Consider the following 288,358-nt stretch of genomic DNA (forward strand, 5'->3'; position numbering starts at 1 on the left):
AAGAAATTATGCACGGCACCGGGGCCTTGTCCAGCGGGCAGAGTTGCTCTTCCCCACTTAACAGGCATTATGTCCCTAAAGTGCCGTGGGATATAGAAAGTGCCCCTTGAGATTGTTCTACTCCTTTTATCCTGACATTGCACTTACAAAGAAACCTTTGCATCATAATTTGGTTTCCCACATAGGCTGTCCTCTGGGGAAGAGAAGAAGCTAACCAGCCTACAGTAATATTCCAATCCTCTTGGCAGTTATATTTCTTAGCATAAATTTAAAAATTGAAAATCTAGTTTGTAAAACAAACTCTTGGGAGTCTGGTGTGTAGTCAGGACTCTAATTTACAGAAACCCAACATAAGGTAAACAAAAGGGGTTTCCAGGAAAATTATCCATTTGAATCACAGAGTAGGAACTTCAGGCACCAGGGCTGCTTCAGGGCCTTCAGGATATGGAACTTGGAATTCCATGTTCTTCTCTCATCTTTGTTTTGGGATTTTCTACATCTGGGAAGGTACCAGCAGCTCTGAAGTCATATCTTTATACAGTTCACAAGCAAGAAAGAAGAAAGAATTTATTTTTCTAGTTTCAGCAGGGAAAATCCTAAAATACGCCTCCTATTGTTCAGATGTGGATTAGCTGCTCATTTGTGAGGGATGCCCCAGGGATGGAATAAGATGATTGATCCAGTTTGGGATCATGTGCTTGAAGATGGGTGAGAACACTCTCCCAGAGTCTGGGGAAGGTGTTTCCTTGGGCAGACAAAATCAGTGTCATCAACTTTGTTTATCATGAGTCATGCTTGATATCCAATGGTCCTCAGACTAATAGATCAAACTAAGTCTAAATCTATAAACTGAAGGACTAGACCTGGACCCACCCCCGCTTTCAAGGATAGAGCAACCAAACAACGTTTACTCTGGCCCTGCATCTTTTTAAGTCATGATTTGAGGTGATGCAGATTGAATAAGGTTTTGGACAGGTCGTGGGTTAAGTCTGCATAGGTCAACCCTGTGGGTAGGATATTAAACTTACACTGAGATGGAAAAATGTGACTGAGCACCAAATGATAACAGAAAATGGGTGTCTTCCTCTCCTTTGTTCCCTTGGGGATACACTCATGTACCCTGGAATACAGACACAGGAGATTTGGAACCAGCAATGTTCCCGATGCTCAGGGAAAAGGTGGGAAGAGAGGAATGCCCAGAGTACCTGTAGCCATTCTCCAGATCTCAGCCCAGGCAACTGTTCTTCCCTTACCCCTACCCCTACCCAAGAAGCTTGCCATTGCATTCAAAACGGCACAGGGCACTTCTGTCCTCACAATTGCAAAGGTCAACAATTTTTCATGATTTCTTTCAGCCTTATTTAAACCAAGGACTGCTTAGGCAGATCAAACACAGCCCATTAATATACTTACTAAATGGAGAGTAGTAAAAAGCGTGGCCAATCGTACAGTTTTGAAAGCAAGGCATAAAATGTAAAAAGAAAATCAATGGCCCTCAGAAGACCAAATCTCTGTCACTCATTCTTGTGTGGACTCGAACAAGGTACATCCTCTTTGATGCTGTTTCTTCATCTGTGAAAGGAGTTTGTTGGGCAAGTTAATCTCTAAGGATCTTTCCACATTGAAAAATCTACGGTTTCAGTAGAATGCCCAGTTCCTAAATTTTTCCAGGATTGATGCCTTAGTGTGTTCTCAGAGTGCTTTGTGGTTAACGAGGATGATGAGAACACTAGCGTGGGAACAGCGTCTGTATACCAAACCATCCTGAGTAACTAACTTATACGGCACAGAAAGGCGTTCGGAGCTCAGCATTTGAAATTGCACACATCTCTTCAAATCACAACTCCTGTACGTTGCCTAGTGTGAGGGACATTGTGAACAAAGAAGCACAAGGACTTGGCTCCTGCCTTTCAGATGTAGGACACTCAACGATGGCTCCTTGACCTTGAGTCTGGGAGGAACAGGAAGGTGAGCCTGCTGCGTCTGGTTTTAGACATCCGAGAGAAAGTGCAGGAGGCAGAGAGAGAGGTGAGAAGGGAGGCCAAGAGCTACAGATTTTTGAATTGGAAAAAAATATTGATATCCTTTTTGTCCTTTCAGCAATGAGAGGTAGAAGCTAAAAGCTTGGCTTTGACTTGTAGATTAATGACGGCCCCCAAAACGGTGTTTCGTAAGGAATAGGAGAAGGAGGCCCTTGAAGTACAAATATAGCTCTACTTCTCCGTCGGCACACATAACATGTGGCAGACACTGAATGAGGCCACCGTGCCTTTCTCCTGCCACCTGCTGTGCTGAGGGCAGTTCCATCCTAAATTTATTCTGGTCATCTGACTCTCCCTGTGTGCATTGTGTTGTTGTCTTAGAGAATAAAAGAAAAAATTCTTCCAGAAAACAGTCCTCCTAAAGAAGGTGTGGCAGGGCCTGTGGTCTGCAGTCAACTAGGACTGGGCCTTAATCCTAAACTGACACTGATTTATTCGAATTATATTATCTACCCTCAGGAAAATGGGTTGACAAGTGTCCATCAATAGATGACTGATTAATCTATAGTAGCTGATCCAATGGAATACTATGCAGCCATAAAAAGAGTGAGGAGACTGTTATGCAGTTCATTGCAGAGGTCATCAGGATATTTTGTTCTGTGAAGGAAGCAAGATGTAAGGCAGTTTAAATAGTATGCTACCTTTGGGCTAGGGAGGGAAGAAAAGAATATATTCACATATATTGTTTGTAAGCACTTTTTAAAAAAAAATAATTTTATTGGAGTATAGTTGATTTTACAGTGTTGTATAGTTGCAGGTGTACAGCAAACTGATTCAGTTATACATGTACATGTATTCATTGTTTTTCAGATTATTTTCTCATATAGGTTATCACAGAATATTGAGTAGAGTTCCCTGTGCTATACAGTGGGTCCTTGTTGGTTATCTATCTTATATATAGTAGTGTATGTTAATCCTAAACTCCTAAATTATCCCTCCCCCACACGTTTCCCCTTTGGTAACCATAAGTTTGTTTTCAATATCTGTAAGTCTGTTTCTGTTTTGTAAATAAGTTCATTGGTATCATTTTTTGAAATTAGAGTCCACATATAAGTGATATCATATGACATTTGTCTTTCTCTGTCTTGCTTACTTCACTTAGTATGATAATATCTAGGTCCATCCACGTTGCTGCAAATGGCATTATTTCGTTCTTTTTTATGGCTGAGTAATATTTCATTGTATATATGTACCACATCTTCTTTATCCATTCCTGTGTTGATGGTCATTTAGGTTGCTTCCATGTCTTGGCTATTGCAAATAGTGCTGCAAAGAACATTGGGGTGCATGTATTTTTTTGAATTATGGTTTTCTCCAGATATATGCCCAGTAGTGGGATTGTTGGGTCATATGGTAGTTCTAGTTTTAGTTTTTTAAGGAACCTCCATACTGTTCTGCATAGTGGCTGTATCAATTTACATTCCCACCAACAGTGTAGGAGGGTTCCCTTTTCTCCACATTCTCTCCAGCATTTATTGTTTGTAGACTTTTTGATGATGACCATTCTGACTGGTGTGAGGTGATACCTCACTGTAGTTTTGATTTGCATTCCTCTGATAATTAGTGATGTTGAGCATGTTTTCATGTGCTTTTTGGCCATCTGTATGTCTTCTTTGAGAAATGTCTGTATTTTTTTTATATATGTATAAAGGAACACTGAAAATATATACAAGAAACTATTAAGGTAGTTTACTAGAAGGCAGAGGTGAGGGGGACATGGAACAGCATGTACAGAAATGAGGTGGGAGTGAGATTGACAATGTGCACTTTTTATATTGTTTTGATTGTCAAACAATGTGAATATATAGCCTATTTTTGAAAATTTAAATTCAAAAAAAATTTGGGATGTGTATTTGTTAAAGTAATACTAGCTTACTAACTGCTATTGCAAATAAATCATAAAACTCAAAGGCTTACTACAGTACATGTTTACTTCTCACTCACAGTAAGTCCAAAAACTCATGGTCATTCAGGGACCCTGGCTTCTTTCAAAATAGGTCTCCTTGGGCTTCCCTGGTGGCGCAGTGGTTGAGAGGCCGCCTGCCGATGCAGGGGACACGGGTTCGTGCCCCGGTCTGGGAAGATCCGACATGCCGCAGAGCGGCTGGACCCGTGAGCCATGGCCGCTGAGCCTGTGCGTCCGGAGCCTGTGCTCCGCAACGGGAGAGGCCACAACAGTGAGAGGCCCGTGTACCGCAAAAAAAAAAAAAAAAAAAAAGGTCTCCTTCCCTCCCGTGTATCTCAGAGTCCTCTGCGTCCAGCTGGTGGGGTTGGGGTGCGGAGAGGAGCCACGGGCCTGGAAGTGAGGCAGTCATCATTACCCTCATTGCTTTGGCAGAATTCAGCCAGATGACCACCCCCAATTGCAAAGGAAGCTGGGAACACAGCCTAGCTGTGGGCCTTAGAGGAGAAGGAGAAGGGTTTGGTGAACAAAAAATGTATTATACCAGTGGAAAAACCTAGCAAAAGAAAAATTCTGATGAATTCTATTTATTTGTTGAGTGTTTAAAATTAGTTTTTACTAGAGCATTATTTTGAAATGGTGGCATTACATAACTGTTCCTGCAAGACAGATTTGTTGATGTTGATGAGATCTGCGTGTTCACTAATCTCATCCATTTATCGAGCCTTAGGTTAAAAGGAGCTATTGAAAGATCTGTTATTAGGGCAAATATTGAGGGTCCACAGAACAGTAGGACTCTGTTCAGGACCCTCTATTTTGTTTACTTCAAGTAAGATTGAAGGCCACTGTTCTGTTTATGAATCCCAGGAAGTAAGATAAACAGCATCATATGCCTCAAAATGCTCCAAAGTTCAGTACTGCTAGTACCAGTGGGGTGTCCAGGATGGAGGTCATATTCACTTACCAGTGTAAGGAAATTCAGAATAAACAACTAAGAATACTAGGTGTCTCCAATGGAAAACTGTGCATTATTTAGAGATGTCTTTCCAGGGTTTATCAGATTCTAGCTTGTCATTGCCTTTGAGTTATTTCACAATTGATGGCAAAGCAAATCATATGTGTCTACAGACATGCAAGTGAGTTCTGTCTGGTGGAGGGACAGCCTTCCTCTTCATGGAAAAGCCTTGTATGGGTTCATTTGAAAATTCATCTCAATATTCCTGATCTGTGAATGTGTCTGTTCTTTGGATTCTCCTTCAAATCGACTGTAACATTATAATGTTATTCTCTTTCGAATTGTATCCTTTAACACTAGAAACTGTTGAGAACCAAGGGTTTGTGCTTCTGGCTCTTGTCAAGCTTTCTTTTCTTTTTTCTTTTTGGTTTATTTATTTGTTATGCTTTCTCTTTATGTTACGCCTATCATCGTTGCCGGAGACGCTGTTATGTAGTATAGCATTAAAACCCGGCAGTGAAACAATTTTACTATCTTTCTCTTGCACACCCACCCCAACTGTTAGGATGTTATGCCAGCATAACATCATCAGAAAGCCTGTTCTGCTGACATTTCAAGCTCCCACGGAAAATGCTGTGAATCTTCTGAGAAGGCCTTATTTGCAAGATTTGTTCAACCAAGAGGTTGGATAAGCATCTTGGATTAAACCTTCAAAGCAGCAGGCCCTTGGTTACTTTTCCTGATTAAGCTGGGAACTCTTTGAAAGTCTCTTTCTTATAATATGTGTTTTGAAACCATCACTTTTCATAATCAGAAACACTTGGGTAAACACACTTCTTTATGCCTTTTCTTTTAATTAGTAAAACCCTTATTTTCCACAAACTTTCCATATTTAAACTTTATCTGCAAAGAATATTTAGTGTGAAGTATTCAAAAATTAGATGGTAATGGAAAATACTTTTCTCCTACTGATAACATAACAAAATCTGTGAGTCTAGTCATTAATTCCTAGCTGCTTTGCCTCTAGGAAGCTCAGAGCCAAATTTGTGACTTGACTTTAATAACTCAGTAGACCCTACCTGCCTGCATCCTACCGTCCTCCAGTCTTGACCTTGGTTCCTAATTTATATTTTTCCTATTCTTGATTTTACTATTTTATGTTTACTTTCTTCTGTTTTACTGCATGCATTGTAGAAGCCATCTCTTCTTTTTTAGGGAATAGGCCAGACATAGGGCAAGAAATTTATACACATAGATTATACATGTCTCTGTGTTTAACCTTGTAACAGAAATTCTCCGGAAAATTACCGCTTGCTTTGTCATTGTTCTTTCCTGGTGTGTTTCATTCACAGACACAATGAAGCACTAAGATATCTTACTTAACCTGTTCATATGCTCTGTAACTATTAAACACACTCTAGGAATGGATAAACAAGTCAAACAAGGTCAAATTGGTATGTTTCAGTTCCGACAATGATTTACATCATGTGAGTGATAACTGTATTTTCAGTTTCTATAAATATTTCTCAGCCGCATCATTATTTATTAGAAAAGTACTGTCCAAACACCAGCACCTCATCATTCTCTCTACAGACATTTCATGAGATAAAAAGTGGCCTGCCATCACGCTTACGAGTTCAGAATGCAACTTGAATAGCTTATATCTCTGGGATTTGAGTTGTGTCTAAATCATCCCAAGAGCCCAATGTTCCCAGGATCCCATTACAGAGGTGAAATTTTCATAAAGGAACTAAAGTCTTACCTTAAAGGTGGAAACAAAAGTGTCAGTAGGCTGCCTTCCCTCTGTAGTGAGGAAGACCCACTTAATGGTGTGGTATTAAAGGCACACTGAACTTTAGGCCCCAAATCTGGATTCAAGTCCTAGTTTTACAACTCACTGAAGTGTGGTTTCCTGCACCTGTAAAATATGGGTAATAATTCCCCTTACCTTCAAGTGGTTGTGAGGACTTAATGTGAAAATGTTTGGCATTGAACAGGGTTCCATCATTACCCACTCCCTCCTTGCCTTGCACTAAGAATTGACTCTGTTTATGTGAACCCCAGGGCATTTTTTTGTTTTTTTAACATCTTTATTGGAGTATAATTGCTTTACAATGTTGTGTTAGTTTCTGCTGTATAACAAAGTGAATCAGCTATATGCATACGTATATCCCCATATCCCCTCCCTCTTGCGTCTCCCTCCCACCCTCCTTCTCCCACACTTCTAGGTGGTCACAAAGCACTGAGCTGATCTCCCTGGGCTATGCGGCTGCTTCCCACTAACTATTTCACATTTGGTAGTGTATATATGTCCATGCCACTCTCTCACTTCATCCCAGCTTACCCTTCCCCATCCCCACGTCCTCAAGTCTATTCTCTACATCTGTGTCTTTATTCCTGTCCTGCCCCTAGGTTCTTAAGAACCACTTTTTTTTTTAAATTCCATATATATGTGTTAGCAAACGGTATTTGTTTTTCACTTTCTGACTTATTTCACTCTGTATGACAAACTCTAGTCCATCCACCTCACTACAAATAACTCAATTTCGTTTCTTTTTATGGCTGAGTAATATTTCATTGTATATATGTGCCACATCTTCTTTATCCATTCATCTGTCAGTGGACACTTAGGTTGCTTCCATGTCCTGGCTATTGTAAATAGTGCTGCAATGAATATTGTGTACATGATACTTTTTGAACTATGGTTTTCTCAGGTTATATGCCCAGTAGTGGGATTGCTGGGTCATACGGTAGTTCTACTTTTAGTTTTTTAAGGAACCTCCATACTGTTCTCCATAGTGGCTGTATCAATTTATATTCCCACCAACAGTGCAAGAGGGTTTCCTTTTCTCCACGCCCTTTCTAGCATTTATTGTTTGTAGATTTATTTATGATGGCCATTCTGACTGGTGTGAGGTGATACCTCATTATAGTTTTGATTTGCATTTCTCTAATGATTAGTGATGTTGAGCATCCTTTCATATGTCTGTTGGCAATCTGTATATCTTCTTTTGAGGAATGTCTATTTAGGTCTTCTGCCCATTTTTTGATTGGGTTCTTTGTTTCTTTGATATTGAGCTGCATGAGCTGCTTATATATTTTGGAGATTAATCCATTGTCCGTTGCTTCATTTGCAAATATTTTCCCCATTCTGAGGGTTGTCTTTTTGTCTTTTTTATGGTTTCCTTTGCTGTGCAAAAGCTTTTAAGTTTCATTAGGTCCCATTTCTTTATTTTTGTTTTTATTTCCATTTCTCTAGGAGGTGGGTCAAAAAGGATCTTGCTGTGATTTATGTCATAGAGTGTTCTGCGTATGTTTTCCTCTAAGAGTTTTATAGTGTCTGGCCTTACATTTAGGTCTTTAATCCATTTTGAGTTTATTTTTGTGTATGGTGTTAGGAAGTGTTCTAATTTCATTTTTTACATGTAGCTGTCCAGTTTTCCCAGCACCACTTATAGAAGACTGTCTTTTCTCCATTGTATATCCTTGCCTCCTTTGTCATAGATTAGTTGACCATAGGTGCGTGGGTTTATCGCTAGGCTTTCTATCCTGTTCCATTGATCTATATTTCTGTTTTGTGCCAGTACCATATTGTCTTGATTACTGTAGCTTTGTAGTATAGTCTGAAGTCAGGGAGCCTGATTTTTCCAGCTCCGTTTTACTTTCTCAAGATTGCTTTGGCTATTCGGGGTCTTTTGTGTTTCCATACAAATTGTATGATTTTTTGTTCTAGTTCTGTGAAAAATGCCATTGGTAGTTTGATAGGGATTGCATTGAATCTGTAGATTGCCTTGGGTAGTATAGTCATTTTCCCCATGTTGATTCTTCCAATCCAAGAACATGGTATATCTCTCCATCTCCATCTGTTTGTATCATCTTTAATTTCTTCCATCAGTGTCTTATAGTTTTCTGCATACAGGTCTTTTGTCTCCTTAGGTAGGTTTATTCCTAGGTATTTTATTCTTTTTGTTGCAGTGGTAAATGGGAGTGTTTTCTTAATTTCTCTTTCAGATTTTTCATCATTAGTGTATAGGAATGCCAGAGATATCTGTGCATTAATTTTGTATCCTGCTCCTCTACCAAATGCATTGAATGGCTCTAGTAGTTTTCTGGTAGCATCTTTAGGATTCTCTATGTGTAGTATTATGTCATCTGTGAACAGTCACAGTTTTACTTCTTCTTTTCCAATTCGTATTCCTTTTATTTCTTTTTCTTCTCTGATTGCTGTGGCTAGGACTTCCAAAACTATGTTGAATAATAGTGGTGAGAGTGGACAACCTTGTCTTGTTCCTGATCTTAGAGGAAATGGTTTCAGTTTTTTACCATTGAGAATGATGTTGGCTGTGGGTTTGTCATATATGGCTTTTATTAGGTTGAGGTAGGTTCCCTGTCCATTTTCTGGCGAGTTTTTATCATAAATCAGTGTTGAATTTTGTCAAAAGCTTTTTCTACATCTATTGAGATGGTCAAGATTGTTTTTATCCTTCAATTGGTTAATATGGTATATCACATTGATTGATTTGCGTATATTGAAGAATCCTTGCATTCCTGGGGTAAACCCCACTTGATCATGGTCTATGATCCTTTTAATGTGCTGTTGCATTCTGTTTGCTGGTATTTTGTTGAGGATTTTTGCATCTGTGTTCATCAGTGATATTGGTCTGTAGTTTTCTCTTTTTGTGACATCTTTGTCCAGTTGTGGTATCAGGGTGATGGTGGCCTTGTAGAATGAGTTTGGGAGTGTTCCTCCCTGTGCTATTTTTTGGAAGAGTTTGAGAAGGATAGATGTTAGCTCTTCTCTAAATGTTTTATAGAATTCACCTTGAATGCATCTGGTCCTGAGTTTTGTTTGTTGGAAGATTTTTACACAATTTCAATTTCAGTGCTTGTGATTGGTCTGTTTATATTTTCTATTCCTTCCTGGTTCAGTCTTGCAAGGTTGTGCTTTTCTAAGAATTTGTCCGTTTCTTCCCAGTTGTCCATTTTATTGGCACACAATTGCTTGTAGTAATCTCTTATGATCCTTTGTATTTCTGCAGTGTCAGTTGTTACTTCTCCTTTTTCATTTCTAATTCTGTTGATTTGAGTCTTTTCCCTTTTGTTCTTGATGAGTCTGGCTAATGGTTTATCAATTTTGTTTATCTTCTCAAACAACCACAGCTTTTAGTTTTATTGATCTTTGCTATTGCTTCCTTCATTTGTTTTTCATTTATTTCTCATCTGATATTTATGATTTCTTTCCTTCTGCTAACTTTGGGGTTTTTTTGTTCTTCTTTGTCTAATTGCTTTAGGTGTAAGGTTAGGCTGTTTATTTGATATTTTTCTTGTTTCTTGAGGTAGGATTGTATTGCTATAAACTTCCCTCTTAGAACTGCTTTTGCTGAATCCCATAGGTTTTGGGTTATTGTGTTTTCATTGTCATTTGTTTCTAGTTTTTTTTTTTTCTCTTTTTTTTCTTTTTTTCTCTTTTCTAGTTGTTTTTTGATTTCCTCCTTGATTTCTTCAGTGATCTCTTGGTTATTTAGTAACATTATTTAGCCTCCCTGTGTCTGTAATTTCTACAGATTTTTTTTCTTGTAATTGATATCAAGTCTCATAGCATTGTGGTTGGAAAAGATACTTGATATGATTTCAATTTTCTTAAATTTATCAAGGCTTGATTTGTGACCCAAGATATGGTCTATCCTGGAGAATGTTCCATGAGCACTTGAGAGGAAAGTGTATTCTGTTTTTCTTAGATGGAATGTGCTATAAATACCAGTTAAGTCCATTTTAATGTGCCATTTAAAGCTTGTGTTTCCTTATTTCTTTTTGGATGATCCTCCCATTGGTGAAATTGGGGTGTTAAAATTCTCTACTATTATTGTGTTGCTGTTGATTTCCTCTTTTTTGGCTGTTAGCATTTGGCTTATGTACTGAGGTGCTCCTGTGTTGGGTGCATAAATATTTACAATTGTTATATATTCTTTTCGGAAAGATCCCTTGATTATTATGCTGTGTCCTTCTTTGTCTCTTGTGATAGTCTTTATTTTAGTCTCTCTTGTCTGATATGAGAATTGCTACTCCAGCCTTCTTTTGATTTCCATTAGTGTGGAATAATTTTTTCCATCCCCTCACTTTCAGTCTGTATGTGTCCCTGTGTCTGAAGTGGGTCTCTTGTAGACAGCATATATATGAGTCTTGTTTTTGTATCCATTCAGCGAGCCTGTGTCTTTTGGTTGGAGCATTTAATCCATTCACGTTTAAGGTAATTATCGATATGTATGTTCCTATTCCCATTTTCTTAATTGTTTGGGGTTTGTTATTGTAGGTCTTTTCCCTCTCTTGTGTTTACTGCCTAGAGAAGTTCCTTTTAGCATTCGTTGTAAAGTTGGTTTGGTGGTGCTGAATTCTCTTAACTTTTTCTTATCTCTAAAGGGTTTAATTTCTCTGTCGAATCTGAATGAGATCCTTGCTGGGTAGAGTTATCTTGGTTTTAGTTTTTCTCCTTCATCACTTTAAATATGTCCTGCCACTCCCTTCTGGCTTGCAGAGTTTCTGCTGAAAGATCAGGTGTTACCATTATGGGGATTCCCTTGTATGTTATTTGTTGCTTTTCACTTGCTGATTTTAATATTTTTCTTTGTTTTTTATTTTTGATAGTTTGACTAATATGTGTCTTGGCATGTTTCTCCTTGGATTTATCCTGTATAGGACTCTCTGTGCTTCCTGGACTTGATTGACTACTTCCTTTCCCGTTTTAGGGAAGTTTTCGACTATAATCTCTTCAGATATTTTCTCAGACCCTTTCTTTTTCTCTTCCTCTTCTGAGACCTCTAAAATTCAAATGTTGGTATATTTAACGTTGTCCCAGAGGTCTGTGAGGCTGTCCTCAATTCTTTTCATTCTTTTTTCTTCATTCTGCTCCCTGGCAGTTATTTCCACCATTCTGTCTTCCAGCTCACTTATCCATTCTTCTGACTAGTTATTCTGCTACTGATTCCTTCTAGAGTATTTTTAATTTCAGTAATTGTATTGTTCATCACTGTTTGTTTGCTCTTTAGTTCTTCTAGATCCTTGTTAAATGTTTCTTGTATTTTCTACAATTCTGTTTCTGACATTTTGGATCATCTTTACTGTCATTACTCTGAATTCTTTTTCAGGTAGTTGCCTATTTCCTCTTCATTTATTTGGTCTTGTAGGTTTTTACCTGCTCCTTCATCTGTGACATATTTTTTTGCCATCTCAATTTTTTTTTTTTATGAGTGGGATTGTGTTCCTGTCTTACTGGTTGTTTGGCCTGAGGCTTCCAACACTGGAGTTTGTAGGCTGTTGGGTAGAGCTGTGTCTTGGTGCTAAGATGAGGACCTCCGTGAAGACCTCACTCTGATAAATATTCCCTGGGGTCTGAGATTCTCTGTTAGACCAGTGGTTTGGACTCTGAACTCTCACTGCAGGAGCTTCGGCCCAATCCCCTGCTTGTGAACCAAGATCCCCAAGCTTTGTGGCATGGTAAACAAAAAAAAGCAAGGAAGAAAGAAAAAAAGGAGCAGTACAATATCAAAGAATAAAAATAAATAAGTAAAATTAGATAGGAAAACAATATATTAGGAAAAATAAAACTATAATTGAAACAACTGCAGCAAGGTAAAATAAAACCACAACAAAAATAAATTAAAAAAATGGGGGGTCAGTGGGGAACAAGCCAAAAGGAGAGAGCAATAATAAAGTGTAAAGAACAAAATAAAATTAGAAAAATAAAAGATTTATTAGGAAAAATAAAAATATAAAAGAATCAAAAACAGTGAATCAACAAGGTAAAACAGAACCTCAATCTAAAAGAGGGAAAAAAAAAAGCCTTGGCTATGGGGGCAGAGTTTAGATGGGGTTGGAACTTAGGCAGGGGTGGGGTTAGGGTAGGGTGGGACTTAGGCGGGTGGGGTGGTGATGTTTAAGCATGGGGCAGGGCCTCTGCTTATGACCTGTGCGGAAGGCGGGAGGCATCATGTCCAAAGCAGGGCCTCTGCAGTGTGGAGTTGCGGAGTTTGGAGGAAGGGCCCTGGGTGAGGGTCTGTGGGTGGGGTTTAGGCTCAGCGTGTTGGAGGGGGTCTCCAAGTGTAGAGGTAGGGCCCTGGGTGTGGGTGTAGGGGCGGGGCTTGGGCTCTGCACGGCAGGAGGGAGGCTCCGAGGGCAGAGGATTAGGGCCAGGAGCCCAATAGGCTTCCCCAGTGCCTAAGTGGACAGGGAAAGCACAGGCCCCGTTCCCTTACGTTCTTTTGTGTGCCCCCCCCCCACCGTCTCCCCTGTAGATGCTGGACCCCTAACCGTGGGTGGGCCCCTCTGGGTGTAGGAACTCCTTCCCTCCCCCAGCCACCCCTCAGGGGTGCCAGTCCTGGAGGTCCAGCCTTTACTTTTGCTCCCCCTTCCCTCCCTCCCACTCCTTCAGGATCCCCGTGGCTGGAGGGGACCTCAGTGGGCAGAGGATCAGGCCCGGAATCTCAACAGGCTCCCGGGGGTCCAAGTGGGCAGGGGAAACCTGGCCATGCTCCCTTTTAAACACACACTTCAGCAGATTATAGACAGATGGCAAATAGGCACATGAAAAAATGTTCAACATCATCAGTCATTAGGGAATTGCCAATTAAAACCACAGTGAGATGCCCACTTGAATGGCTAATGCCAAATCAAAACAAAGCAAAAAATACCAAGTACTGATGAGAATGTGATGTGGAGCAATTGTAGCCACCACATACCGCTGGTGGGATTGTAAAATGTTACAGTTACTTTGACAGACACTCTGGTAGCACTTATAAAGTTAAATATACACTTACCACATGACCCAGCAATCTCACTCTTAGGCATTTACCCAAGAAAACTGAAAATCATGTCCTTACAAATATCTGTATAAAAATGTTTATAGCAACTTTATTCATAATCGTCAAAACCAAGAAACCACTCAGATATCTCCAACTAAGGAGTAGATAAGCAAACTGTGGTCCATCCATACAAAGAACACTACTCAGCAATAAAAAGGAATGAAATGATGCATGAAGCCACATGGGTGAACTATTTTTTTTTTAACATTTTATTTATTTTATTATTTATTTTTGGCTGTGTCGGGTCTTCATTGCTCTGCGCGGGCTTTCCCTAGTTGTGACAAGCGGGGGCTACTCTTCCTTGTGGTGCGCGGGCTTCTCATTGTGGTGGCTTCTCTTGTTGAGGAGCACGGACTCTAGGCGCACGGGCTTCGTTAGTTGTGGCTTGCGGGCTCTAGAGCGTGGGCTCTAGATCGTAGGTTCAGTAGTTGTGGCGCACGGGCTTAGTTGCTCCGCGGCACGTGGGATCTTCCCGGACCAGGGCTCGAACCCATGTCCCCTGCATTGGCAGGCGGATTCTTAACCACTGAGCCACCAGGGAAGTCCCGGATGAACTATTTGAAGTGAAAGAATCTCCACTCAGAAAGCTACATACTATATTATTTCATGTATATGATATGCTGAAAAAGGCAAAACTAAAGGAACAGAAAGCAGAAGAGTGCCTGCCAGAGTCTGGGTGTGGGGAGGAGACATTGACAGTTGGCTATGAAGGGGCACAAGGGAATTTTGGGCTGTGATGGAACTGTTCTCTGACTTAATTGTAGTGGTGGCTACACAAGTGTATGGTTTGTCAGAACACTCAGGACTGTACATTAAAAGTGTGAATTTTACTATACGTACATCATAACTCTTAAAAATGAAGGCAAAATGAAAGAGGTCTCTGGCTTGAGTGACAGAGAGTGACATTGCTGAGGTTAACAGGAAAGCTTGGCTGGGCAGCAGACAAGCCCAAAAGGAACTAAGCGCAGATTCTGCCTTGGCCAATAGAGTTTGAGGCATCAGAAATACAGTTAATATGGTCAAGATGGTGGGTTTTTTTTTCCTTTTTAATTGCTAACTGGTATTCTGTTATATGAATATACCAGAGTTTATTTATCCATTTGCCAGTTGAGGGACATCTGAGTTGTTTCCAGGTTTGGGCATTTATGAATAAAGTCTCTATACACATGTATGTGGCTACTGAAAGATCTGAGCTAGGGATCTGTGTTCCTCAAATGCAAATCTGATCATGTTATTCCCCTGATTAAAATTCTTCACTGGTTTCTTATTGCCTACAGCAGTGATTCTGTACCATACATTGGAATCACCTGGAGCACTTTTCAAGCTGCTGAATGCTCGGCCCACCCTGAGAGATTCTGATTTAATTGATCATTGGATAGGGCTCAAATGTCAATTTTCTTACAAGCTCCTCATACGATTTTATTATTTTTTAGGCTTAACTCTTTAAAAAAAAAGTATTATTGAGATATAATGCACCTACCACAAAATTCATCCATTTAAACTGTACAATTCAATGGGTTTTGGTATATTCTATTATTAATTTTTTATGTTGAGGCAAAAAATACGTATATAACATAAAACTTGCCATTTTAAAGTGTGTAACTCAGTGGCATTAGTTACATTCACAATATTGTACAGCCATTACCACTAGTTCCTCATTACCATTTGATATTAATGTATGTCCAATTCTATAGAGCTAAATCCAAGTGCCTTAGCAAAGACCCAAAGGCTTTCACAGGAAAATGTCATCCTATCTTCCCCGACTCAGCTCCTCTCACTTCCTGCCCTGCATTCTCCTGGATCCAGACACTCTGAGTTGTCTTTAACGTTTGAAAACTCTGCACCTTTGCATACTGCTCTTTCACCTCTCTGAAACACTCTTCCCACTACTATTTCTGATAAAATCCCAGGTCTTCAAAGTCAGACTCAAGTATTATTTTTATGGAGTGCTCTTTCCACCTCTGGGCTTATTAACTGTGATCTATATCACAGTTTATCAGCCTCTATTGGAGCACTTAATCATGACGATTTTCTGTGTCCCTTTTTGTCTCCCCAACCAGAACCAGAATCTGTCTCTGTCTCTCTTCCCCCCTCACTCACAGTGAAATGGAGACTCTGCAATGTCAACATTAGAGAGAACTGCCAAGAAGAGCCACCTAACCCATATCACATAGTGATGTGAGTGGGAAGTAAACTTTTCTTGATTTAAGGCATTGAGGTTTCAGGGATTGTTTGGTTCCATAGCATAAACTAGCATAGCCTAATAGACTCATGAAGAATTCATTCACCATATTGGTCAGCTGTTCTCTTGTGATATAAGTAAATGGAGTATGTGGAACCCCATGGAAAATAGATCATGAATTGGAGGGGAGGCAGAAGGAGAGCTTGATTTCAGAGGAGTCTAGGAAAAGTGTAGGTGTGAAGGAAAGGTCTTGAGCACAGTTGTTCCTCAGGGAAGATAGACCTAGGCTGCGGTGAAGGAAGAAGGAACTCACAGATTGGGTGTGTCTAAGGGCAATGAAGACAAACAGCCTACTAAAACCTTTTTCATAAGACTATTCCTGACTTAGAGAATTAGATACAATCAAGTGTAAAATTTCAAATCTCAAATCAATACTTGCCAAAAAGTCTTAAAAAAAGAGAGAACCCTGAACCAATGTTCAATTGTTAATTTGACTTTTACTGACAAAATACATTTTTGAAGGCATTGCTGAATGCACCAGTTTTGTCCCTTATTAGTATAATCAGAAAGATGTCTTGGTCCAGCAGTGCTCTGGAGGTTGAAACGTGTTCTCCTTTATGATTTGCAGCTCTGACTAGATCTATTTTTCTGCCTAAGGTGCAGAAACGCAAATGTGAACTGTGATGCTGTGTAATTTCTGCTTCTTAGACCATCACCATTATAAAAAATACAAAAACACAAAACAAAATTTTTTTGAATTTCACTAAAACCGTGGACTGACGTGCATGAGGCAAAATACGCTGTTGTCCAATCTTCCATTACCGTATTAACCTGTTGATTGTCTCACATTATTAAAAAACAAAACAAAATGTACATCTGTCATAGAAAAGCATGTATAAATGAAATATACCTCAATCAGCAATGAATTGTTTAAAGGAGAAAAACATAAGCTAAAAAGTATTGCAGTCTGGGATCTGTTGTAAGACAATTTGGTGAGAGAGAGGAAAAAGTACATAGATAAAGCAGACATGGCAAAATCTTAACAATTGTTGAATCTCAGTTATGAGTACATGGGGATTCACTGTATTCTGTCTCCACTCTCTTGCATATATATGAAATTGTTGATGATAATAAATGATACAGGGATCATAAGCTTACAGATAAAATACTTTCAAACATTTGCACAAATTTAAGAGTACAACTTAAATGATTAGTTTCCTTAATCATAGAATTTTATTGTTTAATGTCAAAAAATAATGATATTTTGCAAATAGTAGGATTGATTCTTCAGAGCTCTTTCATATGTGTTATTTCAGAATGGTTCCTAAAATGACATATTTCTACAGTGTTTATTACCTCTTTCTGATACTGTTTAATAAGTTGCCTTTCTCATTGCCCGGAAATCTAAATATCCTGCAAGAGTTCATCTGTCTTTAAAAGCAACAATAATCTTTTATCACATTTAGAATTAGACTCAATGTTAAAAATGATAATGGTTGGAACTGCATGCATCAGGGCAATCCACATTTCCTGCTCCTTATGTATCAAAAGTAAGGGTATCATATTCAGACTTATACACACAACATCTGATTCAATTATCTATTGTTTCCTGGAAACCATATCTATTGACTGTGGCTTGAAACATGGATATGAAAATACCAATTTTTTTACTCCATTGACAGTATCGATAAAGGTAGAGTATATCTTTTATTCTAGAGTGAGATATTTAGCATGCCATAGGTGTAAATGAAAGACATAAACTAAGAGACAAAAGTGAACCTTTCAAACGTTAATGTGATGTTGGCTGTGTTATGATGAGCCTCATGATATCAAGAGCACAGAACATATAGGTGTCATGCTGAGAAACCAATGATCTAGCTCTCATCTTGACTGCAGGCAAAGAATATCTCATTAAAGCCATAAATTTCATGAGTCTGTTCCTAAATTTAAAACGCTTAAGGAAAATGGCTTTCATGGTTCAACAGTTTTAAATGGTTGTACTTAGTTGGCTTTGTAAAAAGGAAATGAATTGTTTTTTTTAAACAAATCAGAATTATGCCATAGTTGCATGTGTTTTCATGCGGTTGCTGTTAGCACTTAACTTCCTCTCTAGATAACAAAACCCCAGACTCCACATTGAATTCACCATGGGGAGACAATTATTACTTGCTATGATTGTTCAGGATAGTCTGGGACGGGGATGAAATTTGCTCATTCATGGCTGTATAAAAACTGTTTTCTTGAGGTAATGTGAAAAGGAGAGGGTTTCTAATCAACCTTCACTATTCAGAGTAAACATTATTTAGCCTACTCTTAGGAGGAGTAAGTTGCTCCAGTTTCATGCGGTGCTAGCACCCAACCAATAGAAATGTGTGCAGGCCTCAGGGATCCAAGGCATTGGAAAATGTCAAAGCAATTAACTGAACTTATTTCTTCTTTCTCAGTGGATTTTGGAATAAATCTTACATAGCCATGGGGGAGATGCACTTATAGGAAATATTTTCCGTGTTTGGTTTTGTACACGTCCGACTTAAAGAGCAACAATTGGTTGCATCTGGGAAAAACCAGACAAATTACAAGAGAGTACAGATATTTCAAATGCCTCCAAATGTTTAATCTTAGAGGAGAGTCTTAGTGATTGTTTTACAGAAAGAATATATACATACGAAAGAATATATACCTACACACAATAAGAATATAATTATTGCTTTCCAAAAAATATTAGAGAAGCAAAGCTACCTAGACTCACTTCATTTCATCTGGATGATCAGAAAGTTACAAAAGAGAAATATTATACCTTGGAAAGAGCATGTCTTATTTGATGTGTGTGGAAATAAAACTCAAAGAAGTTCATAGACAGTTGAAACTCAAAGCAGTTTATAGTCATTTAAAGTTGGAGGGCTTCCCTGGTGGCACAGTGGTTGAGAGTCCGCCTGCCGATGCAGGGGACACGGGTTCGTGCCCCGGTCCGGGAAGATCCCACATGCCACAGAGCAGCTGAGCCCGTGAGCCATGGCCGCTGAGCCTGCGCGTCCGGAGCCTATGCTCCGCAACAGGAGAGGCCACAACAGTGAAAGGCCCGCGTACCGCAAACAAACAAACAAACAAACAAAAAACTGTGATGTAAAGTTGGAGCAACTGGGCATACATCTTGCTTTCCCTCTCAGTCAAGCTTTCTAATCCCAATGGAAATGGATAGAATTATCCAGAAGATAAAGTTAAGGTTTAAACATTTTAAATTGTGTTTCAGTGTATTTTCAAGTGCAATGTCATTCAAAAAATCATTAAAACAGAACATGAAATCATTAAATATCTTTACATTAAATGTTTTCAAGAAGGCATCACACTATTTTTTGAATGTTGATTTTTTTTTATTTATTTATTTTTTGCGGTACAGGGGCTCTCACTGTTGTGGCCTCTCCCGTCGCGGAGCATAGGCTCCGGACGCGGAGGCTCAGCGGCCATGGCTCACGGGCCGAGCCGCTCCACGGCATGTGGGATCTTCCCAGACCAGGGCATGAACCCGTGTCCCCTGCATCGGCAGGCGGACTCTCAACCGCTGTGCCATCAGGGAAGCCCCTGAATGTTGAATTTTTACAATTTTTTGTATGTTGTTTAATTTCTTTTTAAACTTTCATTAGCATCATTTGTAGATAGTTATTACTTTTAAAGTGTTGTTACTAACACTATTGTAGAACACCCTAACACCATACACAAAACTAAACTCAAAATGGATTAAAGACCTAAATGTAAGGCCAGACACTATCAAACTCTTAGAGGAAAAGATAGGCAGAACACTCTATGACATAAATCACAGCAAGATCCTTTTTGACCCACCTCCTAGAGAAATGGAAATAAAAACAAAAATAAAGAAATGGGACCTAATGAAACTTAAAAGCTTTTGCACAGCAAAGGAAACCATAAACAAGACAAAAAGACAACCCTCAGAATGGGAGAAAATATTTGCAAATGAAGCAACTAACAAAGGATCAATCTCCAAAATTTACAAGCAGCTCATGCAGCTCAATAACAAAAAAACAAACAACCCAATTCAAAAATGGGCAGAAGACCTAAATAGACATTTCTCCAAAGAAGATATACAGATTGCCAACAAACACATGAAAGGATGCTCAACATCATTAATCATTAGAGAAATGCAAATCAAAACTACAATGAGATATCATCTCACACCAGTCAGAATGGCCATCATCAAAAAATCTAGAAAGAATAAATGCTGGAGAGGGTGTGAAGAAAAGGGAACCCTCTTGCACTGTTGATGGGAATGTAAATTGATACAGCCACTATGGAGAACAGTATGGAGGTTCCTTAAAAAACTAAAAATAGAACTCCCATATGACCCAGCAATCCCACTACTGGGCATATACCCTGAGAAAACTATAATTCAAAAAGAGTCATGTACCAAAATGTTCATTGCAGCTCTATTTACAATAGCCAGGACATGGAAGCAACCTAAGTGTCCATCATTAGATGAATGGATAAAGAAGATGTGGCACACATATACAATGAAATATTACTCAGCCATAAAAATAAACGAAATTGAGTTATTTGTAGTGAGATGGATGGGCCTAGAGTCTGTCATACAGAGTGAAGTAAGTCAGAGAAAGACAAATACCGTAGGCTAACACACATATATGGAATTTAAGAAAAAAAAATGTCATGAAGAACCTAGGGGCAAGACGGGAATAAAGACACAGACCTACTAGAGAATGGACTTGAGGATATGGGGAGGGGGAAGGGTAAGCTGTGACAAAGTGAGAGAGTGGCATGGACATATATACACTACCAAACGTAAAATAGATAGCTAGTGGGAAGCAGCCACATAGCACAGGGAGATCAGCTCGGTGCTTTGTGACCACCTACAGCGGTGGGATAGGGAGGGTGGGAGGGAATTGAGCGCAAGAGGGAAGAGATATGGGAACATGTGTATATGTATAACTGATTCACTTTGTTATAAAGTAGAAACTAACCTACCATTGTAAAGCAGTAATACTCCAATAAAGTTGTAAAAAAAAATGACCATTATGAAGCACAACTTCTATTTAAAAGAAAAATAATTGCCTCCAGTTTTTGGCTATTAAGAATATTATGAATAAAGTTGTTTAAAATATTCATATATAAATCTTTTTGTGGGCATATCTTTTCATTGCTCGTGTGTAAAAATCTATAGCAGAGTAACTGGGTCATATATTAAGGGCATGTTTAACTTCATGTGAAACTTCCAAACTTCTTTCCAAAGTGGTGTACCGTTTTACACTTGGACCAGCAATCACGTGGACAAGATGGCAATTCCCTTGGCTGTTAGTCTGCTTCTTTCCATCACTGCTTTCTTAATAGGCTCATGAATAAAATGGACATTCTGGAGGGATGAAGGCTGTGTACAGAAAATAATATAAGTGTTTACTCTTGATTTGGTTACCATTGCTGAATGCCTAACTTGCCAGCAGTAGCAACCTATCCCTAACCTTTTATGTAATACCTCCATTAGAGTTCTATTGGTGCATAAAAATTACCACAAAAATTTACAGCTTATAACAACACAATTATTATTTCTGAGTTTCTATGGGCCGTGAGCCTGATATGGCTTAGCTGAGTTCTTTGTATGAATTCCAGTTGTGTTATAACCTCACCAACATTTCATTATCTGAGTTTAAATGATCACCTATGACTGTCCAGTAGAAATACAATGGAATTTACACATCCAAGTTTCCTAGGAACCACATTAAAAAAGTGAAAATAGTTGAAGTTTCTTTTAGTAATATATTTTATTCAACCAAATCTATCCAAATATTACCATTTAAGCCTGTAATCAAAAGTTAAGATATTTTACATTCTTTTTTCATACTAAGTCACCAAAATTGGTTATGTATTTTATTCTTACAGCACATCTCAATTCAGACTAGTTGTATTTCAAGTGCTGAATAGCCACATGTGGCTAGTGGCTGCTGTATTGGACAACACAGACATTTCCATGGGTATACACTAGTCACTCACTGTGGTTTTAACTTGTATTTTTTCCTGATAACTAGATGATGTCAAGCATGTTTTCATACACTTATTGGCCATTTGTAAATCTTCTTTTGTATAATGTCTGTTCAAATGTCCAGCAACAGGTGGTATATTCACACAATGGTGATTCACAAATTGTGGTATATTCATACAATGAAAAAGTACTCAGTAATAAAAAGGGATAAACTATTGATTCATTAAATAACCTGGATGAATCTCAAAATATTATGTTGAGTGAAGAAAGCCAGGCACAAAAGAATACATATGAAATGATTCCATTTGCATGAAATTTTAAAACAGGCAAACTAATCAAGAAAAATAAAGCAAATCCACTGCTATAGTAGAGGTGTGTGAATGATTGTAAAACTGCAAAAGAGAACTTTCTGGAGTGATGGAAATGCTTTATGTCTTGAAATGCTATAAATGTACCTATGTAGATATGTACATTTATCAAACTTTATTGAACTGCTAATTCAAAATAGGTGCATGTTTTTGTATGTAAATTATACTCCAATAAAACTGATTTAAAGAGTAAAAGCAACATATGTTAGTACCTGCTATGTAATTTCCAGGCCCAGTGCAAAGTAAAACTGTGGGATCCCTTATTCAAAAAGTATTAAGAATTTTAAGACAGTGACAGCAGAGGGAGTTTGTTATGATTCCCTGGTGATAGAGAGTGCATGGCATATAGTAGGTTCCAATACAATTTTGTTGGATGAATTTAAGAACGTGGGCATTTTAGTGCACAGCAACTTCCTTTCAAGGACAGCATTAACACCTCTTCCTACTTCTGCTGTGTGTTCCACAGACCTGAGGAGAGAGTAGAATTCTGTATAGTTTTTTTTTTTTTTAAATGATGTATGTAAGTATGATAGAGACAAATACTGATTAAAAGTTGTTTTACTTTTAAATTCTTTGAAAATGTGAAGAAGTATAGCTCAATAACTAACATGAAGAAAATACAATTCAGTTGAGTGGGTGGAAATTATACAGATATCATGAAGTATAAAGAAGTTTTGTCTTTCAGGTATTCTATATTGTTACAGGCTGACTTAGCTGTAACTAACTAAGCTAGTTACTTAGCTAACTTACCCAGTATGGGTCAGGAAACAAGCTAAGTAATGGGAATGTGGAGATAAAACACGTATATATAACTGTGTAGTGGTTTGTCTTCTTTAGAAATCAATTGTTAGATCATATTCTAATTGTTAATGTTTCTAAGGATCCTAAATATATATAATCCACATTGCCATAAACATTTCATTGGGACTTCACTCTAGTGTTCCTTAACATAACTGGAATTGTTATAACAGGCATTTGGACTTAGTTAAATAAGTTATGGACTGAATGTGCCCCTCCCCCCATCCCCACCTCTGCCAATTCTCACATGTTGAAGCTCTGGTTCCCAGTATGGCTGTATTTGGAGTAAGGAAGTACTTAAGGTTAAATGAGGTCATGAAGTTGGGAGTCCTGATCCGATAGGATTAGTGTCTTTATAAAAAGAGACCAGAGAGCTCACCTGCTCTCTTTCTATGTGTACTCACCTAGGAAAGACCATGTGAGGATGAAGCAAGGCCACCATCTGCAAGCCAGGAAGAGAGTCCTCACCAGAACCCAGAACCTGCTGAATCCTGATCTGGGACTTCCAGCCTCCAGAACTGTGAAAAAATACATTTCTGCTTTTGAAGCCAAGCAGCCTGAGGTATGTTGTTATGGCAACCTGAGCTAATACAATATGTTATATTCTATAAAAAAACTACATAATATGCAAAATTTGATTCAAAAAAAGTACCAGCTTAGTCATATAATGTGGGCAATGTTTTAGCATTATAACAAGATTTATGTGTATATACTTAGACATAAGTGTATAAACCCTAAAAATTTGATAAATTCATACGGCAGATTTTTCCTAAAGGAAATTTACAGTGATTTACTCTATTACTCATTGTCCATAAGCCAAGGGATACATAAATATTTAAAAATATTTCTAAAAAGGAAAACTAGAGTTTTAAATGATTAAAGGTATCACAAATATAAATATTTAAAATGCCTGTTGGGTGGCTGAGTGTCCCTCTTCTCATACTCAGCAACTTATTTTAGAAATGAAAGTATTAAGAGATGAGATGACAGCACACTAGTAACTAAATCAACAGTCTACTGAAAAATATGGCCAAAAAGTTACTGAAAAATTGTAGAGAAGCAGTAAGATGCTTTTACACTTGTTCCATCGTAACTCAACGTAGAAAAGATAAAGCAGGATTTTCATGTTTTAGGGGAGCTGGAATAGTAGTTAATTACTTCACTTAAGCCAAAGTTTTCAAATTAAGCATGGCTAAGAATTTAGGGAAGAAAAATAATTAAAGGGGAGGTAGCAGGTGGTAAATAAGGTGCTAACAAGAAAGACTATGTTTTTGGGGAAGATAGTGAATTGAAAGAGGTATGACATAGGTAGTTCACAATAATTAAATGTGATATTCTGGAGTGAGACTGCTTGGGTTTGAAGTTTTGCTCTGCCAATTCCACGCTCCATAACCTTGGTTAATTTATTTTCCCTAAGTCTCAGATTGATCATTGGTAACGTGAAGAAAAGTAATAACTATCTTATATGTTAATAGGGATGATTAGTGGTATAAAGCATACTGTTTAGCACAGTACCTACAACATAGTATATGTAATAGATTTTAATGATAATATGAATCATGTATTATTGTTTCTTTTCAAATGTGACACCGCTAATGTAACTCCAATCTAAGTGAATATGGGTATTTTGAAATAGAGTAATATCTATTCCAAAAAATAGGAAAAAAATGGGAAAAAGTCAAATTAATCTTTGTATTTGCTTATTGCACAGGCCCTCCTCAGACTCTGACATGCCTACTCAGGCTTTTCTTTGGCTCAAACTCTGCTTCAAAATTCATCCAGGGAGTCTAATCTGTGGGATATAGCTATTTTCCTGATATCCATAGTTACATTATTTGAGGCTATACATCAATGAATTTTCTATCTTGCCTACTTGCAGTTTTCCCCGTTTCAGCCTACTGTATCATAGCTGCCAGCCTGTCCCACTGTCACACCTTTACTGAGCTCCTCAGATGCTTGTGATAAAACTATGGCTCCAGGCTAAGTATACAGATTTCATTCTCACAGGGAAGAAGTGTATGCTGGCGTTCTCTTATAAGCCTTCCAAAGTTCTGCTTCTCATTTTAAGAAACTCTGCTTCTAATTTTAAGAAACTCTGCTTTAAATAACCAAAGACATCTGCCAAAAACATTGGCAGAAATCAGAAAATGGTGGTATTTAATCTTGTGGCAGTAGTTGGTTTTCAGTGTTTTCACATGCAAGCATTTCCTGTTCATTTTTGAACTATGTTGGACTTTCTTTATATTAATTGGAATTCTGTTAAGGTCCTTGAAGAAGACAACAGAGGCTTGTAAGGGGAAAAGACTTTCAGTTTTTTTTTTTAGTCATCCATATGTGTTAACACTTGGGTTACAGATAAAATTCTGTCTCTTATTCTCAAATTTCAGTAAAGAATTAAAAAAAATATTTTAACGGTCTAACTTTTATATAAAAGTTTAAATCGCTCTTAAAAAATACAAATTCCAAACGCACGTTCCTATTTCATTTTCAATGACTTTATTGAGAACATTTTGCAAATTAGATTTTACAATTTAACATTTTACAATTAGAAATTTCATCTGCTACTACGTAAGTTGCAAACTTTTCAAAACACTACAGAAAATCCTTTATTTCTTTGGATTTTTCTGTTCCATGTTGAGCTCCTGAGATGTATTTTTTCTTTCAGCTTCATTTTCATCTTCCTGTGAAATAAATTTTAGAAAACATTAAAATATAAACTTCAGGGCATTTTATCACCTATACTTAATACACTTTAACTTCATATCTCTGAAGAATTAACTATCATGACTCCAGTAATCGTAGGGGAAAGGCTATAAACAAAATGGCACAATTATGCAACATTTAAACATTAACATTCTCAGTGGGTTCTGTTTTATACTACACATTGACTAAAAATTTCTGTATGTTTTTAAAAACAACTTATTTTATCAATGACTTAAGAATTACTTTTGAAAGCACCTGCTACTAAAAAGTGTCCTTTTTAGGGGGTCAACCAGATATTTTTACTTCACTATTTGATAAAAAACAGTAAATTTAACTTCTGAGACATTTTATGTACCCAGCATGGCATTTTGGTCTCATCCAGCATACTTCCTTGACAGGTCTGCCAATTTTCCAATTACTTGTGCCACCATGTTATCTGAGGATCAGTCAGTTCTAAAATAGGAAACTCTAAAATGGGCACGTGAGGCGACAGAATGCTTACATTCTACAGTTTCATTCTAAGTGGTGGCCTCATAATTCATAGCAGGTTCCTGTGAAACATGGTGAATAAATAAAGTGACATCATAATGTCTGCTTCCATAGGAATGAAGTGTATCTTGTGTTCAATATTAAATGGTGACCTCCAAAGTATAAATAATGAGAATCTGGAAAAATATTTCATCTTACATTTTATAGCCCATCTCATCATGAATGTTCCTTCAACAACACGTAAGTACAAAGCAGTCTTGCTTTCCTAATATTTCTGATAGGCCTGCCATTTTTATTAATGGAAGTAAAAAACACTGTCTAACTCTTTACTGAGTTAATTAAAGTATGAGTAGCTTAATTTCTTAAGTATCTCTGGACAGCAGTAATAACATCAATATCACTACACATCACCCTGCATCTCTGTATAAAAACCAAATTCAATTAAATAATTATTAAGCTTTGCTAACAATTAAATAATTATTAAGTAAACTGACTTTATTAAGTAAATGCAAATCAAGGTGTATATATATAACAAATATATATTTGTTATATATATGTTAATATGTATAACATATATTTATATAATGTTTATACATAACATATATATGTTAAGTGTCATATATATATAACAAATATATATATATATATTTGTTTTCCATGAAAGACCACACCCTTGCCCATAAACATTAAGGTGGAGAAAGCTTCCTTTATATACATTGTCTCTAAATTTCAACAGCACCTGTGATTTAGCCTTTGTCAACACCAGGAAAGCAGAGAAATTATCAATATTATCAATCAACCTGAATCATTACAGATATGTTGGCTGCAAGGAATGGGGTTTCTGACTATCAATTTTGGCAATGTAATTTTAATATATTTATCTAAGCACAATAGCCACTGTGTGCTGTTTAATGTTTTTTCCAATTTGTCTCTACTGAATAGAGATATTATGTTCAATTGACTCTTGAAAATCTATTAATGAACAGGTAGTTTCCACTTTAAGAGTCTAAGAGTCTGTAGAGATTACACTTTAATTACAACCCAATAAAAAGCAAATCCTATTCCACACTTTCCACTGTCGTCTTCTGTCAGTGAAACACTGACAGAAAGTGTTAAAACAGCAGGTAAAGGTGGCAAGAAATTTTTGTTAGGTAGCACTGAATTTGTTTATATGTTGTTCAAGGCAGGGCTTTATCTTCTTTATCTTATATTCCTACCACCTAACAGGGCACATTCAGTGTATGGGGGGGGGGGTCCAATAAATGTTTCCTGAACTATGTGAAACAGTGGAATAAAAGATGAGTAAAAGAGAGGTCTGTAATTTGGAAAAGCATAATATCCTTCCTTATCCAGTAGTTACACTTCTGAATTTACTAAAACATTATTGAAAACAGAAATAAGCAAAAATATTTGAAACATCATAAGCCAAACTCACCGTTATCAAATTCATATTCTTTAATTTTTGAAAAAAAGTGGAGGCTTTATCACGTGGACAGTCTGCTAAGTTCCCACAGCAATATGACTTACTGGTTTAACAAGCTTGGTTACCCTGATGATCCTGAGGACTAGGAAGTATCTATAATACTTACTTTCATAATTAACTAACATTCTTCATATAATGTCAGTCTTTTTGTTGTTGAATTTTTCTTAGTAATAAAGTATAGTTAATAAATGCATGCCTAATACTGCCTCCTGTTCAGGACAGGTACAAAAGTTTCTTTATGCAGAGAAAATGTCTTAAAATATCTTGCCTTTCTTTGCCTTTAAACTATTTGTGTAAGTTAACAAGATACAATCTCTTTCTTCCTTTGTATAAGAATAGCTGTGATCTGGATACAGAAAAGGATTATGGAGGGGCAGAGAAGGCATTTAATCCACTGCTAAAGTCCAACACATTGTAATTGCTACGGTATAATATCATCAAAATAATAACAGCCAAAGACTTTAATCATTGTAAATAAAACACTGGAATTAGATATAATAAAGCTCCAGAAAGGATTTTAGAAGTTGCTTTGTTTTTTTCCTTTTTTTGGGAGTGCTAATTTGTGTTTCTAAGTTTACACATCAATTTTTTTTTAACATCTTTATTGGAGTATAATTGCTTTACAATGGTGTGTTAGTTTCTGCTTTATAACAAAGTGAATCAGCTATACATATACATATATCCCCATATCCACTCCCTCTTGCGTCTCCCTCCCACCCTCCCTATCCCACCCCTCTAGGTGGTCACAAAGCACCGAGCTTATCTCCCTGTGCTATGTGGCTGCTTCCCACTAGCTATCTATATAACATCTGGTAGTGTATATATGTCCATGCCACTCTCTCACTTCGTTCCAGCCTACCCTTCCCCATCCCCGTGTCCTCAAGCCCATTCTCTATAGACATCAATTTTTATAAGAACTTTATAACAGTTCAAGATTAATACAATCATTAAAATAGCTCAGGCAGCAAATCAAATATCATTCACAAGTGAATGCATAATGAATGAAACTGCAAAGAAAGGAAGTTTTTTTACCAAAGTATTTCTTCACTACTGGATATTAAAGGCAGGCAAAATTTTCTTCTGATAGATGGTAGGTTCTTGTCACTCTTTGCTAAGATAAGACATCTGTTTTTTTTCCCAGTGAAAGAAGACCCTTGCTACACGGATCATTTTCTTAGTGACAGCCCTGACAAGTTTGACATTTGTTTCATCAAGTGTTCTGAAGCAGCCAACAAGAAAATGTACCCTTTGGGGCTGCTGGAAAGCAGACAGGTTTACCTCTTAATGTTTAATCTTGTTAATTTATACTCCAGAAAACATGTTGATTATAGCAACCTTGCAGATCTGCTAGTTACATGTGGAATTTCAGGAATACGCACATAACAATAACGCTCATAATGCCACAGAGTTAAAAGTGGTTCCTTGGCCTTCCTGCTCTTTGGACACTGACAGCATTGCTGTAGTGAGGAGAATGAAAATTTCTAAGCACACATGGCCCATGTAATTATGGGCTAATGCTCCAGGTGGCAACATGAGACTAAAAGAGTTATTATAACAGAGAAGTAAGTAAAAATACTGCCATTTTAATCTAAACTAGATTCCTTTTACCACCAAGTAAAACCCACAGAGTCTGTTTAAATCCTACTCAGCTTGCAGCATCAATCTGGAAGAGAAGGCCCTCTATTTTTCCTTATTTACAAATTTGACTCATAACAGTTCAAAGAATTGATGTCAATTAATAAAACCTATCCACTCCTGCTTTTCCCTTCTCTTGAGGTAACCGACTCCAAACAAAGAGCAATTACTTTAGCAGCTGGAATTTCCACTGCTCAGGTAATATTTGGACTCAAATTAGTCTATGAATACAGCTGACTCTGTATTTACCCTACAGACTGTCAAGTTTTAAATTATTTCTTTTAAAGGTTGGATTATACAAAGGGACACACTTTCCCCATTATTTCATTATATCTTTAAAGATGACTTTATGAGTACCTTTAGAGTGGAGAGATCTGTCAAACACTACCTTAACCAAATGATGAAGGTTAACATTACCAGTAATACATATTAACATTAACTCTTTGGTAAGATGCAGTAAAAAGGGCACATTAATTCTGGTCTGTGGTATCCTTCCCAATAATGCATGAACCTAAATCTAGTAAGGAGAAAACATCAGATAAACACTCTATAAAATAATTGAACAGTAGAACATAATAACACTACAGGAAGCTGGATGAAGGGCAAATGGGAATTATCTGTGCTGTTTTTGCAACTTTTTGTAAGTTTAAAATTATTTCAAAATAAAAACATTTAAAAAAACAAAATAGAAATGACTACTTAATGAAAATTTTCTAAATTCAAAGTAAGTGTGATTGTATGCACAAAGAGTTTATGAGGAAGAAAATTCAAGGTAACTGTCGCCTCTACATTAAAACTACACAGCTAAAATAAACTGTTTGCTTTCCATTTTTCTATTTAAAATTCCTTAAGTACCGCTAATGTTTATAATGGTGATGATATTAATTTTTATTTTCTTGTCTGTGCTTCCATGCATTTATCTTACATTTCTACTCTGAGCACAGATTACTTTCACAGTTAGAAAACATAAGCTTTATTTCCAGAAATAAGTAAGCATAATGGGAGTCTGTTTTCAAAGAGAATGATGTCAGTTGTTTTTACTTTACAGAATTTGCTATTCACAGCAGATAAAGACACATGGTGGTACAAACAGTAAAATAAAGTGAGAAGGTACAACTAAGTACTAACTTAGAATATTTCTATTTTCTTATGATATTTTCTTTAGATTTTAAATATTCCTTTAATCAGAGAAAAGTTACTGTAATTGGATTCAAATTAATAGTTGAAATTATCTGTATGCTTTGATAATGGTCCTTTAAAAACTGTAGTATATACACAGCTTTTGGTGAAAAATATGAAGACACACTTAACCTGTTCTGTTAGTTGTAGACTAAGTATAGAAAAGCAATATATAATATATTGTTCTGATCTGAGGTCAAAAACTATGCTCTTTTATTCATTTAAAACATATACCAGAGGGACTTCCCTGGTGACACAGCGGTTAGGAATCCGCCTGCCAACGCAGGGGACACGGGTTCGAGCCCTGGTCCAGGAAGATCCCACATGCCGTGAAGCAACTAAGCCCGTGCGCCACAACTACTGAGCCTGCGTGCTGCAACTACTGAAGCCTGCATGCCTAGAGCCTGTGCTCCACAACAAGAGAAGCCACAGCAATGAGAAGCACGCATACTGCAACGAAGAGCAGCTCCCGCTCGCCGCAACTAGAGAAAGCCCATGTACAGCAAAAAAGACCCAACGCAGCCAAAAATAAATAAATTAAATAAACTTAAAAAAAAAAGTATACCAGATATAACTCTCAATGGCATTTAAGACTGTGCTTTTAATAAAGAAAATATGCTAGTGCTGCACAATAAAGAAAAAAATTTTCTTAACTGGAAAAATACGATAATGAAAATGTTTTAGGCAAAAATGAGCATGTTGCATGCTTCAGACTAAATTAATTAGAGTTTTTAACATTTTACAATTCCACTCTAATTCTTTAAGTGGTGCATTTACTTCATAGTAATAAACACTTGGATCATTAAGTGCAAAATGTGTGTGATGTGCTACATTTAACAACCTTTGGCCCTTTTTTCTGTACTTCTGTATTCAGTTTTCCAATGCATTGAATAAGCAATTGAAGACCACAATTAAATTTCCTGATGTTGCATATTTGAGATTCTTATTTCATTTAATACAAAAGGCAATTAATCTACCATTTTACAACTGAATCTCAACTTCAGTGGGCCATGAGAGATGCTGAAATGAACTTACAAGAAATGCTTAATTAAATTCACAGTGAAAAGCATAAGAGGTTCTTATGACAGAAGTTGCATATTTAATTAGAAAGTCTAGGACTTTTCTGGTGGCACAGTGGTTAAGAATCCACCTGCCAATGCCAGGGACAAGGGTTCAAGGGTTGATCCCACAAGAGCAACTAAGCTCGTGCGCCACAACTACTGAAGCCTGTGCTCCACAACAAGAGAAGCCACTGCAATGAGAAGCCTGAGTACCTCAACGAATAGTCGTCCCTGCTCGCCGCAACTAGAGAAAGGACGCGCGCAGCAATGAAGACCCAACACAGCCAAAACTAAATAAAATAGATACATTAAAAAAAAAAAACTCTAGGGCTACTGTAAAATTAAAATAACCTGGGATGTTCTTAGTAAACCTAGCTCAAACACATAAGTCGTTAAACAAAATGGAGCTATTTTGTAAATTTCTACCTTTTTTCTCTACTTAGTGACTCAAAAGATAGTTAATCAAAGAAATATCCCATTACCTAATATTACAGAATCATGGCCTTTTATTTTAATAGCAAGTAGATAGATAAAAGGACAGTAATAAATTTCTAATTTCACGTATGAGTATATATGAATAATTCTATTTCATTTGTTGAGCAATCACTTACCTCTCAATTTGTGATTCTGGAGCAGATCTAGTAAAGTAGGTTTGCTTTTCTAAGTCTTTAGTTCCTCCTGTTACTTTTTACTTCTTTGTGGTGGCTTTTGGTGGCATGGAAATGGGACAGTTAAAAATAAGACTTTGGATTTCCCATGTATGATTTCAGATCAAGAGAGAATCTCTATGACCTGGGAAGGAAGGCCCTAAGGATTGGTACAGTCATCTAGGGAGGGCATATTTATAGGAAAGGAAAGGAAGAACAGTGAGTGGAAGGTAAGAGTCTGGCAAGATAGGATTAGAAAAAATAAAATGAATGATGGATGATAAGTGTGAGTTAGGTTAGACACTTAATGAGCATAAACCTAATTCTATAAGCTTATATCTTCTCATAAACATGAAGAAAAGCATAACTTTCATAATATGAAGTTTTAGGTGTTTAAGATACGTTTAAGATATGGTGCTAACCTGCTGGGGCTAAGAATACCATCACACTCTTTTCTTCTCTGACAGATGAGTTCCTGTATAAGGCTTATGTTTGATAACCCCTACGGAACTTATGGTCTTAAAGATAAAAATATTTTCCTTCTCTGGCAGACTATCTAATATCTAGGAAATAAGCATAGAAGTGTATGCTGGAAATGAACATTAGAGGCCCCTAACTTTCCATCATATGTAACACTTTGGTTTAAAAGATATTACCTGCTTTTGATGAAATGTACAGTGTGGGGAATATAGTCAATAACTATGTAATATCTTTGTATGCTAACATACATAACCAGGCTTATCATGGTGATCACCTTGAAATATATAGAAATACTGAATGTTATGCAACAGGAACTAACAGTATTGGACATCAATTAAATTTCAAAAACAAACTCATAGAAAAAGAGATCAGATTTGGGTTAGGGGGTGGGGTGAGGAGAAGTGAATGGGGAGGAAACTGGATGAAGGTAGTCAAAAGGTACAAACTTCCACTTATAAGATAAATAAGCACTAGGGATGTAATGTACAACATGATAACTATAATTAACACTATGTTATATATGTAAGCTGTTAAGAGAGTAAACCATAAGAGTTCTCATCACAAGAAAAAATTTTTTTCTATTTAATTTTGTGTGTATATGAGATAGATGTTCACTTAAACTTGTGATAATTACTTCACGATGTATATAAATCAAATCATTTTGCTGTATACCTTAAACATATAGAGTGCTGTATGTCAATTATATCTCAATTAAACTGGAAGAAAAAATGCTACCTGCTTTTGAAGTTGGTGGGTAGTCAGTACTGACTCTAGAGAAAAATAAAACAAATAAAACCCCTCAAATTCTATAAGGGGGCAACATAAGTATATTTTCAAATGAGAATAGCATAAGTCCAATGTATATGAATTAAAAGATTATGGTATATTAAGAAATAACATTTAAAGAGGCTCTTTAGAAAATATTTTTGCATAAATCATCTATTCACTAAATGTAACATTTCAAAAATCCTAAATGTACTAATATTTGAAGACAATACATATGAACCTCTCCTTTTCCCACAGGTACTCAAGGAGAAGAGACATTTCTAAATTTATGTTGTTTTATTTTTTGTTCTAAACATACACATACAGGTTTAAATTCCCAGGAGTTAAAAAAATTCCATCAAGCAAAAATGAGGCAGAAATAAAGTCTAAAAATGTTTAAGATATGCAAGCTCACCAAATTATAGTTCCATAGCTAAGAAATTTCTAGGTTGTATAAAAAATCAGTGATTGGCTCATTAAAATTTCCAGTCATACATGCACTGTTTTATGACTAGAAATTATTCAGCAATAACTGAGTTCATTATACAAGCTGGAAAATACTTATAGGTAGCATATTTTATTTATTTATTAATATAAGCAACAGCCATTGATACTGGAACTGGCCATTGTGGAAGAAGTGCCCTCTTCAATAGGATGTGATAGCATTTTGTTTATCCTTCACAATACAATGAGGAGTTTAATGGAACATAGATTTAAAAGGCATTTTATATATATTAAAAGAATTTGGGTGAAGGAGATCAAGATGGCAGAGTAGAGGGATATGGAGCTCACCTCTTCTAACAAATACATCAAAAATACACCTACATGTGGAATAATTCTCACAGAATACATACTGCAAAGCTTGCAGAAGATCTCATACAACCAAAGCTGCTGGAAAGATGCCTACATAACCAGTAAGACAAAGGGAAAAGGGAGAAGAGGAGGAATAGGGACAGGACCTGCACCCCTGGGAACCTCCTTCACCAGCTGGGAAATGTGCTGAAACACACAGGGAGCTTCAGAGGCTGGGGAGGACAGTGTGGGAGCTGGCCTGCAGCCCCCCAGGGTAGAGAGACCAGCACAGCTGGAGACATGCGCCTCCTGGTGTGTGCAGTGGCTAGGTGCTGAAACTTAGGCTTCAGCAGACAGACCTAGGGAGAAGAACCAGTTTGGCTGTGGGGAGACAGCCCGAAGGTCCTGGAGTGGGCCTGGGACACAACGGGGCACGCGCAGGATGGAGGGCAGATCTTTCATAGGAGCCCCACTGTCAACTCAGTAAGGGAGAGGTGTGGATCTACCATAGCATCCTCATTATCAGTGTGCTCACAGCAGGGCATAGCTTCTGCCACCATGGGTTTTGCGAATTTCGTGCACGCTCAAGTGGAGGCAGGGCTGAAATCTGAACTGATTACTAGCGCTCCTGTAGTGGAGGTGGCCCCTGAGTGCAGCAGCAGCAACAGTGATTTCTGTGGGCACAAACACCAGGTGACAGGCAGCATCACAGAGTCACACATCCTGGCAGAAGGCTCCTGGGGAAGAACACACAGTGGCTCCTTTCCCAGAGGGAGCACTCCAGTCCCACCTATCTCACACCACAGCTCAGAATTGGATCTGGGGCCTCTACTCCAACAACTGGGGAGCAGACTCTAACCCCAACAGGGCTGTGAGAACCACAGGGCAAAGAGGAGGCCCTGCCCAACATCCAGCACAGGCTCTGGTCACCAAAACACCAAACACACCCATCTATCAAGGAGACAAGGGCCAGCACACCCCGAGGAAAGACTTGGCAAGCATCCATACCAAAAACAACCCTGGCACCAACAATACTGGACTCACATGGTCTACACAGGGTCACTCACACATAAAAACAGCCCTTTAAAACTACAGTAGATAACTGTTTCTCCTAAATTCATAGAGTCAGAGAAATATAAGTAAAATGAAAAAGTAGAGGAACTACTGCCAATTTAAAAAACAATAGAATCCCCCTAAATGAACAAACAATGATACAGACCTCACCAGACCCTGATTTCAAAAAGGAGGTAATAAAAATGCTGAAGGAATTAAGAAAGACTATCAATAGAAATGTAGATCACTGTAACAAGGAACTAGAAACCATAAAGAGGAGCCAATCAAAATTAGACAACTCAATTTCTGAGGTGAAAACTGAGCTAAAGGCAAAAAATAGCAAACTAAAGAATGTAGAAGAATGAGTAAGTGATCTGGAAGACAGAATAACAGAAATCACCCAATCAGAACAGCAGACAGACAAATTTAAAAAATAAAAGCAATATATGAGATCTATGGGATAATACAAAGCATGCCAATCTACACATAACAGGAATTCCAGAAGGAGAAGAAAGAGAAAAGGGGATCAAAAATATATTTGAAAAAATTATGGCTGCCAACTTCCGAAACCTAAAGAAGGAAACAGATATCCAGGTACAGGAAGCACAGAAGGTCCCAAACAAGATGAACCCAAACAGCCCTACTGTAAGACATATCGTAATTAAAGTGGCAAAAGTTAAAGAGAGGATTATAAAGGCAGCAAGAGAAAAACAGTGAGTTACAGTGGAACTCCCACAAGGCTATCAGCTGTTTTCTCCACAGAACTTTGCAGGCCCGGAGGGAGTGACGAGATATATTCAAAGTCCTGAAAGGGAAAAGCATGCAACCTAGGATACCAGGCAAGATTATCATTTAGAACAGAAGGAGAGAGAAAGAGTTTCTCAGACAAGCAAAAACTAAAAGCATATAGCAATGGTAAACCAATCCTAAAAGAAATATTGAAAGGTCTTCTCTAAATAGAAAATAAGTAAGAATCTACAGGAAAGGGAAAGTCACAACAGGAAAGACAAATTTATAAAAGGATTGAAGATCCCTTAAATAAACCAGTACATAGAATAAAAATGAAAAAAATTCAGTGAAGGCAATTACAACTACAATGAACAGCAAAAGGATAAACATAAAGACGTAAAATAGGACATCGAAATCACAAAATGTCAGGGAGGGAAGTAAGAAAAGGTAGACCTTTTAGAATGTGTTTGTTTATATGACTACCAGTCTAAAGCAAGTAGGTATAGTTATGGGTTAGCATACTTGAAAACCAGGATAACAAATCAAAAACATATAACAGCTTCACAAAAACCAAAAAGAAAGGAACTCTAGCATAATACAAAAGAAAACCATCAAACCATAAAAGGAAAATCAAAAGGAAGACAGGGACAAAGAAAAACTACAAAATCAACTGGAAAACAAGGTTTAAAATGACAAATACATAATCATCAATAAGTACTTTAAATGTCAACTGACTAAATGCTCCAATCAAGAGAGAGAGTGGCAGATTGGATAATAGAATAAGGACCTACAATATGCTGCCTACAAGAGATATACTTTAGGGAAAAAGACACACATAGATTGAAAGTGAGGGGATGGAAAAAGGTATTTCATGCAAATGGAAATGACAAGAAAGCTAAGGTAGCAATAGCATATCAGACAAAATAGACTTTAAAATAAAGACCAGGGACTTCCCTGGTGGTGCAGTGGTTAAGAATCTGCCTGCCAATGCAGGGGACACAGGTTTGAGCCTTGGTCCAGGAAGATCCCACATGCCATGGAGCAACTAAGTCTGTGAGCCACAACCACTGAGCCTGCGCTCTAGAGCCCATGATCCACAACTACCGAACCTGTGCACCACAACTACTGAAGCCTGCACACCCCAGAGCCCATGCGCCACAACTACTGAGCCCACACGCAACAACTACTGAAGCCCGCATGCTCTAGGGCCTGCATGCCGCAACAACTGTGCCCGCGTGCCTAGACCCGATGCTCTCCAACAAGAGAAGCCACCACAGTGAGAAGCCTGTGCACCGCAAGAAAGAGTAGAACCCGCTCAATATGGCTAGAGAAAGCCTGTGCACAGCAACAAAGACCCAACGCAGCCAAAAATAAATAAACTAAAAAATAAATAAAATAAAACAAAGGCCATAAAGAAAGACAAAGAAGGACACTACATAATGATAAAAAGATCAATACAAGAAGAAGATATCATACTTGTTAACATATATGCGCCCAACAGAGAAGTACCTAAATACATAAAATAAATACTAACAGACAGAAAGGGAGAAATTGATGGGAATACAATAATAGTAGGAGACTTTAACACTCCGCTGACATCAATGGACAGATCTTCCAGACAGAAAATCAATAAGGCAACAGAGATACTAAATGACACAATAAAACAGTTAGACTTAGTTGATATCTATAGGACATTACATCCAAAAAACCCAGAATACACATTCTTTTCAAGTGCATATGCAACATTCTCTAGGATACACCACATACTAGGCCACAAAACAAACCTCCACAAATTTAAAAGGACAGAAATTATTTCAAGCATCTTTTCTGACCATAGTGGAATGAAAATAGAAATCAATCACAGAAAGAGAAATGAGAACAAAAAATGATTACATGGAGACCAAACAACATGCTGCTAAAAAACCAGTGGGTCAACGATGAAATTAAAAAAATACCTCAAGATAAAAGACAATAAAAACACAACCATACAAAATCAATGGGACACAGCAAAAGAAGTTCTAAGAGGGAAGTTCATAGAAATACAGGCCTTTCTCAGAAAATAAGAAAAATCCCAAATAAACAACCTAAACTACTACCTAAAAGAATTAGAAAAAGAAAAACAAAATCTACAGTCAGTGGAAGGAAGGAAATAATAAAGATCAGAGAGAAATAAATAAAAGAGAGATTAAAAAAACAATAGAAAAAATCAATAAAACCAAGAGCTGGTTCTTTGACAGGATAAATAAAATCAACAAACCTCTGGCTAGGCTCACCAAGAAGAAAAGAGAGAGGACCCAAATAAATTAAGAACTGAAGGAGGAGAAATAACAATGAATAATGCATAAATATTGATACAAAAATCATAAGAAAATATTATAAACAGTTACATGCCAACAAAATGGAAAACCCAGAAGGAATGGACAAGTTTCTAGAAACATACAGTCTGACAAAACTGAATCAAGAAAAAACAGATAATTTGAACAGACCAATCACTAGAAGTAAAATACAATCTGTAATTTTTTTTAAAGTCCCTGCAAATAAAAGTCCAGGACTGGATGGCTTCACTGGGGAATTCTACCAAACATACAAAGAAGAACTTATACTTCTTAAACTCCTTCTTAAATTCTTCCAAAAGACTGAAGAGGAGGGAACACTCCCAAAGTCATTCTATGAAGCCACCATCACCCTGATACCAAAAAGACAGACACTAAGTAAAGAAAATTACAGGCCAATATCTTTGATGAATATAGATACAAAAATCCTCAACAAAATACTAGCAAACTGAATCCAACAATTCATAAAAAGAATCATACACCATGATCGAGTTGGATTCATTCTAGGGTCACAAAGATGGTTCAACATACACAAATCAATCAATGTGATAGACCACATCAACAAAAGACACAAACCACATGATCATCTCAATAGATAGCAGAAAAAGCATATGATAAAATTCAACATCCATTCATGATAAAAACTCTTGCCAAACTGGGTATAGAGGGAACATATCTCAACACAATAAAAGCCATTTGTGACAAACCCACAGCCAACATAATACTCAATGGTGAAAAGCTGAATGCTTTCCCACTAAATTCTGGGACAAGACAAGGACACCCACTCTCACCACTTCTATTCAACATTGTATTGGAAGTCCTAGCCACAGCAATCAGACAAGAAAGAAATAAAATGTATCTAAATCAAAAGCGAAGAGGTAAAATTGTCATTATATGCAGATGACATGATACTCTATGTAGAAAACCCTAAAGACTCCACACAAAAACTATTAGAAGTGATAGATGAATTCAGCAAGGTAGCAGGATACAAGATTAATATACAGAAATCTGTTGCATTTCTTTGCATTAACAATGAAATATCAGGAAGTAAAAAAAAAAAAAGCCCTGTTCAAAATTGCATTAAAAACAAACAAAGAAAAGAAAACCTAGGGATAAACCTGACCAAGCAGGTGAAAGACTTATACTCTGAGAACTATAAAACATTGATAAAAGAAATCAAAGATGGTTCAAGGAAATGGAAAGATATCCCATGCTCTTGGATTGGAAGAATTAACATAGTTAAAATGGCCATATTACCCAAAGCAATCTACAGGTTTAATGTTATCCCTATCAATTTACCCATGACATTTTTCATAGAACTAAACAAATAATTGTAATATTTATATGCAATCACTAAAGACCCAGAATTGCCAAAGCAATTCTGAGAGAGAAGAACAAACCTGGAGGTATAACCCTTCCAGACTTCAGATAATACTATAAAGCTACAGTAATCAAAACAGCATGGTACTGGCACAAAAATAGACATATAGATCAATGGAGCAGATTAGAGAGCCCAGAAATAAATTAATGGTCAATTAATCTTCAACAAAGTAGGCAAAAATATATAATGGAGAAAAGACAGTTTCTTCAGCAAGTGGTGTTGGGAAAGCTAGACAGCCACATGTTAATCAATGAAGTTAGAACACTCCCTCACACCATGCACAAAATTAAAGTGGCTTAAAGACTTAAATATAAGACGTGATACCATAAAACTCCTAGAAGAGAACACAGACAAAATATTCTCTGACATAAACGGTAGCAATATTTTTTTAAATCAGTCTCCCAAGGCAAAAGAAATAAAAGCAAAGATAAACAAATGGGCCCTAATCAAACTTATAAGCTTTTGCACAGCAAAGCAAACCATAAACAAAATGAAAAGACAACCTATGGACTGGGAGAAAATATTTGCAAACATGTGACCTACAAGGGCTTAATTTCCAAAATATACAAACAGCTCATACAACTCAATAAAAAAAAACCAAACCACAAACAACCCAATCAAAAAATGGGCAGAAGACCTAAATAGACATTTCTCCAAAGAAGACATACAGATGACCAACAGGCACATGATAAAATGCTCAACATCGCTAATTATTAGAGAAATGCAAATCAAAACTACAATGAGGTATCATCTCACACTGCTCAGAATGGCCATCATGAAAAAGTCTACAAATAACAAATGCTGTACAGGGTTTGGAGAAAAGGGAACACTCCTACACTATTGGTGGGGATATAAATTGGTGCAGCCACTAAGGAAAATGGTATGTGTCCCTTAAAAACCTAAAAATAAAGTTACTGTATGATCCAGCAATCCCACTCCTGTGCACATATCCAGAAAAGACAAAAACTCTAATTTGAAAAGATATATGCACCCCAATGTTCACTGCAGCAGTATTTACAATAGCCAAGACATGGAAGCAACCTTAGTGTCCAACAGATTAATGCATAAAGAAGAAGTGTGTGTATATATATATATATATATATATATATATATACATACATATAATGGAATATTACTCATCCACAAAAAATAATGCCCTTTGCAGCAACGTGGGTGGATCTAGAGATTATCATACTAAGTGAAGTAAGGCAGACTGAGAAAAACAAATAACATATGTGGAATCTAAAAAATAATACAAATGAATCTATTTACAAAACAGAAGCAGACTCATAGACAGAGAAAACTTATGGTTACCAAAAGGGAAGGGGGCATGGGGAGGATAAATTAGGAGTATGGGATTAACAGATACATACTATCATACGTAAAATAAACAACAAGGATTTACTGTATACCATAGGGAACTATATTCAGTATCTTTTAATAACCTATAATGGAAAAGCATTAAAAAAGAGAATATATTGTATGTATGTGTGTGTGTCTGTGTGTGTATAAACAAATCACTTTGCTGTACACCTGAAACTAACACAATATTGTAAATCAACTATATTTCAATTAAACAAATTTTTTTTTTGGCTTAGTCAAGCCCTACAGTTAAATTTTACTCAAACTAATTTCTATATTGCCATTAGAAAAAGCATAATCTTTGGCCATTTTAATTAATGCCATAATAAAAAAATATGAGAAAATACGGAAGTTTTACACTTCCTTTGCTGAGTTTTGACGTTCTAAACAAAGGACAGTTATAGCTCATAGTATCAAATCACTGTCAAAGAAATAAACAGAATTTACATAAATGGTAATATCACAATCTTAGTGCTACTTTAGAGAAGAGGTAGAAGACGTTCAAAAAGTGAAAGGTAACACAAACTCCCTTAATGAAAATGATGTTATTTATGTAGCCTGATGTTTAGGTTTGATAACTGTCCTATTACATAAGATGTTACCATAAGGAGAAGCTGGGTGCTTCATACTCTCCATACAATTTTTGCAATGCTTTTAAAATCAAAGTTATCTCAACACAAAAAGTAAAACCAGACAAGCAAGCAATGAGCTTTGTTAGATGATTTAGAAATAAGTATACTTATGTTTTAAATACTATAAAGTTTCCCACCAAAATAGTATGCAGAGGTAATCAGAGTTATGAATAGCAGAGTTTTGGCATTTCTGTGATATGGACAGCTCATTACAGATTCCACAATATAAATCAGTATTTACTGCTCACTAGTAAAATCACAGTCATTCAGTAATACTGAGTGATGTTTCACACATGAAACTCATTGCCGTGTTTTGTGGATTCATGAAGTTTAAGAACCATGAGAACCAGATTCAACTGTTATAGTAAATAATTTCCTCATTCTAGAAGAATCTGGAATACATTTCATCCCCTGACTCATATTAAACATTTTATCTTTTTAAGATAATCTTAACTCTTGAAGTAAATTCTATTCCTAGAATCTTTCCTTTTTTCCTCCTGCAAAAATTTATTGAACAATGATTGTGTGTCGGACACTGGGAAAGGTATTGGAAATAACAAAGATGAATGAAATGTCTTGCTGCCTAGAGGAGCCCGTGTTCCAATGTGGAAGACAGGGAGGCACAGAATTACAGTGCAATGGAGAAAGTATATTATAAAGTCTATCAGGCATAAAATGTTAAGAGAAAAAAACTAAACCATGACAATACATAAGGAGAGTTTTTTTTTTTTTTTTAATGATTGATATTCTAGAGTTCGGGTATGGCATCGAAATAATATACCCTCCTTCATTCTCAGAGAGTGGTATTGTGAATATTTAAAACAAATACCTCTCAATGTAACTTACACTGACTGCTCTTTTATTAATATTAACAACATCAAAGGACTGTATCTTTGAGAAGTAAACTTATGTTTAGAAAGTGAATTTTAAAATCTTTACTCCAAAGTGAACAGATTAAGTTGCCTCAAATATCTCTATTTCAAGTTGAATGCTATTTTCCCTAGAGTGAATCCATTAATCTTCACAGTTTTATTGGAAATTAATAGCTCATTAGACGTCCAAGTAACATTTCTTATGGTATATTAATTTTTCATGGGTGACAAAAAGTAGATTTTGCTTCAAGAAAAATTAAAAATATTTTATAAAATTCCACACAAGAAAATTTCTCTAATAGTTGTATTTCATGATCAGTGTCAAACCTAACAGCCACATTTCCACATCTTGAATTCACAGATAACCATATAAACACTATTTTGCTTTTTAAAGAAAAATATTAAATGTTTTAAACTCCTTGTTTTAAACTGTTACCATAATGAAAACCATGAACTGCTATGTTCTTAAATGATTCCAAAAAGTAGGCCATGTGGCAAGTACCAAATCACTTATAAAGCCTGCCTGAAAATGTACTTAGTTAACTAATGTTTTCTATGACCAGTGAGTTATTCTGTAAGTATAAAGTGTTTCTCAATAGTCCATGATCTAGGCTATACAACATTAGAAAAAATGTTTCATACAATGACATTTTAAAACCCTATTTGAAAAGAGCATTCAGAGAGCTACAAAAGCCATTTACATTCTTCCCTGACTATCAACTATGTGTCAGGTATTGTGGCAGGTGCTAAACAGAAAAAATGATATATAAGAGACAGACTCCCAGCATTATGGAGCTTGTAATCTGTGTCCAAAACAATGGGTTACTCGAGCAACTATGTAACTGCAATTACAATATGTTCAATGAAAGTATAGTGCTATGAGGGTTTTACTAGAAGGACCTAAGAATTTCATAGAAGCTCCTCCCCCTCTGGAAAATGACAGATACATTGAGACCTGAAGAATAAGAAGGAGTGGCAAACCTAAAGTCAACACACAGATAACATCAGAAGACAAAGAAAATGTCTTTTTTCACCTTATAACCATCTAATATTCTCAATTCTGAATCTACAAGGTATGAAATATTTAAAAAGTAGTTGCGTTTCTATTACTTGCAATTAAAGCATTCTTACCAATACAACATTGGCATCTTTCTTAATTTTCTTCTCCTAGTTCTCTGAATTTTCCCCATATCTTTTATTTCTTTTAACTTCTTTTCATCCCTGTCTTTAGAACTCTGTTACTGTTATCTGGAGATGGCTCTAAAGGGCTTCAAATGCCATCTATTTTATGATGACTCTCCAATTTATATCTTCAGCCTGGTGTATATTCCATGCTTCAAACTCGTATGTCCAATGCTACTTGATGTCTTCACTGAACTTTAAATAGGCACCTCAAACATACCATGTACAAAGCCAAACTTGATTCCTCTTCCTAACCACTGACAACCTCCCCAAACAGCCTTATACCTCTCTTGGTCTATAATTTACCCAACTGCTCAAATGCAAACTCTAGGAGTCATTCCTTGATTCTTTTCTCTCACACCCCACAACCAACTCCTGTTGTCTCTATCACCACAGAGTATCTAAAATCTGTCTAGTGCTTTCCATCTCCATTGTTACCATCTTAGGCCATGCTATCATATTTCTTGCCTGGATTACTTTAATAGCTTCCTAATCAGCCTTCTTGCTTCCATTTCATAGTTGTACAACCTATTGTCCATATGGTAGGCAGCAATTTTTGTAAGACACAGAGAATATCACATCCCACCTTTGCGTGAAACCCTCCAATAGCACTGTGTTTAGAGTAGAATCTAAACTCCTGCCATGGCCTACAAAGTCCTATTATCATCTGGCCCCTTCCACGTTTCTGGCTTCATCTTGGACAGTTCTCCAACTTGCTTAAGCAGCTCCAAACATGCTGGTCTTCCTTGTGATTCCTGAACAAATAGCACTAGCTCTTTCCTCTGCCTTTAATTTTATATGCCTAGTTTTTTTTGTTTTTTGTTTTTGTTATACGGTCTTAATCAGTGAGTTCTCTGACCTCATGCACGGAACCTGCCCTTCCTCCACCAACCAGATCATTCCTCATAACGTTTATCACAATGAAATGATCATTTACTTACTTATTTTATATATCATCTGTCTTCCTTCACTAGAGTAGAAGCTCCATGATAGTAGATTTTCTCTGTCTTGCTAACCATAGTATCCTCAGAAGCTAGTGTCATTTCTATCATATCACTGTGTCTCAATTAATATTTCTTTTGACTATATGAATACATTCCCTACTATATAGATGCATGGGAAACAAATAGTAGTTTTGACTTTTTGAGTACTTATTAAATACAGAGTATTTACATGCATTGTATGTAATCCTCACAAATGCCAGGCAAGGTAAGTCTTATTCCCGTTTCCCATCTAGAAAATTGAGAATTGAAGACATTAAAGAACTGCCCTCGGTCACGTACCTAAAAATATAAGAGGAGCTGGGATTTAAACTCAGCTCTGTCTGACTCCAAAGAGTTCTCTTTCCAATATACCACGCAGACAAGAAGAACTGCTCATGATCAATAAATTTTAAACCTCACATATTTTTCCAAAATAATTCAATTTTTGCCCAACAGATACTGACCACATTAATTACTCAGTTATACAAAAAGATCCTAAGTCTGTCTTGCAGAAATCATTGTAAAGCAATCTTTAAATCCAAAACAGTTTAGAATTCTGCTACCTGAAGATTATTTATGAGAAATCCCGATAAACATACCAACTGCCTTTTCATTTTTTCAAGCATTCTGACAATATTAGGATTTGTTGTGTTATATTTCCTAAATCTCATGAGGATACAGGAATAGTTGAGAACAAAAAGGGGTACTGGGAAAATGTTGCAAGGATCAGTTTCTGAGAAGCATAAAATTCTACCATTACCTTGGGATGGCTGCTCTTTTGTCTTCAAATAAGCTCATGTAAAGAGGATTTATTATTGAGGTCCTCGGCTTTCTCAATTCTTTGACAGTTATTAACACAAAAGCTTACTTGCTGAGAAAGAAAAAATAGCCTCTATTTTTAAGAAGAAGAATCACAAGCTTCTACAGAGGTAGGTACATGAAGGACTCTTGGAAGCTCTTGGAAACGTTGAGAGTTCAAACTGAAGGGTCTCAAAAGAAAATCCTGGTATAATATTGAATATAAAACTGACAAAATGGAACAGTTAATGAAAATTAAATTATAAATTTAAATATATAAAAATGAGAAAATAAAAGTTAATGATCTCATGGCCACATTATGTGGCAACCATATTGTTCAATGAAAATTCGTTAAACATTTGGAAAGTGCTAATTTTCGTAATACAGGTGTTCAACAATTACCTAGGAAACAGAAATTTCTAATTCTCCACTGAATTATGAAAGCATTAAAAAATGATTTTACTTTTCTTAACTTTTTAAATTACTGTTTCGTATTTTATCACACAGAAAGTACATAAACAGAATGTGACCTTTTTATTCCAATTTTCTTTTAAAATAGAAAAAATAAGCTGTATACTCTGTATTTCACCACAGTTTGAAATGTCTTGATATATGTTGATATGTGACATATTCAATTTCAAAAGAATGATAAAGCAGGAATATAACTGAGCAACAGCAGGCATTTGAGACTGCAATACCATTTTGCCTCCTCTGAACATACGTAGCATGAATCATTTTTAGGACTCAGCACACAAGTAGTGTACCCAATAATTAATTTGTGTTATGTGTTTTACACATCACAAGCAGCACAATAAATATGTAATAATATGTTGAGTTCCAGAAAGCTGTATGGAAAACTTGGTAACATTTTGTACATTTAGAAAAAATGTAGGCTTCTAATATATAAAATAGATCTATATGCCTAAATTATTTAAGTTTTACTTAAAAAAATTAATGATGTGTATGAAAGAATAAGGAGAAAGAAGGAATAGGGAATACTAATGAAAAATATCCTTTCTTTCCTCTATTTTTCATTCAAAAATTATTAAGTGAATACCTACTATGTGCTGTGCATATGTTCATGGTAGAGAGGAGAACAAACAGAGCTGATCCCTGCTCTCAGGAAATTTATGCACTTGAATTGTGAAAGTGAGTTCAATTTATGCCTCCTATCTTCTCTATTCCTCAACAGACACCTCCTTGTTTCTTCAGCAAGTCCAATTATTTTGTTATAAAATGTTGCAAACATAGCAATAATCATAACCATAACTTATAACACTTATTGAAGCCCTCTGGATATTCCTTCCCCATCCCATTACTCTTCCTTCTTTTTTACCAGATGTAACCAATACGCTGAATTGGACATTAATCACTCCCTGGTATTTTTTTTATTTTAACATTTTATATGAATGGCATCATATTATACTTCTACAACTTCCAGTTTATTTTCATTATTATATTTTATATATTTATTTGTTATACTTTTTAAAAATAACATACACGTTTTCAGCTCAAAAGCTAGCAACAATCCAAGAAACACGCTAGAAACAATCCAAGTCAAGGTGATGACAAATATACCACGATTATACCATGATTAAATGCCAAGATTATTTAATCTTGTTTTGGAGATACTGGCCAACACAATTAGACAAGAGAAGGACATGAAGTATAAAATTGTAAAAGAGGAAATAAAACCATCCCTATTTGTTTATACCTGGAAATGTCAAGAGAATCAACTGAAACACTGCAATAAGCAGAAGAGAATTCAGTGAGCACCTCTATTTGTAATATGAGGAAAATCAAAGGTAGATAACAAAAAATAAAATAATATAGATTATTCAAGACAACTATTAAATTCTGTATCCATATTCTTCTAATTACCTCTCTAAATTTCAAGACTGATTAAAGCAAGAATACTACTCACTGTGTGTATTTCTAAGAAGAGCAAATCAATATATTAAATAAGCAATTCACATTTAAGAGATAAGTCAGATGCTAACGTAAGTTACAACAGATTTCAGTGGTTTTCCAGACCACTCTTCTCTATTAAGAGCCATAAAATTATAGAGACAGAAGGTATTTTACTTACAGGATGGTTCATTTGATCCACTCTTTTTACTCTACTGATAGAGAAGCCATTCTTAAAATACATAATTTACCTCCCCAAGGTCCCACAGTTACTTAATAGTAGAGCTGGAATCAGAATTCAAGTCTCCTAAGTTGCTGTCTGGAACTGTTTGTCATGATGAGCCAGTAGTGACCATAACGAATCAATATGATTTTAAATCTAATGCTGGGGACTTCTCTGGTGGTCCAGTAAGAGTAAGAGTAAGAGTCTGTGCTCCCAATGCAGGGGGCCCAGGTTTGATCCCTGGTCGGAGAACTAGATTATGCATGCATGCCGCAACTAAGAGTTCTCATGCCACAGCTAAGAGTCTGCATGCCACAAGATGCAAATAATAAGTCAACATGCCGCAACTAAGAAGCCTGCATGCCGCAACTAATGATCCCACATGCCACAACAAAGATCCCACGTGCCACAACTAAGATCTGGTGCAGCCAAAATAAATAAATAAATAAAATAAAATAAAAATAAATGTTGGCAAAAATAGAGCATACATAAAAACAAAAAATGTTGCTGACGTTGTGTGTGTGTGGGTGGTGTGCATTTAGGTATTCTAAGAATTGAACTGATCTTATATTGTAAAATAATTGTGTATTCTTACCCAAAGTATCTACATGAGCACAGTGGAGAGTATATATACATTAGGCCTCAGACAAATCTATCTGAATCCTGTTTTGGCACTTACTATTGGTGTGACCTTGGGAAAGTCACATGACCTCTCAGTCTCAGTTTCCTTACCTGTAAAATGTAAAAAAATGAAAAACTAACCTCAAAAAACAGCCTTTGGGGATTAGAAGTACAATTATGCATGCAAATTATACTAGTAAAATGTTTACATTTACTAGTAAAATGTGTTACACAGTAGGTGCTCAAAACAATGGTAGCTATTATATTATAGAATTTAAAATACATTTCCAAAAACCAGGGTCAAAAGTTGAGCTCAGAGGTACATGGTTGGAGAAAGTGCTTTTTCTTTTTACCAGGATAAAAATGATCAGTTTTGCTTCCTTTTCTAACTACAGTTTTAGTATTTCAATACAAATGGTAATTATAATGTTAAGAGTTACTTAAACTTATAGGGAGACGCAAGAGGGAAGAGATATAGGAACATATGTATATGTATATGTATAACTGATTCACTTTGTTATAAAGCAGAAACACACCATTGTAAAGCAATTATACTCCAATAAAGGTGTTAAAAAAAAAGAATTACTTAAACTTATAATATAGAAATGTTTTCTACTGTTTATTAACCTACAAATATGTGAATGTCTACTACGTGCAAGGTTCTGTTCTAGGAGACAGAGAAACAAGTGGTAAACAACAGCATGTCTTTTTCCTCAGAGATCTTAAACTTCAATAGGAAAGAGACAATAAACTGTTAACAGATAAACAATTTCATATTTTGATGTAGCAGAAAAAACAAAGGAAAGGAATACAATGTGTGGGAGCACGGTTTTCCTTAGACAAGGTAGTGAGGGAAGTTCCTCTACTAAAGAGGTGACGTTCAGGCTGAGACGTGAATGATTTGAAAGAGCCAGTCAGGTACTAATCTGTGAGAAGAGAATGTCCAGGCATAGGGAACAAGGGCAAAGGGCCCTATAGTACAAATGAGCTCAGCATGTATGACCACCAGTATATCTGGCAGGAGGCAATGTTAGGTTGCCTTTGTAAGCCACACTGGTTATTCCATTTACAGTGAGAAGCCACTGAAGGGTTTAATACTAGTAAATATGATTTTGAGCTTTAAGCTTATTTTAGTTGCTGTACAGAGAAGGAAGGGTAGAGGTTATAGGTAAGAATGAAAATAGGGAAATAAGGCAGAAAACAACTGCAACAGTATAAATCAGAAATGACGGTGGTGTGGAGCACTGCAGTAGTGGTGGGAATGGAAAGATGTATGACATGGTTCTGAGTCAGGACAGGCTGCAAGGTAGAAAGTGGGGGATAAAAAAAAGAGAGTAATTAGGAATGATTCCTGTTTGGGGCACACAAAAATGGTAGTAGTAAGTTAGGAAAGACTAAGAGAGAAGCAAGTCGTGATGGGAGTGGGAGTGAGGACGGATCAGGAAAAAAAATTCTATTTCAGCAACATTAAGCTTGAGACAATCTTTAGCTATCCAATGGGAATGTCAGGCAAACAGGATACATGAATTTAGATATTGAGGGAAGAGTTCAGGGCTACCAAGAGAAATCTGGAAGTTCCCAACTTATAGATGAGACTATGCATTCATCTAGGGAATGGCATACAGAGAAGAAAAGGGTCCCAAGGACTACGCCATGATAATAAAACTTGGGTACAGGTAGAGAATTCAGCTAAGAAGACTGAGAAAGAGTTCCCATTTATGTAGGAAGAATATTAGGGGACTCTGAGGGTCACAGAAACCAAGATAAGAAAATGTTTCAAGAAAGAGGGAATGGTGGACATTGTCAAATGATGTTGAGAGGTCAGATAAGATTCAGGACAGGCATGACTACTGAGAAAGAGATAGCAAGTGATCTTAACAAGAGCTATTTTAATGGAGTAGTAGGGATCAAAGGCTGGCTGAAATAGTTAAAGAGGGAGGTGCCATTTTGCACTTTGTTCTTCCTCTTTAATTTCAAGAACAAAGATGTAATGACTGGGGCTATAGCAGCCATCTTTGAACTATGATGGAAAAACCAAAAGAATCATGATAAAATTACTCCCGGTAGCCTGGGCTGCTGAAAATACTATTTCTCTGGGCTTTCTGTTATGTGTTATATTTTATATCTCTATATTAATCAAACCTTTCCTGAAGCATAAAAATATCCCTTCCCTAAAAGTAATATATGATATGTTTTCTCTCCTGGTCTCTAAGACTTTCAGTCTGAATAAAAAACAAAAAACAACTGCAGCACTGATTTGCACTAACAGTGAGTTTACTGCATTTACTTTAAAAAGAATACCTTTTCATTATCTCCTTTTAGGTTTACATGTCCTAGTTATGCTGAAAATGAACATATGGAGCTGAATGCAGGTATGAAAGGAAAACTTTCACACGTAGCAGAGTTCTATAAATGCTTTTAAAAACAAGTGCAGATGTGTTCCTTTATACCTTCAACCATAAACAGTCAAATCAGAATGATCTTTCCAACTTCAATTGAGTACTCTGAAAATTAACTCTACATGACTGTAATCAGGAGGTATATAATATTTTTGTACTCTTTCACTTATTTTTTTATAAACATTTCCAATTTTAGAGGAAAAAAGAGAAAATGGAGGTACTGAGGATAGACAACTATCTAGAAGTTTTGCTGTAGTACAGAAATGGGCAATAACTGGAGAAGGAATGAGGTGAAGTTCTCTAAAAGATTGGGAAATGTTAAAACATGTCAAAGGAAATGAAGAAATTCTTCTTGAAGGAACTAAGATATTTTCTATCTGATATTCTTCTGGTACTAGTTTCAAATATAAAGTCTTAGATCATACCAAAATTATTTGCTTTCAAAATATAATTCTGTAACATGTAAATAAATATTCTATTATAGGAATTCTCATATTTTAATTGTAAAGTACTAGGAACTATGTCATAAACATACTGTCATAAGCCTAGATTTTCCAATGAAACATTCTAAAATAACACTAGAATTAATTTAATATAGTTAATAATTCAAAATAAAGAATTTAGTCTCAACACATGCAAGAGCCTATTTGCCATTGGTTTTTAAAATTTTTTTCTTATGTAATATGCTTTTATATTTTCCCTAGTGGTACTATCGCATATATCTATAACACATGTTAGTTTTCACTTTCATTAGACTATTTCATGATGATAAAAACAAAGCACATGATTATTTGATTAGAAAAACAGTTCTTTGTTTGATTAAATTAATTATATTAATACAAAATTTTCTTTACAAAATGCTACAAAACTGTGCTGCTTTAGGCAAATGACAGTGTTAAAACTGGATAAAATAAAATACTTCCATAAATTATAACAAGTGAATCAGCAACTTTTTGTAGTATTATATATTTCATATATAATACAAATTATAAGTTTATATATTTATAAAATATATTTATTATACTATGTTATTTTACAACATATATTATATGCTATATATATTTTATATATTTATATCATAATAATAATTTGGAAATGCTAAATTCTTTTCTGCTCATAGTGAAGTAATTGCCTTGTAGACATTTTGGAAGTTAGCTCATTTTCAGTTTATTTAAGTTTGTAGAAATGACAATGATGCACAGTGGTTTTAAAATAATGTGCATTTTTCAGATATGAAGGTATATGCACATAAGAATTGTTTTTCCTTCTAGATCCTCACTGAAATGGCCAATGGAATTTTAAAAACATGAGACACAGAAAGAGAGAGAGGGAAGGAAGGAAGGAAGGAAGGAAGGAAGGAAGGAAGGAAGGAGGGAAGGAGGGAAAGAGGGAGGAAGGGGATGTAAGTAAGAACATACACCTATAATAGTAGTGGAACTGAGGGAAGATTCCTACCACTTTCTAAAAATACCAAGAATATTTGCTGGGACCCAACAAACCAGGTTATTTCCACTGCTCCTGGTTTTAACAGTATCTTGAGTTCTTCCATAGTTTTCTTCTCATTTGTCTATATTCTCTTTTAGACTATAAGCATCAAGAGGAAGGGGTTATGTCCTTTCATGGATACCACAGTACTCCCAACAACTATTACTGGGCCCTACACTTACAAGAGGCTCAGTAAATATTTGTAAAATGAAGGCAAGAAGAAATACTAAAAACAAATACATCAATATGCCAACAGTGGTAATCCCTGGGAAGTAGATTATGACTTTTGTTTTATCCATTTCTCTGCATTTTTCAAATTATCTATAATGAACATGTATTAGTTGCATAATGTGAACAAAATAATTAATACATTTAAAAACAGTTCAAAGTAATTTTTCACTAAATTCCTTACACAATAGATAAGCAATATGAAAAAAGTAATTAAAATATATTAATGCTAGTTATTTATAGAAAACATTTATGCTAAATGAAGTTTATATATTTTATTTGTAAATTACTATAACACACCATCTTCAAAAAATTACCTAAGGATGTATTTTAGTATATAGATCCTAGTTCAATGAAATTTTGTTCTTCATTAGGAAAAGGCAATACCAAGTCAAAGTCAGGAAATGTAATCTGAAGTCACAAAGCATGTGAAATATTTCTAACGTAACTAACACCTTTTAATGTCTAATTTTAAAGTAATGCAGATCAAGTGTTATATAGCTTGTTCCTATCCTAAACAAATATTTAACTACAAAAAAATAGGTAAGCAGCAATAGATAAGCAGCTAGAAGTACTAAATTACAGGGCTACATCGTGTGTCTGAGCAGAAAAGAAAATTCTAGATTTTTCAAACTGATAACTTTTTTGACATTAGCTCACTAGCCATTAAGTCATTAATTTCTTATCACTGTGTATCTATGTAGAATAATAATTTGGTTTTGACAACTTAAAAGTAGAAAACTATTAACATAAGAACTATTTCACTTTTTTTGTTGTTTTTGCATTTTAGGAATTTTTGGATGATCTTGTATAGTGAACATGTGACTAAAACAAAACCTTACCATTATTTTTTCCCAATCAAATATAACAGGATCTTCTTTAAGCTAGGTTTGTGATGACAGGTTGAGCTTCTCATACTATTTTTAATAAAATACTGCTTCCTTACTTTAATATAGGGAAGATACATTTTCAAGGAGGAAAATGCTGATGTTATCTTTCTTATAAGCTTGCTGCTGAAATGATTTAGATAGTTTTCTCTTCCATGCAGTATCAGTATAAGGCCTTTCTTTTCAAGAAATGAATTATAGCTGATACTTCAAATCTCTTTTATCTGTATCTCTTAGTTGAGAAAAATGAGAAAACATAAATATTTATTCTATATAAACAGAACAGACGCAAGATGTAGATAAAAATGATCCATTATGGAGCAGTGAATAATTGCTATTTGTATCACCATTCGAAGAGAAAAGGGCATCAAGTATTTCTACCACCTTTAAATCTGAGGATACCTAAAGTTACTGAGAAAATAAAAAATCTGTAATTTTATGTGTTTGGGATAATGTATTTGTGGTTCATAATTTTGCATTGATAATAAATTTAACATTATTCTCTATAGCATACTTTGGAGGAAACTCAATAAAACTTTGCTTTAATTGAGAAGCATCTGTAGCATCAAAAGAACCACAACCCGCACCAAAAAAAAGTTTAAGAAATCCTAATGTAAAAATAATAAACAGTGAAGCTATTTAAGTAAATTATTCCTTTACTTTGCCATTTCTGATATCTAGATATTCAAAAGGTAACCACTCAAAAAATGTGCAGGCAAATTCTCATACTCTGATAATTTGAGGAAAATATGCTAGCATTTTTTTTTCCATGAAGCAGTAGTTTTACACATTTGGAGAGACTACATGGAAAGGAGAAGGCAATATTAAGTAGAAATAGCAATATCATTAATAAAGTCACCTAAGCATAAAAACGTACAGGTGCTAGAAATAATTTTAAACTAGGTTTTAAAGAATGAAACACAAAAATACCTAAAATCAGAGAGTCACATGCTACACTGATGCAAAATGAAGCTGATAATTTCAAAGAAAGAAATCTGTATCTTGATTAAACCTCCTGGGAAAACTGTGTATCAAATTACGCTCTTGATGAAATTCAGACTATAATATAACACAATGCATAGAAAATTTTAAACAAACTTATATCAAAATGATAATATTTTTATTTTGTCTACATATGCCAAACACTATAAGCTCAATTAGATAATCATGGAACGTACATAATACTTAAGAATTATATAGGCGCTGTAAGATATTTAACCACAAATGTACATAAACAAGCACTGGACATTAGTACTATATAGGAGAAAGACCAAAGGACTTGGAGACAGAAAGTCAAAGTCCTCATTGGTGGCCCTGCCACTTATCATGGGTCTTCAACAATTGATTCACAAACCTCTTGGAACTCTAGATTTTTTTTTTTTAAACATCTTTATTGGAGTAAAATTGCTTTACAATGGAGTGTTAGTTTCTGCTTTATAACAAAGTGAATCAGTTATACATATACATATGTTCCCATATCTCTTCCCTCTTGCATCTCCCTCCCTCCCACCGTCCCTATCCCACTCCACTAGGTGGTCACAAAGCACTGAGCTGATCTCCCTGTGCTATGCAGCTGCTTCTCATGACCTATTTTACATTTGGTAGTGTATATATGTCCATGCCACTCTCTCACTTTGTCACAGCTTACCCTTCCCCTCCCCATATCCTCAAGTCCATTCTCTATTAGGTCTGTATTTTTATTACCGTCTTACACCTAGGTTCTTCATGACCTTTTTAATTTTTTTCCTTAGATTCCATATATATGTTAGCATACGGTATTTATTTTTCTCTTTCTTACTTCACTCTGTATGACAGACTCTAGGTCCATCCACCTCACTACAAATAACTCAATTTCGTTTCTTTTTATGGCTGAGTAATATTCCATTGTATATATGTGCCACATCTTCTTTATCCACTCATCTGATGATGGACACTTCGGTTGCTTCCATGTCCTGTCTATTGTAAAAAGAGCTGCAATGAACATTGTGGTACATGACTCTTTTTGAATTATGGTTTTCTCAGGGTATATGCCCAGTAGTGGGATTGCTGGGTCGTATGGCAGTTCTATTTTTAGTTTTTTAAGGAACCTCCATACTGTTCTCCATAGTGGCTGTATCAATTTACATTCCCACCAACAGTGCAAGAGTGTTCCCTTTTCTCCACACCTTCTCCAGCATTTATTGTTTCTAGAATTTTTGATAATGGCCATTCTGACCGGTGTGAGATGATATCTCAGTGTAGTTTTGATTTGCATTTCTCTAATGATTAATGATGTTGAGCATTCTTTCATGAGTTTGTTGGAAATCTGTATATCTTCTTTGAAGAAATGTCTGTTTAGGTCTTCTGCCAATTTTTGGATTGAGATCTTTGTTATTTTGTTATTGAGATGCATGAGCTACTTTTAAATCTTGGAGACTAATCCTTTGTCAGTTGCTTCATTTGCAAATATTTTCTCCCATTCTGAGGGTTGTCTTATGGGTTTGTTTATGGTTTCCTTTGCTGTGCAAAAGCTTTGAAGTTTCATTAGGTCCCATTTGCTTATTTTTGTTTTTATTTCCGTTTCTCTAGGAGGTGGGTCAAAAAGGATCTTGCTGTAATTAATGTCATAGAGTGTTCTGCCTATGTTTTCCTCTAAGAGTCTGATAATATCTGGCCTTACATTTAGGTCTTTAATACATTTTGAGTTTATTTTTGTGTATGGTGTAGGGAGTGTTCCAATTTCATACTTTTACATGTAGCTGTCCAGTTTTCCCAGCACCACTTATTGAACAGGCTGTCTTTTCTCCACTGTATATTCATGCCTCCTTTATCAAAGATTAGGTGACCATATGTGCGTGGGCTTATCTCTGGGCTTTCTATCCTGTTCCATTGATCTACATGTCTGTTTTTGTCCCAGTACCATACTGTCTTGATTACTGTAGCTTTGTAGTATGGTCTGAAGTCAGGGAGCCTGATTCCTCCAGCACAGTTTTTTGTTCTCAAGATTGCTTGGCTATTCGGGGTCTTTTGTGTTTCCATACAAATTTTGAAACTTTTTGTTCTAGTTCTGTGGAAAATGCCAGTGGTAGTTTGACAGGGATTGCATTCAATCTGTAGATTGCTTTGGGTAGTAGAACCATTTTCAGAATGTTGATTCTTCCAATCCAAGAACATGGTAAATCTCTCCATCTATTTGTATCATCTTTTTTTTTTTTTTTTTTTTTTTTTTTGCGGTAAGTGGGCCCCTCACCATTGTGGCCTCTCCCATTGCGGAGCACAGGCTCTGGATGCACAGGCTCAGCAGCCATGGCTCACGGGCCTAGCCACTCCATGGCATGTGGGATCTTCCCGGGCCGGGGCACGAATCCATGTCCCCTGCATCGGCAGGTGGACTCTCAACCACTGCGCCAACAGGGAAGCCCTATTTGTATCATCTTTAATTTCTTTCATCAGTGTCTTATAATTTTCTGCATACAGGTCTTTTGTCTCCTTAGGTAGGTTTATTCCTAGATATTTTATTCTTTTTCTTGCAGTGGTAAATGGGAGTGTTTTCTTAATTTCACTTTCAGATTTTTCATCATTAGTGTATAGGAATGCCAGAGATTTCTGTGCATTAATTTTGTATCCTGCTACTTTACCAAATTCATTAATTAGCTCTAGTAGTTTTCTGGTAGCATCTTTAGGATTCTCTATGTAGAGTATCATGTCATCTGCAAACAGTGACAGCTTTACTTCTTCTTTTCCGATTTGGATTCCTTTTATTTCTATTTCTTCTCTGAATGCTGTGGCTAAAACTTCCAAAACTATGTTGAATAACAGTGGTGAGAGTGGCCAACTTTGTCTTGTTCCTGATCTTAGTAGAAATGGTTTCAGTTTTTCACCATCAAGGATGATGTTGGCTGTGGGTTTGTCATATATAGCCTTTATTATGCTGAGGAAAGTGCGCTCTATGCCTACTTTCTGCAGGGTTTTTAATCATAAATGGGTGTTGAATTTTATCGAAAGCTTTCTCTGCATCTATTGAGATGATCACATGGTTTTTCTCCTTCAATTAGTTAATACAGTGTATCACGTTGATTGATTTGCGTATATTGAAGAATCCTTGCATTCCTGGAATAAACCCCACTTGATCATGGTGTTATGGTCCTTTTAATGTGCTGTTGGATTCGGTTTGCTAGTATTTTGTTGAGGACTTTTGCATCTATGTTCATCAGTGATATTGGCCTGTAGTTTTCTTTCTTTGTGACCTCTTTGGTTTTGGAAACAGGGTGATGGTGGCCTCGTAGAATGAGTTGGGACTGTTCCTCCCTCTGCTATATTTTGGAAGAGTTTGAGAACGAAAGGTGTTAGCTCTTCTCTAAATGTTTGATAGAATTCGCCTGTGAAGCCATCTGGTTGTGCACTTTTGTTTGTTGGAAGATTTTAAATCACAGTTTCAATTTCACTGCTTGTGACTGGTCTGTTCATATTTTCTCTTTCTTCCTGGTTCAGTCTTGGCAGGTTGTGCATTTCTAAGAATTTGTTCATTTCTTCCAGGTTGTCCCTTTTATTGGCATAGAGTTCCTTGTTGTAATCTGTCATAATCCTCTGTATTTCTGCACGGTCAGTTGTTACTTCTTTTTTCATTTCTAATTCTATTGATTTGAGTCTTCTCCCGGTTTTTTTTTTTGATGAGTCTGGCTAATGGTTTTTCAATTTTGTTTATCTTCTCAAAGAACGAGCTTTTAGTTTTATTGATCTTTGCTATCATTTCCTTCATTTCTTTTCATTGATTTCTGATCTGATCTTTATGATTTCTTTCCTTCTGCAAACTTTAGGGTTTTTTGTTCTTCTTTCTCTACTTACTTTAGGTGCCAGGTTAGGTTGCTTATTTGAGATGTTTCCTGTTTCTTAAGGTAGGATTTTATTGCTATAAAATTCCCTCTTAGAACTGCTTTTGCTGCATCCCATAGGTTTTGGGTCGTCATGTCTCCATTGTCATTTGTTTCTAGGTATTCTTTGATTTCCTCTTTGATTTCTTCAGTGATCACTTCGTTATTAAGTAGTGTATTATTGAGCCTCCATGTGTTTGTATTTTTTACAGATCTTTTCCTGTAATTGATATCTAGTGTCATAGCGGTGTGATTGGAAAACATACTTGATACAATTTCAATTTTCTTAAATTTACCAAGGCTTGATTTGTGACCCAAGATACGATCTATCCTGGAGGATGTTCCATGAGCACTTGAGGAAAATCTGTTTTTGTTGTTTTTGGATGGAATGTCCTATAAATATCAATTAAGTCCATCTTGTTTAATGTATCATTTAATGCTTGTGTTTCCTTATTTATTTTCATTTTAGGTGATATGTCCATCGGTGAAAGTGGGGTGTTAAAGTCCCCTACTATGATTGTGTTACTGTCAATTTCCCCTTTTAGAGCTTTAGTATTTGTCTTCTGTATTGAGGTGCTGCTATGTTGGGTGCATAAATATTTACAATTGTTATATCTTCTTCTTGGATTGAACCCTTGATCATTATGTATTATTCTTCTTTGTCTCTTGTAATAGTCTTTATTTTAAAGTCTATTTTGTCTGATATGAGACTTGCTACTCCAGCTTTCTTTTGATTTCCATTTGCATGGAAAATCTTTTTCCATCCCCTCACTTTCAGTCTGTATGTGTCCCTAGGTCTGAAGTGGGTCTCTTGTAGACAGCATATATATGGGTCTTGTTTTTGTATCCATTCAGCCAGTCTGTGTCTTTTGGTGGGAGCACTTAATCCATTTACTTTTAAGGTAATTATCGATATGTATGTTCCTATTCCCATTTTCTTAACTGTTTTGGGTTTGTTATTTTAAGTCTTTTCCTTCTCTTGTGTTTCTTGCCTAGAGAAGTTCCTTTAGCATCTGTTGTAAAGCTGGTTTCATGGCGCTGAACTCTCTCAGCTTTTGCTTGTCTGTAAAGGTTTTAATTTCTGCATCAAATTGAATGAGATCCTTGCTGGGTAGAGTAATCTTGGTTGTAGGTTCTTCTCCTTCATCATTTTAAATATGTCCTTCCACTCCCTTCTGGCTTGCAGAGTTTCTGCTGAAAGATCAGCTGTTAACCTTATGGGGATTCCCTTGTGTGTTATTTGTTGGTTTTCCCTTGCTGCTTTTAATATGTTTTCTTTGTATTTAATTTTTGATAGTTTGATTAATATGTGTCTTGGCGTGTTTCTCCTTGGATTTATCCTGTATGGGACTCTCTGTGCTTCCTGGACTTGATTAACTATTTCCTTTGCCATATTAGGGAAGTTTTCAACTATAATCTCTTCAAATTTTTTCTCAGTCCCTTTCTTCTTCTCTTATTCTTCTGGAACCCCTATAATTCGAATGTTGGTACATTCAGAGGTCTCTGAGACTGTCCTCAGTTCTTTTCATTCTTCTTTCTTTATTCTCCTCTGCAGTAGTTACTTCCACTATTTTATCTCCCAGGTCACTTATACGTTCTTCTGCCTCAGTTATTCTGCTATTGATCCCTTCTAGAGTGTTTTTAATTTCATTTATTGTGTTGTTCATTGTTGCTTATTTCCTCTGTAGTTCTTCTAATTCCTTGTTAAATGTTTCTTGCATTTTCTCTATTCTATTTCCAAGATTTTGGATCATCTTTACTATCATTATTCTGAATTCTTTTTCAGGTAGACTGCCTATTTCCTCTTCATTTGTTAGGTCTCGTGGGTTTTTACCTTGCTCCTTCATCTGCTGTGTGTTTTTCTGTCTTCTCATTTTGCTTATCTTACTGTGTTTGGCGTCTCCTTTTTGCAGGCTGAAGGTTCATAGTTCCCGTTGTTTTTGATGTCTGTCCCCAGTGGCTAAGGTTGGTTCAGTGGGTTGTGTAGGCTTCCTGGTGGAGGGGACTAGTGCCTGTGTTCTGGTGGATGAGGCTGGATCTTGTCTTTCTGGTGGACAGGTCCACGTCTGGTGGTGTGTTTTGGGGTGTCTGTGGACTTATTATGATTTTAGGCAACCTCTCTGCTAATGGGTGGGGGGGTTGTGTTCCTGTCTTGCTAGTTGTTTGGCATAGGGTGTCCAGCACTGTAGCTTGCTGGTCGTGGAGTGAAGCTGGGTCTTGGTGTTGAGACGGAGATCTCTGGGAGATTTTCGCTGTTTGATATTACATGGAGCTGAGAGGTCTCTTGTGGACCAGTGTCTTGGAGTTCGCTCTCCCACCTCAGTGGCACAGCCCTGATGCCTGGCTGGGGCACCAAGAGCCTGTCCTCCACATGGATCAGATTAGAAGGGGAGAAAAAATGAAAGAAAGAAAGGAAGGGTGGAAGGGAGGAAGGGAGGAAGAAAGAAAGAAAGAAAGGAAGGAAGGAAGGAAGGAAGGAAGGGAAGAAAGAAAGAAAGAAAGAAAGAGAAAAAAGAGAAGAAAGAGGATAAAATAAAATAAAGGTATTAAAATAAAAAATAATTATTAAGAAAAAAAAAAATTTTAGTAAAAAACAAAAAAAAGACAGACAGAACCCTAGGACAAATGGTGAAAGTAGAGGTATACAGACAAAATCACACACAGAAGCATACACATACACACTCACCAAAAGAGGAAAAGGGGAAAAAATAGTCTATATTGGTCCTAAAGTCCACCTCCTCAATTTGGGATGATTCGTTGTCTACTCAGGTATTCCACAGATGCAGGGTACATCAAATTGACTGTGGAGATTGAATCTGCTGCTCCTGAGGCTGCTGAGAGAAGCTTCCCTTTCTCCTCTTTGTTTACACAGCTCCTGGTGTTCAGCTTTGGATTTGGCCCCACCTCTGCATGTAGGTCACCTGAGGGCATCTGTTCTTTGCTCTGAAAGGACGGGGTTAAAGGAGCAGCTGCTTCTGGGGCTCTGGCTCACTCAGGCTGGGGGAAGGGAGGGGTACGGATGTGGGACGAGCCTGCGGTGGCAGAGGCCAGCATGACGTTGCACCAGCCTGAGGCGTGCTGTGAATTCTCCCGGGGAAGTTGTCCCTGGATCAGAGGACCCTGGCAGTGTCGGGCTGCACAGACTTGTGGGAGCGGAGGTGGGGATAGTGACCTGTGCTCACACACAGGCTTCTTGGTGGCTGCAGCAGCAGCCTTAGCATCTCATGCCCATCTCTGGGGTCCACGCTGATAGACACGGCTCACACCCGTCTCTGGAGCTCCTTTAAGCAGCGTTCTTAATCCCCTCTCCTCGCGCACCAGGAAAGAAAGAGGGAAGAAAAAGTCTCTTGCCTCTTTGGCAGGTCCAGACTTTTTCCCGGATTCCCTCCCGGCTAGCCGTGGTGCACTCACCCCTTCAGGCTGTATTCACGCAGCCAACCCCAGTTCTCTCCCTGGGATCCGACTGAAGCCAGAGCCTCAGCTCCCAGCCCCGCCCGCCCCGGCGGGTAAGCAGCAAGCCTCTCGGGCTGGTGAGTGCAGGTCAGCACTGATCCTCTGTGTGGGAATCTCTCCGCTTTGCCCCCCGCACCCCTGTTGCTGTGCTCTCCTCTGCAGCTCTGAAGCTTCCCTCCTCCGCCACCCGCAGTCTCTGCCCGCAAGGGGGCTTCCTAGTGTGTGGAAACCTTTCCTCCTTCACAGCTCCCTCCCACTCTCTCCCGTCTCTATTCTTTTGTCTCTGTTTTTTCTTTTGCCCTGCCCAGGTACGTGGGGAGTTTCTTGCCTTTTGGGAGGTCTGAGGTCTTCTGCCAGCGTTCAGTAGGTGTTCTATAGGAGTTGTTCCATGTGTAGATGCATTTCTGATGTATCTGTGGGGAGGAAGGTGATCTCCACGTCTTACTCTTGAGCCATCTTCCTAAAATCTGTCTAGATTTCTTAACTAGTGATAACCTTGAGGGAAAAAAGGTCTAAGGGAATTTGACCAGTTGAGCTGTAACTTTATAAAGTCACTTCTAGATTTAAACTCTAAGATTCCACTATTTTAAATGAATGAGAAGTAAACCATTATGAATAAGACTCAAGGTGAAACTCGTATTTTCCTCAAATAACCTTGGGGCACCAAGTCTCTCCCTGGGTAAATGCTTTATAATTCTAACAAACTGAATTTTTAAGGCAGACATTACTTTTTTAGGTAAGCCTGAGCACATCTGCAGTATCTACTGACATCTTTTATTAGCAATAATTTAATATCATATGAAATTCAACACTAAGAGCCTGAGTTAGAAATTAAGATACTAGAAAATAAGTATTCACATAATCCTGTTGAAAAAACCATGAAATAGTACTATTTCCATATATGATTCCATATTAATCTAGAAACCATAGGTTATAAGTCTATAATCAAATTTATACATGATCCTATTTTTCTCAATCTTGACAACTGTTACATAAAGAGCTTCTCTAAGTTCTTAGGCATCTCTTATCCTTTGGGTTATGAAAAATCAAACACACATGCAACAAAATAGTTTGGTTTTGCTCACAAATCTGGATAAAAATAACACAGGGTTAATAACGATAGTAATTATTATAATAATAATAATCACGATGGTATGTGTTACAATTTATAGAGAATTTAATGGGCCAGTAATTATGCTAGGCATTCTACATATGCTATTCTCTGATGTTCAGAACTTGCCTACACAATATTACCTTTACTTTACTGATGAGGAAATACAAACTCAGAAGGCTTAAGGAATTTGCCCCAGAGTGGCAAAGCTACTAAGTGGAGGAGCAGATATTCAAATCCAGGTCTATCTGATTATAAACCTGATGTTCCACAGGCATGTTTTACTTAAGTTCAATTTTATAAAAACTGACATATAAAAAAAGAGGTTTAACTCACAGATAATAAACATAAAACAATATTGGCTTCTTGACATTTATATGAGAAGACTGACTGTATACAAGAGATGTTTCCCAGGAATTGAACATTTCTCAGTGTCAGTAAGTACTTGGGAACAATTTCAGATAATGCCAAAATCTGCAGTGTACTGCCACTTTACCAGCACAAAGCCTTTCATTTTATCATAAAGTACAGAAATATCAATCCTATTATATGAACTGCTTTCAAATCGTATAATTTAAACCTGTTTGCTTGAACTCTTAGTTTCTTTAAATACTTCTACGTAGAATATTCTTGTAGTTTGTCCACTGAATGGTAAAAAAAAAAAAAAAAAGGAAATTTACAAATCTATAGCTCATCCTTGCTGAACAATGAAAGATCACAACATAAAAGCTTCAAAAATATCTACACAAAATTAAGAATGTAAGCAAAATATTACTTCCTCCTAGATTGTATTTTCTTCTGTATCTGTATTCATATACATAGACACCTAGCAAAAATATAGGCCTGTATATGTCAGGATCTACTGTAACAGCTCTAGTCTAGATGAAATGTGGGTCTAGTGTGTTTAGTGAGTTGTTTTAAAAGTGAAATTTAATTAAAAAGAATAAAATCAGGTACATCACACATAGTAAGGATAACAAAGTAAGTTTTGTTTTAGTGTAGAGTGTGTATATATAGGTACAGGGTGTGTGCATGATAGAGTCTTGTAAAGAGGAGCGGGTGTGTGAAGGGCTATGTGTAGAGCTGTACGTAGGAACATCTGTAGGAATGTATGTGGAGGTGTGTACAGGGGTATGAGAAGGTTGATGTATGTGTATAATCATGTATATGAATGTGTGTAGGGTCCTCATAAGCCAGGTTATCCCCACACAAAGACAGGAATCTAGAAGTCAATGTGTGGACTTGATGATGACAATGATGCATTAGTACATTATTAGGAATAGTACATTAAGTCATATCCTATGGAAAATATTACTCAACTCTCATCAATTCAGTTTTGATTTACTATACCTTTTGTACCTTAAAAGGTTCAAAAAATTACTTGTCATATATTTCATTTTTTGTAATTTATTTTTCATTTCTTTTGGAAACAAAGCTAAATGCCTGGCATGCTCCAGACATTTGAGTTTTAACATTTTAAATTACCTACGTTTAGGGTTAGTTTAAAATAGATATATTCTTCATTTAAATTTACTACAACTTTGTAAAATACTTTAAATTTGATTTCAAACCAAAGCCTGATGATTTCTCTTTGTCTTTAATTTCCTCTCAATATGAAGTTCATAAGAGGGTGACAATTTGTTAACTTCATTAGGCTAACTTGATCATGTTCTCCCCAGATCAATATGTAAAGTTACTCAAATAGAGAGCAGAGCTTAAAAAATTAATCTTCCTATACAATGAAAATAATACTAAATCATTATTAAATATCTCAATATCAGAAGAAATAAGTGAGTATACACTGAAATAAATACAGTGACTAAAAGGTTAAATATGGGTAAATGCTCAATTTTTAATAACAGTAACAACACAAATTACTTAAACATTTTCTTTTAGTATGACTCATTAATAAATCTGTTAATTTGAAACAAATGAATTCTTTGCTAGGGACAAATTTTGCTTTAAATTACTCAAAACTAAAAAATACTTAGAAATGAATGACAACGAAAATATGATGACCCAAAACCTATGGGACAGAGCAAAAGCAGTTCAAAGCGGGAAGTTTATAGCAATTCAAACTCACCCCAAGAAACAAGAAAAATATCAAATAAACAATCTAACCTTACACCTAAAGCAACTAGAGAAAGAAGAACAAAGAAAACCCAAAGTCAGTACAAGGAAAGAAATCATAAATGTCAGAGCAGAAATAAATGAAACAAATGAAGAAAACAATAGCAAAGATCAATAAAACTAAAAGTTGGTTCTTTGAGAAGATAAACAAAATTGATAAACCCTCAGCCAGTCTCATCAAGAAAAAAAGGGAGAGGACGCAAATCAATAAAATTAGAAATGAAAAAGTAGAAATCACAACTGACACCACAGAAATACAAAGGATTATAAGAGACGACTACAAACAACTATATGCCAATAAAATGGACAAGCACGAAGAAATGGACAAATTCTTGGAAAGGTACAATTTTCCAAGACTGAACCAGGGAGAATTAGAAAATATAAACAGACCTATCACAAGTAACGAAAATGAAACTGTAATTAAAAATCTTCCAACAAACAAAAGGCCAGGACCAGATGGCTTCACAGGTGAATTCTATCAAACATTTAGAGAAAAGCTAACACTGATCCTTCTCAAACTCTTCCAAAAATTGCAGAGGGATGAACACTCCAAATTTGTTCTATGAAGCCACCATCACCCTGATGCCAAAACCAGAAAAATATATCACAAAAAGAAAATTATAGACCAATATCACTGATGAACATAGATGCAAAAATCCTGAATAAAATACTAGCTAACAAAATCCAACAACATATTAAAAGGATCATACACCATGATCAAGTGGGATTTATCCCAGGAATGCAAGGATTCTTCAATATATGCAAATCAATCAATGTGATATGCCATATTAACAAATTACAGAATAAAAACCATATGATCATCTCAATAGGTGCAGAAAAAGTTTTTGACAAAATTCAACACCCATTTATGATAAAAACTCTCCAGAAAATGGGCACATAGGGAACCTACCTCAACATAATAAAGGCCATATATGACAAACCTGCAGCAAACATCACACTCAATGGCGAAAAACATTTCCACTAAGATCAGGAACAAGACAAGGATGTCCACTCTTGCCACTCTTATCCAACATAGTTTTGGAAGTCCTAGCCACGGCAAACAGAGAAAAAAAAGAAATAAAAGGAATACAAATTGGAAAAGAAGTAAAACTGTGACTGTCTGCAGATGACATAATACTATACATAGAAAATCCTAAAGATGCCACCAGAAAACTACTAGAACTAATGAATGAATTTGGTAAGGTTGCAGGATACGAAATTAATGCACAGAAATCTCTGGCATTCCTATATACTAACAACGAAAAATCAGAAAGAGAAATTAAACAATCCCATTTACCACTGCAACAAAAAGAATGAAATACCTAGGAATAAACCTAACTAAGGAGGTGAAAGACCTGTACCCAGGAAACTATAAAACACTGATAAAGGAAATCAAAGATGACAAAAACAGATGGAGAGTATACCATGTTCTTGGATTGGAAGAATCAATATTGTGAAAATGACTATACTACCCAAAGCAATCTAGAGATTCCATGCAATCCCTATCAAATTACCAATGGCATTCTTCACAGAATTAGAAAAAAGCTTACAATTTGTATGGAAACACAAAAGACCCTGAATAGCCAAAGCAATCTTGGGAAAGAAAAATGGAGCTAGAGGAATCAGGCTCCCTGACTTCAAACTATACTACAAAGCTACAGTAATCCAGACAGTATGGCCCTGGCACAAAAACAGAAATATAGATCAATGGAACAGGATAGAAAGCCCAGAGATAAACCCATGCACATATGGTCACATAATTTATGACAAAGGAGGCAAGAACATACAATGGAAAAGACAGCCTCTTCATAAGTGGTGCTGGGAAGCTAGACAGTTACATGTAAAGAATGAAATTAGAACACTACCTGACACCATATGCAAAAATAAACTCCAAATGGATTAAAGACCTAAATGTAAGCCCAGACACTATAAAACATTTAGAGGAAAACATAGGAAAAACACTCTTTGACATAAACCACAGCAAGATCTTTTTTGATCCACCTCCTAGAGTAACGAAAATAAAAACAAACAAATGGGACCTAATGAAACTTAAAATCTTTTGCACAGCAAAGGAAACCATAAACAAGACAAAAAGACAACCCTCAGAATGGGAGTAAATATTTACAAATGAAACAACTGACAAAGGATTAATCTCCAAAATATGCAAACAGCTCATGGAGCTCAATATCAAAAAACAAACAACCTAATTAAAAAATGGGTGGAAGACCTAAACAGACATTTCACCAAGGAAGACACACAGATGGCCAAGAGGCACATGAAAAGATGCTCAACATCATTAATTATCAGAGAAATGCAATCAAGTACAATGAGGTATCACTTCAGAGCAGTCAGAATGTCCATTATCAAAAAATCTAGAAACAATAAATGCTGGAAAGGGTGTGGTGAAAAGGCAATCCTCCTGCACTGTTGGTGGGAATGTAAATTGATACAGCCACTATGGAAAACAGTATGGAGATTTCTTTAAAAACTAAAAATAGAACTACCACATGACCCAGCAATCCCACTACTGGGCATATACCCTGAGAAAACCATAATTCAAAAAGAGACATGTACCACAATATTCACTGCAGCACTATGTACAATAGCCAGGACGGGGAAGCAACCTAATTGTGCATCAAAAGATGAATGGATTAAGAAGATGTGGCACATATATACAATGGAATATTACTCAGCCATAAAAATATGAAATCGAATTATTTGTAGTGAGGTGGATGGACCTAGAGTCTGTCATACAGAGTGAAGTAAGTCAGAAAGAGAAAAACAAATACCATATGCTAAAGGATACATATGGAATCTAAAATAAATGGTACTGATGAACGCAGTGGCAGGGCAGGAATAAAGACACAGACATAAAGAAAGGAGTTGAGGACACAGGGGTATGGGGAAGGGGAAGCTGGGGCAAAGTGAGAGTAGCATCGATAGATATACACTACGAAATGTAAAATAGATAGCTAGTGGGAAGCAGACACATAGCACAGTGAGATCAGCTTGGTGCTTTGCAACTACCTAGAGGGGTGGGATAGGGAGGGTGGGAGGGAGGCTCAAGAGGTAGGGGATATGGGGATATATGTATGCATATGGCTGATTCAGTTTGTTGTACAACAGAAACTAACACAGCATTATGAAGCAATTATACTCCAATAAAGATGTATAAAAAAATAAATGAAATAAATCAATTCTTTGCCAGGGACAAAATTTGCTTTAAATTAACTCAAAACTAATGGCTTTCTATTGTTAATTCCAGTGAGGCTAAAAGAACCTATCTAAAAAAACTTTCTGCTGTAAAACAAAATTTTTCTTATATATAAATAGTTTGAATATAAAAGCAACAATAATACTTTCTCACAGATATTCCTGCTCCCTGAATTTTTTGTAATAAGAATATCTTCAAGCCTTTGGCTTCATTAGATTTTTCAAACTCATATGTGGGAAAAATAAAATATTTGTTCTAAAAACAACATTCTCCCCAAGCTATAAAAGCAGGAAAAATACTACAACTGTATTTTTCTGTTTGAATTACTAGGGCTCCAAAATCACTTTTTACATGGGCTCCAAATTCACTTAAAAAGGAGTACAATTTTTGAAAAGAAAGTTTTTATATTTTATGGCTCAAGTCAAGGAGTTAACGTTTTAATGACAGTGAACCAAATGGAAATGGAGCTTGTATCTAAAAAATAGAAATCTTCAAGTTGTAAAAATAACAAAATATTAGTAGTGGTTATTCCCTGAGTGATTTTTATTTTCATCTTTATATATTATTCTATAATAAGCACGTATGCTTATAACTTTCAAAAAAGTAATTAAAATTATGACCACTTACCACAGACATCATAATTAGACTAAACAAAATCTTTTCATCTTAATACCTAAATATCTAGACAAGTTACACTGAAGAAACAAAAAATTTCTCAGTCTCATATATCTAACCTTACATTTATATATCTATTCATTGACTTTTTTAGCTTTGATATATAAAATATTTGCAATATACAGTGTGATTCACATGGTTACTAGTGGTAAACGCACTCTGAAAGTTTTCAACACTTTCTAGGATCCTATAATAATGGAATATGGCAAAAGCTATGCCCATCCTCCACTGTTGTCTTGTTCTTTAAGGAAAAAATAACTATGCAAAAGATTTAAACATTAAAAAGGAAAATGTAATCCGTGTTTCACTTGTGAATGCTGACATGAAATTTCTGAGAATCTGGCTTCATACATAGTACAGAATACTTTACTATCGTAGTTGTATTATTTGTGGGTCAAAAGTGAAGAAATATGCTGGAATAAAGAGAGCAAAAACAGCCCACAAAGGCAAAAGGACTAATCCTGAATTTTCAGCCCAAATAAAAATGAAGAGCCCTCACTCCTTCCAGCTTGCACCTTGAAAATGATTATTTGTAATTAAAATGCCGATAGAGGACTATTTAGCAGCAGCATTGCCACTGCGGCATACAATATATTTGACGCTATGGAAGTCACAACAGCTGCTAACTGTACTCAGCCTCACACTGACCTTAATATGTCATGAAAAATGAAGGACTTTACAATATAAGAAATGCAAATAGAACTGATTTTACAAAGAAAGGACAAGAAGCTAGGTTTGAAATAAAACGGTGGGCAATTTAAACTGTTGTCAACAATGTTACTTATGTGAAGCAACAGATTACCAATTATTTTTTCCACCATCCCCCCACCTCTGTTTTTTTAATACCCGTTGACTTTAACAAGACAGGTCTGAATGTGTCATAAGTTAATTCTTTATCAGTTTTCATATATCATCCTTTACCTTGGCCTGCTGAAAATTATGCAAGCTATAAATTAGCTTTAAACAAGCTCTGAATCAGGCTAGAACTGGTTTTTGAATTAAAGAGCCTTCAGTATATTACAAGGTGCTGTCATTTTATTACCTCAATCAATTCAGTGTGGCCTGAGGTGGAAGGAAATGAATACTGTCTTCATTTGCAATGGGTTTATCTCTTACAGCAGGCTCTGGAAACGTAACTGCAGCAATGAACTGAAAGCTAAAGTTACACTTAACATTACCAATGCAGGAAATTGTTGCTCCTTAACAAAGTTGGAGTTTCAAAGGAAAAAAAGATGTTTCTATACTGTGAAAAATGTACAAAAAATTAATACTTGATTAAAATTAAATTTTATAGAATACTGAAGAAATATAGTTAAAGCCAACATTCTATTAAAATAATTTTAAATGGTCCTCAGATAAAGAAAAAAAAAACGCAACACAATGGATGTGCTATTCTCAGTGTTTCAGAAATACTAGACATAAATGTATATTTCATCTTTATCTTAGTGAAAACGATTTCATTTCTTTTTCCTGTGCAACTAAATAGAAAAGTGAATTAGGTATTAGTCAGGTTCATTGTCATTGTTACTAGACTCTAAACCACTGATAAAAGAGCCAAAAAAAAAAAAAAAAAAGCCCTAACGAGTAGGTATTATTTATCGCTGTCTCCATTTTAAAGTGAGCAAATGAGGTACAGAGACATTAAGTCACTTGCCCAAATTTACACAGTTACCTAGACAATTTGATTCCAAGTCTATTCTTAAAGGAGACTATGTGACTAAGAGTACAGGGACACCAAGTACATCTAAGAGACAAATTTTTCAGGAAACTGTTTGTACCAGAAGTAGTAATGAGGGACACTGATGAGGGAAGGAATAAAATCAAGTTCAGAGACTTAGAAGAGTATGTCAAGTGAAGACAGAGGTGGATTCCAGTGACAACAGACAAACCAGCACGTTTATGTGCAAGTACTCATATAACACGCATATAACACAAGAATGCGTTCAGTCTTTGACAAAGTTTAATCAGAGGACTATGTGTTGCTCTACCTAATCAATCACTGTGTACCCTTCCATAGTTTGAGTTTACTCATGATTTGCAAAATGATTTTAGACATCTATATTTTAGCACTAAACTTGTTTTTAATTACTGAACAGATTTAGTGACAATATAAAGTAATTTCTGAAGTGCTCAGTGATAGATTAATAAATGACTGTAAAAAGAGCACTGACACTAAACTAGTCATTGCTCTGCCATTAACTAGCTGTGTAAACCTGAGATTAACAAGAGGTTACTTCTGTGAGTCTTACTTCTCTTAACTATAAAATAAAGCACTTTGACCAGATAATATTTTTCAAATTATTTAATGCTACAAGTGGTAGTAAAATCAATTTAGTGGAGACTGATCATCATTTTTTAATGTAAAAACAAAAGAACAAAAATTATCAGCATGCTTTTTATTCTGTAAAATCTTTAGGTTATATGTAGCAAACTATATAAAATAAATCTCTGACTGAAAAAGCTTGTGAATCACTGGTCTAAATAATGTCTCCTCTCCTGACCCCTAACATCCTCTAAAGGGCAAACAGAACTTCGGTGGTTACAAATTCATGGTATAATATTTCTAACCCTTTATGATATGGTCTCCATCTACCCTCTCAACCACTTGCTTTGCATTAAAAACACATTAGCTGAAAAGACTACATTTTCTCCATTGAACTGCCTTTACTCCTTTGCCAAAGATTGGGTTATTACATATACATGGGTCTGTTTCTGGGCTGTCTATTCTGTTCCACTGGTCTATGTCTGTTCTTTTGCCTATACCACACTGCCTTGGTTACTGTAGCTTTATAGTAAGTCTTGAAATCAGATAGTTTCAGTCCTCCAACTTTGTTCTTCTCCTTCAATACTGTCTTAGCTATTCAAGGACTTACATCTTTCCATATAAACTTTAGATCTGTTTGTCAATATCAACAAAATAACTTGCTAGGAATCAGACTGGGTTTGCACTGAATCTATCGTTGAAGTTGGGAAGAACTGTCATCTTGAGAGAATCAAGTAAAGTCTTTCTATCTATGTACATGGAATATTTCTCCATTTGATTTTGATTTCTTTCCCCATTTGATATTGATTTATTTCTTTGTAGTTTTCCTCATATGGATCTTGTACATATTTTGTTAGATTTATATATAAGTATATGATTTTTTTTTTTTTTGGTGCTAAGGAAATTGGTATTGTGTTTTTAATTTCAAATTCCAATTGATCATTGCTGGATATAAAAAAGTAATTGACTTTTGAATATTAAAAATTGTATGTATATGTATAGCTGATTCACTTTGTTATACAGCAGAAACTAACACACCACTGTAAAGCAATTATACTCCAATAAAGATGTTAAGAAAAAAAAAGAAAAATTGGCATTAGTACACTTGGACATCCATGTGAAAAAAAGAAAAAAAAAAAGAGTCTACATACTGATCTTATACTTTTCACAAAAATTAACTCAAAATGGTTCAGAAACCTAAATGTAAAATGCAAAACTATAAAGTTCCTAGAAGAAACAAGAGAAGATCTAGCTGACCATGGATTTGACCATGACTTTTTAGATACAACAAAAGAACCACCCATGAGAGAAAAAAAATTAAGTTGAACTTCATTAAAATTAAAAACTTCTGAAACAAAAGCAACCTAAATGTCTATCAATGGATGAAGGGATAAAGAAGATGTGGCACATATATAGTGCAGGTTCCTCAATGGTAACAAATGTAACACTGAGGTGCGGGATGTCACAAGTGGGGGAGGTTGGCTGTGCATCTGTGGGAACAGGTGATACATGGAAACTCTCTGTATGGTCCACTCAATTTTGCTGTGAACCTAAAATGTAAAGGAAAAAAAAAATGAAAGAAAGAAAGAAATGAGCTATCAAGCCATGAAAAAACATGGAGAAAAATGTGTATTACTAAGTAAAAGAAGCCAATGTGAAAAGTCTATGTACTATGTAATTCCAACTATATGACATTCTGGAAAAGGCAAAAGTATGGAGACAGTAAAAAGATCTGTGACTGCCAGGAGTTTAGGAGGGAGGGATGGAGGGGCAAATAGGTGGAACACGAGGGATTTTTAGGCAGTGAAACTATCCTCTATGATACTGTAATGGTAGATATATGCTGTCACACATTTTTCAAAACCCACAGAATATACAACATAAAGAGTGAATCCTAATGTAAACTGTGGACATTAGTTAGTAATAATGTATTAATTGTCTCATTAATTGTAACAAATGTACCACACTAACGCAAGATGTTAATAACAGGGGAAACTATTACTACAGCTTCATATATTACAGGGGTGGGCGCAGGAATGAGGGGGCATATGGGGAACTCTGTACTTTCCACTCAATTTTTCTGTAAACCTAAAACTGCTCCAAAAATGTCTATTAAAAAAAACAAAAAGAAAAAAATTAAACATCTTAGCATTTATTATTAGTATAATTACTGCTTTTCAAATTATTATGCCGTTTCCCCAATACAAATTGTACACACACTCCTTCTCTCCAAGGATTCCCCCTATGCTGCTTCAAACACCGGAAAGGCCTTTGAAATATGGTAGCACATGGTAGCATTATACTTTCCTGGCCTCTTAACATTAGGTATAACTATATAATTAGGTATAACTATATAATTTGTATGGAGTTAAATGTGTCAATTTCCAGATATGATTTTAGAAGCCATTATATAATTTGCCATATTTCCTGCTACAGTGCCTTGGACCACAGATGTTGAAATAAAACTGCCATCAGCTTCGGTCCTCAAGTGACTATGATGTACAGAGTTGCTCTGTCAACCTGTATTGACATGTTACTTGCGTGAGAAATCAACTTGTGTTAGTTCACAGAAAATCTGGGATTTTTTTGTGTGTGCTGCTTAACCTAGCCTATCCTGACTTACATTCCTATCAAATCCAACCTAATTTTCATAATTCCATTCAGATGTCACATTATCCACAATCTTTTTGATTCTTGGATCTGAAAGCAATGTTTCTAGCCTTCTAATTCCCAGTAGTTTATCTGTACCTTCTAATGGCATTTAACACTTTAAATCTTGTATTAACACTTTAAATCCTATAATTATATCCATACATGCCTTATCTATCCTATAGAACATAGTTTTTTAAGGGTCAGATTTATGTCTAATTATTTTAGTACATCTCAAGCACCTAGCAGAGTATGTGGCATACCTTTTGAATACTACACAGATTTCTTTCAGTAAAATGAGGTTCTTATTGCAGATTATATTGGTAGGCCCATCAAGACAAAGAAAGTATCTGTATAAATAAAAGTTACTGTTTCTTATCAAATATTATGTTTCTTATCAAATGTTGTGTACAAAATATGAAATAGACATTTTCTTTCAGATTAGTTTTAAACTCTTAGACAACCCCAGTGTTCTTCATTCTGGAGGAGACAGTTTCCTTTTAATTTAAAACTATATCTCTATTCCAAGGAAATTTACTATAATCAATAGGTACTTTTGGTAGGTACAGTCAAATTCTGACTGATCTAGACAGAAACAATTCTAAGAAAGGATATTATTTTAAACTTGCTGAATAGATATTCTCTTATGTCTCTTATTGTAGGTCTTTTCTGCATATTTGGGTCATGGCTGGCAGAAATTTATGTTTCAGACATCCATCTGTTGTTCACCAAACAGCCTTGGGCATCTAAGGCAAAAACTAGAAGCTGTACCACTTCTACTGCCATTCAGCGAAATGAAAGTTTAAAAAATAATTTCAATCACAACAAATAGGAAACAGGCTAGCAGAGAAGAACTACCAGGAGCAATTTTAAATCTATCTCGGAAAAAAATTACGTGCAACATTCAGGTTCCTTGTCTTCAAGGAATTATGAAAAATATTCTTCTGCCATAAGAGTTTGCAGTTGGTAAAAAGAGCCTAGACATAAAAAGATGAATAACAATACAAAGAAACATCTACCAAATGTCAAATGAACAGTCTAGCAAAATGCAAAAGAATTTTAGTGTAGTCCTACGGATTGCTGGGAAAACTAGGTTTTAAGCTGAACATTCAATTAAACAAACAAAGAAGCATGACACCCTGATGATATCTGTAAAATGGAGAGGAAAGGAAGGAGGGAGGCAGGGAGAGAGAGAGACAGAGGAAGACCTGTCTGGAATATTAGCATGGGTCCAGATTATAGATAGCCTTGAAAGTCAGGGATAAAACTGTGATGTCTGTCTTACAGTAGTGGACAATGAAGAGCTCCTTCTTTGAGTTTTCTAACCTGGAAGGACATGCGAAAAGTGACCTTTCAAAAAGACTGATTTGGAAAACTCTGTAGGAGGGCTTAATGAAAATAGAAACTTAGATTCTGAAGAGAAAGATTTTGGGGATAAAGAACAAAAGTAAGTGACATTTTTTTTTTTCTTCTGAGAAAAGAAATGAGATGGAGGTATTTTGAAAGTAACAAAGGTTGAAGTAGGAAAAGTAACAAGGACTATTTCTAAGGTTGGGAGGAGATAAGATAAGGGTATGGCCCCTTTTTTCTCAGTGAAGACGGTCATCTAGAAAAAACGAGGGTGCTGTAAATACAACTGAGACTTGAGGTATGTGGCAAATATCTGAAGTAACTGCTCTAAGAAATCTGATCCAAGAGCTCATAAAAGACAGCAATGAGGCTTGGTTTAACTTAGGAGCCATAAAATTTGTAGTGAACCTAAGTCCATGAATTCCTCCAGTTATTTCTAGTCAGAAGGAAAAAAAAAATTGAGATGAAACAACACAGTGGATCCAGAGAAAGTTGAGAAATTATAACAGAGGGCTCTAATGTTTTTGAAAAGTATCCATTAAAATGCCAAATCGTAGCTTAAAAAGGGGGAGGGAGGCAAAATCAGAAAGAAGATGATGTCCTGGCGTCTTGAGGAAATGGTGGAAAGTATCTGAAAAAGTGGAAGAACTAAGAAAAAAGATGATGATCTGAGTCACGATGATTGGGTATATGACATTTTCACAGTAAAGGACTATTGGGTAGGTGACATTCTACCTCTCATAAACAGTCTAAAATTTCATTTTTAAAAGATATACACTGATAAAATACTTCAGAAAATATTTTCTTCAAAGCCTCACACACAAAAAGATTGGTCTGGTAATTCATCAAAGGAGAAAGAAGCGTGAAGAATGAGGAAAGGTGAGATTGGAGAGGATTTCTTTAACAGAGGTACTATAGAGGAAGTCCCTATATAAGAGAGTCTTTCTGAAAGTATTCAAAGTTTTTGTCCCCTAGAAGTTTCAGGGACACTGAGACTGGTTGGAGAGGCTTCTGAAGAGTACTCAGAGAACTTGTCCTCTAGGAGTTTTGAGGGACATAGAGTTGAGCTGGTGATGCATCTATATAGTTGAGCAGCAAAGATGAAGGGGGAATGACTGCTCTTCTAAGCTTACAGGGCAAGGGGTTGCATGTGCTTACCTTAAGACCAATGAGAAAGACACGTGAAAGAGAGCAAGACTCTGTTGTCTAGAAAGGGATCTGGGCCAAAGAGGACAGCCTAGTGGGAGTGGGGTGATGCCAATCAGAGAGGAGCCAAAAGGGACTTACGTTCAGAAAATGAGTTACAGGTAACCCACAATAGAACACATCTCTCACTTCAAGGGAACAACAGGTAGGAAAGCCCTAGCAATGAGAAATCACTAAAAACCCACAGAAGGAAGCAGGGACAAGAGTCAAACTCCAGTATGTGCCCCTTCCAAACTATAGATTTCCCAGTTTGAAGTAGGTCTGAGGTGGTGAGAGGAGAAGCTTTAAACTGGTTGAGAGACTGAAACCTTGATATTAAATTGGACTAGATTTTTGATATTGAAAAAGAAGACTATTAATACCTCAGAAGACTGGAAAACCCATGAGTCACTCGAAAAAAGAAAATCTATCAGAGCTTGTTTAAAGGCACAGGGATGAAAGAATTAAGTTGCTTTCTATGTGCATCTTGTCTTGAATTCAGGAAAAAAATTTACTTAGATCGGAATAAGAAAGGAAAATTAGTCTTTTTAAAATAGTAGTCTGGGACTTCCCTGGTGGTCCAGCGGTTAAGACTCCGTGCTCCCAATGCAGGTGGCCCAGGTTAGATCCCTGGTCAGGGAAGTAGATCTGGCATGTGGTCTCTTCCACAATTAAGAGCCCGCATGCCACAACTAAAAGATCCCATGTGCCACGACTAAGGATCTTGCGTGCCACAACTAAAGATCTGTGTCCGTGTGTAACTAAGATCCGGCACAGTCAAATAAATAAATAAATAAAGCGTATTAAAAAAACAGTAATTTGGATAGTCCTTAAAGCATTTAATATAGAGAACAGATAAGACCATTTCTATTGTCTCCTTTTATTTAAATTAATTTTGTTTAAAGGTGTAGGTTTCAGACTACAGGATTTTTTTTCCCCCTCAAATTGCCATGGAGAGTTTTAAAAAAAGGCAACTAATTGTATTTGGCCCTATTAGGAAGGTTCCTATCTTAGGGAAGCTTTTTACTGATGAAGGAACACAAATACACTTGATAAATATACAGAATGTCATGTTTCCAAATGCTGTTTTCATTAAGTCTGGGAAAAATGAGGAGGGGAGAAAGAGTAGGAAAGGAGAAAATTTGGGGATTTGGGAACAGCTAAATCATGAAGAAAGTTTACCTCACAGAAAAAATTAGATTCATGAGCAGTAGAACTCAAAAAGAAGCACTCAAAAAGAAATGGAGGATGAGATGGTACTTAATATAGTATTTATGCTGTAAACAGGTTAAAGCTTCCACATTGTCATTAAATGTCACAGGGAAAGGGTAGGAAAATGTCTAAATTATATACCACTTTTCTTTCTTTAAAGGAAAAAAGAAAGTTTTCTAAAAATATCTACTTCATTCACAATCCTAAGATGACATGAAGTGGGGAAAAATTGATTAATGATAACTAATCTAATGACTGGATGCTGGAATAAAGTTTGAATTGAGTAATTAAGTAATGATTTTTTGTTGGTGTGTGTATGTTGAAACCACTGCATTAAAATAAGAAAATAATGCTGAAACATCCCATGTTCATGACTTGCTTTAGACTATATATCTATGCTTTGGATCTGGTTCACAAATATCTGCTAATCTACATTTAAAAAACTGATTTTAGAAACAGAATTTACAGAATACCATCTGTCTTTAGAAGCTGAGAAAATAGTCCAGTCCCTCAGGAACACAAAAGTGAACTGATAAAATGCTTTGATGAAGTTTGAACTTTTCAAAGTGATTCTTAAAAAATTTAACCTCTATAAGCATACTTTAAAGAGTTTTCACACCAGCGAAGCAGATAATCATTTGTAGCCATTACTGAAGGTACATTTAACAAAAAACCAACTTAACTTCAATGACGATATAACACTACAACATAAACCTTTAAGAAACCTTCAGAGAAAACATTAAAATAGATTGCATCTTAGGTGACCAGAGTTTAAATTTAGCATATGGATATGGTCCAGAGGAAAAAAGAGAACAATATATTAAAGCTAGCTAAAATAATTTGTAGAAGTCTGAAATCACAAAAGAACGTAGATGGCTGAGCTAGGTCACAGGTGGAAATACGGTGGAATAAAAACAGTTACATATATGGATCTTTATCTGTCAAGGAGGAGGGAAACATTTTTTAACTTTTTTATAGGTGAGGAAATAATTTCATACTCTTTGGTATGAAAAGAACTAACCCAAATGAATCTAAAACTGCATGATAATTAGTATTTGATCCATTGACAGACAAGGTATTATTTTTGAATAAGAGGATTTTTTACTGCAAAATAATGCTAATACTGAAAAAAAAATATACAAAATCTTCCAGTTTATACATAAAGTGGCTGACACTGCACAAATCAGACTATTCTTAAACTATCTTTGCAAAGAGGTTGAATATGGTTGGTTTTAGTTTCTTTTTACAGTACAGGTTTTCAAAGCTTCACAACTCATGACAAACATTAGACGGTAATATTTGACTCGGCTAAAATACAATGCTTAATACCTAAATTAAAAAAAAATTCACTTCTAGATCCCTTTCCCTCACCTCCCTCCAAGTGCAACAGATTAGATTCTGCTGGGTCCACATAAATCATGTTGTCAAGCAGCAGCTCCCTAAGCAAAGACACATACTTCACTGAATTTTATAAAGAAAGGGCCTTGAGGAGTTATAGTCTATCTTTTAATACCTTACAGTAGTACCATCCTTAATTGATTCATGTAAGAATTACCTCCAGGATGTAGTCTCCTTATTCATTAAAAAGACCAAAATAGATCACACTTAACAATAAAAGTATTTTTCCTTTTCCTATTACTAGTAGTGTTTATTTATAATAGAAAAATTATCTGAGTTTCTACATGATGAAAATCTAAAATGGCTTCAGGACAAAATCTAATTTGAGAAGCTCCTGCAACAAGGAATAGAGAATTCCTATTTCAATATATGAAAAGTTTCTAAAATACAGGCTCTTGAATCAGGCAGATATGGGTTTGAATCACTGTTGTACCACTTACTAGCTGTGTAATGTTGAACTTCTTTGAACCTCATTTTTTTTAATCCACAGAGAAGAGATGAAGAACAGTAACTAACATAAAGACTATGGTGAGGATTAAATGAGTATACATTTTAAGTGCTTAGATAATGCTAGGCACATAGAGGTACTCAATAAATGTTAATTACTAATATTATTACTAGTAGTGAGGCAGGAGACAGATGGGCCCCAGTCTGAACAGCTGGAGTTTCTCCCCTGTGGACAGATACTCCAAAACAGCAGGAGCGAGAGAAGAGCTGAGCCCTGCCCAGATAACAGATAAAAGACCACATATTCCTCATTCTTGAAGTCAAGGAGACCTTCCCAACTATTCATGCACAGAAAGGCTCCTCCAAGGTCTAAAGGGGGCGTCACCTCATAGTAAGTGATGTCAGGTTACCCACAGACCTCTTCACTGGAATCCATCTTGGCTAAGAGATGCGCATGCACACATGGGAGGTTCCTGACATATACCAAATACGGACTCAGAACCAGGCAAATCAAGATGATTGGCCAAAGGAAACCCAGAAGAAATGCCCCATAAAAGTGATTCAAACTACCATGAGGGTGCAACTCACTCCCTCTGAGCCCACCCATGTGTCTATCCACAGGTACCCTTTTTCCTCCTAATAAACACTTTACTTGCTTCACTACTTTCCAACTCTATGTGGAAATTCATTTCTACACAGCTGATGCGCCAGGGCCTGGTCCCTGGCCACTGGTCTAGTGGCTAGGATTCAGCGCTCTCACTGCTGTGGCTTGACTTCAATCTCTGTCTGGGAACGAAAATCCTGCTTCAGGCCGCTGCTGCATGCCAAGGCCAACTGAGATCAGTAGGGTACTTTCTTATTTTTAAAATGTTCATTCTTTTGACCCAGAAATTACACTGAGTATATCTGAGCAAAAGAATATTGTATAGTACTTAAAAAATCTCATTAGAAAAGAGTATTTAACACTATAGAAAATTGTCATATAATGCAATTATATGAAAAAAAAGTATGTAACAGAATGTATAATATAATTGCCATTTTTAGAGAGGAGGTTGAGATAGAATATACCACTAAAATATGAGCAGAAATACAAATACATTTAGGTGCTATAATTGCAGGTAATTTAAAATTTTTTTTTTTTTTTGCAGTACGCAGGCCTCTCACTGCTGCAGCCTCTCCCGCCGCGGAGTACAGGCTCCGGACACACAGGCCCAGCGGCCATGGCTCACGGGCCCAGCCGCTCCACGGCATGTGGGATCCTCCCAGACCGGGGCACGAACCCGCGTCCCCTGCATCGGCAGGCAGATTCCCAACCACTGCACCAGCAGGGAAGCCCTTAAATATTTTTATCTTTTTAAAATTTTCCAAATATTCTACAATAACCATGTATTCCATTTCTAAGAAATTAAAAAACACACATGTAATTTTTTTCTGACTTCAAATTTCTCCAGAAAGGTAGAGTCAGAGAAAAGAAAAAAGGAGAAAAAAAGAGTAAGAAGCATTTTTTAAAGCAATATTTTATATAAAGGATATTAGTTTTATTACACTAAAAATTTGCTATTCTGAATTATTACTCTCTAGCTTTAAACAAAACTCAAATAGAGTCTGACACCTCGGTTATATCAATTTAATCATATCTCCACACTAATATCTCCCTTGGAGATCATGTTGTAATGTATTTTCCTAGTTAAGCAAATACTATTTAAGCTTTATAATAAAAGGAGACTAATAGACAGTAGAAATGGCCAACTAAAACTTATTAGTAAATTTATCACTACATGTCTTAATTATTAGACTAAAGGATAATATTTTAAAAGGCAGAAAGTCTCTCTCTTGATGAACATGAACTCAGAGAAAGTATATGGATCATTTAATCTTAAGTCCCAGGTTTTCTTGTAGCAAAACTGGTAGGGTAATGAGCAGGTACGGATGCTGTCACCTGCAGAGTGAGAAAAGACTGAAAACAGGCCAAAGAAGCTTATCAAAAAGACCAAAAAAAAAAGGTCTGCCAAGAAGGGAGAAAACCAGGAAGAGAACAGGTTCAATGAAGGCAAGGAAGGAGTTTATAAGGAGGAAGATGTTACCAACAGTATCAACAGCCACACAGAAGTAGAAAAAAGATGAAGCTGAGTAACTGAAGAAGATTGATGGGGACAAACTGAATCTATAGTTCAGAGAAGATCCTTCAGCTGTTGCTGGACAATTCCAGAACTTGGAAAGAAGAAAGGGAATATAGGATATCAGCAATCCAGAAATGCCATGGTACTGAACCTGAATCATATGTCATCAACCTACCTTGAACCTGCCTGTGGGGTTAAAAGAAAGTCCTATTAGAGAAGAGTAAAGTCTGAGAGTGAATGATATTCTGTAGTTACAATAAGTGAATACTTCAGTTAGAGACAAAACTATATGTAAGGAATTTAACAGAGATGAGGGTCACAGAAGTGGTTCTTTAATGTTAATAAGCATAATTGTCACCTGTGGTGCTTATAATAATGCTGATTCCTGGGTACCATTCCAGAGATACTGATTTAGCAGATCTTCATGGGCCTTCCAAGCTGCCTACTTAACAGAACTACTCTGGACGATCCTAGTGCAGTTGGTCTGTAGACTATACTTTGAGGAGAAATCACAGAAATCTGGGCTACGTAGATTGACAATTGATGAAAATCTCAAACTATGATGTAAATCAGAAGATCAAAAAAATTTTTTTGATAAATAAAACACAAGGAGAAATAAAGTGGTGTTCACCTAACCTATGAAAGTTAGTTACAGGTAGTTCATACGGTCCTGTCAGAATAAGAACTGAAGCTAACAATTTAATATAGAACAGGACTGGACTAAGATGGGGCTATGGGGCAGTGGGAGGATAGTGTGAACCAGTCTTATAATCTGCCTTACTTAGCATTCTACCAGCAGAAAATATGTTAAGAACAGCATATTTGATATTCCCAGAAAGGGATATTCCACTTTCAAAGTAACATAAACAAATTGAGAAATATATATGCTATGATTAAGGAAGTACATTATTAATGGTTTCTTCCACTGGGAATCAAGGGAGCAGGTGGCAGAGAGAGAGAGGTATGGGGTGTAAAGATAGGGTTCTAAAGAATTTACATGTATAAATCACTGCCCTTTAACTCTTACATATAAAGCACATATTGAGATTCTACATTTTTAAAAGAAAGACGTTAGTAGCACCTGAGAATGAGTACAAATTTCCTTATTTACTTAAGAATGAGGATTTCTCTTGGCACAAATGCTTGTAAGACATACTGAAGGCACATAATCACTTTATGGCATTCTAAATGTATTTACACAGTATGCCCTAAGAGCCAATTACCTTAATTTCCAGATTCCACAGGAATGTAAAGGTGCTAGCCCGTAACTTCCCACATTTCCATCCTTAAAAGTATTCAAACGTTTATACAATAAAAGGATGTGTTGCTTATATATATGCCTGTTCTCTAAAAGCTATTTGTTAGACTTGATGAATCTTCTGTTATCAAAAACTGTATACACATTGACAAAGTGAATTCATAAGTTATCTCAAAGCTGTCTTTCGTGGTTCACTACTTTTAAATTTTATTAACTTTTTATTTTCATTTCAGTTTCAAGTTTATAGTTTTCATGACCTTGACACAGAAATAATACCTCTCCTGTCTACGGGAAATTTCTTTGATATTTCTTCACCTATTAAAATAATGTCTGCAGTTAAAAACGAGTTTCCTTCCCTACAAGGGAACTTTTGCCTGTATCAGTTATGTCTTTTCCTATTAGTCAATACTTGGTAGAGCCAGTGGTTTAAATGTAATAGTAAACCTTTACTTTCTAAATATCATTCCTTCTACTTACAAAATAAACACATTAGTATATGATGAGTGCGATTCACAGAGCACCATAATTCTATATTTAATGCGAAACAGTCATTGCCATCAATATAAAAAATACCAACTATTTGCTAATGTTATACAATAAATTTAGAAGAAACACCTTATAGAATAGTATATAATTTTAAAAGTTTGGAGAGCTACAAGTGCCTTAGTTTAAAAATTGATTAAATATAAAAATAGCTTTCAATGCCTCTTAGCTCTACCAAGAAATTAAAACAAATGGACCTTTTCATGAATGAAAAAGTTAGACATGACCTTACTCTATTTAGTGTGAAACTCTGAAAGAGACAAGAAAGATTTTTACTTGGTATGTGTGAAGATAAAAAATAAAACACAGAAAACTGTTCTTCAGATTCCTTTTAAAAAACATTTTTTACATTTGAAAAATCAGAACATTATCACTGATTTTGAACTCTCCTCTCTGTGGCTAAAATTATTGCTTATTTATTTTTTTACTTTATTTATTAATTTTTAAATTTTTTTGGTCTGTGTTGTGTCTTCGTTGTTGCGCGTGGGCTTTCTCTAGTTGCGGTGAATGGGGGCTACTCTTCGTTGCACTGTGCGGGCTTCTCATTGTCATGGCAACTCTTGTTGCAGAGTACGGGCTCTAGGCGTGCGGGCTTCAGTAGCTGTGGCTCACTGGCTTAGTTGCTCTGCCCCCGCATGTGGGATCTTCCCAGGCCAGGGCTTGAACCCGTGTCCCCTGCATTGGCAGGCATATTCTTAACCACTGTGCCACCAGGAAAGCCCAATGATTGTTTATTTTTAAGAATAAGAAGATGTGTCATTTACTGAGTGCCTCTATTATTCTAAATATTGCCATTAAACCTTTCACAAATGAGCAACCTGAAACTCACTGAACTGAAGCAACTTGCTGAAAGTCACAAACATTGTAAATGGTTAATATCTGAACTCAGTTTGCTTCTTTTTCAAAGCTCATAAAGCTCTTTCCTCTGCATCACACTGCATACTTTGACTTTCTGTGCATTTTAAATTACTCAATATTCTTACTCAACAATGCCTCAGATTATAACTCCATAAATTTAATGGCAAATTTTTATGGAAAAAAGAAATATTATCACAAAGAAATAAACTACTTATAGATACACATCCTAATTTGAGAGATGTCAAAAAATGAGTGTCTTAAAATGTAACATAGCATAACACACTAACTCCTAATCTGTAGTTTCTTATTAACCTTGATAAGATTCTATCAGAAAATCAAGACTAAAATGCTTAAATATATTTGATTTCCGAAATCAATTTTATTAACTGAGTTCATACTTCTAATTTTCTTAGCTTAGATTTAAAGAAGACTAAGTTTTAGCAAAAGGGTACTTCTTAAACCACAATACGTAGGTCAGAAAGACAATTTTTTAAGAGATAAGTAATTCTACAAAATGATGAAATAGTAAAACTAAATGTTAAAATTAGAAGTAACTATCTAACATCTAGAATACATGAACTCTCACTCTGTTTTTTGAAGCTAGGATTTAAGTCATTCCTATCATTCAGGTGTTACTTTCACAACTCTGGGAATGGGCTCACTTAATTCAACTAAGACCATCTCTGCAACGAACAATGTCTCTCACACTCACATTACATATGAATACTAAAAATAATATGTTTACATAAATAATATATTCTACATTCCTTCTTGGTATATTATATAACCCCAAATTAGTATGTCAAATGTTGGGTTAATAAGGTAAAAATATTCTTATTAACTTTTTAAAAGCTGTAATGAAATATCCTTCAGCTTAGCCATCAGATTTTTAGTAGGTAACTTTTTCTCCAAAATAAAAATAAAAAGATAAATTTTTTAAACCAAAGGATAGTATGAAGTTAGTGAGCTCTAAAAGGTAGTCCGATATATGGCACCCTACGGTACTTTGATTATTTATCTCAGTTATGATTCAGTTTCTCATCATATGGTATTCCACAGCATGGTTTACAGCACGCTATGCAAACACATCAAGCCCACATGCCATCCGAATTAGAAAATGGCTTCGTTTTCCCAGTTTGTAGAAAGTGTAACTTAAAAGATGATGTGGTCTTTCCATTTTTTTCAAAATATTAATACAGAAAACATCTGTATAATTTTAGAGGTTCTAATCATTTTCTTTCTCTATAAATATTCTGAGATATATAAAAATGGACATCATAAACACTAACAAATTTTATCTGGAGGAAAGAAATTCTGTTTTTGAAAAGATTCTTAAGAAATACCTGACCATGACTTATTGCAGTATACCAGTGTGCTTAATGTGTATTGCACAGTCCCTATGAAAATTACCCTAGGTTAAAGAACTAACAGATCAGTGTAGATTCCAATTCTGTTATAAAGAATAACCATAAACAATGTTTTGTTGAAAATTGCGACTTGGCGAAATATTACCTAGAGACAGGGTTCAGAAACATGTCTAGGACAATCAAGTAAACAACTTTTTTGAGCAGGCAATAATGACAAAAAGTTCAGTTCACTACATAAACGTTCAATTTATACAAATAACACTTTTTTTTTTTTTAAAGCACAGTAGCATCTATAGTTAGTAGAATTGTTAATGGCTATTACTTTTTACTGAATTCACAAAACACTGTTACTAGTCTCAAAGTACAGCACTCTATTAGAAATTAAGACTTAAAAGACATTTATACAAACAATTTTGCCTGCCAGGAAAAGTGCTAGAGTAACCAGCAACAGCCAGACTTGGCCTAGGATAAGGTACAAGATCACCTGGAAGTGTTTGGGCTTTACACCTGTGGTGTAAAGCAAAGATGAAATCTAAAGTTTAAATATTTAACTATAGCCATCATCAAGGACAACCACACCATAGTTTTAATTCTCAGACTTTTCGTAAGTCTACAAACTACCAAAGATTTTCCTATGGGATTCTAATTTAGGATACTATATAAACAACTTTCCTCCAGACTTTACATAACTGTATCAGTAAAAAGGCAAATCAAAAAACTCAGTAAAGCTTGATAAAACATATTGTTATAACCTCTAATGTCACACAAGTCCTAGAAGAATACTGAATTAGGACAGTTAAGTGGTATAAGTTTTACCTGGAAATGACTTATCTGTCAACTATGCTAAATTTAGAAACTTAAAATCTAACCTAATGCCAGATAAAATCCCAGAGGTCAAATGAATAAAGTATTAAAAAGTCCTTTTTTATGGGTCAGTTATATGATTCAAATTTAAAAGAACTTTAAAGGATAATTCATTTTAATTTTATATTTTTTATAAATCTTCATAATACATAAAACTCAGACATTTAATTTCCAGTATCACCAGGTTCAATTAAATGTGCTTGTTTAATATTGTGGCAAGATACTCCTTGGAGAGATTGTTTTCTTCAGTTTTTAAAGAGGCAAAATTGTCAATGACTATTTTGCTCAATAGTAAGTATTTATATATGTCATTTGACACAAGCATTTCAGTTACAGAATTCTCGTTGCTCAATGCAAAAAAAATTGGAAAAATAGAACAAAAATTTTAAAAAAAATCAGACTTCCCTACTCAGGGATTTCTAATACAAATGATTACCAAAAAGTACCACACTTGCCTGAGCTGGTGTGTCATACATTTGTAGTGCCAGAAAATTTTCCATAAGAATTTAAATGAGATCTTCATGCATATGAAGTCAACTTATTACCACTCAAAAAGAGTACTATACTAGAAAGATCAAATAAGAGTGAACCAAATGGAGGTCTCCAAGCTAAGATAGCTCATCTTGTAGTATTCAGCCAATGACCTGTCATGTACACCTTTTGGCTTTTCACAAAACAGAACGTGAACAGGGACGAAAAGCTAGAATCATAACTGGCACAGTCACTGTAAAGTATATGATGTGTATTTAAATTCTCAGTGGCACCTGTGAATATATATCACTTGGATGATGTACTTTTAAAAGAAATATTTATAGTAATACCTGTTCATTTAACCATGCCAAAAGAAGTTATCTTCATTTGGGGTGTTTCAGTACACAGAAGATGTTGAGGTCTATATCAAGTATACCCTAGAAAAAAGAGAATAGTGAACTGTGCCCTATATTAATACAGAAAAAGAGGGAGAGGGCTCAGATCAATATAATTAGAAATAAGAAGTTACAACGGACAACAGAGAAAGATAAAGGATCACAAAAGACTACTACAAGCAACTATATGCTAATAAAATGGACAAATTCTTAGAAAGGTACAATCTCCCAAGACTGAACCAGGAAGAAATAGAAAATATGAACAGACCAATCACAAGTACTGAAATTGCAACCAGGATTAAAACCTCCCAACAAACAAAAGTCCAGGACCAGATGGCTTTACAGGCAAATTTTATCAAACATTTAGAGAAGAGTTAATGCCTATGCTTCTCAAACTATTCCAAAAAGTCTCAGAGGAAGGAACACTCCCAAACTAATTCTATGAGGCCACCAACACCGTGATACCAAAACCAGAAAAAGATACCACACACACACACAAAGAAAATTACAGGCCAATATCACTGATGAACATAGATGCAAAAATCCTCAACAAAATACTAGCAAACCAAATCCAACAATACATTAAAAGGATCATACACCATAATCAAGTGGGATTTATCCCAGGGATGCAAGGATTTGTCAATGTCTGTAAATCAATCAGTGTGATATACCACATCAACAAATTTAAGAATAAAAACCACATGACCATCTCAATAAATGCAGAAAAATCTGACAAAATTCAACACCGATTTAGGATAAAAACTCTCCAGGAAGTGGGCATAGAGGAAACATACCTCAACGTAATAAAGGCCATATATGACAAACTACAGCTAACATCATACTCAACGGTGAAAAGCTGAAAGCATTTTCTCTAAGATCAGGAACAAGACAAGGATTTCCACTCTTGCCACTTTTATTCAACATAATTTTGGAAGTCCTAGCTATGGCAATCAGAGAAGAAAAAGAAATAAAGGGAATCCAAATTGGAAAAGAAGAAGTAAAACTGTCACTGTTTGCAGATGACATGACACTATACATAGAAAATCATAAAGATGTCACCAGAAAACTACTAGAGCTCATCAATGAATTTGGTACAGTTGCAGGACACAAAATTAACACACAGAAATCTGTTGCATTTCTATACACTAACAACAAAAGATCAGAAAGAAATTAAAGAAACAATCCCATTTACAGTCACATCAAAAAGAATAAAATACTTAGGAAGAAACCTACAAAAGGAAGCAAAAGTTCTGTACTCTGAAAACTATAAGACGCTGATGAAAGAAATCAAAGATGACACAAACAGATGGAAAGATATACTGTGTTCTTGGATTGGAAGAATCATTACTGCCAAAATGGCTATACTACCCAAGGCAATCTACAGATTCAGTGCAATCCCTATCAAATTACCAATGGCATTTTTCACAGAACTAGAACAAAAATTTTTTTACAATTTGTATGGAAACACAAAAGACCCCAAAGAGACAAGGCAATCTTCGGAAAGGAAAATGGAGCTAGTGGAATCTGGCTACCTGACTGCAGACTATACTACAAAGCTACAGTCATCAAAACAGTATGGTACTGGCACAAAAACAGAAATATAGATCAATGGAACAGCATAGAAAGCCCAGAAGTAAATCCATGCACCTATGGTCAGTTAATCTAAGACAAAGGAGGCAAGACTATACAATGGAGAAAAAACAGCCTTTTCAATAAGTGGTGCTGGGAAAACTGAAGAGATACATGTAAACAAATGAAATTATAATATTCTTTAATACCATACACAAAAATAAACTCCAAATGCATTAAAGACCTAAATGTAAGACCAGATGCTACAAAACTCTTAAAGGATAATATAGGCAGACACTCTTTGACATAAATCACAGCAATATCTTTTTTGATCTGTCTCTCCTAGAGTAAGGGAAATAAAAATGAAAATAAACAAATAGAACCTAATCAAACTCAAATCTTTTGCACATCAAAGGAAACCATAAACAAAATAACAAAACCCACAGAATGGGAGAAAATATTTGCAAACAATGAGACTGACAAGGGATTAATCTCCAAAATTTACAAATAGTTCATGCAGTTGAATATCAAAAAAAAACAACCCAATCGAAATAACAGGCAGAATATGTAAATAGACAGTTCTCCAAGAAAACATACACATGGCCACTAGGCACATGAAAAGATGCTCAGCATCACTAATTATTAGAGAAATGCACATCAAAAGTACAATGAGGTACCACCACACACCAGTCAGTATGGCCATCATTAAAAAGTCTACAAATAACAGGGACTTCCCTGGTGGCTAAGTGGTTAAGAATCACCTGTCAATGCAGGGGACACGGGTTCAAGCCTTGGTCTGGGAAGATCTCACATGCCACAGAGCAACTAAGCCCATGTGCCACAACTACTGAGGCTGCACTCTAGAGCCCATGAGCCACAACTACTGAAGCCTGCATGCCTACAGCCCATGCTCCGCAACAAGAGAAGCCACTGCAATGAGAAGCCTGCTCACCGCAACGAAGAGTAGCCCCCACCTGCCACAACTAGAAAAAGCCCACATACAGAAACGAAGACCCAATGCAGCCAAAAACAAATAAATACATACATTTATTTAAAAAAAGTCTACAAATAACGAATGCTGGAGTAGGTGTGGAGAAAAGGGAACCCTCCTACACTGTTGGTGGGAATGTAAATTGGTACAACCTCTATGGAAAACAGTACGGAGGTTCCTCAGAAAACTAAAAATAGAATTACCATATGATCCAGAAATCTCACTCCTGGGCATATATCCAGACAAAACTATAATTCAAAAAGATATACGCACCCCAATGTTCATTGCTGCACTATTTATGATAGCCAAGAAATGGAAGCAACCTAAATGTCCATCGACAGAGGAATGGATAAAGAAGATGTGGTGCATATACACAATGGAATATTACTCAGCCATTAAAAAGAATGAAATAATGCCATTTGCAGCAACATGGATGGACCTGGAGATTATCGTATTAAGTGAAGTAAGTCAGACAGAGAAAGACAAATATCATATGATATCACTTATATGCAAAATCTAAAAAAAAAATGATACAAACAAACTTATTTACAAAATAGAAACAGACTCAGAGAATGGACTTATGGTTACCGGGGGGAAGGGCTGGCGGAAGGTATAGTTAGGGACTTTGGGATTGACATGTACACACTGCTATATTTAAAATAGGCAACCAACAAGGACCTACTGTATAGCACAGGAAACTCTGCTCAATACTCTAATAACCTAAATGGGCAAAGAATTTTTAAAAGAATAAATACATGTATATAAATAACTGAATTACTTTGCCCTACACCTGAAACTAACACAACATTGTTTATCAACTCTACTCCAAAATAAAATAAAAATTTAAAACAAATATAATATTAAGTCTATATCTTATATTTAAGTATACAACATAATTTTAAAGTATCAGTTTGTTGAAATTTGCCTAGGGTTATATGCCTTGTGCATATTTGTTTTAAAATTGCAAAAACATTCATTTTTAGCTTAAAAACTTTTTAATAACTGAACTATTTTTAAAATACATAAAACAATGGTTCTTATTCCTGACCGCTCATTAAAATAATTTTAGAAGCTTGTAAAAAATAAAAATGTCTGTCTTCAATCCCTCTCTCTCCCCTCCTTCCTGAACAATTCAATCTAAAAGCCTTCAGGTTATGGCAAGCAAAGAAGGTGTCCATGCAGCAGGGGAATGGAGGGTGATAGGAGATTAGATTTACGTCAGGGGATTAATCTTCTAATATATATCAAGGATAATGGGAGCCAGTTTTCAGTGAGGGAGTTATAAATAAGAAAAGGGAAAAAACCAGAATGGTTTCCAATATCTATGAAGACAAAGAAAAGTAAATGTGTATGTCTATGAATGTACATCCATACATCTAGTCCTTGGCTATGTCTACTGAGAAGACCTAAGAGAAGCAACATCCCAGTAACAATGAGCACATCTAGTACCATGATCTTAGTTTCTAAATACCATTTTCCACTAAAAGGGAAGCAGAGCTCCTTGGAGAAATCACTGGTTCCAGGAGTAGGGGAAGGGAAAGACCAAGTTGAGCCTAGAACACCTTTAGTAAGGAAGCACTCAAATATTTCTGGGATCCATATGAAAAGAACACAGAAGCCAGCCTGAAGTGGCTCTCATTAGCCAAATTTGTGACAATTCAAACATCAAAATAAATAATGATAATAACCAATATAAACCACTGAAAACAGAAAATGAAAGTCTGATAAGGAATAGGATATTTACACAGTCTCAAGGTTCTTCCCTACAAATTACTTATTAATAAGAAAGGGGAAGAGAATGGAGAAGACTTGCAGAGAACTCCTCAGTCAAGTGATTAAAGTTAACATCACCATTTATGGTTCATATTGAAATCATGTGTCACCTGATAGAATGCATACTGCATCACATCTGTGGTATTTTTATCAGAGATGCATAAAATAAATCTAACCACAAGAAAAGATCATAAAAATGCAAAGTAAAAGACATTCTACAAAATAAGTGCCCTGTAATCTTCAAAAGTGGCAATGAAATGACAGTCAAGGAAAGACTAAGGGACTTTCCAGATTAAAGACTGAAGAAACATAAAAATTAAATGCAATGAATGATTCTGTATTGGATCATTTTGCTATTAAGGACATTACTGGGACAAATAGCAAACCTTGAATGAGGTCTGAGGATTAGACGGTAACAGTGTATCAATGTTAATTTCCTGATTTTGTCAGTTATATTCTGGATATGTAGGAGGATGAGAAAACACTGACAAATGTAAAGCAGTGGTGTGTCAAAAAGACTTTCAGGAAGATTACTCTAGTAGCAGTGTGGGACTATGATCTCCAAACACTTTTGTTGATGTACCCCAATACTAAAACATTTTAAATACATACCTTAATAAGTATATATGTGTGAAGTTATATACCTATTCTACAGCAGTAACCTGTTACATTAGAAAACACACTCAGACACAGAAATTAAAATGGGATGCTATATAGAATTAATTTAATTAGTCATTTGTCTATCTCCTGAGGTACAAACACTTATTTTGAAGGAACCTAGTGAAGAGTCTGGTAGACTTATTTAGATAGCCTCTAAAATAGGAGGAACTGGTAGAATGAGGAAAAGATGAGGCACCGAATCAAGGCAGTAACAGTGGAGAAAAGGAGCAAAGAGTAAACCGGAGAAATATTTAAGGAAGAACACTTTTACAGGACTCAGCAAGTGATTTTCTATTTGGGACAGGATGAAGAAGACCTGAAGATGATTCCAGGTATTTGGCTTAGGAGAATGGATGAAAGTAAAGATGAAAGAAAAAATAAAAGATGGGTGAGGTGGAGGAGAAAGAATAAAATACATTGCTTTTCCAGGCATATAGCATTCATTTGTAACAGTATTTTCACAACACAGTAAAGAGCAAGAGAAAAAAAACTAATGCATGGTGATCAGTAGCAATGAACTAGCCCCACTGAATAAAAACATAGCACACTGTCTTGGACAGCTGCTGCCTTAGTCAAGTATCTTTGAAGCATAGCCTATGGGAGAAAGTATATTTTGTGCATGTGTTTGTATGTGTGTAGATCTGTGTCTCTGTGTGTGTTACATGTAATGTATATATCTGAATCCATGTAGCTGGTCATTTTTCATGAAACCTAAAGTGACTACCTAGGTTTATGAAGGATTGATAATGCAGAGAAAGTCTTATCATGCCATACTTTGTGGGTCTGGGTAGAATAAAAGTCATTCTATATACAAATATTGAATCATTATGTTGTATATCTGAAACTAACATAATAAGTCAATTATATCTCAACTAAAATATCATTCTACTGTTAGCTAAATTGTTATGAAATAAATATCATTAATTTATTATCATTAATTGCATATTATTAATTTAATATAGTATATTTTATCTTTCATGAGCTAAAGCTTAATATGGATTGAGATATGATGAATCTTGTTAGACTTTTGTGGAATTTCTATACTTTCTATAATTAAAAGCAATAGGCAGGATTAGCGACAGAAGATTTTTGCTCTCATAAAGGTCACAGCAAAAAAACCCATTACTTGAAAGACAAAGTCATATATCAATACATTATGCTGCTCAGAGTATACATGGCAATATTTTAGAGTTTCCCCTGGTATGCAAAATTTGGAGACAATGTCAACAGTTAAATAATATTTAAAGTGCAATGCATTTTCAAGTACATTTTCAACTACACACCCATACCATACATAATCTAAAATTCTAAGCAAAATAAATAATTTATTACTTGGGAGTCAAATTTTTATAATAAAAGTTAAGACTTCTTGGACTTAATAATCCTGACTACCATAAAGAAAGAAAGTTGGATATATATTTTATGGCTATAACAATTTTATATTCACTTTTCTCCACCTAAGTTTATTGGCAACTGATTCCTTTCTCCTGGAAATAACTACTTCTACCTTAGCTTTTCATACTATTAAAATAAATGAACATGGCATATATACTTAGTATTACCTAAAAAATACCATTCCACCAAAGCAAATAGAGCAGAATGAAGGATAAGCAAAATATATTAACTTTTATTGTGGATTTCTTTTAGGCCCCAAAATGATACTAATTTTCTTGACTCAGGTATTAATAATATACTGCTTTCTGAATTTAAAAGCTTCTGCAGCAATTTACTGAATTAAAAAGCATGACATTATCTATCAATGTTTTCTTCTTGGGACCCAATACTAGCAAACACCTTACAAGAGAAAATGTAAACAGAAATTTACTTGTCAGGAATAAAGTTTTCAAAGTGAGCAAAACAGAGTTGATGTAACACAAGTATTCAAGGGAATGAATTAATTTTCCTTAACTTTCAGCTTAACTATTATATTAAGCTTAATTTTTCATTAGAAAAAAGAAATGTGTAATATTCATCTTGATATGATAAAAATACAAATCCATTTCACTGCTGTAATCCTTACAATAAACTGCTGTGACATTCGTCAGTTAGATACCATATTTGGATATTTTAAAAGTCTTGGCTGTTTATATCTGGGATTCATTCAATCACAAGTCAAACAGAGTACAATGCAACTTTTCTAACAATGTGCCTTCCTAATGGATTTCCATTCTGAGTCCAAAGATCTTATTCTCTGGTAGACAGGGAAAATCAAAATACAAGAACATCTCAATGGCTACTGGCATGCACCTACTGCACTTACAAAATATTCATTTTGTATATTCCCAACATATGTGAAATGTCCTCTTGCATTTTCAATGTTCATTAACAAAATTACTATATAACTTAACAAAGGCACTCTGCAGTTAATACAATGCTACATATTTACAGTAGTATAAAACCTTTTCAAAAGAATGTACACAAAAAGGCTTATTTATAAATGCAATAAATCTTTTTTTCAAAAATTGCTTTCCTAATTGCTTTTTGAGGGTAGAAGAAAACCCCAAACAAAAAACACACTTAGAAAAATTATATTATACCATAAAGAGTCCCATAAGACAACTATTTAAAATCTATAGTACACCATTATTTTTTTCTCATTTAAATACAATTTCTGGAAAACATTTTTTAATTATGTAATAAAAGTTTTTGATATTAAATACGCTCCCTCTTAAATCTGGGTCTTAATAAAATAACTGTAAAATAATTTTTGGTATTGTATAGTTTCAAACCTTGAGCAAAAATGCTTGATTATTAAATAAAATGCATAAGATTCTATATTAATAATCATTATACAGATTTGTAAAATTTTTAATAAATTTGGTTATTTAAAAAACCCTTTAAATAGCTTTTTTTTTTCCTATAGCCAAATGCTTTTCTGCAGTTTTTAATAAATAAACTTTACAGATGGCTTCTGTGGTAAGCTGGAATAAATCATTTTAACTGATAAAAAGAATATTTTTGATTCCATGATCAGACAGGAATTCAGTATCAATTTTAATTCACTCTAGGAAAAACAAATGCACTTAAGTGGTATTTAGGAGAGATGGCTTGAGGTCCACAGTACAATAGACAGTTAACTTCTGTTGTCTATTTAAAGAAGAATAATTTGATTAACCCACAGGTGACCATATTGTCTTAGTTCAAATATATTTAATATTTCTGTCAAATAAGTCAAAGCATCAGGGGTCCAGCTATTTACTCACACACTTTAAAAAAGCATATAATAATCTTAAAATGTCAATCGTCACAATTTAAGGTTATAAGATTGATATTCAAAAGATTTCAATAGTTTATTATTGGAGATAAACTACGAAACAACCTTATTAGATATTTCATCCTTTCTACTTATCTAAAATAATTACCAGAAAAAATTTTTAGGATATAAAAACTAGTTTTCTCAAAGAGCAAACCTTATAGAACATTCACAATATACCTACTATATCTTAAGATGAGTCATCTGTAAAATTAAATTGGATTTTATTGGTTATTCCCTAGGGGTGGTAACTTAGCAGAGGGTGACTAGCTACTAGAGAACTATTTAACATGCTACAGTAATATGGAGAATACACGAAACAGCTAAAATATTTCATAGAGAAAATTTATATAAGTCAGTAGAGCTCTTTACTCCTTAATTTAAGGGCAATAAAATCATCAAGGCAATATATTCTTAAAGTGCATAGAGTAAATTGTTGGTCCTTCATATTCCAATTCTCCTTAAAGTTAGGAAGCCATTGGTGAGATACAGAAAAGCTATCAAAATAAAGGGAAACAACACTTTTTCTTATAAGTTTCTCCCCTTACCTTAGAAGATGAAGAATCACACTCCTGACATATCCATCCATAGCCTGTTTGTTTAGGAGACTTTTTCAAAGGAGGATCCAAACAACCAAAATGGTAGCACAGTCTACATTCATCACACCTGCAGGGTAAACAGATTTATACTATATTTAATAATATTAAAAAACACTTTTTTTCAGAGAAAAACAGCAAACTACCGTATATTTCAACTGTAACACTGTTAATTCTATCCTTAGCTGACAAGATTATTAAATTGTTTATGAAAAAGACAATCTAAACCTGAAATAAATGCTTTAGGAAAAACAGAATACCAAAACAATAAAATAAACAAAACAAATATCATTCAGAACATTTTGATAGTAGAAATGTTAACAGCATAGGAATAAATTTATGTGTATAACCCTATGTGTTCAAAACTAACAAACATTAACATTTTCAATTTTGAACTTCAATAATAATCACTTGCCCATTAGATGGTTTTAAAACGAATATAAGATACATATAATTCAAGATTATGAATTCAATCTAATATATTGTGATTATTTAAAAAAACTTTTAAATCTAATGAATTCTACTAGGCTACACTAAGCTTAATTCTATACAATTGATATACCTCATCACTCTCTTTCTCTAAGTTAAGGTAGATTGTAAATACAATTTCTAATGTGTATAGCATGCTAACATAATCTACAGCAAATAAAAACCATTCTAAGAAGTTTATTTTCTAAAATATAAATTTTCTCAAAAATTTACCTGTCACTTTCAGTGCAATTGGTTTTTCAAAGTACCTCTTAGTACATTTTAAAGCTTATTAACAAATGTTTTGATAGTGTCTTTGCCACCTATGATGTACAAAATCTAAGAAAACTATCATACCTATTCTTCGTTTCAGACAATCTCATCCTGCTGACAATGAAGAAAGATCTGTATTATTTCAGTGTTTTTTAAAAAGAATTTTGCATCAGTTGGAATAACAAGACCAAAATTTAACAACAAATAACAAAGATGTATACATTTTATAGAAAGGGTTATATTCCTCTTATTCTTTGTGCTATTTTTTGTAAGTTAAAAAAATAATACTTTCTCCAAACCAATCTGTCACATTCTCTTTATATATACTCTTACTGATTTAAACTTAAAAGTTGAGGAATCCATAACTAAGAAAGCAAGGAGAATATTTTATAGGACATATATTACTTAAAGTACAAAATTACTCTTAAATAACTTTTATTAGAAAAAAAGGAGGAGTTATTGTGATAAACAACATGCAAAGAAAAGCAATTTATTTTCACAATAAAGGGAACTATAAATCTACATTTATAGTAAAAATTTCATGTCATTCTATAAAACCCAATCTCCCAAAGACCCATTTCAGAAATCAAAAGTTTCAGAAAGTTTAGCAACTTAGCTAAGTTATTCAGGTATACAGAAGTTTAAAACACAATTATATATCTTAAGTTTAGGCACTCCTTCCTCTACAACTTCCTTCTCATAAACCAAATAAACTTATGTACTTTTCCAAAAACCTTCACTTAGACTCAAGAGATGGACTTGAATAAAAATGTTTACTATAATAATTCTAGCTATACAAAAAAATCAAATCAAATAGTAATAACAAACAGTAATTTATTTACTGTGCCAATATTATAAATAAACCATCCAAAAATATATTTAAAAGCACTTAAACTGTTTAAATACCTGTTGTTCTAGTATTAAGAAAAAATAATAGATAATATATAGCTAACATAAAACATTACATAAAACTAAATGGCAAGCCCACAAAATTTTGTTCTTCTCAATTCAACTTATTTACCCTTCAATAGTTAAAATTCCAATTACATTAAACACATAGTTAGAGGACCCTTCAGCGTATAAGCATTTATGAGTTATGAGAAGGTTGAGATTTCTAGTTAGCTGAGGGCGTAGTCCTTCAAGCATGGAAAATAGTATTTCAGTCATCTTTAATGGGAAATTTAAAGAGAATCACATTCTTTGCTTCATCAAGAAAATCCATTAAATATAATTTACTCTATCTTTATCATTCCAGGGTCACAAGTATGAGTAATAGATGCTGCTACATGTCTAACAATGTGACAGCCTTTTGTGTTTGGACATGAATATCATCAGTCTGCTGTTCTGTTTGAATTCTTGTATTCAACTTTTATAGGTCCTCCTCACTTGCTTAAAAAATATCAGTCACTACTTTCTGATATTGTCAGTGTCATCTGTCTAAGCAGCATTTCCCCAACAATAATTCACTGTGGATTCAGAAACCAGATCACTGGACTTAAGACTATGCAAATTGACAGTTTATAAAAACATGAAAATGAGGACTACTAAGTACATGGACTCAATTTGGGTTAACTATAGTCTTTTTTGCTTAACTTAGGGTTTTTAAGCAAGTTCAGATTGCCAATAATCTGGGCTTTTGATAAGTGAAGAGTTATAGTATTAATGCTTTCCTAGCTCATATCAAATTACAACCTAATTACTACATATTTACTTTATAAGTCTGTGCCATAATAACTTGCAAATTATGGTTTCTAGTGTACAACTAGAGTCAAACACTATGATGAATATAAAGGTGAATCATAATACATTACCTTTTACCTTCATGTACTAAGACGGTTCTTGCTGGTGTGTGTGTGTGTGTGTGTGTGTGTGTGTGTGTGTGTGTGTGTGTGTATGTATTATGTATATGTACATATATATATTTCAAGCTAATAAATTAAGAACAAGTTTGCTACATTGATATAGTTCAAATTTGTAGCTGATTTCAATTAATTGTAAACTCAAGTTATCTTTCAGCTCAATAATAAATGCAAAAGGGAAAAGAAAGACTTTATATGCTAGATTTGTTAGAAGATAATGTTGAAGTATATGCCATTTGGAAGTGACCTAATCCTTACTGATTCCTTCATTAGTTATACTTTTTAGAATGACTTAGTCTACACATGGAACTCATGTATTAGTGATGGGTTCCAGAGGAAAGGAAGAATCTGCTTGTTAGAATCAGGGGTGATATGGAAGTTCTCTCAAGTTATAGCTCACTCAGCAGTAAATAAAAACTGTAATTCCAAGACTAAGCAGCAGAAAGGAGTAGTTAATACACTTAGTAACTGCCAAAATCCAGGAGAGGAAAAAACAAAAAGAAAAAGAAATAACCCAATCTTGAAATCAATAACTCTGTTAATAAACAAACATATAAATATTAGCCTTTTCTAAAAATGACTAAAATTATTTCCATATGGAAAAAATATAGTTGTTTCTACACTAAAATATTTAATTGAATAAATCTATAGCTTCGTGTGCTGGTAACAAAAATATCCTGAGTGATACAAGGGAACTCCAGCAGAATTTGCAAGAATTAATTCACCATAGACAAACGTAAGGAATGCCATTAAGAACCCTAGAAATCAAAGAACAATTTAGATGGTAAAAATAGTAAATTATTTATTTCATGCACACACACACCATTTTGTAAACTTTAGCAATTTTGTCAGCCAACAAATTATGGCTAAGTTACAAATATAGAGCATTTTAAAAACTCAAAAATCAGAAGCTCGTAAGGATCTGCAATCATTCTGCTACCTAAAAGCTGAAATACAGTTGAAGTAGTTATTGATCAAATTATTATTTATGACCTCTACATCTACTTCTTACACATACTTGGAAATACGTAATTACAACACATAATATAGTACATATTTAATGTATCAAAATAATAAATCTTGTGCAAAAGCAGTCACTGACCCACAAAAGCTGTGATATAACACAATATACTTTATTAAATAACACAAATGTCTATGTAATAAAAACAGACTATTATACCAATAGCACATATATTAAATAGGAAGACAATGTCTTAAATTAAAAAATATAAAACTAACCTATAAAGATACACTATGTTTTTTAATAAAATGCAAACTGGATGCTTAAAGAATATCCTCTAAACATCTAATAAAACTGTACACATTAACATATTATGGGACATTCTAAAATTACAATTGTAAGTGAGATAAAATAAATCCCATTTATAAGAAAAGGAAACCTCATTGTTTAATTAGATTTTTACTAAATACAACTTCCTAGGCATCAGATTCATAATGGATACAGATGTCAATAATAAAGCAGCTATATGTATATGGTCTTTTACACATTCATTTAACAAAATGCAGTGACCAAATAAACATAGTTCTATATGTATTTAAAATACTTACTTAGATATGGTTAAGTATAGCACCCTAGACATAAAAGAGGAAGAAAATGATTTATGTTCCTATGTCCTATGATCCATGGGAGCAATCAGTCATGTGTTTATCTGATTACTGAGAATATACACACAAGTAAAAAGAAACAACTTATTTATTTCTGTCTACACCTAAGAGACAGGCCAGTGTTCCAAAGGGTTTCTTAAATTCCCTTAATTTCCAATTGATAATTTCACTAGAAGAGTACACTAAATAACTACTTTTCAAAACTAACCAAAAAAAAGGTGTACCTCCTATATATATAATTTATAGCCAGATGATTAGCTAAATTTCATGAAGAAGAGAAATCCGTAACATGGGACTTGAAAAGTAATGTACATGTTTTATGACCAGGTTGATCCATAATCATAGATATTTTTTATGGCAATGAACATTTGATTTAGGTCCCTTCCAAGTCTATATAGAGTAAAATAAAGAACCAACCTTGAAAATATATACTGTTACATCCATTTAATTAAAAAAAACAAAAAACTCACAACTAAATATCAAGAGAATAGATGGGTTGGATTTTCTTACTTTTTCATCATTTCTATGCAAAAATTCTATAGAAGAATGACCAAAAGAATTGGTCTTAATATTACTTACATAAAATCTTACTATAGCAACTGAAACACCTACCCAAATGTATTAACCAGTAGTGACAGACTCTTTCATTGAACAGTAGCCAATTCAATTATTCCTTTTAACAGATGGAGAAAATGCAGGTTTGTGGCCCATGAGTTAAATCACTTTTAAAATAATACAAGCTTGCAAAAAATTCTGCATTCTACAAATATTAGAATAACATTTATTATCAATAAAGGCAAACTTTATTCCTTTTTACAACACTTTTAGTGCAAATCACCTATATGAGCATTTTCAAAATAATTAGAAAATGTCTTTTATATGATATTTCACAAATAAAGGCTAATGTGGAGGTCTTGAACATATTTTCATTAATGTCACTATAGACTCTCATCACATGCAATAATGAATGAATGAGTGGTAGGAAAGACAAAAATATTCTGTAAAGTATATTAACTGGAAAAAATATTTGGATAATTATTGAAATCCAAATTCATGTTTAATGATCACTTAAATAATGCGATCAATTCAGTTAGCTACATCTGCAGTAGTCAAGTTACAAGATTAAAAGTGAAAGGCAAAACTAAAACATGAAATAAAAGAATTCATATAAAAATACACAATAAGGTCAAGTACCTCTTCACAGCATGAGAGAATGATTAGACATTTTCATACCTGAAACACATCTGCTTTGTTCTTTAATAAACTGATCTCCATCTGCTCATGCCCTTGGAAATTTTTCAGCAGTACAACCTGCTGTGCTCAAGCCCCACATAACTTTGTATTTCCCTGCTCATAATTAACTAATTATTCTCTAATCAATAGTGTAGATCTTGATTTTACAATGTAAATCAGATAAATGAGATAATGGCTGGGGGTCAGTCTCATTTTATTCACAAAACCCAGCATGAACATCCAGTTTCATTATATCCTATGTACCTGAACAGCAGTGAATCTTACAGCAGGCCTGCAGAAAGTCTTAAGACTGTGTACTGGGAGAAAGAGGTCTATATGTTTATTTAAAAAAAAAAAAAGTATTTGCAAAGCATGTCTATCTCAGAAATATTTTTAATCGCAATCCTTAGTATTATGTAAATTGATAAAGTGTTGACTGGGTAGGAAAAAATTTCTGCCTTCATATGCCATGCAACTCTAAAGCTGGGTCTCTTAAACAAGTTTTAATTGTCAAAATGATTTCAGAAAATTTAAAGAAAAATTAGTAATGTTAGTATTCCATTCTGCTAGAGAGTCCTTCTGAATTCCTTGAATAGATTTTGGTGAAATATTAATAAAATATTCCCATACTGAGAATCAAGTAAAACAGTGGTAAGTTTTGTCAAAAAAAAAACATTAAGAGTTTAAAAAGAGTGATCTAGTAAGTAATAGGATGTAGAAACAGGGAAATAGGATAATGAGTGTGAATATTCTTATTATTTATTGGTCAGTAATCTATTTTTAACATTATAATTGTAAAATCAGATAAACACTCAAGAAACATGTATATATATCATTGTATAACAATGATACATAAATGATAAATAAATTTCATTTACAAACAAAATGGATAAAGGTTAAGGCTAAATTTGTTTTCATGTTAAACATAATCCTAATTTCAAATCTTTTCCTAACAAAGGAATTAGTGAATTATGGACAAAGGCTATGTTCCTTGATTAATTTCTGTACCTAAAATGGTGCTGTGTCCAAAATAGGTATAAAATAAACACCTGTTTAACTAAACTTATGTATAATAAAGAAGTTATACTCTATGTGCTATAAACTACTATAATCTCTTTTACCTAGAAACAAGTATTTTTGAAAATTTAAGGGCCCTTTTAACAAGATTAAAGCCACATTCAATCAATCAATGTCAACCACAATACCATGATTCTTTTCAAAATATTATACACAAATGGTTCTCAAAGGATGTCCCTGGCCAGCTTCAGCATCACTTGGGAACTTTTAGAAATGCAGATTTTCAGGCCTCATCCCAGACCCACTTAATCAGAAACTGCAGGGAGAAGTAAGAGGGAGTAAAATGAGGAGGAAAATGAGGAGGGGAGTAGGTGAGCGATCTGCTTTTAAACAAATCCTTGATTCTGATGTACTATAAAGTTTGAGAACCACTGCTATATATATTGCCATGTCATTCTTCTTGTAGTTCAGAGTTATTTATCTTACTTCTTGATATTTCAGTGTTTTTTTCTTTCCCTATCATGCGACAAATAACCATCATTTACCTGTTGGACTGCTTTCTCTTATACATGTATGTAAAATATGAACTATTTAGTGTATATTCTCTTGATATACACATTAATATCTCCTTTGAATAACAACTGGACCAATTACAGAAAAGGGTTAATTTTGTACCATGGAAATATGAGAGTGTCTAGGAGATTATTAGGAGAAAGTGTTTCATTCTACTCTCTTCAAAAGTTCTACTCCAAATACACATTTGCAGGACCAATGATCTTATGAATATTATGTGGTTTATATTCGTGATGTGTGACAAAGATTCTTAGGGCTAGCACCAAATATGGAACCACATATCCACCACCGAAGAGTAAGATGGAGAATGATGATAATATGGTATTCTAAATAGAACCAGGTGGAAAGGACTTTGATTAATAGTGTCACCAAAACCACAAGGTTTAATGATTTTTCAAAAAAATCTAAAATAAAATGACCACTAGTAATATCTTACCATATATCAAAGGGGAGTCAGGTCCAAATGCACTAGCATATTCTTTTTTAAGGAAATGGCAATCTGACATTTTTCTTAAAATCAGCTGCAGTTCAGCAATAGTAATAACTACCAACTTTTTCTTAAGCGTATGCAGTGATAAATAATGAGTTCTTTTTCTAAAAAAAAAAAAGCCTACTGGTTTTGCTACAGGTTATTAATATTTTTCCTCCAATGTTAGGTCTTTCAATAAGTTAATAATCTCAGTTTATACATATTTTATATACATACTGCTTTTATTAAATATCCAATAATATGGTTCCTTAGTATAACTAAAGATTACTAGCATACAGCAACTTTATATTTACACTTGCTTTTAATTATCTATAACATTTCCTACTCTATTCCTAATGTTTGAACTATTTTCAATGCCACTATACCTGAAAAGATGTCCCAAACCACATTTATAAATCAGGAAATTCCAAGAGACATGTTGACAATTTACATGTATATATGTATTTCAATTTCAGCAAACAGTCTCTTCTAAATCAGTTCAAGATGAAGTGATGAAATATTCAACATATTTCTGTCGTTGATTTAAGACTTGTTCATTAAAGCTTGAAGACCAAATTTTAATTCTGTAAACCTTTGGAAAGATACAAATGTTGATGAAGATCTTTCAGTTGGCAGGCTGTATAGTCAAAAGCTTTGTATCTCTCTCCTTATTTCGTAACCTCATACTTAAGGTTGAGAAAAATAAAATTATACTGAACAGAGAAAGTTTGTATTGAATCAATAAAGAGTGAATATATTTGGTTATTACTAAAAAATATCTAGAGATCAACACAGATATATTCTTATTTACAAGCTTAAAATCTGAAGTTGCAAAAACTGCATGCTACTAATATTAGTGCTTTCACACTAGAACTAATGAGTCAAAACTAGAATGGCATACGCTTTCACAAGTCTTTCACTTTTGCTGAATATTATAAATAGAAGTAACATTTAATATAGTCTACAGTTGTTTCCCAATGCAGTATTTCATATATGAATATATGTATTAAGTTGGATGAAACAGAATAGCAGACTAATGGAATGCATTATGTTTCTTGTTTGTTACTAGATTTGTTCAACAACAAGTAGCACATTGCATGTAAGTCCCACAGGCTTCAGTAACTCTTAAGTAAGTCCAAATACTGTATATCATTTGCCAAAGAAGCAAGAGGGGAAGACATTACTTAATAGGACAATTCTGACAAGACATCATCTAGTATTTTTCAACAATGCACATATCAAATGTTTCTGATTAGTGCAAAAGAAAAAAAGGAGAAAAAAATCCACACAGGCAAATTAACTGCCTTGTCAGTCCAAGTAACAAACCAATCAATTACATTCTATCCAAACCTGACAAGCAAAGGCAACTTTTTGCAGTGATAAGCTTATGGGAAAGACAAGATAGCTGTTCTCCTTTACTTTATATACTCTATTGAGAGTGTTATCCACATTTTTAAAATCACACTTATAAAAGAGGTTTCCAGGATTGCCTCCGAGGATGAGCTGTGGCAGAGTTGGGTCTCATGAAGGGTATCTACACAGTAAAGTGATAAGAAAAGAACATTAACATTTAAAGATCACAGCAGCTCTGCACTATGTCTCATGAAACACACTAACAATACCATAGTAGATTCAAATAACATACGATCTGGTCCAAAGAGACAGATGCCCTAAACCTAAATGCCATGATCTTGTAAAGGTTCTTACTAGTTGAAATGGAACTATTTCATCATTTGAAACACTGAGTTGCCTCTTGTATTATTATTACTTTTAGTTGTCACAATAAATCTATCTTAGTAAAATAAAAAAGAAAATATAAAAATGATGAGGGGTTTGTATTTATATAAGCAAACATGTAATTTGGTTAATAGATGCTTTAAATAATAGCAGTTTGCTATTTTTTCATCAAATATGGCAAGTTAACAATGCTTGAGAAAGCATGCAATATACTGACAACAAGCACACCTAACCAGTACATTACAGGAGTGGTTCTACTCAAGTACAGAGTCTCAGGGAGGAAATATTCAGATGATTCTTATTCCCTGGGCCTATACTGCCTTCCTTTTTTTAAAGACTATATTGGAAACGTTTGCTTACAATTATGAAAAGTATATCCCTAGCTAGCTATTTTAGTAGATTTGTGCAACAAAAGTGACAGAGAATACACCTCACTGTAAAGACCTGGTCATTGATTATAAAACACTAATTTTGGTCAAATTTTCAAGTCATTCACTTGCATTTATTTTTCAAAACTTTCTTTAGTTTTTCTTGTATTTATTTCCCTACCGACGCATTTTCAGAGGAGAAATTTTAGATGCCTGGTGATGAGAAGTAACTTTCTTTTTGATTGTGGAAAACAAAATTTTATCATTTCCTTCAGATATTTACATCTGTGCAGATGAGATTAAATTACCAACTAGTCACACAGTATAGAAAAAGTTCATTTCAATATTTAAATATTAGAGAGATGTGTTTAATGCTTCTAAGTTCTGCTGAGAAAAAGAAAGTGAAAAGTGGCACAATCACAGATAAATAAAGTACTACTATGCCATCGACGAGCTACCATGCCAAAATGAACAAACTCCAAAGAAAGGAAAAATAAAATTGTACAAGAAAAAAAGAATATAACGTGAAACATAGTTTTCAGAGAAATGTACTTATCAACATATGAGAAGTAAACAGAAAGAACAGAATTCCCTCGTTGAGTAACAAGGAAATAGATAGGAAGAGCTGAATTCCCTTGCTAAATAGTCACATGTGCTAACTTTTCTCAGTGCTTCAGGCTCCAAGTGATGAAATGTAAGCACATTCTAAATCTGATATTCTGAGAAGTGCTTTGCCTGCAGGTTAAGCACTACTAGACAAGCAAAATGAAAGAGGAAGCAACCACATCATTTACCACAGAAGTACATTTAAGTTTTAATTACATGCACAAACGATAGAGAGTAGCAGACAACCCAAAGATTCATTTGTAGTTAACACTGATAGGAATTTAAATATATATTGGGTTGGCCAAAATATTCGTTTGGTTTTAAGTAAAACTAAAAGACATTTTTCATTTTCACCAAGAATTTTATTGAACGATTCACTAACTGAATGAACTTTTTGGCCAACCCAATAGATACATTAGATGTCACAGAAATCTGCTTTAAATTCTAATTAAATCTAAATTTAACTTTGAAAAAAACTGAAAAGCTCTAACTAGTATTCTTCCATCCTAAAATTTCACTTAATATTCAGAGTAAGCAACATGACTTGTCTTGGCTGCTACCGTCTTAGGACAAAAGACTACTATGTGATCTTTTATATCAGAGTTCAAGTCTTGGCTTTCTATTTATTCCATATGCTTCTAATAAGCTTACTTACAAATTAATGTAGAAAAAAGGGAATTAACTATTTTCAAAGGGCTTCCCTGATGCAAGCACCAATGGTCTGTTATCCTGTATAGTTGGATGCCTACCAAGAAAAAGCACCTACTTTTGCCCCAATGAAGTCAAATATGCTAAAGGAGCACAGTTTGGTGAGCAGTATGCCTAATGATTAGAGCATTAGCAACACAGTCAAGACTGCCTAGACTCAAAACTCTAATTCTACCACTTCCTAGCTGTATGATCTTGAACAAGTAATACTTCTCAATTTCCTCACCCATAAGATAGGGATAAAATCAATATCTGTGTAATGGAGTTTCCTTGAGGATTACATGAGATCAACTATACAAAGCATTAGCACATTGGCCCTTAATAAGCACTCTATAAATCTCAGCAACTAATATGAACAACAGTAAATTTATCAAACACTAGTAGTATTTAATGGAAGGAAAAAACTGTATTCTAATATATAACAATTTATAGAACAGAATTTCAATATATAATTGGAATAATTTCTATTTCATGATGCTTAGTGCCTCTGTACCTCAGTTACCTAATCTCCAAAATGGAGATGGCCATACCTCAGAGGACTGTTGTTAAAAACTGAATGAGATAATACACTTAGAAAGCAGAGAATAGAGCCTGGGATATAGTAAGCATCTAACACTAGCATTATTTTAATTTCCAGTTCATACAGATTTTAACATGTCTATGGGGTTCAATTAAAATGTTAAAAATATGAGATTCTTATACATTATTACCTAGATATCAAAATCCATCATCAACTCCAAAATTTATATCCAATCTTATCTACAAATTCTAATTCCATTAATATATCTATTTTATATGTCTGAAACTATGAAAAACCAACACAGATCAAAACCTTGTTATAGGAGGAACAGATTTAACAGGATGTTTCAAAATAAAAAAGAAAGATAAACCAGAAAACAATATAGTTGGTTTCTAATACTAGAAGCTGGATTATGCTTGTTTTATATGATTCCAAGGATTGAAATTATTAAGAAGAGATATGTTAGCTCACTTGGAGAAAGAAATTGCCAGTGGTCAGAGCTGCCTCAAGAGGGAATGGGTTACTTACACACTTCTATCCCTGGCAGTAGCTTTTTCCCTGTGGCTTTAGTAGTGATACTGAGCAGATGATTCAAGTGTCAAAGAATAGTGAGATCCTTTTCAGAACTGTATTGTATTAATACTTGTTTTGAAATTGCTTTGAGTTACAAAAGTTACAAAATCTGAGGAAAAATTGAGGTTGATGCCTTCATTTTATAGATGAGAAAATGACTATCATGGTAACTTAATTCAAGGTCATTCATCTAGCCAGTAGCAGAACTATGGGTGGAGTCCCAGTCTTTCTTAACAATAGATAATCCCTTTTGTGTAAGTTAACAAGTTAACAATATTACCACATTGCAATAGAAAATGAGTTTGAAATTACAAAAAATAAATTTTACTGAAAAATAAATGAGTGAAACGAGAAATATTTCATTGCTATATATGCTAGAAATTATGATGTTTACTACTCTAAAACTGCATACTCCAGAAATACCACACTTCACTATGTAATTAATGGTTACCATGTTCAGGCTTCTGTTTTCTTTAAATACAATTTACTTGTCTATAATGCATTTATTTTAAAGAGAAAAAGAAAATTTAAAAATTCAAACACTGATAATGTAACATAAAAATATTTATAAATCACACTAAGTTACTTAAAGGTTTAATGTTTTAATATAGATATGAAAATCAAAGAATGTCATACATTGAATATTAAATGTGTGAAGCAGGTTAGCTATTCCACATGTCTAACAAATCATCAAATCAACTTAATTATAAAGGAAAAAAATATACTGAATAAACATTTTCTTTTCAATCCAAATTTTATCAGAGTACCACCTTAATAAGAAAGATTCAGTGGCAGCTTGTCTACTTTCATTATCCAAATATAAATATTTTGAATATTAAACATCTTTTCCAATTTTTACTAATAGAAAAGCATTCTTAAAATGTAACTTCTAAGTTGTTTCCTTCACAAGACCCAGTTTATTTTCTAATTTCCTCTTTAGAATCTAATCTCTTCATGATGTACAATACAGCATCAATTTAATTCTAAAGACATTAACTAAAATCATTGATCACTGCTTTTTATAAAGCCAGGTCTAGGGCATAACGGGAACACTCTTAGTGTTAGGGATGGCCAAATAACTCCTAAGAACAGTGGTATAAAGCATTTAATTTTAAATTTTAGACTCTTTTACCCTGAATTGTTCAGTAAATGTTCAAGACAGCCTTGGAATAATTGTGTTTGGAGAATAAAGAACAGCTGGGCTCAACAGAAAATGAAGAAGCAGGAGAATGCATGGCCTGCTCTGAAAGTTAGGGAGGATTCTGGTAGAATTTCTTCAATGACTGGAGTTTGGGTTTAGGCCATTTAATCAGGCAAGAGAAGAACCCAGAAGGTTGGAGGAATCAAGATACATTAGAGCTACAGAGAGCAGTTATACTCTAGCAATAAAAAATGTGGACAGCCAAGGCAAAGAGAGTGGGATCCAAGGAGGCCTAATCAGAAGTGAGAAACATAGAAAGGCGGCAAGAGGAAACACTGAAGCAGCTAAGGTGTACAGAATAACATCACAGAGAACAGTGTAGACACTGAGAAAGGTCTTAAGTAAGCCGAAAAAATGGGAAAAAAAGAAATGGAGATCAAGAAACGTTATGATGGAAAATGGTTCCCCAATTACTCTGATATTTTTAGTTTTCAAATAATGCACAGCAGGTATATATTTTAAACTTTTTGAACAAAATTATATGAATAAAAGTAAATATACTAAGATGCTATAAGATCATAGTAATTCAAACTTTTTTTATATTTTTGATTTTTTGTAAGTATATTTTTATAACAAAATTTTTTAAATATACATGAAAATTTCACTTACCTGCCTTTAAATTTTAATTAATAGACTTTATTTTTTAGAAGTTTTAGATTTACAGAAAAATTGAGCACATACACTCCCCCTCTTCCCCCCACCACATCTCCCTTTAAGTTTAAATTTAAATGTTAAAGTCTTCATTTTCACATCATGGTGCCTTTGATAGATCAGGGGTAGAGAAAAATGAAGGCAAAGAATGCCAGAAAGACAGAAATAGAGGAAGAGACAAATATGCCAAGATCTGGGAGTGTTCACACTTTACTGATTCTTATTCAGTGTGATGATATTGAAAAAGTTGCTGAGTTACATGCAATGGGGATAAACAATGAACTTGAGAATGTGAAAGAAAGGGAGACTTTCAGATGACGATTAAGCTAGCCTTAACTCTGCCTCTGCCAAACTCTACTCCACAGATTTAGAACCTACTGATTCAGAATCTCCAAGAATAATTTTATGATTGTTGTTGTTTGTAATTCTTCCTATGGGTAACTTGCATCTCTAGCCAAGCTGAGAACCACTATCTTAAAGCTTCAGCTAAAGGGCTTCTGGAACAAAGCAGTGGGTCTCAGAGTATGGTCCCCGAATCATCAGAATGAGCAACAGCTGAGAATTTATTACAAATACAAATTCTTGGGCACCACCCCAGAGCGTCCAAAGCAGAAATTCTGTGGTTTAATAAGCCTTTCCGGTGATTTCAATGTACCCTAAAGATTAAGAGCCTTAAAGTAGACTAAATTCAGCTGCTGTGAAGAAATCACAAAGAAAGAGGCATAGAAACAAAAGCTAAAAAAAATAAAGGGAGGTAGGAGACAAATTACAAATATTCCAGTTGACATTCAACTAAGCAGAGACAAATATTATTTGTACACCAAACAAAACAAAACAAAACTTTAAAAAAACAAAACAAAGCTTTAAAAAACAAAACAAAGCTTTAAAAACCAAAACAAAGCTTTAAAAAAAACCCCACAGAATATTAAACAATCTCATCTTGAGGATCTCATCTTGAGGATCTCCTTGAGATAATTCAATTTCTCTGGACTCAGCCTGTGGTCCAACTAAACCAAGGACATCTACCCAATTCTTTCAGTTCCTCTGTTCTTATGGAACATGATTCCTTACCAGACCTTCAGAGACACAGAGACACAGTCATTTACTTAAAGTAAAGGTAGGAAAATTAGGATTGGATACTTGAGTTGTACAGAACAGATCTATAACAGTTACTAGATCTATTTCCAGGGTTTGGATTCCTCTCTGTATTTATAATCACATAACTTTAAGTGCATTCTGAAAATTTCTAATTCAACAACTCCTAAAAAGAAACCTCACAATTCCCTATGATGTCATTCACCTATTGTATTTCTCTCCAAAAAATAAATATAGCCACTAATCTTTCTGTTATTGGTATCACCATTCTTTCAAATTAGTTATCTTAAAGTCGGATAGTTTGGTTTAACACTCCCCTTTCTTCCTTGTCTCCTCATTTTCGTTAATTATCTGCTGTAACTTCTACTGTGAACTTATGTCTCCTGAATCTACTGAATCCTTTCCATTTATTTTTCCATCAGTCTAAGTTCTAGGCCCCCAAATTGGTCTATCTCCAGCTGCCCATTCCTTCATCACACAGGCCACCACAATATCAATCTCCTAAAGGACTATTCTCCCTATTATCTCTTACCTTCAATAAATCCCCATTAGGACTCTTAAAATCTTTAGACTGAATCCAGGCCCCAATCTACCTTTAACCTACATTACAAATGACTCCAAGGATCCCACGCTATTTCTTTATTCATATTCATTCTCTTGAAGGATTTTGTACCTCCCATCTCAATCTTCTGAAACCTGCTCATACATACTTCAAGATGCAACTCAAATTTCTCCTTGGTTTACATAAGATTTCTCCCTCATCCTTTTAGGAATATTCCCATCATCCTCTAAATTCTGATGTCTCTTATACACCTTCCATATAACAGTTTGATGTATGAATAAATAAATGCATTTTAATATCCTTAATAAATATTGAATAGTTTAGAAAATAAATTTTTTTTTTTGATTTTTTTTTTTTTTAACATCTTTATTGGAGTATAATTGCTTTACAATGGTATGTTAGTTTCAGCTTCACAACAAAATGAATCAGTTATATATATACATATATTCCCATATCTCTTCCCGCTTGCATCTCCCTCCCTCCCACCCTCCCTATCCCACCCCTCCAGGCGGTCACAAAGCACCGAGCTGATCTCCCTGTGCTATGCGGCTGCTTCCCACTAGCTATCTACCTTACGTTTGGTAGTGTATATATGTCCATGCCTCTTTATCGCTTTGTCACCATTTACCCTTCCCCCTCCCCATAGCCTCAAGTCCATTCTCTAGTAAGTCTGTGTCTTTATTCCTGTTTCACCCCTAGGTTTTTCATGACATTTTTAGAAAATAAATTTGATGAGAATAAACATAGGAATCTTATTTTAAAAAAAATAGGGAGAAAATAGATTCTATACTTTCTTTACAAATGAAAGCGTCAAAAGCACAGTCAAATAAATTTTTGGTCAGAGTGCTCAAGGCTCTCACTACATGAAACTCAACTTTCCTTTTAAAAAGATCTACATTTACAGGTCATGTCACAACAAGGTTCTTGATATAATCAGGCAATTTTTCAATTCTTTAATAATTGACACCAATGAGTAAACTGACAAAAGAAATGGGTCTGGAAGATTCCAATCACTTAAAAAGAAAGTCATTGACTGATATAATTTCACTTGGATGTGACTGAACCCCACTTATTTAGTCTTTCCTAGGCCTATCTTCCTTGCGCAGCTGTCTGTGTCCATTTGATTTACTGAGCGCTACAAGGAGTGCCTAACAATTTCACTCAAAGCAGAAGTCCTCCTCCACTTGCTATTATTTGGAGAGAACATACTTAAAGAGTTACTTTTATGTAGTTCAATGTATCAAAACTGGCTAAATCACACTTAGGGCCCTTCATGTATTATCTTTGTACACACTTAGGGCCCTTCATGTATTATCTTTGACATATACACACACACAATACATGAACAATATTATACTAAAGTCAAATCATACAGTTGTTTAATAGTATAGTCATGAGGTAATTTTTCTCAAACTTGCCTAAGTATTTTAAGAATATAGACATACATTAAGTACCTCATTAAAAAATGTTTCCAGAGTTCTGAATTTCAACTTTTAAAGAAACTATGGAGTATTCAGATAAGGTTCAGAGGAAAACTATAAAGAATTGTGTAACTGATAGAGTATCTATGAAAGAAAGGCTGTAGAACCTGCGTTATTCACTTCTTAATTTTCTTCCAAATTTCTTTATTTACTTTCATTCACCAAAGAATTAAAGTAAGGGTGTAATAAAACAAACTTTAGTTAAATGACAACATACCCTTGCCTAGCATAGAATTAAATATCATAATAACCAATTTGGGTAAATGAGAAAAGGTATTGTTTTGGCAAAGGAACAAAGATCACAAAAACCTTTTCTCTTTCTTTTAAATATGCAGGGTTTTAAAATGAAAAAAAAATCCTATTTAACAGTAAATGAATCTTTTGAAAATTCTGGCAATTTTCAGAAGATTCTGGTAATTATTTCACTTACTGTGTTCTAGTTTCTAACTCTAGTTCTATTAACTAATGAAGTCAGTATAAATCAAAATTGTAGTTGATAAAGATAAAAAAACAAGATGAAAACAATCTAATTCCAAATCTAACTTCTTTTTTTTTTTTTTGGCCGCACTGCACGGCTTGAGGGATCTTAGTTCCCCAACCATGGATGAAACTCTGGCCACGGCAGTGAAAGCACCGAGTCCTAACCACTGGACTGCCAGGAAATTCCCCCAAATCTAATTCGTATCTTCGAGTACTACACGTTAAGAAGTGAAGTATAAAGGGAGCAATGTTATGTATATTTTATGTATATATATGTGTGTTTATATATATTTATATATAAAAGAAGAGTTATTCTTATTTACCAGTATAAAAAGAGGCTTAATGAGACTGAAAAGTTTGCCCACAGATAACATGTCTGGCTGATATCAATAAACCACACATCGTTACCAAAAGTTATTTTCAGGGATTTAAGACAGCCAAACAACATCAGAACAAGAAGTAGGAAATTTATAAAGTGAGCAATTTTATATATGGGATATACCACTACTACTATAATGGGTGCAGAATTTAAAAAGATGTGACTGTGAAGATTAAAGGTCAAGCAATGCATGAAGAATTAAGTTTTTTTGTACCATTTCCACTCAAGTGACCAGACTAAATGTCACAGAATAAAAGTAGCTACTGTCACAAAAGGGAAATGTGGAAACCCAATGACATACAGTGACATGACACTGCAAAAGTTATTTCCAGTATTTAAACAATGAAAAGACTTGTGCAGTTAATCCAGAAGGAGCTATATTCTCTAAAACTAAAATGACAACTAAAATGATGAACAGTCCAGATACTAGACTAAAAGTGTTAAAAAGTATAAACATTTCATTAAAACTAATAATACTGTTAATAGGGCATGTAAGGACACAATTGTGCACTATAATAGTCTCTTTAAAAAGAGTAGGATTATTGTAAGGACTTAATAACACAGAACCTGTAGAAATAGTATGATAATGAATGCTGAAGTCAAGAGGTCTGGGTCCTAAACCTAATTCACACTAACCAAGTGATCTTTTACAAACTATCCATCCAAAGAATTACGGAAAGATTATTGTATGCCAAATTTTATCCCAGCACTTGAGATATAAGTATAACTCTTCATTAAATTCACAGTCTGATGGAGGGGTCAAGTGAACAAAAGTGTAAGACTCTGAATAGGAGAGATTCAATACAGAGTGGTAAGTATTATTAGCATAGAGGCCTATATAAACTGCCAATGAAGCATATCAGGTAGACAGACTATCTTGCTTGATGAGTAGGAGAGAGCAGGTTAAGGAAAGGATTAACAAAACAAAACAAAAAAGATTAACAGAGGATTAAAGCAAGTGTTAAAAGGTAAGTAGGAATTTATCAGGGAGAGAATATGTGGGGTAAAATTTGATGCAGAAGGAAAGTACAGAGGAATTTTTAAGAAGAGTATGTCAGAAAATCCACATAGTTTGGTAGGTTGGAGTTAAGAGTACTTGTTGGATAAAAGTGACAGGGAACACCTCTTCTACTGTACTGTTATGAAAAGAGGAGAGGGAAGGGTGGTGGAAGAGAGACGCCTATGGATATCAATAAGGTTATATGTAAGTTACAGGTTCCATGTCAGAAAGTTTAGGCATTTCTGTCTGATGGCTTCTGTTTTCTATGTGAAGCAGGAGACGAGGTCATTTGTTAAATATGAAGAAGGAAGAGAAAAGGTGATGACATAAGGAGCATGAGAAGAATGGAAATAGGTGCTGTCAGGAATGAAGGTTCAAGTTTCACATCAAAAAACAAAGCAAACAAATTTAAAAAAAAAGGTAAAGAAAGAACCACAGTGTCTTTTATTGCTGTGGAATTACCCCAGAAGCCAAATTAGAAATTCTCAACCTGTTAATAATTTTCTTTCAGATTAAAATGGAAAGGAGATCCAGACCATTAAAATTATAAAACAAAGTACAGTCTTATTTCCTCTACTCTGACTAAAATTAGATTATGACCTAGTCAGATCTAACTTAACTGACTCTGCATTGCCCAAGCAGTTAAAATTAGCAAAAATTAATGGTAAACATACATATTTTCAGATTAAAGATAATTCAGATTTCAATGAAGTAGGTACTATCCTTAGAAACACAAGAGGAATGTTAAGGGTAATAAAACTCATTTAAGACTTTAAATATATCTTAACTCATAGAACAATACAGCCATGAAGAAAAAAATGAACTGAATTACTACACAAACTATAATAAAACAAAGTATGACAAAAACTACTATCCCGATCTATTGGGTGGGCCAAAAGTTTCATTTGTTTTTTTCCATAAGATGGCTCTAGTAGCACTTAGTTGTTTTTAATTTCATTCGAAACAATTTTGTTAGACTGTATGTGACCGCTATCATATCAGCGTGCATTTAAAAAAAAGACTTATCAAAATTGGTGAATTTTTGTGTAGCCATTTTAACGTTGAAGATGGAAGGAAAAAACCCCAACATTTTAAGCATATTATGCTTTATTATTTCAAGAAAGGTAAAAATGCAACTGAAACACAAAACAAGATTTGTGCATTGTAGGGAGAAGGTGCTGTGACTGACTGAATGTGTCAAAAGTAGTTTGTGAAGTTTCGTGCTGGAGATTTCTCGCTGGACGATGCTCCATGGTCGGGTAGATCAGTTGAAGTTGACAGTGATCAAATTGAGACATTAACTGAGAACAATCAACGTTATACCATGCAGGAGATAGCCGACATACTCAAAATTTCCAAATCAAGCATTGAAAATCATCTGTACCAGTTTGGTTATGTTCATCACTTTGATGTTTGGGCTGCACATAAGCTAAGCGAAAAAAACCTTGACCGTATTTCCACATGCGATTCTCTACTTAAATGTAATGAAAACGTTCCGTTTTTAAAACAAATTGTGATGGGCAATGAAAAGTGGATACTGTACGATAATGTGGAATGGAAGAGATCGTGGCGCAAGTGAAATGAACCACCACCAACCACACCGAAGGCCGGTCTTCATCCAAAGAAGGTGATGTTGTGTATATATGATGGGAGTGGAAGGGAGTCCTCTATTATGAGCTCCTTCTGGAAAACCAAAGGATTAATTCCAACATGTACCACTCCCAATTAGACCAACTGAAAGTAGCACTTGACGAAAAGCGTCCAGATTTAGTCAACAGAAAACACAATCTTCCAGCAGGATAACGCAAGACCACATGCTTCTTTGATGACCAGGCAAAAACTGCTACAGCTTGGCTGGGAAGTTCTGATTCATCCACCGTATTCACCAGACATTGCATCTTCAGATTTCAATTTATTTAGGTCTGTACAAAATTCTCTTAATGGAAAAAATTTTGATTCCCTGGAAGACTGTAAAAGGCACCTGGAACAATTCTTTGCTCAAAAAGATAAAAAGTTTTGGGAAGATGGAATTATGAAGTTGCCTGAAAAACGGCAGAGGGTAGTGGAACAAAAGGGTGAATATGCTGGTCAATAAAGTTCCTGGCGAAAATGAAAAATGTGTCTTTTATTTTTACTTAAAAAACCGAGGGCACTTTTTGGCCAACCCAATAAATAAGGCTTTGACATTTTGTACATAAAAATAACGTAACTAAGCCAAGTTACCACTAATATCTGATGACTGTTACTCTAAAATATTAAATACAAATGACTTTAATTAAAATCTGTAGATTCTCTATTCTCTACAGTTATGTAAAGGGCATACCATGTCATAAGCATGGAGCCTGGGACTGGGAATATTAAAATTAACTTAATTATTAAGATATGGTACTTATACACTAAGAATCATGGGTGGAACAAGAAATATAGACTAAATATAAATGACTGAGAAGCCCTCATTCCAGAGAAAAACAGGCGATCATTTTAGATAAGAGCAAGTCAAAGTTAAAGCAAGATGGCATGAAACTAACAGGAAAGTTTTAGGAAGGAGAACTAGGTTATCTGGAGCTGTGAATAACTGAAATGAAGATAAAAACACTGGGGTCAGGTTTGGAGGGCCTTAGAAGCCATGTTTTAAACTCTGGATTTACCTTGTAAGAAATGAGAAGCTTCTGGACAAATTTAAGTACAACATGAACAAATTCTTTATACAACTAGATGGAGACTGGTGACATTCAAACTAGTAAAGGTGCTGGTTACTGTAATAGACTAAGAGGGAGTTAATGAAGGCATATAACTTCTATTTCTATTCATTTAATCCTCACAGCAATTCCATGGATAGGAGTGATTACTATTCCCAGTTTATAAATGAGGAAACTAAGGCACAGAGAGAATATAACTAACTCAAAGTCAAAACTAATAACTACTGGCCGAGGATTTGAACCCAAATAATTTGGTTCCCAAATACAACTATTTGAACCACAGTTTTGCCACTGATAAGGACTAGAGTAAAACACTGAAACTATGAAAACCAAAAGTTTTAAGAAGGAACGTTGGTCACCAATGTTAAATGCTGAAATGAGACCAAATACGAAGAGTACATAGAAAATTAAAAGGCCATTGAATTTAGCAATTCAGAGTTTGCCAGTGACTTCTTCAATGAAAACAATAATTTTTGCCTCTGTAATCAACCACCAAACATATATTCAACTTCCTCAAGGTCCAATCACCAAACATGTATTCAACTTCCTCAAGGTCTGAAACACCATACAAAAGGTTACAACATTGACAAGTAGCTTCAACATGCTTGAAAATTTGCATTCTCAACACATAAAATTAACAAAATACAGTCTCTGTAAAACAAATTATGTTTTTAAATCAACAGAAGAATTTGACATATACTAGTAAAGCAAAATAACAGTTTTATATGATGCTAATGCAAAAATGTAAAATAAATTATTTTTTAATGACATAGTAGTAACTCAGATCTTTAAAAATATTTCAAGCAAAACTGCACAAAGATCATCTAAAGGGCAAAGACAAATAATATGCGCTGCCTGCTTAAATAACGTATGAGATATTAGTTGGTTGTCCTAATAACACATCGTATTAGTTTTTTTTAGACATAAATATCACAACATACAAAAATTAAAATTTCAATTTTGCAAAAAGTACCATCAGCAAGCAAAGTACAAACACACACACAAAATACCTGAAAGAAAAGATCTGCAACTTATACAAAGATATGTGATAAACTCATTTTTAAAAAAGAGAAAACATCTCAATAAATAAAGAGGCACAGGATGTGGAAAGACAACACATGGATGAGAAAATCCAGATGGCTAATCAATATATAAATAAACACTCAACCTCACAGGCAGTCACAAAATAAAATCAAAGTGTCAATTTCTACCCACCAGACTCTCAAAAACTTATGCAATAACATCCTCACACAATCATGTCTATTGGGAAAAGAAATAACAGTATCCATTAAAATGTAAAATATGCATATACTTTGGTCTAGCAAACTCAGTTTGGGATAGAAATCGAACAGAAAAAACCCATGAATTTCTACTTTTAGGGAAATACTACAATTAATTATGGCACATCCACATTATTTTGTAGCTATTTAAAAGACTGGCTTAGTTCTATATTTACTGAAAAAGTCCATTATGTGTTCTCAAGTTAAAAAAAACAAAAAACAAATTTCAGAGTAAAGCCTACAAAAGCTATAGAAGGGAGAGAGGGAGGAGGCCAGCCAATGGGCCCTGAATTTTTTGTTTGCACATAGAACAAAGAAGTATGGATGAATATACACTAAACTATGTCTGTTACCCCAAATGGACAGGGTTTTGAGTAAGTAGGGTGAAAATAACATTCCTCTATACACTTATTTTTTATTTTTTTTTTTGGTACGCGGGCCTCTCACTGCTGTGGCCTCTCCCGTTGAGGAGCACAGGCTCCGGACGCGCAGGCTCAGCGGCCATGGCTCACGGGACCAGCCGCCCCGCGGCATGTGGGATCCTCCTGCACCGGGGCACGAACCCATGTCCCCCGCAATGGCAAGCGGACTCTCAACCACTGCGCCACCAGGGAAGCCCTACACTTATTAGTTAAGTGATTACAAACAACATATATTGCTTTGGTACTTAAAAAACAACCTGATTAATAAATGCGTTCTAAATCCAGTATGACAGTATCTCCGAAATAAAAGGTTATCTGTATACGCAAAACATTTTACTAATGGTTTTTATTTTTTCCAGAATGTATGTGTACTGTATGTGTGTATATATTTTCTTCCTGAACATGTTTAAGTTTTGTAATTATTTTTAACTACATTTTTAGCAAATAGTAATAGCTATGGAAATAGCATCTTATAAAGTATCTTTTTATATCTTACTTATGTAACGTTACAATCCCAAAAAACAACCATAAATTGTGCTATTCTAGGTCAAATAATTCTGCACAGATCTCTGCTTGAAACTACCTACTGCCATAAAAGGACTTCCCATCTTCCTGAGTATGCTTACAAAGTCTCTTTTCTCTTCTGGAATGTCTTGCTCCATTCTTCCCTACTTACTTAAACCTACCCATTATTTTACAACTTCATTGGTTTTATTGCTTACCACTGTTTTTTTTTTTTTTTTTTTTTTTTCCCCAATTATCTTTCCGGGTAATCCTATACTGAGTTCCCATTACATGGGAATTTTCAGAAAACACATTATTTCTATGTAACAAATTTCTGTGGCTTTCTGGTCCTGATGATGGAGAGAGTGGGTGGGTGGTGGGACGGGGTCGGGGGGAGAGGAAGGGAAGGAGGAGAAAGGAAGAAGGAAGAGGGAAGGAGGGTGAGAGGAAGTGGAACAAAGGAAAAAAGGAAGAAAGAGAAAAAGGAAAGGAAAGAAAAATAAAGGTATTTGTTCAGTAAGGTATACTTTAATTATATCACTAACAAGCCCCTAAGTCACTTTTAGTTGAAAACATATATCCACACTGCATATTGTTCTGATTAGTTCTTTTGATCTAGGTAACAGTTTGAAGATAAAGAATTGTTGAACTCAATGTAAACCCTTCCATTTTGTGATATTTGGAAGAAAGAGCAGCAGAATTAAAGCACGTCAGGAAACTAAATATAATGGACACTTAACAGAGTTCATAAAGAGCGACAGTCTCCTGTTTAAAAAGTCAGCTGGGAAAAAGGCATACTGAGTGAGAAATTCCAAGTCAAATTTCCATTTCTTTAGTTGAAATTGCACCTTTTATGAATATTCTTATAATCCTGGGGGAAGGGGGGGACCAAAGTAGTGTTTAGTCAAACACTATCTGATGTATTTTTTTATCAAAAGTGAGATTTTAAGAAATATGTATTTGCAAAATAAATTCCCAAGTTTTTGTTTTTGTTTTTTTAATAATTGTGTGGCAGGGCCCATATCCAGGCACTCCATATTAACATTAAAACTGAAAGTCCAATGCTGCAAGTCTTACAAAATATATTTTGGCAAGGTTCTTTTTCTTTCTCAGCGTGTTTTCATAGGTACAAAAAAGCTTTGTACTACTTTTATGTGGGACAACTTTATGACTTCATTCCCAATAGAAATGTGTCCTCTCAAAGTTAATAGGCATTGATCTTTTAGACCAGTGATATTCGTATTTTGTTTCTCTGTAAAATCAGCTCTAGTAATATACATCTAAAGTGACAATAAAAAGTAGGACACTTTCTGGGTTACATGCGATATGTGCAGTCTATGTAATTACTGAACAAAGCTTTCCTATTTATTGACATGTCATTTCTGATCAAGAGTTACTAGGAAGGAAAAAAGAAGAGGGGAGAACAATGGAGGAAAAAAATTAACTTTAAAGAACAAACAACATTGTTTTAAAGATATAATAAAACTAAATGATTTGTCTATCACAGTTAACATAAAATGTTAAGGGGTAAAAGCCATGTTCCTAAAACAAATTTAACTTATTTATTTTGAAAACAGATTCCTGTAATAGAATTCAGTGCTTGGTCACTCTTCCTCTACATTCCTATCCTAAACTTTGGTTTCTTTTTAATGAAAAAACGAAGTCAGCAAAACAAAATGCCACCATTAAATCATTCTGCAACATTCTGTGTCAAAAATGTAATGGGAAATGCACACATCAAGGGAAAGGTTACTGTTCTGCCAGAACATCTTTTCACTTGGTTCATAGCTCATCCTTCTACATAACCGTGCAGGCACTACTGATGGTTTTCTCTCTCAGTTTAATGTGGCATTTGAAGGATTATGGCATTTTCAGGAAACCACAGTGCAGTGATTTTAGTGGTTATCTGACTGAAAGTGATACTGTGACTTAGAATAACTGTGCTGTTTATGTGCAATGATAAAAGTCAGCTACCAAGTCATTTCACAATGTCAACCTAATTCTTGATTGTGTATTTTCTTACAAGAGGTCAGTCTAGAAAGTGAGGCCGGAATTGGAGAAAACTCATTTTAAATGGGAGCCTGCTGTGTACATGTATACTATATTTAACTTTAAATCCTATTAACTGCATTGTAATAGGAAGAGCTAATTCAGAAATTGATAATATTAATTCCTTCCAATTTAGGATAAGTGTAATTGCTTCTTGAAACTGTTTCACAAAAAGGATTAAAATGAAGAATTAAAAGAAAAATTAAGAATTAAAATGAAAAGGAACCATACATCATACATGTAAACCTATTAGGAGCTATAAAGCTACAGTAAATATGAGATATGCTATAAATATCCAAATAGCATGTTATTATTATCTATAAATGTTTTAGTCTATTTAAAAGCTCAATCTATAATATTTTGTTTTACAGAGTTAAGAAGAAAAAAAACTTTTCAGATTGAAAGAAAACATTTTCTACTATAAACCATTCCTCACAAACCTGTATCTCAATTAGTAAAAAATGAAAAGTGGCTGCCTTATAATTAACTCATATGTTTCTGGTAGGCTATGACCTATAAAGTATATAACTGAATTAAAATTAGAAAAAATATTATGAGTTAATACAATAAAAAAATAGCACTGTTGGTGGGAGGTTTATGCTGTAAATTATTCAGAATCCCAGAATTTCTTTCTCTTTTTCTTCATTCCTATGGTATAATAAAATCATAGAATGTGAAAATTAAAAAGGATTTTCAAATCAATCTAACACACTGCTCATTTTATGAGACAACTGGTTCCCAGAAAAGTTATCTGCATCCTCATGGTTGACACAGTCTTCAACCTCCCAATTTTAGCCCTATACCTTCCCCACCATTTTTCCTGGTTAGTTACCTAATTAAGTTGTCAAGTGAGGTTCATTTTTTGACCCTATTAAGATAAATACTAAATGCACTACCACAAAAAAAAAAGAGAGAGAGAGAAACTGTCCTTAATAAGCAAGAAAATTATATTCTTGGTTTTCCTAATTAACAACCTCTCCATATAGGTCAACAACATTAAGTAGAAAAGTAGAGTTATACTAACAACACATATCACATATAAAGAATAAGTGAATCAGGTGAAATGAGGGAAAAAATGAGGCTTGAAATCTTCTCATTTTTATCTTGAATCGTGAAATAGAGATAGAAATATGAAAGCATTGTTTAAATACAACAATGTTATAATACAGACACACACACACACACACACACGCACGTACGTTTTAAAACCTGAACAAGATCACCCTAAGGTTATATAATTCTGAGGTTATGTATTTCTTGAGATTTAAGTCTCTGTTTCACATATGAAGAAGGAATCAAGTTGATGCAAAACTTCTCAACTAAGGAACAAACTGACATTTATTTTATGAAGATTCTGAAATAACAATGTTCTTATTTGCTAAGCTCACTAAATTTCAAAGGACTGCAATTCTTTGTCTATTATCTTATATTGTTCTACTCATTTAAATGACCTCTCTTCTCAAAACAAAACAAAACCCTCAGATCACAGGTAATCAAGAGGCTATCTGTGAGGTATATCTATTCTCCAAATTTGATCTACCAAATGTAATTACACTGTGCTGTCATCTTTCCCTACCCCCGCACAACTGGTGGTTAATGCAAATACTCACCTCTCTAAAATTTCACATCATTGTGCCTGTATACTCAGATTTCTTCACCTATAATTAGAGCGATGTGCGTTGTTCTTCAAGATAGAGGGACTACAAAAGCATTCAGTAAATAGATGATCACAATTAAAATTGTGACCAAAAAGGTAAAAATATAGATGGCATAACAGATCTTCACAAACAGCAACTTCAGTTAATATATATGGTATTATGTATGTATCATATGTGTGAATTAAGTATGTACACATATGCCATTTTAATGTGTGTATATATAACATAAATACAATGTAAATATATTATATTCATTCATATACATGAATGAATATAATATTCATATACCCTTCCATCTTAAAGTTATTTGTAAAAGATGTAACTTGCAGCTAAAAAAGGACGGAGTATATTTTGTTAAAAGCAAATGTCCCAGGGACTTCCCTGGTAGTCCGGTGGTAAAGAATCTGCCTTCCAATGCAGGGTACTTGGGTTCGATCCCTGGTCAGGGAACTAAGACCCCACATGCCACGGGGCAACTAAGCCCGTGTACCACAACTACTGAGCTGGTGTGCCTCAAACTACAGAGCCCACGCACTCTGTAGCCCATGCACCACAACTAGAGAGAAGCCCATCCATGCACCACAACTAGCAAGAAGCCTGCATGCCACAACGAAGAGCCCGCGCTGCAGTGAAAGATCCCGCATGCCTCAACTAAGACCCAACACAGCCGAAAACAAACTAAAGAAAAAAAAACAAAAAACACAAATGTCCCAGAGATAAACATCTACAAAGGTCGGATTTATTATGAGTGCTATGATCCTCATTTAATATAAATACAAATAAAGGATAATTTAATAACACCTAAAGTTAAAAAGGAAAAGTAATTATTTAAATAAGTCCTTTTAATATCAAAGAAAATCAAATAGCATAGTTAGAAGAATAAAGATTATAGCACTGCAATCTCAATGAACATCAAATAGTCTTGAAAACCGTAATATAAACAGAACATCAGACATGATCTTGAAAAAGATGTCATCATTTAGCCTGAAACAAATACATTTAACAAAGGCAAGTTTTATTCTACCAGGGAGCTGAAATGTAAATTTATGTTGAGACTGTATAGGTTAAGAGCATAGGCTCTGGAGCCAGACTACCTGAATCTGAGTGATTCTCTACTTTCTTTTGGGAAGTTATTTAAGCTCCCTATGCCTTAGTTTCTCTGACAATTCAAAGGAGATAATACTACTGCTCACCTAACAGGGAAGCTGTAAGGATTAAATGATTCAAAATGTATACATGAGGTACCTGACCCATAGTAAGCATTATATAAATGGTTTATTACAGTTGTCATTTGCATATATAAGTCATTTAGAATTCTCTAACACTTGTGCCAAGCCACTTACTTGTATTTATCTCAATTAATCCTCCAACAATCTATGGGTTAGGTACTACTGATTATGGTTATTTTACAGATAAAGAAACTAAGCCACAGGGAACATAAAGGCAGAGTTCACAAATAACAGAAACAGGTTTCATACCCAGCAGAGTGTCTATAAATCCCCACTTAATCATCCATTATATAAAACTCTCTCCCAAAATGTAGAAAGACTTTAAAATTTAATAACATTTAGGCTCGTCACATAAATTTAGCAGGCTTGTTTTAAAAACATCCAATGTAAAATATCAAGCTGAAGAAGGAATAAAATGGAGTAATTTGTTCACATTTCAAGACTCACTTTAATTAGAAATATCTCTTTAATTAGAAATTCCTTTGTTAAACAAAAAACATATTCAATGACAGCTGTTCAAGATGGTATGGCAGGCTTTATTTAGGACCATCATGATAGATTTAAGAACCACTGCAATGGGATTTTATATTGGGGGAGAAAGATTGGGCTCAACTCTGAATACAGTACGGGCAAGTGGGAATTTATAGCCAAAGAACACGGTGGGGATCAGTGGATAGAAAATTAGTAAGCGGAAACATCAGGGCTAAGGGGGTTCTGGCTAAACTGACCTAAAAGGATTTTTGCTTAAGACAGGCCAAGGTGATCAGAATAGTAGAGGATGAGGAACCTGATCAGGTATCTAGGGTGATCAGATATCAAGGGTGGGGGGTTCTGGTTAAAGTAACTTAGCAGGGTTCTTGCTAACACTGGACTTTATAAGGAAATATACAGATGAGCTGAGGAGAAAGTTCAGTAACCTGACTAAAGTTTCCTCTAGAAAAGAATCTTTGTTGCCTTTAGTGCATTAAAATTTTTTTGAAAAAAAAAAAACCCAAAACTAGAAACATGTATAAGCGTAATATTAAGATGAAAAAAAAAAAAAGGATCAGGAAAGGAATAGGCTATGAGGAACCAGAGACAAGAGAACATTTGCCATGGTTGTCTGGGGCTGGGGTGGAAGCTAGGATTTACAGTGTAGAGGCACAGCACTTTTTGAGGTGATGGAATTGCTCTAAAATAGGATTGTAGTGATAGCTGAACACTTCTATAAATTTATTAAAAATTACTACAGTCTACACTTAAAATGGCTGAATTTGTATGGTATGAAAATGAGATCTCAATATAGTTATTTTAAAAAAGAAAAGAGATATTTGCTCTTTATCAAAGGAAGTACACTTTATCAAAGGAAATGACTTCCACTCCTCTCTAGCTAAATGAGAGAAAGGGCAACAAGAATAGCTTCCACTCTAAGAGACTTGATCATTAATCATATTCTACACAGTTACAGAATACTCTAGCAAGAGATTCTGAAAGTAGGTGTTTACAGGAGAGCTGTGACGGAATGTAAACACATAGGCAGTATTTATTTGGGAACTTGGAATATCACATAACCTTTGAATATCAGAGCTAGTGTGTTAGACCTCAGAGATGATACAGCCTGATATCTTCTCCAGTAAAATAAGAAAACTGAGATCCATAGAGATTAAGTGACTTGCCAGCACTGGCAAGTGAGAAGCTTGGACTAATTGAGATCTCCTACTCTGAGTGAAGTAATCGCAGTCAATCAGAAACCATTTTTTACCACTCTCTTTTGCTGTTGTTTGCAACATATATATACTATTTTAAAGTTTGTTTTTAATAATTAAAAATGAAAAGAAACAATCAATTTGGACTTAAAGAAATGTCTCTGCCCTCAAAGAGATTACATACTATTTCAGTGTATAAAGCTGCAATGCATACAGATTTAGCAATGCATCAGTAAATAATTTAATAAGCATTTATTCTGAATTAACTTCTTGTGCCATATTGTATAAACTAAGGAAATCATCATGACTAAATAGAAGGCCTGACCTAATCTAGTGAAAAAAGTAAAAATTCATAGACAATTTGCAAGCAAGTGGATAACAGCATGATGTGGGATTTTATGTGGGTCCCAAGGGCAATCAAAGTAAGAAAAAGATCATTATGGGATCATGTAAGTCTGGAAGGATACATGAAAGAAGTAAATACTGACCTAGTCTTAGAAGGAAGAAGAGAATATGATCCGAAATATTATAGGCAGCTGGAAAGTCTCAAGCAAATAGTTGTAGTGCACATTCAAAATAAAAGCAAGACTAAAGAAAAGAAGCAACTTCCAACTGAAATGAAATGAATAAATTGCTTGAAAAAACACAGCTTACCAAAACTAGCATAAGACAAAAGAAAAAATTTCAATAGCTCTATTACCTATTTTAAAAATTGAATTAATTACCAAAAACGTCCCAACAAAGAAACTCTGGTCCAGATAGTTTCATTGAGGAATTCAATGAAAACTCAATGAAGAAATAAAATCAATCAAAAATGCTTCAAAAAAAAAAACCCAGAATACTTTGTAACACCTTTTAAAAGGCCAATATAACCTGATAACAAAACCTGATAAAGACTTAAGAAATTAAAAGAATAATACTTTCGTGAATAGAGACACAAAACCCTTATCAAAATATTAGCAAATGAAATCCAAATAAATAAAAAATACACATATAAAAGAGGCAATATCTCACGACCAAGAGGGGTTTATCCCAGGACTGTAAGGCTGATCCAACTTTTGAGGCCTCTTTCCGTGGGGAATGGAAAAGCCACACTGAAAGACTGCTTGTGCACCTCTGCCAACATCTCCTCATTGAGGGGTCTTAAAGACACTTTGCTCCACCGACTCAGTACTGTTCTGTTGCCTACCGCTTCTCCTTTTCCTCCCCTCCAGCCCCTGGGTCCATTAAGCAGCAAGGACCTTCTGTCCAGGCTGCCTCAGTAGTGACCTTAATGCCCCAACCCCTCCCCATTTCGGCACCGATCCACTAGACCCTTATCAGTGGGGGGAAATGGAACATTCCGGGAACCAGCAACCTTTCCTGTTTGGCCTCTTGCTTATACTACTGCAACAAATTAATAATTTTAATTGTAACTTTCAGCTTGGCTTGTGATTCTAATTGACTACCTCAACTCCTGGTAGCTCTCAAAACTTGCATAAACAGTTAAAAGAAATCATATTTTATTCTTATACAATAGCATCAAAAAACATTAAATACTTAGGAATACATTTAATAATAGACATACAAGACTTCTACAATGAAAACTACAAAAACATCCAATGAGAAAAAATAATGGATATTTGAAAATCTGAATAAATGTAGAGATATACCTAGTTCATGGATCAGAAAACAATACTGTTAAGATGTTAATGTTCCCCCAAATTCATCCATGTATTCAACACAAAGCTAATCAAAATCCCAGTAGGCTTCTTTTGAAAAAATTTGGTTAAATATACATAAAACTTACCATTTTAACCATTTTTAAGTGTATATTTCTGAAGCATTAAGTATTTTCACACCGTTGTGCAACCATCACCACCAACCATCTCCAGAACTTTTTCATTTTACCCAACTGAAACTCTGTACCCACTAAACACTAACTCCACAGTCACCCTGCTCCTGGCAACCACCATTCTATTTTCTTTCCCTATGAACTTGACTAAGTATCCCATATTAAGTAGAATCATACAACATTTGTTCTTTTGTGACTGGCTTATTTCACTCAGCATAAGGTCTCCAATGTTCATCCATGTTACAGCATGCGTCAGAATTTCCTTCCTTGTTATGGTTGAATAATATCCCACTGTACGCATATACCACATTTTGTTTATCCATCCATCCACTGATGGACACTTGGGTTGCTTCCACCATTCGGCTACTGCCAATAATGCTGCCATGAATATGAATGTACAGTATCTCTTTAAGTCCCTGCTTTCAATTCTTTTGGGTATACACTCAGAAATGAAATTCCTTCTTCTCCATATCCTCCCCAAACTTATTTTTCTATTTTTGTTTGTTTGTTTAATAATAGCCATTTCAATGGGTCTGAAGCAGTATCTCATTGTGGTTTTGATTTGAGTTACACTAATGATTAATGTTTAGCATCTTTTCATGTGCTTATTACTCATTTGTATATCTTCTTTGGAGAAATGTCTATTCAAGTCCTTTGCTCATTTTTAATCAGGTTTTTTCCTTATTGCTGTGAATGATTTCTTGTGCTTTTTATATTCTTGATATCAATATCTCATCAGATATATGATTTGCAAATATCTCTCCCATTTTGTGGGTTGCCTTTTCACTCTGTTGATAGATTCTTTTGATACACAAACATTTTTAATTTTGAATGAAGTTCAACTTATATATTTTTGTTGTTGCTGTTGCTGCCTGTGCTTTTTTGGTATTATATACAGACTTTATTCTTTTTAATGAAAATAAAAAGCTCTTTCTAACACTCATATGAAAATGCAAAGGATCCAGAAAAACAAAAGAGCTTATCATAAGGCCTCAAGAATCAAGACGACTGGTACTGGCACAGAAATAAGTACATAGCTTGATGGAACACAACACAAAGTCTAGAAATCGACCCTCATTTAAAAAGTCGACTGATATTTAACAGTGGAACCAAAGCAACTTAATGTGGAAAGGCAAGCGTTTTCAACAAATGGCACTGGAAAACTGGAAACCCACATGGGATAACCTTCCTTAACTCTACCTGAGACCATAAAAATTAATGTCAGATGAATCACATATCTCGATATAAAAGATAAATCATAAAGCTTCTAGAAGAAAACAAAGGAGATAATTTTTGTGACCTGGACCTAGGCCAAGACTTCTTAGATAGGAAACAAGAGCAATAATCATAAAAGTTGCTAAACTGGACTTAGTAAAATTAGTAACTTCTGCTCTTTAACACCATTAAGAAAATGAATAGGCAGGCCATAGATAAGGAGCATATGTTTGAAAAACATGTATTTGTAAAAAAACTTAAATCCAGAACATATTAAAAGCTCCTATAACTCAATACTAAACATACAACCCAATTTTTTTTTAATCAGCAAAAGAATTAGTTCACAAAGTAAGACATACAAATAGCCAGTGAGCACATGAAAATGTGCTCAACATCATTATACATCAGGGTAATGCAAACTAAAACCACAGTGGGATTCCCTCACACGCTCATTAAAATGGCAGACATCAAATAAATACTAAACATGCCATTTATATGAAACTCTATAGGAGGCAACTTATAAGGGAAAAAAAATAGAAAAGTGGTTGCCTTTGAGAAGAGGGACTGACCAGGAAAGGGCACAGCTTTTGGGGAGTGATGAAAATGTTCTATACTTTGATAGAAATGGGGGTTACATGAGTGCATGCTTTTGTTAAAATTCACTACTTTATTCACTTAACATTTAGGCATTTCATTGTATGTAACTTTTACCACACACACACCCCCAAACAACTACTGAACTTAGATTTACTTTTTTGCCGTGGTTTGGGTTGGCAATTCTGAAACTACTTCCTATATATTCTAAGCTTGAGCAAATAGGAAAATATATTGTCCTGAGACCTAAATCGGACAAGACAATTTATAAATACATTTTAATAATTGAAAAAAATATTTCCATGACACTGTTTAAGCTTGTTTCATCATTAACTCAGAATTTACAACTTTTGGGAAGTTGAATTATTGTTTCTCTAAGTAGTTTACACAGTCTGGATTTAAAAACACTGAAACAAAGCACATGTAATTACGTTTCTAAGTAGATAACAGCCATTTTTGTTACTTGATTTTTAATTTTTTGGTCTATACCGAAATTATTAAGATCATATTTTGTCAAAATACCTATTTAAAAAAACATATCAGGAAGGGTGATACATTATGAAACTTTAAGTAGTTGTAATATTTGCATTTTTTTCCTACTTATCTTTGACAAAAAAAAAAGAAAGAAAACTATCTTTTGTTTATTAATGCTCAGGCTGATTTCTTCACACATTCTAGCATTACTCATATATTAAATATTGGCATTCTTAGAGAGTTTTACTTCTGGTATGAAGCTGATTCAATTAACTAGTTGTTTTTTTTTTTTTAAGTTAATACAATTAAATGACCTGGTTTTCAAAAACTATAATAAACTTTCAAAACTAAAGTAGAATGGATAATTTATTGTTTTTAAATCAAAAACCTTAAAAATAAACTGTTAAACAAAATGAAAATTTAGAAATATTGTCTCAAAATAGGGACATAATTATGTTAAACCCTCCAGAATGTGACAGAAATAGGTGTTCTGAATTTTATTGAATTTCAATTTTACTTAAGCATTAGATGATGTTATTGTTTGGTATTCATATCAGAATTTCCTTGAAAAGCTGTTTCTATAAACTATTTCTTATAATGCTTATTTAAAAAATAACGTAAATGTAAAAGTTTTTTAAACAGTTAAAAATCTAAGAAAACAAAGTTTCAGGTCATAATTATATTCCTTTGTTTAAATTTTCAAATAATTCCTAATGCTTCATCAGCTTGTATTTAGAATGCTACACTTATCTTCCCTTTTTTTTTTTTTTTTTAGCGGTACGTGGGCCTCTCACTGTTGTGGCCTCTCCCGTTGCGGAGCACAGGCTCCGGACGCGCAGGCTCAGAGGCCATGGCTCACGGGCCCAGCCGCTCTGCGGCATGTGGGATCTTCCCGGACCTGGCCACGAACCCGTGTCCCCTGCATCGGCAGGCGGACTCTCAACCACTGCACCACCAGGGAAGCCCTATCTTCCCTGTTAAAAGAATTAGGCAGCATATTTCCACAGGCTATGGGTTACAAGAAGTCTATATGCTTTCTGAGACATCTTGATATGCTACTTTATCTTTGCCTTGTATATTAAATCTATTTTTAGATCAGATTTTTATTTTAAATCTATTTTATATTAAAAATAAAAATTAGGGAGATTTATATCTGGCCAATGATTCCTTAACGCAACCTCCTATGAAGTGTGTAAGTCACTAACCACCATGGGGAGGCACCCCTTGCTCAGTGACTTGGAGTAAGAACATGGGAGCTGTAAAGATAAGTAAAACAGAGACCTTGCCTTTAAGATGGTCATACTTTCAAGTGAAACATATTCCAGAGCTAACAGCAGTGAAACTTGAAGAAAGAGGCATATCACACAGGACATCAGGGTGACAAGAGGGGATATATTTTACCACACACAATTGAAAGAAATATTAGAAATCTAAACTTTGGAAACAATCCTTTAGAATACAGTAATTTGTACTATACCAATCACTGACTCAGGGTTACAAGACAAAACAAAACAAAAACCTAAAACCTATCCCTGAAATTGTTGGTAGAAGTAAGGAAAAGAAACAGAAGATTAGCCAGAAATGTCTTTGTGCAGGAAATGTTTTTAATAATTTGAAATTTATTAGATGACAAATAATTTTAAAATTTCTATTTGTTTCTAAGTTCTAATTTATAAGTATCCAAATAATATACATTTGCACCATCACTTTACAATCATTTGATATTCCTACATGAATAAGCAAATTTTACCATTTAGAGTGATTATTATGTGATAAACTGCATAAAAAACTAAACTGGTAAGTCTATAATCAAAATAAAATAATTCATTCTATTTGTTTTAAGCAACCTATCAAATGCAATCTTAATTGTTCTTAAAATAAATGAAACTAGGTTTCATTTCATTCACTAAAACAATCTATTTAAAGTGATCTTATGTTCTGTGAACACAGTAACTAAAGTTACAACTAAACCTTGCTCTGTTGGTCTAATCAAATCTCTGGGGGAAAACACCCCTTACTATGACCCAGGCAGTCTATAAGCCTCCATACCAGTGAGAACAGGACACGTAATTAAAAATTTAAAAATCTGATTTATCAAAGAGACTAATATTTGAAATAAAAATCTGATAAATATGAATTTGTGCTGGTGCTCCTAATAACTTATGATACCATCAAATCTGGTTTTGGGGAAGGCACTCAGAAGTTATATGTTTAAATTGTGAAATAAATAAAAGTGCTAACAACATTGTTAACAGACCAAACAAACATCCTAACCTTGTAACCAAAATGGTTCAATATCTATATAACTTGCCATATCTTCAAATAAGGAAGAGAATACAGCAAACATTTAATGGTGTAGACTTAGCTATAAAAGTAAAATAGCTTCATAGATCATTTCCTACCTTCACTGCTTCTAAGTAATGGCCACAATACAAGATAAAAATTAAAGATGCTATTTAAGAGGACCAATGGATTTTAAGGTTCTTAGTTTTAGGAGACCTTTTTGCTCCTTCCTATCTCCCATTAAGTAATAAAATGTGTCACAATGAGTTTACACAGTTAAGATAAAATTTGAGGCCTACAAGTTTGGTCTTATTCCTAATTTGATAGTTTAATGAAGAATTATAGAGAAGAAAAGCCTACCTACCTCTAAAATCTATCCTTTGAAAATTAAATATGTTCAAAAAGAAGAATCATTTCTACTGTCACATGAGTGTATCAACTAATCTCAACTCTGTGATTCCTAGTTCTTTACCTAATACACAGAAAAAACTCATCCACTATTCTTTAGTGACATGAAAGTAATCCTCCTTTATTAAGCCTTTTAAACGTCTTCATCAAATACTTACACTGAGTGACCAATTTGTTCTAGGAATAAATTATAATAGTAAAAGGTTTTTTTTTTAAATTAATTCAGCAAAGAATAATCAGTCACTACTTATGTGGCATAGTCATTCATTTACCAAGCATTTACTGAGCATTAAATGTCCTAGGAACTGTGGAAGCAAAACCAAGTAAGATATCACTAAAGGCTCAAAACTACCTCCAACAATGAATATCCACAGCAAGGAGATAAATACCCCAAAAGACCTCACAATTCCAAGACAGTTTCAATTTGGCCTTCAGCATTTAATTGCACTAAATAACATAAAGGAATATATTTTCAACTGTAAACTTTGCAGACACATTTTAATTAAGTTTAAAAAGTAGATGGCAAAAATAGGAAGCACTATTTTTTTAAAAAAAATCCATATGATACTGTAAACCATCTTTGTCTTTAACACCTTGTGGTAATTTTCATATTTCCCATGTTTAGCGGAAATAGTTTATTAGTCTAATCGTTTTAGGGAACGTGTTTCAACAAATTCAAATTTTTTGTCCTCCATATTGCAGGAATAATTAAATACAAAAACATGCACATTCTCTGAAAAGTAAAAAATATGCATTTATATTATTACTGTATCATATTTACCAACAGGAACCCTTATCTCAGAGCCCACATATATGTATTCTTTTTTTTTTTTTTTTTTTTTTTGGCGGTACGCGGGCCTCTCACTGTTGTGGCCTCTCCAGTTGCGGAGCACAGGCTCCGGATGCGCAGGCTCAGCAGCCATGGCTCACGGGCCCAGCCGCTCTGCGGCATGTGGTATCTTCCCGAACTGGGGGACGAACCCATGTCCCCTGCATCGGCAGGTGGACTCTCAGCCACTGCGCCACCAGGGAAGGCCTGTATTCTTTAAATTACTAAGTAATACCACTGCCCTACTATTTCATACAGAATTACTCACAAAGCTTGTAATGGAGCATAGTACAATTCTGATCATGTACAACAGAGGGAAAAACTAAGACCCAGAAATACTAAATTACTTGCCAAAGGCCTGAGAAAAACTTAAAGACAAAACAGAAAATAACATTTGGAACCTATTATTACAGTTAACTAATAAATTGAATGCAATTTCCTAGTGATATTAAAAATTATACATGTAAATTAATGTATACATATATACAAATAACTGAAATAGAAAGGAAAAAAATAAGAAAGAAATTTTTTATACAGCCTGAATTACATAGAGAAGTGTGGTTTCAAAATCAAAACTGCTAAACTGCTGATTCTAAAGAGTCATGTATATTAGTTCAGAGGAACTTGAGAAAATACAGTAAATTCAATAAAAAATTAAGTAAATTAATTAAATTATGATCCAAGAAGTTTAATTTTATAAGAGAACTTAATAGACATACATAGTAAGTATAATGATCAAGCACTGAAATATATCTTTAGGGAAAATAAAGTGTAATTTAAAATGTCTTAAAATAAAGTTAAAAATAGCGTGTATACATAATATTTAAGATGCAACTTAATCATAAAAGTGTGGGCTTTTGGGGCAGATTTGCAAAAATGATGGTGCCAATTACTAAATAAAAGAGATGTTAAGGGAAATGGCAGATATTAGCTTATGAGTACCTTTTTAAACACATGAAATTCTACATAAAATTCTTCTTTATCCCAAGAGCAAAGTGCTTAAACTGAATGTGTATATGTGTGTGCGTGTGTGTGTGTGTGTGTGTATTTAAAGAACAATCATATTATAACCATAAAACACTTGATGGCACTGCTTTATATCCAGCTTGTTTTATCCTCAGAAACATTATTAATATATAATATTTATAAAACATTTAATTCCCTCTTCATAACCTTTTTAAAACCTTTGCATAAAATCTGTGATGTTATCTTCTTAACAAGGCAAAACCAAGGAAAAAGACTTTGTATATCCATCATTTCTAGAGTAACAAAAATATCTTTACCTTTCACGAGACTTTCACAAAAACCCCAGACACTGGAATGTTATAATAATGTAATTAAGGATGAAAATTTTATAACAGGAACTAATTAAATGAGAGGAAAGGCTAATATTAATTAAAAATCTTATCAAGAATCAAAGAAAGATGATATTTTTTTTTTTTTTTTTTGCGGTACTTGGGCCTCTCACTGTTGTGGCCTCTCCCGTTGTGCAGCACAGGCTCCGGACATGCAGGCTCAGCGGCCATGGCTCACACGCCTAGCCGCTCCGCGGCATGTGGGATCTTTCCAGAGCGGGGCACAAACCCGTGTCCCCTGCATCGGCAGGAGGACTCTCAACCACTGCACCACCAGGGAAGACCGATACCTATTTTTTTTAAAACAACTATATAATACAATGTCTTGGAGATGCTCTTGTATTAAGTGGCTTTTAAAATAAAATTGTACTTATTTCCTAGGTTCTTTCTTTCAAATACATGACCAAAAAAATAAAATAAAAACCTGGCAAAAACATATAGGGCCTATAGCAACAAGGCCTGAATCAAGCTACTCTCTTAAAAAAAAAAATTAGAGGTAGATATTTACATAGGTTTAAGTAATTAAAGAGTATAACCAGGTCTCTTAAGTTTTTAACTAGTGTTTCAAAATGATCATGCCCTATAATGCCACCCTCAACCCCCATGGGAATTTTCTTCTAGACTGAATTTTTCTTCATTACGTAAGACTGTTTTTATAATTTTTTCTTCTGTTTATTTTTGTTGTTTTATGTACTCCACTCTGTTATGCTTATGCTTTCTTTTTTTTACATAAATCAGAAAATTATGTTGCAGTCAGAATTATTCATGTGTATCTTCTGATATTAGAACTAATTTACCTTAAACTTAAATGAGTTTAACCTCCAGGAGAGCTCTCATGATATTCTACATAAACTACTTCAAAAAACAGTGGCCTAGTATGATAGACTTTCTCAACTTTGTTGAAGCACTTTGTATTTCTTTACTGGAATTTTTACTTTCTCATTACCTTCCTCAGCGACATTATAAAAACCTCATTAAATTTAAAACCAGGTGCCTTTACTTGAGGAATTAAAACAAACAAATTATACTTTTAATGACATCATTTTGGAAGCAAATATTTAAAATCCTGTAACAGTACTAATATGCATTTTATCAACTTACTCTTTTTGAAACATTTAATTTCTGTGCCATGAGTTAGTTCAATAGGGCTTTATCAAAAGACAATTTTTGAAGGAAATCAGAAAGCGTTCCTGTAACATACTAAAAGATTCTTTGTGTCACTGTCCTTTGAAAAGAGGATACCTCTTTTATTTAGATGAGGTCTCCTTTTGATCACCCCCCCACTCCTTCATCTCACCCAGGGCTTTGAGCAATTTCTTCATCTCAGCAAGAGAGGCAAATGGCTAAAATTAGCAGTCTCTGGACCCTCAGGAATAGCCACTGTGCCGTATCAGCTGAGATTCCTGATTAGAATTATGTCTGATTTAAAAAAAAAAAAAAAGTAACAGAACAAAACAAAGAAGCAAAGAAGAAAACCAAACAAAAAACAAAAAATGTCTATCTAGGCCATCTTTTCACCTTTCTTTATTTCATAAGAGAGAAGCATTTAACACATTGTTTTGAAAAATGATAAGGAAGTGCTAACGAAGTTTTTGTCAAGAAAAAGTATCTGTCATCATTATCTCTAATAAACTTCAACTTTTATAATATGCTAACAGAACTTAGTAATTTTATTGTTTTATGAGATAAAACATAATAATCTTAGCACAAAGGGTTTGGATCAAATTATATATTTTTGTGGCCTCTATATGCAGAGCACGGTCAACTTCTCTTGTCAATGGGAAATTAATTCTCTTTTGTTCAAAATCCAGATAATCACTCTTAATTACATCTAAATCCAGAGAATAACCATGTGTGGCAGGTTACTAAGTGGATGAAATCTGTTTCTGAAGTACTGTTTCCACTAAATAAGACTTTAAGAAAGGTCCTATGCTGTGATTTGTTTTCCCCATTATATCTGTGATGAGAAAATGATGAAGATGGAGCCTTAATCCCCCAAAGCCAAGGTCTCAGCATCCAGCTTACCTGACAAGGTTTTCATTGTCTCCAGTTCCCTTGCAAGTTGCACATTCAGTTCGTAAATCCTCAGCCTTGGGCTTCTTTTGTAACACAGACTGCCTTTGTCTCCTCTCTCTAGGAACTCTCTCCTGCCATACAAGGGAGGATGAAACAAAACATAAAATCAGGATATGAGGAAAACAGAAATAATTTTAAGCAAGAAAGTTTCTCAAATTTAGATTGTGTAAAATATGCTTAACTTATTCCAACCTCATGTTTTTCTTCCTCAGGAATGAAGCTTCGTTTTCGTCCTCTGGTTCTCTAAAAAAAGAAAAGAAAAAAAAAAAAAAGAAAGAAAAAAAAGAGAAAAATCCACAAAAATATCTAATGTTTAATTAATAATAAAAATAAATTTTCTCTGTTAAATGTTACTGCTTCGGTTAAGCACTTGGAAAATTAGCATTTCTAATTAATGCTGTACTGCTCTATTGCACTTTATTACAATTTATGCCAGAGGAAATAAACACAAGACAAATTAAATACACTCAACAGTGACAGTGTTTTACTGTTAAATAACACAGGTATCTGATAAGAAAAATAAGTTCTACAAAATTAGCTTGAATATTTCTGAACACCTCATACACATCACACAATGATGATTTATGCAGAACATTTAAATTTTCATAACTTACACGACTTCTAGAGCTAAAATGCTAAACCTGGACTCACATCTATTGTATGCCTCTGTGTGTGTGTGAGTGCGTGCACAAACATGTTTGAATAACATAAAGAAACAATCTTTAACAGCTGTAAATAAGTGGGAGGCAAAGGCCTCAGATGTCTCCCAATCCTAGTTAAAATACAACTAACTAAAAAAAACATGGTGTAAGTGACTCAAGCTTATTTCCTTAAAATTTATATCCTGTATTTTGGAACACATTTCCCATTTGAAAGATGACATCCATATGTTTGAAAGTAATGTAAGTACAATAGGATTTGCAGCCAATATGTTAAAAATCTCCACCCATGTAGCACAGCCTCTGGAGGTTTATAATCCCCATGTGAAGATCACTGCTCTTTAGAGAGACTGGAAGAAAAAGGAGGCACCACTCCCCAAAATTACTTTACCTGACTGTTGAGATCAAAGATCATTCCCACGTTAGAGTAGGTACCAAATAATTCTAAACAGAATTGCTGTCCAATATAAAAAACATTAATGTTTTTCTAAATTACTGTCATTTCAATTCTCTACAATACCGAGTCACTTGTTATTCAGTACCCAGGCTAACTGCACTCTGTTTAATCTGCCCCTAGATAACCAAGAGTTGACTAAATTAGCTGTTCAAAATAAGTAAATTTATAGACTACATATTCATTTACATTTATATTGCCAATCAGTATGTTTTAACTACATTATGGAAGAAATAAGGAAGAAAAAGTAAGACTATACCTAGGAAAAAGTTTTAAATGCAGGCCCTACATCTGTTCTTACTTCCAAAGAATTAGTACTAAGCCTTGCTCCTCAAAATATCAATCATGGTTCATAAGCACTGGCATCCCCAGGGAGTTAGTTAGAAATGAAGAATCTCATGCCCGGAACAACATACTGAATTAGAACCTGCCATTTAAAAAGATCCCCAAGTAAGTGATACACACGTTAAAGTTTGAAAACAGCCCTTAATATTGACAACACTTCTCCAAGTCCTAATTAAAACCTTATGGCTAGCCCTTTGTATAGTCATCTTTCCCCTCTGTGACACTCCTTTCCTCATGCTTCAATTTCTGTCCCCCAGTGCAATTTATCCCAAAACTGGTAAGGACCATGTCATATTCATCTTTCTAGACTTAAATTTAATACAATACATATTACATAAAAGTTCAATAAATTTGTTTTAATAAAATAAATAATAAGTGTTTTGATTGAAACTCACAGATGAACACACTAGATAATACAAATGATAGAACAACTGACAAAAAGGGTAAATTATTGTTCCCTTCGCTGGTAATCTATTTTCAATTTGCATAATTTATGCATATAGCCATCCATTTCAAAAAGGTGATCAAAATTAATAACCAATATCAAAGGGAAAATATTCAAATTACTTATCTTAATTCTATAAACATCTAAAGAATGCTCAAAAGGCCTTCACACATTTCCATATTTCTCTTCATTCAACCCATCTTTTGTTCAGTCATCTAGTTTTTGAATCATCTAATCACTGAATTAATTTTTGAAGTATATGTGTGAATGCTCCAAGTTCATGTTTTCAATTCTTTTGAAGATATATAATTATTTACCATTTCTGATTAATACTTTAAATCTTTGAACATCTGGTTTGATTCCATCAATTGGAAGTTCTTCAAACCCATACTGCAGTTAGCATCAAAAAGCATAATGCCACAGAATGATCCTATCACACAATGACATAGTTACATACCTCTGCATTTATAAATTCCTTTTTATTATATTTTATTAAAGTAATATTTTTAAATGAATAAAAATATAATTATCTAAAACAGTCATTTTAAATGCATGTATCAATATTACAAAATGGTAATCATTGATGTATTCCTGCAGTAATTTTAAATAACTAAACATAAGCAACATAAACAAATTCTAGCCAGAAAACCAGAGTTGTTACAAGCAATATGAAATTGCAGCATCTTAGAGCTCTGAGATAGCAGGCCAGGGAAATGACTTGATGATCAGACAGCTGAAAACTGACAGAGGTAAACTTCAACCCAGGTCTCTCAACTCTCAATTCAGTGATTTTTCTTGCATGACAAATCCAAGATTAATAATTTAATCCCAAATAGAGATGAGCAAATTATCATAAGAAAGCAAATCTCTTATTCTCACTTGAATATGTAAATAAACTGTAATACCGTGACGCATAAATGAAGAGTTTTTATATTTTGAAACAAGTAAATGAGACAATTTACCCAATGGAGAGGAGACCTCAATACTTCAAACTGACACTATATTCTATCCAATTTGGTACCTTATACATACAATGACTAACATGATCCATTACCGAAATAACTTGCAGCAAGCCTTAGCATTTATCACACAACTAGTATTTCCAAAAATTGAAAATAAGAGGATTTAATCCAAACACAATGTTTCACAATATCAAGTTCCCCAATCAAGAAAATGCTGAGAGTTGTGGGGGTTTTTTCTAGTTTTAATGAAGTGGCAGCAACTGTAACTGTTATAACTCATACCTGCCTACGATCATAACAGATAAGATATCTTAAACATGGTATCCCTGAATGAATCAGAAAATATAAGGGGAGATAAAAAGAGGGAGAAACGATGGAAAAAAGAAAAAAACCATGCTTGGCTCATCCAACAAATTTCAATAATCAAATAATAATTTCAATAATCAAAGAGCTTGCCCCATCTTAGATGTACAGAAGTATTTGTAACCAGGTTGTCATTTCATGGTATACATTGAGGCTGACACTATTTTAGAAACAAGATAAATAAAGCAGAAGGGAGAACACAGGGTGTGAAAGAAGGAAAAACATTATTTAACCAGTATGTGCTTTAGAACTTAACACAGATAAATTATCTAGACATTCCAAATGATTGACGGTATATTTCCAAATTGTGCTTCCTTTTGCAATTATTAAACTGTTAAAAGTAAAAGAAAGTTTGAAAATCATTCCAAATCTTGACACATTCCTATTTTTTTCTTCTTTGTTAGTTTTTAAGAACTTTATTTTCTTAGGGAACACTGACAATCTGAGCTGCTTAGATCATCTGGCTCTTTATCTGTCTTTGGTACCTTTACTTGAAAACAGGATGTGATAAAATCATCCACAAAGAGTGGCATGATATTAGAGACAATGTATCTAAGTTAGGAGAGAATAAAACATTTTTAACTATAGGCATCATTTTAATAGTTTATTAACCTAAAACAAATAATTAAATGTTTCAATAACTTCACTCATTTGGACTAGAAAACATGCAACAAATTTTAATTAATTGTTTAGAGCTGGGTTGTTTTAATTTATAATTAAGTCAGATGCATGATGATTTTTCCAAGGTTAGAATGACTCATTTCACAAATGAACTAAATTTAAAACTAAAAGACAGTGTCTCAGCATCTTTGAGATCACTAAGATGGATTTCACATATTCATTTGTACACTGATTTCTCTAAATTCAACACTTATTTTTTTGATGACAAATCAATATTTATACAAATGACAATAAATAAGCCATACATGGTTAGATGAAACAAAAAGATACCCTCCTACGTAATTTATATATAAAAAGAGAACATGCTTATTTATGAGAAAATTCCAAATTCAATGTTAATTAGGACAACAGCCAAACCTTGAAAACCTATCAAGCTAAAATATCTTCAGATTTATGCTGAGGAATAAATGTTGGGGCTGTCTGGCAGCTGTTCAAAATGCTTCAGTGAAATACATACAGTATATGTATTTCCTTAAAAAGTATTTGTTTTCCAATTATAAAACAATATATTGAAAACAATCATATATTAAAGCTAATAAAATATTCAAAAGAAAAATGTTACATATATAAACAAAGTGTGAACAAAAGCACCACCAGTTTCCGTTGGGCTATCGGCATACAACAGATGGAATGGTGATCCCCCAAAATGAGTGTTTTCCCTTCTTGTCAGTTGGCTGTAGAGTTTCTTTTTATCTAACCTAATTTATATTAACAGGGTTAGGAAAATAGGTGGAAAATAAAAAGAACATCATGATCTAATTGGCTTAACACTATTAATTAAAATAACCACAAGCCTAAAAATATAAAAGATACATCCTACATAATAAATGTTTCTATAAAACTCTTCTCATAGATAACAGTATATTCAAAATAAGTAAAATCCTGAAGCTCTGCCTCGTCCCTGTCTCCTTTATTCCATGCTCCTGGAAATAAATAAAAATGATGAATTTCCAGGAGGCAAAAAGCATAGCAGGAGCCTTTGGGTTCTGAATACGATTACTTGCCCTAAGGACACCCACAGTGGATCTCTTCCAAGTGAGCCAAAGTGACTTAAGTATGGTTTAGTTCACCACAAAAATTTTTGCTAGGGTTTCTTCTAAGGTTCTGTGACAGACACAGGTTATATAATCTGTTTAGTACTTCAGAGGTCACCTTGGGTCTGATAATAAACTCAATAATAACTCTGATATCTAAAGCCCCCATGTATAACCCTTTCTTCCCAGAACTGCATTAATTTAATCAAAACAATTAGTATAAAGATAACAAGTAAATTAAGACATGGGCATCATGAATGTCTAGTACACGTTAGTCATTTCAATAGGGCTGAATCTAAACGTTTCTATATTTCTACTGAACTAGCATCTAAAAAATATTTTAAAAACAAACATAACGAAAGCAGACTCTAGGATATTTGATTATCTCTCAAATGAAGACTGCACTTTTAACAGGCTATTGATTTATACTGTTAAATAAAATGGAAAACAGATTAACGATGTGTTTAAGTCTATTTCCAAAAAAAATGATCTATAAGAAAAGGTGCATCCTGAAAAACAATATGGTTTCAGTCAAAGCTGCTAAAAAGTACTTTGACTTTTTACTGCATTTATCTACCCAAAAAAGAAGAGATACAAAACAATATAAAAATGTATGAGACAGGAAGAAAGATCTGACAACTTCAAAGAGAGTAGAAAATGATACACTGTGTAAAAGACTATGGAAAGATAGTCTCAACAAGTCCCTTTGGCACTTGTATAAAAGATGAAAAGTCACTAGATGACACAGAGTGAAAAGAAAACGAAAAGAAAATCTGAAAGCTTTCAAGTTACATTAAAGTTATTAGAAAATATGCCAAAAAGTACAAAGGTCAATTTTAAAGTAACTTCAAAGGGAACATTAAGCTAATTTGTATTTTCTTCAAAAGTAATTTCCTGGGCTTCCCTGATGGCGCAGTGGTTGAGAGTCTGCCTGCCGATGCAGGGGACACAGGTTTGTGCCCCGGTCTGGGAGGATCCCACGTGCCGCGGAGTGGCTGGGCCCGTGAGCCATGGCCGCTAAGCCTGCGCGTCCGGAGCCTGTGCTCCGCAACGGGAGAGGCCACAGCAGTGAGAGGCCCACGTACCGCAAAACAAAAAATAAAAGTAATTTCCTTCTCTAAAAGCAAATGAAAAGTTTCCACATTAAAAAAAAAAATGCAGAGAAAATGTCTAACAAGGTACTTAAAAAGAAGTATCCCAGGCTACCTTTAGAGTAATTCTATAGTTTCACCAATGAAATATGATTAATATACAAGGAGAAAGGGAATAATTCCCTTCCTAACTATAAAGGGCCAGAAAAAAAGACTCTTTCAAAGTACACTGTCTTCAGATGCATAGACACAGTGGAAGAGAAAAGAACTCATTTGTGAAATACAAACTAAGTACCTTCTGTGGTAGGTAATGAACATATAGTGGTGAACAGGACAGCTCCTGTCCACCTGGGTTCAGGTCCATGAGTCTACAGATACCAAATAAATAATTAAATGGATAATGATTTATAAATACGGTAAGTGCAACTAAAGTGAAGGATAAAAACAGTCACATACGACTCAGATCTTTCAAAATCTCACTATAATCAAAACTGTTCTTAAATTTAAGAATCAATCATAATTTTAATGCCCTTAATAATGATATAAAACTACATTCACCTTAAAGATGCATATGGAGAAAATGCCTAACAAATTGGAAAAAAAAATTCTCAAAGGAACACACTTATGTGTGACTCTGGCAACCCTCAGGCAGGAATGGAAAAAGAAAGAGTTCAGATTGGCAAGAGGATAAAAGAATCAAGGACAGCAGCAAAAGCATTACTAAAATAACTGAACACAGGATCGAGAAAAGATACTGGAACTCTAAGTGAAGGCATGAGGTACCTAGATAACCAGGCTGCTGACTAACTGTGAGAATAAAGATGGCTATTGGACTAGAAACGTAAAGAAGAAACCCGTAACATACTGAGGTCAAATGAATTTAATCATGATTATTTCACAAGCATCTTAAAATTAAAATCAAATATTATTTCATATAATACTCTCTACCCAATGCAGAAAACTCTTCCAAAAATATCCCTGATAGTCATATAGCCTCAATTATTCTGGATAACAAGGAAGCATGTTCCATATGACACAGTTCTAATTGTTGGTCCCAGTTTTACTATCTGAACTTATCCTAGAATTCATGTAACAGAAGTTTAAATATTTAAAGATAAATGACCAGGTCTTTATTATGTAAAGAGTCTGTTTATTCATTTATTAAACTAATAAACATACCAAAAAAACGTAATTACACTTGTGACAAGGGCAGCAAAATAAAATAGTGCTATGTGTACAATGTTTCAATTAATTACTCCTCAGAGTGCTTTTCTAGAACTTCATCATAGTATCACATTAGGTTTTGCTTTCTTAGTTCATATGAGCTAAAATTGAGGGATGATGGCAATAATGACAGAGGATTAATTAACACTTTACAACAGATCTACAATCTCTGTCATTTTTCATTTGTTAAAGAGTCCAATTAGAACATCATTTTTGCACTATGTAACATAGCATAGATAGCAGAAAGGGAAAAGGGCCTGCACCATTTTTTTTTTCTTTTACAATATCAACAGTACCATTAGCCAACAAAGAAATGCATATCAAAACCACAGTGAGGGGCTTCCCTGGTGGCGCAGTGGTTGAGAGTCCGCCTGCCGATGCAGGGGACACGGGTTCGTGCCCCAGTCCGGGAAGATCCCACATGCTGCGGAGCGGCTGGGCCCATGAGCCATTGCCACTGAGCCTGCGCATCCAGAGCCTGTGCTCCGCAACGGGAGAGTCCACAACACTGAGAGGCCCGCATACCGCAAAACAAAACAAAACAAAACACAACACAGTGAGGGCTTCCCTGGTGGCTCAGTGGTTGAGAGTCCGCCTGCCGATGCAGGGGACACGGGTTCGTGCCCCAGTCCGCGAAGATCCCACATGCCGCGGAGCGGCTGGGCCCGTGAGCCATGGCCGCTGAGCCTGCACGTCCGGAGCTCGTGCTCCGCAATGGGAGAGGCCACAACAGTGAGAGGCCCGCGTACCGCAAAAAAAAAAAAAAAAAAAACACACAGCGATACAACACAAGTGTCGCTGGGCTAAAATCAAGGTGTTGGCAGGCTGCATTCCTTTCTGGAGGCTCTAGGAAGAGAATCAGTTTGCTTGGTTATTCCATCTCCTAGAGATTGCCAACATTACTTGGTCCAAGACCCCCTTCTTCCATCTTTAAAGGCAGGGATGCTGTATATCTCAGACCCATTGTCTGTAGTCACATCTCCCTCTTACTTACAGTCAGGGAAGGTCCTCGCCTTTTAGGTCCACATGTAATTAGTTTGAGCCCACATAATACTGCTTAATCTTCCCATCTCAAGGTCCATAACTTTAATCATACCTGCAAAGCCCCTTTTGCCATGTAAGGTAACACATAAACAGGTTCTGGGGATTAGGACACGGATATCTTTGTGGGGGGGCATTATTCTGCCTACAATACTCAACACTGTGGAAATCAAATTTATACACTAAATGAATTTATTGAAACTATCATCCTATAGATGGAAATGGGGCATTTAACAGTAGTAACACTTGAAAAACAAAATCCCTAAGTATATTACAATCACACAAACATGCACAGGTAAGAAACAAAATGCTACTTTGGGTTAAACTTCAATAACATAAAAGTATAAGGATTTCACTCCCTCTCTATGCAGTCAAGAGATTACCCTTCTCCCATAGGACACAGTAGGCATATCCTCTGGAGAAAAAGAACCAGACAGACTCTGTACAAGGGTTTATCAGGCACAGAGAAGGGAGCAATGAGGTAGCAAACAGAAACCAGGAAGCTTAAATGCAATTCTGCTTTCTAAACCATGAGACCTTTAGCCCCTTTCTCCTCACCTGTCCAGGAGTCTGACAGTCAAAATTATACCTATCAGTTAGGAGATGAGAGAATACTTCTACTGAATTATTGTAGAAAAAAACCTACAGATACTGACATTAAGAAGGTTCCCAAAGAAAAAGCCCCCTGATCATAAAATCACACTACAGGGAAAACAATGGGTTTATCAGCCCTATACAAACTTAATTACCTTTTTTAGAACAAAATAGGAGTGGACATCCAAAGATCCTTAGGCACCTGAAAGCATCAACATGAAAGAGATGACCATGAATAGAAATAATGAAACCACAGGAAACACAGACAATGCACGATACAGAAAAAAATTTTGAAAATATAATTAATATTCATAAAGATATAAAAGAAGTCTTTGCAATCATGAAATAAGAACATCTACTATTAAAAGAAACAGAGAAAGTACATACTCATCCTAACTCAGAAAGAGAAAATCCTAAGAGTTTCAAGAGAAGGGGGAAAAAAAGTTAGAAATGCAGAAAGCAATACTGGAAGCCAGGAGTCAGTAAAGTGATGCTTTAAAAAATATGCAGTATTTTATACACAGCCAAATAACTAATAAAGTATAAGAAATTAAAAAAATTTTAGACATGTAACATCTCAAAAAATTTACCTCTCATTAATCTTTACTCAATAAGTCATTGAAAGCATTGCCCCGTCAAGATCAGGGACTAAATGAAAAAAGAAACTGAAATGCAAGCAACAGAAAATTCCACCCACCAAAGGTTAAAAGGAATTACCAGGATGATGATGAAATAAAGTTCAAGGATAACATAAAAAAACCAATTCACATTACAGCTGGAGCAGAAAGGGCTCAGAGAAAATATCTAAGAAATTATCTGACATGGCTGACCATATGGAAAACTGTCTATCAGAGATATTTTAAAAGGTGGTTGAAGGCTATGAGAAGACTCAGTCTTAGATTCAAAGAAACTAAACAAATTGAAAATACAATGAAGGGCAAATGGTTTATTTTTAAAACTATTCATTCCTTTCTTTAAAAATAAACTGAATGAATGAGCATCCTCAAAACTTAGTGAGACAGTCTGACTGTATTCCTTCCTTCAGAATCCGCCTCACTCCTGCCTACCCAGCCTTAGACCAGTAATAGGGTAAAAAGTGTGCTATTGTTTAAAAGTTCATAAAGTGTTCAGAGAGCATGGCTCTATTATTCTTAAACAATATTTTATCTTTGGGAAGTTTCTATCATGAAGAAAATGGGCTAAGCCAATCAAATGTCACTTGTAAATGAAGCAAAAGGAAAATTTCAAAAAAATAAAATTTTGAAAATAAATCACCCTGCAGTATATACATCTGGTGGCCCACTTGATCACAAATGTTTCTTGTAATCATTCATACGATTTTTTCAGAAGACAATGATTATAATAAAGGTAAGTGCCAAAAAGTGAAAAAATAAAGGTTACCAACCAATGTGACCTTTAAAAATGAAACAAAACTAAAAACCCTAAAGTAAAGTAAAATAAAATCACAAAGTATTACCATTTCACGCTGCATACGGGATCTTAGTTCCCCAACCAGGGACCGAACCCATGCTCCCTACAGTGGAAGCGCGGAGTCTTAAACCACTGGACTGCCAGGGAAGCCCCTATACCTCACATTTCTAACAGATTTTCCACAAGAATGCCAAGACAAACTACTATATCAAAAAATGAGAAAGGACTTGAATAAGCTTTTCTCCAAAGAAAATATACAAATGGCCAATAAACACATGAAAAGGTGCTCAACATTAGTCATTAGGGAAATGCAAACCAAAACTAAGAGATACAACATCACACCCATTAGGATGTCTATTATCAACAAATTAAAATTTTAAAAAAAAAAGTGTTGGCAAGAATACGGAGAGGGCTTCCCTGGTGGTGCAGTGATTGAGAGTCTGCCTGCCGATGCAGGGGACGTGGGTTCGTGCCCCGGTCTGGGAAGATCCCACATGCCGCGGAGCGGCTGGGCCCGTGAGCCATGGATGCTGAGCCTGCACGTCCGGAGCCTGTGCTCCACAATGGGAGAGGCCACAACAGTGAGCAGCCCGCGTACTGCAAAAATAAATAAATAAATAAATAAATAAAATAAAAGACTATGGAGAAATTAGAATCCTTGTGTAGTGCTGGTGAAAATGTAAAATTGTGTAGTGCTATGGAAAACAGTTTGGTAGTCACTCAAAGAGTATAACACAGAATTACCATATGATCCAGCAATTATACTCTTATGTTTATAGCCAAAAGAACTGAAAGCAGGAACTCAAACAGGTGTTTGTATACCCCATGCTCATAGCAGCATTACTGACAACAGTCAAGAGGTGGAAGCAACCCAAGTGTTCACCAACAGATGAATGGACAAACAAAATGTGGTACAGACATACAAAGAAATGTAATTCAGCCTTAAAAAGGAATGAAATTCTGACACATGCTACAACATGGATGAAGCTTGAGGATATTATGCTAAGTGAAATAAGCCAGTCACTTACATGAGGTATGCAGAAAAGGCAAACTGACAGAGATAGAAAATAGAATGGTGGTTGCAAGAGGCTGGGCATAAAAAGGAACAGGGAATTATCGTTTAATGGGTATGGAGTTTCTGTTTAGGATGATAAAAAACTTCTGGAAGTGGATGGTGGTGATGGTTGCACAACCCTGTGAATGTACATAATGCCTCTGAACTGTACATTTAAAATGATTAAAATGATAAATACACAAATAAATTAAAACCCTGAAGTATAGTATAATTACAAAGTATTGCCGTTTCCAGATTATTTGAATGTCGATGTGTATATTTTAACCCTCCCGTAAACAGTCTTAGGGATAAAAAACGAATACAATTGTGAAATTTAGAAAGAGATTTTTGGTTCTAGAAAAGATTGCAGATCATCTAATTTATTTTATAAATGAGGATACGGAGCGCAAACAGGGTAAGTTAAATTACTTATCCAAGGCCACATACAGGGTTATTGCCAGAGTATGGACTAGAATTTGAATTTATCATGTGCTAGTCCAGGTACTTTCCACCACACACTAGGCTATCTTACAGGTTTTGATGCTGTCTAAAACACTTAAGAATTTGATTTTGTACCATTTATCTTTTACAGGGAATAATGCTACAAAAAAATTGTCCTAGAGAGGAAAATACCATTACATTTTAAATGGTTGATTATTTTCTCAAGTATAATTAGAAGTTATATCCATATATATTTCTAATTAAATAAATATGAGTTATTTAAGTTAAAAAAAAACACTTCAATCAATCAATATACTAATGATCAAAATTTCCTTAACACAGGAAAAATTTAAAGAGAAATGAGCTATCCTAAAAAATGTTCACACCTATTTACCTGAAAAAACTGAATGAATGAAATATTAAGTGACTTTTTGCTGAAGGTGCTCTAAGTCATTAATCATCAATAACCTTAATTGATAAGTGAATCTGTACTAACACTAAGCTATTAAGATTTGTTCCAATTAACTTCTTTAAAATTTTGCCAAGTTACTAATGCAAGAAGCTGTTGCCAGCCATCAAGATGCCTATCATAAAAACATATTGTAAGAAAGACAAATACGGGTGTTAGATGATATCTAAATGTGGTTCAAAATTTTTACACTAAATTTTATGCTAAAGGCTCCAATGCTTTTACAGGTGTTCAGCTTGCTGTTACTTTAAAAATTTCAACTTCTTAATACAAAGGTTTGGGGCAGTGGAAAATAAAGACTTTCTCAGCCAGTAGAATACTTTCCTACTAGTATTAATAGTCAACTTCTAGTTTTGTTGCTCACCTCAATCTTCTGTCTTTCCTCTTCCATTTCAGTTATGTTACCTCTAGGGTAATTTAATGTACCTCTCATATGGACACTCTACCTTCTAGTTTATATTACATTATTTGAGGGTCAACTTTCTATCACCATAGTTCTTTGAGGACATAGACCATGTCTTCACTTTAGTGTTCTATTCAGCATCTACTGCCCGGTGCCTTACCTCGTTAGGTGCTCAATAGGTGTATACTGAAAAAATTAACCTGATCCATGGTTCAAGAGTAGGACAAGGAGTCACAAAGACCAGAGGGTATGGAAAGACGTGGATTCCCACGCAGGCAATTTTTACTGCTTAACTATTAAACTCAGGAATAAATATAAAGCACTCACACAAAAGATAATTACCTACAATTTTGACAATTGTGAAGAAAATATAACATCACTTCATGCTTCTATACATTATAAAGAGACGTTCATCTTAAAGTACTGTCTTCCCTTCACTGGACTCTGAAGGTTTTCCCAAGAGGACAAAATAAAGATCAAACCACTGAGGCTGAGAATTGTGTTGTATGCATTACAAGTCACTATCTACCCTCTAAGTGATGTGAGATAAAGCTGAAAATTAGCAAAATCAGGGGAGATGAAATAAATACAGAATTACTGGGATCCGTAAAGGTGTAAAAAACAAAGCAATTAAGTCTTAAAACTAGAATACTATAACATCATAAAACAGACTGTGTGATACTAGACAGTGAATGCATCACATATCACTAAAACAGCAACCTACAAGGTCAGTGGTATTACAAGTTGTTCTGGCTTGATGCCATAGAAACAAACTGGAAAAGTGGAAGGAAAAAGATACTATTTTAAACTAGTAGAAAGAAAGTACTATAATAAAAATTCATAGTTGAAAGATTAGAACCACGTAACATTTTAAGAAGTTCGAGAAAAAATATTTTATCTAATATAGGACTCAAAGGAAAACAGTATGTATGAAGTATGGTCATTTTACATTTAAAGGTGCGCTAGGTATATAAAACTAATACCTATAAAAAGGCTTTCATGCAGGAGAAGTAAAGCAATTCTCCCAGAGCAAAAGAAGCTGAATTATATTATGATAAATGAGATCCCAGTTCCCCAAACAAAACATTTTCATTCCTACAGTAAATGAAAACTATATTTAAAAATTATCCCCAATTATTATTACTGGCTAATGCAGAAGTTAAAACCATTAGAGAAAACTGCTAGCTTTCTCCAGAACGTATAATTAGACATATGACAGTTATTATTTTATAAAGTGGTATTATACCATTTATACTGAATATATGGATCCAAAGCTTAGGCTCAACCACTAAAAAATAAATAAATTACATCAAAGCCGACTTCTGAAATATACACTGGCAATGGATGGTATAAATTGTAGGAATTCTGGAAGAAAGAATTGCTTAATGTAATCAAAATAAAAGGGACTCTCTGTCAAAATCTCTAATGAGAAAAGCCCTATATTCATTTGTGTAGCTTTTATAAGAGGAACAGAGGAAGAGAGTCATTGAGTTAAAAACGCTGACATCTATCACAAGAACCTTTATCTTTTAAGATTCTCTACTTCTCTCATGCTTCCTTTTAATTAACTAAAAAAAGAAAGAAATGAAAAGAAATACAAGAGGGTGAGAAAAAACCTGTGACTCACCTGTAAATCAACGGCAAACACTGTGAGGGCTCCACTGGATATGCAGCAAGCTAGGGAAGGAGTTAAACTTCTCTCTCTCTCTTTTAAATACTGCTAAGCCTGTAAAAAGCCCACGTTCACCCTCTTTGGCCTACACTGAGGTTATCCTCTTGGTATTTTATAACTCTTCAAGTCTGTATTTATGCTGTCAGTGATGCATATAACCATTTTATTAAGAACTTCAAGCTTGCCTTGCAGAGGGCTCAGAGCTGGGAGAATATGGATGAAGACGGTACCACAGTCCTCTAAGAGGAAAGGAAAGGGGGCAGGAGTGGGGGTGGGGAAAGGAGTCTGAAAATGTTGCTTTTTAGGGCACCCACCGTGTGCCAAGTAAGCACTACATTAAGCACTTTTTAAGCTGCAGTTGGTTACTATGCTAGATTGTCTGTGGTCAGTCTGGCACACACCACCACCCCCACCACCCTTGCTTACTCTGTCTAAGGGTGGAAACCACATTCCCCACAGTCCCCCTTCCCTGGAGAGTTCCATGTCTGTAACCTCATATTTGAAGCAGATAAGTAAAGTGAAGGCCATTTTTTCTCAGGAGGTCATGGGAGTCAGATGCTTGGCTTTTTCAGATGCTGTAGCCTTGCTGACCTTTCCATCAGCTCCCACTTCACAGTCCTGGCAGGCTTTGCAGACTTCCCCACAAACTCTCACTTTTCTACCCACTCACCAGTGATGTTCACGCTGACATCTTCACTGTCAAGTTCTCTGACCAAATGTCAGCTCCTACCACCTGCTTGGTGCTTCAGGATAGATATTTCATTGACAGTTTCTCTGATGTTCAGTAGAGCTCCTCTGACCTATGGTGACAGCTTTCTTGATATCCACGCCCTCAGCTATGCCAACAGTAGTATAAGGCCATAATTCTCCATAGAGTGACTTCCATTTTCCTGACCAAACCCTGAGTCACTAAGCTGCTGGAAGCATGAAGATACTGTGACTCTAGCCCAAGAAATACCAGGAACAACTACTAGTAATCTTGTCTAGAAAGGCAGCCTAATAAAGTAATTAAACTATGGGCTCAGGAGCTAGCTAAATTTGACTCCTGTCTCTACCACTTTGAAGCTGTATGTCCTTATTAGATAGGTTACTTAAACTCTCTGCCTCAGTTTCTCATTTGTAAATGGCAATGATATTAGTTACTGCTTCACAGGGTAGCTATGACAATTGAATAAATATAAAATACACAGTAAATAACAGGTAAAGGTTAAATAGAAATATGCTTTTCAACCCTTTTTCTTCTTTAGACTTAGTCCTCCTATTTGTACCCAGTAATAAAAGAGAATAATGGCTACTGAGATGCTTAAATACTGGAGATGGGATATTTGTGAGCCAATCTAAGAAGATGTTACAAAGTCTTATCTCTGGAGCAGGAAACAACATGTGAAGAATTTTCTAAAACCAGATCATTCCTCTTTTATTTATTAATACTTGAATATTTCTATGTTTTTTGAACTATCTCCATACTGCTTTTCCATATGGCTCATTCTTCAATTTTTTTCGTATTTTTTTTGACAGATATACCTATAGAAATGTCAGATAATCAAAGTTCAAAATATGTGCCCTCATAATAAAGATAGATTCAAGGCATGTGAATTGGGTTGGAGAAGTGGAATGTTGGGAGAAAAGTTAAAGAAGACTTTAATTCTATTTTTAATTTATTAGAACAAAAAGTATTCACATATTACTTTTATAGTTAAAACTTAATTTAAAAATAATTCTAACATTCAGAATGATAAATTTCAAAAACATTGATAACTAACAATATGATAACATTAAAATGTGAAACAGAGACAATCTCCATGTTTGTTTAAGAAGGGTATTTTCTGAAAGTATACTATTTTCCTTCTTATACAGATAAATAGCTCTTTTACCCCATTTTAAAAAAAATACTGAATCTTTAGTGCTATAATTTTTTTCAAACAATTTTTCTGGCTAATCTTTTTATGATCTTTGGGTACAAATAATCTAGGAGAAAAAAGTAACACCGAGACTATTCACTTTGAAAAGCATCTATATCATATTAAATCAACTGTCTCAAAATATGCTGTATTCCTTCAGATTTCTATAAATCCTTATTAAGGAAATCAGAGTAGAATGAAATAAAAAATGACTTTCCTCAGTATCCAAATAATAAAAATATAGTAAGGTTTAACGAAGTGTTCTACTCCCATTGTACACTTTGGCCATGATAAATGGCAACTGCCTGTCAGCAGGAAAAAGTGGATGCCATTTTTCTAACAGCAGCCTTGTTTGGCATAAAAGCGGCACTGGAGCACAGAGACTGAGTCTATGGGCTCATCTCTCTTAACACTGATCAAACCAAGTGAAACAATCAAAAAGATATTTGTTGCTTAATCAAAAAAACCTGAGATGTGGTAAGCCAAATGTTTTAGGTAGATTTGGAGAGACTAGTTAGGAAAGAAAAAAAATAGTAAAGAAAACCACATGTACTTCTCCAACTTCACTCTCAACGAAGAGCATACACTCTTTTTTTCCCACAGCAGGTTTCATAGTACTCAATTTGGTGGGAAAAAAAGCAAACCAAAATAGAGAACAGCAAAACAAACATATACTGGCAGTTCATACATACACATGCTGTCAGTGTACTTATTGATTTGCTGCTTCTAATTTTTTTTCTTTTTGATCTTTTTAAATACCAGTTTCCTCGAGGTAAAATAACCTTCAAACATTTTATTAACTTCTACACTATTACACTGTAACTGACAAGATTAATGCCAATGCGCTTGCACAAGCTTGAAAAGGAAAATTGTTCATACCTAAATGAAAGTACAAAGAAAAGGAGTGTTAAATGTAATATTTAATGTGAATGAACTCAGTTACATGAGTTAGTAAGTGGATATATGCCTGGCTTCCCACAGATAACACTACGGTATGGAACGACACATGACCATTTTGGTATAAGATTAGAATATCACATTCCCAACTATGCTATCTAATGATCAAATGTTTTTATAACTACTCCATTTGTACCTCAACTAAATGCTCTTTTACAGACCTCAGAAAAGACACTAGTTCTTAATTCAGGCTGTCTGGGTTCAATTCCTATTCCACTTACTATCTGTAAGATCACAGGTAAATTACTTAAGGTTTCTGTGCCTCAGATTCATTTTGAGTAATATAGGAGTTATGAAAAGTTAAAAGTAACTTATTTTTTTAAAGAGGGAGTAGGGTGGAGGATTACTACAGTATCTGGTATATGATCAGTCCTCAGCAAATGTTAGGTATTATTATTATTAAACCATCTTATATAAAAGTAAACTAATTCCCCACATCCACTTCTGACTTACCTACCTTTGAAAAATGTAATGAAGTAAAATACACAAAGGTCAAATAATAGGAAGAAATAGAGAATAATGGTTGGATTTATTAGCAATATAGATTTAAAAGATGTTAAATTAATAGTAGTAATATACCAGGATTTACTCAAATATTCCAACACATGAATCCCTTCCTTCTCCCTTTCACTCCCTTACTACCACCATGATGTTATTTTTAAACATAAAGATATAAAGTATAAAAGGAGAGAAAGTAATAACAGATGGTAAGAAAAGATATTCAATAAAAATGGAACTTCAATCTATAGTAGCTCTGATCATTTTTTGTTTTTGATGATTCTTGGACAATCCCACAGAGACAGACTTCAAAAAAACAGATTAAAGCGCTATATATACTTAATTATACTGCAAAGTCTGAATTTTTAAAAATAAAATTATTCTAACAGAGTATCAATTCATATATCGCACAAGATGGATTTCTGAAACAAGATGAAATCATTTTTACTAGCATGAAATAACCCCAAACTACTTTTCTAAAAACTGTGCTATCACTATAACCCAAGGGAACATAACAAACTTAACAGAAATGGAAAGTTTTAGAAGAGATGATCATTTCAACAGTTTTACTGAGTGAGATATTACTTTGAAATGAGAAACTGAAGTTTAAGTTCTGTCATGAATCCCCTATGTCACAAGGGTAAAATTTTCTTGAAAATTCAGATAGAATACTATGACTACTGTGAAATGAACTATATTTTGATGAATAATGGCCGGAAAAACAAAAAACTAGCAAAAGCAAAAATACTATTAGAAAGAATTTAAGGATGGAATATCCCAAAATGTAACATATGTACTAAAATAAAAGGTGTAAGTAGGAAGATACTAGGAACAACAATTAAAAAATTAAAGGAAGAGATAAATCAGTTATTTATTGTGAAAGGTACTTGACTAGACAAATTATTATTAGGCAGTAATATACTTGAATTCCCATAATTAACAGAGTGCTAAGAAAAGAAACTTTAAAATGTTAATACAACTCAAACAAAAATGACCGATAAAAAATTAAGGTAGGGACTTCCTTAGTGGTGCAGTGGTTAAGAATCCACCTGCCAATACAGGGGACATGGGTTTGAGCCCTGGTCTGGGAAGATCCCACATGAAGCGGAACAGCTAAGCCCGTGTGCCACAACTACTGAGCCTGCGCTCTGGAGCCTGCGAGCCACAACTACTGAGCCTGCGAGCCACAATTACTGAAGCCCGGTGCCTAGAGCCTGTGCTCTGCAACAAGAGAAGGCACCGCAGTGAGAAGCCTGTGCACTGCAACGAAGAGTAGACCCCACTCACTGCAACTAGAGAAAGCCCACGGGCAGCAACGAAGACCCAATGCAGCCAAAACAAAAAATAAATAAATAAATTTAATAAAAAAAAAATTAAGGTAACAATAGAAACTCAGCCAAGATCAAGATCAAGAGACTGATCATTCTCTTCTACATCTCTCAAATCTTAAGTTCCTCAGTCTGTTACCTGACCAACTGAATATGCTTACCACAAGTTTTCTGAACTGCTGTACAGACTGATGGAGCAAAGGCAGAGAAGAATGAAGAGTAAGAGTAATAATCATAAATGTTATCTAGAGAGTTACTTTCAGACTTTAGTCTGCATAAGACTAACACCTAAGATATCTGCTTAGCCCAACCCCCTAATTCTAATTCATTAGCTCTAGGATGAATCCAAAGTCTACATTTCAACAAACACCCCAGGTGATTCTGATGCAAGGAATCTGTGGCCTCTAGAATACCATTTCCAAAGATGGTACCTCATGGTGCTCTATGCCACAATAAAATATTGTCTTGAAAAAAAGTGCTCTTTGATAAAATAAGTTAGGAAAAAGGATAAATAAGGAAAAGTAATCATTTTTCTAAACATTAGGATTTCTCAAAGCTTCAATATGCATTTGAATTCCCCCCAAAGAAAAAATAACCATACTATATTTCCTAAAATTACTGGGCATAGCATCCTTTCTCATCTTTTACCTACCAACATCTACAAAACTTTAACACAAGAAAACTAGAGACAAAGAATAAGATGAGAGGAATTGGACTAAATTAGAAAATTTAAAAGCTTCCTTGTAATTCTAGGCTGGAAAAGCAGACAGGTAAATTAGAAAAACAATAAAACAACAGAATCCTCATTTATCTTAAGTAATACTAAACTATGGGCACATAAATATCACTATAATATATACAAAATTCCCCTCTATATGATAACTCCAAAGTTAAAAAATGATAATACTGTTCCTAAGGATTTCTTTAAACAATAAAGAAACTAGAAAAAATGTTTCATAAGAGGATAATTTTGTAGACATAAGAAGTTTTTCTCTAAGATTTTAAGAATAGCTTCAGATAGTAGCAACAAACAGTTATAGAAAATATTTTAGAAATAGAAACAAACAGGCTTATTTAAAGAAGGAAAATGCTCTCTAGTTCATCTGTAAACCAAATATATTTGTGAAGTCTAAAAAATGTTTTAAACTAGTAGAAATTATAGATAAAACTATTTCAAGTTGATCAATTTAGAGCACTCAAAATTAACTACTTCAATTATCTAAAAGATAAAAATTCCCAGATTTGCCTCTTTGATTTCAAATGAGTCCATAACACAAAACTGAATGAAATAATCTAAGTGATTTCTCTTAAACAAAATCTTTTAAGTGATTATATTGTAATATAGACTACAGATTAAAAAAAACTTTTGAGAAAACTGTTAGTTTAAGGAAAAAAAAATTAAGACTCTCTAAAACCAAACAGATAAAACAAATGAATGATGATAACTAACCCTAAATACATATTTACATCTCCCTCAGGGGAAGGCAGATTTTTTAAATGCGCCTGCCTTGGCTCAAGGTAAGAAGGTGAAAAATGTCTCCCCTTAGAATTCATAACTGCAAGCCACCCCTCATGGGTTTGGAGTAGAAATTAACACTACTCATGTAATGGAAGAGACACACATGCTAAACTTTTATTTAAAATAGTCTTAGGTTGGTAGAGCTCCCAGGCACCTGGTAATAACTCTGACCTCAAAGAATTTTCAATGAGAAATAGGCTAACAACCTGATAGAAAAGCTGAATAAGACTTGCACATACATATCCTAGAAGAGGAAATACAACTGACCAAAAATATACAAATACATGCTCTAAGTCATCTAAGTGTTGAGGGAAATGCAAAATAAAATGTCCATGTACTATTTTACATGTATCACACTGGAAAGCATTAAAACATTGGACAAAACATGTTTGGGAGCAAAACTTATACCACTTATTCATTACTGGTATAAGTGTAAACTGGTTTGGAAAATATTGGAATTACCTAGCAAAACTGAAGATGCAGATATCCTATAACTAAGCAAATCCATGCCTTGCTATATACCCTAACTCCCTGTTACCATGCTGCAGGAGACATTTAGAAAGATATTTAAAAATGAGTTGTTTATAAAAGTAAAAAGATGGAGACAACAAAACTGCCAAACTATAGAACAAAAGATAAATTAATAATGATCTATTGTTTCAATAAAAAACTACATATTAGTGAAAATAAATGAACTACAATTACACAGATCAGCATGTGTGAATCAAATCAAGATAACGTTGGTCAAAGTATCAAATAACAGGAAAAAAGTCTGACTCCATTTATATGAAGTTCAAACCCTGAAAAACTATGTATTATTTATGAATACATATATACATACATATCAATACGTATAAAAAAAGGAGTGAATGAAAAATACAAAGTTGAGAAACGTGGTGACCTCTGGGCTAGATGGATGGTGAAGTGAGTACTGAGGGATTCAAAGGTGACTTCAAAGGCTTTGGTAATATTCTATTTTTGAAGTGGGTTTGTGAACACAATGGGCCTTCATTATTATTATGCTTTATGTTGAACATAAAAACTGTACATTCTCATGTATGATTGGTATATTTCATAATATAAAATAAACTTTTAAGAATAACCAATAGCAATATACATGTTTCTTTCATTGGCTACTGAGTATATGTTTACCCTTTGTCTTTCTCACCCCTTAAATTCTGACCTCAGAATTTTGTAATGGTTATGATAACTAGGGAATAAATTACCGTGTTTCTTATTGGAATCTTCTTGGGTTCTGGAGGCATATCCTGTGGAACAAATTTCACTGGTTCCTTAATCTGCCTCCTTGATCGTTTGGTCCCATCTGGTAAGGTTTCCATGGCCATGTCTGCTTCCATGTCACTGCTCCCTGCCTGGTCACATTCTGAACACTGCCTACATAAAGAAAAAAATATAAGTTCATACATTTATTTTTACCTTCCAGCATTAGCTATGTTTTCTATAAATACAAAATTCAGGTATATGTTTAGAATATATGAAAATATACACAGGAACATGTGACCATAGGGTATACAATGATTATACATATAGAAAAGCACATACATTCTTGTAAGAGAAACAAAAATAAGTATAATGTATCAAGCAATTCCATGTATCCCTAATAAGTATAATAAAAACACATGTAATACTGCTACATGTTTAAGTGAACCAACATAAGAAGCCCAGATAGTTTCCATTAGGAAATCATGATTTTTCCTCAAGTGACATACACTGTGACACCAGAAAATCAAAGTATTCATTGACCCTGACTCTACGTCTTGTCACAGCTATAATATCCTTGAATCTTAATTAATAGCAAGCTGTACTGAATATACCAACTAAGGAAGTTCTGTAAAAACAGACTCTCAGAAGTGAACAAAAATAAATGGATCATTTTGGTTGGCGGCCTTTACTACATATAAAAGAAAATATATAAATTTATTTATGAAAAGAATGTATTAAAGTAGCATTTTTAGGGCTTCCCTGGTGGCACAGTGGTTAAGAACCTGCCTGCCAATGCAGGGGACACGGGTTCATGCCCTGGTCCGGGAAGATCCCACATGCCACAAAGCAGTTAGGCCTGTGAGCTACAACTACTGAGCCTGCAAGCCACAGCCACCGAGCCCGTGTGCCACAACTACCAAAGCCCGCACACCTCAAGCCCGTGCTCCACAACAAGAGAAGCCACCGCAATGAGAAGCCCGCGCACCACAACTGAGAGCAGCCCCCGCTCGCCGCCAACTAGAGAAAGCCCGTGCACAGTAACGAAGACCCAACGCAGCCAAAAATAAGCAAATAAGTTAATTAATTAACTTTAAAAAGTAGCGTTTTTAAAAATATGGGGGGAAGATGGAAGAATAGAAAGCAATAGGAATCTGAATCTCAACCTAGACAACAATTACATTAGCAGAGTCTGTCTGACTTATCTATTTTGGAACTCTGAAGTCTACTGAAGGCTTGCAACTTCCAGGGAAAGGCTGGCACAGGTAAATTACAGTTAATTTTGGTCAATTTCAGCTCTTAGTACAGTAGTAGCTACCTATCCCCCATCCTAAGCCACATGGCAGGCAGCTGTGCACATGTTCCTGCAGCAGCATGTCACAGCTTTTAGGAGCCAGGTTGGACAAAATGAACCCTGTCCTCCAAATATTGGGGATATGTGCTCTGATCACTGACTGCTGCTTCTCATCACATGATGGCAGACAAAGAGGTGGGTGACCCCTCCTATTATTGCAAACCCCACCCGTTGGTCCAAAGTGACTTCCAGGACTTAGCAGACTGGTACCCTTTACCCCCCACCTTCATTTTTCTTTTTCCCCTTTTGGGAACCAGACATTAAAGACTAGGACCTTCAAAAGAAAATGCATATATGGGAAAAAATTTTAAATGACCACACTTGCCCAGGGAAAGGCTCAGAAAAGACACGAGAAAACCACAAGTTTACACTTCAGGCTGTTACCCAGCACAAAGACAGCCCGCTACAATAAAAACAAACAAGCAAATAAATAACAAAACACAGCAAGCCCTGCGGATGGAGGAGAACCTCATTTCCAGGAAAATGGACATCTCATTTCCATTATTTCCATTGTTTCCCCTCTATTTCTCATTTCGTAACTGTAACCTTTGTCAGTACATTCTCCAACTTCTCATGCTCATTCTCACCCCCACCAAAAGTAATACATTTAGGTGACAGAGAAACTTGCTTTAGAGCACTCAGATAATAGAAATATTATGCTCTGAAAACCACAAAACACTGAACAACTCAGAAAAATCTAAACAAAATGTAACTGCCAAACAGAAATTTATCTATTCCTATTTCAAGACAACTGCCACATGATACTTGCAGTACAAAAAGCCAACACAGATGAAAACACTACCTGCAACTCTTTCAGCAATCTTTTAAACTCTATAGTCCTCATCTTTTTTTTTGTTTTGTTTTTTTTGACATGGACCATTTCTACAGTCTTTATTGAATTTTTTACAATATTGTTTCTGGTTTGTTTGTTTTTGTTTTTGTTTGACATGGACCATTTCTAAAGTCTTTATTGAATTTGTTACAATATTGTTTGTTTTATGTTTTGGTTTTTTGGCCACAAGGCATGTGGGATCTTAGCTCCATGACCAGGGATCGAACCCGCCCCTGCATTGGAAGGCGATGTCTTAACCACTGGACCGCCAGGGAAGTCCCTATAGTCCTCATCTTATAAACAGCCTTTAAGATATGAAAAAGCATCTCTGCTACATTAACCGGTACACAAGAGCCTAAGAAATAATAACTGAGGATAAAGCCATGGCCTGTCCAATTCCATGGAATTACATATATTGGGGGAAAGTCATAATTATCCTTCATAATATCAAAACACATACCTGCCTTCTTTTAGTAATCCACTAAAAAATAAATTAATTTAAAAAATAGAAAAAAAATAAACCACTAAGCTGCTATTATCTATGAATTTAGCTAAACTCACCTTAATCCTGTATATTTTTACTTAATATATTCTATTAGGGAAGAGAATGTATAAAATCTATAATTCCTATGCATAGTACTAAAGGTAACCTTAAGTAATCAAAAATTCCATGAATTAAAAATGGATTTTTAAGTATAAATAATGAAAATTCAGGTAAGGAATTTATGCCAAAGCACTACCTTCATACTGAAATACTAAGAGATTTTCCTCAATTTGCTGTACCTTCTTGATCCCCAGCACCCTACACTATAACTTATGTTCAGAATAATTACCTAAGGTTTTAAAAATCTTAATTACTAAAGTAAAATAATTTTTATTGTATAATGCTAAAACAAGGAAGAATACTAATTTAATCTATAGAAAATATAATTTGCATAAGGCAAAGAAAAAAAGATTTTATGAATTTTTAAACATAATAAATCCAGTAACACTCTATTTCCCAAATATTATAAATAATTTATGATTTACTTTTTTTCCTTTATAAATTACCTCTTTCGGTCTTCAAAGATTTCACACCATAGGTTTTTTTTCTTATTTCTAAGCCTTTTCCCATGCTTTCCCCACTTTTTAGAGGGAAATCTTCAAAGGTGCCTATAGAAAACTACATCAGGGAAATACAAATCAAAACTACAATGAGATATCACCTCAAACCTGTTAGAATGACTGTCATAAAAAAGACAAGGGATAACAAGTGCTGCCGAGGATATGGAAAAAAGGGAAACCTCATGTACTGTTGGGAATGTAAACTGGTACAGCCACTCTGAAAAGCAGTGTGGAGATTCCTCAAAAAATTAAAAATGGAACTATCGTATGAGCAATTCCACTTCTGGGTATTTATCCAAAGCAAATGAAATCACTATCTTGAAAAGATATCTGCACTCCCATATTCACTGCATCATTATTTACAATAGCCAAGGCATGGAAACAACCTGTGTCCATCAACAGATAAACAGATAAAGAAAATGTGGTCTATATATACAATAGAGTATTATTCAGCCATAAAAAAGAAGAAAATCCTGGCATTTGCAACAACATGGATGGACTTTGAGGACATTATGTTAAATGAAATAAGTCCAAGGCAAATACTGTATAATCTCACTTATATGTGAAATATTAAAAACAAACTCACAGAGAATGGACAGGTGGTTGCCAGAGGCAAGCGGAGGGAGTGGGCAAAATGGGTAAAGGTGGTCAAAAGGGACAGACTTCCAGTTACAAAATAAATAAGTCCTGAGATGTAATGTACAGTATGGTTAGTACAGTTAATAATACTACACTGTATGTTTGAAAGTTGCTAAAAAAGTAGATCTTAAAAGTTCTCATCACAAGAAAAAAAAATTGTTTGGTGATGGATGTCAACTAAACTTAATGTGGTAATTACTTCACAATACATCTATATCAAATCATTATGTTGTACACCTAAAACTAATAAAATGTTAAATGTCAATTATATCTCAATTAAAAAAAAAGAGTTAATGGGAGAAAGGGAAGACAAATTATGAAGAAAAACATGGGAAAAAACTACTTGCAAAATTCTTCATAGAAGAGTTTGTGCTACATATTTTCTTTTTGTCTTAAAAGAATAAAAGTATATCCAGAGAATAAAAGGATAAAAGAAAAAATGATTTCATGAATTTTTAAACGTAATAAATCTAGTAACGCTCTATTTCCCAAATATTATAAATAATTTATGATTTACTTTTTTTTCCTTTACAAATTACCTCTTTCAGTCTTCAAAGATTTCACACCACAGTTTTTTTCATGGATAGACCTTGAGGACATTATGCTGAGTAATATTTTTTAAGTAATATTACTCAATTCTCTGTCAAGTAATACTCTTCATAATATTCTTTAAATAATTAGAAAATGCAAGACAAATTCTGATCAGATGGGTGGTGGAAACATAAGATTAGTACCCCAAAATTAAAATAAGTATTTACTATTTGAACTACTCTAACGAATCAAACCCTATTTATTTATACCTTACCAGGCTTGTCTTAGAAAGAATGTAAGGTAGTGTTCAAAATTATATATTTTAAAAAGCAAACCAAGATAACATAAACTAAAAGTGAAACAAAATACATTTCAAACACTGGGAGTAGGTATAAACAAAACAGAGCCTAGATTACACCTTTACTAGTCCCTCTACCCCCTGCCAAATGCCTCACCCACCTAATATTCTTCTTCATCTGATTTGCCCATCTCTAATCTAACCTAAGAAGTCCTTGGGTTTTCCCCTCTCCTCCTCCTGGTCAGCTCAGCATTACTGGAGAAAAATCAATTAATCACACTTACTAAACAAATTCACTGAACATTCTTGCTATATAGCCTCAGCAAGTCAGTTATCTCTGATTTTTTTCCCACAGTACCTGGTGCAAACTATTTCCTCTCTTCTCAAGCCCCCATTATCATCATCCCAGGTCCTTTCCCCTCTCAAGACTACTTCTATTTCACTGAAAAGTCTATCTAACATGAACTCACTCAAGTTCCCTATTCTCCACCAATAACTACTTCTGTAGCTTTAACCATCTCTTCTTTCCTGTCACATGTCTTAACTCAGTCCAGCATAGCGCTGTGAACTATTGTGGAATGGACCAAACAGAAAGCATCCAGATCTAGAACCAATATCTTCAGGAAAGCAGTGCTGATACTGGAAGAAAGAGCTGGATAGAATAGTCCAGCTTAGACTGGACTATTTGCTTAGAATAGTAGACTGGAATATTGACTGGACTAGTTGCTTAGAATAGTCTATCAAGCAGAATATGGTATTTGAGAAGTAAAGCAACATACTGCACAGTAATTCTAGCTGGCAGCACACATAAGGGGGATATAGCAGTAAGGGTGTTAACACAGGCTTGCATAGCATAAAGATAGCAAAAGCAGAAACTGGTGACATCAGAAATGTATACCAGTGGGCTCTGTAGAAATTTAAGCCCCAAACTAGGGCTTAGTCATGAAATAAGGACCCAGTAACAGGACCTCTTTCCCTAAGTAAAAGACTGAAAACTAAGGTAGAGATTAAAGCAGAAATTAGGCAACGGTGTGATGGTAAATATGGGCAAAAATCCTAATTTGTAGCTTTTGCCAATTTCTGTGATAGGAATACTCCTACCTGTGGTCAATTTCAAGCTATCATGCACAGAATGGGGAAAAGATGTAGTAGCACACCATTACACAGTTTTTCTAACATATATATACATATATATACAATAGATTTAAATAAACTAAAAAGCATAGTTAATGGTAAAGTATGTAGGAGGTGAAGTTTTTTTTAATATTTATCATCTTTAATATAATTTCAAAAATAAACTGGAAATGTTGAAAAGCAAAAAGTAAAAACTGCCTCCCACATTTGAGAGCACTGAAGAAAAAAATATTCTCCAAAAATTACTCCAAAAGTAATACATCCAATTAATTGCTAAGCAAAGCTAAGTTGACTTTAGAGGCCAACGGAAGTTTGATCACTAGAAGCTACAAGATAGTGAAGACTTCACTTTGCTGCAATATTAGCTTCTACTTTTACTTTAAAACATTGCAACTAATGCATAGAACCCTAAGTAATTTAGGTTCTCTGGGGGGAGCTTTCACTAAAACATCCCAGGCTATGCACTTTCATCTGATATTCTTCCAGAAACTCTTACACACTGGAAAACAAAGCTCTGCAAGTACAGTGGGATTAGACAAATTAATAACCTCATTTAAGAAGACAAATGCATATCTGCACTTCCAAAATCATGACAAAGCTTCCTGGCCCTGGAGACTACCAAACTGGCTTTCAGTTTAGAAACCCACATAGGATGTTTATTAACACTGCAGGCATTCTAATAAGTGACAGCAAGTTTCTCTTAAATTCTGCTTTCAAAATCACACACGTATCAAAAGTAATACATTCCACTATATTTGAAAAAGAGTTGATCAGTATGACTGGCTCAAGACAAACTGATAAAAGAACACTATAAAAAAGCAATCATGTGAAAATGGTGAAAGAATGTGAGCTTCTTAATAAAATGAACAGAGGTAGGTTTATGAAATAAAACAATGAGGTCAGAAAACTTGCTTTAATGTGTTTGAAGAACACACACCTTTTTGTATAGATTACCATTTAAAAAGCTGGGGTCCAGTCTTTTCCAAAACTAGAATTTGTATAAAGTTTGTATAAAAAGAATAGTCATGTTCATTCCTAAGCTTTCTGTGGCCTATATTCTTCCTGTATGGAATCAATCTATTAGAATTTGAACATCTGTCTCTTGCTTGGACTAAAATTAAGCATAAAACTTATAACTATCATAAGCTTTTATCAAACATCTGTAGTGATTCAACATGCCTAAGTTAATGAAAAAATAATTCAGAAACATATGTTAAATGTTTCTAGATTTGCAAAGAATGGCTGAACTTAAATATACAACTAGCACAAATGACAAGTACCAGAAGTAAAGCCTTCGGTGACACTAATTTAGAAATAAAATACTAAATTACAAATAAAAGCATGAATATGGAGGCAAATTCTTGATAAATTCATTCAATTTCAAAACAAAATTAAAGCATTTTAAAAAATGTATAATAAAGCAAGAGAATTATAAACAGAATTCATGCTTTAAGAAACCATTGCTAAGATACCAAAATAGCCTCAATTAACTTAAAATTCATTTATCAAAAAACTGCTACATCTTTATTCATATAATGCTATAATAAATATTTATGTCTGAAATGTTCTCACCACAAAAAAATGGTAACTATGTGAGGTGATGACTATGCTAATTAGCTTGATTGTGGTGATTATTTCATTATGTATACATATATATATCAAATCATTAGGTTGTAAAACTTAAAACTACAATTTTTTTTAACATCTTTATTGGAGTATAATTGCTTTACAATGGTGTGTTAGTTTCTGCTTTATAACAAAGTGAATCAGTTATACATATGTTCCCATATCTCTTCTCTCTTCATCTCCCTCCCTCCCACCCTCCCTATCCCACCCCTCTAGGTGGTCACAGAGCACCGAGCTGATCTCCCTGTGCTATGCGGCTGCTTCCCACTAGCTATCTGTTTTACATTTGGTAGTGTATGTCTGTCCATGCCACTCTCTCACTTTGCCACAGCTTACCCTTCCTCCTCCCCATATCCTCAAGTCCATTCTCTAGTAGGTCTGTGTCTTTACTCCTGTCTTGCCCCTAGGTTCTTCATGACCATTTTTTTTTCCTTAGATTCCATATATATGTGTTAGCAAACGCTATTTGTTTTTCTTTTTCTGACTTACTTCACTCTGTATGACAGACTCTAGGTCCATCCACCTCACTACAAATAACTCAATTTCGTTTCTTTTTATGGCGGAGTAATATTCCATTGTATATATGTGCCACATCTTCTTTATCCATTCATCTGTTGATGGACACTTAGGTTGCTTCCATGTCCTGTCTATTGTAAGTAGAGCTGCAATGAACATTGTGGTACATGACTCTTTTTGAATTATGGTTTTCTCAGGGTATATGCCCAGTAGTGGGATTGCTGGGTCATATGGGAGTTCTATTTTTAGTTTTTTAAGGAACCTCCATACTGTTCTCCATAGTGGCTGTATCAATTTACATTCCCACCAACAGGGCAAGAGGGTTCCCTTTTCTCCACACCCTCTCCAGCATTTACTGTTTCTAGACTTTTTGATGATGGCCATTCTGACCGGTGTGAGATGATATCACATTGTAGTTTTGATTTGCATTTCTCTAATGATTAATGATGTTGAGCATTCTTTCATGTGTTTGTTGGCAGTCTGTATATCTTCTTTGGAGAAATGTCTATTTAGGTCTTCTGCTCATTTTTGGATTGGGTTGTTTGTTTTTTTGATATTTTGCTGCATGAGCTGCTTGTATATTTTGGAGATTAATCCTTTGTCAGTTGATTCATTTGCAAATGTTTTCTCCCATTCTGAGGGTTGTCTCTTTTCATCTTGTTTATGGTTTCCTTTGCTGTGCAAAAGCTTTTAAGTTTCATTAGGTCCCATTTGTTTATTTTTAAAACTACACAATTTTAACTGTCAATTATATCTCAATAAAATTGGAAAAAATTATAAAAATATCAATTAAAAACTTACTGAAACCTTTATATGAAGCAATATGATATAACACTTACACTGTTGAAACTAAGAGCAAAGCAGTTCTAACATCTAAATCCTCTCCATTTTACTTACCAATAACTGTTTTTGGTCTTTCTTGGCATCCTTGTAAGAGGAGGGTCCAGACACCCAAGATGGTAATGGAGTTTACAGGTATCACACAATAAAAGAAGATGCTGATCATGGTTCTTCTTACAAATTCCACAACTTTGAATAAAGGCAGCAAATAAAGGATTAGAATAATTATCATCATAGTGAACAGTTAACTTATAGCATATTTTTAAAATTTCACCATATTAACTTTTCTTTTATTGAAATCAAATATTTTTTCATAACATGTCTTTTTATAATGTCAATAATTATTAGTTCTATATACTTTTGAGAATGTAGAAAAATAGCCTGGATCTAGTATAAATTTAAATATTGCTGGTGTCATACTTTTCAGAGAAGGGCATATGTTAGATACTTATGTTAACGTTGTCTTTATCTTAATTTTAATTATCACTTTAAAACCCATTTAACATTAGACCAATTTTTTTCTAGAAACAAATTATTAAACAAAAAAATCTTTCAATTTTCTACGTCTCTAAAACTACAAAAGCAGTTACTTTACAAACAAAATTCAGTTTATTTTCTACCATTAATTATAAATCTTTCAAAGAACCTTCAACATGTAAATAAGCTACATATATAAGTCTCTTACAAAATCAGACTTTGAGTCTTAAAAATATACCAATTGATTATTTATTATAAAGAATGGGAAGTTTCACTATTGTTGTTACTGTTATGTTACATTATTTGTTTACTATATGGACCATTTTTAAAGTCTTTATTGAATTTGTTATAATATTGCTTCCAGGTTGTTTTTTGTTTTTTTTTTTATGTTTTGGTTTTTTGGCCACGAGATATGTAGGATCTTAGCTCCCCGACAAGGGATCGAACCCGCACCCCCTGTGTTGGAAGGCGAAGTCTTAACCACTGGACCACCAGGAAAGTCCCTGTTACCGTTATTTTACATTTTTGTTTGTTCTTAAGAAATCCAACTTTTCTTGGGCAGAAGGACAAGTTAACTACTCCTGGGAGCACAAACACTATGACCTAAAACTCTAGGGTATATTTATATTAAGAATGTGAAGGTTGAGGAAAAAAGTTGTTGAGAACCTAAAAGAGCCATATATATACAGAAACAGCAATGATGTTTGAATTTTTAAATAATCCTAGAAAAAAAGATCACATACACACATATACAACAATGACAACAACGACCAGTACTGGGTCTCAAAGTTGCTCAGAGTAAAAATGGAAAATTACTTAAAGTATATTCTGAAATAAAAATGAACTGTAGTGATAAAAAGTCAGGAGCATAAGTGATATGCCTGACGGTTCCAAATGAACCAATTTTATTTGGAAAAGCTAGACTGAGAATGTGCTAGTCTTCATAAAGTACACTAAAACACTAGTGGGCTTCCACAGTTCAAGGAAGTTATCTGCTATTACCTATGGAGAGAGCCTCCAATCAAGAAGAGAAAGTAATTATAGAGATTGATATTGTTGCTACTGCTGCTATTTCTGAGAAAGGAAGAGGTTGTGGGGAGAATATTTATAAATTTACATAAGCATATACTTGTGTATGTGAATAGATTTGTGTATGTATACACACACAAAAACATATACTAGCATCTTCTAGACTTTTCTCAATTAATATCATCAGTTACATGGAAAAAATAGTGAGATCCAAACCTACTGGAGTATGGAAAGAAGTCTTAATAACTATGTAAAATTGCTATAATGGTGAATACTGTAAAATACTGAGCCAAAAACAAAAATATTTGGGAGAATGAAATTATTACAACTGAGCCAAGAGAGAAAAAAATGTAGACAGATTCAAATCTAAAACTTATCTTCATAATCCACCACTGTGCAAAGGCAGTAATTCAAGCTATATTATAGTACCCATCACTACCTAAAAACACATGTAAACCTCTAAAACTCATTCAAGTAAAATAAAATATAAATGCCCATTTATCTAACATATCATTTTAACTATTTAAGAAAATAGTCATCTACATTATTTAAAGTCACTTTCCAATTCCCCAAAGAGGACAGTTCATTTCCATGGAGCATATGCACACATAGCGCCAGTTACTTAAAGGATACAAAAAGTGATTTAGCTTGTCATTAAAAGAGGAGCAAAATCTCTTCTATCATCATTCAATCTGGAAAGCATCTTTGATGGTTTTAATAAAATGAACTTCAAATGCATTTAACTTAAATTCCAATATAAACGTAATTCATTCACAAATATCTGAAGCATCTTGTTACTAAAAAGTATTAGTTTAAAAATACACAAGGGCTTCCCTGGTGGCACAGTGGTTAAGAACCCGCCTGCCAATGCAGGGGACATGGGTTCAAGCCCTGGTCAGGGAGGACCCCACATGCCGCGGAGCAGCCAGGCTTGTGTACCACAGCTACTGAGCCTGCGCTCTAGAGCCTGCAAGCCACAACTACTGAGCCTGTGTGCCACAACTACTGAAGCACACACACCTAGAGCCCGTGCTCCTCAACAAAAGAGGCCACCGCAATGAGAGGCCCACGCACAGCAGCCAAGACCCAATGCAGCCAAAAATAAATAATATTTTTAAAAATGAAAAAAATACACAATATTAATCTATCATAATTTCATTACTTGCCTATAAAGTACTGCAGGAAGAGTAGATGTCTTTTGTGTGCCTCCTTCTTTTTTACTTGGTTTTCTCTCCTTGGGTGCTCGCAAAATTGCCGGTATGTTCAACTTCTATTGATTTGAACAAATGCAGTTTATTTTGTTTTAAAGAAAAAATATAAAGCAACTTTCCTCTATGCACTGCTCAAGTCAACTAATATGCTAGGATTGTGAGGGGGAAATCTTTTACAAGCGTTTACATTGGCAAAAAGGACTAAAATGAGTTTTTGTCTCAGTCACTGCCGTTAGAAGCCTATAATAACATACTTTCATCGATTTTCAGTGGACCACTAAAACATTATGAAAATTAAACTTCTACTTTAGCTTTAAAAATGAAAGACAAGGACAAGAATTTAAGAACTTAAAAGAAAAAAAAGTACACTTGACAAAAAGAATATTGAGGCCGTTTATTTTCCTCAACATCCCAGCTACACTGGTGCTCCAAAGGTTAATTAGAAAAATTATCTTATTGAACCAAACTCTCCACAAAGTGAAGTAGATTCTCTTTGGGTTTCTACTAATCAGTAGTATGCTGGCTTCCCAGACAGCAACCATCTATCAAAGTCATTTCTCAGTGGCCCGGTGGGCTGGCATCTGTTTAACCAACTGGAAGAAAGTGTCCTGCAAGTGGTACAAAGGAATTCTACTTCTGCTGTGTATTTTACATTTGCACAAGGAAATGTATGCGCTTCTGTTACAAGTGATTTAATAAATGAAAATGCTCTTTTATAGTAGATAATGTTTTATACTAAACAGGAAATTCTTATGAGACAAACTTGCAAACCAAGCCAAAAGATAATGCTAGCTTGCCAAATAAACTAATAATAGGCTTGCATTCAATATTAACTTATCTAAATATAAAATATAAAACACATAATCTTCCAAAAATTCATCAACAACCTATCAATAGAAACAAAGGCCAATTCTCCATACGCAACTTCATTCTCACCTTTTATATTATGTTATTCATTATAATATAAGCCATATACACCTTGTTCACAAAAGCAGCATCTTCAAAGCCAGCATGGCACAATACATATCAGTATGCGTTACCTTCTAAAATAATATGTCTACACAAATTGTTTAATGAATTTGACTCTTTGTAAACCTTTAAAACAAGTACAATGAAAAATATCTGTTCTTTGAAAACCTTCCTTCACAAACAAAACTATTTTCATAGTGAAAGGACCACAGCGAGTCTCCATCATCCTTAAAAAAATAACTGAAATTATTCAAATGAATTCTTAATTTAAGAATTATATACACAGTATCAAAAAAAAAACATTCAAAGAAATCCATTTGGCAATGATTCTTCTTTTCAATACCAAGAACTATAAAAGGCTAAATATGTTCAAGGATAAAGTTAATTTTTTTCATAACTACAATAATAGCTACTGAAGGAGAAAAACTACACTTTAACATTACAGTTTCAAAAACCATTTCTTACGCAGTTCAAAATCAAATCAACATGAAAATAAATCTCTCCAGTTTTCTGTTTAAATTTTACACACACCCCCGGTCCAAAAAAATTTTTTTTAAAAAGAACTAATTATAGCACAAGAACAGGACAGAAGAAATGTGGCAAGGAATCTAAAACCGCTACATTAGAGGCAGAAGTATATGGTAGAAGTAACTCATGCTTCAAATCTTAGCTTCATCACAAACGACAGGTCAATCAGTTAGAGCAAATGAAAAAGTCTGCAAACAAGATAGCTGTTAAAACAACCAAATTAAGCTACAAGTTCTCAGTAGGCAGCTTCCAAAGCTCTAGATGTACTGCAGGCAGGAATCATTATCCCAGAGGATTAGTTGACCCTGATTAAACGGAATTCTTTAGTTAGTGAAGAGACAGTTGTATTAGAGTTCTGATCTTTGAAATCATATAGAGAGCAAGAAGAGAAAGAGATTGCAATTGGAAAGAAACTAACCTGCCCTGTGATTCTGCCTAGTAAGGCCCATATTCCTTGTCCTTCACTGCGAAGTTTTCCATTCAGGTTTTGTAGTTCTTCTAAAGATTCACACAGCTACAATGTAAATAATTCAAATTAGTAAACCATTAAAATATACAGTAAAATATGTGAAAATGTAAATAATTTATTAATAAATGTCCCAAAATATCTATATTTATAGTCCATATATTTTTAACACATGCAAGTACAATACACTGAAAAATGAGGGTCTCCAATTATCTAAGCAGCACCAACAAAATGTAAGCATTTTGTTTTATGTTACCATTTTTACTAATGATAATAATGATGCCTACATTTATATATTCTATTATAGTTTACTATATAATTTCAGAAACGTTCTGCTAATTAATCCTATGAGTCTATCAAGACGCACTCCCACCATTTTCCCGATGAGAAAACTAAGGATCACAAGGTTTTTGTGACTTAGCTAAAATCATAAGACTAGCAAGAATCCTTAGGTCTTTTGAATTGAATCCCAGTACTCTTTTCAATACAGTGTGGCTGATTATTGGAAATTTACTTCCTACAAATATTTTTATCACTTAAAATATTATTTATCAGTAAGTCAATCCTGGTTTTATATGCTCATGTTACTTATTACCTAAAAGTTAGTCACAACTTGCTTTTATATATTTCTTTTTGACCTTCCTCATCTTTAGAATGAAGGGGTAGAAGGGAAATTTAAATTAGGAGGTTTTTTTTTTTAATCAAAAGTAACAAAACAATTCAAGAAAAAAAACGGTAATTTCAAAATAAGTTTTCAAGTTTTCTACAACTCAGAAAGAGAAGTTCCATAGTACAGTGGTTAGGAATAAGGAATGGAGTCAGACTGCTGGTCTTCAAACCCCAACTCTATGACTTGACTACCTATGTGAGCCTGGGCAAATTACTTCTCCTGTTTAGGACTCAGCTTACTCCTCTGAAAATGGGAGCAGTAATCCTAAGCCATATCATAAAGCTGAAATCAGAATTAAATGAGTTAATATAAGTAAAAGTGCTCAAAATTGTGCCTGGCACATAGAAAGTACTCAGTAAGTGTTAATGATGGTAATGAAAATAACGAGGGGTCGGAATTGTAGGCAAGTTGTAAGAACTCCAGAGGAATTTCAAAATAAAACATAAATAAAAACGTTATAAAATCACAAAAGAAATCATCAATAAGATGTAATATATTATGTTGTTTGTTTTATAGCCAACTTACCTTATTATATTCCACATGAAGCTTTTCTTGTTCATTCTCTAATTTATCCTTTATATTCTTTTGTTCAGCCATATTTTCTTGAATTTGAATCATGCGCATATTTCTCTCTATTTAAATTAAATATCCAATTTTACTTTAGTAGAAAATAAAAGCTGATACACAAAATACACAAAGGAAGAAGCTAGCCATAGGGATGATCACATGGATAAATCTACATCATTCAAAACACTTTTAACTCTATTCACAAATTAGCTTAGCATTTTACAGCAACCCACAACTTATTAGGAAAATAAACATGCTTTTACTTGATATATGTAACATTGCTAGTAAATTTCTAAAAATTGACAGCATATCGAAATCTCCATCGGCAAATTGTCATCAATGAAAACGTGCATGAATCAGTGTCTATACTGACCAAAATAATAATTCACAAAATCAGCAGTGAGAGCAGGTTGCTTATGTTTTCTCCTTCCATCCACACTAGAACTAGTATCTGAATTGTCCACTGGGAAGATATCTGTACTGATCCCCATCAGTTCTGCTTTCCGCATAAGTTTACGAATGGCCGAAGCACTGCTAGTGAGTGGTCTGGGCAATTTTTCCCTTGGAACCCAGGCCTGGGGTCTGGTGGATCGAGCTAGTTCTGCTTTGGCACGATATTGCTGAAGCCGGGCATTGATCCTTGCCTATAAAAGAAATGTATACAAATTTTAAAAGATACTAAAATGGAACATACTCCTTATGACTTTTACTTCCACATTTAGAAAAAGTAAAGATAAGCAGAATTTCACATATCAAGGCAAATTATATCTATCCAGAGTCCGTAAGGTATACTGTATAATTCTTGGGCTATAATAAACCAGGTCTACCCCTAGTAACAACTGTCCTAGTCTATGATCAGAATTGTCAAAAACTAATATGACTAAGCTGAAGTTTCTCTTCTCAACCAGCCTTGCACTAGTCTCCACAAATGTACTTAATTTACATAAAAATACATTTGATATGATGGGCAAACTAATCAAATTCTTTGCATAAAAGAACATTAGAACAGACTGAAAAAAGATGTGGTCAGCATATTGCACTGTTAGAATAATTTCCTCTAAGCCATATTCTTTAATGTACTGGAAGCATGCTTTACAAATGACTGCTTTGTTGACTAGGTGACGAGTAATATATTCAACCACAAACGATACTCACCATTTATCTTAATGACAATCCACTTCCTAGGTAACTAACCAAATTTCACAATTATACTTCACATGTCATTGGCAAACACACATGAGATCTGAAATTTATAACCTTGATTTTTTTTTTTTTTTTTTTGGCCATGCTGTGTAGCTTGTGGGATCTTAGTTCCCTGACCAGGGATCAAACCCAGGCCCTCAGCAGTGAGAGTGTGGACTCCTAACCACTGGACCGCCAGGGAATTCCCTGAAATCTATAACCTTGAAAGAAAAAAACATGAGTTTTGGCATGAATCCCATCCATACCTGTGCTTCTGGTGATAGTTGCTTCTCTCTCTCTTGTAAAGACATTTTACAATAGGATTGTAGAGCCAAGTAGTTTTTTCTCTTCCACTTTCTGTCTAACCTATCTGCATGTTGCTTACAATAAGCAAAAAATGGATCTGCTATATCCTATATCAAAAAACAGGGGGGAAAAAGTAAACATTTTTACTTCAAAGGGTCATTAAAAAAACGGTAATAGATAATATTTCCTTTTTGAAGAATAGCCCACAGTGTTGGTTATTCCTAAAATAAATTACAAAAGTAATTTTTATACATAATGATAAAAATTGCTGCTTTAGAAACTTAATCCTATATATCAAGTTCAAATTAGCAATTTTTTTTTAAAGGGCCTTGTGGATTTAAAAACACTGAAATCAAATCTTAGGTATTACCATTTAGATATATTTGTTACCTGAAAAAATTATCACGGTTTAAAACAAATAAGATTTCAATAATCTTAGGTAGAAATTATCATTAAATATTAAAGTTATGCATACATAAATATTATAAAACAACAGTATATCTAGAAAATACAGGACTAGCCAACACAGATAAGTAGGGTACTTCTAAATGACTAGAAATGCACAGGCAGATTCCACCTGGGACAAAAATGGATTAAGAAGGCCAGGCCTGGGGCTTCCCTTGTGGCACAGTGGTTGAGAGTCCGCCTGCCGATGCAGGGGACACGGGTTTGTGCCCTAGTCCGGGAAGATCCCACATGCCGCGGAGCGGCTGGGCCCGTGAGCCATGGCTGCTAAGCCTGCGCGTCCGGAGCCTGTGCTCCGCAACAGGAGAGGCCACAACAGTGAGAGGCCAGCGTACCGCAAGAAAAAAAAAAAGAAGGCCAGGCCTTGTCAATAAAACACTTTAGATATTCCCTTTAACTCTTCATGAAACCCTAAAATCTCAGATGGAAACACAGCTCTCTCACAGTCATATTTCATGATACTACCTTAATGGGTACATTTTTTATTCATAAATAGTAGGGTATCAAAAATAAAAGAAATCTACTATCAAAAATAGAAATAAATTGTAAATATGTAGCCAAAAAAAGTAATGTGCAATGTGATTGCCAGCAAAGTAACAGGCAGTTCATTCTTTAGGTCTGTCCCAAAGAGAATAATAAAGATAAGCTATCCATATAGGTTTTTATCTAAGTTATGTTAAAGGGTCTCTTAGTAAGGCAGGGTTTTACAGCCCAAAGAGAAATGATGACACTAAGAAAAGAAGAAACAAATGAGAAAGTACAAAAAGAGAAATCATCGTAATAATAAAACTAAAGTGTCCTTGACATTAAAAAAAAAAAGCATATGATGCAGTTCTGTAGTGTGATATCCAAAGATGTCACAATATGGCACTGTGAACACTGTGATCACAGAATTTGGAAATATAAAAACCTGGAGATAAATCCTGGCTCCACCATTTACTGATTTTTGTGGCTTCAAACAAGTTGCGAAACATCTCTGGGTCTCTGTTAACTCATTAGTAAAACAGATTTAATAATAACTACTTCATATAGGTACACAATACAAAAACATGGGCAGGAGATTGCATTAAAACGCGCGCACACACACACACACACACACACACACACACACACAGTTGCTTTCTCACAACATACTCTACATCCTGGTCACAGAATAGGCTAATGGAAATAAAGAACACATTGAAGCGTAGTCAAAATGATCTGGAGAACTATTCTACTGTTTTAAAGTAGTAGGTATGGTTGAAATTGACTTATCAGAGATAGGATTCATGCTTGTATAGATGAGTTAAGCATTAGGACCTAGACTCTGACTCGCTAAAAAGACCAGTCATCTCTGGTCAAAAAGGTATCTGAAGGGGACTAGGTAGCCCAAGTAATTTTTTTTTTGTTTTCATTATTTGGGATTGGGGGACAATAAACCCTAAGTCTAAGGCTAGAATGACCAAGGGATTAACCTTGTTTAGACAGTGGAACAGATATACCAAGCAAATATTAACTGTGACAGAAACCACTGTCTTCTGATATCTATCCTCTCCTTCTTCTCCTTAGTACTAGAATCTTCTGAGTTTCTACTGGGTACTTGACGACCTTGCTAGAAAATCTCTGCTCCAGACTCTCAGCATCTGGATATGGGCATGTGATAAGTTCCAGCCAATGAGGTTTGTGAAATTTCCTAACCATACCTTTGAAAGGAAACTGCCTACTCTTAACCTTTTCTTCCTTCCTTCCAATGGGGTGGAACCCAGTCACGGTGTGATAAACCATCTCTGACCATGTAAGAAAGTGTGACAGACTAAGGGAAGATGAAGCAATAAGTAAGAAGGCACCTGGTCCCTGGAACCAAACTCCCCCAATATCAAATCAGTCTGGAATGTAGAAAGAATTCAACTTCTTCTTTGTTTAAGTCACTGGCTATTTGCTTTTGTTAAGCCATTCAAAATAGTGTCCTAATTAAGGCATTGGTTGACTTGGAATATCCCTTTAACTTGCCTAGAGAAACTTTCAAGATCCCACTCCCCAATGGAAAATAAAAGGGAAAAACATTTTTCTGAATATCTACCATGTACCAGGCACAGGTGCCTTTTTTCATACTATCTCATTTATCCTTTAACACTACCACATGAGGTGGGTTCTATTATTTTAATATCAATTTTATGGATAGAAAACTGAAAACAAGAGAGGTTAAGTTGCTGACCCAAGATCCACTGCTAACAAGTTAAGATCTTTTTCAACCACTATCTGTCATCAGATTTACTTATGGATGTTTCCAAACAGAAATGACAAAAGCCCAACTCTGGAGATTGTGATTCAGTAGGTCTAGGGCAAAGAGTTTTAAACGTGAATGCCTTGAGAAAAAGTACCAGTAAATGTAAATGTGCAAAGGGGCCTAAAAGACGCTGGAAGATTATAAGACAAAAGTAATGATGGGGTGGGGGGGAGGGGGGATGCGGGGTAAATGGTGGGGACTATGAGCAATGTGACAAAGTAGAATGCCCCTCAACTCAAGGTTGTCTTTTTTTTTTTTTTGCAGTACGTGGGCCTCTCACTGTTGTGGCCTCTCCTGTTGCAGAGCACAGGCTCCGGACGCGCAGGCTCAGCAGCCATGGCTCACAGGCCCAGTCACTCCGCGCCATGTGGGATCCTCCCGGACCGGGGCACGAACCCGCGTCCCCTGCATCAGCAAGCGGACTCTCAACCACTGCGCCACCAGGGAAGCCCTCTGAGCATCATCTTTTATCTTTCCTGATCGCTCTCTCTAAGACTCAAACAAGTTTTTAACACCTTTCAGGTCTCCAATGTACGGACTTTCTGTCTTCTGACTGTCCGAGAGCCCACGCACATGATTGCCCTCTTTACCTGATTATTTCATGGTCCACCAATTAATTATTTCTTTGCATGGCACATCGATTCGCTTGTTCCTCTCTTCCTCAACTAGCTTCGCTTGACAAAACCTAAGGCACCAACTCTTCCCCTATTTTGTACCTGTACCTGAGCAGCTGAACACATTCTCAAATTAATTTCTATTCCATTTTTGTAGATAATTATTGAATAGCTTTATCTCTCTGTCAAACCTTCAATATCTCCTCCCTATTCCTAACTTGCAGATGATGACCTTATTTATTTCACTGGAGAGGGTTTCAAAGAGAGGAGAAAAGCAATAAAACAAAAACTTCCACAACCTCCAATCACCATATACCTCAACCTATCTGCATGTCTACACATATCCTCTGACTAATCTCCTGTTACTATGGATAAACTGCCCAATGTTCCTCTCTAAGGTTAACCTTCAGTTGCGATAATATCCCACCCCTTCTTCCCTACAGCAATTCTATCTCTCTTACACATTTTTTTTCTCTCCACTGGCATGCTAAACATACTGTAATATCCTTTAAAAATACTTAAAAGACCTTCCTTGGGCTCCCACATGTCGTTCCACTTCTAAGCTCCTCTTAAAAGGAAAAATCTAAAGACCTGTCCATATTAGCTATCTTCAATTCTATTCCATTCCTAAGTTTTCATTGACTACTCCCAACCACTCCAATAGCTCCTGTCAAGTGAAAAATGACCCTCATTGTGCCAATTCCAATGGTCATTTCTCAATCTTAATCTTACTCCTTTGACACAATTTGCTCACTCCCTCTTTGAAACACTTCTTTGAAATACCTCTCTTAGTTCTTTTCTTTACCTCACTGATCACTCCTCCTCAGTCTCCTTGGTAGATTCCTTATTTTCCAAAATTTGAATGCTGTTGAATGCTAAGGTAGCCCTATGACTGTCATCAGACCTCTTCCCATCTCCTTCTACTCTTATAATCTAGATAATTTCATCTAGTCATCTCACCATAAATACTATCTATACCCTGACAGCTCCCAAATTTATATCTGTAGCCTTGACTGCTTCCCTAAACTTCAGACTCTGATAGCCAACAACCTACCTGATCTCTCCACTTACATGTCTAATAGGCATTTTGAACTCAACATGTCCAAAACTGTCCTCAGTTGCCTTTTCTCCTGCAACAGATCTGCTCTTCCTTCAGTCTTCTCCACCTCAGTAAACCACAACTCCATTCTGCTAGAAGCTCAGGCCAGAAAGAAGTCACCCTTTTTACCCTCTCTTTCTGTTACATTCCACAATCCTTCAGCAAATACCTATAAAATTTCTCATTTCTCATTACCTTCATCCTAAAACCTGTTACAATAAAAGTTCTAACTGGTCTCCCTGCTTTCACCCTTGCCTCCCTACTGCCTGTACTCAATACAGTTATCAGGGCAGTCCTTTTAAACATCAGTTGGTTCATATGTACTCTATGCAACTCTTATGGCCTTCCACCCCACTCAGAGTGTAAATCCAAAGTCATTCCCATATCTTTGCAGGCCCTACATGAAGTAGCTCCCTGCTACCTCTATGACCTCCTCCTCTCCTCTTACCAAACCCTAGCCCCTAACTCTGTACCAGCCATACCAGTCTTCTTCTTGGTCCTCAAACCAAGCATGTTCCTACCTCAGAGCCTCTGTATTTCTGTTCCCCCTGCCTGTAATGCTCTCCTCTCAAATAAACATATGCTCCCTACAATTTTCCTTACATATTTCCATAAAATGTCACCTTATTAGAGAGTCCTTCGCTGATCTCCCCATATAAAGCAGCATTGCCCTACCTCCCTTACTCCCTAAATACTTTATCCTGCTTTATATTTCTCCACAATACTTATCACAATATTTTTTTTGCTAACTTTTTCACTCTCTGTCAGAGGAGAGCCCACCTGCCACTAAAATGTAAGCTACCTTAAGAGCACAGTTTGTTTTGTTCACTGTTACCTCTACAGGGTCCATAGCAGCAGTCCCCAACCTTTTGGCACCAGGGTCCGGTTTCATGGAAGACAATTTTTCCACAGACCGGGGGTGGGGTGGGGTGCAGTGGGGTGAGGGGTGTGATGGCTCAGGCGGTAATACAAGCGATGGGGAGCGGCAGGTGAAGCTTCGCTTGCTCGCTGCTCACCTCCTGCTGTGCGGCCCAGGTCCGAACAGGCCACAGACCAGTAGTGGTCTACGGTCTGGGGGTTGGGGACCCCTGGTCCATAGCAATGCCTAATACACAGTAGGTCAATATATCTGTTGAATAAATATACTGAATGAATGACAGTAAAAACATTAATTTGTAACCCTTAGATAGTTCAAAGGTAAGAGACAGATAGGTCAGGAAGGTCCAGCTGAAGTTACTGATTCTTCCAGGGAACCTTCTTTCTGTACTTACACCACTTCTTGTCGACACTAGGCACCTGTGACATCTTTTACTGCCATCTTGAAAGACTGTTGAACATTTTATTGTGTTTACTATCTATCCCCACCTAGGTTGATACTGTAACTTAAAGCTATTTTTATGCTCCCTGACAAACAAAAAGAGTATCCCTCAAAGCTCTGTGTAAGATTATAGAACTAACTTGGGGCTGTGATGATAAAAGATAAAGCCAGTACTATTCAGTCTATGGAATTATTTTTTCAATGTAGAATGTTGTTTTCTTTCCTTGACTAACAGATGCTACAGCCATACTAATGTTTGGAGTTTAGACAGGTGATCTCTTTTGACATAAAATGCACCATAAATCAAAAATAACAATAATCTTGACTAAACAATGTTCTGATTTATTAAACTGAATTCCCTTAAAAAACACAAAGTAATTGAGCCAGTATTAACTTGACCCCCCCTCTGACTGGGGTAAAAAGCCCCATGAGAAAAAAAAAGGCTTGGAAAGGAAGGACTACTGAGAAGCCAATTCCACTGTGATGAGGGAGGTTGGAAGGAGAGGGTATGACACTATTAAAAGGCAAAGACCAGGAAACAGATCAGACCCAGAGAAAAGAAGGCCCAGAATATTAGAATTCTACTCTGAAACAAAGAAGGGAAAAACGGGAAAGGTGACCTTTTTACTTGTTTTTTGTTTTAATTCACAACACCTGATTCTTCTTTTCCTTCTTTTAGTAGCTGATATAAAGACTTCTTCATTTGGTCTAGGTATGAGCTACAGTGAATGGAAATAAACTGCCAACTTCTTAGGCTAGTTGTAGCAAACTGTTAGTTGCTGACCCCCCCACCCCAGTCATCCCCTTCCAACATATTCCTTTTTTGTAAAATCCATTTTCTTTGACAGAAACTAAAAATGTCAGGTTTCACCTTCCCAACTTATCTCATTGCTAACAATGGCCATAATGACTGTTTCAATACATGACATGATGGGAAAATCTAGTGGTGTGAACGTATGAGAAAATTTTTCATTCCTAATAATAAGAGAACCCTTTCCCTTCTCTTTGGCTTTGAATTCTATAATGAAAGAACACAGTGCTAAGAGCTATTCCAGCAATATTGAGACCATGAGACAACAAGGTTAGGAACTAAAAAGAAAAATATGTTGATGCCGATGGGAGAGAAGGATAAAATAAGACTTCATCATTTAGCTGCTGAAACAGCCCCAGAACTACTTATGTTTATGCCTCCTATTGTATGAGATAGTTAATAACTACTTATGCTACTGCAGTTAAGTATTCTATTACTTGCTGCCAAAAGCCTAGGTAAGATACAACATCAAGAAGATGAACCACCACAGCATTTATCTTAAAGGCCACATGCACATTGATAGTAGACTCCAAATGTGGCTCTGAAACTTCCAGAAAATTAAAGAAGTTATTAATACAATCAGTTACATAATTCACAATATCACAAACCAATTAGTAAGCAAACACACTGCTATACATACTATCGAGAACTGAGAGAAAGAATACTGTGCTGAGAAATAGGCCCATCAACATTCCCAGTTAATACAAAAGAAAAAAATCAGTAAGGCTTTCAACAACAACAAAAATGTAAAAAGCACACATCAGCAAAAGGAATAATAGTATGAATCAAAATAATTTTGTCCAGGTATGTAAGCATCTAATAATATGGCTTACATAGAATGTTTAGAGGAGTGGATATTCTGTATATATTCCAAATAAATCATATTTCTTACAGTCAAACTTCAAATAAAGGTTAAATAAGATTCTTAGAGAAGTACCAAAGTAAAAGTGATCTATTTGCTAACACACGCTTTAATAGGTAACTGAGCTGGAGTAGCAGTGAACATCAACTTAAGCAAACCAAAGAGATAAAGAGACACATTTATGAATAAAGTTATTCCAATACCACAAGAAAATGTGCCAAGGAAATATTCTCAGTCCATGCCCGTAGATAAATAGGAGATCAAAACAAGGAAAAATGGGAAATCAAATATGCGAGGCACTATACTTAAAATAATGGTTTGAAAACTAATTTTACCCTAGAATTTTTTTAAATAAAATCTTAAAAAAAAAAAGACCTTAAATGCTAAACAGTTGACCAAATAAAAGCTGAATGACAAAAGAGAGCTTGTCCCTCAACTTGTATTTTAAGCACTGAGGATACAGTGAAAAATAAAAAAGAACAAAAAATCCTTGTCCTCATGAATCTATATCCTAATGAAAGTGACAGACAATAAACAAGATAAATAAGAACCATATATATTATCACACACCATGATCAAGTGGGACTCATTCCAAAGATGCAAGGATTTTTCAATATCTGCAAATCAATCAATGTGACACACCACATTAACAAATTGAAAAATAAAAACCATATGATCGTGACTTCCCTGGTGGCGCAGTGGTTAAGAATCCGCCTGCCAATGCAGGGGACACAGGTTCAAGCCCCAATCTGGGAAGATCCCACATGCCACAAAGCAACTAAGCCTGTGCGCCACAACTACTGAGCCTGTGCTCTAGAGCCCGCGAGCCACAACTGCTGAGCCTGCGTGCTACAACTACTGAAGCCCGCGCACTTAGAGCCCGTGCTCCGCAACAAGAGAAGCCACCGCAATGAGAAGCCTGTGCACCGCAACCAAGGAAGAGCAGACCCCGCTCACTGCCAACTAGAGAAAGCCCAGGCACAGCAACAAAGACCCAACACAGCCAAAAATAAATAACAAATAAAATAAATTTATTTTTAAAAACCCATATGATCATCTAAATAGATGCAGAAAAGGCTTTTGACAAAATTCAACATCTATTTATGATAAAAACTCCTCAGAAAGTGGGCATAGAAGGAACGTACCTCAACATAATAAAGGCCATATATGACAAATCCACAGCTAACATCATACACAATGGTGAAAAGCTGAAAGTGTTTCCTCTGAGATCAGGAACAAGATAAGATGTCCACTCTCAGCACTTTTATTCAACATGGTTTTGGAAGTCCTAGCCACAGCAATCACAGAAGAAAAAGAAAGAAACGGAATCCAAATTGGAAAAGAAGAAGTAAAACTGTCACTGTTTGCAGATGACATGATGTTATACATAGAAAATCCAAAAGACACTACCAGAAAACTACTAGAGCTATATTAGATACTGGTTAGGTATTTTTAAAAGGGAAGAATAAAGCAGGAAAGGGGAATAGAAAGTGTCATGGGAGGCAGAGGGTTGTAACTTTAGACCAGCGAGTAGTAGACATGGAATGAGGACCCGAAAAAAGTGAGGGAATGAGACGTGTGAGGGAAGAGCAGCCCATGCAGAGAAACAAGTACAGAGGCCCAGAGTAGGAGCTCACCTGGCCATTCATTAAAGGAGCAGCAAGTAGACCAATGAGGCTGAATGAGGGGAAATGATGAAGTCAGAGAGGTAATGTGAAGATCACACAGAATCTTATAAATCAGCAGAGAAACTGGCCTCTAGTCTGAATTAGACAGAAGGCCACTGAAGGGTTTTGAGCAAAGGAGTGACCAGATCTGACTTAGATTTTAATGGGATAATACTAGCTGCTACTGAAAATGTCCTCTATTCTCTGGAAAAGGATTGGCAAACTATGACCTGAAAGCCAAATCTGGTGCTGCCTGTTTTTGGAAATACAGTTTTATTTGAACACAGCCATGTTCATTTGTTTACGTATTGTCTATGGCTGTTTTCATAATCAATGGCAAAGTTAAATAGTTATACACAAGCCATAGGCCCACAAAGCCTAACATATTTACATCTGGCTCTTTGTAGTAAAAAATTGCCACCCTCTGCTCTAGCAAGGCAAGGGTAGAAAGAGTTAGGAGGTTGTTATATTAATCCAGGTGACAAAAGATGACAGAGTAGGATAGCAGCAATGAATGTGGTAAGAAGAATTTGGACATATACTAGATATACTTTGAAGACAGGATATGCTAATGGATTAGACACGGAGTGAGAGAGAAAGTGATCTGAGTAACTCTCATAGAGTTCATCCAGAATAATTTTTAAAATAATGCCTAACACAACCACATAAAGGTATCACTGAAGATCTGATATAAAATGTCTAACTTTAAGTAACATAACTTCTTGATGAATTCATTTAAAAAGTTTTTGATCCACCACAAGCCATTCCTACCCATCCTGGTTCTTCTAGCAATATTAAGGCATCAGTTCAACAGCTAAAGATCTAATTTGAGCCTTTGAAATTTAATCCATGAATGATTTCAATGCATTATCAAAGGCTGTGGGGAAAAAATCGATAAATTATCTTACATGTTTCAAAGAGAATTTTCTACATGGTAACAAATTATAACAATGTTCACAGTACCAAAATCATACTTTATCATACTACCATACTACCATATGGTTTAAATGAAATATAAGTAACCTTAAGTCACCTATATGATGTGAACCATAATAATATAAGTTTCAGTCATAACTGAGCCTGTGCTATAGTTCAGTTTTTTTTTTGTTTTTTGGGTTTGTTTTTTTTTTTGCGCTACACGGGCCTCTCACTGTTGTGGCCTCTCCCCATTGCAGAGCACAGGCTCTGGACACGCAGGCTCAGCGGCCATGGCTCCCAGGCCCAGCTGCTCCACGGCATGTGGGATCCTCCCGGACTGGGGCACGAACCCGTGTCCCCTGCATTGGCAGGCGGACTCTCAACCACTGCGCCACCAGGGAAGCCCTATAGTTCAGTTTTAATAATAATATGTTGTAACATAACATGGTTAAATATTCTAAATAATCTAGAATTTTCACAAAGTGGATCAAAAAGAATAGAAATTTCAAATGCATTCTCACCAGTAAGATAAAGTACTATGTCAGAAGGCTATAAAAAAACATGAAAATATGCTAAGGTGTATGATGTCATTGGTTGAAACTGAGGTACTTATTCTTTTTCAACCTTTCTTTTACTGCCTATATAAAACAGCCATTAAGAAGTAAGAAATCCAGGCTTCTCCAGCTGTTCACTGAGATTTATCTAATCTTGAGTCTTACTTGTATTGTCTCTGCACTTTTGCTCACCATCTTGAGTTACAGCCATCACTAATCCACACAACCCTATTTTATAATTGTACCTCTATGTCTACCAAACAGCTGTGAAAATGCTCAGTGTTCATTTAGTACCCTTCTTCAATTAAAGTACAACTCATCAGAATCAGAGACTGACACAAAAACAGATTTATGTACCCAAAATATAATTTCAATAGGATCCCTATATTGATAAAATATATCCTTCAAAATTTGCTTAACAAATTTTCTTCATCAGATTATCTTTTTTACTTGTTTCCTGTCTATGAAATAAATGGAATAAGATGAAAGCCCAACATAAAAAACATATTTTTACATGACACTGAAAATTTACCCAATAAAAGATGGAACATAACATATATACATAACAATATATCCCAAATATAAAGTAAGAACTACAGAATACTCAATTACCTGCCTATATAAAGTGCTTAAAGAATCAACAAAACTTGCTCTCAGGACTCCTTACAGTATTAAAATGTTTTGAAGACCCCAAAGAGCTTATGTGAGTTATATTTATAGATAGCATATTAGAAGTTAAAATTGAGTAATTTTTAAAATAACAATAAAGCCATTACATGTTAACAAAAATAACATTTTTATGAAAAATATTATAATTTACACACAAAAAACTTTTAGTGAGAAGAGTGGCACTGTTTTACATTTTTACAAACCTCTTTAATATCTCGATAGTGGACATTAAAGAAGATAGCTATATAATCTCTAGAAATCTCCACTATTACATGTGAGAATATTAGGAGCAAAAAAATGTATATACTATTTTAATACTGTTATGAAGACAGTTTTGACCTCAAAGACCTTGAAAGAATATTAAAGAGTCCCGAATACATACTATGAAAACAACTGACTGCTTAATGTAAATTTCTGGTAGGAAAATTTTAGAATTAAAAATAATTGTAAAGAAATAGAAATGCAAAGACTGAAGACAGGGTAATGATTTTATTTAAAGAGTAACAGAGCAAGGTTATTACTCAAATATAATTTCAGATTCTCATATAAAATATGCTGACATTATAATGCTTTAAAACACCTTGAATTATGTTTCATTTTATCTGTCAGATTTCACTATAAAATTTTTAACATGTTTTCTAAATGTCTGGCTAGGTTTAAGACTGAAGAAACTCATATATACTGTTTACTCTTAAAGTTTTAGATCTGTGATCTAGACAAAGATTTTAAGAATAAACTCGTAAATTTATTTTATGATGCATACCTGTTTGTAGGATATAATGAAGTCACGAGAAGTCTCATGAACATATTCACCAACTATGGATTTAAATCAACCTACCTCCTCTGCTGCTGCCTCTGAAAGCAGACCTTCCTTCTGAGCGCAGGTCACATGGAAATAGGCTCTGCACATCCCTGCATCACAGCTAATGCAAACTCCAGTTCTAGCAAAACGAGGGTCTTCACAGAAGCTACACTCCTACAATGGAATAACAGGAAAAGTCTCAGAGCAAAAATATTTCCAGAACAGAAACTGCATTCTCATACAAAGCAGCTACAAAATACAAATAGTGAACCAACAGTATATCAATACAAACAATAACTATAGGCAAGTATTTATATGAAAAAAGTAATTCTCTATATAGTTCTAAAAAACAAAATTCCACTGATATAGTAATGAGGATAATAATAATTAATATCATTTGAGGGCTTACCATGTGTTAGGCACTATTCTAAGCACTTTATAAGTATTAATATATATAATCATTTGACACTCTATTCCACAATATGTGGAAAAGGTACTATATTTCCATTTTACATATGAGAAAATTTTACACATGAGAAAACTGAGGTAAAGACAGTTTTCAAACCAGGATAATCTTACTTTAAGTCCATGCTCTTAACCATTAAGCTACACTGATTTGAACAATGTAATACTACTCGGAAAAATTAAGGAAAATAAATAAGAAGCCAGAGAAAATTCACTGAAAGATCTAGGCATTGCAACCAAAGATATAATGCATTTAAAAAATATATTTAAGAGAATTAAAAGTAATCTTAAGTAAACAATTTTGTGAAATTGGTAGTAATACACAATATAGCCAATTATTTACATTCTTTCTGTATACAAAGGGAAAACCTGCAAAACTAAAGGCATAAGCTGTTGAAATTACCCCCGATTTATTTTTTTTTATACTTTTAACTAAGCCACAGAGAGAGAAAAAGAAAAACCTAGTCTCAAAATATACACTACTCTGGTAATAGGAACCTTCACAAAAAAACCTGCTAAATTGTGAAAGATTGCCAGTAGACAACTAAGGAAGAACTGCTTAATAAATGTATTCTACGTAAATTAAATATGAGAGAAACATTTTAAAAAAAATTAAAAAGTTTCAATAGACACTAAAAACATCATATTAATACTATAACAGTTAGTGAGTACCTACTTGGTATACAGCACCAAACTGATATATCAGCAATGAATAAAAATAACAGGAACAGGACTCTGGGTACAGATGTGAAAACATTCCCAACACCTGACACTCTACTGCCTAATTATGGGTCTTTTTCCACCAACAGTAGTATATGTATGGTAAAAATTCCAGCAAATAGTAATCTAAACATGAAACCAAAAAACTGAGAAAGAGAGAGAAAGAAAAGAGATAGAGAGAAGGAGAGGGGGTCAGAGAGGGAGAAATGGAGAAATTAAACTATTTAAAGGATGTCAATACTATGAACAGAATCAAATTGTTTAGGATAGTCCCCTGAGTAATTTAACGTAGTATGATGAAACTGGGCAAGGGATTTCAGAGTGAACACAAAGAAAAAATTTCCAACAATGAAGTCTCATAAGACAATACAACAATCTAATAAAGAAAATAGAATCTTCCTCAATTGTTTGAATCATTTAAAATGCAAGGGAACAGGCTTCCCTGGTGGCACAGTGGTTGAGAATCAGCCTGCCAATGCAGGGGACACGGGTTCAAGCCCAGGTCTGGGAAGATCCCACATGCCACGGATCAATTAAGCCCATGTGCCACAACTACTGAGCCTGCGTTCTAGAGCTCGGGAGCCACAACTACTGAAGCCCACGTGCCTACAGCTTGTGCTCCACAACAAAGAGAAGCCACCGCGATGAGAAGCCTGTGCACCCAATGAAGAGTAGCCCATGCTCACCACAACTAGAGAAAGCCCACGCACAGCAACGAAGACCCAACACAGCCAAAAATAAATAAATAAATTTAAAAGTAAGTAAATAAATAAAATGCTAGGGAACTAAGCAACTGAGAACACAGGGGAGAAAGTAATCAGGAGGAGGAAATGGATAGACAATGTGATCTAGAGAGCTATCCCAGATATAATTCACAGCACTGGGTTTGATTTTGCAGATGAGCTAGAGAGTACGTAATTTTTTGACTCCATGTCCCAGTAATACTTCAAAACAAAAGCAGGTGATAATGAAAATAATCAGCTGATAATTATACATTTAATGACTCTCCTTTTCAATCCAGAGGTCACTGCTGGTCTCAGTTATATGAAGTAATATCTGGTTACTGTTCTTTAATTCCTTCTAGATTTATATTTATGGTAAAAACATGTGCTTATTGAAAAAGATGGAAGCTACTCGCTTCTAGGCTCTGTGCTCTTGAATTATGAAACTGCCCTCAAAAGGTAGTAACTTCCATTTCGAACACTGGTGGACCAGGTAATTTGTATTACTCCTACTCAACTAGAAAATGTGGACAAATTATTTTGTTATAGTTTAAAGGCATTTAAGAGAGGTAACAAGATAGTGTACAATTACTTGAGCACCAGGAAAGTTAAGTTCAATACTAGGGCCTGGAAGCTTTATCTAATTCTGGAGAGGGAAGCTGCAACCTCCCAAACTAAAGCACAAGATTATTCAAGGGTAGAAGGTGACGGATGGGGATGGTGTTTAAAGCCCAAAGAGGATATTCTGGATATAACAACAGAAACTGTGAAATTTTAAAAATTTCAAATCAGAATTTTCCAACAATCTGTACGTTTCCCACCCCACCTTTAATATGTTACTAATGCTCTTTAAGAGTTTTCCTTCCCAACTGCCCAATACATAGTAATGGAAAGAGAATATATCATTGCCTAATTAGTTCTAGTATTCCGAAGATGTTTGCAATAATTATATACTTAAGTTTAAATTCATAAGTGAGTAATCTTATCACTTATAATCCTAAAACTCAGTCATAATTAAAAACCTATTTATAAACTATGGAGGATGAGGATCATTTGCTAGTAAAAAAAAAAAAAAAAATTCTGTTGGCCTTCTGCAGTGGAAGTAAAATAATGGGTGCTTCTTGTACTCGTTTCATAATTTTAATAAATTCCACTTCAAAAGTAAAGTCAGAAATTAAGCTTGTATTTGATCCAACTGATTAAAAATATGGATGTAGTCTGAGGATTCATTATGCACTAAGCAGTGCGCTAAATACGAGGAAAACAGCAGTGGCAATAACTACCATTTTACCCCACAAGTTATACAAATACATAGAAGAATTTATACATTATTGGCTCTCTGGGAAAATTACTATCAATACTAAATGATTTAGTGCTAACTGCTCTCCAATAGCACAATTAGTAATAAGCATTTCTGTAGTCAACCATGATATTAGTAAAAAGTCATGTAAACTAACAAGTAAAAACTTTCTCTTAGACAATCAAAAACACTTTGTCTTACCTTGGCACCATATTTGGAATAGTTCATTTCTGTTAGCGTTACTGGTCGCAATTTGTCAATATCTCCAAAGGCTACACCAGGAACATACAGGGCACAGACAATATGAACCCATCTATAAGGAGAAAAGATATGATTTTGCTATCAGACCTTTGGAAAAAATACCCACAGGAAAATAAATGTAAAATTATGTGTCATCTCAAATAACTACTCCAAGAATTTTATGATCAGATTTCAAAATCTCAGACACACAACTAAAGAATATGGAACACCTATACAATGGTATCATTTACAGAAAAAGGGACTGCAATAAGCGTTACTTTTCCAGCAGCTTAGCGAAAGGTGAGAGTTAACATCTATAATTGCCTTTCACTTAAAATTCATCACACTTTGCACTTATCTGTTATTCTTAAATATTTGCACAAAACCACTATTCAAATGAAACATCATTTTCATATGCATGGAAAGGTATTCACATTCATTATTTTAAGCACTCTGAGAATTAAGGATCCTAATTTAAGACTTGTGAAGTTACTCTGCATAAATCACATAAAATTGCTCTTTCCTGTTACTTTTTTCTAAAAGCTACTAGATAATCCTTAAGGACATATTTTAAAACAATTTTTGGTGTGCATCTTAACTTTATTTCTTCTCAGGTTGAAACTGATTGCTAGAAGATGGTACAGAGCAGTTGTAATAACATAAGAAAGTCATATTTCATTCAACTTATCTGTTCACCATACAACCTATGTACTAAAACGTATGTGCCCCACATATATTTTTTGAAGTCTGAATGATGCTACAACACTATACAAAGAATGTTCAGTTTCAGTATACTAAACAGAAAAAATAAACAGGAGTTGATTCTAATTCCATTTTTTAAAAACTGCTCTGAACATTTTTAAAATATATTAGGCACCCTGTTTGCTTACAATCAAACAAAACACAAGATCACTAGATTCTGGAATGTAAATAGATCTGTATCACTTCTGCAAGACACAGGGTAAAAATGAGATGGCAAATATCTCTTACCCTTGTGAAAATATTAACAACAAATTTTGCTTTAGCACAGCTTGAGAGGCTATCATTGCTACATGGTTCTGTTTTGTGATGCATTATGAGTTTTAAAGAAATAAGACTAAGAATCACTTTATAGATGTACTGGGGAAAATAGTTACAAATCTTTAAAAATTATCTTTTTTTATTGGGAAGAAACTCCAAGGTTTTGTGATTTTCTTGATAAAATGTTTCAATCCAACCTCCCAAATGCATTCTGTGGAGTTCAATATAAGGATACACATCTTCAACAAGCAGCTGCTTTCTCAATTTAATTTGCACAGTTTTCTCATGCTCCACTGGTGTGTTAAATGCTGCTGTACTCTGTACAAGTTCATCTTTGATAAACCCAACAGCTGGCTGCTTGCTTCCTACTGACCTTCTTAAAATGTTTTAGTACAAGTCACACAGTACTACAGATTTAAACTGCCATTTCAGTGTGATTGGCACACAAGCGTATCATTTCCCCCAACCACTCATGTGAGGATGCCAACTTGACTCTTTATTAAAATACATATCAAACAGCTGAGACCATTTTGGTCCTTTTTAATATACGTTGTATATAGTTTTTTGTTCATTTGTTTAGCTGCACATACTTTAGAACCTTTTAATTAAGACAAACTGAGAAATCAAAAAGGAATAATTTTCCTTGTTACTTTACCATCCATTCTGCTTGGAGCTATGAAGACAGATGTTGATTAGGGAAAGGAGCAGAAAACAAGCATCCCATAAATCCACCAAAAAACAAAGAGACAGAATTGTCATTCTAGCATAGAAGCTATTAATAGATTCTTTTAAATTTACATATTTTAATAAAGCAAACTAAGTAGAAAGCTACTTCTCAAAAAACTCATTTCAGAATGGGAACTATATTCATCAATCAAATTTGATTTTGCAATGTCTTGTATTTGTAGTGCCTTTATAACATATTAAAAAATTCACTTCCAGGATGTTATTTTCATTCCTTCATTTATTCATTCAGTAATTAATTACTAAGTGTCTACTAGGAACGGAGCACCATGCAGGAAGTTTGGAAGTTACAATGATTTATGTGAAATGTTTGCAGCATAGGGTGTGGTACCCTATTATATTAAAGTATGTCTAATACTTCCTATAATCAGGTTTTTAATACCATTAACACAGGATAAAACACTCTCCCTAAGAAAAAAAATAAAAATTTAATGGTAACAATGTGCTGATGGTCTTCTCACATTAAATCACATCATCTTCTATTGTAGAATTTGTGGCTCCCATCAAAAACAGAGGGGGGGAAAAGTCTAATTAGACTATATAATAGAAGTCAATTTCAAAACCTTTTTCATTCTTTCCATGCATTGTTCTTTCTTTTCATCTGTTTTGCATTTTAGCTACAATACTAAATAGCTTGTCAAATTTCTTGGCTTTTTTTGCCTTGATTAAAGCTAGTATTACATCCTTCAAACTATATGAAGACCTGTAATTTCCACACTAGCCTACAGGTGACTGTGAACATCAACACAAATAAAATGTTCAAACAGTATAAAAAAAACTTGCCAGGCTGCACCATGAAGGGAGGTGTCTACATACATGTAAGATCCACAGAAGTCAATACAAATATCTCCCAGTAAAACTAAATGGTTAAAGAGGCCTCCCTTTTCTTCATTCAGAAGAACTTTCCAAGTTATTTTGTGGACTATGTATTAGTACATATTATATATTAGTGTGATAAGAGAGCTACTTTATAGTTGCTTTTCAATAGAAATTTCAAATTACTGACGAGAAAAAAGGTAAAATAAATGCTCTTCCCTAAAACGAAGCTCTGCGTTTTCCAAAGCTGCCATACTTATTCACAATTTATCACCATAAATTTCAAATCTTAGGACTAAAGAGTTACTAAGAAAGAATTTATGCAGTTGGTATTCTATGATTACCTTAAGTAAGTAGAATAATATTGGTAATAAAAATCACTAGTAGTAGCAGTAGCAAAACTAAGGAGATATTTATTAAAACACTTACTACACTCCAGAAACTACACTGCTTACAGAAATCATCTCATTTAATTCTCTCAAAAGTGCTAGGAAACTGAGGCATAAAATGGTTAAATCTAAAATCACAGTTAGTAAGAAAAGACTAGAATTCAAATATAGGTGGTCCAACCTGAAAGTACACGCTTTTCATGTTGTACTAAATTCCCTAATTCTAGGCCAAAGTCACTCCAAACATAAAATAATGCTCATGTCCACGATACAGACAAGAGACTCAAGTCAATACATCAAATAGTTTGTTATATATTTATTTTATTTTGGGGATGAGCTTATGACAGACAAGAGGTAAGATTTTTAGTCATTCTTCCTAAACATCAACACAGGGTTCTGTAAGATTCCATGGTAGACCCTATGCAATCCCAATAGTCTTGTATGGCAATACTTCTCAAGGCCCTGTCCGCCAACTGAGGTAAAAATGAGAAAAATAAGAAAAATATTTCTTACTTTACTAAAATAAAAGTATTAAATTTAAAAGACTGTCCTTTATTTTGGGATAAAATGTATCCTATCCTTTTCAAGATGTTAAAATATGAAAAATAATGGTGATAATTTGTACACGTTATTTTGTTATTCTTGTTAAAATATTAAATGTTTTGTAAAAATACTGAAATATACATATGTGGCAAAATAAAAAATTGAGCACCCCCTCTTACATGGGGGAGGAAGGTAAGTAGTGATCCATAAAATATAAAAGGTTAGAAACTACTCTTATACATCAGTCACCCATCCTAGTTGGTAGTCTCCTTAGAAAAAAACCATGAAAGATGCCAATGCTATGATGATGACAACTGCTCAAATGTGGTAATAAAGATGAGTGTGAATATAGTGAAAAGAACATAGGTCTTTGTGCCAGGTATCAATTTATTGCCTCTCAGCTCAAATCCACCCTTCAATACCTGCTTTGCAACAATGAACAGAATCCCTTCAGCATTTCTCCTTTACAGTAAGCATCATATCATACTAAGCTGTCTCAGTAGGGAGTGGTAGAAGGCACTGTAGGAGGAAGGGGCTTCTCTGCAGGATGGGAAGAGGACATCCACCAGTGCTCTGCCCCACCACATGCATCGTCCCTCAGTGACCCTGCAGGCCCAGGCTGGAGATCACTTTTCTGTGGGCCTTTCAACACAGACACCATACACTCCAGGCTTTGAACCACTGCCCAGCCACCCACTTGCCAAGAACTGTAGACTAGGTAGTGACCCAGGCAAACTAGTCAACTTCTCTGCCATCCAGTAGGCTGGAACTACACTTTCTCTAACAAGGCCTGAACCCCAGCCTTGGGGAAGGTGTCTTCATTCCAGGTTTGTCATTCCCTGGATACTCTCCCTCAGCCCTACGGTATTATTCTTTAGAGTTCTTTTATATCTTATGGTTACTGTTTATCATAGCTTAGTAATTCTTTACACTAAACATCCCCTTTTAAAATCACTGTATGGGTTCTGTTTCCTGATATACGCTTGAAGTCAAACAGATCTGAGTTCAGATTTAACTATGGACTTGTTCAAATTAAAACTATGTAATGACCTGAGCCTCAGGTACTACCTATAAAATAGGAAACTTTACCATCTCTCTTATCATATGGTCATTACTAAGATTAAATGGGATTATGGGTTATAAAGGCAAATGCAGATCCTCAATAAATGATCTTTTCTCCTCCCTGCTCTGATCTGTAGCCTCCTGTCCATTTAGTCTATGCCAAAAAGACACAAAGAAGCAATCAAATGAAAGTGTGTAACTCAGAAAATCATAAATAGAAAAATAGTCAGAAGCATACTCATTATAAAGCAGACATATTAACCCAACAGAATTATGACATCAACCTTCCAGCATCTGTCTCCTTGAAAATTCCATCCTGATTGGGACATAGTTCACAGCTAGGGGAAACACCACATTTACAGGCATCACAAAACCAAGGTTCAGTGGAGTTTTCAGAAGCTGAACTCATAATAGAGTCACTCTCTCCATCAACTCCATAACAACCTAAAAGAAAAAAAGAGTATGATTAAATAGAGTTTATTTTTTAAACTCACATTTATAAAGTTACAAAAGAAAAAGGGAAAGGAAGTAGAGAAAAATTCTGAAAAATTAATGGTTTATAAGAATATTAAAGTCAAAACACATACGTGAAATCATTTTATAAAAATATTTTTTCACCTACCATAGTATATGCAATGAAATAAATGACTCTTTAAGATAATTTTAGACCTACTGGAAAGCATTACAGGAGGAGGAAATTTTACGGTTCTTTAAAAAAATTTTTAATTAAAAAAAATACATAAAAATATGCGTTTTCATTAAAAAGAAATCAGAACTATTTAGTCTAGGAACTATTAATTAGTAAATATTTTTGAGCTCCCTTTGTACTGAACACTGAATATATAAAAGACCATGATCATGCAAAACATACAAACAAAAAGCCTCTAATCTAATTTTGGAGGTGGCAGATTAAAACACGAATTCATACAACCACAAATGCAAAGTTAGTATTAGTAAAAGGAAAATAATACAGAAACACGCACACAGACAAATTAAGGCTATAGAACAATTTGAATAGTTCAGACTAGAGTTAGACAAGTGAGTTCTATTCACAGCTGAGCCAGTCTAGAACTATATAAGGTATCTGATCTTTTTAAACATTTATAATTCTTCTATCTTCTGTAAAAATGTATCCATAACTGAAATGAATGAAAAGAGAATACTCTTTTCCCTCTTTTCATTCACTGATAACTCGAGATTCTGAGGGTTAAATTATTTAAGCAGCTAATGTGATTTAAAAATTTTTAAATATCCCCATGAACATACCAAACAAAGAAGATAATGTAGCATAGTTCTTTACATTTTAGAGTAGGACATCAACTATTATTGATGGCTTGTAATAAAGAGTACCTCCCTGGTGACTACAATAATCATGACTCCTAAGTTGTTTTCTTTTACCTAAATAGTGCTGGATATACCACAAACTTCATATTATCTCTTTTTCCAGAAAGGAAGACACTGCCCTAATGACAAAACATACTTAAGAAAAATAATTTAATGTATATGTAGTAATTAAAAAGATTACAATCTTATTCTAGTTCCAATGTATGCCCCATCATCTTTAGGCTTGGGCATTTCTCTGATATCCTAAGACACATTTATTTCCTGTCAAGACAGGTCACTTCTACAAATAGCCTATAATCAACGTTCCCAGGATACTTTTCACCAGGTTTATTCTAAGAGGGTAGTCTTAGTGCCAAACTCGAAAGGGCACTAAGTACCCAAAGTACCCTTCAATAAACTGAAGCCATTAAAAAAAACACTGTGAGAAACATATATAAGTAACAAGCATCTCTCAAAAGGACTCACCATGTAGGTAAATTTATATGCATCCAATGTAAGATCATGTGATTACTGAAACTGGTTATACACTACACAGACAACAGGAGCCTGTTGAAAAGCATCTACACATAACCACCAAAGACATCCAATTTAAAACAAATAAATATGTAAATAAATACTGAGTTGAACAAGTCACCCAGAAAGAAAAAGACCCATACACATTAATAAATAATTTTAAACTACCAACATTAATTTACTAGATGTCGTTAATAGGTCAACAGTCATGCATAAGTATTTTATTCACACAGTAGTACCACTCCATATAGATTATATTAAAATATCCTAGTAGGCAGAAAACTAAAAAGTTGTTTGCAACTGTGATTTACATAAGCTGCCTCATGCAAATCCCTTAATTATTGCCAAGCTTATGTTATTCAAAGGCTTTATAATGGTGAACCTTAACATAATCTGAAAAGTCATACGAAAGAATACCAGAGAAAAGATTTTAAAGGAGCTAGACTATCATGCACAAGATAAGAAAAGGAATCAAACTATTAATTTCTTTAATATAATTAAATTGTGCTTGGTAATAATTATCAACTTCATCACTTCTGTTTAGATATACATGTTTTAAATGATAAATTATAAAATGAAAAAGAAATAAAATTTTCTTCTGGGGGTAGTTATTATTAACCATCACCAATAGAAGAATATTCTTCAGTAAAGGCAACAGTAAGCAAAACATTTTATTCAAAAAAATCATAAAACAATAAAAGCAATCAATTTGATTTCTCAAAAGGTTATGCAATACTACAAAGAGAAAAGTCTATTTTCTTCACAAAATAATATTCCTTCGAGGCAAATTCTTTCATTTGTATTCACACAAAGTCCCAAGATAATAAAACCCCCAAGTGACTATCCATTTTATTCATCTCATTCACCAATATCAAGGTAAATCACAGCAGTTCACTCTTTTAAAATAAAGCAGTTTCAATTCTAATTTTTAAAGAATATACCACACACCTGACAAACACCTGCATAATGATTAAACCACCTACAAACAACCTGAGAAGTGATTTCAACCTAGGAAATTCCTACTTTGTAACCTAGAAGACTGGTATTATATAAGCACAAAGAACAACCAGCAAGTGGAAAAGTATTTCTTCTTCAGCTTCACTGCCCTTGAAAAATAATCCACACTGTGTTATTACCTTTATAGAGTTCTTTACTTGCCACTTTTCCCTTATTTCTACTTTGCCCTGCCACTTTTACCCTATTTCTCTGCCATACCTGTTGGGTTTACTGAGCTCTAGACCAAAGTTCTAGCATTTATATCCACTCTAATCCATTTTAATTAATGACTAAATACATTTTAAAATATTTTTTCTTCCATAGACAAAAGAATTTAAACTACGATAAAACAAGGTTTATTCTCTTCTACCTATCTAATTTTGAGTAAAAGATGCAAAAAGTACACTTTCAATATGATTACAGAAACAAAGTCTTTTTTTATATGGGTAAACATGTAAAATAAAAAATTTATAGATATATAAAACCTATTTCATATAGGTTTTTCATGTTTTTAAATGGGTAAACAGAGAAAACATGGTTCTATGGCTGTCTAACAATCAACCTCTGGGTAGTATATGCAACTTATACAAATCATATTTAATGCAAAATAATATAAAATGTGCTTACAATTGTTTTGAGTTATACAAGAATACGTATAATCCAAATCAGTGGAAATATTCCCATTCAGCCTGGCATGGGAGACCAAAAGACCTACAGTCTTCTACTTTCTAGCTATGTAACTGTAGATAAACCACATCTCTGAGGCTGAGTTACCTCATCTGCAGTATTTAACATCTATTCTAACTATCTCTCAGTATAGAAAATTTAAAAACAGGAACAAAAAATTTGCCATTTTAAAATTTAAAACATTTTTCTGTACTTAATATCCTATCACTGGAACTCTGATTACAAAACCCACTAAAATAAAAGATTTTAAATTGAGTAATATTGTTGTTTATGAGAAAAGAACTTATAACATGCATGATACCTGTCACAAATATATCCTAAAGCATAAAAGAGCAAAAGTGCCTGCTCACATATAAAGTCCAAATGGTTATAACTTGAACATACTTTACTACCCAATAAACACTCATAAGAATATATTTTTGCATATGCTAAGAAATAAAAATAGTCTAGGGCTAGGCTAACAGCAGACTGAAAAATAAACAAAGGGGGGAAAACATCTTAGTAGACCTTATTTAATGCATTGCTGGCAAGTGTGCTACCTAATGATCTGTCATGTACTATGACATGTAAGTGACATTTTTCTTCAGACAGTACAATCAATACATCAGGATAACTGACATCACAGTCAGGGGTACCCTACTATTACAAGCCAGTTACAAGATCTTGTCACAAAGGTGCTTATACTAAGTGACAAGCTGCAACCCAAACAGAAAAGAAATTCATCTACATTTAGATGAAATAAGTACTCTGAAAAACAGACAGTTATGCATTTAATAACCACATTTGGAAAACTATCTTTTAGCAAAATCTCAACTTAAAAACTTACCTAGGACTTCCCTGGTGGCGCAGTGGTTAAGAATCCGCCTGCCAATGCAGGGGCATGGGTTCGAACCCTGGTGCAGGAAGATTCCACATGCCATGGAGCAACTAAGCCCCTGCGCCGCAACTACTGAGCCTGCGCTCTAGAGCCCATGAGCCACAACTACGGAGACTGCGTGCTGCAACTACTGAAGCCCGCGCGCCTAGAGCCCGTGCTCCGCAACAAGAGAAGCTACTGCAGTGAGAAGCCCGTGCACCGCAATGAAGAGTAGCCCCCTCTCGCTGCAACTAAAGAAAGCCCGTGCACAGCAAGAAAGACACAACACAGCCAAAAATAAAATTAATTAATTAATTAATTTTTTTAAAAACTTACCTAAATTATAATTACTTAAGCCATAAGTATATTTTTTTAAAAAAGGGAAAAAAGAAAAAGAAATGATAAAGCAAATACACAAAAGCACTAACTATGGTTGTCTGGATATTAGGACTGTTAGAAATGTTTTATCTTCTCTCTGTTCTATAGTTCCCACATTTTATTTACTATTCATGCAATATATTATGAAGGAGAATTAGCTTTCTCTAAAATAAAACATTTAATACGCTCATGTTTAACCATGAAATGTTTAAGGAAAAGTTGCATGGCCGATTTACAATACGGAAGTCTGTCACTTAGGCACCTGATTAAAAACCAAAAACATAAAACCTAGCAACACTAGTTTCCTATTATGCCTTAGAAAATTTCACTTCTTCTGAATTCATTAATTTTAGATAAAAATTCATTTTGGAACTTTAAAAGTATCAGAGAAATATCTACATATGTGTATAAAAATGAACATTCTAGACAGTGAAAAATATTACAAAGTTAAAAGGTACAGAACAGGGTGGAAAAAGTATTCGCAAGGATGAAAACTATTTGTAACACATATAGCTAACAAAGGATTAACATTAAAAAAAAAAATTCCAAGAAGTCAATGAGAAAAAGACAGGAAATGACAAGAGAAATATATAGAAAGTAACAGAAAAAGAAAATAGCCACAGATACCAACCAAACTTCAATACAAATAAGGTGAACACATAATTAAGAGATAGTCTCCAAAATATTTTTTTAATTTATTAATATGAAGTGTTGCAGAGTTATCAAGTAGTTTGTACACTGTTGGTAAGAACACAAATAAATACAGTCTTTTTGAAGGGCAATCTGGCAAAGTTTGTTAAAAGTTTAAATGCACTTACCTTTTGATTCATTCTAGGAATCTACCCCACAGAAATTATTACATGTATATGACATACTTGTTAGCACTATATATAAGCAAAGAACTACAAACAAAAAAGTAAATACATTATGGTTGAACCACACTATAGCTAAATACATACCATTAAAAAATAATAATAAAATATCCATATGTACTCATATGAAAAGAATCTCAAGATTAAGAGATGAGTGAGTGAAATAAAGAGATGAGTGAAATAAAGTGAGTTATACAGGAGGAAAATCCCATGGAATTTATCTTATTTATTTACTTATTGCAGGGCAGGGACTGTGCAAATATGCATATGCATATGTGCACACGTGCATGTAAGTAAGAGCCTGACGAAAGGGGCTCTTCACTGGTCAAATCTGGACAATCTAAGCATCACAAAGAGTAATGAGGTTGTAGATGATGTGTGAGACCACAGTAATACTGAAAAGGATAAAAGGGGAGAAGTTCTCTACAAAATAAATGCTGCCTGATAAGTGTAGAAGGAATGATAGAATTAGAAAAATCCCCACCCTACTGAGACTGAACCAGGAAGAAATAGAAAATATAAACAGACCAATCACAAGCACTGAAATTGAACTGTGATTAAAAATCTTCCAACAAATAAAGTGCACAACCAGATGGTTTCACAGGTGAATTCTATCAAACATTTAGAGAAGAGCTAACACCTCTCTTTCTCAAACTCTTCCAAAATATAGCGGAGGGAGGAACACTCCTAAACTCATTCTATGAGGCCACCATCACCCTGATACCAAAACCAGACAAAGATGTCACAAATAAAACTAGAGGCCAGTATCACTGATGAACGTAGATGCAAAAATCCTCAACAAAATACTAGCAAACTGAAACCAACAGCACATTAAAAGGATCATACAGCATGGTCAAGTGGGGTTTATTCCAGGAATGCAAGGATTCCTCAATATACGCAAATCAATCAATGAGATACACCATATTAACAAGTTGAAGGAGAAAAATCATATGATCGTCTCAATAGATGCAGAAAAAGTTTTAGACAAAATTCAACACCCATTTATGATAAAAACCCTCCAGAAAGCAGGCACAGAGGGAACTTACCTCCACATAATAAAGGCCATATATGATAAACCCACAGCCAGTATCATCCTCAATGGTGAAAAACTGAAACCATTTCCACCAACATCAGGAACAAGACAAGGCTGCCCACTCTCAACACTATTATTCAACATAGTTTTGGAAGTTTTAGCCACAGCAATCAGAGAAGAACAAGAAATAAAAGGAATCCAAATTGGAAAAGAAGAAGTGAAGCTGTCACTGTTTGCAGATGACATGATACTACACATAGAGAATCCTAAAGATGCTACCAGAAAACTACTAGAGCTAGTCAATGAATTTGGTAAAGTAGCAGGATACAAAATTAATGCACAGAAATCTCTTACATTCCTATACACTAATGATGAAAAATCTGAAAGTGAAATTAAGAAAACACTCCCATTTACCATTGCAACAAAAAGAATAAAATATCTAGGAATAAACCTACCTAAGGAGATAAAAGACCTGTATGCAGAAAACTAGAAGACACTGATAAAAGAAATTAAAGATGATACAAACAGATGGAGAGATATACCATGTTCTTGGATTGGAAGAATCAACATTGTGAAAATGACTATACTACCCAAAGCAATCTACAGATTCAATGCAGTCCCTATCAAACTACCAATGGCATTTTTCACAGAACTAGAATAAAAAATTTCACAATTTGTATAGAAACACAAAAGACCCCAAATAGCCAAAGCAATCTTGAGAAAGAGAAACAGTGCTGGAGGAATCAGGCTCCCTGACTTCAGACTAGACTACAAAGCTACAGTAATCAAGACAGTATGGTACTGGCACAAAAACAGAAATCTAGATCAATGGAACAGGATAGAAAGCCCAGAGACAAACCCACGCACATATGGTCACCTTATTTTTGATAAAGGAGGCAAGAATATACAATGGAGAAAAGACAGCCTCTTCAATAAATGCTGCTGGGAAAACTGGATAGCTACATGTAAAAGAATGAAATTTGAACACTCCCTAACACTATACACAAGATTAAAAGCTAAAAGGGAGTAAGACCATGGTCCACCTAGAAAAAAGATAAAAAACAAAGAAATCTACGTTATTTGGACCAGGTCACACATCATTACATATTTTTTCAACCCAGGTTCCAATTAATATGGGGTGGCAACAGTGCATAACAGTGTCAGTAAGACTTGACCCAAAACATCTCCAGGATATATATATGCTGATCAGGCTGCACATTACTGTACTGAGGATTATTGTTACTTTTCCTCAAAAGAGAAATTCAACCATGTAACCAAAGATTATTAAGCAGGGTTTGATGTGTTTTTTTTTTTTTTCTTTTTCTATTTAGTAGACAAGACTGCTACAAAGCTAGTGGAAGATGAAAAAGTCTTCACAGATCTACTAATCAACACAATTTCCTAGTGATACTATCCAAATGCTACTAAAAAAACTTAAATGGAAAAGTCGGGAGTATATCCATATTAAAACAACCCCTTCTCAAACGAATAGTGATATTTGGCAAGGAATCTTTTGCACTAGTAGATAAAAATGACCTACAGGAAATTACATTAAAAAGCATCCCAAATACCATATTTGGTATGTTTACTAACAAACAGGGAATAACAATTTTATTAGAACACTATATTAATCATAACTTTAATTCATTAGGTTTATAAAAATACACATTGATGTTTAATAACACTTCTCCTTAAACCAAAACAGATCATTTAAAATCTCCAAAACTAGGAATCTTTCAAGATATTAGCTCTAATACTACTACTAAGAAAAGAAAGAAAAGCTACTAAGAAAGTGAGAAAGAGAATTATATAATCACAATCATACAATAGAAACCCCAAAATTAATGAGAGAAAGGGAAAATTACACTAAAGGAAGAAAGTAGTAACAATACAATAAAAATCTCAAGATTTATTTTTTACTTTGATTTACAATTTGCATCTTTAACTTTGAATGTATCTGAAGTTCACAGAATTAACAATACTCCCAACAAAGCAATTATACTACAACATATTCAGTTTCTGAATAGAGAAACTACTCAGTTTCTCTATTTATTGTTTTCCCTATTTATTTTTTCCACATATTAGCTTGCTCCCAAAAAGCCTACAAAGCATCACACTCAGGAGCATTAATTTCCCTTTCCGTGTCTTCCCTTCTTCCTTCTCTCATAATAAAAATAGTTCCCCTATTCTAATGAGTTAGTCTTGGGAGAAAAATGAGCAATCATTAGCAAATGCTCAAGTGCCATCAGAGCCATTTAAATGAATAACACAAGAAAAAATGCTACATGACTTTATAGACACAACTTGCTTTTGACCTAAATGAAATTACCACTCAGTTTGATAATCTTCTTTGCCTGCCTTGACTCAGAAAGATTTTTTGGCTGTTTCTAAAAAATCAAAGCTTCCTTAGAAAGAAAGTAGATTTGCCATTATTGAGACTATTCATCTGAAGCACAAGTATCATTATGAACTTTTAATAGCTCTAGACACATCAGGAGAACTAATGGGGTGTCCTTCCAGAAATCTACATTCATTTAAACAAGAATCTATTGGGAAAGAACTCATACCAAGAATCGAAGAGGTACAAGACTAAATCAAAGACAAAGACAATGTTGGTGAGGATACAGAGAAAAGGGAACCCTCGTACACTGTTGGTGGGATTGTAAATTGGTGCAGCCACTATGGAAAACAGTATGGACGTCCCTTAAAAAACTAAAAATAGAACTACCATATGAACCAGAAATTCCACTGCTGGGTATATATGCAAAGAAAACGGAAACACTAATTCGAAAAGATACATGAACCCCAATGTTCACAGCACCATTATTTACAACAGCCAAGATATGGAAGCAACCTTAGTGTACATCAACAGATGAATGGATAAAGAAGATCTGGTATACACAATTGAATATTACTCAGCCATTAAAAAGAATGAAATTCTGCCATTTGCAACAATGTGGATGGACCTAGAGAGTAAATATTATGCTTAGGCGAATAAGTCAGACAGAAAAGGACAAATACCTATGTTATCACTTATATGTGGAATCTAAAAAAATAAAACAGCAAACATATGGAACAAAACAGACTCAATATATAGAAAACAAACTAGCAGTTACCAGTGGGGAGAGGGAAGGGAGGAGGGGCAAGATAAGGGTAGGAGATTAAGAGATACAAACTACTATGTATGAAATAAATAAGTAACAAGGATACATTGTACAGCACATGGAAATACAGCCATTATTTTGTAATAACTTTAAATGGAGTAAAATCTATAAAAATACTGAATCACTACTTCATACATCTTAAATTAATATTATAAATCCAGTATATTTCAATAAATAAATAAATAAGACAAGAGGTCAGAGGGGAGGGTTCATTCTGATTTGTACATGGTACTAGTCCCCAGGAGACTCAGGCCTGAGTCCAAAATGAAGGACCTATAGTACAATAAAACAGTTGCTTTACTATCATAGCTGTGGGACATTGAGACCGCATGGCCGTTGGAGCCTGCCTACCAGCGGCAAGACACATCACCCTCAAAGTAGATGAGGAACTATACAGTCAAATACTTCTAGGGACCAGGCAACTATCAAAAATGAGCAAGGGATTTGAGAGAAGACAGTGGTAAACTGAAGATTGTAGGCTTCACCAGCAGGAGGCAGCCCTATTCAGCTCCAGAGGATTGTTGCCATAAGAGAGTGAAAACCTACTGCTGTCAGAACTTCAAGAGAACGAATTCCAGAATGTGCAAAATAAAATCTCCCAGTTTTTAAATGTTAGCAATCAATTCAATTTCTTAAAACCATTGTGCTAGCCTTAAAAATCACATCCATGGTCAAACCTATGACCTATGAAGTAGAGATAGTGCCCTCAGCATGATGAAAATTCAACAACACTAATAGTACTGGTCATGCCTGCATCACACATCAGCAATGACAGTCATGAATACAAGCAACGGTAACATACTTGTGACCATCAGTGGTGATCAATACAACAATGGCAGCACAGCTGCTGCTTCTGATGTTCAACTATTCTGCAACTCCTCCAAGAAATCTGAACCACTCCTGGAGGGAAAAAAAAATGCATACATACAACCATGTTGACTGGTCTCAATTTATATTCATTACTAATCTAAAGTGGTTCCTTATTGCTATCTGGTAATGATATATACACATAATATACACATGTGAATACATGTATGTATCTATACACACACACACAATATTAAGTATTGTGTTATTCCCCCAAATAACTATTTTACACCTACCTCTCACTCCTCAAATCTCCAACACTCTGCTAATGACTGCTTCCTATTTCACTGAAAAGATAAGAAGCATTCAAAAAATAACTTCCACATGCTCTGACCACCACATCTAACATCCTACCTACATCTGTATCCATATATTTTCTTTTCCCTCCAGTTACTATGGCTACCTTTATCTATTAAATCTCTCCACTTGGTACTGGATCCCATCCTCTCTAGCCTTGTACTCAAAGCCCTTGCTCCACCAACTGTTCCCCTTTCTCTCCTCACATCATCAATTGTCAACTTTCTCTTTCCACTGGTCACTTCCATCAGCACACTAACATGCCATATAATCTGCACCTGTGGTAGGCAGCCTCTAAGATGGCCCACAGTATTAACATTCTTGGAATGTCCCCTCCTACATTTGACTAGCGTTCTGTGTGAACAACAGAATATGGCAGAAATGATAGTACATAGTCTGTTAACTAATTTTCTATCTTTCCCCTTGCTTTTATGTATTTTACATTTATTTAATAAATCATGTGATATAAACATTTTGTCCGTAACCCTTTTCTTCCCATGACCTTTGGGATGGCTTGCCTGCTAGTGTACTGGGTGTCTACGGTTGCATTAGAGTAATTTCCCACAAGACAGGTTTCCATCTTACTCTAAAAACAGTATTTGAGAGCTACCTTCTCTTTTGAAACATCTTCCTTACTTAACCTCCAGGTCACTACTTAAGGTTCTTCTCCTATCTCACTGGCAATGTGTTCCCCATCTCCTCTGACGTGCTAGGACCACTTTACTACTCCCTAGATAGCACATCCAGGCTCACAGTTTTAAATAACATCTGCAGACTGATGAGTCCCAAATTTATCTCGCCAGCCCCTATATGTTACCTAAACTCTAAAAATTTAAAACCAAACTTTTACTCTCCACCTCAAAACCTATTCCTCTCTTGGATCATTGCTATGGTCTCCTAAATGGTCTCCCCAATTCCCACTTTGGACCCACTTCAGTCTACTCTCAACCCAGCAGTCAGAGTGATCCTTCCAAAACATATATCAAAGCATATTAATCCTCTGCTCAAAACTCATGTCGGTCTTCCCAGATCCATCACAGTAAAATCTGAAACCTATGACTTTCAAGGCCTCATCTGGCTTGCCCCCAGCTCTGCCTCTACCACTAATCAGCGCACTCACTCAGTTCTAGCCACACTAACCTTCATGTCATTATACAAACACCTCGAACACGTTTCCACTTCAACATCTTTACTCACTACTCCCTCATTCTGGAGTGCCCTTTCCCCAAATATTCACATGGTTTGCTCACTCACATCCTTCAGGTCACTGCCCAAATATCACCGTAACAGAGAGGATTGCCTGTGTAAGCTTTTATAAATACAAACTTCCACCTACCCACTCAACCACCCCCATTCGTAGCACTCCCAATATTCCTTTTCCTGATTTATTTTTCTCCATAGTCCAGACCACCACCTGATACATACTTATTGTTTTATGTTTTCATTCCTGTCTCTCTTACTATACTTTAAGCTCCATGAGGTCAGCAATGTCTATATTGTTTATTTTACATGCCTAAAACCAACAGAATGCCTAGCACACAGAAGGTACTAAACAAACATTACTGAAAAAAATAAATGAATGAATAACAGTAATAGGAGACATTCCCACAGTGAGTCTTAGCAGCAAGGGAGGGGAGCTTCACATGAAGGCAAGAGGACTGGTTAAAGAAGCACAGGCCCCACAGCTCTCGAGTCCAGCAGACACCCAGAACTATTTGGGAGAAGGACTATAATACCAGAAAGGCCAGTAAGAAAAGGCCATAGAAACAGTTTTGCAGTAGTCATGGCCCTGATAAGAAAAAATTAACTGACAGGAAAAAAGAATAACTTTACCACAGAGAAACCTGGAAGACACCCTCTCAACCAAGTGATCAAAATAACATCACCAGTAACTGGACAAACAAACATACATGCATTGATAGCACAACATAACTTCTATGGCACCCCTGCCAAAAGCACATAACCTGAACCTAATCATGAGAAAACGTAAGAAAACCCCAATATTGCGGACATTCTATAAAAGAACTGGCCTGTATTCTTCAAAAATGCCAATGGCATGAAACACAAAAGACTCAAAATATGTTCTAGATTAAAGGAAACTACACAGACATGACAACTGAATGCAATTCATAATCCTGGATTTTATTTTGCTAGAATCAACATTATTGGGATGATTGGCAAAATGTGAATATAATCGGTAGATTATAGCATTCTATCAATGCTGATTTCCTGACTTTGATAATTATGTGATTGTGTAAAAGAATGCCCTTGTTCTTTGTTCTTAAGAAATATACATTGAGGTATTAGGGGTAGAGCTGAACATTTTGTCTACAATTTACCCTCAGAGAGGTGAGGAAAAAATTATTATATGAGAGAAGATAAAACAAATATAGCAAAATGTCACCATCTTGGAAATCTGACTGACAAGTATATGGAAATTCTATTACTCTTATAACTTTTCTATAAGTCAGAAATTATGTCAAAATAAAAAATTTTAAATAAAGTACAACAAAAAAGTTACATAAAAAAAGGTTCAAAATTCATAATCAGGAAAAATATTTTCAACATATTATACATAATATGTAATTACACATTACATATAAAAATATGTTCAACATATTTCAACATATTCAAATTTTAAAAGATGAACTCTACAAATTCTCCTTTCAAGTTCAAAATTTTAAAGTGTAACTATTAAAGAAGAAACTATAATACCACTAGACTTCAACAATAACTTTTTAAATAATACATTCTACTAGACTAACATACTAGATGTTTTCCTATATCTAAATTTCAGTTAAAAACTAGAAATAATGCCATGATGGAAAATATCATAACAATGACCTTCAAAGAAATACTGATTTCCATACAGTAATAATCTATTTTAATTTTTTTAAACACATTTTAAGTGAACATAATCTGAAAAATAACACCCATTATACTTTGAAAATTCAGTATGTCTTAGTTCAAATATCATAAAATATTACAGGAAAACCTTAGTATAGTACATATGTAAAGTAACTGATATTACTTATATAAATGCAGTATCAACCAGCCATTTCTAAAAGGAAACAAAACAAAGCAAAATTACCTTCATGGACTGTAATGCCACAATTGTCACACTGAATTATTTCATCAGCATCCTCACTATTATCTCCAAGACAAACACAGCAAATCAGAATATGGTCCATTTTTTGAGAACTCCAGTTTTGACTCTTCTCAAGAATCAGCGAGTCCTAATATTAAAATATCAGAAAATCACATATTTAAAAGGTGATTTTAATAAATAAAATTCGCACCTTAAATCATTTTATGCATTTTCAAAATTATGCTGCATACTCCATTATTTTAGTAATTTCAAAGTATGCTACATTTGAGAAGTGCACCTCTTTGTCAAAGGACCCTCTAAGCACCCTCTAATTTTTCACTTCTCTGCAAGTCCCATATTCTCTCTCCTCTAGGAAATATAAAACCAAGCTTATAACCAACAACCCTTCATCTGCTTTGCCATTCTAGATATAGTCTGACCCCTGAAACTACAAGAAAGGAAAAATTAACCCATAAGTAATTACTAACCCTATATATGGGTTTTAAAACTATAAGACATGTTTCCTACACTTAGGAAGCTTATAATCTTATCTTGGGGAGACAAGACACACACATATTAAACAGTTAAAAAAAATCAAGATAACGTATAAGCAAATATGTATGTGATGGCATATTACAGACTACACTCCTTTAGTGCTGGGGAATCCAGAATTTCCAGGATCATCAAACCACTGGATGATAGATCCATGAAAGCCTGCATAGGAAATCTGTGTATACAGGTACAGAAAACCATCTAAAAAAGAATCCAGATTGACTGATTGCTAGAAGAGTCAGAGTACTCTATTAGGTTTATGTCAAGAAATATCTAGTGAAAACTGGTAATAAAGATACCTAGTTAATTGTAATATAAAAGGAGAAAGGAAGATGTATTAATGAATACAAAAAAATAAAGGGAAGAGTGTGCTCCATTTAATTTAAACCTTTGGCATTATGAATTTAAACTTTAAATGAAAAATTAACATGATGACGATTCTTGTCATATTTAACACACTGGGCTCAGCATTACATATAATAAAAGATGGCACTTGAGTCTATATATTTTCATTTAAGAACCTAACCATATTCAGAAACAAAATAAATTAGTTCCATATCACACATTAACTATATTGTTTCATATTAACATTTTTATATTTCTATATTCTTTTAAACTGACCAATATCCAAACGTAACCTTTAGAGTCATTTCAATAGCAATTTGTAAATAACATTTGAAAGACACGTGACTGTCACAATAACATTCTTTCAATATATTTTCTGTGTAATAAATCTAAACTTGCAGCTAATGTAAAAAACAAATCAAAAAAGAATGCAAAAGTTAACAAGGAGGCATCATGTCTCTTGAGAATTCTAGTACTTTAAAATTTTGTATTTTGCTCCTTTTTGTTATAAAACCAAAGTATCAATAGTTTGGGGCTTTGGACGTGGCTAGCAAATAAAGATTAAAACTTCCTAAAAAGAAAACTCATGTTTTAAAGTACTTTAGTACAGTGAGCAAAACAAAAATCTGCCCAGATTTTCATCCCATTAGCAATGCTTCAAATGTAACAGCATTTGCCTTAAAATCAAATGTTCTTAGGTTTCATTCTCAGCTCTCACTTAATAGCTATTGAACCTCGAAGCTATAGTTTTCTCATCTGTAAAATGGGATGATAAAAATAATACCTACCTCATCAGGTTGTTGTGAGACTTAACAAGACAATGTATGGCAAGAATGTTCCTGAGACATACTAGGTACTCAATAAATGTTCATTCCCATTCTCCTTTCCTCTGTACTTCTTCGTAGGTGGTCCAAAAAGAGAAACATGAGCTGACCATTTATTACACTGGGGAATCTTCCTTGGAACCCCAAAAGAAAGGTTACAAGCCTCAATGAACACTGGTACTTTAAATATTTTCCCATGGTAAGTCCAAAAAATTTTTTTCTTAAAAGTACCACATCTAGGTTAAAAAAAATCACAGACCAGAAAAAGATCTAGCAAACAACCAGACTTTGATGACTGAGAGGCTACTCATGTTTATGGGCTCTGCCAATATTTCCCTGGTGGAACTACAACTAATCAGCCCTTGAAAAAAAAGGTTTACCCATGTGGGAAACAAGTAAATGTCTATGGATCAGAAAAACTGGCATCAACAGATAGTTCTATTATTTTCCTATTTGGCCATTTTGCTCAGAAAAACAGTAAATGTCTAAATTATCTCTATTCCATTTTCTCTCTACACATATTATCATTTAGAGGCAGAGAAAACAAAATTAACTGGCAATTTTGACCCTCTGATCCCCATCATTTGAGACTCTTACTAGACATTAAATACAAACAGATAGAAATGGGGATAACTTAGAGTCCTACAATATTACCCTAACCAAATGGCTGACAATGTTTCAATGGGAAAATCTAAACAATACATCCTCTTAAAAAGTTATCTAGGTTGTCTTCAATAGATCAAACACGGCTTGAAGCGCACTTCTGATCAGAATACAAAAGTCAATTTAGTATCAATTTTTAATAGCGTATTTCTGAAGACATATCATTTTTCAAGTTTCTGGAGAAAATATTTAAGCTAAAGTTTTTACCACAAAATACATCATTTGAAATTATGATTTTTACATAAAAATAGAATTTGGGAAAATGGGTTTTGAATGGCACATCTAGGATATAACTTTAATATTATGGAATAATTTAATGGACTCTAATGGTAATTATTAAGATTAAATGGAGCACTATAGTAATAAATCAATGACTCCTTATTGTAATTTCATTTTTCTCCTTGGGATTTAAAATTTACACCAAAAATGATTCTGCCCAATGTTTTTTATCAGCTCTCAAATATGTTTAGTGTTCATTTATATATGTATTCCACAAAGATTATTATAAATAACATATACAACAGGGTAAATTCTAACTAAGCTATATGTGTGTTTAATAGGAGGAAATTCCAGCACCCTTCATATAAAACCAGAATTAAAAGAATCCTATTGCTCTGAAAATAAGAAAAAATTATTATACCAAGTTTGACCAATAGTTCTTCCTAGAAGTTTTTAAAGAAGGTTAAATTTTCAAGAATCTCAAGTAATTTTTGTACAATGTTACAAACTGATTTTTTTTTAGGCTTTAGAGCAATTTGTTTTATTTTGAAATGTGTAAAAAGACAAATGATTAATAAGTCAGAAGCCCCCAAAAGAAATGGCTATTTAAAAATTTTGGCAAAATGTTTACATTTTAATTAGCAAAAATCAGATGACAATTGGTATTTCTTCACATGGCAAGACATCTAATCTATTTAACATTATGAAAAAAAAAACCAAAAAACTTCCACCTGAAAATGTATACTGAGATGATTTTCTATCATATACTAATTCTCATTCAAAGCTCTAGTTTCAAAGTCCTGAAAATGGGAACCATTATCTGAAAATACTATACAGCCCTCCCCAAAAAATTTATTTCAGAAAACTAAAGGCAAGATAACCTTGGTGAATCTCAAAAACTTCAAGATAAAAGTTTGAAAAAGACATGTAACCATATTCCAACAGGATTGTTTCAGATAGCACTAAAATGCCGTAATGCCACTGACAAAGGTATATGCCCATGTGAAGAAAATGCAGGCTATCAAATGCCCAAATCTAGAACAGTAGTTCCCAAAGCGTGGTCTGGGGAACTCTCTTCCAGGGGATCCAAAAGGTAAATACTAAGGATATTTGCCTTTTCACTCTCTCTCATGGTGTATGGTGAAGATTTCCAGAAGTTACATGACACATGACGGTGTCATCAATCTAATAACTTTTGTGTTTCTATACATCTCATTTTTTTAAATTTCTGAGTTTTAACTGGAAATGGCAAATATCAAAAGATATAACCTATATGAATAATAATCGGGGTCCTCAATTTTTAAGACTATAAAGGTGTCCTGAACCAAATAGTTTGAGAACCACTGCTCTAGAGCAGTTCAAGGCCTACAGCATAGGCATGGTAAGATCATTAAGAGCCAATAATTATAAAAGGCCTCCACTCAAAAAAAAAAATGTCAAATTCCCCTAAGAAATTTCAAAATTATGAAAGTTCCTGGGCATCATTTACATGATACCCAACACCATATCCCTACAAAAGCACCTGACATAGCACCCAAGAAAAAATCTCCTGCTTATAGACTAAATACAATTCTATTATGTATTCTAAAACCACATTTTCAGCTATCTCTATTACAAAGTAGTGTTTGAAAACAAAGTAAAAGCGTAGAAAAATAAAACTTCAAATATAATCAAATATATACATATTAACTAATGAACACTTGGCAAGGTATCACTACCTAAAATAACCAGGAAGATTAAAATACAAACATTGGCCAGAAGACAACAAGGATTACCTTTAGTCATCTTTTTTACAAAATCAAGATTATAAGAACAGAAAATTTAGAAATATAATTTCGATTAGTTCTTTCTTAAAATTTAATATCTAATTTAAATGACATTTATATAGGACTAGAATCATCAAAAATTATTGAAGAGTTTGAATAACAGTCTTGGAAAAAACCAGTTATCAAGCTTTCAGGTAGAATATTATTGAGGGAAAATTAACTTTATATAAATTCTTCTACATTTCTGCATAGGGTAGAGCAAAAGGAAAATTAACATAAATTAACACAAAAGGAATTAATTTAGTTACTATAAGAAGGATCTTCTTGACAACTGTATCAAGGCACTTATCCAAGAAATGCCCTGGAATCTCATTCCTTTCGGACTGTTAACCTAAATAAATAAAGCCCCGTTATTTACTAAAATCTCTTCTGTTTAGTAGGAAAAAAACTAAACAGCACATGTGGCCTTTAAATGCATCATAAAGAAGAGTCTACAATCTCTTAAGCAATTTGTTATGTATTACACATTATTAACAAATGGATAATTTGTATACATTTTACATGGCAAATTTCTAGACATATGCAGGTGTTCCCCCACACCTTAGCATAAATCTAATCCATACTGCCTCTATCCTAGCCAGCCTCCTTTTATGAATGTCAGGCTAATAAAAATGAAGAACGTGATACTGCAGAAGGTAAACTTAGTCACTAGATACAGGTTACTATTAAGTGCTATAAAATAAACTGGATACATGTTTAAATCAAGTATGAACAATTAGATTTTCCATACTTCTGTTTCCTTAAATTGGAAATATGGAACTGTCTGTGCTACATCATTATGAATACTATATTCCAAATGACGATTTTCCTTTGCCTAAAGATAGGAATTAGGTAAGCACTGGAATCAGGCAATGTTCTTCTTAAGAAAATGGGCAACCTGGAAGTTAACCAATGTTTATAATGTAAAATATAAACTGCTTCCTCTCTACTGACATACAACACCTCTTAATCTGTTATATATTATTTTGGTAAAACACCAAATTTTTTAATGAAACTTAAAATAGAAAATCACTGCTATGCAAAATTTGTAAACAGAAGAAATGTAAAAGAATAAAGCATAGAAGGAAAATCTTTCTACCAATTTAACCTATTTCAATAATATGAAAAAACAAAAAAATAAGTGCTTGTTAAAGAAGTGAATTTTTAAGACTATAAACACATTAATGGCATGACAGACTTATTATAGTTCTACATGTGATGTAACAGGTACATCTACATGTAAGACGACAACTCAATCTTTCTTTTGAAGAAAAACATATACATAAACACACAGACAAAGAGACACAAATGTGTTTGACTGAAGAGTCTTGAATGTTGCATCTTGGGCCCAATGGAAAAACCTAACTTTCAGTAGTAGAACTTCAAGTGGAAGAACTGAGTCATTACTGTAGTTTTATGATAGTAATGTTTGTTTTAGGATAAGAAATGTTTGTTTGTTTTCATTTCTTTGTAGAGAGAACTTATTCACTAAAAATATGTAAATATATAGTTTGTATTTACTCCCATACATCTAAAGCAAAGATCTGGTGACTATTCAGATGGGTGCTACAACTGAAAATGGAATTAACCTTTAAAATGAATCTCTAAAAGCCTGAGACAATCATTAAGTTGTTTGTTGCCCTGCTCAAAAGTATTCTAAAAGTCTAAATTTTTATGCGGATATGGATGTAACTAAGTTGAAAGAAAGGTGACCTTTGTTTTCATAATCCACTCAGCACCATTCAGCAGTCCTATGAACAATGGAGTGAGAGGACAGAAAAAGGAAAGGAAAACTCTACTATTTCCCAAGGGTATGGATATAGAAATATTTCTCTAAGAATAGAGACTGAGCTCCTTGAGGACGGTGATTGTGAGCTCCTTGAGGACGGTGACAAACAGCAGATACTCAATAAAGGCGGGCTGACCAAATGAATAAATGTTACATTTAGGGTGCTCACTCACTACCACAGCTGTCTATAACAGGATTTCAAGGAAGCCACTTAATATAACGGGTAGAATGGTTTAGAGAAGAATTCCCTTTTCCCCAGACAGACAGATATCATAAAAATTGGGTTGATCTACCTCATTACTCTTGCTCTGAGATAGTGTCAGGCTATCATTGGTCAGTTCCTCATCATCAGCACTGTTTCTGCTAAGAACTTTACTCTTCTTCTTCTTGCAACCCCCTTCACTGGCAGGGCTGCTATGATCTTCATCATTGCCTTCATCATTTTCATCCTCATCACTCCCACTTCCCTCATCTTCATCATCCTCATTGTCTCCATCACTTCCTTCCTTCTGAGATGCAGATCTTCCCTTTCTTTTTACTACAGTGGGTCGCCAATCATTGTCATCTTCACTATCATAGTCATCCATGTCATTCAGCTCTTCCATGGATACAAAATCCAAAAGTGGTCGGTTGCGACGAAGGTTCCACTTTTTTGGCTCACTGACTTGCTCCTCTGTAGTTGTTGTCGTGGGGACTGAAGGAGATGTGTTAGCAGCAGGAGGACTTGTGGCTGGTGTGGTTGAAGCAGCAGAAGCAGCCACGTTATCAGATGTTGTTGCTTTTTCTTTATCCTTCTCTCTCTCCTTCTCTTTATCTTTTTCTTTCTCCTTCTCTTTTTCCTTTTTCTTTCTAGGTCTCTCTCCATTCTCTTCTTCCTCCTTCTTTTCCACTTTAATTAACTGTTTTTCTGATGATAGTATTTCTTCCTCTGCAGAAATTTTAAGTTGTTCTTCTTTTACTTTAATATCTTCATTCAGTTCTTCCTCTAAAATATTTTCTTCAGAATCACTACAGGAACCTTCTCCACTGTCCTTTGAAGGATCTTCACTTCCATTACCACTCCCTTCAGAATCTGTTGAAAATATGAGAAAAAAAAAAACCACACATATGTATATACATACACACACACACACACAACGCTGACACAAATGAAACCACCAAAATTTGTGAATAACTTGCAAAACAATATAAACAAATTTAAGTCAAAGAATGGTAGACGTTCCCAACCTGATTAAATAATAAATCAATGAAGCTGGAATAATGGTTCTAGTTCAATATAGCACTAATGAAGATGAATATATGTAACTCTAAATTAAAATATGCTTTAAAACGAGGACCACTATTTTGTGTCATACATCTCACGCTATACTTGGTACCCTAGACGCAATTTTTTTCGAAAAGTAAATGTGCTTCTTTTTAAATTGAGCACTTGATTTTAACTTTATGATAACGTAATACATACCAAATTGTTCTTCTCTTACATCTTTCTTTCATAAATTATATGGACTTACATGCACTGAGTCACATTCAGAACAAGAAAAATATGACCCAAAAACTTTGTTCCATTTATCTCGCTCTTTACCCAGCAAAAATGAACATAGACATTTATGACAGTCAATTTGTACCACATCCCTAATATACCAATCAATTTTAGGATCACCAAATACACAAGTGAAAAACAGACAATAGCAATGGCACAGAAAATGGAAGTTGCAAGATAAGTTATCAATTTTTCTGATTATCAGGATACTGTTCATATCAATAAAAGAGTTACCTAAACTTCCAAAAATTCTAGGCAGTAACTACTACAGACCCTAGAATGAAAGAGATTAATGCATTTTTTAAAAACCTAATCCATCTCAGAAATGAGCAAGCACAGTAGTCACTAAAAAGATAGGTTGAGGATTTTAAAGAGTTCATGCAGGACCATAAGCTTTCTAGCAAGTGCCTTCCATTCCTGTCTAGGGCAGCTCAGGCCCTCTTAGACCAACACTACTCAGGAACATTCTAATCCTCTTTACACATAATCAAATAAATAAAAATCTAAAATATTTGTGGAGAGGGTTATTGGTGGAAGGGGAGCAGGAGGAAGTGGGAAACAAACCAGTCACAGTCAAGTTGTAGCCAACATCAATAGTAAAATCTGTAGGGTGATGAATATTTTGCACCTATAACCAAGATAAGGGTAATAATAAAATGGTGAAAAAAATTCATGTTTCCATACCATTTTAATTTCTGTTAACCAGTGTTAGCCTCTATAATTACCTGGGTGTTCAAAGTAAAAAAAAGTTGTCTGTAATTAGTATCTGGTTTCTAAAATATCTCAGAAATCCTTTAAAAATGGCTGATGAAAAAAATCCTGCAAGTTAAATCACATAAAAAATAAAGACTAACATTTAGTGGATATTGATCGAACCTATAAAATCACTGTCAATCTCAAGATTATCATACAGATGCCTACATCTTATTCAGGACTGTTGTGACAAAATACTCTCATCCTGAACAATCTTGTAAAGGACACAAGAGCAATATCATGTAGGCCAACAATCCCTTATCTGAATTTTGGAGCCACACGTTACAGAAGTTAGATTTTTTCAGATTTTAGAAAGGTAGCATTGTGTATGCACAATATATTACACTAACACCTCCAGTGAGGTCTATGGTACTGTACTGTAATCAAATACGTTACATCTGCAGTGAAAAGTATGAATATTTACAAGTATGATAAGTAAATGCTACAAATAAACTCCTATCAGTTCCAGTCAGGTTTTACCATCAAATAAATTCATGCCAAACTTAGGAAACATCTTTGGATTTGTGAGCTTCTTAAATTTCCAAAAGAGCGTGGACCCAATGTCACTTACAAATAGGGGACTTATTTTCAGTCCAACAGCTCTACAAATCATTAGGAAAAGAAATGATTTTTTATACCACTCACAACAATTAAATCCAACCTACCAAGAAAAATACCCCTGGTAAAAAATAATAGTTCCTAGATATTTTTAGATAAGGATATAATAATAAGCAGAGTTGACCAAACGCTTCTAAGGCAAAGATAGATCCTTGTGCACACTGACTAAAGCAAGCAATGCTATAATTAACAGCCCTGGGAAATGGAGAAAAGGAACTTTCCCTCTGGATTAACCTTGTAGAATTTTTTCTTAAGTAACTAAAAAGTACTCCTAATAATTTTCACCAATAAAAACACAACAGTAGATATAAAAGAACGATCAAGTGGGGCACAAACGTGGGCTCCTGATCAAAACTGAGACCAATCCAACTTTGCTATTAGTTGTAAATTTTACAAAATGTCAAGAATTTCTGCAATTTTGCTTTGGTTGTTGTTGCCAATGCCAATCGATTATTTTTACAAGTACAGGGAAATTGATACACTTTGATTCTGATTTTGTTTTGTTATCATGCCTAAATAGAAAGCAGAATTTTAAAAAGATTTAAATGCTTTATATTTGTTAACATTATTAGAAGAATGTGAGATTTTTCCATGAATTAAATCCTAGTAGCTTACCCAACCCTTCATTCTCCAAATATATCACATTCTCCATACTCCAACTGCTGGGATCAGGAATATATCAAATTTTATCTTTCTTTGATTTCTGAAAAATAACTTCTTCAACTGATTAGTCATAAGTTCTTTTTGGTACATACACACTTGAGGGATGGAGATAAACAATATTTAGTTATGGCACTACTTAGTAATAATGACAATGAGAAAATCACCGTCCTTGGCTGTCTATAATTCTATTTTTGTAGGCTGTAATGAAAAATTTCCCATTCCTACCAACTCAAACAACGTTTCAAATCCATCACTCTTACAACCTTAAATAAAAGAAAAAAGTAATAACAGACTAGAGAAATAAACCAGATATTTCAAATACAGCTATTTCAGGCATAAGAACAGAGTTAAGTCTACAATAAAAATGTTTACATTAGAAGAAAAATCTTTAAAATGGAAATCCCTACCTCCTATTCAGTTAAATAAAAGGTAACCTTTCTCAAACACAATATATCAGGGCTTCCCTGGTGGCGCAGTGTTTGAGAGTCTGCCTGCCGAGGCCACAACAGTGAGAGGTCCGAGTACCGCAAAAGAAAAAAAAAAAAAACACAATATATCAAAACCTCTCTAAGCTATAGCTATTTCAGCTAACAGACAGTTAAATGTTTTACAATTACAGAGATTAGAAACCAACCTTCAAGAATCCCTTCACAATATTCAATGCTTAAGTTTCCCCCATGATAAATATTAAATAATAAAATCAATATGATTTAATTCAGAGTTTTATGTTAACTTTGCAATATAAAAAATCATCTTTGTTCATCAACCTTAATTATTTAACTATTCTGTTTATTGATCTGGTGCAAACAGTATTTAGGATTATAAATATATATAACAGATAACAGACAGATCACCAGTCTACTATTCAGTTATCATCTTGGAAACATTTTTAGCTCATCTAGTATATCTCTTTCTAAAAAGCCAATCAGTGAACACAACTCATCTTCTACTTCTGACTCCAGTTCCAGCTGTGTCATTCTACATCTTCTTAGAGATCTAGACCAGTGGTTCTCAAGTGGGTACAATTTTTCCCACAGAAAACATCTGTCAATGTCTAGAGACAGTGGTTGCCACAAAAGGGCAGGGTTAGGGTAGGGGTTAGGTACAGTAAGTGCTACTAGCATTGAGTAGGTAGAAGACAGGGGTGCTGCTAAACATCCTCCAATACAAAAGACAAGCCTTCACAACAAAGATTTAACCAACTTAAAATGCCAATACTGCTGAGATTGAGAAACACTGGTCTAGCATGTAAGACCTCAATTTGACCTCATTCTACTTCCCCAGGCTCATCTCTTCTACTGCGCTTTTACTCGAAACCTGATCTCCATGTATAAACGATATTTTCCATCCTCCACATTTTTTTTTTTTTTTTTTTTTTTTTTTTTTTTGCGTTACGCGGGCCTCTCACTGTTGTGGCCTCTCCCGTTGCGGAGCACAGGCTCCGGACGCGCAGGTTCAGCGGCCATGGCTCACGGGCCCAGCCGCTCCGCGGCATGTGGGATCTTCCCGGGCCGGGGCATGAACCCGCGTCCCCTGCATCGGCAGGTGGACTCTCAACCACTGCGCCACCAGGGAAGCCCCATCCTCCACATTTTTAACACCTAATGTTTCCCCTACCTAGGTTGCTTCTCTTTCAGTTCCTAGTTCAAGTCTCATCTCCTCAAAGAATCATTGTAAATCCAGTCTCAAGTAGTCCCATCTCCTCTGAAAGACTTGAACTACACAAGTGATTGATCATGTCTTATAACATCTATCTGCTATTTTATTTAATTATTCTAACATTATCATTATTTCTTTGTGAATTCACCATAACGTCCAGCAAAGTGCTTTTAAACAAAGCTACAGTTGGTCAATGAACATATCTTGATCCATTTAGCCAAATGAAGTTAAGCACAAAATACTACCAAGGCAAACTCTCAGCCTGACTCTTGCAGTTAAATTGCTTTCTGGCAATTTGGACCAACTAATCTATGGCTCAAGATCTAAAATTAGCCATCTTACTTTGGCTAGGGGGTTGGGAAGACACAGCACTGCTATTTTGTCTTGTTTAATAAAAGTAATATATGCACTTATTTTCATAATCATTCATTATGTAGATTACTAAATGTAATCAATCCTATCTTAAATATCTCCTATCCTATACCCAATCTTAAGTCCAAGTCTCAAATATAACCACTTTAACTAGGCCAAACCATGAAACTGCCAATAATCAACTGTGTTAGACCTAGAAAGCTGATAATTTCATATGGTACCAGCTCACTTTTCTACATACAGTTCTGCTGGTGGTTACCACCATAACTCTAATACACTTACACACTGTTTTAGGACTAATTTGAAAATGTATTTATTGACTGTCCTCAATCAAAAATCAGAAATTTAGCCCTACTTTCACATTAAAGATAAAATAAAAGATGATCTATTTTTAGTTCACAATTTTCTAAAGGTAGAACCTGATAATTATTAACTCTTTATAATCACCTGCCAATCTTATTGGCAGGTCATTTTTGAATAATATTTATCTTTCTCTACGTTATCATCTGAGAAGCACAAAAATAATGTCTATCAGCAAGGGTGATAACTTTTCAGAAATGTCTATATTTATTCTTGTTTATTTATTTATTTACTTTTTGACTGCACTCTGCGGCATGTAGGATCTTAGTTCCCCAACCAGGGATGGAACCCACACCCCCTGCACCGGAAGCTCAGAGTCTTAACCACTGGACCACCAGGGAAGTCCCTCTATATTTATTCTTAAAGCCAAACAGAAATATGAAGTTTTGTCGTCAGAATTTCAGAATTCAAAATGAAAATCAGAATAAACTGATGCACAGAATCAGTTAAAACTTGAGGGCCAGTAATCTAACCATTTTAACATTAAGTTTGAAGGAAGTCAGTAGTTCACTGAGTTAGTCATGTCTACAGATTGTTCTGAAAGAAGCTATGATCAGAAAGATTATTATTAGCTATCATTAAAGATGATTATTTAGCTATTATTTCTCCACCTCCAGTTTAATCACCTATTACTAAATAGGGTTGGGATCCCACAACTTCAGCATGTTTGGAAAACAGTGATAAGTCTAATGTCTTATTTCCTGTAAGAGTCCAACTGTCTTACACAGAGACGAGAAAGGATTCAAACAGGAAACACTGGTAATCTAGAGTAAGCCAACATCTCAGCTATGGGAGACAACAATGCACCTTAACCAAGAGTGTAAAATACAACTCAATTTCTACTAATACCTATTTCAAACAAAATCATTCTCTTCTAAACTCTCAGTTATGATAACATATCAAGAACTACACAAATAAATTTGTGACCTTTGGGGCCCAGGAAGTAAATTACAAGTATAGCAGACTAGGTAACAGAAAGTATACATTTTTGAGTGCTTTTAGGAGATTCAAAAAAACTAACAAAACTCATTCTACCACTGTCACAAGTAACAGATAATTCCCATCAACCATGATTAAGCTTTAACAAGGTCAGGAGTTTCTAATTTGCTTGATACCAAACATTATTTTGAGAAAGTAATTTGTATCATTAGATTGTTTTAACCCTTGTAAAGGGAAGTGATACATGTCAATAAACAAAGAGAAAAATTATATACAAAGTCAGGATTTATTTTCATACAAACAATTATGGAATACTTAAAGAAATTAAGCTTTGGAGTTTTTCCCTAATGGTATTCAAATTAAGTCATAACTTCTGAGACCTAACTATTTTTGTCAGTTTACAATCTCAACCATGACAAACCAAAGCTACATTCTAGCCAAGAATATTCTTTTCTGCCAAGGTTTTCACCAAGAGCACTAAAATAGGTTTGAATTTTACTTCCTTTACCTTCCCTTTCTTTCTCTTCTTTGGAAGTACCAAACAACAGTAAACGAAATGGGAGATGAAAGAGCTGAGAAGTAAAGTTTTAAAAAAATTGATCAAGATAAACTTAACTTTTGATTGTTGGAAGTAACCTCAATTAGTCACCTTGATACAGTAAGTAAGTAGTTTCAATTTAAGATCACACCTATCTACTTTTAGGATCTAAGCAATAAAAAGATTCTAAATGTTGGGAGTCAAAAGAATTGGATTAGATCCATTTAGGCCTAAGTGGCCTCATGCAAATTCCTTAAACTCAGTGCCCCTGTTATCTGTCAAATAATATCTCCTCCACAGAGTTACTGTAAAAATTAAATGAGATTGTGGAAACAAAAAGTTCTTGGTAAATCACAATGCAAATTCTGCTTGCTGATGCCATTAAAAGTAAAATAGTAACAAAACACAACCAAATTTCATCCCTTCCTACCATACCGAACAGAAAAAAAAAAAACAAGAAAGAAAGAAAGAAAAGAAAAAGAAAAACCAGAGGAAAGGAGAGAGATATGACTAAGCAACAAAAATTCTCTGGAAGAATATTTTAAAACTGTTAAAAAAGATAAGACTGAAAGGGCTCTAATTTCTCACTTTATTTAAATTTCTGTCAAAAGGGACAGAATTAAGTAATTTTTATTGTTCATGTATTTGTATTTTTCACATAAAATATTTAAACATAATTTGTATTTCTCAGATTCCTGCAATGAAAACTTTATATGTATATATGTGTCCGTGTGTGTGTTACAATGAACAGAAGATAAAAGGAAAACCACACTTTTCTGTTTTTCAATTTTGTACCATGTGAATATACGACTCTTTAAAGAAGTCTATTGTTCTTAAAATCACAAAATATAACAAGCAAGCACGCATACTTTGTACCTCATATTTTTAAAAGGCCCAATCCACAAGATCCAGCACCTACCAAAGTACAACTTTCTTTGGTCAATTCTATTCTGGTAAAGGAGCTAACAGACAAAAAGCAAAACTCCCCTCAAGAGGATGCCAAGTGATCTGAAAAGAGAAGAACTCTGTTCCTGGGCTGTTCATGGCTCATGTTATTCTCAGGATGTCACTCTACTTCAGGATATCTCTAGATTTTTTTTCCCCTCTGTCCATAAAATAAGCATGAATATATTTTAAAGTAAAGAACAGAGAAAACACTTTTGCATCTTTGTATCTTTCTGTTTGTTTTTTAATAAGGTATAGGTGATTTACAGTATTTACTGCATCTTTGGAATAAGGCCTTCTCTGATAATTATCTAAGTAAATATCAAAAAACCAGAAGCAGTGACAGTATCTAGTGATACGATCTTAGGGAAAGGTGGGAAATAAACAGACAAAATAAAGTTTATGTGCTTTAACTTTATATTGGCATTTTAATTAAACGGATTCTTTTTAAGAAAAGTCTGAAAATCAGCTCAACTGCAGAAAGCTGGGAAAAGGGAAGCGAGAAGGAAACATTTACCTGAAGCATCTCCAACTTTAAAATCACTGTCATCTGAACTATCATAATCGAGAGCTTCTAGCAGAGAAGCTGCCAAAGGCTTCACCTGCCTCCTCTTGGAGCTGCGATCCACTGTTAAGAGAAAAACATTACACCGTCATTCATAATCACGGCAAGCACGGGGGAGAGCTGTGGTACTGAGGGAAGGTACAGATGACCTCGTGCAGGTGGTGCAAATCTCTGTCTTAATTCAGTTCTCAGCAAAAGGTGTGGGGGAAGGTTGGGGTGGGAACACTGGCTGGGGAGGGCCGGGCAGCTCCACGGGCAGCTCCAGCCCCGAGGTGCAGCAAAGACGAACCCAAGCCGACCAAAATCGAAACTGGCCCTCTTAAACATCTTGCTTCTTCTGAAACTCGCTTGTAATCCCTCACTGAGACATCGTAACAGTCAATAGAAATTGCAAAGCCCAGGGAGTATGAGAAGCTATGTTCATTCCCACGGACCGTGGAGGGGGAGGTCCACGAAGGGTCCAGCTTCCCGCAGGACACTCCCACCCCCGCCCTGCTCCAGCCGGCCCTGACTTCTAGAAGGACTGAAATGGACCTCTCGCCCCGCGGACGCCTCCGACACACTTACTAAGGAATCCGAGGTGGTCGTTTGGAGTAGACCTAGGGAGAGGCTGCGAGAGCCCAGGCAGCGCCGAGGTCGAGGACTGAGACCAAGGTAAACGAGTCCAAAAGATGCTATTAAAAATAGGCGGCGCCGCGGACCAGACCGGGGCGCCCCAGGTGCAGCCCCGCGGTTCCCCTCCCGCCCCCCGGCCCCTGGTCCTCGCAGAACGGACCCCGGCCGCTAGCGCGGCTTCCTTTGGCGCTTCCCCGGCCAAAGGCGCCCTCCGGCCCAGGCAGCGCGGCTAACCCGGCAGCCCTGGGGAGTTAACTTCCCCTGTTTAAACTCTTAGAAAAAAAATAAACGAAAGAAAAACTTTATTAGCCTGCAACAAAAGCAACAAAAGACTCAGAATTTACACAATCCGAGGCCGGTTGCCTAAAACAATAGGGAAAACAACGACCCGGATACAGCTCTGAAGAGAAGGAAGTGAAAACACCAGACAGAGAGCGGCCCTAAGAGCAGCAGGGGCCGAGGGCGCGTGCGCCGGCCTCGCCTCCGCTTTCCCTCAGGGAGGAGGAGCCGAACGGAGCCGGAAGGAACCGAACGGAAGGCGAGAGGGAGCCAAGAGGAGCGGAGCAGTGGGAGGGGGGAGTAGAGAGTTCTAGACTCTCGGCCAATAAGTCCCTGAGGCCCGGCCCTCAGTCCAAATCCGTGGAAGGCCAATTTTTGTGTCTGACAAGATGGAGCAGGATGTGTGGCCCCATGAATGTGGAATACTGCCTTGCATACATTTAGATAATTTATTTTATAAGGAGAATTTTTAAATCCGTAAAAATATGAGGAGAGTATGTACAATCGGATGTCAGGCCTTCAACAGTTTCAAACGCCACGTTTATTCACATACAGGTTAATTATTTTTAAAAACAATGTTTAAAAACAATGTTAAAATGTTAGAATCTGAGCAGTATTAATACTTTCTAAATGTTTATATATCAAGGATAGAGGAAGATTTGAATGAAGCCGATTCAATTGATTCATTTATTCCCCAGATATACACTGAGTGGTAATGTTTGTAACATGGGGAAATACCGTGTCACAAAGGGCTGTAAATGAAATATACAGGAATCAAATCATACATTGCAGTAGTGGTGCTTATTCTTTAAAGAAAACGTGTTGAATTCTTTTGTAAACTGTAATTAAATTTTATAACAAATCTGAAAAATTAGTAAATACCTATATAGTACAAGTCATGGGATGATTACATACAGGCTGAACCTTCAGCAAGAAAGCTGTTATCTTTTCCCTGCCAGAGCTTAAGGTACAGTTGAGGATACAAAGAAGTCAGTGAGCAATTGCTATCTATTGTGAAAAGGACTGCCAGAGAAAAAGTACACATGCTAAGTCTTCCTGGAGAAAGTTATATTTAGATCCAGACATAGTGTCTGAACCAGCTGGAGAAGGGAGAAAAAGAGACAGAGGTTCCAGACCAAAGAAAGGACATGTGCAAATGACCAGGACGAAGAGAGTATGACTAGTCAGATTCCCTGAAAGCAGGACTACCTCTAATGCCTCAGGAATTTCCACCACAATAGTAGTTACTGCAACCTCATATTTCTGTGTTCCTAATCACTGCTAAAAATGCAGTCTCTCTGACCCTCCAATCTCTCTGAAACTTTAGTTCCCTGACCCAAACTACCACTGCTATATACCCGCTCAAATCTTTCTATTGTGCTGAGGAAACTTCCATTCCAAAATTTTAAAACCTTAGTAAATCCTTTTCCCTTTCAATGATCGTTCTTGTACCTCCTTGTATAAAGTGGAAAGTTACCCTGCAGCCCCCTCAAATGGAAGCCACTCATTTTCTCAACATCCAAATGTGGCATCTGGTCCTTAATGTTCCCCACTGCCTTTCAGATCTGTTATTTCTCCAGTCAAAAGCCTAACGACTTAACTATTTAAACAACTCCACTCCAGGAACTTCATTTCCATTCTACATGCTTCAAACATTAACCATACTATGGATTGTTTAATCCCTGAAATTATAAAACCAAACATTCCTCTCTCTGGCAACCTCCTACATTCATTGGGAGGAATTATTCTGAATTATTTTAAAAGGGAAAAGAGATTTCTAAAGCTGGCATTCAAGTTTCTATAAGAGAAAATCTTAGAAGTAGATTTTCTCAATGAAAATACATAAACCATTTAATTTTATAAATACTGCTTAATTGTTCTCTAAAAACAGGCTATATTAACATATATTACCACCAAGAGTTCATGAGAATTCTCTCCAATTTTCCAAACTCCTCATCATTGAATATTAGCAATCATTCTTTTAACTTTTGAAGTAATTTTAGATTTATTGAAGTACACAAAGACAATACTGAGTTCCTGTATATTCTTTGCCCAGCTTCCACTAATGTCAACATCTTGCATAACCCTGGAACATTTACAAAACTGTTAGTTTTTATTTATTAATATTAGTACAATATTATTAAGTAAAATTTGAATTTCACTAGGTTTTCCACTAACGTCCTTTTTCTGTTCCAAGATCCAATTCAGGGGGCTATATTGCATTTAGATTGACAACCTTTTTAAACTTTGCAATCCATGTGTTAAAAAGAAAAATTAAAAAGGAATGAACGAAGGGAGGGGGAGAGGGAAGGGGAAGGGGAGAGTAAAGGGAAGGAAAGAAGGAAGGAAGGAAAGAAAGAAAAAAGAAAGGATTTTAAAATAGCTAATTGCTTTTTTGATGTGCATTTAATAAATATGGAAGAGACTGACAGTACCTTTTATCCCTTTCTTCTTCAAAAATGAAAGCCCTAAATTTTAAATAGGCACAAGCTTTCCAAGAATACTTCATTTCATAACTTGAAGTTATGTGCAGTTATGTAATTATGTTCTGGCTAATGCAATGTTAGCAGAAGAGGTAAGTGCAACTTCCAGGAGATGGCATTAAATTTTCCCCCCCTTTTCTAGTTCCCTTTTTTTTTTTCCTTGCCTAACTCCCCTTGCTAGAACATCCAGTATGCTATTGAACAAAAGTAGGGAGAGTTGACTTCCTTGTTTTGTTCTGATCTTAGGAGGAAAGTTTACAGGTTTTTGAGAAAATTTACATATATAAGAATATGTTATAGGTGTACAGCATTATAATTTGACATCAGTATACACTTCAAAGTAATCGCCACCACAAGCTTAGTTACCATCCATCACCATACAGTTGACCCCCTTCACCCATTTCACCCACTCCCCAACCTCTTCCCCTCTGGTAACAACTAATCTGTTCTCTGTATACATGAGTTTGTTTTTGTTTTATTTTGTTTGTTCATTTGTTTTGTTTTGTTTTTTAGATTCCACATATTAGTGAAATTATATGGTATTTGTCTTTCTCTGGCTCATTTCACTTAGTATAATACCCACAAGGTCCATCTGTGTTGTCACAAATGGCAGGATTTCATTTTTTTAATGGCTGAGTAGTATTCCTTTGTGTGTGTGTGTATGTGTGTATACATGTGTGTGTGTGTGTGTGTGTGTGTGTGTATAGTTGACCCCTGAACAACTCAGAGGTTAGGGGCACTGACCACCCCCCCCCCTTGCAATCAAAATATGAGTACTGCTATCTCTACCTCAAAAACAAAGAAGTGGATAAATGACTCACCCAAGGGCAGGAAGCAGAAACAGTTCGGATAGAATCAGGACTTAAACTTTAGATCCTTTGATTCCACATATTGTGATCTCTAATTGAATACAAACTTTTCCCCACACTTAAAGATCTCTAAAAAGAAAATATAGGTACTATATTTATTGAAAAAAATCTGAGTACAAGTAAACCTGTACGGTTCAAACCCGTGTTATTCAAGGGACAATTGTATACCACAATTTCTTTATCCATTTATCAATCAATGGACACTTAGGTTACTTCCAATCTTGGCTATTGTAAATAATGCTGCAATGAATATAGGGGTACATATATCTTTTGTCAATCAGTATTTTCATGTTCTTTGAATAAATACACAGAACTGGAATAGCTGGGTCATATGATAGTTCTATTTTTAATTTTTTGAGGAATTGCCATACTGACCCTTTCTCTCTCTTTCTTACTTCTGGGACCCCTATAGTGGGAATGTTATTTTGCTTGATGTTGTCCCAAAGGCTTCTTAAGATATCTTCACTTTTTAAAATTCTTTTCTCATTTTGCTGCTTTGTCTGGGTGAGTCCATTACTTTGTCTCCAGTTCACTGATTCACTCCTCTACCTCATTCAGTCTGCCATTGAACCCCTCTAGTGTAGTTTTCAGTTCAATTATAACTTCCGTTTGCTACTTTCTTATATTTTCTATCATCTCCTTGTTGAAGTTCTTGCTGTGTTCACCCATTCTTCTTATGAGCTTGGTAAGCATTCATATGCCCGTTACTTTGAACTCTTTTATCAGGTGGATTGCTTATCTCAATTTTGTTGAGTTCATTTTCTGAGGGTTTGTCTTGTTCTTTCAATTGGAACATATTCCTCTGTCTCATTTTGTCTAATTCTCTGCGTTCATTTCTTAGCGTTAGGTAAATCAGCTACCTTTTTCAGCCTTAAGAGAGTGGCCTTATGTAAGAGACACCCTGTTGAGCTCAGAAGCACAATCTCTCCCGGCCAACAGAGCCAGGTGCTCTAGGGGTGTCTCCTATGTGGGCTGCTTGTGCCGTCCTGTTGTGGTGATGCCATGACTGCCGCAGAGTGCTGGTGGGCAAAGCTACCGCCGAGCCAAGGAACAGGGCTGGGCAGGGCTCTCAGTGGGGTTTGATCCCTGGTGCTGACAGTTAAAGGGAGAGTAGTTTCAAAATGGTGCCTGCCAGTGCTGGCGAGATTGCAAAAATGGCTCCTGCCAGTGTCTCAGTCCCTGGGGAATGTCCCAACTGGTTCCTCCTTCTCTGGTAGATACTCCAATATTACTAAATGTATCCCCTTTATCTATGGTCCATGCATTTTTTAATCTGGTGTTTTGGGGCTAGTTTTTGGGTCAATTGAGTCTACACATGGGCCCTCTAAGAGCAGGTTTTCCATTCCCTCCATAAAGCCATAAAACTATAAAGTTTTATAGTTTTCCTGGATATGTTCTCCCCACTCCCTGTTGGTTTTCAAAGCTAGGTGTTTGAGGGCTCATCTCTCCTGTGCAGGATCTAAGGGTTGGGATGCCTGATGTGGAGCTCAAATCCCTTGCTCGTCAGGGAAAAGATTTGTAACTTTATAATCCCTCCTGATTGTGGATCACCACGGCTCAGGTGTAACTTTTTTTCCCTTGGTGAGATCGTATTTTTGCCTCTCCTACGCATCTTAACACTGTCCTTTTACCCTTTCTTCTGTAGGTTCTGTTCATCCAATTTTTAGGTCCCTTTAAGAGGAAATTAGTCCATATGTAGTTCTAGATTTGTTGTGTCCGTGGGAGGAGGTGAGTTCAGTATCTTCCTATGCTGCCATCTTGAATTCTCTCTCTGGAAAGCTTTGTCTTTCACTATTTAATCATATTTAGCTGTGGGTTTTCACACGTGCCCTTTATCAGGTGGAGAAACTTCTTTTCTGTTTCTAGGTTGTTGGTTGTTTTTATATGAAAGAGTTTTGAGTTTTATTAAACTCTCTTTCTGTGTCTATTGAGATGATCATGCATTTTTGCAGTTTGTTTTTCAATACGGTACAATAATACAGTGACTGATTTTCGTATGTTGAACCAACCTTGCATTACTTGTTTAAATTCCTCTTACTCACGGTGAATGTTACTGGTTTCAGTTTTGCTAGTATTTTGTTGACTATTTTTGCATCTATATTCATAAGAGATATTGCATTACTTAATATTTTTATGTCAGATAAAGAATTTTTATTGTTTATTAACTGCTATTATATCATCTCCTATAAATTTTTTGTACATCTTGAAAGCACACATGATAAATTTGTGCATTCTTAGAAAATTTTGAATCTTGTAATAATCGGCTATCTTCTTAAAATATTTTTATTATATAATCCATCACATTTCTTTTTTTGTTCTGCATTAAAATTTGAGGCATTCATGCATTACTACACATATTATAAGAATAATTACTTCCTAATAGCTGCAACCACAGTCTTAATAGAGTTTTGCCAAAGAATACTCTTAATATTCGCAATTCTGTTCAACGAAGCAAGCCTAATGTGATTGTACAAGCATCATCAACAATAATTATAAAAAGGAGATTTATATTTAGAAATGGCCCTTCAAGCTACTCCTACAAAAGGTAGTGACATAAACAGCAAACTGTTGTTGTAGACACTTGCTATAGGAAAAACATACATAAGAAACAACAAACAAACAGTCTGGAGAACTGAATTTGAGTCAGAGCTTTGCCACTGAATTTCTGTTTAGAAAGAAACAAATTTCTGTTTAGAAATTTCTTTAGAAAGTCAACTTGAATTCTTTGAGCCTCTGATTCTTCATTTAGAATCTGGAGACGAAAATAATAGCCTCTCTCATTAAATAAAATTTTTGAGAAGTAAATGACAAAGTAACTTATCTCCATAATTACTCCAGGAAAATGGAGGAAAAAAATCCAAGAAATAGGAGGGCATGCAATGCAAAACATGATGTAAAAAGGAAAGGAAAATAAAAGTTACAATTAAATGTGAATAATTATTGATAATAAAAGTGTGGGTTTTAATACAATTAATAAGCAAGGGTAAGTAAAATAGAAGAGTCGTAATTCAAAATGATTATAATCAAATCCAGGATATTTGGAGATAAAGAGATGGGGTGCTTGGTGGAAGTAAAGCAAGAGAAATGAAAAAAAATTGAATTGTATTATCTGGTTTGAGTGAGAAGCTGTAGATCCTGATTAGTTTTTTAAGCAGCCAGAAAAGTAGAAATCAGTTTGTTATAAACCTAAGGATAATAGGTCTGGCTCACAAAGGGTAACTGAACATGTCAGTTACCTTTCTACCCTCCCCAAATTTTGCTGAAATCACAGAAGAGATACAAAAATAGAAATAAAGCCATAAAAGCATAATACTGCTATAAATCTTAGAGGAGTGTCACAAGCAAACTTTTGAGGGCTAGAAAATAATGTTGACAGTTATGGAGGTAGGCTCAGATTGCCAACGAAACCCACCTGATTAAAAAGTGAATAATCTCATCCAGGTGAAATAGATGAGTTACTGAAATGAGTTTTTTTCCAGTAAAGTCTCTGCCTAACACTCAGGTGAGAGATAATGAGGGCTGTGAGAAGAGCTGAGACTTGGATAATGGGCTGGGTGATTCATAAGAAGGAAAAAAAGCCACATACAATCCAGTTTCAGAGGAGCTGAAAATAGTGTTTCTCCCCAGCATATAATTTGAAGTTCAGTTTTATTAAGTGAGAAGTCTGATTACAGAAATTACCAGAGTGGGCACCAGGTTTATAGGAGAAAGAAGGATAATGAACCCAGTGTCATGAACTGCCATAAGGAATAGGAAGATCCGGCACATAAAACTACTCATAAACCACAAAGGAGAGCCTACTCGCATGCTCCCTCCCTACATCACTGATCTTTTTCCCACACACAACAACCATCAGAGCAAGGACATCTACAAACAGAACTTGCATTCATTACCTGCCAGATGAACGGGACTTCTTATTGAGGCAACATATATAAATTCTGTCTACCAAAACCACATTATGTATACAAACATATAGGCAACCAGGAATCAATAAACATTTAAGTAAAACTACCAACATGAGAGGTTTTAAATTTTAAAAAACCTTTAAGACAATTATATAATTCATCTATATCAGGTCTCTTATGTACATCATGAGATTTAGAAGGTGAAAAGGAGACAGAGACCACCTTCTTTTAGCTGTAGCAGCAGCAAAACAAGATCCGTTATCTATGAAAATAGAATCTACGTTCTGGCATCTACTCACCAGTTTCAAAGGTATAAATAAGGTCATGGTGGAGAACCAGATCTGGAAAAGGTTAGCAGCAACAGCTGCACTTCGTTTTCTGACTTCTAGATCTCAGCTACAGTTGTATGATCTTGAAACTAAAAGCCTCTTTGGATCACTGACTTTCACTCTTTCAGCCTTTCTAATGAGTTTGTATGTACCAAATTTCTTTTCAGAATAAAGTACTTAGAGTGGTTTCCATTTCTTCTACTAAAATCTTGTTTGACACAGTGCTTGCTACAGAAAGGTGTTCAGAAAATAAACCAACTTCTCAACAATGGGAATTAAAGGTTTATTAATTGACTTGGTGTGTGTCAAAAATCAGTGACAACTTCATGACCAGTGGAAAATAAGATACAGATGCAGTGGTAGAACAGTTACTCACATTATGAAATGTGATCACCTGGAATAAGGTGGCTGTTGAAGGCAAGCCTTTGGTAACAAGTGCTTGCTATGACAGAAGGAAAATTATTATTTTATTAGGATTAAAATAAGAAATACTGACTTGCGCTGGAGCAGGCAGCTAGCCAAACAAATGGCTGTCGTTTGTGATCCCTTAAGGCAGGGGTCCCCAACCTTTTTGGCACTAGGGACCTGTTTCGTGGAAGACAGTTTTTCCCCAGCTTGGGGGAGGGTATGGTTCAGGCAGCAATGTGAGCAATGGGGGGAATGGTTCAGGCAGTAAGGCGAACTATGGGGAGCGATGGGGAGCGGCAGATGAAGCTTTGCTCGCTTTCCCACCGCTCACCTCCTGCTGTGCGTCCTGGTTCCTAACAGGCCCAACCCGATACTGGTCTGAGGCCCGGGGGTTGGAGACCCCTGCCTTAAGGGTATTCCCTGTACAGAGTCCATGGATCATTTTATCTTGCGATAATTAATGTTTTCAGAGATATTCAGGAGAAAACAATATTGATGAAGTACAAAAAGATAGTGCTGAAATATCTGATCTTCAAGAGAATCCTAAGTGCTTCCACAGCGAAAAGACAGAATATCTACAAAGGAATAGAAGTCAGGTTTGAATCAGAATTCTCAACTGAAATTTTGGATAACTGGGAACTTCTAAAATTATTTCAATGTTTCCTAATAAAGGGTTCATTGATAATCACTCTTTTCAAATAATATAAAATATACTGACTACAGAATTTCCCCCAAGGCAGCAAGGATCTGCTCTAGCATTACAGAGTAAAAACTTTCCACATATATAAAAAAGGAATAATAATGAAAATTTTTAATTAATTAATTTTTCATAGATAATATGTACACACAGTAAAAAAATTTTAATGCACAAAAAATTATGAAAATAATCTTTGTGCCCTAGCCAATTAGTCATCTCTCTAGACATAACAAGATTAACTTTTTTTAAAAAGGTGCTTACCTAGAGGGGTGGGATAGGGCTCAAGAGGGAGGGGATATGGGGACATATGTATGCATTATGGCTGATTCACTTTGGTGTACCACAGAAACTAACACAGTATTGCAAAGCAATTATACTCCAATAAAGATCTATTAAAAAAAAAAGGTGCTTAGCTCCGGACTGAGTTTTTATAATAGCTTTATTGAGATACAATTCACATACCATAAAATTCACCCTTTCATGGTGTAAAATTCGCGGTTTTTAGCATATTCAAAAGTTGTACAATCATTACCACTATCTAATTCTAGAACATTTATAACATCACCACAGAAAGATAGCCCAAACCCATTAGCAGTTACTCCTTGTTTCCTTATTTCTAGACCCTGGCAATCACTAACCTACTCTCTGTCTTTGGGATTTGCCTATTCTAGACTTTTCATACAAATGATCTTATGTGTCTGGCTTCTTTTACCTAGCATAGTGTTTTCATGTTGTTCATAGTGTTTTCAGTGTTTCGTTCACACTGTAACACAGCTTGTTTTTAAACTAACAATGATACTGTGAAATGTTATCAGTATTTGTTCTGCATGAGGAAAAGATGAAATTGAGAGGTATTTCAATATTTGCTATAATAGTTGTGTATTAGATCTCTTAGACAAGCCGAGATAGTTAATTTTGCTTTGGTGCATATGAATGGCAGTCTTAGGGGCTGAGTTTCACAAGGGGCAAGTCCCAAGAAAGCAAAGCAGATGGAAGACAGCATCAGCGACACAACATCATAAAGTGTACAATATTGTATGTTAGACAAATAAGGTTAGTTAGAGACAGGAGGTTTCATGTCATCAACTCAAAAGGTGGTGAAGCTTTCAAAGAAACAAGAATATGTAAATGATACCTTCTGTTCTTTTTAATCCATCAGGTCTTTAAGTGACAGAACATAAGCAAACTCCCTAACACTGTTCTAAATCTACACAACTCAGTTAAAAAAAACTTTTACTGGAAAATATCGGAGGAAAGCGAAAAATAAACATACAGATGAAAGGATCAAGAAACAAAACGCCCTTACAAACACCATCCATGCCAAGACCAAAAAAGCCTCTCTTGAGCCCCCTCAATGAATACCCTCTGCAGTCTATAAATATAGTCATTTTCTTGAGTCTAACACTATTTTTTCAACTTTTATGTACGTGGACTCATACAGTATATATTGTTTCATTTCTGGTTTCTTTGACTAATATTTTTTTGTGAGGATCATCTATGTTGTTGTGTGTATTTGTAGTTCATTTGCATTGTGGAAGCACATGCTTGAATGTACCACAATCTATTTTTCATTTACCCTGATAAACATTTTGGCTCTTTCCAGTTTATGCTATTACAGATAATGATTCTATACGTATTCTTGTTCATGTCTCGGTGCACATAAGCACACATTTCCGTTGGGTTTATATCTCAAAGTGAAATTAGTGGGTCATATAGTATTCAAATATTAAACTTTAGTGAAAAAGTCAAGCAGATTTTTGAAGTATACAAGAAGTATACTTCAAAAGTATATGAAGTATACATCAGCAATGTATTTAGGTGTGGTTTTCTTTTTCTTCTACATGGTACTTGAATAGAGTCTTGAATCTTTTTTGACATATTACATCAGATTTGGAATAACCTTTGTTATCATAGCTCCAAATATTTTTTCTTCTCTATTCTCCTAGTCTTTTCCAAGACTTCAATTTCATACATATTGGGCACTATCTTGCACTGTCTTCATTTTTCTCAGCCTTATCTCTTTCCTCTTGCATTTTACTATAAGTAGCAAGGAAAAACAAGGCTGTACCTTCATCACTTTGCTTGGAAATCTCCTCAGCTAAATATCCAAGTTCACTATTTACAAGGTCTACTTCACACCCAACAATAGAACAAAATTCAGTCAAGTTGTCTGCCACTAATAACAAAGATCACCTTTCCTCCAATGTACAATAACATGTTCTCTTTCTACAACCTCACCAGAAGCACCTTTAATGTTCATATTTCTACCAATGTTCTGTTCATGACAATACATGTGTTCTCCAAGATGATAGAAACTTTCTCTACTGTGCTCCTCACTTCCATCTGAACCCTTACCAGAACTGCATTTGATATACATATTTCTACCAACTTTCTCTTCAACGCATTGTAGGCTTTTTCTATCATGTACTTCAAAATTCTTCCAGCCTCTACCCATTACCCAATTCCAAAGACATTTCCTCATTTTTAGGTATTTGTTACAACAGGACCTCACTTCTGGTACCAAAATCTGTATTAGTTTTCAAGGACTGCAAGTGTAAATTGGGTGGCTTACAATAAAAATAATTTAATTTCTTACAGTTCTGGAGGTCAGAGGTCTGAAATCGAGGTGTTAACAGGACCATATTTCCTCCAGAGGCTCTAGGAGAGAAAATTTCCCTGCCTCTTCCATTTCCTAGTGACTCCTGGTGTTCCTGTGCTTATTGGTAGCATAAATCCAACCTGTCTCCATCTTCACATGGCCTTCTTTCTGTGCCTCTGTGTCCCTTCCTCTACTTATAAGGATACCAAACATTGAACTTAGTGCCCACCCTAATCCAATATGACCTTACTTTAACTAATTACATCTGCAAAGAGCCTATTCCCAAGTAAGTTCACATTCTGAGGTTCCAGGTGTTCACGAATTTTTAGTGGACACTATTCAACCCACTATACTCTTCAAAATTTTTGAACAGAAAAATATAGTCTGCATTGTCTGAATAACCTAATCTGCTAATCTTGGAAGTTCAAGTTGTGAACAGTTTTAAATATATTTATTTATTTATTTTATTTATTTTTGGCTGTGTCAGGTCTTAGTTGTGGTGCACAGGCTTCTCTCTAGTTGTGGTGCATGGGCTCCAGAGCACGTGGGCTCCAGAGTGCGTGGGCTCTGTAGTTGTGGCACACGGGCTTCTCTCTAGTTATGGCATGTGGACTCTCTCATTGTGGTGCATGGGCTTAGTTGCCTCGCAGCATATGGGATCTTAGTTCCCCGACCAGGGATGGAATCTTTGTCCCCTGCATTGGAAGGCGGATTTTTTAACCATTGGACCACCAGGGAAGTCCCTGTAAACAGTTTTAAGATCAAGTAATTTTAACCCATAATGTTTTACTAGGGACCCACGTTTTGAGGAATTTGATATTTCTTTAATAAAATTGCTGTAATTAGTCTGGTGGGGATTAAAGAAAGCATGGGTGGATGATTCTTGTCAAGTTTTATTATGAGGTTAATGCTTTATAAATATGGAAGATTCTTTTTTTCAATGTTATGGTTACATTTAATAGGAATTATCTATCCCTTGAAGGTTTGATAGCTGTTCTGAACAACTATGCATATGAATGTTTGTGTCTCCTGAAAATTCATATGTTGAAGCTCTGACTCCCAATATGCCAGTATTTGTAAATAGGGCCCTTGGGACATAATTAGGTTTAGAAAGGTAATGAGGGTGGAGTCCCCATGATGGAATTACTGTTGTTATAAGCATAAGAAGAGAGACCAGAGCTCTCTCTTTTCACTATGTGAGGACACAGTGAAAAGTCCCCCATCTACAAGCCTAAAAGATGGTTCTTACCAAAAACACAATCTGCTGGCACCTTGATCTTGGACTGGAGAATGCTTCTGTATCTACTGCTGTTATTAGAGACCATCAAAAGCAGTTTGCTTCCTGTTGATTAGTAATACACTCTGACTGTCTTACCTCAGGGATATATCAACTTGGCAGCCCTCCTGCAGTGTCCTTGTGGCTTTTTTTTTTCCCACAAGAAATCATGCTGGCCAGTTACACTGATGGTATCATATTGAATTGATCTACTAAAAATGAAATAACACCTAGTCTAACATATTGATAATTGTAGGCTAGATTGTGGGAAGTAAACATGATCAAAAAATCATATTTCTGCCACCTCAGTGAAATTTCGAGGGTTCCAATGGCCTGGGACATGTCAAGATAGCCTTTCAAAGTGAGGAATCTGTTACTGCATTTGCTTCCTCTTATCACAAAAATGCATAATACTATGTGGGTCTCTTTAGATTTTGGAGGCAACATTTACCTCATCCGGGTGTTATTCTGACCCATTTACTGAGTAGCCTGAAGAGCTGCTAGTTTTTGGCAGGGCTCTGCAACAGGTCTCAGTTGCCATGCGAATTGCTCTTCAACTGAGATCTACTGATATAACCTAGTCAATCTGCACTAGAAGTGAAATAGAATCTGTAAGAAAAAAAAAAAAAACTCCTTGCAAACAAAAGTCTAGGACTCGATGGCTTCTCTGGGCAATTCTACCAAATGTACAAAGAAGAACTTATACTGATCCTTCTCAAACTCTTCCAAAAAAGGAGGGAACATTCCCAAAGTCATTCTATGAAGCCACCATTACCCAGATACAAAAACCAGACAAAGACACTACCAAAAAAGAAAATTACAGGACAATGTTTTTGATGAATATAGATGCAAAAATCCTCCACAAAATACTGGCAAACCGAATCCAACAACACATAAAAAGGGGAATACACCATGATCAAGTTGGATTCACCCCAGTGTCAGAAGGACCGTTCAACATATGCACGTCAATCAATGTGATACACCACATCAACAAAAGAAAAGATAAAAACCACATGATCATCTCAATAGATGCAGAAAAAGCATTTGATAAAATTCAACATTGATTCATGATAAAAAACTCTCACCAAAGTGGGTATAGAGGGATCATATCTCAAAGTAATAAAAGCTATTTATGACAAACCCACAGCCAATGTAATACTCAATGGTGAAAAACTGAAAGCCTTCCTGCTAAAATCTGGACCAAGACAAGGATGCCCACTCTCATCACTTCTATGAAACATAGTATTGGAAGTCCTAGCCACAGCAATCAGACAAGAAAAAGAAATAAAAGGTATCCAAATTGGGAAGGAAGAGGTAAAACAGTCATTATATGCAGATGTCATGATACTCTGAATAGAAAACCATAAAGACTCCACACAAAAACTATTAGAACTGCTAAATGAATTCAGCAAGGTAACAGGATAGAAGATTAATATACAGAAATCTGTTGCATTTCTTTATACTTACAATGAAATACCAAAAACAGAAAGTAAAAAAAAAAAAAAAAAAGCCCTTTTAAAATGGTATCAATAAGTGGTGCTGGGAAAACTGGAGAGCTACATGTAAAAGAATGAAATTAGAACACTCCCTAACACCATACACAAAAATAAACTCAAAATGGATTAAAGACCTAAATGTAACGCCAGACACTATCAAACTCTTAGAGAAAAACATAGGCAGAACACTCTGATGTAAATCACAGCAAGATCCTTTTTGACCCACCTCCTAGAGAAATGGAAATAAAAACAAAAATAAACAAATGGGACCTAATGAAACTTAAAAAGCTTTTGCACAGCAAAGGAAATCATAAACAAGAAGAAAAGACAACCCTCAGAATGGGAGAAAATATTTTCAAATGAAGCAACTGACAAAGGATTAAACTCTAAAATTTATAAGCAGCTCATGCAGCTCAATATCAAAAAAACAAACAACCCAATCCAAAAATGGAAAGAAGACCTAAATAGACATTTCTCCAAAGAAGATATACAGATTGTCAACAAACACATGGAAGAATGCTCAACATCACTAATCATTAGAGAAATGTAAATCAAAACTACAATGAGGTATCACCTCACACCAGTCAGAATGGACATCATCAAAAATCTACAAACAATAAATGCTGGAGAGGGCATGGAGAAAAGGGAAGCCTCTCCCTGGTGGCGCAGTGGTTGAGAGTCCGCCTGCCGATGCAGGGGACACGGGTTCGTGCCCTGGTCCGGGAAGATCCCACATGCCACGGAGCGGCTGGGCCCGTGAGCCATGGCCTCTGAGCCTGCACGTCCGTAGCCTGTGCTCCGCAATGGGAGAGGCCACAACAGTGAGAGGCCTGCATACCACAAAAAAAAAAAAAAAAAAAAAAAAAGAAAAGGGAAGCCTCTTGCACTGTTGGTGGGAATGTAAATTGATACAGCCACTATGGAGAACAGTAGGAGGTTCCTTAAAAAACTAAAAATAGAAATACCATACAACCCAGCAATCCCATTACTGGGCATATACCCTGAGAAAACCATAATTCAAAAATTCATTTACACAGTGTTCATTACAGCACTATTTACAATAGCCAGGACATGGAAGCAACCTAATTATCCATCGGCAGATGAATGGATAAAGAAGATGTGGCACATATATACAATGGAATATTACTCAGCCATAAAAAGAAACGAACTTGAGTTATTTGTAGTGAGGTGGATGGACCAAGAGTCTGTCATACAGAATGAAGTAACTCAGAAAGAGAAAAACAGATATCATATGCTAACACATATACATGGAATCTAAAAAAAAAAAAAAGGTTATGAAGAACCTAGGGGCAGGACAGGAATAAAGACACAGATGTAGAGAATGGACTTGACATGGGAAAGGGGAAGGGTAAGCTGGGATGAAGTGAGAGGGTGGCATGGACTTCTGTATACTACCAAATGTAAAATAGATAGCTAGTGGTAAGCAGCCACATAGCACAGGGAGATCAGCTCAGTGCTTTGTGACCACCTAGAGGGGTGGGATAGGGAGAGTGGGAGGGAGGCTCAAGAGGGAGGGGATATGGGGATATATGTATATGTATAACTGATTCACTTTGTTATAAAGCAGAAACTAACACACTATTGTAAAGCAATTATACTCCAATAAAGATGTTAAAAAAAATACTTAGGAGTAAACCTGACCAAGAAGGTGAAAAACTTACATGCAGACTATAAAAGATTAATAAAGGAAACTGAAGATGATTCAAAGAAATGGAAAGATATTCCATGCTTTTGGATGGGAACAGTTAATACAGTTAAAATGGCCATACTACCCAAAGCAATCTACAGATTTGATGTAATGCCTATCAAATTACCCATGACATTTCTCACATAACTAGAACAAATAATCCTAAAATTTATATGGAACCACAAAAGACCCAGAATTACCAAAGCAATCCTGAGGAAAAAGAACAAAGCTGGAGGCATAACCCTCCAAGACTTTAGAAAATACTGCAAAGCTATAGCAACCAAAACAGCATGGTATTGGCACAAAAACAGACATATAGATGAGTGGAACAGAATAGAGAGCCCAGAAATAAACCCACACATCTATGGTCAATTAATCTTTGAAAAATGAGGCAAGAATATACAATGGAGAAAAGACAGTCTCTTTAGCAAGTAGTGCTGGGAAAGCTGGATAGCTGCATGTAAATCAATGAAGTTAGAACACTCCCTCATGCCATACACAAAAATAAACTCAAAGTGGCTTAAAAACTTAAATATAAGAAATGACACCATAAAACTCCTACAAGAGAACATAGGCAAAACATTCTCTGACATAAATCGTAGCAATATTTTCTTAGGTCAGTCTCCCAAGGCAAAAGAAATAAAAGCAAAATAAACAAATGGGCCCTAATCAAACTTGTAAGCTTTTGCACAGCAAAGGAAACCATAAACAAAATGAAAAGACAACCTACAGACTGGGAGAAAATATTTGCAAATGATGCAACCAACAAGGGCTTAAGTTCAAAATACACAAACAGCTCATACAACTCAATATCAAAAAAGCAAACAACTCTATCAAAAAATGGGCAGAAGAATGGGCTTCCCTGGTGGCTCATTGGTTAAGAATCCACCTGCCAATGCAGGGGACATGGGTTCGAGCTCTGGTCTGGGAAGATCCCATGTGCCGCAGAGCAACTAAGCCCATGTGTCACAACTACTGAGCCTGCACTCTAAAGCCCGTGAGCCACAACTACTGAGCCCACATGCCACAACTACTGAAGCCCATGTGCTTAGAGCCCGTGCTCTGCAACAAGAGAAGCCACTGCAATGAGAAGCCCGCACACCGCAACGAAGAGCAGCCCCCACTTGCCACAACTAGAGAAAGCCGGAATGCAGCAACGAAGACCCAACGCAGCCAAAAATAAATACATTTTTAAAAAAATGGGCAGAAGACCTAAATAGACATTTCTCCAAAGAAGACATACAATTGGCCAACAAGCACATGAAAAGATGCTCAACATTGCTAATTATTAGAGAAATGCAAATCAAAACTACCAGGAGGTATCACCTCACACTGGTCAGAATGGCCATAATGAAAAAGTCTACAAATAACAAATGCTGTACGAGGTTTGGAGAAAAGGGAACCCTCCTGCACTGTTGGTGAGAATGTGAACTGATGCAGCCACTATGGAAAACAGTACGGAAGTTCCTTAAAAAAATTAAAAATAGAGTTATCATATTATCCAGCAATCCCACTCCTGGGCATTTATTCAGAGAAAACTCTAATTTGAAACAATATGTGCACCCCAATGTTCACAGCAGCACTATTTGCAATAGCCAAGACATGGAAGCAACCTAGGTGTCCATCAACAGAAGAATGGATAAAGAAGAAGTGGTATATATATATACAATAGAATATTACTCAGCCATAAAAAAGAATGAAATAATGCCATTTGCAGGAACATGGATGGACCTAGAGATTATCATACTAAGTGAAGTAAGTCAGACAAAGATAAGTATCATATGATATCACTTATATGTGGAATCTAAAAAAAATGGTACAAATTAACTTACTTACAAAACATAAACAGACTCACAGACATGGAAAACACACTTATGGTTACCAAAGTGGAAAGCAAGGGAGGAATAAATTAGGAGTTTAGGATTAGCAGACACATGCTACTATAATATAAAATAGATAAATAACAAGGTCCTACTGTATATCACAGGGAACTATATTCAATATCTTTTAATAACCTATAATGGAAAAGAATCTGAAAAAGAATACATATATATATTTGGTCATACACATATATAACAGAATCACTGTAAACTGTACACCAGAAACCTACACAACATTGTAAAACAACTATACTTCAATAATAAAAATAACCTAGCAGATCTGTTGGTACTTGAAGCAAATTACCATGCTACCTGAGTTATCCATCATGAACTGGGTTTTGTCTGACCAACAAAGCTGTAAGACTGAATATGCAGAGCAGCATTGCATCACCAAATGGAAACTAGATGAGTTTGAGCTGGTCTTGAAGGTATAAGTAAATTGCATGAGTAACTGTTACAGATGCCTGCGTTTATCTCCTGCAATAATGCCCCCTCCCCTCTCAACCTGCACCTGTGGTTACATAGAGCACTCTCTTTGACCAGTTAACTGAGAAATATTTGAGCCTGTTTTACAGATGTTTCTGTATGAAATGCTGTCGATATCAAATAGACAGCTGTAGCACTTTAGTTCCACTCTGGATTAACCCTGAAGAACAGTAGTGACAGATAATATGGGAGTGGCTCTTATTATTTTCCCTAATAATCCACTAGTGAAATTCTGACCACCCCTGCAACTGTAGCTTAGCTGGTCTAGAAGCCTTAGTTTCAAGAAAAGAATGCTTCTGTCAGGGAGTAGGGCAATGATTCTATTAAACTGGAAGCTGAAACTGCCTCCTGGTCACTTGGCGCTCTTCATTCCAGTCAATCAACAGCCATATGGGAGGTTACTCTATTAGCTTGGGTAATTGACTTTGATTAGCAAGGGGAAATTGGGACACTACAACTCAATGAGGGTAGGGAGGAGTAGGTATGTCAGAAATGCAGGAGATCTGGGGTAGCTCTTAGTATTCCAGTTCTTGCCAAATTCCTCCTTCAGTTTCTATACTCCTAAACTAGGTTTATATCTAGTTCTGTGACAAAGGGCTCTAGTGTCTTTGGCAGGATACCCACATCATTGACGTTGAGAGCCTGGGGGCAATGAGAGACCAACGTGGTCTCTCTGTCCTCATGGGTCCCACCCATCCCCATAGGTTTTAATGTGTCTTTGCTTCTGTGACTCATGTTCTCCTCCTTTCTTGACTACCTTTCCCACTAACTTCAAGATGCAATAAGAAATGCTCCCACAATTGCATAATGTCAATTCCTTATAATAAATCCCTCATTATACATGCATATGTCCTAGAAGCTCTGTTTCTCTGGTTGAACCCTGATGGATATATCTGCCTATATTTCTAACTCGTTCTAGCTTTTCTGTTCTGACTTCTCCTTCTTGGCCTGGTCCTCATTTTGTTAGTATTCTCTAGACTTTTATCACTGACCCTCTTCTTTCCTTACACTTTCCTTCTTACACATTCTTTGTAGCCAAGCTCATCAATTCCTGTAACTCTCACATACGTGACCTTTCCTTTTATATTGTACCTCTAGACCAAACTTTTCTCTTGAGCTCAAGAGTGGTATTTCTGCCAGCCTTCAGAGCATCTCTGATTGGATATTTTGTAGATATCCTAGACCCAACATTTCCAAAAATGAATTCATGTTCCTAACCTTGGTTAGGACACTATACACCAAGTGACGTAAGCTGTGTATCAGTGCCTATTGTAGCACTTATCGTAAAGCTTTGTAATAATTGTACTCCCAGCCCCGCTAGACTACAAGATATTGAAGAAAGACAGGACTGTGTTATTTTTATCCTAAGCACTTAGCATGATGAACAATACATAGTAGGCACTTAATATATGTTTAATGAATGAATATATGAATGAACAAATGACTGAATGAATGGATTCATAGAAAAGATAGAAATTGCAGAGAGATAATAAATGGCAACACAGAAGAATAGAACATAGTTATTTTCAAAAAGCTGTAATTTAAAGATCTACGTGTATGGCATAATTTTCCAAAAATTGTAAATACACAGTTTCCCCCAAATATTATTTAACCAGAAGTTTTCAGTGAAAAGAAGTACAACAATTTTAAATTGCTAGAGTTTCTTTACTTTTTACTATTCATTGAATTTTGTACATAAAATGCTTCAGGTATTTAATTTAAACTGATGACAGTATGTGAGGCTTTGAGATTTATAACAGCGGAAGTAAACTTTCACAGAACAAACTATGTTTTCATTTTTCCTATAGAAATTTTATAATTACAGTTTATACTAAGCAACCACAATACGAGTGGAAGAACATTTTTATTTTTAGATTAAGTATAGCTACAGAATCTTTATTAATAAGTGAAGGTATAATTTGTATTTGTGTTATCAGAAAAACAACTCTGGTTGTCAATTTATCTGCTAGAAAAATAATTAAATGCCTAAATGCAAACAGAGTAAAAAATATAAGATTCTGCTTTCAATTTGCATTAATATAGTCACACTCCATGGCTCACTTATCAAATTTTTCTTCTCTAAGAATAAAGCTATTTCTTTCCTGTCACACATTAATAACATATAATTACTATACCTTCCAGAATTTTCTGGGCTTGAATCTTCAGAGAAACCATGCAAGAGAAATAATTTTTGGGGGGTGCTATTGATATACTGCCTAGATTTTTTAGATTTATTCACTGAACAACTTGCGTTTAATTTGAACAACTGATATTTTGGATTTTTAAATTGTTCACAAAATTAAATCAAACAAAGGAACAAGAAATCTAGAGGGCACATGTCTTCAGAGTGGAATGGTAAAAAAACAGCTCCAATTCATTGATTAAGACAGTATGCCCTGTAGTCGTTTTACCTGTATTTAGATATAAAACTTATGAATCTTCACCGCCTAAAAGATAAAGTTCCAAATAAACTTCTCAAAAATCTGGGTTAACCTTTTCCATTTCATTTTCTATAACTCCTCCTTATGCAACGTAAGCTCCCTCACACTGAACTCATCTCAATTCCTTCTACACATGATGCACTTACACTATGAACTTTTATTTCTTCTGCCTTGTTCAGGCTATATCATCTATATGGAAGCAAATCTCCCTTTTTTTTTTCTCTAACTTTCTAGATGCTCCATTCTCTATCATTATAACTTGCAAACGGATCACTTATTTTCTGAGTCCTTCTTTCTATTGCACTACTTTGTCAACTGTTGAGAATAGTAACTGATACATGTTCCTAACATACCCTTTGCCTGCCATTTCACTGAGAGCTCTGAGTTCATCAGGGATGTTAACTGCCTTCTAATTAATTGAGAATTATTTCACAAAATGTTCCAGCACTGCATAATAAAGATTGCCATCCTTCTAGCCTGTGGTAATAGTTACCTCATCACACGTTGTTGGGTCCTGAATCCAATGTCATATATTTTAGGATTTTTATCATGATAATACACCACCACACTTTCAGTGCCAAATTCTGTATTAGTCACAGTAGGCTAGGCTATGCTGCAGTAACAAACTACTCTCAAATCTGGTGACTTGCAACAATAAAGGTTTGTTTTTCATTCTCAGTACATGTCCACCGTAGGTCAGCAACATATCTGCTCCAAGTAGTTTTCAGCCTGACACAGAAGGCTCTATCTACAACACTGCTGATCTTGTAGCAGAGAGAAAAGACAGAACATGGCATTTGTTGACTCTTAAAGCTTCTGCCTGTGCATGACACAGGCTACTTTTCACATCTCATTTGCGAATAAAGCAAGTCATCTTATCAAGCCTGACATTAATGAGGCAAGTAAGTGATATCCCCTTCCAGGGAGAGGCAGCAGGTATTTGTACACAATATAATCTACCACACATACCAATCCTACTTCTAAAGCTAAAGTTTGTTTTTACAATATGTATATTCTACTATGGCTTCTTTTTCCAGACTGTCACTTCTAATCTTCCAATCTCTGCTTAAAATATTGCTCACAGACTCCCCTAACTTTAATGTGCAAAATTTAAACTTTTACAATTGGACATTTTGGGAACATATGTATATATATAACTGATTCATTTTGTTGTGAAGCTGAAACTAATATACCATTGTAGAGCAATTATACTCCAATAAAGATGTTTAAAAAGAAAAAAAAATAAATAAAAAATAAAAAGTCAGTTGGAAAAAAAAAAAAAAAGAACTTGACTATACATTTTGGTTAATCTTTAATGCAACTTAGGGAATTCCCTGGCGGTCCAGTGGTTAGGACACCATGCTTCCACTGCCAGAGGGCCGGGTTCAATCACTGGTCAGGGAACTAAGATCCCCCAAGCCACATGGCCAAAAAAAAAATTTTTTTAACGAAATTTATATTCTCTAACCCTGCTTTGTTAACAATTCCAAAGGCATCACTTGACTACCTATATTATTGTTACTTCTAGAAACTAGGTCAATGACAAAAGAGTAAGCCATAGGATTTTACTTTCTTATTAACAGAAAGCCACTGGATTTTACTTTCTTATTAACAATGGCCCCTTAAACAGTGGCATTCTTGTATGCCTACTTATTTTATTACCAAGTGTTATCATTAAAAATAAAATATTTCAAGGAAAGGTCTTCTGCTTCTTATTTCTTTAATGAAAGCCTACCTACACTTATTGCTATCAGGCTTCTGTGTTCACTTCTAAGTATCTTTTATGATTTTTGTGCTGATATTTTCTTTTAACATAACCATACTCCTTACCATAGTTTATAAGGTCAATGTCAGAGAGACCTTTATAACCTCTCTGATCTCATTTTGTTATGGGTCAGCCACACTGGCCTCCCTTGAGCATTTTATTTATTATTTTTTAAAATCTCAAAACCATTTTTCTTGACAGTTGGAATATTCCTCCCTCAGATCTTCAGCAGTTTACCTCCTTCTTTTCATTTAGGTTTCAGCTCAAATATTACCTTCTCAGAGGCAACTTCCATGTCTACTCTCACTAAAGTAAACTTCTTTCCTCCACTCCCCCATGTCCTTCTCTCTCATTATTGTATTTTATTGGTTTGTTACTCTCTAAAATTAGCTGAATTGTTTGTTTATGGTTTGTCTTCCTAACCAGCATGTAAAATCCATTCGGGAGGAACAATTTTTTCGTTCACTGCTATCTCCCTAGTTATAACAGTGCCAGATGCAGAGTAGGTACTTAATAAAGATTTACTGAATGAATGAAAAAGACACCAGTCTTCATAAGCTTCATGACATGTCATCTTAATAATCACCACTTATTATTTTTTTCCTACCTCGCTGGCCATATCTCCCTCTCCTAAGCATTGCATATTGGCATTCCCCAGCTCCACGTCCTTTGTCTCTCTTGTCACTCAACCTTCTCTCCCTAAACAATCTCATTCAGTCACATGACTTCATTTCCTATTAATAAAATGAGTCCTAGGGAATTCCCTGGTGGCCCAGTGGTTAGGACTCCACACTCTCACTGCTGAGGGCTCGGGTTCAATCCCTGGTTGGGGAACTAAGATCTCACAAGACGCGTGGTGGGCTTAAATAAATAAATAAATAGAGTCCTAAATGTATTCTTCTAGTTTATATGTCTCTTCTGCCCTACAGAAGTCCACTTGGGTTTTACATAAATACATATCCATCATTCTCTACTGTTTCTTATCTCAATAATAAGCATCAAAATCCACACAGCCAGAACTGAACCTCTGAAACTATCCTGGACTCCCCCATCTTCCCACTCCCCTATGTCTGACCAATCACCAAGTCTTGGTGCTACCTCCTAAATATCTCTGGAATCTTTTCATCATCATCACATCCCCTATACTAGTCCAAGCTACCATTATCTCACAGGGACTATTGTAATGGCCCCTTAACCAGTCCCTCCCCTTTCATGTTTATCTCCTCGAATTCATTCTTCATAGACAACGCAATCATTTAAAACCACAACATCTTGCTTTTGCTTAACTCCCTAATGCTCTCAGCATAAAACCCATGCTGTGTAAATGACCATTGGTCCAGATCTGATTCCCACCTTGCTTTCCAAGTTCCAACCATACGTATAGACCTCCTTCAGCTTCTCAAAAAGTCTCTTTAGTTTCAGACCGTCACTCCTATTACCTCTCTTCTGTATATCTACATCCTTCCTTTCACTCGGTTAATGTCTACTCCTTTAGGTCTAACATTACTTTTTCAGAGGTGACTTTTCCTATTCTTTCCAGGCCCAATTACTTGTGTGATCATTTGACTGATGCTTTAAGTTACGTATGGGGTTGGAGGGGGTTCAGAGTGTCCACTAAAGCCCGTCTCAGGGAAGACTTTCGGATTAAAAAACAAAACAAACAGATAAATGACAATTGTATTGGGGTACAAGAAAAGATTATGTGTAGCGACACGACCAATCAAAACATATTTCTAGAATTCAATTTCAGGCCCGGGGAGAGAATAGTGGCAATGTCGCAAAGGTCTTTGCAGCGTTGAACACTTACGCGAGGCTCAGGAACTGTTTACAGATCACAGTGACAACTGCCATCTTTAAGTCATTTACTAGTTTCTAATTTCTGCCCGTAAACGACAGTCAAGGACAGGAAGCAGCTGCAGTATTTTTAAACCGCAGTCGCTGACCTCGGCGGCTAGAGACTCGACCTGCCCTCCAGACGCCCGGCGCTCAGCAGCCAAAGGCGCCTCGCAGCTCCCTCAGCGGCGGTTACAGCGGCCGGCGCGCGACCCGCTCGCGCGTCCCCAGCGTCTCGGCGCGCAGCCCCGGCTCCCTGGAGGCTAGTAAAAGGACCCGGCTCGCAGAGCACGAGGCCCGTGCGTCCGCCTGTCCGCCCGCTCTTTAAACACGGAGCCTACCGAGCAAGTGCCTGTGTAGTCAATCGGAGAATTCTACTTTTGACGCAAAAAATTACCCATCAGAAGTATGAGTAGCATAGGAATGAGAATGTTTCACTTTGCAGTTGAACGCTGTTGGTTTGGACAGGTTAGGCGGGCGCGAGAGCTGCTGGATCAAAGCAGGCACTGTTTAGGACAGCTTTATCCGGGCCCTCCTGTCGCAAGCCGTCCTCCGAGGTAGGGGTCCTTCAGGTAGGAGGTGCTGGTTGACTTTGGACGTCCGCCCTTCCTCGGCGCGAAGGCTGTTCAGTCCCGGGCGTTGCAAGTTTGTCGTTCTCTCCGTCTGGACTCGAGGCTTCTGCCGCAGCCATGATCCGCCAGATCATCAGTCAGGCCAAGAAGCATCCTAGCGTAAGTTCTTAAACCCTTTCCCAGTGTTTCCACTTGTGCATCCTGTGTCGGGTTGCGGCTGCCTCCCCTGAGCTTTCTCCTTCGCAGCCTTTTACCGTTCCTCGGGGCTGGACCCTGTCTCACTTTGTCCTATTCTGCTGGTTGCCCCAGGACCCTGAGCTCTGACCTTCCAGGCCTTGCATTGCGGGGTTTGGCCTGGCACACGGAAGGTGAGGGACGCTCTCGAGGAAAATAAAATGTTGGAACAGTGTGGTGGGCGCGCGTCCTCTTGCAGGTTGGTCGGACCAAGAGGGATAGTTGTGCGCTGTGTGGGTTAAAGACCAGGAAAGGTCAGGCACCCTATTTGTAGTGCTGTTTAGAGTCTCGTATTCACTGCATTGCACCATGAGGCTTTGAGGCAAATATGAAGGTCTCTGATCTTGGAATGCTCAGTTTGTCTGGACGTCTTGATATTTGGGAGGATTTTTGTAGTGTGGAGTTTAATCGCAGTTGAGTTCTTTTGAATCTCACATTTTTCACTGCATATAAACGTGCTGTGGCCCTAAAAATCAATTACGCAGTATTTAATTTTTATCTTAAACCCAGTTGTTTAACGACGCATTAAGCGTTGGTAGCAGTACGTTTTCAGAGATTATGCGTAAAACCGGTATTTATAATAGGTGTGTTTCTGTTTGCTCATTCAGACTCTTTATTTAACAGAATTTTTATTTTTCGTAACGTCTGTATCGAAGCAAGCTTAAGTAATTTGCCAAGAGCTTGTTTTGCAAGCCTTGAGTTGAAAGAAACTGGGCAATTTAATGGGAGTGATGTATAAATATTAAGTGAAGAAGGCGATATATTTTCTGGGAAAATTTAAAATTTGAATGTAACTTTTTCCACATTTAAACCAGAATTATCTTTACATCCTTTGGAAATTACATTTCTTTCTTTTGAATGTAGTTATAAGAAATCTTATCTCAATATGAGGTCTATATTTTTTCAAATTTTAAGACAAGATTAAAAAGACGTTTGAAGAGAAGATAAAACTATAGAGATAGAATGCAGATTAGTGGTTGCCTGAGGCTGGGTGGGAGGATGGGGAGTGACTGCAGTGGCCATGAGAGATTCTTGGGGTGATGAGAATGTTCTAAAATTGTATCGTGCGATGGTTGTACAACTTTATAAATTTACTACAAATCATTGGTGGTTTCATACTTGAAATTAATGAATTTTATGGCATGTAAATTAAATCTCCATAAAGCTGTTAAAGTTTTTAAAAAAATAAAAAGGTGGCTTGAGACTTGGAAATCAATGTGTAGAAACTACTGCAGTCTTTCTGTTTATTTTTATCAGTATGTAGGTATTTGAAGATGATTCTTGATTCTTGTCTATTTTGTTTTTGGTTCCAGTTGATCCCCCTCTTCCTATTTATTGGAGCGGGAGGTACTGGAGCAGCACTGTATGTTTTGCGCCTGGCGTTGTTCAATCCAGATGTCAGGTAAGTGCTTGAAAATGTTTAGAACTTTGATGGTTTATCAAACTGATTCAGGAGCCACAGCCTTTTTAGGGAGGCAGCATCAAGTAGTAGAAAGAACCTGAAATTTGTTGTCATACAGTAAGTTCAGATCCCGGTTCTACTGTTGTCATTTACTTTTTCTGGTTCATGAAATTATCTAAATTTCTCTGAGTCTTATTTTCTCATTGGTTGAGTAGAACTGCTTATACCTATTTTGTAATGTGAGGATCGAGATAATAATAACTTTTTATGAAACAGTCAGGGTTGCTGGTATGTTTAAGTGTTTTTTGCCTGTGTTCCACAATAGGGAATGCTTCTTTCTGAAGTTGTAAAAGAACAGGCATGGAAAAGGTTGTTTCATTGTTTTTCTATGCAGTTTTCTATATATCACTTCACTGAAGAAACAGAAAACACTAGTAAAAGCCAAGTGTAAAGTTTTTTTTGTGACAGGGATAGGGACAAGGACAACTACCCCAAGAGGCTCTGTGTTGTACCTTTTTCTGATTGATTATGTGAGATTGCTTATTATGAATCCTTTCAACTCCATAATGAAAATAACACCGTCCTTCACCTGATAGGAGGTGGGATTAATATATTTGAAATGTTAGCTTCTTGAGTACAAGACTGTTTTAAATAGTGTTTTATTACTCTAACAGTTATAATGTTTTATTTCTTTTAGTTGGGACAAAAAGAATAACCCAGAACCCTGGAACAAACTGGGTCCCAATGATCAGTACAAGGTAAGCTACAAAATTGCTTCAAAATTGCTGGAAATCGTATTTTAATAAACTTTGTCATGGGGTAGGTTCTTTTTGAAATTGGATCTGCAAGTAAGATTCTGTTACAATGAACTTAGAAGAATTGCTAGATTGTTCTGTGAAATTAGAATGGCATATTTTTCTAAGAAATATTTTTTCTAAGGATTTTATTCACAGGCTTTAGACTCTGTATGTGAAATGAAGATAATGTCTTAATTGTACTGATTCGACTAAGAAAAAAAAGAGTATAGTTCTTGTTTAATATTTTCTTTGTTCTTGGGTAGTGTAGTGCAGTGGTTCTCAAACCTCAGTATACATAGGCATCTTCTTCTTCAGCTCCATCCCCAGAGATTCTGATTCAGTTGATCTGTTGCGGAGGCTGAGAATTTGCATTTCTAATAAGGTTTCAGATGATGTTGATGCTGTTGGTCCATGGACCACACTTTGAATAGCACTAATCTAGTGGCTAGTTTGGTTGGCTGTTCTTTCTTCTTGGTATGGTTGACATATTTCAGCTGAGAATTAGTAGGAAGAAATGAAAATCAGTTGAAACTTATATTTTACCATAAACCTTCTAGATAAACTTTTTAACATCTTTCTGGAAAACTGGTTTGTGAAACTACTCTTCCAAAGAATGACTTCATGGACTGAGGCCATTTACTTTTTTAAATTTGTTTTATTGATACATGATTGACCTGCAACGTTGTATAAGCTCGAGGTGTACAACTTGTTGTTTGATGCATTTATGTATTACACTGTGATTACTACAGTAGTGTTAGCTAACACCTTTATCATGTTACATAATTATCACTTTTTTGTGTTGAGAACAATTAAGAGATAGTTCCTTAGCAACTTTGAAGTTTATAATAAAGTATTGTTGACTATAATCACTATATTGTGTATTAAATCTCCAGAACTTGTTGATCTAGTAGTGGTAAGTTTGTACCTTTACATCTCCCTAATTTCCCCACCGCCCCCCCATCCCCTGGTAGCTGCCGTTCTACTTTCCGTGTTTACAAGTTCAGGTTTTTTAGATTCCATTTAAGTGATATCATACAGTATTTGTCTTTCTCTGTCTCACTTAGCATAATGCCCTTAAGGTCCATCCATGTAGTTGAAAGTCTGAGACCATTGATTCCCCAAACACAGCTTTACTTACCTGTAAAATTTTTGCATACAAAGAAAAAATCCTTGCAATGTCAAAAAGGGTGGGGGACAGCTTTATTAGGGTGTGATTCTCATACCATACAATTTACCCATTTACAGTATATAACTTGCCATGAATTTTCCATTATACCAGGCTGCTTCATCAAAAAATAGCAGTTTCTTTGAGCACTCTCAAGAAGAGGTGTCTTGACCGAGGAGTGTTCAGGACCCCTTAGCAGATATACCTCCTTGATGGAGATGGATGCTGTCATTACTGATGACAACAACTTTTAAGACAACTGTCACCTTTTACAGATTCCAAGCTTTCCACTCAACCTTCTGATTATAATTTGGCTTCCAAGTCTCTAAACTGATCTTGCTACAAGAAACAAACAAAAATGCACTGGTGAAGCTGAAGTGAACCATCTAATCTGTGTCACATTTTGACTCAAAAAATGATACACAGGCATCCTGTTTTTTCTCTCCTATAAATTTTAGTCCATTCTGGAGAAAATGATTCCACATCCAATAAACTTTAAAAAAGAAAAGAAAACAAAACAGGCCTTTAGTCCTTCCACCAAAGAGCATATTGGAGTCTCTGCGTATGTAGTTTAGAAAGCTCCTCAGGTGATTATGATAATGAAGCTAATTATTATGTTCTGGAACATGAAAATACCTGCCAGTATGAGGCCATGTGAGCTGGAAATGGAATGTTGCAGCAACAAAAAACTAATGTGTGCAGCATAGATTGGGCTGTGAATAGCTAAGATACTGGTATTAGAGCCTGGAAAAATGAATCATGTAATGGCAAAATATTTGCTGTTACTTGGAAAGAAGACCATGTGCCTAAAGAGTTTGTTATAGAAAAGATTTTTGGAAAACAGGATGTTTGTGGACTGTTGCTGGCTCTACTTGCCAAGAGATGAGTTTAGAAGAATTGGGACATTTGCAAGCAGAAATAAAAGGGAACCAAGTCCAGAAGCTTGTGAGCCTGGAGTGGATGATGCCTACTACTGCTTCTAGACTAGAAGACTAGTAGACTAGATTATTCTTTCTCTATCATTCACTTCCCCTCACCTAAGATAATTTTTTTTCTGGCCCATTAACATCAGATTTGGCCATGTGACTTGCTCTGGCAAATCAAGTGAGGGGAAGTGCTATCTGCCACTTCTGAGCCAGTGTGTAATTCCCCCATTGTTCTTTTCCATCTGTCATGAGACCAAATTGACAGTTAAGGGCTACTCATTCAGCCCAGGATTAGAATGAAGAGAACACAGGGCAGTCAGCTTATAAATGGCATATAATGTGAATGAAAACTAGACCTTTCTTATAAGCCGCTAAGATTTGGTGGTTATTTTTTTGCTACTTCACAATCTAGCAGAAGCTAACTAATACAAACAAGAGAGGTGACTAAAATAGGATTTAAGCATTAAAGGCCTAGCAACACTTATCATCTGAATAAAATGCCCCAAAGCCAAGATGAGAATATGTTGTGCCTTCCCAGCTATTGTTACAAAAAACTTAAAGGTAGCCACCATTAAATTGAGAAAAGGAATGTGGACATGGAAGCTGAAAAATAACTCAGATTTGAAAATTACTTCAACGGAGTATTTTGATACTGGCACATGGAACCGAATAAAAGCAAATACATCAGAAACCTGCTTAGTGTTGAGAAAATTAGCAAAGGTTCTGTGACCTTTCCACTCTGCTTGGGTGTAGGGGCTTGATCCTGCTTCTGGCAAGTCATATAACTTGATCTTCAGTGTCTTCTTTTATAAAGTAAGAATGAGTAAGGTTGTGATAATTAAGATAAACATAAAGCATTCTGCCTACAGTGCCTGGGATCTATTAGAAGAGCCCAACAAATATTTATTTCTTAAAATATAACCTGCGGTTCCTTTTATAAATAGTCCCTTTAATATTTTATGTTAGAGATGATACAGTTAGTTTCGTTTTAAGTCTCATCGTCTAGTTCAGGTGCTTCATAGGAGAACACTGTCAGAACAAAAAATACTGCTTTATGACTGATTCATACTTTTATGTTTATAAACTTTATAAAAGTCTGTGTACGTATCTCAAGGATAAGCTTCACAACCTGGGAATTTTTATTTTTTTTAAAGTCAAATAAAATAAGAATTTTTCAATTAGAGATAAAGAAGTTAGGGTATGTTTGGAGAAATAAAGAAAAGGGTTTGAAGAAATAATGGACACGGATTTATGAGCTTCTTCCTTAAAAACTGAAGAAAATGATGATAATTCTGCAGTTTTGGTTCTTTTGGAGTTAAATAATGTAGTCTCCAAGTAACTACAGCACAATTCAGTCTTCTTTGGCACAAGAATGAGTAAACTCAAGATTATAGCTTATGTATAAATCCTAGCTTATGTATAAATCCTAAGTTTCCTCAGTAGGAATTCTAGAGTAGTATCAAGTATAAATCATTTTTTTTAAAGTTGTTGAGAGTTAGAGGCAGTTTTTTTTAAGTAATGATAGTAAGATATATTTCTAAAATTAATTTAAGTTGAATATAAGGAAATTTATGGAAATTACAAAGTTTGCAAAATACAGTATTGTTTAAAAGCAGAAATACTGTACTGTTTAAAAGCTTTTGTACCAAAGGTGGTCAGGTGTGAATTTGATTTTGATGCATTCTGGGTTAGGAAATTAAGGAAATGTCTAAGTGAGAGAGAGAAAATGGACAGAAAAGCCATCAAAGCAGGCCAATTTGTATCTAAAAATTATGGATACACACACACAACAAAGTATTACTTTATATTACTAGCCAATCTTTATTGCTATAAATCTTTCCCATCTAAATTATAGCCCTTTCCTAACCAAATAGGGATGATCACTGGTATTTCTCTATTCTGTTGGAGAGTGACCTGTGTATGTAGTGGAGATGGAAGTAAAAACATAAGAATTGGAAGTATATATCAGAAGAAATTCATAGTTATTCACCTTGAAATAGAAGAATTTTTTTATAGGTTCTACCAGATTATACTACCACTGCTCTTCTGAGGAAGATTGAATATTTTTACCTTATCAAAACCATTATTAAAGAACTGGAATTTTAATGTCTTTGTTTGAATGACTTTTATATTGTTAAATATTCCTAATACAAAATTAATGTCTGTAATTGTTACTATAGAAAGCTGAATAAAAATAATCTTAAACTTCTATACCATCTTTGTGTATTTGATTGATTATCTAAAATATCTTTTTTCTTTTCCAAGTTCTACTCAGTGAATGTAGATTACAGCAAACTGAAGAAAGAAGGTCCAGACTTCTAAATGAAATGTTTCACTATAAAGCTGCTTAGAATGAAGGTCTTCCAGAAGCCATCCGCACAATTTTCCACTTAACCAGGAAATATTTCCCCTCTAAATGCACAAAATCCTGTTGGTGTATTGTGATGGGGTTTACACTGATTAATAAATAGTTTGAAACTTGATGTGTGTCACTATTTAATGCTGAAACTCTACTCTGAATTTTATAACTTAGGGTATAGGAAATAAACTATTAGAATTTAAGGAGTTTCTTGAATTTCTGTGTATTCGTGTAATTTGAAAATAAGACTTTAAGCTGCTCTAATAAAACACTTTTATTTTGTGTGTAGGCCATTGGTAACACTAGGGCATATTTAAGAACTAGAACTGGAAATCAAATGTAGACTGGCAAGATTATTCAAGCCTCTTTGGCATGGGCAAAATGAAAACCTCTAGATTTCTGTTACTGGCTGATGTCGAAGTATGTGCAGTTGTTAATGCTGGTTTTTACCATGGCATTCTCTTTGCTGAAAATTTTTAAGGTTGTTAGTCGCCGTGGTCTGGCTGGGGATTGTAGTTGGATCTGAGTCCATCACTACTAACCATGGAACTAGTGGCCAAGAAGAGCTCTTGAGAACTTCCGCTGAGCCTTGGCAGGTTTTTAAAGGCTAGAAAGTATGTTAGTAGCAATTTTGAGTGAGAGTTAACTTTTTAAGAATGGGCTGTGGAATTGGAATTTGGTAAGAGAAAATGTTTGGGTGTATATTGATGTTACCTGTTACATAGCTCTGACCTTTTAGCTGGATCTCAAATGATCAGATGAGCAGAACATTTCAATGGTTCAGTGGTGGCTAATCAAGAATTAACCATGTCATATATCAAGTTTCCACATAGGTATATGTAAATCATGACATTATAGAAACTTGAGGAATTTAGTGAGACAATTTTGGATTTTAATATGTAGGTATAATAAATCTTTGTGTTTACAAAGTAATAGCACATTTTACATGTCAGGAACTGAATTAAATGTTATATGGATTATATCAGATACTTAAATTTTTTTCAAAAACAGTAAGGAAACCAAGACTTGGATTAAATTATTCAAGTTCATTCTCTTAGATGTGGATATAGTTGTCCCTTGGTATATGGGGGATTTGTTCCAGGCCACCCACCCCCCTCCTACCCCCACAGACACCAAAATCCACAGATGGCTCAAGTTCCTTATATAAAGTGGCATAGTGCAGTCAGCCGTCTGTATCCATGAATGCAGAACCCATGGATGTGGAGGGCCAACTGTATTTGAACCCAGGTAGTCTTGAAATGAATGTAGAGTGCATTTCAGTTACTGACTGTCCATACTTTTAAGCTTCTGTGTCTTGGGTAATTTCAGTCTCCAGAGCAGAGTTTCTCAGCCTCGCCACTGCTGACTTTCTGAGTCAGACCATTTGCTGTAGTGGCCTGTCCTGTGCATTTTTATTTTAGCATAGTTAGCAACATCCTTGTCCTCTGCCATTATATGCCAGTGGCACTCTTCCCCTCTCCAGGTTGTGAAAACCAAAAATGCATGTAGACATTGCCAGATGTTTCCTAGTGGGCAAAATTGTCTCATTTCCACCCATGTTGGGAACCACTGGATGCTTTGGCACAGATCACCTCAAAGTTTAAAAGTGTAAAAAACTACACATTAGTTACAAATAGCTAAGTAATTGAAAGACAAACATTTTATTAAGCAGTTTTGAATAAATGCATTAAGAAATTAGTAATAGCATTTTCTACTATTGAAGACAATTGTATGGATCTTTTAAGATTCTTAAACTTTAAGTAAACTCTTTGTGTTCAGTATTCCTGGACTTTCCCACATAAAACAATGTAAAATTTGGCATGAGATATAATATGTCTTGAAGAAACTATTACATCCAATTACTGCTATTCAGGAAGCTGCAATGGCAGTGGAAGTTGACTGTCACTTAGGACTGCATCAAATATCAATGCTGCCAGGAAAGATAACGTGCTCTTTTTTTTTTTTTTTCTTAAATGAATTTGTTGAAAATTATGCTTTTACTGTGCTGCTTATTTAAATATACAGCAGACTGCTTTGTCAGTTCCTCAGCTTAATGAGGTCACTAGGCAGAGGTACATTTAAATACAGATCTTGCCTTGGGTAACATTTATGTATATTTGAAAAATCGCATTTTTGGGAATTGACAAATGCTTCCCAGTAGGTACGTGAAACAAGAGCCAAGCAAAAATTATACTGACTTTTGCTGCTTTCAGGTTTATTAGCCCACCCTGATCAGGTTTTACCCTTTCTACTCAACTAAAAATGCTTCTGTTTAGGACATCAGTGACCTCTATGTTTCTAAATTCAAAAGGTAATTATCATTGCTCACTTTGACCTAATAGTAACAGTTGACCCAGCTCCTTGAAATATTTTCTTCCTTCACTCTCTAGAACAGCATGCTGTCTGTGTTTTCTTTTTTACGTCGTTGGCTTTTCTACTCAGTCTCTTGGTGATACACTTCACTTAGTGTTGGAGTGCCCCAAAGGAAAAACACTTTGGACCTTTTCACTATTTGAACTCTTTATCCAGTCTCATGTCTTCAAATACTATGCTTTGGCTGTCCAAAGTAATTTTTCAGATTAACATGTCCAATTTGAACTTGTGAACTTCTCAGTTCCCATATCCACAATCTTCATTCCTGCTGTTTTCAATTATGTCAGTTTATAGGCACACCATCCTTCCAGTAGTTCAGGCCGAAATCCTCAGTCTTCATTAACTCTTTAACACCCCATATCCATATATTGATTACGTTTGCTCTACCTTAAGAATAATGCCCAGAATCTCACTATTTTCAACACACAATTCCTCTCCTGTCACCTTGGTCCTAAGCCATTGTCATCTAACTTGGAATATTAAAATAACCTCTCAAGTGGTCTCCCTGTCTACAGTCTGTTCTCAGCACAGTAGTCAGACTGATCTTTAATACAAACTCAAAGTGATCTTTATTCCTTTGTTCAAAACCCCCAACATTTCCCTATTTTACTCAAAAAAAAAGCTAGATACTTTAAAAAAAGAAAACGTTCTGACTTTTGACTGTTTTCCGTTTTGCTCCCACACCAGCAAGTGGATATCCTAGATCCTCTACATGCCTCAGGGCTTTGCATTTGCCCTTTCCTGGCTTGGGATTCTCTTCCCCAAATATTGGCATGGCTTGCTCTCACTTTTTTCTTGTCTTCGCTCCAGTGCCTTTTTAATGAGGCTTTCCCTGTCCAAAATTTCACACCTACTGCATTCTCATCACTTTTTATCTCCTTTCCCTTCTTTGTTTTCATCTCAGTACTTATTACTGTCTAATATGTTACATAATTAGCTTATTTTGTTTTATATATCTCCCTCCACTAAAATGTAAGCTCTATGATGACAAGAATTTTTGCCGTTTTCTTTGTTTTGTTTGATGTATCCTCAATACCTAGAATGGGACCAGGCACATAGTTGGTGTTCAAGAGATACTTATAAAAGACCAGTTCATCGAGTGTCTAGAGTGGCTAATCATAAGTGGCTACAAGTGACTTGATGGAGGCAGAGAATCAGAATTGGAGATTATGGAACGCCTTTAGCAAAAGGGCTCTGAGCTTTACTTCACCACCCCCCCAGTGGATAATTTTTTAATAGGTCTTTTAAATTTCCAACTAGAGCATTATGTTGGTACTAAAACAACATCTATCCAGGTATTTGCAGCCTGTTCTCTTATTTCACAACATTTCAGTCAGGATGAATCTGAATGAAGGAAAAATCAGGTACAAGCACAAATAAAACCAGATATGTCCTCCTTTTATTAACAACAGCAAAATGTTTCTTAGGATCCACATACCGTAGTCACCATTGCCAAAAAATATCCATTTTCTTTTTTCACATTTTTTCTTTTGTTTCCAGTTGTAAAAGCAGTGCATGCTCAGTGTAATTAAAATAATTCACAGGAAACATTTTTATATATCCAAGGCTTACTTTTAGTGGTATAAGAGGATATGTTAGAATGCTACTCTGTAACCCCTTATTCAAAAATGCTTAAATATGGCATGCAGGAACCTTGTTATCTTAACAAATAGCAGTTGCTGTATAGAAAAACAGAACCTCTAAATTTGAAATTTAAATTTCAAGTCCAGTAAAAGTGTACATAGAAATTATATATACATTTATTACTCTTTGGTATTTCCCACTGTAGCAGTTTGTTCCTTTCCTCTAAGGTGGTTGGTAGAATTCATCTTTGAAGGAAATCTCCACCTTTCTTGGTTAGGTAGAAGGTAAAGAAAAAAGACAAGAGAAAGGGTTGTAAGAAGGCATCTCATATCAGGATGAAACTAACTATAATGGATAACATTATTGAGCCAGGCACGATATGTATTACTTCATTTACTACTAATTACAACATTGTAAGGCACACTTATTACTGGACCACCACCCCCCCCGCCACTTTTTTAGACAAATGAGGAAACCAAGGCATAAAAATATGCCCAAGGTCAAACTTAACTAGGAAGTAGTGGAGCCAGGCTTTGAATCCAGACAATTTGACTAAAAGTTCATTCCCTGAACCCTCTAGACCTGTCTCATAAGGTTGTCTTTAGAATTAAATAAGATAATATATGTAAGAGGCTTAATGTATCTCCTGCCAGAATAAGTATTACTTAAATATTAGCTATTATATTTATAAAGCCTGGAATTAATTTCTTTCTCTCCTTCCATCAGAAACTTTAATGGGAGACTTCTAAAAGCCATATTATATAAAACTTAAAGGAAAAAAGGACTGTTTAGTAAAAGCTTATCCAACTACCAATAATCTGACCAAATAACTCTTTATTGCAAATATCATTGATTTCAACATGTAGACAAGGTGACCCCCTTTTATACCAGAGCTGTAAGTCTAAGAAGTGTGATTTATGTTTCTCCCTAGGTTTGCTCAAGCAATGCCTGCCCACATAGCATGCCATAATAATGTTCCACCCTCTCTGACTTGCATTATGACTCAGTGAATTAAAATCTTTATATGTAGGTCATCTCTCCTTGGTTGAAAATGATGCTGAGTTAATCCATGCCTGATATTGAAAGAATTTTTTGATGCTATTTGAATGATAAATAACATCTGGAAAAATTTATCTCAGGTCTCTTTCCCAGCTATTGTTTTTTAATCTTAAAAGGCAACAGCTTGTATGCTCTATAATAAGCTTTTCTGTTTGTTTCTAACCAAATCTTTTCTAAGAAAAGAGTTAATACTTCACAAGATTTTCAGACTCCATATTAATCCATCCTAAATGAAGATACTTTGCAAATTTAATTTGTTTAGACTGGTCAAAGAGTAATTTATCCTTCCTTGTTATATAGTATATTTCAACATCTTAAATTACAAAGCAATTTTGTTAGAAGAATCCTCTTAAATTGTTAAATTAAATCTTATGATTTTTACAAGGGGCTTGCCTCATATTCCCTCATGATTACTTCTAGCTGTTGTGTGCAGGTAAATGTTCAACAACCGGCTCTCCAGGGGGAAAAGTCCTGATTTTAAGCATTTGCCAGTTTCTGTGATTGGCCGTTTAATGCCTTCCCCTAGAGTAGTCTACCTCCTAATCCCTGGAACCTGAGAATATATTCAGTTATATATTCAAAGGAGAAAGAAGGTTGCACATGAAATTAATGTTGCTAATCAACTGACCTTAAAATAGGGACATTATCCTGGATTATTCAGGGTCCAGTGTAATCAGAAGAATTCTTAAAAGTGGAAGAGGGAGCCTGAAGAGGAAAGTCAAAGGGAGGTGTGACTATAAAAGAATGGCCAAAGAAATGCACTGTTACTGGCTTTAAAGATGGAGAAAGGAGGCCATGAGCCAAGGAATGTGGGATGCCTCTAGAAACTGGAAAATCTATAGATGTGGATTCTATTACAGGTTCCAGAAAGGAATTCAGCCCAATGAGACCTGTGACAGACTTCTATATAACTGTAAGATAGAAATTTGTGTTGTTTTAAACCACTAAATTCACGGTGATTTGTTATAGCAGCAATGGGAAAACTAATACATCCACTGCGGCAGAGTTTAAGGTACCATCTTGTTTTTATTGATCAAAGGTTGGAAAAAGATGAAAGGAATTAGCTCTTGAGAGCTGATGTGAACTGACTTCAGCACATCACTGAGTAGACTCAAATGAGAAAAGTTTTGTTCATTTTCTCCTTATATTTCATAGTAGAATAATAAATGCAACAAAAAATGACTAATTGAAAACTTTATACTATCATTAAGCTATTCCCTAGTATTTACTTTTCTTGTGTTTTGTTGTTGTTGTTTTTTCCTCTTAGGACCTAAGGCAGCTGGAAGGTAGGAAGTGGGAAGCAACTAGGGAGGGGAAAGAAAATGAGATGAGGTCATCATGTTGAATAGCTCCTGAGGGGGACTACAGTACAAATGATGTCCCATTTAGTTGAACAACATTAAGTCCTCAACATAGTTTTAGGTTTTTACACAAATATGAAAACTGCTGCTCTTCTATACAGTGTTTCTTTTAAATTGTTCACTAGAAACTAAGTCAAAAATCAGGATCATGTAGAAAAAAGAGAATGGGGTTTGAATCATGTAGAACTTGGTCTTAGTCACTGTCCAGCCAAAGAACCAAAAAGAAATTCAAGAGATCAAAAACACCATAACAGAAATGAAGAATGCCTTTGATGGGCTCTATGTAGACTGGACAGAGCTGAGGAAAAAAATCTCTGAGCTAGAGGATATGTCAGTAGAATCATCGGAAACTGGAAAGCAAAAAGAACGAAGACTGAAAAAAACGACAGAATATCCAAGGACTGTGGGACAGCTACACACATACATGTGATGGAAATAGAAGGAGAAGATAGAAAGGAGCAGAAGAAATACTTGAATAGTAATGACTGAGAATTTTCCAAAATTAATGTCATAAACTAGTTCACAGATTCACAAAGCTTGAGGACACTGAGCAGATAAATGCCAAAAAACTACCCCTAGGCGGGCTTCCCTGGTGACGCAGTGGTTGAGAGTCCGCCTGCCGATGCAGGGGACACGGGTTCGTGCCCTGGTCCGAGAAGATCCCACGTGCCGCGAAGCGGCTGGGCCCGTGAGCCATGGCTGCTGAGCCTGCGCGTCCGGAGCCTGTGCTCCGCAACGGGAGAGGCCACAGAGGTGAGAGGCCTGCATACCGCAAAAACAAACAAACAAAAAACTACCTCTAGGCATATCATTTTCAAACTACAGAAAGTTAAAAGATAAAAAAATCCTTAAAGAAGCGAGAGAAAAAATAATTACTTATAGAGGAACAGAGGTAAGAATTACATTTGTCTTCCCCTTGGAAACCACGCAAGCAAGAAGAGAGTGGAGTGAAATATTTTTAATGTTTTGAGAAAAAAAAATGTACCACCCTAGAATTCTGTGCCCTGCAAAATTATCATTCAAAAGCAAAGGAGTTATAATGACTTTCTCAAACAAAAATTGATGGAATTTGTTGCCAGTAGATCTGCCTTGCAAGAAATGTTAAAAAGAAGTTCTTTAAGATAAGGGAAATAATGTAGGTCAGAAACTCAGATTTACTTAAAGGAAAGGGAGAATGTGGAAGAAGGAATAAGTGAAGGTAAAATAAAAATTTTAATTTTTCTTCATAATTTATCTACTAGATAACAGTTTGTTCAAAATAATAATAGTAACAATGTAATGTATTTCATTATATGCTATGGATTCAATGCAGTCGCAATCAAAATCTTGGTTATTTTGTGGATATGAACAAACTGATTCTAAAGTTTTCATGGAGACGCAAAAGAGTCAGAATAGTCAACGCAATATTGAAGGAGAAGAACAAGGTTGGAAAACTGACAGTACCCAGCTTCAAGGCTTACTATTGATGGAAAACCACAGTAATCAAATGTGTTACTAGAAAAGAATAGACAAATAGATTAATGAAATAGAATAGAGAATCCATAAAAAATGGTACAGCCACTTTGGGAAACAGCTTCATGGGGTTCTTATATACCTAAACATACTGTTACTGTAGGAGCCAGTAACTTCTCTCCTTAATATTTACCCAGAAGAATTGTAAATTTGTGCCCACAGAAAAACTGTACATGGATATTTATAGCAGCTGTATCATTAATTGTCAAAACTTGGAAGAAACCAAGATGCCCTTCAGTAGGTGAATGGATAACGTGTGGTACATCCAACAACTGAATATTATTCAGCACTAAAAAGATATGAGCTATCAAGCCATGAAAAGACATGGAGGAATCTTAAATACATATTACTAAGTGAAAGAAGCCAATCTAAAATACTCCATACTGTATGAGTCCAACTCTATGACACTCTGGAAAAGGCAAAACTATGGAGACAGTAAAAAGTTCAGTAGTTCCCAGGGATTAGGGTAGGGGGTGGGGAAGGGATAAGGAAGTGGAATACAGAGGATTTTTAAGGTACTGAAAATACTCTGCTTGGTACCATAATGATGGATACATGTCATTACACATTTGTCCACACCCACAGAATGAATACCAAGCATGAGCCATAATGTAAACTATGGACTTTGGATGATTGTGATGTGTCAGTTTAGGTTCATCAACTGTAACAGATGTACCATTTTGGTGGGGGATGTTGATAACGGGCGTGTGGGTTTATGCATGTTTGGGGGCAGGGGCTATATGGGAAATCTCTGCATCTTCCCCTCAGTTTTTCTTTGAACCTAAATCTGCGCTTAAAAATATAAAATCTTAATTAAAATGAAGAGAAGAAAAGGAAGGTTAAAAAATTCCAGACAGTGACTTTCAGCCAATATGCAATTCTTTTCCCCTTTGCACCTCTCATAACACATGGCCATGGACTTTATATTTATGACAGCTACAAAAACTTGACGAGTTAATCTACTTCCGCATTCCACACATCTTGAGTGCTGCACTGAGGTTTTCTTTGTATTCATGAGAACAGAGTTTGTGTTTTGCTTATCATTGTATCTCCAGGGCCTGACAGTGTCTGCACTTAATAGACCTGCAAGTATTCGTTGATTGAATATATAGAACATAATGTGATTGCAGAGGCTTTTGATTTATAGACATTTTCTGAGTGATAGTGTAACTTAATCTGTAGATGACAGCTGAATTTTGAATGAATGTTTAGAAGTGAAAACTCAAGTGTTTATAGGTTATTAAAATGAAAATAAAATGCAGTAAAATATTTTTTATAAACACCCAAGCTTTCATATATGAAACAGCAATAAAATAGCTACTGAAAAGCCCTAATTACTGACAGTTTACCATGTAGACACCTTATATGATGTTTCTAGATGGAAGCTACTAATTTGAATTACTCTAGAAAAATAATGTGTAGAGGCATTTTTAGTTTATCATTATAATATGGTGATACTCCCCCTCTATTTTACTAGAATCCCACAGTGCCTAACAATCATGAATAAATTTATAGACTTGTTTTCCATATTGAAGCAAAATGACTATGAACATGAAATGCCCATTTCTTTTAGTTTCCTTACAGCAGGCAAATGAAACAAAGGACCTAATGGATAGTGAGAATAAATTACTCCATGGAGAAATAAGCACTAGATGCCTATAATTAATTTTTAGGTGCATAAACAAGGAAACAAAATAGATCATATTACTGGTCAATATTGGTACAAAATATAATTTTAATTCTAGTTTTGAACTTGATTTTCAAATAAGTATAATTTTTGAGTTCAGCTAAATGTTGCCAGGAGAAGAAAATGAGTTTGGTATTTGCTGGCATATCAATTTGTAAACATGATCACAGATCACAAACAATTGCAAGAAATACAGTGCTATTTATATTTTAGATTGCAGTGAGAATTAGTTTGCTGGAAAGAAAACAGAAAGACATTTTAGCTAATATATACTGCTTCTTAAAAGCACAAACCTAATATAATGCTGTGTTAGGAAAGAAATGCTTAGAAAGCAAAGAACATGGAGAAACATTGAATAATCAGATTGCTAGGGATAAAAAGTAAAGCTTAAGGAATTAGGAGGATTAATTTTTCTCTTGCTTTCTGTAATGGATAGGGAGGGGAGAGAAGGGAGCTCTTGCTTAAATGTGCAAGGCTGTTTACATGGGTTATCTCACTTTTTACCCTCACATCAGTCCAATTGGGCTGGCATTATTATACTCATTTCCATATAGAAAAAAATAAAGTTCAGGGAGGCTGGTTGAATAAGTGATTCAAAGTCACACTACTACCTTATAAGAGCAGGCATTCGAATCTAGATCTACATAGCTCTAAAGTCCATTCTCGTTGCATCGTGCCTCGTCTGTGGCAAGACTCCTCTTTATTTTCAGCTATGCTTATCAGAGGGTGCCAATAATTTTGAGTCTTGACGCCACTGACAAAATGATCTGGCATTACAAGTCCACAACCTGGTGGGAATGGCTTAAATTTGCCTTAACTGTAGCTTGCTCTTTTCATTGCCTTTGGGTATTTTTATTCCGATGTTAACAGATGAAGAAACTGGAGTAGTGAAGTTAAGTAAGTTATGGTTACACAGAACACAAATTGCCACTGGAGTTCAGAGCTTCAACATATACATTTTGGGGGAACATAAACATTCAGTCCATAATACCCCAAATGTTCGTGGCTTAACACAATAGAATTTAGTGAAGTCCAACCTGTGTTCCTTGGCAGGAAGTTTTCAATATGGGTCATGTTCAAAGTTGTGATTGCTCCCCGCATGATACATAGTAGTTTCTACATCAGGGAGTGATGTGTAGTTATTTCTAAGCTAGCTCTGAATATAGCTCCTCTTGATCTAGAGTCTTAAGAATTACAAGATGAACTGTCTGCACACTCAATATATAATGTATAATCATATAAGATATAGGATAACCCCAATAAACATGCCCATTCAGAAAGAAGATGAATGGGAACACATAGCAGTCTCTGGTCCATTAAAATTCTGAAATCTCTCCATGTTATAAGGGTCCCCTACCCTAGGGATAGGGAATGTCCCTTAATTGGGTAATTCTGTTTTCTGGAAGGTGCTGCTCAGTCCATTGTTCTCTGTGTCTCTCAGGTCTTCCCTTTTGAAGAGTATTCCTTTCCAATATTCCTCTTGGTCTCACCTAAGATGAACGTTGGAGAATATGCCCTCCCTACAGGCTGAGTAGCTTTTTTTCTACCCTGCTTTCTGTCTGAGGAAGGTTGGAGGCCAGGGGTTGTTCTAAAACTCAGAAAGTCTCAGATATTTCTAGTCTAGGCTCATGATTTATTTGACAGAATAATGTTCTTGTAAACTTAATAGGCATTTAATCTGATTCCAGGTACTTTTATTTGCCTATCACACACTAGTTCTTTTCTAGACATACTTATATTTTCTGTATATCTTTTCCTTCTTATCATCTGATTCTTCTCTGTTACTCTCACTCTCATCTTATTACGATCTCTTGGTGTTTCACCTTAATTGGAGTACCTTGGACTTATCAGACTTTGGTGGCAGAAGCGTACCCTTAATTTTTTCCCTTGGGTCATTTTGACCAACTGAAAGCATATAACTGGGTGTCAAGTCAGTCTATTCACAAACCTTAGCTTTCATCTTTGCCAGAGACTCAGTTTTAATCAGTTTTAATTCTCTGCTTTATCTTTTACTATTTAGGTTTGAGGAGAGTTACCTCTGTCAACCCTATAAATCACCGAATTTGTACATTCTTTCTAAATCGTATATTTCTGCTTATTACCAACCAGTTCTTTTCATGAGCTTCTCATTTTCTTGTGATACCTCATTGAATGTAGGCAACACCAACTAGAACATGTTGCTAAACTTCTTTCTAACCTTTCCCTTTAGGATCACAAGTTCATCAGCTATATAATCTTCCATCTAAGTTATTTCAGGTGGCAGGTCTGTCAGATGTTTTGCCATGGCATAGTACTGGACAACCATATGTTCAGCCTTTGAAAAGAGTTTCCTTATTACCTGTTGCCAGAACCCAGTGCCACATTTGTTAGGTTTTATTGTTATGGCAGCATCTCACTGGTAGGTACTAATTTCTGCATTTTTCAGGGTAGGCCAGATTATGATATATAAACAAAACTCCCAAATCTCAGTGGCTTACTAAACTGAATTTATTTTTCTTTCATGCTACATGCTTAGTGTGGGTTGGGTAACAGGTTTCGTTCATAATAATCACTAAGGAATCAAGGCTAGTGGAGGTTTCATGTAAACACTTTCTTCCAAAATCATAGGGTGACCAAGCCATTCTCATTTGTCTGGATCTTTCCCAGACTTAGCACTGAAAACCCTGCTTCCCATGAACCCAGTCAAACCAGAGCAGTTTGTCTGGTATTGTTGTGATCTTGAATCTCGAAGTCCTGTGTCCCAGGAAATCCCGCAGTTCTGGGAAAATTGGGGTGGTTGGTCGCTCAACACAATCATTACAGTAGTGGGAAGGAAATGTTATGCTTAAGGCATCCACCTAATAATGACACCTGCAACTTCTGCTTCCTCTCATTGGTTAGTGTTAAGTCAGTCGGATGACATTGCCTAAAATCAAGGTGGGCAAAGAAGAGCAACTGACCATGTGTCTGTAAGGCAGAGTCAGAAATATTTAGTGAACAGCACAAAGAACTACCACACTAGTTCTGTGCCCAGGAAGAAGACAAAGTGTATTGATAAGCATCTGGTCAGATCATAGCATATAAAAGAGATTGTGGTGGTTTAAGATATTAAAACATATGAAAAGTTGTACAAATAAAATCAATTTAGAAATGATAAAAGCAGATGTTTAGAAGGAAACCCAGAAAATAAATCAGATCCAAAAGATAACAGATCTGCTGCTGAACTATAAATTTAGCAACAAGTACCTTCTTGGTTCAAGTTAGTATATATACATATGCATGTGATGGTGGAAATAATACACGTATAATTTTAAGGTCAGTTACTCTCTGAGAGTGAAATTTTGGAGAATATACAGGCAATGAATGCAAATCAGCCACCTGTGAAAATTGGTCTTTCTGAGCTCTGCAAATGTGAGAATGAACTAAGGATTTCCAAAGCTATCAGTTGCTAGAGTGTAAGTTCAGAATAGTATTCAATCATTTATTCATCTATCAATTTATTCAATATTTACTGGGGGACAAAAGCTTTGATAGAGACTAAGGATGTAGACATAAATGTCCCACTTCTTATTGGAAGAGATAGATGAACAGGTAAATATGTCAGTTATAGATTGTGATAAGTACAATGAGGGGAATAAACAGGATGACAAGATAGAGAACAAAAAGAGAGGGCAAAGAAGAGGTAGGAAGGATTTTGAATTAGATCATAATGGAGTTTCTCTGTGAGGAAGTCATATAGCTGAAACCTAAAGGGTAGGAATGAGCTGCTAAGGGAAGAGCTGGAATAGCTTTACAGCCGCAAGTGTTAGCAAGTGCAAAGACACTGAGGCTTCAAAGAGGAACCAAATAAAGCCCACATGGCCAGAATGTAGCCATGGGAAAATTGGTACAAAAAGAGGTGGAAGAGGAGGCAAGAGCCAGGCCAGGGTAAGGCATTTGGACTTTATTCTGATAATAGAAAGACTTTTATTCAGTAAGTGATATGATCTGCTTTTTGTTTTACAAAGAATAATCTGATTACCATTTGGAGGATGGATGGAAGAGGGCAAGAGCAAAGGCAAGGAGACTAGTTAGAAGACACTTTTAACAATCTTGGTGAGACATAGTGGACTTTTGATTAGGGTGGTGGCAATGGGGGTGGAGAGAAGAGGATGGATTTTAGATATAATGTGGAACTAGCAGCAGTGGGACTTGATGATGGATGTAAGGGGGGAAAGAAAGAGAAGGATCAAGGATGACTCTAGTTTTTGGCTTGAGCAACCTAATATGTGGATATACCCTTTAGTGACCTATGAAAAACTTGGAAAGAAACAATATCTGTGGAAAAATCAAGAATTCTGCTTGGACAGATAATTTGATTTACTTTTTGGACATCCAAGTGGGTGTGTCAAGTAAGCACTTGGATATGTGTTTCTGGAGACCTGGAGAGATACACATTTATGAGACATCAACATATTGATGGTATTATAAGGTCAGGTAGTGGTTAAGAAAAAATAGGGAGAATGTGCAGGTACAGAAGAGAAGAAGTCCTGTGCCAATCTGGAAGTACTCCAGCATTTAGAGATTCTGTGGAGACAGAGGAACAGGAAAGGAGATTGAGAAGATGCAGCTCGGTGAGACATAGTGTTGTATAATGGACACCAATGGAGGAGGCTGTTTTAAGAAGGAGTAGTGGTGGTGGTGAATTGTGCTATTGCTGCTGAAATGTTCAATAAGAAAAAAACAAAATAACCATCAAATTTGGCAACATGCAGACTGCAAGAGCAATCTCTATGGAATGGGTTGAGGAATGAGTGTAAAATGAGGAAATGGAGACAGTGAGTGTAGATAAAATCTCCAGGCCTAAACTAATCATATCAAATATAAACAGCTGTAATATAATTAAATTGCAACTTAATATACTCCAAGAAATAAAACATTTACCAGTTCATAATTATATTACTTATCTCTAGGTGGAAATTAATTAACAGAAGGTGATAGTGAGTGTAGAACCTAGAAAAGGGAGACCAAAGTCCAGGAATCTACCAGTTAGTCCAATAGGCTCAGAGGGAGAGTGATGATGAACCTGGAGAGAATTGCTTTCATCCCTATAGAGATGGCTTTGATGAAGAGCAAGGACAATTCTTCATATTTCACTATTGTCTGATCAAAAATTTCCCCAAGACTGTTTATCTCTCTTCACTTTGATTTCTTGCCTCCCAAACAACCTTCTCACTAATAGTTCTGTGTTCCAAAGTAACTGATACCAGAGAGAAGAGAAAAAAAAAGAGAGGAGTTTTGATGGAAGGCTGAAAGGATGGAAGGATTCATTTTGGAGATGACAGTTTTCGGTTTTTGTCTTTTCCTAAGAAACAAGTAAAGACGATAGGATGCAATCAGACACAGCAAAATATGTAGTAATGGACCAAGTGTGGAGCTTGGGCTGCCATAACAGGGTACGACAGACTGGATGGCTTAGACAACAGAAATATATTTTATCACACTTCTGGAGGTTGGAAATCCAAGATCAAGGTGCCGACAAATTCAGTTTCTGGTGACGCCTCTTTTCCTGGCTTGCAGACTGCCTTTTCCCTGTGTCCTCACATGACCTTTCTTGTGTGTGTGTATGTGTGCACGTGCACACAGAGAGAGATTTCTGATGTCTTTTCCCCTTCTTATAAGAACACCAGTCCTATCCGATTAGGGTCCCACCCTTATGACCTCATTTAACCTTCATTACCTAAAGGCCCTGTCTTCAAATACAGTCACTTTGGGAGTTTGAGCTTCAACATATGAATTTGAGGGGAAGACTATTCAGTTCATAACAGATGGTTTTGCTTTTCTCAGAAAAGGAGGATGCATTTCCTATTGACTTTATGTAATAATAATGGAAAGATTGTGTACCCACACTACAGTTTGATTCCATTCTAAAGCAAGACATAGCAGCCTGGGATTGGAAATTCGTATAAATGCCAGAGGTTAAACAGGATTGGGAATTGAATTAGTAGACATAAAAAAGAATGTCTGAGAGAGTGGGGGTAGATGCGGGGAGGAGAAAATATTGTTAATGATGGCATCCTCAAAATGGCGGGCCATTGGATTTGAACTAATGCTTTCCTAACTCTTTTCATGTCATGGCAGGAAAATGACATAGAAATGACATTTTTTGTGGCATTTGAAGGCATCTTTATAGGTCTTGGTGGAAAAAATTTTGTACTATCAGTTTTACCTTTTAGTAACATACACTTAATGAGAATAATGAATAGCAAATACTACAGAAGATATTATTGTTGCATTTGTCTGCAATTTTAAATAAAATCCTTTAAAATGTTTTAATGGAAAACTTCAATTTGTTTTCTGAGCATATTTTATATTGTTTTCTGAGCATATCACCTTTTTTTTTTTAACCAGTTACGGCAGTTTATCATAAAGTTAAACACACACTTATCATATGACCAGTAATTTTGACCTAGGAAGGTGTCATGCAAGAGACATGAAAAGTTATGCCCACATAAAAACCTATGTGCAATGTTTATGACAACTTTATAATCACCAAAGATGGAAGCAATCCAAATGTCCATCAATTGGTGAATAAACCAATTGAGGAACATCTATACAATGAAACATCACTCAGCAATAAAAAGGAACAAACTGTTGATACATGGAACAACATAGATAAATCTCACTATTTCACAAAGTGAAAGAAGCCAGACTCAAAAGTCTACAGAGCATATCATTTTTAATAGCAGGATTTTCCCCCTAGAATAGCCATGAGCAATTACTGATCAAGACTTTTAAGTGATCATCCATTTAAATTCCTGATAGTCATTATTGATGGAGTAAGTATATAATAAAAAATTAAAACAAAATTTTAGGACAAAATTTTATAGGAATTGAAATCAGTTCCAAAAATGACTTAAAAAAAAGTTTTGCTTTTTTTTTTCATTGACAAATGTAATGTTGGACTTTTTCTAAGATAGTGGAAAGAGACTTCAAATCCAATTAAGCTTTTCCAGACCAGCATTTAAATGCATATGCATTGTTAGAAGAATCATCATGTAGCTAGCTTGGTGGCTGCTGAAAGGACAAATTAACCATGACTTGTTTATTTGGAGATGTAGTCTGCAGCTGTGCCTGCCCTGTGTTCTGCCTGACCTCCTCACCCCAACATTCTGGAGCATGGACTGTATTACTTGGTTGCCTGGAACACAAACTCCTTCAACAGCTTCCTGGTTCACTTGTGGGGAATGGGCAGTGACTGAGTGCTGAAGCAGATTTTGAGGATGTCCAAGCGACAGAAAAAACACATCCTTGTCCACGCTCATCACTGTATGACACAACGGGAGGCACAAAGGGTTACTCATCATTTTTTGTGGGCAGCACTTGGGTTGCTCCCTGAGGAGCCCCAGAGGAGGTTGCTATCTGCCAGAGGTTACCAAGTGGTGCTGTAGTTGATCCAGGCCCCACCGTGCCTCCCCAAGGAACTCTGTTTAAGTTTTGTAAAGAGGCGACTCAAATGAGAAGAGAGATGATGGTTTCAAGGAACTAGGAGAAGTTGTAATAAGGAAAAAGAGCAGGATCTTTTACGCAGAGCTTAAATTCTGAAAACCCTATCCATTTTCTTTTTTTTCCCTGTTTTGTCTATCATATAAAAACACAACATGCCATATTTATTTAGAGCAGTGGATTATCCAACTCTATCCTTTTCGAATACTAGCACCAAGAAATATTTTATAGGAAAACATAATTCTATTCGAACAAGGAATAAAACCAAATTTGTTTACTTTTCTTAACAACCTATTATAGATAAGTCATCTGTGAATTTGTGTCAATCTTTTTGAATACACTATAATACTCTTCTAGTATTTTTAAACAGCTTTATTGAGATATGATTCACATACCATATAATTCACCCCTGTAAAAGTGTACAATTTCATGATTTTTCATATGCTCACAGATATGTGCAACTATCACCACATTCAAGTTTAGAACATTTTCTTCACCTCATAAAGAAACTCTGTAAGCTTTAGCTATTACCATCCTACTCCCACATAACTTTCCTAGCTCTAAGCAACCACTGATCTATCTTCTGCGTCTATAGATTGCCTATTCTGGTCTTTTGTATGAATGGAATCATTTGATATGGAGACTTTTGTGACTGACTCCTTTCACTTAACATAATGTTTTTTAAGATTCATTTAAACTGTAGTATATATCAGTACTTCATTTCTTTTTATGACCAAGTAATATTTCATTGTATGAATATACCATACTTTGTTTCTCCATTTGTCCACTGATTGATATTTGGGTTCCCCCCCCCATATTTTGGCTATTATGAATAATGCTGCTATAAATATTCTTATACAAGTTTTTGCATAGGCATATATTTTCATGTCTCTTGAGTGTATATCTAGAAGTGGAATTGCTGGGTCATGTGGTAACTCTATGTTTAATTGTTTGAGGGCCTACCAGAATGTTTTCCAAAGTGGCTACATCATTTTATACTCTCATCAAAAGTGTATGAGTGCTCTGATTTCTCTACATCATCATCAGCTCCTGTTATTATCTGACCCATTAATTCTAGCCATCATAGTGGGTGTGAAGTGGGATCTCATTGTGGTTTTGATTTGCTCCTCCCTGTTGACTAATGATATTTAGAGTCTTTTCATGTGCTTACTGGCTACTTGTATATCTTCCTTAGAGAAAGGCCCATTTAAAAAATTCTTTGCCCACTCTCCAGAAAGTAGGCATAGAGTGAACCTACCTCAACATAATAAAGGCCAGTATGACAAACCCACAGCCAACATCATTCTCAATGGTGAAAAAATGAAACCATTTCCTCTAAGATCAGGAGCAAGACAAGGTTGCCTACTCTCACTGCTATTATTCAACATAGTTTTGGAAGTTTTAGTGACAGCAATCAGAGAAGAAAAAGAAATAAAAGGAATCCAAATCAGAAAAGAAGAAGTAAAACTGTCACTGTTTGCAGATGACATGATACTATACATAGAGAATCCTGAAGATGCTACCAGAAAACTACTAGAGCTATTCAATGCATTTGGTAAAGTAGCAGGATACAAAATTAATGCACAGAAATCTCTTGCATTCCTATACACTAACGACAAAAAATCTGAAAGAGAAATTAAGGAAACAATCCCATTTATCATTTCAATAAAAGGAATAAAATACCTAGGAATAAACCTTCCTAAGGGGACAAAAGACCTGTGTGCAGAAAACTATGACACTGATGAAAGAAATTAAAGACTATACAAACAGATGGAGAGATATACCATGTTCTTGGATTGGAAGAATCAACATTGTGAAAATGACTCTACTACCCAAAGCAATCTACATATGCAGTACAATCCCTATGAAGCTACCAATGACATTTTTAACAGAATTAGAACAAAAAAAAATTACAATTTGTATGGAAAAACAAAGACCCTGAATAGCCAAAGCAATCTTGAGAAAGAAAAATGGAGCTGGAGGAATCAGGCTCCCTGACTTCAGACTATACTACTATACTACAAAGCTACAGTAATCAAAACAGTATGGTACTAGCACAGAAACAGAAATATAGATCAATGGAACAGGATAGAAAGCCCAGAGATAAACCCATGCACATATGGTCACCTTATCTTTGACAAAGGAGGCAAGAATATACAGTGGAGAAAAGACAGTCTTTTCAATAAGTGGAGCTGGGAAAACAGGACAGCTACATGTAAAAGAATGAAATTAGAACACTTCCTAACACCATACACAAAAATAAACTCAAAATGGATTAAAGACCTAAATGTAAGGCCAGACACTATCAAACTCTTAGAGGAAAACATAGGCAGAACACTCTATGACATAAATCACAGCAAGATCCTTTTTGACCCACCTCCTAGAGAAATGGAAATAAAAACAGACAAATGGGACCTAATGAAACTTAAAAGCTTTTGCACAGCAAAGGAAACTGTAAAAAAGACTAAAAGACAACCCTCATAATGGGAGAAAACATTTACAAACAAAGCAACTGACAAAGGTTTAATCTCCAAAATATACAAGCAGCTCATGCAGCTCAATATCAAAAAAACAAACAACCCAATCCAAAAATGGGCAGAATACCTAAACAGACATTTCTCCAAAGAAGATATACAGATTGCCAACAAACACATGAAAGAATGCTCAATGTCACTAATCATTAGAGAAATGCAAATCAAAACTACAATGAGGTATCACCTCACACCAGTCAGAATGACCATCATCAAAAAATCTACAAACAATAAATGCTGGAGAGAGTGTGGAGGAAAGGGAACCCTCTTGCACTGTTGGTGGGAATGTAAATTGATATAGCCACTATGGAGAACAGTATGGGGGTTCCTTAAAAAACTAAAAATAGAACTACCATATGACCCAGCAATCCCACTACTGGGCATATACCCTGAGAAAACCATAATTCAAATAGTTATTTACACAATGTTCATTGCAGCACTATTTACAATACCCAGAGATGGAAACAACCTAATTATCCATCGACAGATGAATAGATAAAGAAGATGTGGCACATATATACAATAGAATATTACTCAGCCATAAAAAGAAATGAAACTGAATTATTTGTAGTGAAGTGGATGGACCTAGAATCTGTCATAGAGAGAGAAATAAGTCAGAAAGAGAAAAATACCGTATGCTAACACATATATATGGAATTAAAAAAAAAATGGTTCTGAAGAACCTAGGGGCAGGATGAGAATAAAGACGCAGATGTAGAGAATGGACTTGAGGACATGGGGAGGGGGAAGGGTAAGCTGGAACGAAGTGAGAGAGTGGCATGGGCATATATACACTACCAAATGTGAAATAGATAGCTAGTGGGAAGCAGCCGCATAGCACAGGGAGATCAGCTCGGTGCTTTGTTACTACCTAGAGGGGTGGGATAGAGAGGGTGGAGGGAGACGCAAGAGGGAAGGGATATGCGGATATTTGTTTACGTATAGCTGATTCACTTTGTTATAAAGCAGAAACTAACACAACATTGTAAAGCAATTATAGTCCAATAAAGATGTTAAAAAAAAAAAGGGAGAGAGAGACATGTACCACAATGTTCATTGCAGCACTGTTTAAAATAGCCAGGACATGGAAGCAACCTAAGTGTCCATGGACAGATAAATGGATAAAGAAGAAGTTGCACATATATACAATGGAATATTACTTGGCCATAAAAAGAAACGAAATTGAGTTATTTGTAGAGTAGCATTGACATATATACACTAGTAAATGTCAAATAGATTGCTAGTGGGAAGCTGCTAGTGGGAAGCTGCTAGTGGGAAATCAGCTCAGTACTTTGTGACCACCTAGAGGGGTGGGATGGGGGTGGATAGGGAGGTTGGGAGGGAGGCGCAAGAGGGAGGGGATATGGGTATATATGTTTACGTATAGCTGATTCACTTTGTTATGCAGCAGAAACTAACACAACATTGTAAAGCAATTATACTCCAATAAAGATGTTAAAAAAATTCTTTGCCCATTTTAAAAATTGTGTTATTTGTCTTTTTTAAAATGAGTTGTAAGAATTCTTTATATAACCTAGATGTAAGTTCCTTATCAGATATATGATTTACAAGTATTTTCTCTCATTGTGTATGTTCTTCTTACTTTTTTGACGGTGTCTTTTGAAGCACAGACGTTTTTAATTTTAATGAAGTCAAATTTATCTATTTTTTCTTTTGTTGCTCATGATTTAGTGTCATATCTAAGAATTCTTTGCCAAATCCTATGTTTTCTACGAGTTTTTTAGTTTTAGCTTTTACATTTAGGTTTTTGATCCATTTTGAATTAAGTTTGGTATCTGTCATTAGGTAAGGAGGTTTTGATCACCTCCTATTTACCCAGTTGGTGAGGGAGGTATCACCTATCATAGATAGTATGAGTTGGCTGAACACATGATATTCAGCACTAGACAGATGAAATCAAATAGATGTTTATTGATCAATCATACTTGCAGCCCCAGGGAGGGACACAGCATATCATACAGGGTCACATGGGGGTTGTGCTTTAGAATAGTAGGAATAAGTAGAGGCTGTGGAAGTCAGACTTCATAGCATCCAGAGGATGAGGTGATCCCTGGTTCCCATGGGAGGTCATTGGCTTGTTTGTGATTGGCTTGTTTGAATTTCAAGGTCTGGCAGAGAGATAAAACCCATTAGACTGAGGACTGAGTGGGTTGCAGCTGGTGCAGCTGATAGAGGAACTAGTCAGATGGGAAGCCTTTCCTGCTGGGTGGGGGGCGTATCTCACAAGAGCAAGGAATCTCATGCTTAGGACTTTGGGGTCCTGTGAGGCTCAAAGAAGTCAATGCAGCACAGGAAATGTTAGACTTAAAATACAAAGAAAACAACTTCAGTTTTTTGTATGTAACCATCCAGTTGTTACCAACCAGCACCATTTGTTGAAAAGATTATTCCTTTCCCATTGAATCGTGTTGGCACCCTTGTCAAAAATCAGTTGACCCATAGATGTATATGTTTAATTCTCAATTCTATTCCATTGATCTATAAGTCTATTTTTTCCTGGTACCACACTGTCTTGATTTCCATTGCTTTGTATTACATTTGGAAATTGGAGAGTGTGAGTCTTTCTACTTTTTCTTCCTTTCCAGAATTGTTTTGGCTAAGTAGCTAATATGTTTTGGAGATTATATTGGAATCGTAAAAGTAGGCTGAGATCCATGTAGAAGAGCATAGCTATTATAGACTAAGGAAGGGTTTGCTTCTATCCTATAAATCTTCCTCTACAAGAGAGTGACAGCTGTAAAAAGGAAGTACATAGGATGATAGAGAAAAATCCTTCTGTTAGACAGAATTAGCCCTGGGTGATGAGGTACTGATGAAGTGGGAGATGTCCAAACAATATAGCCATGTAAATTGAATTAATTTTCCATGTAAATTGAATTAATTGTAATAGGTAAGAGAGTGATTAGTTCTAGTCATTAAGTGTTTCCAGATACAGTTAGGATTGCACTTTCCTGTACCTGGAGGTGACTTGCACTGAATAATGAAATGTGAACAGAAGTGACCCAAGTCACTTCTAGGTAGAAGCTGTAAAAACCTGTGCCCCTGTGTGATGACAACCCCAGCTGACACCCTTACCCCCACCCCTGGCCCATCAGCTGATCTGCAGTAGACTATATGAGAGTATTTTTCTTATTGCTGGACAACTTATCCTATCCTGACTGTGCAAAAGCCATTGGTTTGGCAGTTCATGGAAACTTTTTTTGAAAATCTGAATATATAAAGTAGGTTGATCGAATCTTTACCACAAGCTTAACTGCTCCTCCAAGAAAGGGCTAACCTTTCGTAGATAATTAAGGCACAGTTGAAATAACATTGCATTGAACCTGTGGGCTGTAGCTGCTGAGGTATCTACCTACCATCATCATATCATCAATCAGTGTAAGCTTTCCTGCCATTAGCTGAGTTTGGCATAAGCCAGAAGACTTGAAACTCAAGACCAGGTCTGAGAATTGGAGATATTTTGCTTCGTCCAACTTTAGAGTTAAATGAATTAGGAGCAACTGGTTCTAGTTTTACAAAACCAGATTTAATATGAGACTTGTTAACCATGTCAACTGAAAAAGAGAAAAGAGCAACCCATGTAACACTTTTTGTTTTTAACATTTTAACGAGATTTGAATACAAATATACACATATCATATAATTAAGTTACATTGTTAACTTCTTTAGCATTTTATTAAAATAATGTTTATATCTGATACTTCATATAGAACAAAAATTCCACTATACTTACTATGTAAATTAGCCCCCAAACAATTTGTTTGTTATCTTTAGCTATAAACATATATGACAAATTCAAGCTGATTTGGGAAGTTATTTAATCAGTTAGAGACAAAATGTGTGCAAATGAAAATGAAATGTCATATCTTACAAATCAGTTTCGAGCTGAAATAATATAATTTCTACATACAATTTGAGCTTCCCATAAATATTAACAATGCAAAGTCAAAGCTACATCTTTACCTTTATATCACACTTTGATATTTTTCAAGGATATGCTAATGTGAGTTACAGAAAATGAGACTCCATGTATAAAATTTACCAGAATGAAACTTAGAAGGAAAAAAATATAAGTTATATATTTTCCTTCAATTAGGTTTATTGCATATTTATATTTGACATATGGATTTTACATTTAAATTACACTTACAAAAAATAAAAGCTAATATTTATATGTTCCTCACCATGTGCTGACCTTGTGCTAAGTGTTTTATGTATTTTTTTATCTTTACAATTAGCCCATAAGGTAGACACTATCATTATCATACCAGTTTTATAATAAAGAAACAGACACTTAGAAAGGTTAAATAACCTGCCTGTGATTATACTGCTAATAAATGGTGAAGCTGGAATGAATCCTTTTCTTTCTGACTATAAGACTCATATTCTTATGTTATAAGACTTATGCTATAATACTCCTGCTGCCTCCCATAATATTTTCATACTAATTTAACTAAATTCTGGAGAGCTGTATGACTAGTAAAGAAAATACAAATAAAGTAAAAACGTTTCAGATTAATACTGCTTTTTCAAATGGAAATTTTATAGGGCTTTTTCCAGTGTACATTTAAAAATCTCAATAGATGATTGAACAAGATGTCTTTACTTAAATTTTCTCTAAGAATGTTGAAAAGTTTGCTAAGATTAGTAGAAGAAGAAAAAACAATTAACTGTCCATTCAAGCCCAGAAGCTTTTTTTTGTTTTTTTAAATCTGGCTTGAAAATGAGGTAACTTGAATTGATTTAGAAGCAAACTTCAGACTGTTTCTTTTTAAAAATTAATTTATTAGTTATTTTATGGAAGTATAGTTGATTTACAATATTATATTAGTTTCAGGTGTACAACATAGTGATTCAATATTTTTGTAGGTTATACTTCATTTAAATTTATTATAAAATATTGGCTATATTCCTTGTGCTGTACAATATATCCTTGTAGCTTATTTTTATTCATACTAGTTTGTACCTCTTTATCCCCTACCCTTATCTTGTCCATGCCCCGTTTCCTCTCCCACTGATGTCCACTAGTTTGATCTCTATATCTGTGAGTCAGAAGCATACTGTTTCTTTGTTCTGGAAAAAAACTGCTGTGGGCCATTTTGTTACACAAAACTACCAAGGAAATTTGAGGAGTTTGGGAATCTCTGGCTCTAAGGGGCTAAACTGTCCTTATAGTGAATCAATGTTTGTCTAGGAGTAGGCATATCTGCATTTCTGCACAAAGTGTTTCCTTTCGAGAAGAGATTCTTTTTCTATGTATGTCATTAAGCAGAGCTGTGCCTGCTAACTGGCTTGCTGAGATTGTGTACTTGCTTTAGCCCCAGCTCACAGGCAATCTGCACCTGCGGACAGGAAAAGTCAATTCATTGGACAAATACCTATAGAACATCATCTATGGATCAGACACTGTGGAAGGTGCTAGAATACAGAAGGAAAAGTAATACAAAAATCCATATAGTCTGTATTCTAGTAGAAGAAGGCAGATAACAACAATAGGTAAAAATGTTTTGTATATCAGATGTTGATAAGTGCTCTGGAGAAAAATAAAGTGGAGCAGGGAGTGGGGAATGTGTTGAACGGATTCACAATGTTGTTTATATATTTATTTAGAAATTACTTTACAGAAAAAACAAAAATACTACAAGAAACTGCTGTTGTTGCAAACCATTTCAGAGTAAGTGGCTATCACCCCTGACTAGTTTACTACAAACAAAGACGTTCTGCTATACAACCATAATACAGCCATCACAATCAGGATATTAGCACTGATCCTTTACTGCCATCTCATCCCGTTTCATCAGTTGTCCCAGTAATGTTCTTTATACAATAGGACCCTATCCAGGATCACATATTACATTTAGTTGTCATGTTTTTTTAATGTCCTTCAATCAAAAACAGTTTTTCATCAGTGGGGGAATTCTTTCACAATATATATGTATATCAAATCATCACATTGCACACGTTAAATATCTTACAATTTTATTTGTCAATTATACTTCAGTAAAGCTGGGGAAAAAACCTAGTTTTTCAGTGTTTCTTTGACTTTCAATCTTGTCACTTGTGAAGATCACTGGCCAAACATTTTGTAGACTGTCCCTGTATATGGGTATATCTAATGGTTCCTCATGGTTAGATGCCAATTATACATGTAAGAATGCCACATAAGTAAAGTTGTGTTCTTATTTCATCCTGTCAAGTGATAGGTGATTTCAGTTTGTCTCATAATTGGTAATGTTAACTTTGATCACTTCATTAAGAAGACATCTGTGAGGCAATCTCCACTGTAAAGTTACTCTTTTTCCTTTTGTAATTAAAAAAGCATTTTATGGGGAGGTATTTTGAGAGTATGTAAATATCCTATTTTGCACCAATTTTCATCCAATAGCTTTAGCATCTGTTGATATTTCTTGGTTGATTATTACTATGATGGTTCATGACTTTCATTATATTTATTGGTTATTCTATTGATACTATAGAGAAAATCTTTTTCTTCTCTGCATTTATTTATTATTTTAAAACTTTATATCAGGATGAATTCATGAATTTTGTTTTATTCAGCAAGTTATACTTTTTAGCATTATTATTAAATTTCTTACTCAAATTTTCCTAGATTTGGCCAGTGGGGGGCCCTTTCAAGCTGGTACCTGTGTCATATTGACAAAACCCCTTCTTCGAGAACTTCCTTTCTCTCTAGCATATAAGATGCTTCAGGCTTATCTTGTAATTTCTCTGCCCAGCTCTGTAATCAGCAACTTTCAAAGATCCCTGGACCCCATAAGTGGATAATGACACTGGATATTTGGAAACTAAGATCTGAGTGCTAGGTATGCTTATGGCTAGTAAGGTATTGCTGCTCCCAGATCTTTTTAGTGGACAGAGCTGGAGTTATATGTATAATTATACACATGTATACATAATACTTATACACACATATTTACATACACATTTCTTTCTATATCCGTATATACTGAAAGCATGAGTTAACATTTGACTCCAGCTCCAATCCAACACCACAGTTCATTTTAGTTTTATCCCTTTCCATATTGGTAATCCCCTTCTCCCCCTGGGAGAAACTTGGCTGCCTTACCTTTAACATATTTATGTGTTAGATCAATCCTCTCTGAGTAGAACCAATCTCTGGATGCTGCTACCAACCTCCTTCCTCATGGCTGAACTCTTCACTCTCCACCCATCTTTTCCTTTTAAGACTTTGACATCTGACTTCAAGTTTCCTCTGCCAGTGGCCCCTGCACTGATGACCTCCTCACCTCATGGATTCCTACACAATGCACAGGTTTGCTACCCCTCAACCCCACTCTGCATGAATGTTTACCTTTCTGGGCTTTGGAGTAAATTATTAGGAAGGCAGGAAGAATACAAGGTTGCCATTTTCAATAGAGTGGTCAGGAAACACCTTGCTAAGAAGATCAGATTTGAGGGAAGGTCTGAAGTTGGTGAGGGAGTGGGTCCTGTGGGTTTTTGGACAAGAGTTTTCCAGGCAGAAGTAGTAACACGTGCAAAGGCCCTGAGGCACAAAGGTACCCTGTGAGTTCAAGGCAAGGAGGCCACCGTCACTGGAGCACAGTGAGCAAAGGAGACAGTAGTAGATCAGGTCAGAGAAGTATCAGGGGGCCAGACTCTGTAGGGCCTTTTAGATCATTGTACAGCCTTGGCTCTTCTCTAAGTGAGCTGGAGTGCCATAGGAGGATTTTGAGCAATGGAGTGATGTAATTTGACTTTGGCGTTAAAAGATGACATTGGTTCCTATGTTGAGAATAGACTGTGTGTATGTGTGTGGTGATGAGGGGTGGAGGGAGAGGAAAGTTGAAAGCAAGGAGGACAGCTAAAATACTCCTAGAATGATCAGAAGAGAAATTAGCTGTGGAGGTGGTGATAAGTGGCCAGATTCTGGATACATTTTGAAGGCAGAGCTGATGGGATTTGCGATGGGTTAGATATAGAGCTTAGTATGAAAGATCTATAGATAACAAATACTTAAGTACTGAAACGTAAGCTTAAGGAAGTCAGGGATTTTTTTTTTTTTTTTGGTCAGTTTTGCTCACTGTTGTATCCCCAATTCCTAGAACAATACCTGGCATGTATCAAATATTTAACAAGTAGTTGTTGAATAGTTGAATGAAAAAAGTAAAAAGTAGAGAGGAATCTGAGTTTTTATACTTTTTGGGGAATTTACATCTTTTCCTTTAATGGCGGGTGTACTGAAAAATATTAGGAAACCTACATTTAGTCAACTGATAAAATGTGAGGTGAGTACAGTGAAAAGGACTCAAGAAGGCCAATAAAAATATACTTTTAAATATTTACTGTTACCAAACCAAGGAATACTGAAAGGTTATGACTATGTTCAGTGGTTCTTCACTTGAGGGTATCGGTACTCACTTGCTCTGCTTATGTGAATTCTTGTGCATATGTGTGAGTGGTAAGAAATTTACCACCTACGAGGAGGAAGAACCAAAATTTGAGTAGGATTTTGCTTAAAAGAATTAAATACGAGCAAATGTGATTATTTTTATTATAACAGGGTCTCCCTTCTTTTGAACTAGAGAGAGAAGCAGATTTGCAGCAAGTATGCTAGAAAATGTACATGGCCTGCAGTCTATCTCATTTATCCCACACCCATAGTGTTAATTGGTACAAAGTTTCTAGAAGGATATTGACAGTATATATATTGGAAATCTTAAACATATCTGTGATAGTTGACACCACGATTCCCACTCCATATCCCCCTTAGGGTTGTTTATGTACATGGATTGGCCTGCTTCACCATCCTGGTTACACAAAATGTCACATTGTGTGATTCACGTAAATTTCTCACACCTCTGCATGCTCAATGCAGTAGAACATCTGGTCACTCACTTTTGAAGTTGCTCGCATATAAATTGTTGAAAAATTTAGTAGGTTTAATTGGCCAAAAGGGATTGTCTTTCCCAGGGATTCTCTAGGCAGGAAGACAACAAAAGAATGTGACTAACCCTCTGGTTTATCTTGCCACTGTAACATTTTACTCCACCCACACTAATACTATCCATGTCCTTGGCTATGATAATGGCATTATCACTATGATAACCGGCACAGGCCACAGTAGTTCCGGAGATCTTACTCTGTTACTTAGTCTTACAGTCAGGCATGAGTGACCCACTATTTAGTACCCACAGATGCAGCTTTTATATAATTAAATTATTAAAATATAAATTATTATAATTTATATATTGTAAAATGTTACACATGCTTATAGATAATACAAAAACTAACAACCAACTAACATTTCAGACCATTTCTTTTCTTTCTATATTATTGGGATCTTACTGTAATTCTTTTTTTAATATTCAGCTATCGCACCTTAATATTATAGTATTTTTCTAAACTTTTGGGGTTTTTTTAAAACATAATTTTTAATAGTCACAAAATATACCATTGTAATTACATTACCAAATTAAATTACCAAAATTTATTCAAATAAACCCTGATTGTTGGACATTTAGGTCACTTTTGTCACTTTTTCCTTTTGATCTGTTCCTATGCTGGGATTTCAGTTGAGCAGGTGAAGGGATTAAAGAATTGGACTCTTGAAAGGAACTATTGATGGGCGTCAGAGTTGGGCAAATGAACTGAGGTGTAAAAGAATCTGTTGCATGTATAGACATGATCATTAGCCCCATTATAGCCCTAACTTTAAAATCATGTTCTGACTCAGGCCTGGAGGTGGAGGAGTCACAGAATAGTGACACCAATTACATGTCACAATTTTTTTTTTCAGGTTGTATTTACATGATGCTGAAACAACCTATTGAGTAATTAAATTCAACAAAAGTATGACATTCTGGTTTCAAATCCTGCCATGCTACTAATGACTACTAGAGGGCAGCAGAAGCCAGGAACTGGCAGGAAAAGCAATAGCATGAATAGGCTGAAGAGGCCCAGGCCTCTGGTTCCCTCTGGGGAACCATCTGTTCAGGGTTGAGACAGAAGATTGGGTTCAAGGAGTCTGCAATAAAGTCTTTTCAGTTACTTGAGAAGGCAACAAAATAAAGGAATAACAAGAGTGTTAAAAGGGTTAGGTACTTATTAGACACTTACCTTAAACCTTTTGGAGGATTGAAACAAACAAATGGAGACTAACAAGAATCACCAAGTTTAAGCCAAAAGCCATGGGTTACCAGGTTATTCATTCGATGGAGAGGGTAGAGTTAAAGCTGTGGTAAGATTTGAAGTGAGTGTATCAGGAAAGCGAGATGTCTGTACAGAACTGGTGATGTCAGAGGGCTATGACAACATGACATCATCTGAGCAGACCCTCCATAGAAGAGCCCACTTGAGAGGGCAGCAACTGAGCAAATGTTAAGGCATAAGAACCTTGGGAGGTTTGGAAGCTATAGAAAGAGGTAACATTTTAGTAAAACGGTTTCTAACTTATGGTAGTAGAAAGAACATTGGGCAGGAGTCCTGAGAGCTGGATTTAAAGTCTATCCACTAACTAGTTATATGACTGTGAACAAGTGATTTACATTTCTTGGGCTTCTGGTTTATCATGGACAAATTGGGGGGTTGGACTGGATGAATTCTAAGATACCTAAGATATCTGAAATTCTAGGAGCGAATTGATTGGTGATTAGTCATCAAAACTATCACCCAGTTACACTGTGTAGGTAGAGTGAGATAGCAGTCCAGCATCCATCTTTCCTTAGTCTCTACAAACTGTCTTCATGTAGCTAGCCAGAGAGTGTTACAATCCCACCATTTCTTATTTGTACTTCTGCAAAAAACAGAAGCCAGACTACTTGATGTTTCATACTGTGTACTCATGTAAGAGGAAGAAGGAACAAGGTTTCCCAGAATTTGATGATCCTGTTTTAAATACACTGGTGTGTGCCTTTGGGAAATCTTTAAAAAAAAACCCCAGAAAAACAAAAAAACTAAAAGAATGCACAAAAACTCACTCTTGGAGTTCAAACTCTTTAGTTGTTGACACTTTGAGTTAGAGTTAGGATGACTTTAAAGGATCTTCAGGATATTTTAGACTTTTCTAATCAGAGCTTATATTTTTGAATTCTAAAGTACTAGATAATGATAAACACATTGTCAAAATGTTCATTTCCTTAACTATCACTGTAGGATTACAAACAATTTTTTATTTTCAAATTTCTTTTAAATTTATTTGTAACCTTATTTTAAAGTGGAAGTTATTGCTGCTTGAACTTTATAAGTTTATGAAAGAGTTTAATAGGTAGATAAGTCTGAGGAAGCTGTTTTATTGTTATTACACTACAAACATTTTTTGAAAACCACCTCTCGTGAGTAGACAT

At 35.3% G+C, this 288,358-nt stretch overlaps 2 protein-coding genes across 7 annotated transcripts; one reads left to right on the top strand and one right to left on the bottom strand.

The window, feature by feature from the left end:
- Nucleotides 1–25,615: 25,615 nt before the first annotated feature.
- Nucleotides 25,616–225,886, bottom strand: PHF14 (PHD finger protein 14). 6 transcript variants are annotated; one of them, XM_082846593.1, is made up of 19 exons: nt 225,486–225,886; nt 224,871–224,981; nt 216,260–217,038; nt 209,773–209,917; nt 195,959–196,118; nt 191,062–191,173; nt 187,690–187,827; nt 175,569–175,715; nt 174,494–174,764; nt 174,079–174,185; nt 172,836–172,931; nt 170,876–170,979; nt 168,261–168,392; nt 159,335–159,503; nt 137,735–137,785; nt 137,492–137,613; nt 96,895–96,921; nt 96,022–96,139; nt 25,616–25,785 (listed from the first exon to the last, which is right to left on the bottom strand). In XM_082846593.1, coding segments are annotated over exons 1-19 (2,865 nt in total). In that variant the 5' UTR covers nt 225,487–225,886; the 3' UTR covers nt 25,616–25,710. The 6 variants fall into 6 exon arrangements, with proteins under 6 accessions (XP_082702719.1, XP_082702718.1, XP_082702720.1 ...); XM_082846592.1 differs by having other exon boundaries at nt 96,895–96,924; XM_082846594.1 differs by lacking the exon at nt 96,895–96,921.
- A 24,686-nt stretch (nt 225,887–250,572) lies between these two features.
- On the top strand, nt 250,573–257,564 carry NDUFA4 (NDUFA4 mitochondrial complex associated). Its single transcript, XM_082846326.1, has 4 exons — nt 250,573–250,718; nt 252,107–252,195; nt 252,893–252,953; nt 257,349–257,564. Exons 1-4 carry the CDS (start codon nt 250,677–250,679, stop codon nt 257,403–257,405), a joined length of 249 nt encoding a protein of 82 aa, XP_082702452.1. The 5' UTR covers nt 250,573–250,676; the 3' UTR covers nt 257,406–257,564.
- The last annotated feature ends 30,794 nt before the right edge of the window (nt 257,565–288,358 follow it).

This window comes from Leucopleurus acutus, assembly GCF_964270905.1.
Source record: "Leucopleurus acutus genome assembly, chromosome: 9".
Taxonomy (NCBI): Eukaryota; Metazoa; Chordata; class Mammalia; order Artiodactyla; family Delphinidae; genus Leucopleurus; species Leucopleurus acutus.

Excerpts from the sequence above, each read along its gene's own strand:
- PHF14 (XM_082846592.1), bottom strand. Across the intron at positions 196,119-209,772 it reads TGGCATTACAGTCCATGAAG|GTTGTTATGGAGTTGATGGA; the intron begins GTAATTTTGCTT and ends TTTTTCTTTTAG. Across the intron at positions 137,786-159,334 it reads AGATTCCAATAAGAAACACG|AGAACCAGAGGACGAAAACG; the intron begins GTAATTTATTCC and ends TTCTTTTTTTAG.
- NDUFA4 (XM_082846326.1), top strand. The coding sequence starts at position 250,677 with ATGATCCGCCAGATCATCAGTCAGGCCAAGAAGCATCCTAGC. Across the intron at positions 250,719-252,106 it reads AGGCCAAGAAGCATCCTAGC|TTGATCCCCCTCTTCCTATT; the intron begins GTAAGTTCTTAA and ends TTTTGGTTCCAG. Across the intron at positions 252,196-252,892 it reads TTGTTCAATCCAGATGTCAG|TTGGGACAAAAAGAATAACC; the intron begins GTAAGTGCTTGA and ends TATTTCTTTTAG.